This window comes from Labrus mixtus, chromosome 12 (assembly GCF_963584025.1).
Source record: "Labrus mixtus chromosome 12, fLabMix1.1, whole genome shotgun sequence".
In the NCBI taxonomy this organism is placed as follows: domain Eukaryota; kingdom Metazoa; phylum Chordata; class Actinopteri; order Labriformes; family Labridae; genus Labrus; species Labrus mixtus.
Window position 1 is genome coordinate 6,544,928 of NC_083623.1, and position 243,850 is coordinate 6,788,777.

General features: G+C 41.0%; 6 protein-coding genes and 1 long non-coding RNA gene across 10 annotated transcripts; 2 read left to right on the plus strand and 5 right to left on the minus strand.

The window, feature by feature from the left end:
* Nucleotides 1-29,509: 29,509 nt before the first annotated feature.
* On the minus strand, nt 29,510-38,807 carry hadhb (hydroxyacyl-CoA dehydrogenase trifunctional multienzyme complex subunit beta). Its single transcript, XM_061051688.1, has 16 exons — nt 38,689-38,807; nt 37,081-37,153; nt 36,687-36,728; nt 36,431-36,527; nt 36,184-36,228; nt 35,659-35,758; nt 35,308-35,395; nt 33,889-34,076; nt 33,585-33,765; nt 32,926-33,047; nt 32,370-32,449; nt 32,216-32,263; nt 32,041-32,128; nt 30,453-30,527; nt 30,056-30,220; nt 29,510-29,935 (listed from the first exon to the last, which is right to left on the minus strand). The coding sequence occupies exons 2-16, from the start codon at nt 37,145-37,147 to the stop codon at nt 29,900-29,902; spliced, it is 1,422 nt and encodes a 473-aa protein (XP_060907671.1). The 5' UTR covers nt 37,148-37,153; nt 38,689-38,807; the 3' UTR covers nt 29,510-29,899.
* A 220-nt stretch (nt 38,808-39,027) lies between these two features.
* hadhaa (hydroxyacyl-CoA dehydrogenase trifunctional multienzyme complex subunit alpha a) lies at nt 39,028-53,389 on the plus strand. The gene is made up of 21 exons (XM_061051694.1): nt 39,028-39,134; nt 39,705-39,746; nt 42,651-42,721; nt 42,985-43,118; nt 43,355-43,493; nt 43,588-43,707; nt 43,903-44,005; nt 44,144-44,266; nt 45,158-45,276; nt 46,101-46,157; nt 46,278-46,387; nt 46,477-46,611; nt 47,177-47,348; nt 48,519-48,605; nt 48,848-48,988; nt 49,110-49,178; nt 50,851-50,964; nt 51,147-51,228; nt 51,525-51,639; nt 51,736-51,881; nt 53,000-53,389. Exons 1-21 carry the CDS (start codon nt 39,068-39,070, stop codon nt 53,143-53,145), a joined length of 2,292 nt encoding a protein of 763 aa, XP_060907677.1. The 5' UTR covers nt 39,028-39,067; the 3' UTR covers nt 53,146-53,389.
* Nucleotides 53,390-54,684: 1,295 nt separating this feature from the next.
* gareml (GRB2 associated, regulator of MAPK1-like) lies at nt 54,685-72,011 on the minus strand. Its single transcript, XM_061051695.1, has 7 exons — nt 71,752-72,011; nt 67,193-67,333; nt 60,486-60,616; nt 60,178-60,343; nt 58,839-59,689; nt 56,698-56,867; nt 54,685-55,742 (listed from the first exon to the last, which is right to left on the minus strand). The coding sequence occupies exons 1-7, from the start codon at nt 71,861-71,863 to the stop codon at nt 55,145-55,147; spliced, it is 2,169 nt and encodes a 722-aa protein (XP_060907678.1). The 5' UTR covers nt 71,864-72,011; the 3' UTR covers nt 54,685-55,144.
* Nucleotides 72,012-77,030: 5,019 nt separating this feature from the next.
* atp5mj (ATP synthase membrane subunit j) lies at nt 77,031-79,680 on the minus strand. Its single transcript, XM_061051696.1, has 5 exons — nt 79,521-79,680; nt 78,773-78,896; nt 77,969-77,989; nt 77,132-77,171; nt 77,031-77,097 (listed from the first exon to the last, which is right to left on the minus strand). The coding sequence occupies exons 2-4, from the start codon at nt 78,894-78,896 to the stop codon at nt 77,158-77,160; spliced, it is 159 nt and encodes a 52-aa protein (XP_060907679.1). The 5' UTR covers nt 79,521-79,680; the 3' UTR covers nt 77,031-77,097; nt 77,132-77,157.
* A 1,371-nt stretch (nt 79,681-81,051) lies between these two features.
* LOC132984759 (nesprin-2-like) lies at nt 81,052-179,494 on the plus strand. Of its 4 annotated transcripts, none has more exons than XM_061051697.1 (111): nt 81,052-81,152; nt 81,443-81,547; nt 88,055-88,116; nt 89,921-90,016; nt 90,214-90,291; nt 90,378-90,470; nt 90,572-90,768; nt 90,843-91,042; nt 91,723-91,823; nt 92,272-92,385; nt 92,495-92,632; nt 92,814-92,978; nt 93,133-93,245; nt 93,366-93,534; nt 93,747-93,843; nt 93,969-94,156; nt 94,312-94,464; nt 94,649-94,786; nt 94,884-94,955; nt 95,112-95,279; nt 96,063-96,221; nt 96,324-97,010; nt 97,458-97,592; nt 98,587-98,745; nt 98,877-99,040; nt 100,189-100,525; nt 102,320-102,435; nt 103,455-103,605; nt 103,696-104,582; nt 105,677-105,835; nt 105,937-106,087; nt 106,199-106,357; nt 107,263-107,430; nt 107,551-107,652; nt 108,051-108,254; nt 108,870-109,075; nt 110,121-110,228; nt 111,461-111,758; nt 112,052-112,096; nt 112,647-112,814; nt 112,976-113,317; nt 113,438-113,574; nt 113,931-114,054; nt 115,505-115,675; nt 115,783-117,315; nt 121,127-121,297; nt 122,924-123,079; nt 123,229-123,470; nt 123,563-125,588; nt 125,696-126,030; nt 126,154-126,298; nt 127,370-127,570; nt 127,718-127,977; nt 128,056-128,206; nt 128,599-128,742; nt 128,835-128,966; nt 129,457-129,639; nt 129,759-129,896; nt 130,120-130,305; nt 130,391-130,513; nt 131,105-131,287; nt 131,541-131,627; nt 132,099-132,191; nt 132,658-132,735; nt 132,960-133,352; nt 133,913-134,016; nt 134,103-134,250; nt 134,953-135,039; nt 135,220-135,375; nt 135,566-135,766; nt 136,454-136,546; nt 136,864-137,049; nt 137,340-137,510; nt 137,665-137,796; nt 139,581-139,780; nt 139,952-140,084; nt 141,168-141,350; nt 142,161-142,310; nt 143,541-143,717; nt 144,184-144,339; nt 144,428-144,583; nt 145,257-145,427; nt 145,811-145,944; nt 146,376-146,565; nt 148,205-148,387; nt 148,587-148,700; nt 149,239-149,393; nt 149,658-149,805; nt 150,776-150,870; nt 153,337-153,568; nt 153,673-153,870; nt 156,653-156,769; nt 158,172-158,327; nt 161,604-161,762; nt 162,664-162,830; nt 168,804-168,966; nt 169,317-169,513; nt 170,538-170,688; nt 171,036-171,218; nt 171,786-171,923; nt 172,208-172,399; nt 172,552-172,852; nt 173,257-173,325; nt 175,294-175,418; nt 175,519-175,645; nt 176,297-176,499; nt 176,582-176,758; nt 176,947-177,075; nt 177,174-177,365; nt 178,117-178,211; nt 178,387-179,494. In XM_061051697.1, the coding sequence occupies exons 2-111, from the start codon at nt 81,472-81,474 to the stop codon at nt 178,592-178,594; spliced, it is 22,017 nt and encodes a 7,338-aa protein (XP_060907680.1). In that variant the 5' UTR covers nt 81,052-81,152; nt 81,443-81,471; the 3' UTR covers nt 178,595-179,494. The 4 variants fall into 4 exon arrangements, with proteins under 4 accessions (XP_060907680.1, XP_060907681.1, XP_060907682.1 ...); XM_061051698.1 differs by having other exon boundaries at nt 149,242-149,393; XM_061051699.1 differs by lacking the exon at nt 173,257-173,325.
* LOC132984760 (uncharacterized) lies at nt 129,342-130,169 on the minus strand. Its single transcript, XR_009675007.1, has 2 exons — nt 130,061-130,169; nt 129,342-129,890 (listed from the first exon to the last, which is right to left on the minus strand). It is a non-coding gene; the product is annotated as an uncharacterized LOC132984760 (long non-coding RNA).
* Nucleotides 179,495-182,109: 2,615 nt separating the features above from the next.
* Nucleotides 182,110-205,095, minus strand: esr2a (estrogen receptor 2a). Its single transcript, XM_061051704.1, has 9 exons — nt 204,899-205,095; nt 196,016-196,887; nt 195,683-195,849; nt 194,035-194,151; nt 192,460-192,768; nt 190,033-190,171; nt 188,002-188,135; nt 185,369-185,552; nt 182,110-182,963 (listed from the first exon to the last, which is right to left on the minus strand). The coding sequence occupies exons 2-9, from the start codon at nt 196,414-196,416 to the stop codon at nt 182,720-182,722; spliced, it is 1,695 nt and encodes a 564-aa protein (XP_060907687.1). The 5' UTR covers nt 196,417-196,887; nt 204,899-205,095; the 3' UTR covers nt 182,110-182,719.
* Between the last annotated feature and the right edge of the window lie 38,755 nt (nt 205,096-243,850).

The window sequence follows — 243,850 nt, forward strand, 5'->3', positions numbered from 1 at the left end:
ACACTGCATGTTGTACTGAAGAGACCCCTGGTTGAACATGAAGCATGCATACATCAAAATGAGGAGAAACAGTTCCCCAACTTCATACTTATGTCATATCCTGTCTGAAAAACTTAACGTATCTTTTGAGCTTTAACTGAGTTTTGCAGGTTATTTTTAGTCTCAAATTAGATCCTTACTTTACTATATGTATCATTTTAATCCAGTTTCAGTGAGAGACTATAACTTGTATCTCAAAAAGGGAAATCTACTCTATTTTCCGTCAGGCCAAACTTTCCAAAATAAAACTCCTAGCTCCTTTTTTCCCCCCTCTTTTCCTCCAGCAGTAAGTTGCAGCGTCATAAGTCGTGCTGAATAACTTTGCTGAACTCCAGTAATCAAATCAACGAGAGTGAACAACGGGTGTGCATCGCTTCTTGTTCACAGCATGAGAGTGTTTTCTGAAGCCGACATATAAAACATACTGTCGTTATAAAGCCACGGGCTCAGCTTGACTTCGTTTTCTTTGCGAGGTGAGCTCCCGTCTGCTCGTGGTACCACAGACACGGGCTCACGTAAAAAAAAATAACGCTCTGAGCAGCATGTGGCTGCAGAAACAAATGCAAATTCATATTTACAACATGCAATAAATAAACTCAGAGGGGGGGGTTGTTTATCTCTACTGTAACTCAGTTTATTGAGTGAATACTGAAACTGATTCTTAGAGCGCATGCTGATCAGGTTTCACACTGAAATATCCTCCTTACATGATGATGTCATAATCATTACTCATTTGATTCATTTGATATTTTGTGTAGAAGGAAGAGAGTTGTAGTCATACTACCAGTTAATTACTATACAGAGTGATGATGATGAAAGGTGTCATTTTTAAATGGTGTTAAAGTAGCATAGGTCATAGGTCATCATTTCAGATTTTAAATATTTGATGTGTCGCTGATATGTTCAGGTTATGAATCTTTGTCAGGCTTAATTTGAACTAAGACTTCTATACTACTCTGATACTGACACTAAGCACAACAAATATGACATAAATTAATCATAGCTGTCCACAGCAAACACCAGATTCAACTCAGAACTTGCAGGACCCCCGCTCACCTGATGTCTCTTAAAAAAAAAACATTTTTGACTGATTGTTAATAAATGTATCTACTTATTCATTTTCTGTGAATATGTGAAGTATGTTTGATTATTTTAATGATTTAGAGAGATGATAAAAACCTTTAAGGAGCCGTTTTGTTCTTGATTCTTTTAACATTTTTGACTGGACTTTATTTTGGATCTTCAGGTTTGATGGGAAAGTTTTCAGTCTTTCAAACTCATTCAGACATGTTGCATGTACGATTGTCTTATCTGGAAATACTGGTGTCAATCAACACAAGCTGCTTTATATATCTGCACTTGATGGGAAAATTGTTGGAGTTAAGAAGTCCACATGTAAACTTCAGCCCCCCCCCCCCCCCCCCCTGTATGATCATCGGGGGCAGACATGTAAACAAACCTCAGATCAACCCAAATCACCGCCGCCGCACAACCGAACAGAACAAGATAATCGGTCGAAGCGGCGGTAACCGTGATACGCTGCAGATGTGGTATTAGGAGCCCGGGCGAGCGCGCTGTTATTGATGCAGCAGCCAATGAGGTCTGACACATGGCTGCAGGACAGGAAATGCCAGGGGTTATGGGTAAAATGGGTGTTAGCGAGAGTGTGCAGAGAAAACCAGAAACGCACCCACACCTATGCACGCAAAGACACACACACACACACACACACACTTTCCATATATTCTGCGGGCACCTCGGCCTCATTAAGGGGAAGTGAAGGGCTCCCTGCTCATCTTTAAAAGATAAAACAAAGTGCTGTGATGTCATCCCTCATCAGCGCTCGCCAAGGAGACGAGGAGCACTTTAGCAGAAAGAGCCGAGTGTGTGATCGCCTGAACGCACAGACCTCCCTCTGACACTCTCTACTGCTTTCATTCTCTCACACACACACACACACACACACACAATCACTCACTCACTCACAGTCGTGGCAGCAGAGGATGGTGGATGAGGGATGCATGTTGGTTTGGGGCTAAACATGATATCTGCTCTCCCCAGGGCCGGCCAATCAGAACAAGCTGCCAGGAAAAAACAGCAAAAGCACTCAAGACAGGGCAGAAGAAAACACACTTAAACACACACATAAGCACACGTACACACCCAAACAGGCGCTTAAACTCGTACTTCAAAAATTCCCTCCAAGCAAATGTCCGTACAGACAAAGAAATGCTCGGGCGAACACACGCCCCAAAGTGCCGTTTGAGTGTTTTATAAGTTTCTGAATCAACCAAAGCGTCCTCACCGTTAGCCAAAATATCAGAAGCTACATGCTAACAGCGCTTACAAGCGACTACAAAGCCGAAGCCGAGCCTCGTCGTCGATGTTCTTAGAGTTGCACCAGCGCCTGCGGGGGGTGGGACCTTAGGGTGGGAGCTGGGGGGGTATCGGGGGGCACAGGAAGTGAGTACCTGCGAGGCAGCAGCGAGGGGAAGCGCCTTAAGGTGCGGGGGCCGAGGGGAGGCAGAGTCACCGCTGTGGGCTCTGTCGAGGGGGGGGGGGGGGGGGATCGGGGCTAAGTGTTTCCTGGGGAAGTGTAAGAGAAGAGGAGATGTTGTGAGGAGGGTGAGAGCATGAAAGCCAATAAAGACAGTGGGGGGAAAAGGCACGAGGCATTTTTGTTTGATTGCTCTCATTTTTTTTTTTTTTTTTGCCTTTTTTTGATCCGTGAAATAATATAATTGTTCTGAATGTTGTAAAAGATGTTTTTTTTTTTTTAATTCAGTTTACAGGAACAATATGTATAAAAGGCCTATTTCAGTCCTGATAAAAAAAATGACTGATCCAATACTTCAAAGAATCACTCCCATGTACGGTGGCCTGTGAGGGACAGTTGTCACATTTTACTTTAAATGCAGTCTCAAGCCTGGTTCAATAGTAAGTTTAAAATTTATATATATATATATTTACAAATTCCGCTAAAAAATTCCAGTTTTTCTACACATTTTCCTTTTTACTTTACTGTGTGCTCCTTGCAGGATCATAAAATACTAAATAATATAAAAATACTGAGAATTTTCATCCTGCTATTATCCTAAAAGCTGCTCATTTCTCCACGTTGGTTAATAACACTAATGATTATTTTTTAAATAAACACATTCGATACATTTTCAGTTGATCAAATAAAATCACGTTTTCCGAGTGAACACTTTTTAAACACCATGCACAAACCCTGCCATTAACTAATTTACAGTAAAAACACATTTCCCTTTCATTTCATCCTCTGACATGTTGGAAAGAATAATTACCTCAGTCTCATAATAAGACTACTAACCTTTAATTTTCTCTTAATTAGATTCTCATCAAACAATAATATTATGCACTACGGGTTAATGTAATGCAGTCGCATAAATAAATGTTCAACATGAATAAATACATACACCTGAAGCATTTAACATTTAGTAGAGACTTGAGGTCTTTATCCATCACTTGAATATTTCCTTTGTGTGCATCTTCATATTTTTCCTCCTCAACAATTCAGAGGAAGTTGTTGCATCTTCTACTTCACTGGATTTATCGAACGACTCTCAGCTCCTTTGCAGACTCAGATTCTAAACATTTGATCTGCTGTGAAATATGATGCATTGTAAAGATTAAAGTGATTCAATCATCTACTATGATGGACTTAACATTAAGGGAAGGTTAGCAATGTATGCATTAATCACCTATATTTTCTTTTCTAATACAACACTACAACACTAAAAGCTCTGTGCACGCTGATAACCCTCTTTTTCCTTTACTTCATTTGAATTCATTTCCTTCAGTGTAGAATTGCCATGCTTTGATATTTCAAGTTTTACTTAATTCAAAGTTGTGAATATATTTATATTTAGAGTCAGTTTCCTCAGCTTCTATTTTCATGCGTCTCTAAATTCTTACAGTTCACAACATCAACCTCAGGATGGCAGACTGTAGAACGAGAGCAAAAAGAACATAAAGACTTTATGTTAAAGACATAGAGATAAAGATAAGATAAAGACTCTCAGTTCAGTAACTTTTGATTGAACTGCTCGGCCTTTATTTTAACATCGACAGCCTCAAAACTGCCCTGTGATAAAACACCACCTGTCACACACACACACGACTAGTTACGCGATATCAAAGCTTAACTTCCTCCGATTTTCTTAAAACCTTTATTTACCCGGGGAAGAAACTCGTTGAGATTAAAAATCTCGTTTTCAGGAGTGTGTTTCCTTGCAAAGAGTTTTAAACAAACAATGAGCAGCCACACTTACAAATAAAAAAAATACATTACAAGACATCGAAAGACAAAGATATCAAATTTAAACCGCAGATGTTTTTCGAGATCATCCACAAACGCATCAGGGAGAACATCTCCGGTCAGTTGTGTCTGCCTCCAAGTTATTTAACATCCTCTTAAAGTAAAATGAGTTGTAAATGCACAAGTCTGAGAAAATGCAGAATCGGGAGTAAAACCTTAAAAAGAACTGCTGACGAAAAAACAAGAGAGAAGAAACTGCTGGTTTTGTTAAAGAGAGCACTCTTTGGTCTCACTTTGTTTTTGACCTCGTATAGAAGTTGACAAGAGTGTCGTCTCACTTCCTGCTGCATCATGTCCTCGTGCAAAGACGACATTTAGTAAAAGAATAAATAAAAGTGCAGAGCGGTGGCAGAGAAAAGCTTGGATATTTTTGTCTTTTTATCTCGGCCTTTCTCTGACTTTTTAGCCAAATGAGTTGCCAATTTAAAAAAAAAAAAAAAAAAACAGCGAGATGAATCAAAAGGCAGAGAGGACAGAGGTGAGGAAGGGGGTCGTGGGGGTGAGTCACGGTATTTGGCAGTGGCAGGGTCATTAGAGGGTGCAGAACAGTGAGGAAGAGGGGGCACCGGGGCGAGGACGAAGGAGGAGGGACGACGGGGGTGACAGTTGAGGGGATTTGTGGTGGGGTGTGATGGAGGGGGGGGCCGGGTCTGGTGGGGTGCAGCTTGGAGGCTGGTGTGCGGCGGGGGTGAGGGTTGGCAGGGTGGAGGGGGGGGGGGGTATCAGTGGGGAATGGTGTCAGCTGCAGAGGCAGCAGGGAAAGCCGACATCTTAATAAAACAGCCTCAGGCTAAATCCCATTAAAGGCCTCAGAGCCTGTTACCACTGCTGGCCAGGTAGCGCACACACACACGTAACACACACACACACACACACACACACACACACACACACACACAGATTGTATATTTGTGCCTACACACACACACTCACAGGAATATATAATATATGGATCCATGTGTCCGTCTCTCTGTCTGCTCCTGTCTGTCCATGTGTGGGGGTCTTTCTTTCTTTTCTTTCTTTGTGTTGTTTTTTTTTTTTTTTTTTTTTGTGCGGTTTCACCATCTGACCATCGCACAATTAAACCCTCCACATCACACAAACCACTACACACACACCTTCTCCTCGTGCACTGTTGTTGTCGTACAGGGGCAATGGTTAATTCACAATCGTCCGATCCAATTTTCAAGCGTTAATCTGCGACCGTCTTTGAGCGGTTCGATTCCAATCCTTCAGTATATTTCGAGGAAAAGAAGTCGCCCGTGTAGACCCTGAACGCACCGCTGAAAACAGATTAGTTCTTCTTGTGGCTTCACACCTGCTTTTCTTGGCCTTACCACTGTATTTATGAAACTACTGATATGATATCTAAAGACTGCCGTAACGATCCAGTGGTTCACAAGTTTATTTTTCCATCATGTGTCCTTAACCTTAGAGTACAGATCTGATCTGTAACACGTATTTTCTGCGTATGATCTCTCAAAGTTATCTCTTACAATAACAGAGATGTGTTTCAGAGATCCTGCACGTCTGACAAATGGCATCACCCTATTTCCAGGAACATTTTTAGGGTCTGACTGTGAAGGTCCTCATCTACGGAAGCCCTAAGCGGACATGCACTCAAACATTTTCCCACACTCAAGAGTGATGTCGTTGATTTCTCAAGTTATTCTTCTTGTTACCTCGACATAACAAAAGCTTGTTAACTTTTCCCATAATCTGAGGATATCAGTACTTGCTTTGTCGTTATAAAGGGGTCATTTTATGGAGATCAAGACATCAAAACAAAGGTTGTGGTTAGTGCGCGCGCCCCATGTACGGAGGCGCGCGCCCCACGGGTTCAGATCCTTCCATGTTTTGCTGCACTCTCTTCCTTGAGTTCCACTTCTATTCACTGTCCTATCTCGACAATAACGGCATAACGAAGCCCAGAAAGAAATCCTGAAAAAAAAAAGAAACAAAATCAAAACAACAGGCTTTACTCGCTGTGACATGCGATCAGATATGTTCAGCTCATTTCCATGTTTGTTTTGTGCCCTAACATCTCCGGGGATACGAGATAAATAAGATGAGATCTGGAGAAAACAAACCGCATATCACTTTTTCTGGGACTTTTTGCCTTTTTTTGTAAAGAGAGGAAAGCTGAAGAGAGACAGGACACGTTGAGGAGAGAGTGAGGGATGACATGCAGCAAAGGGCAGAGGTCAAATACGAACCAACGGCCGCTAACTAATATAACAGGTTTATTTGAATGCTGGGTATCCATAGTTGTAAGTACAGTAAGTAAGATACCTCTAAAGTAAGCTGGCTGATATTTTCTGTCTCTTTGACAAATACAAACACATCAAGCTTTGCAAAAAAAAGTGCATTTATTCCAGTGTGTCCATAAAGGCTAAAAAAATACAAAAAATCTGTATTTCTATGTCTGTGTTTGCCATCATTTAAAAATCCCTACAGCTCGTCAGTCTTTACCTCTTAGCTGTAGATCATTTTAAAGATTCAGCTGGTCAATAAATGTGTCTTTATTGTCCTTGATCTGCTGACTGTTGGTTCATTAAAAACAGCTCAGAGTCAATGAAATGACAGGAAGATAGTAGAGATGAAGAGATGAGACAGGCAGGTTCAAGCCTGGCTGAATTAGACTGTTGTTGTTGTTTTTTTTTAAGACCTCGTTCAATCAAAGAAGTATAAAAGGACAATTCTGTTATTTATTTCAACATCACATCAAATCTGTTAATGTTGCCTCCTCAACACCCACAGGTCATCTTTCAGGTCTTTCTAAGGCGGGGAGGTGTATACAGCACCCGTTGTACAGCGCCCCTTTGTGGCAGTAGATCAGACCTGTCTGCTTTAACGGGACACTGAGGTGACCTAAGGAGAGGTTTCCAAACAAAAACCATGGAGTTAGGGATATCTTTAAGAGATATTATTTTCCCCCCATAGTATCCAAAATGTGTAAAAAGACCTCTCTATCATGAGGGGAGATGAAATATATATATCTATGATGTTTCACTAATGAATCCCCTTCACTCTCCGTACTCTGATTTAAATGAAACGGCATTAAACCACATTGCTACAAATAGTACAATATTTTGTATTGTGCAGTTTTGTGTTACTCTAGTGCTTCTCAAACTGGGGGTCCTGGCCTCAGAGAGGTCACAACATAAATCTAAAGGTCCACCTGGTGGTTAACATCATGAGGAGGGGAAAATGTACCAACATTTGTAATGAGTGTGTTGTGTTTTTAGACTTTTCTCTCACTCTTTATGTTTTTTTATTCTTGTGAAATTCTGCTTTCTTGCCCCTTAACAAAATCTTTTTTTCTTACTTGTAACCAAACAAAAAGCCTTTCGTTGAAGCACTCGCACCTCGCAGACGTGTTTAACATGTGACAAACGGTCACCTTCAGCTGTTACAGCATTTAGAAAACAAAAAGGCTGTGAATCACAGCTGTACTCCACACAGCTGCACACCGGTTCCTTCAGCTGCACTTCAGGGTACGACGCAGAGACGGGAAGTCGGATTTGTAGTTTATTTTTCTGAAAAGAGAGAAAAGACACAGCAGAGAAATGTTCAGCGCCGCGGATGAGCTCTGGAGGAGTTTTGTCAACGATGGCAATCCCTCCCCGGAGCTCCACACACGCCTTGTATGATGAACACAATCTAAACTGTCCTCTGAGTTTTCTCCACACACACACACGTTGTGATATTAGGCTGCATGGGATTCAAGCACACTGGCCCAAATGATACACACTCACACACAGAAAGAGGGAGGGGGGGGGGGGGGGATCAATATGAAAGAGGAATCTATATGTCCCAAAGTTGAAGTTCAGCCTCTGTCTGACAGAACACACAAGTTCCTGTTGTAGTAAACTATTGTTTTGACAGGATGTCACTTCAGTTCTGCCGAGTGTGTGTGAGAGCGCCGAGCGCCGCGCGCCTCCTCTTTATCTCAGGCCTAAGGCTACTGTCACTGAGCCGGGGGGAGAGTGGGAGACCGAGGCAGACAGACAGAGAGAGAGAGAGAGAGAGAGAGAGGGAAATAGGGAGGAAAAAGGGCGAGATAATTCACTTGTCAGCTGCCTGATGAAATGCCATTTTAACTGAAGCTGCTAATAGGAGCATTACGGGGGTTCAGCAAGCCGCAGACAACTTGCTGATAGTGAAGGCTGCCGTGTGTGTGCGTGTGTGTGTGTGCATGTGCGTGTGTGTGTGTGTGCGTGTGTGTGTGTGTGTGTGTGTGTGTTTGATACCAATATACCAGCATACTTTTCCCTCTTCTCTTCACACTAAAATCTCTTGCTTGCCAACAGCAACATCTCATCTCTCTGACTCCACGCCGTCTGGGTCAATGTAGATTTTTTCTTCTTCCTCTTCTCCACCCTGACAACTAAACCTGCTCCATCCATCAGACACGCTCACTGCTTCAGCAGACGTTCACCTGTCAGCGCTCGTGTAAATTAAAAGTGTTTCAAAAAAAAAAACACTTCTATCTTCATCCCAGTGATGTTTGAAGCAGTCAGTGAGTGGTGATATAACTTTTTTTTGTTTTTTAAGTTTTAGATGATAATTAAACACGGAGTAAGAATTAGTGAACTTTATGAAATTATATGAGATTAACTACGACTTGATTAAAGCGCTTAATTCTTTCTTTGAGTAGACTGAACACACACACACACACACATAAAACTACAGTTTAACATATAATCATCTAATGAACAGTGGTACGGGGCACACATGAAAAGCAGGGCCAGATATGACCTACATGCCATCATTACCAAACGTTTAAACCACTAATTGAACACAACTTTGGTACTTATCTATCTATTTTATTATCTCTTTTCTATTTCATTTTTTCTATTCTTAAATGTGTTTCCATATTTCCTACTGCTACATTATGTCTAAGAGCAACTTTAACAACCAAAGTTCCCCCTGGAATTAAAAAACTATTTCTGATTCTGATTCTGACTTTTCAAAAATAACTTTTTTTTTTTTTTTTTTTTAAATCACAGCTTTAATGTTTATTTTTTTTTTTATATTTAGAGTCTTTATCTCATTAAAAGTGAAACACATGTTGTGTTTAATGGCTGTCCTGACATCATGTTCAGATATAAGGGTATAAGAAGCAGAAAAAACAGAACCCCTCTTTGGCCTTAAATTATCTTTTCATCCAGAATATTTCGCCAGAATTTGCCCGAATAAGACAAATTCTTTACATATATCTACACGTGCAACTTGTTAAAAAGTTGTTCCTAAAGTCTGCCTAAAGATATTTAATGTATGATTGAGTCCTGGTTGAAAACATGCTGATGAATGAACCGATCAGCAGTACTAAACTGAAGGTGTGTACAAACAAAACAATAAAACAAAAACCATATAAAATGAAGCATACACATAAACACAGCTCTGATGTCTCTGTATTGTTAACTCCAACATGTATAGAGTTATTTAAAAGAAACACATTCACACGTCTGGTCTGTTATATTTATAAATAACAACAATGTGTGTAAATGTACTGACACAATGTGAATAAGAAATGTGAGACAGACAGATACAATCCAAGCTGTCACACTTTTCCCTTTTTAACATGAAGGGGTTCATTTGAAAAATAAATGTTCACAGCTTTTGTAACTTTTAGGGTTTTTTTTTTGTACCTTTATTGGAGAGACAGGACAGTGGATAAAGTCTGAATTGATGACTGATTTGTGAATAACATGCAGGAGAGCCAGAGGTCAGATTCCAACCCTGGACGTCCGCTTTTAGGAATAGCCTCCAAACATGAGGCGTGCGCAGTAACCACTTCACCCCCTTGCATTTAAGATTTAAAGTTGATTTTTAATCAATTTCGTCTATAGTGTGTTTGATGAATTAGGCCTCGTGAAGCTGAACTTCAGAAGAATCATAGAAACTTTAAGAAATCATTAAAACAGTATAACACTTTTTACTCTTCTATTATCATGATTTATTGTTTAAAAAAGCCGATACTGATGTTTGTAAAGCAGGTTTTAAAGAATAGAAACATCTGCGTTATAGTTAATGATATAAAAATATTATTCCAATCATGATGTGAACACAACAAATCAAGAAAAGAGAAAACATCTGTTCATCTGTTCTGGATTTCTGTGTTAACTCTTCACGCTTCACCATCTTTAATTCAGTGTAAAACGTTTATTTTGTACCAGATAGAAGACGTGCACTCTGTGAGCTAAACATTGAAAGGACTAATTCAGCTCGTTTAAACTTCTGCAGAATTCAGGGAAGAATTTAAAAGAATGGTTTTGATACGTAAATAAAGGTTTAAATCATGCTGTAAGATAAAAGATAAAGATCGTGTTAACATTTCAACTTGACTTTGTCTTCTCATAAAATGAAGCAGCATCCTTACATCACACAAATACAGACACATAATAACATTTCAGACCACAGAATCTTTACATGGACACATTCACATACTCTACATTCACCTTTATCCTTTAAAAAAAAGTTGTAAATAGTTTTCAAAACACAAATTTAGATTTTATTTCAAGATTTCTTTTGGGGCTTTTTTTTGTGCCTTTATTGTAGAGATAGGACGGTGCAGAGAGTCGGAAATTAGGGAGAGAGAGAGCGAGTGGGGCATGAGGGGCAGCAAAAGGAACCACAGGTCAGATTTGAACCCGGGCCGCCCACCTGGAGGACGACAGCCGCTGTACATGGGGCTCGCGCTCTAACCACTTCTACACGTTACCGGCGTCTGTCCACTTTGACTTTTATTTGTAAGATGCTTTATATGAAATCTTCTTCAAAATAAATGATGTGTAATAATATTTAAATTATTATCTTACACAACAAAACATAGTGAGTGGATTTAATTTATTTCAAGGTTTAATCATTAAAATTAGCTATAAAATAACTCCTTAATAAGTTGACTTTATGGTATCAAAAATACTTATTTCTACATTTCAGACTCATTAAAACTGTCTGGACTCATTTATTATTAAAATAAAACGTGGATCTTCAGTGTTAAATGGTTTTGTCTGTCCGGACTGTAAACTGAATTCCTCTCCGATGGTCGTTTGTGTGTTTTGGATCTTTGCCCCGAACGTTTTGATGCTGCATTAGATTCATACAGAAACACCGTGAGCTTATTCAGCGTCATCACAGCATCCACTTATATACTGTCCACCAGCATTATGTGTTTTCAAAGGGACGTCTCACACACACACACACACACACACACACACACAGAATAACACAACCACACACTCTCTCTCACACACACACAGAGAGAAAGGGTTAAGAGAGCCCTGAGGCCAAGTGATTTACGCAAGAATGGACTGAATAGTGACTGTCTCTTTCTGCATGTGCGTGTGCAAATGTGTGCGTGTGCAAATGTGTGCGTGTGCGTGTGTGTGTGTGTGTGTGTGTTTGTCTGAATGTGTGGGCACTCAAGTAGGCTACTGTATTTGAATATAATACTCCGATACAAAGCTGCAGTACTGCTTTGTAGCGTTGAGTTTAAGAGACACTTTTGATGTCTTTCTTCTATCTTTACTCATAGTGGACTGAACACACACACACACACACACACACACACACACACACACAGCTCATCTATTGCACAGACATATGGTAAACACATCAAAAGCAGAGCCAAATATGACCTTCAAGCTGTTGTTGTGAGTATTTTTAAAGCAGAATTTGAGCAAATTTTTGCCAAAATATATCTTTCTTTTTTAGAAGAACTACACTTCTGATGCTTCTTTTTTAATATCTAGCATGATTTTTGTGTCTCTGACCCTGGTGAAAACAAAAAAAATCTGCTTTTGTCGTCTCTTCCAGGATGATATTTATATTCGTTGACGTCACAAGCACAACAACACACTACGATCAAACATTTTCTCCTAAAAATATAAATTCTTCTTTTGTATTTTTTGCCCTTATATGACATTCAATTACACTGCGTATATACCTTCAGGTGTTTACTTTAAGGCAGGACTCAATTATATGAGTTCGATGATGTCAGGACTTTCAGCAGCGTGAAATCAGAGTCCTTGCTTTTTGTCTCAAAATCTGTCGGAGCCTTGTTAGACAGTATTCATAGTTTTTATATAACGGTTTCTGCCGATCTATAGAAGAAAATCCCTGTTATTCATTTTTAAAGTGTTGGCCTAATTTTACCCTAAGAAGAACCAATAATTTATTTAAACCTTCATATGTTTCTATTTACAAGGACTCAAGATCGAGTAGACATCTGAAATATGTGAAGGCAGGACATAGTGGGTCTTCTGGGGAATTAAATGAGATAGCACTCATCAAGACACAGACAACAACACAACATCCAGATGAGACGGATCAACAGAGGAACAGTCAGATAATGAAAGGCCCCCTCTCTCTGTGGTTGCAGCCTGTGAAGAGCCTGAACGCCATCTAGTGGCTGCAGCGGGAAAGTCCAGCTGAGACTGCAAACAGCGGCAGGATCAAAGGTCACCGACGGAGCAACTTTAATGTCAACAGCGCCCCCTGCAGGGTGAGTTCAGACACAAGAGCGGGTTTAATGGCTTGACTTGGACGTGGATGGAAAGGTTGATTTATTCGACAATGATTGATGAAATATCTGCCACTTTTTTATTTCTTAAAGTGGTATATAAATAACATGTGGAAGGTTTGATAAGTGCAGAAAAAACATCAGGTCTTCTTTTTTTTGGAGTCAATGTTTGTGCTTTAAAGGCAACAACGACTGACTCTGCACACGTTGAGCTGCATTAAAATACTCTTTTACTTCTGTTGTTACCGTATAATGTTTAAAAGAGCGACTGATAGAAGTGATAGAGAGGAGCTTAGAGAGGGAATACTGACACTAACTTACTTACATTTACTTGAATTAGAAAAGCAGCTGCGCTCGTCTGAACACTTGTTCATTACAAGAGAATGGAATAGAAAGTTTACAGCATATTACAGGTGAGTTTTACAGCTTTACTTTGACGGTGAAAACACAGGAATACAAGAAGTGACAGTTATTTCAACAATCATGAATAGTGTAGTGACAGTAGATGTAGGATTTGAATTTAGCTTTATAAGAAGGGACAGTTGTGTTGGACCTCAGGTCAGCAGGTAGCTTGTTCCTGAGATCCCCCCTGGGTATGACTAAAAGATCAGGTCAGGGTCAGGTTGTAGTTTGAGTCAACTATTTGTCTTCCACGAGCAGGTATGTATTTAAAGAAGAGCAAACAGGATCGTATCCTCAACCATTCAAACAACTTCAGGACGACCAAAAAAAAAAAAACATCAAATGTAAACAAGTTACAAAATGACCAAAGTGACTTTATAACCTCTCTAAAAGTGTATTGCAATTTAATTGTTTATTTATTGAATGTTATTTCTCTGTCGTTGCACGTACAGATAATCATTTAGTTTTGTTTAGAGGTGATGAAGGCGAGGAAACTGGACGCTCTCTTTTGTTTGAGTCTCATTTTCTTTCCTGAGCTTTTGTGAGTTTTCACGTTTCATCCATTTTCCCTTTTTTGTTTGTTTGTTTGTTTGTTTGTTTGTTTGTTTGTTTGTTTGTTTGTTAAGCCTCTGAGGCTATACTAAGGTCACAGTAAATAACCAAAGGCTTACTTGACTTAAACAAACGTGAAAACTGTGAGAAACATCTCACATGTCCGATTGTTTTCATTCTTTGCAAAAAGAGAATCTTGAAGAGATTCCTGTTTTGGTGCCTTTACTGCAGTAACCAGAGTTTTCACGGCCGGCTCAAAGCCGGTGACAAAGAAGTGGAGGAGACGAGGAGTTACTCACATTATTCACACGTAAGAAAATAAGTCAATTTCAGCAAAGGAACGAGGAGCATTGTGGAGCAGCCTCTCTCTCTCCCTGTCTCCTCCAATGAGGAAGTGTGGCCTGATCATGGACGGCGCCAGAATCTTTTTTTCTCTCCCGGTGCTGAGGGGAGGTTTGACTAATATGTTGGGGTGCAACTTTTACAGTTTATTTCAAAACAAAACAAAACTACCAAAACACGTGAGGGGTCTTAACTTGGTCTAGACGGATTTGTGATGGGGCTATCGCGCCCCCCTTGCCCCGGTGGTAGCGCCGTGCTTGGACCTGACAGGCCAAGGTGTTCTTCAATCCACGATGACCCCTAGCCACACCCAGTAACCCCTGAAACACACAAAACATCCAACCAGGAACAAGAAACCAGCAGGCTCGTCACACAGTCAATCAAATATGTCATTTCCCACCAGATGAAGACGATATTATACGCTTTTTTGGAAGTGGATTTATAGTACGCTATAGGTTGGAAGTTAATTAAATAGAACCTCAGAGGAATTTATTGATAAAAAAATGTTAAAACAAATATACAAATTTCATTCTGCTTAGGTGGCATGTCCAAATAGTAGCGTTCTGTTAAATTAAATGAGCTAATATAAAAAACTGTTGAGTTTGTTACTGAGTGTAATCTGCAGGATCTGCGTTCACATTAATGCCACGGTGTCCATCAACGTTCAACACAGTGACGGCTAACAGGGACACTGGATCGGCCTTCAGTGTGTCTGTGAGGAGCGAGGGACTCTGACTGACACCACACACACACACTCACTCACACACCTGCATGTGTGTGTGTGTGTGTGTCTGTGCACCTTAGGAAACTGTGTGAGCCTCTTAAGGTGTCTGTCAGTGTGTGTGTGTGTGTGTGTGTGTGTGTGTGTTACAAGTTGGTGTGTGTGCAGCATGTGTGTGAGGAGCTGTGGATCTCCTAATTTAGCCTCTAGAGAGCTGAGACGTCGGGGTGTCAATCTCCCTGCGCCGCTTTTTTCCCCACTTAACTTTTTAACCGAGTTTCCTCCTCTTTGCAATCCTCTGTATTTATAGCTGCCAAGCCTCGAGCAGCCACGTACATCTCTCTCTCTCTCGTGCTCTCTTTCTCTCTCTCTCTCTCTCTCTCTGTGTGTGTGATTGCGGTATTTACCAACATTAAACTCTTTGTGCCATGTGTGTGTTTACGTGTGTGTGTGTGTGTGTGTGTGTTTGCTGCACAGCTGTTGATATTGTGGGGTTAGGGGTTTGGTATTTCAGTCAATTTCCACTGAGACGGAAGATGAAGTGCCGAGCGAGGGAGACAGAGGAAGTGTGGAAAAATCGCTGGAGGAAAAAGAGGGAGCAGAGGAAGAAAGAGAAGGAGGTGAAGGGGATGAGGAGGGAGAGGTGGAGGAGGTGGTGGAGGGGTTTGAAGGGGTACAGAGGGACGGATGGAGGGATGAGGCAGACTTCTGGCCGGGCGAAGCTGCTCTGAGACTAATTAAGGTGAGGGCAGTGGCAGAGACGAGGTAATGATGAAGAAAAGGATTTACTCCCTCCATCCCTCCGTCTAAGACACACACCACCTCCTCGACGCCCGTCACTCACACACACACACCCCCCCCCCCCCCCCCCCCCCCACCTCTTCTTCTATCTCTCCCCTGTCCATCTAACCCCATGTCTTCCTGAGATACACTTCTCTTCCCTGTCCTTGTTTCTGAAACCAATCTTAATCAAGAACACAAAAATTAGATTGCAACAAAAATTAGTACGGCAACTGAAACCCAAGCCTGATTTTACATTATAGAAAGTTACTAATGCATTGGCCTTCCATTTAGGCTGTGTGGCACTCATCATGAATCAGGCCTTTGTGAGACAGTGCACTGCTTGGCTGTCACTTCACAAACGTTTGACCTCAAGTGCATGAACATCTCTGCAGGAGCATGCAGGCTGATGGTCTGCACACCTTTAGAGATGCATTTAAAGTTTGACCTCCAATGGACGGACACCTTCTATATCGGAACAAAAATGTGTTAAATATAAGCGTGCAAAATCATTTTTATGAAGGATGCATGAAGTCCAATTCTTGAAGAGGTCAAAATGCTCCAGCAACAGTTTAAGTATGAGCGATCAACTATATTAACAAGTTAGACCGACGCGTTTCAGCTTGTGGCCTTCATCGGGGTCATCAAGGAACAGATTGCAAACATCATTTAAATAGGGTAGGTACAAAGTTGAGAAAAAGGCAAAAAAAAATCCAAAAAGGTAAAGACAACCAATCAAACACATCCATATATATATTTAGAGTCCAATTCTTCCAACAATGGTAAAAAAAAAGTTAATTATTTGAAAACCTCCTGTCCCCCCCCCCCCCCCCCCGCAGGACAAACTATCGGTCCTGGGCCTTCTCCATTGCTGCTCCCACCCTCTGGAACTCACTCCCAATAAACATTAGAGACTCCCCCACACTCACTCTTCAACACATCCTCCCCCCTTACATCACTTCTTCGTTGTACTGTCCTAGTCGTTTTTGTTTCATTTTTTTTTTGGGTTGTTTGTTAAATCTTCTTTGAGTATCTATAAAAGTGCTATATAAGACTAATTTATTATTATTATTATTATTATTATTTATTCAGTTACTTTATTTGTGAGGTAACAGCCAGATACTGTACCTGTTGAGCGGTAATCTAATGCACGGTCATTTCTGCAGTTTGCTTATACTCTCCTGCACACCAACTGATCTGATACGGCAGAGCTTTGAGGGGGAAAAACAACATTTACTGAAACACTGCATGTTAAAAAGCAGACCTGATTTAACCCATTACACCATCCCAAGAAGAGAAACTTGTTCGGCACTTAATGAAATGTGAAATACTGTGGCTGTAACTGTATGTATGATTCCAGAATACAGGAACTTAACAACTGTTTCACACTTTGCTCCGTTGCTCGGAGTCGCACGTCTGTGATCTGAATGCAAAACATCAAAAGAAGGACAGTTTTGGAGTCTTTATAAATCTTTATATCTCTCTTATTCTGCAGCTGTTTGTGTCTCTTCATAACATTTAGCAGTATCACTGCTGTCTGCTGAGAATCTGACATCTTCCAAATGACCACATTTAAACAAACTAAGATGAACGATGTGTTTCTGTGTCTGATATGGTAAGGGTTTTTCTTTTCTCAAACCATAAGAAAAATGTGAAAAGTAGCGACTGCCTGTGGTTTCATGTGATATATAAAATGATTCTTGTTGATCCGTGGTTATCACTGTGGTTTGGTTTGGATGGTTAACCACACCTCCAACCAAAGAGCTTGTTTGGCTATGTGTGTGTTTAAAGTATAAAACATGTGGTTTATGTTTGTGGTTCAGACGTGATCGACATCCAAATGGAAACATGATTGAAATGTGGATCTCAAACTGCTGTTGCAGGGATAAATGTGCAGGTAGTATTTTTCAGTTTAGGCAGAAATGTACAGGTTTTAAGAACGTGACACATCAGTTAATGTACACACTGTAAATATATCTCTTAAAGAAATAGACTTATCACTACTGTCCACTGTCACTCTTGTCAGACCTTCTTTCACCCTCCTCTCTCTCTCCCTCTCTCTCTCTCTCGCTCTCTCTCTCTTTCTCTCTCTCTCAGGCAGATGTGTGTCTGCTCTCTCACTCCAGCTGTGACTCTCTCTCTCTCTCTCTCTCTCTCTCTCTCTCTCCCTCCATCCTCTCCTCTCTCGATCCTCCTGCTTCTTCCTGTGGGCAAACAGGAAGCTGCAGCTGCTTGTCATGAGGCCTCCTGTTTTTTTTTCATCACCTCCTCTTCCAAACGTTCACTTCCACCCACACGTATTCTACATCTGCGTCTCGCCTCCTCTTGTTGATAATTTGCACGCACTATCTTGTCTTATCCTTGTGTACATCCTCTCCTGTTGTGTGTCACTCCTGGCTGGAAGCGAGACGAGGAGGTGAACTGTCACCTTGCGTTAGTCTGATGGTTTAAGTGGAAACAAATACTCTGGCGTACTGCAACTATAGAGTCAGGAAGTAAAGACAAATATATATTATAAGGACAACCATCTCAACCTGCTCTATTTGAAGAGCGCATTCATATTACGTATGGTGTGATTTGGTACAAAATAATTTAATCTACTTGACTTCATGTAGATGTAGGTACATTCAGGTAGAAATCATTGTTTGAAAATGAGTCTGTAAATGAAATACAGCATGTGTAATACACATCAAAACTTTATGGAATTTCAGAATTTTGGGGAAAAATTGGGGGGAATTTTTGGAAACATCCATCGAAGATTTCATGCATTTTTTGGTGGAATTCTTTGGGAATTTTTAAATTTCCGAAATTTTAGTGGACATTTAAAATTTGGTTGAAATGTTAAAAGATATTCATCGGATTTTTTGTAAAACTGTAAAATTCGGTGGAAATGTTTTGAAAATTTGACTTAAAAAAAAAAAATTCCTTTGAGTAAAAAACCTTTGGGGATTTTTTCTCAGGGAGGGAATTTTCAGGAAAATCTTTCTGACTTTCAGTTAAATAATTTGGGGGATTTTCTTAAACTTTCAGGTTTTAGGTTGAAAGTCATATAAATATTGATATTCTGACAAATTGTTTTAATTTCTCTGCTCCCCGATTAATAACCAACAACAAAGACAATAGAGAAACATCGGGCAAAATGTTTGTTTAAAAAACACATTTGATAACGTTAGCTACCGTCAAAGCAAAGCTAACGTTAGCATTCAACCACTTCCAAGCTAAGATAAACATTTAATAATTACAAATAAGATAGAACAGGCTTAAATCATATCTAAATATTAAAGCTCACCTTGAACAGTCGCGATTCCAGAGTCCAGAAAAATGCATTTGCTGTTTCGCAGGGCAATGGAGAGGGAGTGATGTGATGGGGCCCCCTTAGGGATGTTTCCTACAGTCATTGCAAAATGTCCACATTCTGAGCCACTGCTGTGGTTTAATGTTTGTCAGCCCTCTGAGTCCCCAACCCGTTTCCTGCACGCCTGTTGACATGTACCACCTCTGACCTTCATTTATAGTGTAAGCTTACTCCTTAAGTAGTGACATCATAGTTTTTTTTTGCCAAAGTTAATGTTGGGGTGCCAGTGGACTAGTGATAAGTTTGTGCTCCCCATGAACACAGGCTGTTGTACACGTAGCGGACGGCTACGGTTCAAATCCGACCTGGGGCACCTTTGCCGTATTTCATTTCTTCTCTCTCTCTCTCGTCCTGATTTCGACTTCATCCACCGTCCTGTCTTTGTAATAGAAGCATAAAAAGCCCAAAAATAAATCTAAAAACAAAAACATTCAGTTCTTAATCAGACAGAATTGAGGCTAACTTGCCAGATTTTTTTATATGGTGGAATTATTTATGGCGCAAACATTTAATACCAGGTTAGTAAACCAGAATGAGGTGTCAGAAAGTGAGATGTTCTGTGCTACAGGCTGAGCACACTGTGGAATATACCTGCCTCGCTAATAGGCGGCTTTTAATTCCTGGGGTTTCAATGAAAATCTGAATTCTTCACTGTGCTCACAGATTTTCCGAAGGAAGTCTGTAAAATAACTAAGCAAAAAGAGCGGCTTCTTAACAGTGCACCCTGTGTACTTTCACATATAATGATGGGAGCAGCATGAAGGTAGCATGTTTGATCACTGCGCACATCAGACGGAGAAGAGAAGCACCTCAGAGGAACTGTGGTGTCAGTTTTTCTCACAACTGCTACAGCACATCAACAAAGTCAGTGTAGAAATGTGTAAGACAGCAGAAAATAACAGAACTAAAAAGATACAGCGCACAGCCTTTTCTATACACCGTAACTTAACGGTATGCACAATAAAAAAAAAGAAGGACAAGTAAAACACAAAGACTCTTTTGAATTGGATCAAATACGGACAAAAGAACTGCAGCAAAACATTGATCACACCTACAGCACTTTTTAAATTTAAGTTCAGACACAGCTTTCAAACATATCAGCCAGGTGTTGGAGAAATGTTTTAAATCAGAGGATCTCAACTGGTGGGTCGGGACTCAAAAGTGGGTCTTGGAGTTGTTTTCAGTGGGTCGCGAAAGTGTGCCTGAAAAAAAAAAAACGTGTCAAAAGTGTCTAAAAAACACTTTTAAAAGATGTTTGTTTTGTATCATCTATTTGTTCTGTCATGTGTTTTGTACCGTCTGAGGTCCAAACTGAACTATTTTTCATAAAACAATTGTCATTGGTTGAAAAATATCCACAATTTGGGTCTTGATTTCTTATTAAGGAGTTGGTGGTGGGTCCTGAGGCTAGTCCAGTTGAGACCCCTGTTTTATATGATTGTGATTAGAATGTTTTCTGGATGGATGAAACTATCAGACAACAATGTGGAATAACGTCCGTTCTCCCTCCCCCCCATGCTTTTTTAGGCATCTGGCGACATGGACAAAATACAAACATAGTCGTGGCCATGCGGTGACAACGGGTTAAAGAAGCCAACTTGTTTATTTGATCAGTGTGTCAGTCGAGGGTCTCAATAGAAATCTGAATCTGAGTCAAACATTGTCTTCAACTCTTTGAAAACAGGAGATACTATATTATTTTATACAGAAGATGACACGATTAGATAAGATCAGATCAACTTTGTTTTGGACTTTGTTTTCTTGATTTTTTTAATTTCTTGATTATTAAAATAGTTTCTTATTAGAAGGCACTTTAACCGCTGGAAACTAAACTTCACTTTTCAAAGACTCGTTTTGTTCTGAAGGGAATCAAACTGTTCAAAATTGAAAAATACTTTTTAAAGAATTGAATACTGCTTTAATATCACACTGACTAATTCATTATCTTAAAACCTAAATGTAGACATAAAAGATATTTCAAAAAGTCTAGATCTGACTACTTTGAATTAGAAAAGTGATTTTTAGGTTCTACTTCTTGCACATTTTTTTAACGCTGCATCCTAAACTTCATGGTGATAATTTACGTTGTCAAACTCGACCCTGAAGCCCCTCTATATGACTGCTCAACTTCACTTTCGATTGAAGGTATTATGTGTATGATTACGAGTACTGCTGCAGTCGTTTCTGAGTCGTATTATGTGTGCACATTTAAATGAGTATAGCAAACTTAAAAACTGCCAAAAAACTCCAGAAAACTTTCTGGATTCCTGCAGGACCTTGATGATTCATGCATGGTCAGCAATCTGTCACGTCAGCTCCCACATGCTGTCCGTCCCTATATACCTGCAGTGCTGTCTGTTACTGTGTTGATGGCCATTTTAAGCAACAGCACGACTTTGTCAGAATTTGTTCAGTTTGTATAAACTGATCATGATATGAAACTTTTCTCTTTTTGCACAGATGAAGCACAATACGATCTAAACCCCTGGACATCATGCAACAAACACCCTTTAACATGACTTTAATTAAAGCTATTTCTATTATTGATGCTTGAAAACCCTTTTCAAGGTCTGCCAACCTTAGGACATGACAATAATAGCTCACTTCCAAAAATGGGAAAACTAGAGACAATAAAAGCAAAAAGACACAAAAAAAGAGATGTGACACCCAGCCCCTTGACAAATGGAGTTTTTGTCTGCAAAATGGCAGTACGACCACCTTTGACCCCTTTTGGATCCAAGTACCCAGGAGGCGGGGCTCACAACGCAGCAGGCGCTCTCATTGGACAAGGGCGATGGACATTTGAGCTCTGTGGGGGACGTGATTGGAGCGCGAGCCCTGTGCAGAGCGCCGGGTGCAGGCGAGAAGGAGAGACAGCCACACAGCATGAGTACAGAGAGAGAAGGAGGCTGAGAGGAGAGAGAGAGAGAGGATGGATGGATGGATGGGAAGGAGAGATGGGGAGGAAGGTGTGTGTGTGTGTGTGTGTGTGTGTGTGTGTGTGTGTGTGTATGCAGCAGAAAAGCCCGGATAGCAGTGTGTCAAGAGTGCTGTCACTCACTCATCCATCCATCTGGCTAATTGGCTCCTTACCCTCTCTCTCTCTCTCTCTCTCTATCTATCTCTCTCTCTCTCTCTCTCTTTTTCTTCCTCTCTTTCCCCTTGCTCACTCTCTCTGCCTCCCTCCCTCCCTTCCTTCCTTCCTCTCTTCCTCCCCTCCCCTCCCCTCCCCTCCCTCGCTTGCCCTCTCTCTCTCCCTCCATCAGGCGTTGCTCCTAACTGCGCGCCGGAGGCCAAAATGCAGATGAGCTCTGCCTCGCGTCAGGGGGAGCTTCTGCTCTGCTTAATTATCTGAGCGTGTGTGTGTGTGTGTAAGAGTGTGTGTGTGTGTGTGTGAGAGACAGAGAGAGAGAGAGAGAGAGAGAGAGAGAGAGTTAGCTTATCAGCTTACCGGCCCACACACACACACACACACAGAGAAACACACATGTATACTGTTCAAGCTGCTGCTGCTGCTGTTGCTGCTATGCTAAACAGCAAGGCATCCTGGGAATTGCAGTGACAGCTCATTTTGGCTTTTTCGCAGTCTATGTATGAAAGCTGCTGAGAGACAACCCTTCTCTCCCCCCTATCCCCCCCCCCCCCCCCCCCCCCCCCCCCCCCTATCCCCCCCCCCCCCCTTTTAAACACACACAAACACACACACACACAAACACAAAACCCTCCATCTTTTCCCCGGTGCTCATGGGAACAGGTCCGGGGCCTGTCACTAACCCCCCCCCACACACACACACACCCCCCACACCCCCCCTAGCCTCCCTCCCCTCATCGCCGCGGTGACAGGGCTTGTTGACAAACGCCAGCAGTCATCAGGGCACCATGGGAAATCTTCTGCCACCATTTTGTCAGCAGAATGACAGAAGTTGTTAATGTCTCGCCTCTCGCCCTGACACGAGACGCTGGGGCTGACAGACTCTGACACACACCACACACACACACACACACACACACACACCTTGAGATACACACTACTGTGCGCACTGTGACACAAATGTCACGCTCCATACTGACACAAACACACACGTCCACACACACACACACACACAATTCATGTCCACATTTCGTGCCCCCCATCCTTCATTCTTCACCCATCTCGCTCAAATAAATCAGTCAGTGTGTGTGTGTGTGTGTGTGTGTGTGTGTGTGTGTGTGTTTGTGTGCGTTATGTCTGACAACTAGATGTGTATGGATGTTTAGTGTGTATGACTCCAGAGTGTTAATGAGGATACGTCTATGAGTGTGTACGGCTCCTAATGAGTTGTACTCTTGTGTGTGTCTGTGTTTGCGTGTTTGTGTGTTTGTGTGTGTGTGTGTGTGTGTGTGTGTGTGTGTATGTGTGTGTGTGCATGTGTGTATCAGAAAACAGTGTCTCAGCTCTCGTTATGGATGCAGCGTATGCGTCTGATCAATAACATTTACAATCCCGACAGGAGATCGAGCCTGGCGGACAACCCTAACTGACCGTTATGAGAACATGATGAACTCCGGACAGGGCACACACACACACACACACACACACACACACACACACACACACACAAACACATATGGGGAGCTTCTCTGGACAGCCAATTACCGTTCCCTATAATCCACTTGCTCCACACACACTCCTCTGCCATCCACCTGTGTACAGTCAATCGCTGCACAACCGACACACGTCTAGTTGTATTTATATGTGTGTGTGTGTGTTTGTGTGTGTTTGTGATGCTGAAGATGCCAAAGTTTGCCCCCCCCCCCCCCCCAGAAGCCACAAAGAAACCCCCCGATCACATCAACACAGTTAGTTTAGCACATTTCGCTGCACTGGATGCCCCTGATCGGAGCTGCACTTTCTATCGATGTGTCAGGGTTTTATGGAGTCGCGCCTGCGGGACGAACACGGCAGAATCTGTCCAGAGATGTGTTCATGTTGTGTGAATTAGAAGTAGCTTGGGTGTTTCCTTAAGGCATGAAGGAAGTCCAGCAAGTAAGATAACAAACCCTGACCTTGTAGTTTGGGAATAAAATCATATTACAGCAGGATTGGATGTTATTTGTTGACATCATAGAAATAAAGTTAAGAGCACAGTTGGTGAAGCAGGCTACCCCGTGTTTAGAGGCTATAGTCCTTTAAGCACTGGTCGCAGGTTTGACTCCCAGTCCTGGTGCTATTTGGCCCATGTCGTTCCCAAATCTCCCCAAATTGTGTGTCTCTCTCAAGCTGTCTGCAAAAAGGCAAAAAGCCCCCCAAAATAAAATAAAATATATGGTAGAAGTGATTGACGTCAATGATGATTTACCACCATCACACAATACAACCATGTAGACACACAAACGTAGACACAGATATAAACACAGTTGACATTTCAAAATCAAGAGACGTACATTTTAGAACTATGTGAGATTAAATACCTAAAAATACACGTAAAATATGTAGCCTATATCAGGAGGTATCAAGCATTTTTGTATCAGGCATATACCTGTATAAAAGGAGCGTTATCGTAAGAAAGGGCAAGGAGAAACACAACTGATGATCTGAAGCAGAGTGAAGCATAACACTGACTAAACAGTTATGTTGTTAGACAGCAGTCAGATCTTCATTAAGTTAACATGAACAGACCAGTCCCTACTGTTGAGACTGGCAGAGTTAAAACACAAAAACATGAAAGAAAGAGTTTGAAATATGTTCTGTATTTATGACTTACTTTCTGTTACATTTAATGCCGGGGACACATTTGGATGTTTAAGTGTTTATGACAATGTATCTGGTAGTTGTTCACTGAGGAAACAAAATGCCCAAGAAGTATTTGAAAACCAGCTGAAAACAGATTATCAAAAAAAAAAATGTGTACAACAAATGTACTGTGTTAACAGGAACACAGAAGCAAACTGTTCTCCTAAAATGTTCACTGTGCAGGTACACTATTCCTCTCTGAAGATCTCCAGTCTACAGATCAAACTGAACTGTCATCAATCATGAACTGTCCATTTTAGTCCCTTCAGGCTGGACTCTCTATAGCACTGGTTCCCAAAGCCAGGGTCGCGAGACACTGGGAGGGGAGTCGCGAGTTGCCTTCCATAAACAAATGCAAACTGGAAATAACTTGAAATTACATATTTGACCTATTACTGTGAAATTACATACAAAAATGTTGTTCAATTAGTTTAAGGCTGCTGTGTTTATTGTTGTTCTAATGTCAGTGTTTGGATAGGCCCATTAGTGCGTGCTGGACAGAAGGGGTCCCCGGTCTATCGCATCGTTATTTTGGGGGTTGCGGGATGAAAAGTTTGGGAACCCCTGCTCTATAGGATGCAGTTTTAACATAGGCCTATAGATAACACATCATTATATTTTACATATCCATATGAGCATATCTCCTTATCAAAACTCTATTTTTACTAGTAAGATTTGAAATTAAAGACAGTCTATACAAAACGTCATTCTTCCTATATCCAGTGTTATCATTCTGGATATTTACAATAACATTATTCTTATTGAAAAAACTTTGGAATCAGATATCTTCCATCCAGTTTTTACAAGTCATTAATTTAGTTTTGTGTATCCAAAATTAAAATAGCAATGTCGTGCATATCCTGTACAGAGGACATTGGAAACCTCCAACACACATATAGACAAAGATATCAGGGATAGAGAAGGATACCGTCCTGAACGCTGTGTCACAAACAGAGTTCTGTCGTTCATCATGTCAGATGTAAAACTGACCTCCAGTTACATACTGGTCGGACTGACGTCCCTCTGGAAAGTCACACCTGTCAAACATTACATAAGTTTGTCACTGAGAGTTGCTATCACTCATTGAAAATAACTTGGTCTGAATTTGTGTCCCTGTCTGAGATTTCCTCAATGAAGTCTGCAGTGGGAAATTACCCTATAACACCAATAAGAGGGAGGAGAAAATTAACACATCATACATATCAGACATGAGGCCAATTTGTGAATTATAGAAAGGCATGACCCAAAAGAAACACACAGTTCTGAACAAGGCATCCATCTAAATGTATTTCATGCAGCTTTACATTTTTAGGGTTTTGATTTTCACATCTGCAATCTCCAAAGGAAATCTGATTTTAGAGTCATACATTTTCTTTAATGCTTTTAAATTGTCTCATTTCACTGTTAACTCTTCTTTCCAGTAAAAGTCATTGTAGTTTCTTCTAAACTGGTTTCAACTTATTGTACTTAACCCTTTAAAGCCCTACTATTGACTTTGTTAGTGTAACGCCCAGGACATATTGTAGGCCTATACACTTAAATGTGTTAACTATTTATTTATTGTATTGCTTATTGTTTTACACCGGCAGCCCACAGTTAATTGGAATTGCACCAGAGTTGGATAATAACTAAATTGCATCTGTAGTCCACAGGCAGGTGAACGGAGAAAACACAACAGCAACTACTAAGTCTAAAACAGAAGAACATGTAAAAAGTCAATTTGTGTGAACATTAGGCTACTCTTCATAAGTCATAAAAAACATAAATATAGGCCTACATAAAACAGCACCATAAAACTATCTATAGGCCTAACTAATAATATAGAACTAGGCTAACTAGGCCTTAAGGATGTCACAAATTGTGGAGTAGGCAGCTATTAGGCCTCAGCTTCTTTTAGCGTACTTAAATATGATCATTGTTTGTTTTTTTTTAAACATTGTATAAAGCTATCCCTGACCCCGAAATCACCTGCAAGCATATTCATAACGGGTTTCTGGATACGCATTTGCCTACAGTGAACAGAAACTTGTAAAACATCACACAAACACAGAGACACGCGCACGTACAGCACAACTGAGAGCGCGCGGAGCAGGTGGAAGAAGCGCGAGTCAAGTGCAGCTTTTCAGCAGGTGCGCCCCGCGTGAGCCCGGCTAGGACGAGATGAAAGAAACACCGCTGCACACCGACTCTCTCTCTCTCTCTCTCTCTCTCTCTCTCTCTCTCTCTCTCCCAACCCAAACCCCAACCCCACACCCCCCTTTTCCTCCCCTCCCCACGCCGCTCCCCCGCGCGCTCGGTGAGGTAGATTTGTAGTGACAGCAGCGGGTGCATTCGCCAGTCATTCCCCATAAAAGGTTCCGTGTGATCAAAGCCCCGCAGAGGCAGCGAGAGGCGGCGGGGAGGCGGCCCCGCTATGTCGGCGTGTGTCGGTGTGTGTCTGCGTGTCTCCGGTGTCTCGCAGGGTTGAGGCGGTTTTTTGAAGCTTTAAAAACACAAAAAAAAAAAAAACTCTCTCTGTCTCTCTCCCTGCTATTTACATTCGAGCTCCGTTTTGCCTCGGCAGTAAAACATTGGTTTTATTCCCTCCGCCTGTAGCCTGTGTGTGTGTGTGTGTGTGTGTGTGTGTGTGTGTGTGTGTGTGTGTGTGTGTGTGTCTGTGACAGGCTCGGCTCGGCATTAATCAACTCCTCCCGCTCCTTAAACTGGAAGAATTAAATCTTTAAATACATTTTAAACGGAAGTGTCTGACTGAAGTTGTGTTAACAAGCCCCCCCCCCCCCCCCCCCCCACCCCCCAAAACCTGAGGTGCGCGCCAGTGATGAGCAGACTCCCCGGTGAGCGCTGAGGGGATCGCACACACCAAAAGAAGAAGAGAGGCAATGTGTTGATATAAATTTACCCATCCGCTGTCAATTACACAAACACTTTGGCGGGTGTAAAAGTTCGTTTCCCTCCACAATAAGAACACTTAATATCAGGAGCGCGCAGCCTGAACTTTTTAAGTACAGCAACCATATCCCACATTCTACATATTCATGTTGTTTTTAAATCACCAGCAAGCAGCGTGCAGCATCCCTCTTTACACCTCCTCATTAACATCAGTCGTCCCGTCAGAAGCAGACAGCATTATTCACCATCAATTAAGCAAGCCATCTACTGCTGACACATCCTGGTGCACACAGAGGCCGGGATGCAAATGCACAAATATTTTGGCAATGCAAATTTTGGAAAATCAGTTAAAGACTAGACTACACAGCTACCCCCTTTACCCCCCCCCCCCCCCCCCCCCCCCCCAAAAAAAAAAAAAATCACTTTTATTGTTGTTCTTATCTGCAACACAAAGCTGTCTATACATTGATCTTTTTTTCTCTTGCAATAGTTCCGGTCCCTGCTGAATTAAACATAACCCATCAAAAGTGCTTGAAGTTTTTGTCCGTGCATCAAGGGCCTTCAATCAGTCCAGTGTAATAAAGAAAGAAGAGGAAATGCAAAAAGCTGCTCCCATATGTTTTGTGCAGTTTTAATTCTATTAAAGCCTGATAACTGGAAACATAACTCTTTGCAATTCTGTGTTCTATATAGGTTTACCATAAAACCTTATTATATCAGCTATTTATGCAAAATATTTTAATCTATGAGATGTATAAAGTCAGTGTTTTTAAGTTAGTTTCATGCTATAAACATTAGTGTTTTACACACATAAAAACTGTTTTCTTCACATTAGAAAAACTCAAAGCTCTAATAGTGACAAGCAACATCTGTAAGTTTGTAATAAAATGAAAGTTGTGGGATTGTTTGCTCCTGCATGTCATTCCCCTCTCTCTCTCTGCCCAGTTCATGCAGGACCAAAATACGGAAGTTGTTCTAGTAGCTGGAGAGGTGCCAGGGCACTTCCCAAGTACTGCCGAGGTGCCCCTGAGCAAGGCACTGAACCCCCAACCGCTCTGGTGCGCTCCCTGTGTAGCAGCCCGACTCTGACAGCTCTCCACCAATGCATGTCCACAGCTCCTGTTAGTGTGTGTGTGTGTGAGAAGCATGTCTCTAAAATAACGGGAGGGTAAACCAGGATTAGTATTTCAAATGTCCTACACTGCCCACTGTCCTGCACAAATAAAGGAAAAAGCCCTCAAATAAAATCAAGGAAAATAAATTAACATTTATCAAAGGTACATTTTAATATTTTAATAATAATTTATATTTAGAACACTCAAACACTCGATGGTATCAAGCTTATTTTCATATAACACCAGAAGAAAACTTTCAGATATCCCCTTCAAAAATATTTTTAATAAACAATTTGTTAATGGCAGACATCCAGCGTCCAAACTTTCATACTGTTGTAAGATCCAAAAATCTTCCAAAGATGTCCCGCCACAATTTGCGTTATGAAACCAGCTATTTTTCTTTTTCACACTGCTGCCTGAAAATAAATTTTAAGACATCTTTTATTTCATATTAACCCAACTTAGCTCTTTGACAGATGACTGGGCCAGAGTCTCAAACCCAAAGATGTGATGTTGTGGAGAATAAGTATTCTGCTCTGATGTTTGAACTCTGTAGTAACGATACAGTGAAGACAAAACTAAAAAAAATACAAATTCTGCTAACTAGAAAAAATGGAGTGTTATGAAATGTCCGGATGAATGCCTCTACAAATAAGAGCAAACTGAAAAAAATGTGTTCTAATGTGATTATCGTCACACCATTTAATTCCAACAGTGGGTTAGAAAAAACATTTTACAGCAAATATAAACATGATGATCACTCCTGCTCTTCTGAGTGCTTCCATTCGACTATGTTACATTCGACTTAGTGACGACATCGACTCAGTTGCACCACAAAGTCTGCGAAATCAAAGGCAAACATTCCTCGACGACATTCTCTATGTTATAATTTAAAAAGCTCAATTTACACAGGATCCCTCAAACACCCTCCGTACTGCATGCGACTCTTCTCCGATCAAGGCAAAGTGGTGCTAGTATGTACACTCTGTTGTCTGGATGTAAGCGAGCGTGTAGTCGTCATGGTGAATCTGAAGATTTTAGGTTGCAGATGATGATTTCTGTTTATTGGGGATAGGCCTCGATGACCATGGCGTGACCCTGGAGGAAATAAGAATACAAGCTTGTGAGGAAAACGAACAAATAGAATAAGAAGTTTTTAAATAAAAATAAAAAACACAAGATAAAAACTGAAAGCAAGCCCGAGCCTTCATTAATCACCTGTCCTCCTGCGGCACAAGCAGCCACCAGCCCGTACTGTCCTCCCTCCTTCTTCAGCCGGTGTGCCACTGTGGTCACCAGCCTGCAGCCTGTGGCACCGAACGGGTGACCCAGAGAGAGGGAGCCCCCCCACAGGTTGAACTTCTCCATGGGAGGAGCCCCCACCTGCATGAACAACACACATTTCAGAATGTCTGTGTGTTAACCAAAAATTCAGATTCCTACAAAAAAGAAAGCTATTTCTGTTTTACATAAAAATGCTGATTTAACAACTCCCAAATGATGACAGAACATTTTTTATCCTATGAACTATATTTGCTAAAATTGACTTTCTACACAAATACTTCAAAATCATCCAAATCCATTCTGAGAAATACAGATCAGTATCCTTCTGTACCTTCGACTTTCTGCCCAAGTACGTCTGGCCGAACCAATCAGAGTCCATCGCCTTCAGATTTGCCATGATCTGCCCCTGGAAACACAAAACACAAATATGGTTACCATAGATACCAGACATTTGCATAGATGTCTTCTGATATAAATGAGCAGGATTTGAGGTAGAACAGTTGAAGCTTACTTTAACAGAAACTTCTGGCATTAAATCTTAATTTACATATTCTGGGATGTAGATGACTTAAGTTAACAAACTTTAAGAAATACTCCAGTAAAAAGTCCTCTGCAAAGGCTCAACCTGATTTCATGATGTCCAATAAAAGTGCTTCTTTTTGCCACTGAGAGGCTCAGATTAGTGCTCCAAAGCCCTATTCACACATGCACGCAGTTCCCCTAAAACTTCCAGAAATGTTAAGGTTGAGCTGCATGTGTGAACACAAACAACCAGATTTTTCCACCTGACCTTATCTGGAAATTTCCTGCCAGCCCCCTAGTTAAATTTCCCAAAAAATCAGAATGCAGCTGATGGGTGAACGCGGCAGGAAATATTCAGGAAATTCACCACATGTGGGGGGTGGGATGACATTTTTATCATGTGACTGACATGTGACCCGTGTGATCTTTGTGCATGTATTGAAGCTGCTTCATTATGTTTTCTGTTCACCTGTGTGTTCTTCTCTGCTCCTGCGTTTTGAATAGTGAATACATCAGTACACACATAATTTATACTGAGTAAAAATAAAAGTCATCATAGCGGACTCTGAAGCTTGTCCACTGTGCATCCCTTTTCACCTCACGTCTTGCCTCCTTAAAATAGAAACCTTTCCACAAAAAAGGAAAACTTTCCACTATGAGGAAAATGTGTGAACAAGCATCTCAGGACGATTTAAGCGGCGCAGGTTGTCTGACTTTTACTAGGAGAGAGCCCCTCACGTGAAAGAGTATCATCGTTTTTGTTTAACCAGGAGTTCTGCTTAAGGAGAATTCTAACGCTGAATTGCTGCAGTGAGAAGTAAAAGTTGCAGGAAGACATCTGTATATAGTATGTAAGTCTGAGTGAGGAGTGAGGAGTGGAGATAACACACAAGCATTCACAATTTTTTCCTCTTAAATGACATTATTGTTTGACCCGTCTCCCATCCTCCACTCAACTGTGATTGTCTGAATGCTGCTGTGACTGTGTCTGTTTCCTTTATATGCTCTTGGTCTCTTTTTTACTCTGAATCTTAACCATGTGGCAGACCGCACAGAGTCCCCCAAAGCAAACTGAACTGTTTTTAAAAACTGGTCTGTGCCCACTTTAATCATATAGAGTAATTTAAACAATGATACCTGAGGCTGTAGGGATTGGTTAATCTGAGTAATGTGCTCTATGTTGTCTGTTGTTTTTAAAGGTGCTGTATGTGCTTCTCTGTTAACATGTGGATTGTTTTTAGCTTCTATTGTGATTTATTAATTACTGCTGTTGAGGCGATGCTTACAGTCTAACACACATTTGCCCTTGGTGATAATAATAAAGTGTGGTATGGTATCATAATGAGTGTATATATAGTAATGAGCGTATCTTATTGAAATATTTAGAGAAAACTTACTGCAAACGCCTCGTGAAATTCAAAGACGTCGATGTCATTCATTGTCAAGCCAGCGCGCTCCAGGACTTTGGGTGTACCGTACGTTGGCCTGAAGATGTCAAAAAGGGCGGAGTGAGAAACAGACGACAGAGAAACTGTTTCTACAAAGGCGCTGAAATGATGTAGAGGGACTCACCCCAAAAGCAGCTGATCTTTGGGGTCCTGGGATACGTAGACAAAGTCTCTGCCGAGATAAAGAAATGTAAAATGTATAAGCACTTAAACTAACATCTCATTGTGAGGGGGGGGGGGGCTTAGTGTGCTCTGACAAACAGAGAGGGTGCAGATACCTGAGGTAGGCTTTAGGCTTGTAACCCATAGCCAAGGCTTTCTCTTCAGACATGATGAGCACGGCAGAGGCACCGTCAGTCTGAGAACAAACAAACAAACAAACACTTTACTTACAGTCAGAGCAGTTTATACGCGGCGACGGTGTTTCAACTAGAGAGTGAAATCAGCTCAAAGACATTCAGGGGAAGATATTTTGAGCAGGGCAACACAATTTGTTTGATAAGAGGTTTGGAAAAGTTACCCGAGAAGTTCATTATAAAGTGCAAAGACGATGACTTCCACAAAAAAATGAATCCTAAGTTGCTGTCTGAACAGAAAAAAGACACCCTCAATCAAATTCTAACAGTGTTTAGCTCCGGGTAAATTGCAGGTTTTATTTTTGTAGCTTGAAGTGTGTGGAGCTTTGTGTGTTTATTTCACTCTCAGAGACAAGAGCTTGTGTCAATGCTGAAAGTGTTTTTGAACCAGAGACGAGGAATTAAGAACACGGAGAGTGCTGCAGGGCCTGTGTGTGTGTGTGTGTGTGTGTGTGTGTGTGTGTGTGTGTGTGTTTACCAGGAAGGAAGAGTTGGCGGCGGTGACAGTGCCGTGAGGTTTTACGAAGGCGGCCTTCAGTTTGCTCATTTGCTCCATGGAGGAGGGACGGATGCCGTTGTCCTTGGAAACAATGTCACGACCTGAAAAAAAAAAAAAAACACAATCAGTGTACAAATTTTATTTTTATTTTTTTCAATACAGTTTTAATTTACAGAGGAGCATATTGCTTATTCTATTTGTTTAAAATCATATTATTAAAACAAGCCCTTTACATTCCTCTTATTATAAAATACTGATGATTTCCATTTAGCAGTTTTAGACACAAGAACACACTTGATCATTTTAGAATTTATTTTTTATTTCTAAATACACAATTATATTTTTTATTCATTTTAAATGATTTTATAGTATTTAAAAATACATATTTTTTCTGTTTAGTTATTATTTTACTGCTTGGTCTTTCATATCTTTTTTTTTATATATATATATATTTTTTTTAAGATGTTTTTTTTTAGTCTTTTGTGCCTTTATTGGATAGGACAGCTAAAGAGAGACAGGAAGTGAAACTAGGACGGACGGCCGATGGTCTCCTTGGTGTGTCAGAGCCTTCACACATCATAACCCTTCACTGCGTGATGTGTGGTGTGTTTGAGACTGAAGAGTGGAGCTGAGTTTACCCGGCACTTTGAAGGAGATGACGTCCTCCAACAGGCCGTCGTCCTGCGCCTTTTTGGCCAGAGTGTGTGACCTCAGAGCAAACTCGTCCTGCTCCAGTCTGGAGACCCCGAATGCAGCGGCCAGACGATCGGCGCTGTGACCCATGGTTTCAGCTGTGGAGAACTCAGCCACAGCGGGAAGCTACGCACAAATGATACACAGTTACAGGAGGAAACAGTGCACAGTATACAAAGAGCGATCTGATTTCTGGAGCTCTGGAGGATCAGTGAGACAGTCTCTGGGAGGTTTTGGGTGAATCTGTACCTCTGGGGCGAGGTGAGCCATGCGGATGCTGCCGATCAGACCGAGCCTCTGTCCGACGGTTTTGGCCTTGTTGAGGGCCAGCATGGTCTTCCTCATCTTACGGCTGTGACGGATGGGAACGTCAGACATGAACTCGACGCCTCCTGCAACAATGGAGTCACACTGGCCTGCTGCGATCAGACCGGCACCTGGAGAGAAGGAGGGAGGAAGGAAGAGACAAACAAAAAAAAAAGGTCAAACAGAGTGGGGACGGGGATCACTAAATGAAACATTTCAGAACATTTCTAGAAACTTTTAGACAAACTGCCCCTGAGTTCTTCCTGACTTGCTTGTTCACACATGAACCTCATAGCGGGGGAGACTCCATGTCGGACTCAAAGCCACAGAGTCTGACACTATGACGAGAACTTTGCATTCATATCCAACCAAGTACATCAGCGCTACGAGTAGTTTAAAATATTCAGAATATCAACAAAAGGAGCAGAAAGAACAAACTGGCAAACTGTAAACATTATGAAGTACTTTCAGTTTGTGCACAGAGATTGCATCGTCTGCCTGCGTACAGTCCAAGGTCATGACACGTATCTGGTTAGAAACGTCAACCCCCCCCCCCCCCCCCCATCCCGCTAGCTTGCACTAAATTTTACTGAATACTCCACGATTTGTCCACATATGCAGCTCAGCCCACAAATTTCAGGAAGTTTTCAGACATGAAAGCACCATCAGTGACTTTTTAGGACAATAAAATATGTAAATTAATTATTTTCTTTAGTGTTCACAATATATGTTGCTTAGGTTACACATCAGACCTGGTCTTCTTTTTATGCCTTTATTGTAGAGGCAGGACAGGGGGCGGTGTCAAAAATCGAGGAGGGATAGAGAGAGTGGAATGACTTGTGAGAAAGGAGCCGCAGGTCAGATTTGAACCCAGGCCGCCCGCTTTCCAGTACTTTGGCCTCTGCACATGAGGTGCACATACTAACCGTTAGTCTACCAGCGCCCCCACAACTTTTTTTTTCCTGACTTCATCTTCAACCTGCCATGATGTGACAATGTATTTTTATACCAAAGTCTTAAAGCCGTCATGATATAAATATAGATGTTTCAAGTTTTTTGTGCCAATATCAAAGCGTCTGAGCCAACAATTAAAACATAAATAAACAATGTAGTAGGTATTCTTCATGATATTTTACCAGTTTTTCATTACCTGGACAACATTTTTTTAAAAGAACGCGTCATGCTGAACTTGTGATACTGCTCAACAGTGCTATTGACTTCTTTAACTCCTCCTGGGTGTTTTGTTTAGATGAAAATCAAAAAGGCATTCTGCATTCATTGGAACTTTGCTTTTCTTTATTTCTTTTCTTTCGCAAAGTCAAGTTGTGAGTGTAGAGCAGATATTTGGTACAGAGCTCCTACCTGAGGTCATTGCCTGGTTGGAGGAGATGCAGGCCATAGTGACGGTGTGAGCTGGGATCTTGTCGGAGAAGCCAGCACCCAAAGCTGCCTGCAGGTCACAATGAAAAAAAATGAGTGAGGTGCACATCAGAAATAAGCAGCTCAAAGTACGCTCACGTGTTTCAAAAGGATTCTGTAATGCTAAAGCTTAAAGAGAGTGAATGTAACATATGAGAGGCCACGAGACCATTAGGTGTCTCATATGTGTGTGTGTGTGTGTGTGTGTGTGTGTGTGTGTGTGTGTGTGTGTGTGTGTGTGTGTGTGTGTGTGTGTGTGTGTGTGTGTGTGTGTGTGTGTGTGTGTGATGATACCTCTCGTGCTACATTGCTGGTTTTGACCTCCTGGATGACTGTCCCATATATGATGTAGTCCACAGCATCTCTGGGTACACCCGTCCTGTTGAGCAGACCCCTGTGGAAACCCAAATGGGAACATTTCAGTCACACCAAAACGCATAAAGACTCTGAGAAAATGAGAAACAGGCTTTTGATAATACGACAGAACGGAGACAGAAAAAAGGCACCCCGAGTGAAGCGCTCACACATAACTCAGAGAACTTTTGACACGAGTTCAGCCAATGTTCAACTTTCATTTAGGAGGGTTTCATTCTGAATTCAATTCAGTTTATTTAGGAAGTGGACAGTGCAAATTAATAAAACACATGATTATACATCTACTTTTCATCTGCAGTCCCCTGGCCTTGATGTTAAAGAGGCTTTTTAAAATACAAATAAACAAGGAGATAAAAGGAAAAAGAACGACAACACAAGCCGAAGAGAAGTCTTCTGGTGTCACTTAAACTAAACCAAAAAAGAAAAGAAAGAAAGAAGACTTACTGCAGAGCTGCTCTGGCCAAGTCATGCGGCATGAGATCAGCATATCTGTAAACATAAAGCATTTCTTTTTACCTCCAAGCACAGATTAAGTCTTTGTTTCAAACATTTGACAATTCAATATTTGAAGCAAACAGTGTTCTTGTCTTCATCTCCATGTCTAACAGCGTGTTCTGAGTAACTTTCTTATCGATACAACATACTCCACATCCTCAGTGAATTAACCAATGAGAGAAGAGCACAGACGTACGTGGTTCCAGACAACAGGAAAGGGGTTCGGACTCCTTCCACCAGAACTATGTTCTTCACACCAGGCCGGGCCAGTGTCTTTTTGCTTTTTGTCTGAACTGAAACATGAAAAAGAGAGCAGCTTAACGGACCTAAGCAGTTTTCACATATGCACTACTGAAACTACCCAGGAGTGTTGCTACGGATATCCTCCTGAACCGGCTGCTTACACATGCACCTCACTGCCGGACACTAAGATGACCAAAATGTAGACTTACCCTGAGCCTGGAGCTGAGCTGTCGTACTGAGAGAGCGCGCCCCTGGGACACACAGACAAATGTTCCTTATCATCTACTTTTATATTATTTAAATGATTTCAGCATCATATGATGAAACATCAGGAGTAATTATCAGTATATAAGAAAAAACAACAACATTAGAAAACAACAACGTTGTAAGAATAGATGTGTTTATCTGAGAATGGATTCACCAATCAGAGTCAAATGAAAAACAGAAAGTGGCCAAAGATGATATTTTTATTACTGCTGATACATTTTAAGTTTTCATAAACACATGTCACAACATACGCCAGCTGATGTATCTGATGAAGATCTTTGTCTACAATCATTTTAGTTAAAATGCAAAACAAATTGGGAGAATTAAAAACCTTACCAAACCGCATCGCCAAGGAAGGGCTGACGTGGCAGCTCCGCATCGTCGTCAGCAACATGGAAGCCATTTTGTTCTTGAGAGAAAAAACGTGAAATATTAGAGGAGTTATAACCCGGGCACTGACGGAAACGTAAATGCACCTAGTAAGATCCCTATAGTTCAAGAAAGATACTGCTTTCTTAAAATAAATGATAATGATTGCAGTTAAACAGGTCTGCACACAACACATGCAGTATGTGACTGTAGAGGTCAAGAGCACTTAAAAATAGAATCTTTTAAGTGGCCAGAACGATGAATGAACAACTATAATGAACATTTAAATTAAAACGTTTCAGTATAACCTCTCTGAAGTTGTAGGAGTGTTGTTTTAGGCTGATTTTCTTTTAGTTTGTTAAACTTATGAATGAGCAAATGATGACACACGTGCTCCTTTTCACAAACCTGTCAATACTTTTTCTTTTTTATTTAATGTATATATTCGGATCCTCTTAAGCCACTAGCAACTAGAAACTACTCTTCTTGGAGTCGGTACATACAAACCAGAAATGTAAAATCCCTGCAGGTTACATTATTTAAAAGTCCAAGGCAAAACGGAAAAAGACAATCAAAGAAATAATAATTACAACAGCAGTAACAGGCAAAATATAAACCAAGAACAGCAAGATGAAACTGATCTAAATCATACAAGTAAAAACAAGTTAAATCCTGGTTGTATATATTCACATTCTTAGTTTTGATATTTTTAGTACTTATTTATTATTTATTTATTTACTTATTATTATTTATTTTTAGTACTTATTTATTATTTATTTATTTATTATTATTAATTTTTAGTACTTGCACATTTACAATTAATCTTCCATATTTAATCTTCCTATTTAAGACTAGTAATGCTTAGTTAATTCACATTCTTAGTTTTTATATTTTTAGTACTTATTTATTATTTATTTATTTATTTATTATTATTTATTTTTAGTACTTATTTATTATTTATTTATTTATTTATTATTATTTATTTTTAGTACTTATTTATTATTTATTTATTTATTTATTTATTATTATTTATTTTTAGTACTTGCACATTTACATTTAATCTTCCATATTTAATCTTCCATTACACACCAATGGGGGTTTTAATTGAGTAAAACTGTCAAATTCATAAAATATCACACGGCTTCTGTGTAAAATGTAAATACATGAAGTTTCATTACGTTGTTTGATATGACTTTTCATTGACCGTCACCCACACCCCCCCTCCTCCCCCCTCCTCCTCTGACTCTGACTGTGACCCTTCACCTAGATTCCTCTCCTGGAGAATGACACAGACATAATTACAGAAGAATAAGGGTCATAACTGTTTACATAACATCTAGAAACTTAGTTACTCGAGGTAACTTCACGACATTCATTCGCACAAACGACCTAAAAACGATTAATCGAGACGCCAGGTGGAGGCAAGCTAGTGATGCTAGTGATGCTAAAGTTCACACTCGTGTAAGGACGATTCTTGTGTTTATAAAAGAACGCACGTAACGCTCACAATTCAAACCATATCTTCTGTCTTAATAATGTTTTATCCCAGATAGTGACAGGCCCACCGAAGCTTACCTGTGCGCGTTATGTCTGACACTCCGCTTCCCTGTCAAACGATCCGACACTCAGCTCCCGAACTACGCTTTGAAGGACCCAAGACTGTGTCAGCTGACCAGAAAGTTGCCTGAGCAAAACTCATCGCACCTGATTGCGAACCAATTAAGAGTTTAATACCATGACCAAGTGATCAAAATAATATCATTTAGATTTATCTTTTTTTTAGTCAAGATAGTTTACACACATTTTATTTCTTTAACATTTTACAATACGGCAGTGTTTCAGCCACCTGTCAGACCTACAGGTTACTCTAGCGCCTCCAACCGTGCGAGTGTTTTGTGTGAATGGTTTCATTAACAGTTTTCTTCTTTGGTAATAGGTAGATTTTCAGGTGGATATGGCGGTTGTTCGTGCTGTCGGTGTTTTTTCCAAGTTTGCAACCGGGAAATATCACCTATTATCAGGTACGTAGCAAATCAACTATTTATTAGTTACATTTTTAATTGCGTTTCTTTAAAAAAAAAAAAAAAAAGAAGAAAATGACTTGTTATCAGAGACTGGCCTCCATCTGTCAGTGAATTTTCTATTTCAACCGAGATAGTTTTTAATGTATGCATACATTATCTACTTTTCTTCTTTTTTATACTTTTTAAAGTAAGTTTATTCATAGCGCACCATTCATATATAGAGATTAAAAGTGCCTTACTTTACAGAGTTAAAAACAAAAACAAGTTTAACATTAACAGGCATGATATTAAGCAAAAATAAAACATTAAAATATGAAACATATTAAAGTATAAGGTAGTTAATTACTAAAGAGATTATAGGCTTGTTTTCTTTTACAAAATCTAGGCTATGTTTCAATTAAATATGGGTGGTTAGTTTAGACTTTGTATGCTGGTTTACATTATTGTAAATATGGGGTTTGTTGTTAATTGGGAACATGTAGGCCTAGTGGTCATTTTCCACATCTCTATTGGCCCGAATTATTAATTGGTTAATTCAATTATTTGCTTTCTCTGTCTGTTTCCCAGGTCACGCCAGTCGCAGCTTCTCAATGTCGTCAACATTAGCAGGTAAATAAGAGCTTCATTCTTATTGGCTCATTAATTATAAATGATACATTCAAGATAGTTTCAAGACCAGAGCAGAGGTGAATTAAAGAGTCCTGTCCAGACTCTACATTCTCCTGTTCTCTGTCACATCTTTACTCAAATGTCAGCTCAAACATACAGTTACTTGCTTCGTAAATAATCTTAAACAAATGTCTTTAAGTTGCCCCGAGGAGTTTTTCCTCCTTACAAACAAGAGTTATGTTTTTTACATGCTGTGTTGACTCGTAAACACATACTATGTCTATCCTTGAGCTGTAACAGAAGTTTAAAAAGGGTGTTCTTCCTTATTTGATGTTTGCAGAGCCTTATTTATCTTGCACCGGTATTGTTTACATCTGTGTTTAGCAGCTTCTTCTCCACAGCCTTTGTTTGTACATTGCTACACCTTATTATACTGTATTTCAATGACATTTTGAAAAAGAAAAGAAAAAGAAAACAGCTCTATGGAGGTTAAAAAAGACAAACAAACACAAAATAAAGTTCCTCAGAAATGTTTGATTTGTCACTCAAACTTCTGCTCTGAGACGAGATGAGTTAGTTTCTCCAAACACTAAATATAAATGTGAACATCATCTTAAACACAACCTGTCAGAGAGGGAGTCACCAGACGTTGATGACCAATCCATAAATAGTTACAGTAAACAGTTCATTATCTACTTATTTTTATATATGTTACGGTTACATTTTATATAAGAGTCCTTGTTATGATCACAAGGTAGCAGTAGTTTGTCTTTTATAAGTTTAAATTTAAGTTAAATATTGAAAGATTTGATCACTTTAAATTAGGTCCAGACTGATATTGAGATTTTTGATACTGATATCGATTTTAGGAAGAGAAAAAATCTGATACCGATAAATCGGCCGATATCTTTCTTAGATCTATGTCCCATCTGTAGATATATATAGATATAGATATACACATTTATTGTGTTGAGCTCTCAAATGCAGTTATCAAACACTTCTAAGAAAGATATAAAGTATAAGGAAGAGAAGAAGGTCACTCAACTGGAAAGTAACCGCGCATGTAAAGCCCAATTCACACATACTCCGTGCGCGCCGCGGCCCGTCAGCGTCGTGCACTACGTTGTACTTAGCTGCCACTCTAGTCAGTCATTGTGTTCACACAGGGCGCGCTGCGGTCCGTCTCTGGAGCGTGCCACCGGCGGCACTACGCTCTGCTCCGTTTCAAATACGCAGCGGGTCTATTTTCGCCGGAGTACGCTGCAGGCACGCGTCAAGCTGGACAGAATATGACAGCCCGGACAGGAAGTGAGACAAGGAAAGGCACGGAGCATCCGGTCAATTTCAAAATAAAACACAATATACGGACTCGCGATCGTATTTTTCGTCACTTTATCAACATTACTTCAAAACAGGAACCGAATTAACAACAATGCATCCTCAGAAAGACAAAGCAACATGTTGTTTGCATGTTTTTCTCTTTATTCCCGCGGGATCTTGTAGTTCTCCCATGATGTGTCATGGGTGCGCTGACGTCCCAGAAACGGATCCAGTGTGAATGGGCGCGAGCCGTCCGATGGAGCAAAACCATAGCGCTGACGGACCGCGGCGCGCACGGAGTATGTGTGAATTGCGTGTCAGTGCCTCACCACTTGACACTCTGGCTGTGAATATTGTTTGTGATAATCCATACAGCGCCCTCTGGTGGTTACAGCCAGAGAGAGAACTGTTAGTGTCGTACAACAATACTCAAATTAAATGCTATTTGACCGCTGAATAAATCAAGTAATATCGGTGCCTATCTGCCATAAAATTACCCGATACCGATAGTCACGGGATAAGCTAATATCGTCTGATATTATCGGCCGGCCGATTAATCGGTCTACTTTTAATTATATTTTCATAAACATGTTTATGCGGACACATTATGAGAATGACCCACTTTAGACAAACTGGTGAACCCTTTAAGGACTTTTTTTTTAAAATGATAAATAAAACATGTGAGCTTCTTAGAATTGTTAAGAATAGCGTAACAAAGATATATTATAACTTAGTCACCTTTTAGGTCATTCATTAAAATGATTCACAAATGTACAAGCAGTTTAGTTTGCACCATTTTAACTTAACAATGTTTTCAGCAGCTGTCATTTCTAATGCAGATATTTTGTGTTAAGAATAGAATAGAATAGATGTTTATTGCCATTTGCACAGGTACAGGACAGTACAGGTACACTGGAATTTTTGTGCGTTTCTCCCTGAGTCAGCTTCTACGAAAAAAGTTAAAATTATATATAAAATAGAATAGCATTATAAGAAAAGTACAAATAATTTTTTTTTTAAAAAGTTGTGGTAACAGCTAAGTAAATTAAAATAAACTGTACAGAAGCTATACACTGTATTAAAACAGAGATATAATACAAAAAAATAACAAAGGGGAACACTGTACAATGAAATGAAAATATAAATATGTTTTCTTGTCTCATATTAATATAGTCTTATTAACTTATTAAAGTTGAATTAGCATCAAATTAGTCCTTATCTGATTCCTATCAGGTCGTTCTTTAACCCATACTTAGATTCATTTGTTGCTGTTTAAAACTAATGAATGCCTGGTAATGCAATTTAAGCACTTTGTCAATATTTACAACTAACTAGCTTTTGGTCGCTACTACGTCTAAAGCAATTTCTACATGTTTCCAATAATGTGTTATGCAGATTCCTGGTCATACACAGATCTCATGTTGTTGTTAAGTAACTCTGAAAAAGATTCAGTTGCCTTCAGGCTTGTTTTGTGCGACCCTCTTCTAATATTATAATATTAGGATAATGTGAAAAGAGCAGAAATTCAAATGATACAATAGTGTTGGCCCTCTCTTTTGATTATAATTGTTTCTCTCCATCAAGCTCGAACACACGTCAGCTACGAGCTCAAGGATGATGTGGCAGTTGTACGACTTCATGATCCAACAGCCAAGGTGTGTGTGTGTGTGTGTGTGTGTGTGTGTGTGTGTGTGTGTGTGTGTGTCTACCTGTTTTTTTTATGGGGGGGGGGGGGGGGGGGGGGGGGGGGGGGCGTAAACAAGTATATGCATACCAGAAAAAGGGAGATTATGTTTGTGACAGTCCTGACTCCCTGTCTTAGTCTCTCACTGACACATGTGACATGATTAATCAGAGTATGTGTGTGGCTCCGTGTGTATTAATGTGTGTGTGTGTGTGTGTGCGTGTGACCATACAGGTGAACACACTATCGGCGCAGATGCAGTCTGATCTGAAAGAGGTGATGGGGGAGATCTGGTCGAACAAATCTGTGAAAAGCGCTGTCTTCATCTCCAGCAAGCCTGGCTGCTTCATCGCCGGAGCAGATATCAAGTAAACCTCCTTTAAAGATGTAGTAAACTGAAGTTCAACACTTGCATTTTCACCACAGACTGCATACAGGAAGTGGCATCTGGGTTGTAAAAGTGCAAACAATGTGGAAGCACTTTTTTTACCAGCATTCTTTCTAATGTCCACCAGGGGGCCAGCGGTTGTTCCTGATGAAATATGTCTCTTCTTCTAACTGCTACAAGTGCAACTCTTCTGAAGTCCTTTTCCTTCTTTTCTAGTATGATCCAGTCCTGTCAGAGCAGCGAGGAGGCCGCACGCCTCTCTCAAGAAGGTCAGAAGATGTTTGAGCAGATTGAGAAGTCACCCATTCCTATCGTTGCTGCCATCCACGGCTCCTGCCTCGGCGGAGGCCTGGAGGTAAAGCTCTTTTTGTGTGTGTTTGTGGCAAAATGCTGGTTATGAAAACTAAGATTCGACCAATGGGCTTCGTGATCACATGTCATCTCTGTAGTTCGCGATAGCCTGCCAGTACAGAATCGCCACAAGATCCAAAAAGACGGTCCTAGGGACGCCAGAGGTCATGCTGGGACTTTTACCTGGAGCGGGTGGCACTCAGAGACTTCCTAAAATGGTATAAGAAACAAACACACACAAACACACTCATATTATCAGTTGTTGTCTTGTAAGAACTGCCACATGTTTGTGCTACTGACTATTGACTTACTCTGGAGTACACTAAGGTCAAGATGCTTGCTGTGGGGAGATTTCAGATAAATATCAATCTGCTTGTTGCTCGCATGTGTGTGTGTGTGTGACTTGTATGTAGGTGGGTCTCCCTGATGCGTTTGACATGATGCTGACAGGCAGGAGAATCAGGGCTGATAAAGCCAAGAAGATGGGCTTAGTGAACCAGCTTGTGGACCCTCTGGGTATGTTCTAACTGCAGGATTTTGTCTTCGCTGTGCTTTGTGGAAAGGATAATCCTGTCCTCATGCGGGAAACTTCCACAGTTTGTAGCTCTAGGCAGGCTTAGGAGAAGTTTAAAACCTAGTGTTTGTTCGCTCCAGGTCCTGGATTAAAGCCTGCGGAGGAGAGGACCATTGAGTACCTGGAGGAGATTGCAGTGGGCGTGGCAAAGGGTATCAGCAACAAGAAGGTTCCCCTCACAAAAGAGAAGAGCCTCAAGGAGAGTGAGTGAAGCCCGGTTTACACCAGAAGCCCTTCTCACTCCAGTCATCATTGAAGGATTGATGTGACATATTTGCCGTTTACACGTTCACTGCACTCATGAACATTTCCCCAATTTTTTCGGGGCGGGGCTGCATGTGTGAACACAAACAGCCCCGCTTTATCCAGACTTTTTCCTGCCAGCCTTGAAGTTACATTTCTGCACAAAGTCAGAATGAGCTGATGTGAAGCTGCAGGGAAAAGTCCCTGCACGCAATCAGTTCAAAATCTGTGGGATCTTCATGCACGTAATGAAGCTGCTTCATACTCTTTTAAAGCTTACCAGTGTGTTCTTTTTCACTTAATCATTAATGCTCTGAATACATATTAATAAGTCCCTGTCAGAAAAAAAGAAGCCTCATGCTGTGAGGGACATGTGTGAAATGGCAACTCTTGAAAATGTCAGGGGCAGACTGTTCTGACATTTTCCAGGAAGTTGCAGGAATGCATTGGTGAAAGGGGCTGAATAGTAAGGCAAGTTTATGTGTATTTTTATGGTAATGTGGTTCCAATCAGAAAATCCTTTGATTTGAGGTGTTTTCTTATAAAAAGAAGAGCAGAAAACATGGAATCAAGACAGAATACTGGAGAGAGTGTGGATAAAAAGGCAGAACATAAGAACTTAGTCAGCCATCTGAAAACTGGAAACTAGGAATGACAATTCAGCTATAGAAAATATAAGTCCTATATCCAAGACGTTACTTCATTTTGTATGCAGATTTCAATAAGTCTGTGATGAGCTCTGATATGCAGTTGATATCGACCATGCAGATATACCAGTCGGGCTCTAGATGCATCTTAAATATGGAAAGGGAGAACATGTGTTAAATGTTATCATGTATCTGTGTGCACAGAGCTGCAGGACAAACTGATGGACCTGGCTCCAGTAAGGAAGAAGATCTTCAAGACGGTCAGTGAGAAGGCCCAAAATCAGAGCAGAGGCTTCTACCCGGCTCCGGCCAAAATCATTGAGGTAAGAAGTTACAAACAGGAAACAAAGAAATCAGACTCAGACTCAGACTCAGAATCAGAATCAGAATCTGGTTTTATTGCCAAGTACAACATACAAGGAATGTGACTTGGTGTATTGGTGAAATGACTTCAATAAGAATAATAGTCAAACATTAGACTTTTATAGCGCTTTTCCGAGTACTCAAAGACGTTTCACAACAAATAACAGCAAAACAACACCGTGAAAACAATACACCGCAGAAATAATCCAAGAGGAGGAGGATGAGAACAGAGTTTGTTGGTGGTTGTAGGCGATGTTGAAGAGGGTGTATAGAAAGTTTTTGACGCGGAAAAAATAAACAAATTACTCTCTGATGTTCCAGATGTTATTGTCACATATGAAGTAGAGACAAACCCTGATGATGATGAGTTCTTATTGTCGAGATTGTACTGCTTGTTGTCGTTCTTTTGTTATGTTCAATACGTTGTGTTACGGCAAGAACTGTATGTTCACCTATGCCCCCGTTTCCTGTTCACCTGTGCCATATAAACACTCAACCATACCACCTTACCAATTAACCCAAATGATCAATTATCACCACCTAGTGTCTAAATTAAGTAAATAAATAAACATATAAACCAAACCCATTGAAATACAATACATAAATACACACACACACACACACACACACACACACACTAAATTGGCACCTACAGTGAGTTTTAAGGGATTTCTTGAAGGTAGAGAGTATAGGAGGAGTCTCCGATGTTTTTTTTTTTTTTTTTTTCGCATTTCAATTTCCACATGATGTTGATTTTGCGCATGTCTTGTGTTTGGCTGTGCAGTGTGTCCAGACTGGGCTTGAGCAGGGCCGAGAAGCAGGTTACCTAGCTGAATCAGAGGTGAGACCGTTAAATAAGTAGACCATCGTAAAAGTACTTTTACATTTATGTCTTCATTCTCTCACATCGTACACATAGTTGAATACGCTGAATTCTAGTCTGTCTTTATGTCTTCCCCAGAACTTCGGGAAGCTGGCAATGTCACCAGAGTCCAAGTCTCTGATTGGGGTTTATCATGGCCAGATGGCTTGTAGGAAGAACCACTTTGGGGTCCCAGAGAAGGAAGTAAAGTAAGAACTCTGATGAGTGTTAAACTGGTTCACGTCACCTAAACCATTTGTTACATTTCCTCAACATGTCAGTATGTTTTGTGTTTCAGGAAGCTTGGGATCTTGGGTGCAGGGCTGATGGGAACGGGTGTAGCCCAGGTATCAATAGATAAAGGCCTGACCACCATCCTGAAGGACACCAATGTGGAGAGCATCAGCAGGGGGCAGGAACATATATACACAAGGTTAGATAATGAAAAAGACACAGACTACAATAACCAAGAAGGGTTTTTGACCATATACACATGGCGGCCATTTTCCAATGACATCCACCTCAGGAAGCTTGTTGGTCTGCTGTGTTCTTGGTTGTAAACTGTACAAATGTTTTAAATCAGAAGATGCTGAGCAGTGTAATGGAAGATTATTTTAGGTCCAAACAATATATTTGATAACCCACTAGCCTCGACCAGACTAGAGCTAATGTTAGCATTCACTTACTGCCTAGCTAAAACTGCTGCTAGCTAGGAAAGGGCGAAGTGCTAACTTCACTGTTTGATGGCATAACACTATACAGTAGATACAATGATTTCTAGTTAACTATAATGTAAGAATGGGAGTGGTTGGATGCTTAGGTTTTTTTCTTGTGGTAGCTAATATGTTATCAAATATGATATGACTGTACAACACAGCAGAATGAAATCCTAGCACTAGCATGACATATATAAGGAAAATGGCTGCCCTTTAGACATTTGATGAATCAGAACCTTGTTAAAGTGTGCGTGTTTTTTTGTTTGTTGTCTTTGTCTTTAGTCTGGACAAAAAGGTAAAGAGGAAATTCATGACCTCTTTCGAGCGGGATGTCATAATGTCCAATCTCTCCGTCCAACTTGACTACTCTGGCTTCGAGTCTGCTGACATGGTGATAGAGGCCGTCGTTGAGGACATGGACATTAAACATCAAGTTCTCAAGGAAGTGGAGGCAGTGAGTACAATCTCCTTCTCTGGGATTTCCCTTTAGCGTCACCTTGAGAAAAACAACAACAAACGCTTGCATTGTTTCCAGTTTTTTTTTTCAAACAAGAAGGAATGGGCTCTAGGAAAAAAAAAGAGCTACACCAAATATCAACAGCTCCTGTCCAGGCCAATGGACTGTTAAAAGAACAGTTTACAGTTTATTGATTGGCCCATTGGTCACAAGCGGTAACCATGACTCCCTAATTTGCAGAGAAAAAGTAGATGTGCACGTTCGTATACCCTTTTTTACCAAATGCATTTTTTAAGAACCACTTCCTACTGATTGGCTTTAATTAAGGTTGTCAGCACTAACTAGTTAACCGCGATTAATTAATGTCTGAAATGAATGCTTTCATGTTTTTTAATTTTGATTAATCCCATATTATTTAGTCATTTTGATGCACCGTGGATAAGCCTCTGCAGCTTCTCCCTCTTTGAATGTCTCATTTCACAGCCCAGCTGACGAGTCCAGTAAAAGTAATATCCAGCTCATGACATCAAACGTTTCATTTTCATACCTTTCCTTTTAGCTTTTTTCACTTTTTTCAGTTTTAACCATAACGAGTTCCTTTTTCTGTGGTTAACTTAATGCCGTAACCATCTATCTACCAAAAGGTCCGCACTTTATTTCAGAATAAATTCAGGGTTGACTTCAAGCAGCAAGTAAAGTACTATCAGCTTAATACAGTTCAACATTTCAAAATAAAAGCCTAACAATTTTTATTTTTAAATGCGAAATAATTGAATTTCAAACATGCGATTCAAAATGTGATTAATTGCAATTTAAAAAATTGAATTTTTTGACAGCCCTAGTTTTAAGTTGAGGACATGGGCCATTTGGATTGCACTTGCGGGCTTCACAGTAAGACTCTTTCAAAGCAAACGCTGAACTTGTCTTGAATGCCACTGGTTCTTAATATAACAAAATTTGGGAGTCCCCTGCTTTATAGCGAGATCACATTTTGACTGCAAAACTAACCTTTTTTCACTCTTTGAAAGCCTTTATCTCAACTTGATGAGTTCTCAACAGGACCAAATCATGGTTGTACTTTTTTCAACGTTTTAAGAAGTTACTACCATCATTTCTAAGGATTACATTTAAGTTATATGGTATTTGTGTTTTTCTTTCTTTCTGCAGGTAATCCCCCCTCACTGCATTTTTGCCACCAACACCTCAGCTCTGCCCGTCACAGAAATCGCAGCTGCCAGCAAACGCCCTGAGAAGGTCCGTCATACTGACCCCATTTACTATGATCACACAATCTTTTGCGCGAGCAACCATGGGTATTATTGCACTTCCACCGTTGAGCGTAGTGTCATGAAAGCTTTCCTGCAAGCTTTTTGTGGTGGGAGTACATTGTGGCCATCAACATGGATTTAGGTAGCAAGATGCAAAGAGTTAAAAAAAAAAAAAAACATGGGACACAAACATTTTACCTTCAAATTGTTTCCTTTTTGCATGTGTAGGTGATTGGCATGCACTACTTTTCCCCGGTGGATAAGATGCAGTTGCTGGAGCTTGTCACCACTGATAAGACATCTCAAGACACCATAGCCTCTGCTTTCAGTCTTGGAGTGAAACAGGGCAAGACTGTCATTGTGGTCAAGGTCAGTGTGACTCTGAAATGTTACTTTGGCCACTATCTCGGTTATCATGTAGCTTACTATTGTATAAATCTTTTGTGTGTTTTTATCTCCTTTCTCTGCCTGCTGAATCCCTGAACTTCAGGATTGTCCAGGGTTTTACACCACTCGCGTGTGTTTTCATCTGACCTTTGAGACTCTAAGACTATTACAGGTAAGCTTGAATAATGACTTGCCTCTGACACTTCTTTCCTTTATGGACACTGCATAAGGTCCCATTGCAAATATCCTAACTTGTTGATTTGAACCTCCAAATTACATTTCTGAATACTTCAAAGTTTGAAGGATTACTCATTCATGAATAATCATCTTCAACACAAGATACACAGAGTAGCCCCAGAAAAGTTGTAAGGCCAGATGTTGTCTGGGGCTGGTAGCCAGGTTTGCCGCCCGGGAAGGGCTAGGGTTATTCAATACCAGTTTTTCCTTCACATCTACTGATGAAAATACCTTGACCTGACTAGTGACCAGGACAGGGTCTTGTCTCACTCTGGATGGAGGAGCTCCTCTGCTATAACAACCCACTTGTTGTACAAAATCCTGCTTACTTAAATAAATGTAGGCTATACCTGACAGATTTGAAAATTATGTAATTGATTTAAAATGAAATTTGTATTTAGCTGAACAAAAAGTCCATTGGAATCTGCAATTAGAGGTTCAAAGCAACTGGTAACTCTTAAAATGAGCTAACCTAGCTATAATTACTCGCATTTGACAAAACACATCTTAAAACAAGCTAAGCTAGCTGATGTAACATTTAACTGGACAGTTACCTGGTGGTAAGGTAAGACCAGGTGAACAGGACCACAGCACTTGAGTTGGTCAGCATATCTTTTCAGTCACTAGTTGTTTAAACACAGCCATATACCATACCACAGTCCATAACATGTTTACTTCATGTGCCATCTTCATTTCTGTACACTTGTCATGGTGTCATTGTGTAAACTTTTCACATCTTTTTAACCTTTTTTCAGGCCTTTTCCTCGAATGTAAGCTAAAAACTATTCCTATCCTCCAGTTTTATGTTGACATTATAAATTGTTGAATGGGAATACAAGTTGGCAAAGTAAACCTGAAGTAGCTAATGCTAATGTTAGCTAAGAATTAACACTTCAAGGCAAAGTTATTTAGGTATAAAGCAATTGTTTTTTTGTTTTTTTTTTAAGCAAAAAGGCAATTCAAAGTTCATAACTCAAGACATCAGGTATCATGTTTCACCATCAAATGCTTGGACTTTACACTTTAACTTTTCTATCATGTTTTGCTGTCAAACGCTAATGTTAACTAGGAAGGGGGGAAAATGCTAATATTTGCTGTTGTCTAACAGTAGCGGCTTCGAAATATTGCCTAATAAATATCCTGATTTTTGCTCTATTGTCTTATCAGTTGCTGATTAATTGAGAAGCTGACAAAATGTTAATGTTATTTGTCAGATACCGTAATTTGAGTATGCAACTTGCAACCTAAAAAGTCCACAGCAGTGTTTCCTCTAACATTATATTGGGGGGGGGCGGCCCGCCCCAATTTTTTTTTTTTTTTAAAGATTTTTTTTGGCTCTTTTTGTGCCTTTATTGTAGGGATATGATAGTGGATAGAGTCGGAAATCAGGGAAAGAAGTAATTTAAGGATACCTTTCCGATAGAAAAGGACAGCTGTCATTAAAAGTAACACATGAACACCAAGATTCCTTGAAGTGTTTGTGTCGTCGTGTCGCCGTGTCGGCATGTCGGCTCCTCCCGAATACACTGGTGGTGTAACCCTGAAGATAGTTTCTGCACACATGTACAAATGACGGATAATAGCCTGACCTTTGTTTTGTTTAACAGGAAGGTGTCTCATTAGAGGAACATACAGCCATAGGACACAGTGTTGGTTTATCCCTGAGCATCCCAACGATTTGTGATGAAGTTGGTTTGGACGTGATACTACACATATCAGAGGTAATCTTTTCCGGCTAGCTAGTGGATACTTCAAGTCGGCATTCAGGTTGTTGTCTATGTAGTTGAATTCACATTAACTATTTAAACGTTATTAAAGAGTTGATTTGCATGTATCTTAGGTGTGAAATTGTTTTGAGTGAATAACCCATCGCATGTCTCCTGGTGTGTGTGCTTGCATGTAGTTCTTGTTTAACGCCTATGGTTCTCGTTATGGAGAATCAGACACGCGCCTCTTAGAGACACTTCTGGAGAGAGGATTCAAAGGTAAAACTTTAATTCGATATAACTCATAAACTAGTCATTTCTGATAAATCATGCCACTAGAATGTCATATAAAGTGAAATGTAGGAAAATGCTGTGATTATTGACTGGATATTCAGTTCTATCATAAAACAAACCTGTGTTTTATCTATGCTTATCCATACAAAGATATTTACTGTATACAGTAATAAAAACAATATTTAGGCACAAAGAAAGACTTTAAGCTTAAATGTGTGTTCTTTATGACCTACTGTATGTAGCGCTTCATATGTCTGACACGTGTTCATTATATCTTGTAGGTCGTAAATCTGGAAAAGGCTTCTTTCTCTATGAAAAAGGAAAGAACTACAAAAGTGTGAACACCGAAGCTGTAGAAATCATCAAGAAATGTCCCCTGACATATCATCCTTCAATGTAAGACGACATCTTCTGGTTTGTCAGCTCTCCACTTCACCCTGCCTGGCCGTTGTCGAAATAAATAAAAGCTTCTGTTTTTTGTTGTTGTTGCAGTTCTTCAGCTTGGGACATAGAGCACCGGTTGATAAGCCGCATAGTGAATGAGGCCTTTGTGTGTCTCCAGGAGGGAGTCCTGAGAAACCCAGTAGAGGGAGACATTGGAGCTATATTTGGATTTGGATACCCCCCAAGCATTGGCGGTAGGTCTCATTTTAAAGGAACACACACACACATCCTGAACCCGAGCTACATGTTTGACTTAGAGTTTGTCCACTGTTGGCAAAAGTTTGAACAGGCTTGGAATTATGGCAACAAAGAAACATGAACACTTTTTTGTATCTTAAACAATCATAATCATTTGAGTGATATATAACTTGTTAATGCTTCCTAGACTAGAAGTGTAGTTTTTTTTTGTTTGTTTGTTTTTTACAACAGCTCAACCTTCTGCAGTTATGAAAGGTAATTGATAAAGAAAACACCTTAAGCTTCGAAAAGCTATTTCAAAGTTAAATTCAGGGTTTTTCTGACCTCTTTCTGCAGACTGCATTTTTAGTAAGGGGGAGCTGAGCTGCCACTATTTCCAACATAAATGAAAATTTGTTTGCATTTTTTTCTCAAATTTTTCCTCATGCTTGGAGGATGATGGTTCAAGTTCCCCTTCACTCACTTGGCCCTGGGCTTCACCCGTTTTCTCACTTTACCCACCGACTGCTAACACGTTTTTCAATTGGAAGTGTGCGTACAGACCAAACGGCAAACTCCGGTTCTTGTAAAATGAAGCCAGTGCGGAAGTTCAAAATCCTGCAGTTCCTCGAGTGTCCGCTTGAGGAACACCAGAAGTCACAAACACACCACAGCCAAAAAAGCCGTTTTTACAGCATAAATAAACATGTTAACAGCCTGGTACAAAAAAAAAACGAAATAGGTCTGATATCACTGGCAATATTGGGGCATTTTTGCCTTTATTATCTGGGACAGCTGAAGAGACACAGGAAATGTTGGGAGGAGAGAGTGGAGGCTGAAATGCAGCAAAGGGCCGAGGACGGAATCGAACCCGAGGTCGCTGAGACGAGGACTAGTCTCCTTACATGATGCACACAGCATAACCGCTAGGCTATCCAGTGCTCCTAAGCCAGTTTTTTTCAAGATCTCCTATCAAGGATGTTTTTTTGTTTTTTTTAATGGTTATATCACAGTTTAGAACTGAATCTCTAAATGAGCAGCCCTGAAGTAAAAGCTTTCTCTGTAGTGTCACTGCTGATCTGTTTTTTTTTTTTTTTTTTTTTTTTAAGTACTTATAATTCCCATGTCCATGCAGGTCCGTTCAGGTTTGTGGACACGTTTGGCGCAGAGCGTCTCGTGAGCATCATGAGACGATACGAGGAGGTTTATGGAGCTCCCTTCACACCCTGCCAGCTTTTACTGGACCACGCCAAAGACCCCAGCAAGAAGTTTTACAAATGATCCAGTTATGGGGACTATGTAACTTGTACAACAGAGAGAGGCAAAGCCCCTCCCCCCTCCCTTGGGACACTGTGGGGTGGTGGAACACAACAAAAAGTGACTTCATCTTTTGTCTCACAATTTAGCTCAACACATGTCGGAAAGTTTCACTTTGGAAAGCAGATGTTCCTCTTGAATAATTCCTGTTTATCCTTTTGTAACCGGACAATTCCAACATTTGTTTTATCATGTTTAAAAAGAAAAATGTGTCTTGTTGGAGCTATTTAATTGTGGTTAGAATTAGTTTTGGTATTTAGTTTACTAATATTTGGGTAGTGTTGTTTATTTAATTAATCTACACGTTTTCTTTATTTAGAAAATATTTTTGCTAGTTATTTGTTTAGTAAATTTAGTTTTGTATTAGTATTTTTGTTAGGTATTTGGGTAATACTGTGGGCACCGGAGATTATTATTAAGAGGCAGGTAGAGGACCAGCATGCACCTGGGTGGGCCTATTGTTTTTTACCAGAGCAACCAACCACCAAAATACCGCAGCTCTTGCATGGACATTGGATTTCTTTTGCCTGCGTACATCACATCCCCATGGTGCATCAGTGGTCATTTGATTATTTTTGATATTAGTTTATTTAGATTTTTCATTTGTTTTTGGACAAATAGCCACTACATGTCTTATATTTCTGGATTTTTTTTTTACTTTGAAGCAGTCATCACAACAGCAATCAGCTTTACATACACATGACTTGTAATTTCATTTATTATAATAATGCATGGCTAAATCAGGCAAACATCAACATGTGATCTGAGGTACACTTTAAAAAAAATCTATTTCTGAGGCAGTGGAAAAGTTCTATTATAGTACGGCAACACCTCAGGAGGACGTGTTGTGTTTCCATTTGAGGGAATGTTAATGACAATTAAACCATCTCAAAAGCACAAACTTGATACAGTAGAACGTTTTTTATCCAGCGAGGGTTTAGTTAGTGATCAGTACCAGGTCTCACTCAATTCTTGACTGGTTGCTTCTTACTTTCTGTGTTTTTTGTTCTTTTTTTTCAGATAAAAACAACTATCGTTTCATTATCTTTAAAAAAAAAACAAAAAAAAAAACGCTCTTTTATTTTGCTTTCATACTTGCACAAAACTCTCGAACACTTCTTGAAATTTCCAGGTTGAGCTGCATGTACGAACACAAACAGCCAGACTTTTTTTCACTTCAAATTGAGGTGGTGGGATGAGGTGGGATGAGGTGAGGACGTATCCTGCAACAGGTGCAAGACCATAAACCGGTATGTTCTTCTCTGCTCTTTGTTGATACTGTAAATGAACTACACATAGCATTGATATAAAGGTTTTTATCCCGAGATAAAGAAAAAACAAGTTGAGATTTGTAAAAACAACTGAAATGAATGAATGAGCGGGAAAACCAGCATTGAAACCTCATCATGACAAATGAATTAAATGAAGATCTCGAGAAAACAACCAGGATTAAACATTATCACGGGTAAATTGAGTAAATATATTGTATGGCCGCATGTCCACTACAGCTTCAGAAATTCTTTATTAAAACTGAAGGCATGTTTTCCCTCGTATCAGATTTCATGTGCTGAAGGCCGCACTAATCCATGTGGAGCTTAAACTTCCAGCTGAAGCGTGAGGATGAACTAATTCTTGACTTCCTGCCCCGAAAAACAAATTTAAATAGAAAACTTTCAACATATAACATTCTGTTTTAGCCATTTGTTAGTAAACCTAGTAGTCCCAGTGTGTGATTCAAACAGTCTTTTTTATAAACTTGTGGTGTGAAGCCAATATTCAAGGTTTTTTGACCACAGGGTGGCGTTGTTTCCTTCAGCAAAGTGTCAGCTTGAGTCACAGGGGCTCAGCAGTCGCTTGGTCACAGTGGAAGGCACATTCAGGACGGCTCAGCAGCCAACAGGCACATTTTCAGGACAGTGTGTGTGTGTGTGTGTGTGTGTGTGTGTGTGTGTGTGTGTGTGTTTTAAATCTTCGGCCTCCAGCCCTGTATGAACTGTGAGATCTTAGTGACATGGAGTCGGCTCAGGTGGAAGTCCTGTGACAGGATGTCCTCGGTTAGCTGCACCAGGAGGCTGCCATCGATCCGCTCCCTCTGGAACACGCCCACTGCTGCCTCTGAAAGGCCGATGAAGCGAAGGCAGGCGGACACTTCCTCCAGTGACAGCACAGAGAGGTCAGAAGGAGGACGCCAGGTGGGATCAGGGGGCGCGGACAGGCCCTCAGTTATTCCTGTGGATGTCCCACCCCCTTCTGCGCCTCTGGAAGAATCTGTTGTTGGGTTGGCGGTGGGCTCAGGTGAGGGGCAGGGGGACTGGCGGTTGAAGGGGTTTAACGCCCCGAAGGGAGCGAACCGGCTCTGCGGAGGCGGCCTCAGTCGAGGTCCAGAGGAGGTAAAAGAGTCCACCCACGGCTCCGCCCAGGCCGCCTGTGCCGGCTGTGGGTTGGCTGTGCTGTCTGCAGGGAGAGCAGAGATGGGCTCGGGACTGGCGGGGTTTGGGGCGGGGCAGTCGGCCCAGGAGCACGGGTAACAGTAGAGGGACGCATCCGGAGAGGGCGAGCAGCTGGGACGGAGCAGATCGAAGGGTATCAATCAACATGATTTAAAAAAGTGAAAACACGGATATGGTTTACAGTCATTTTCTTACAGCAGCAAGTCAGCTTTTCCAACATGATCATGGTTAGGTTTCATAACACTTCTTAAGAAATCAATGAGTGACATCACTGAGACTACGTCCATTTTTATAGAGATACAAAGATGACAACAGGTGGCATCCTTTTAGTGGGAAACAGCCGACACTTGGGGTGGGACAAAATATTGATACAGTAATATATCATCGCTCTGACTCGTGTGACACATTTTTTTAAATCGCTGGTGCCAAATATTTTACGTTTTTTTTTTGTTTTTTTAAAGTATGGCACTAATTAGTTTTCCCTGCCACTTTGACTCACTGTGTCACTGCCTCATAACGCCTCACGGTGGTGCTTTATGACATGAATGAGGGTAACGTGAACAGAGGTTCATTTGCCAAAGAAGAAGACATCGGGATAAAAGAAGCAGAAGAAGAAGACAGCGGGATATTGTCGGACATCGGCGTAAAGAAGTTAAAGGAGGAAGTGTGATAAGGGGTGGAATGGACACCAAATGGAAATTAAAATCCTGCATTTTTTATCTGCAGTTAATCAAATGTTGTAATGTAATATTATATGATTGTCTTGTGGGCCACGTATTGTACGCTTGCCGTATCCTATTGTACCCTATTTTATCCTATCATACCTTCTGGTACCCTATCGTATCTCATGGTATTGCATCTTACCCTACGGTATCCTATCATATCATGAGTTACCCTATCATCCCAAGCGAACATATTGGTTCAATTTGACCTCGAAGAATTCTTCCTGTTTGTGAAGGAAAACCCATCCAAGGAAAAAAAAGTGTCACTGCTGATAGAGGATGTCTATTCTCTCAGTTTACTGTTGAAAAAAAAAAAACAAAAAAAAAAAACATTGCCACTGTACCTGTCCTGAAGTCCCGAGGAGTAGAAGGAGAGGTTGGGTCTTGGGGAGGTGGAGGCTTTGGGGAAGCGAGGTGGGACAGGAGGGCTGGGGGCTGGGCTGGAGATGGAGCCTCCTTTAGAGCAGCGAGGGGGAACAGGAGGGGCGATCAAGTAGCGACACTCCTCTCTCACCTACACATAAACACACACACACACACACACACACACACACACACACACACACACACACACACACACACACACACACACAAACACACACACACACTCAGCAAATGAGACTTACAACATCAAAAAGTAAACTCCTAAAACTCGACTTCTCCGGGGGATTTGTGGAGAATTTATTTGTGTGTGTGAGAGAATGTGTGTATTTGCTTGTCTCAATGTTCTGCTTGGTAAATGTCAAACTTTGTGACCTTTACACCTCAAACAGACTGCCTCACACACACACTAGCAAGCTCTTTGCACACACGAACACAGAGTGCTTTGGCAAGCTAAATATCAGGGAACGAGGAACACGGTGTGCGACAGGGTATAATCCAGCTGCAATGCAGGCGTCGACACCCACGCGCCCTCGTAGTACCGCTGCCACGCTGCCATCGCTCTCTGACAGAAAAAATAATAATTAAGGCAAACAAGCGTGATCTTTTTCTCTTTACAAACGCAGACACACGAATACCAAAGTAGGGAAGCAACCTCGGAAACAGCTCGTCCATGAAAACAAAGTTCGCAACTGGAAACGCCGTTTGGTGGTGAAATAAAACAAGTCTTTTTGAGATACTGTTCACCACTAATAATAACAGCCTTCAATTAAACATGAGAAGCATGAAACAATATGTGGACTCATCATTATCAGTGCACATACAACCATGAATCTATCAAACTGTTTGTTTTTTTAAATAGCTGTAATAGAGTTACTCAGGATTTGATCTAAAGGTTTGGGAAGGCTTCTTCTTTTCTAACTTCAGCTCGACTTTTACGGAAGTGATTTGTATTTAATCTGCTCTGTTTTTCTGAAATAACGAGACACGTCCAGCAGATCAGAACGGGCTGTATGTCTGAACAGCTGCAAAGTGCAAAGGTGACTGTGTGACGTAAAAAAGAATTAAAAAAATACCCGACCAATGTGGGATTTTTGGGTCCGATACCGATGCCGATATTAGGGACAGAAAAAAATCAGATACCAATATCGGCTGTTATTTTTTTTAGATCTATCTGTGATGTTTAGAGATAAATATAGATATAGAAATGTACATTTAAATTATTCATATTACAGAAGGCTATGAAGACCACAGTTTCTACCAAGTACCATTAAGGAGCTGAACTCTGTAAAGGACTACAACTGTGAATGAATCATTAGTAAAAAACAGAATTTCCCCTTGCGGGATCCATAAAAGTAAATCTTATCTTATCCTATGAATCTTATGGAGCAAGACCAAATAACATGACCAAGTGCAATTGAACTGTCACTTTTATTACTGTGTGTTTATTACTGGTTCTGTGTAAATGTTTGTCCTTTTAACCTGTTGTTCTCTGTTCTTTGTTTAATGTAATCTCCTACCACTGAGATATGATGCACTGACATTTAGTTGCAGGGGACAAAAAACAGATACAGTATTATGAAAGTACTAATTAAAGGTTATAAAGAAACTTCAGCTTCCTTAAATCAAACTGTAAGATAAAATGGAGGTTATTTTGGTCAAGTGAAAACCTCAGTGTTAGTCCTTTGTCAACAAGCATCAAACTACAACGTTAGCTTTTTGTTTTTCTGTTCTTATCATCAAAGATGGTGTCACTCTCATAATCAAAAATAATTTGTTTTTTTGTGTGTTGTACTTCAGTGTTGCACTTCTTATTGGGTTGTTGCATCCCTCTGACACAGCACACATGTTCCTGCTAACTGGTGATCACATATGTATTCATGGGCTGTAAGTGTAAAGCGGGCCTTTCCAGGAAGTCAGAGTGTGTGTCTATGCGTGTGTGTGTCTGTGTGTGTAAATGTGGTCAGTGAGGTTTAAAAGCCAAAATGTATGAATAATTCAAAGCAGGCATCCTGACTTTTAACAGCCGGATGCTGCTGCAGACAGATAAGAAGCATGACAGACAGACTGAGAGACGGACAGAGAGGTGAAGATAGAGACTCACAGCATCAGATTTTGGAGGTACGGGTGGCGGCGTGGACACTCTTGTTAGCACGGTACCAAGTGTGCCATCTAAAGAAGAAGACGAGTGGAAGGAGATGAGGTTCGGCTCCTTCCCCAAGCTCTCTGGGTTCTGATTGGTCCAAAGTTCCTCATAAGGGATTTCCTCACTGGTCCTCATTTCTGCATCAGTCCACTCGGGAGTCATATACTCCCGCTCCTCACCTGGCCCCTCCCCCAACCGCTCCCCGAGAGAGTCCCTGCAGCGCTGCGATAGGCTGTCTGAAACCCCGCCCCCGTACCCGCACATGGAGAGGCGCTGCAGTGCTGGCGCTAACGAGTCCTGACCCGACACACACATGCGCGACCGCCGCGGGCTCACGCACTCCTCCGTCATACACTCCAGCTCTGGTCTGGTTTCCCTCACGGCGCGAGAGTAAGCATCCGGGTCGAAGGAGTGCCGCAAGAGAAGGCTCTCCAGCGCCGCCGCGTGGAGAGAGGCCTCGGCCACGTTGAAGCGGGGCATGCAGCGCAGCAGCAGGAAGTGCGAGGGGGAGACTTCCTGGTGGCGCAGCACCATGCAGAGCACCACCGTCTTGCTGACGATGTTGAGCAGCTTGTAGCGGTGGCCCTCTCGGACGGCGTGGCGGTCGTAGGTGTTGCGCGGGGGTCGCGAAGGCACCGAGACGTTGACGGGGAGGCGGACCCTCTCGATTATGCTGCGTACCGTGTGCTCTCCTCCCAGCATGCCTTGTTCAAGAGGGGAGCGTGTGCAAAAGCGTCCACGACAGCCAAAGGGCAGGCTGACGCTCTGATTGGTGCGGTGGTTCATGCAGACCAGGCAGGGAGTTTTACCTGGGAGGGGAGGGGGGGGGGGGACAGAAAGAGTAAAGGTACAATCCTTAGACTGTATAAAAGATGGACGACATGATAGATCCCCCAAAGTGTAGCCAAAACATTTGGAGCGCCGCCTACTGACTGACTGCAGTAGGTGCTTCAGTTTGTTCCAGCAGCTTGTTATTGATCACTACATATGACGCGTAACCCATGGCAACAGTATAAGGTATTTATAACAACTACATAGCGATGGTAAATCTTTATACCCAAAAAGAGAAAACACACATTTCTTACTCTGTTGAAACTCCTCACATGAGATGAAACCTGCATTTCACATTTTCTCAATTTTTTTTCTTTTCACAAATATAGCAATTTCCAGGGAGAATAAACTTTTCTTCCCATAGATTTTTGACAAAGATACACCTGGTTGTTTTTTCCTCCTGTCTCACACATCTCCCCTGATTGACCCCTGAAGACGGACTACATAGAAGTTTGACCTGACTTACTTCGAGGGGTCTTCCCCAGGCGTCTCAGCAGCGCGCTCAGTCCCGTCTTTTCCTTGGAGGGCGTGGCACAGAGAAGCTCTGCCTTCCCCATGAGTGACAGCTCATCTCCTGCCTGCAGAGTGAAGCTGTAGGGCTCGCTGTCCTCGCTGAACTCGCCTGAGACCACCTGCAGAATATACATGTGCGGATGTGTGGATATGATGTTGCACGACAGATAGTCTGTGAAGTAACCTGAAGGAGGGCAGACTATCTAGTTTAGAAAAATAAGATATAGCCTCTCTGGTAAAGAGTGTGTCAGGAAAACAAACCTTGACGCTGAAAGTGATCGTCTCCATGACAAAGACCCTGTCAGGGAAGACTCCAGCAACTTCCTCCACACTGGCAAAATACTGGACCGGATCCCTGACGTCTCGGTCCTCATCCAACAACTTGAACTTCCCTGCAGAGAGGCAAAAAGAAATGGAAAAGGAGGGCAAAGAAGGATTATGAATGGAGGTAAAAAAAATAAAAAAAAAAGATGGCAGGAGGAGGGAAGTATGTTTGTCAAAGAAGAGAAGGAAGGAATGAAGGAGAAGGAGGATACAAAGGGAAGAGTGGAGGAAACTGGAGCCCCGTTTGACCAATGCACAACACTCCTCAAAGTTACAAACATTTTAAGGGGAAAACAGATTCTTCACTCAGACTTTTTCCTGAATTTTTCCTGCCAATCCTCAAAAGCCAAAGTGAGCCAAATGTGTGAATGCAGCAGGTAATACTCAGGAAAATGTACCGTGCAAATGTGGGAAAGAATGATAATTGTATCCTGCAACCGACTTTTGTGGATATACTAGGGCTGGGAATCTTTTGGTGTCTCACGATTCGATTCGATTATGATTTTGATTTTCGATTCAGAATCTATTTTCGATTCCAAACTATTCATTGATCCATGAATTCAAAGTCGTTTTTTTTTTATGAGTACATACTTCAGGATCTACTCCAGTCATCTATGAGACTGGCTGAATTTCTTGCTGAGTTAAAGAGCTAGCCTTAGCACTTAGCAGGGAGTGACTGACAGCGTTTTTATGTCCCTACACTCACAGACCAATCAGAATCAAGACGGGCTGTCTTTTTTTATTACTTAAATCTGACTCTTTACATTCTTACAAGCAAACACACACACACACACACACACACACACACACACACACACACACACACACATATCCAAAGTACTCCCAGTTTGTAGGAGAAGCACACAAAGACACCTCCGTGACCTGTATGACCTGGCACCAGCTCTCGGCCAATCAACAGCCGAAGGGGTTGGCATGGCAACACAATAAAGGACCCCCATTCTCACGCGGAGCAGAGACACATCACCATGGAGACACTCACACACACACACACACACACACACACACACACACACACACACACACACACACACACACACACACACACAACTCTCTCTCTCTCTCTCACCCTTTCTTCCCTCGTCTATCTGTAAATCTTTCACACTCTCCGGTGTCGCGCTCCACTGACTCTGTTTGTGTTCTTGAAACTGTAAATGTTTGAGGCTTGCACCACTTCTTGATGTTGTAAAAACCCTCCTGAGAATGCACACTGAGCTTCAAATCAGATCGTTTATTCCTATTTACGGGTTTATGGGATTACAGTTAACTACTCTAAACCTCTGAAGACCCTCTCGTTTCTCTCTTTTAGAGTCAGAGTGTTTGTGTGTGTGTGTGTGTGAGGGAGAGAAAGAGAAATGAGAAAGTTTCTTTTGTCTGTGAGGCCGAGCAGAATACCAAACTCCGCCGTCCTCCTCGCCAACACCTCCCTTCCTTTTTCTCCCCCCCCCCCCCCCACCTCCCACCTCCCACCTCCCGATTCAGACATGCAGGGCCCCAGGGATAAGGAGCTTCCACCCCGTCGAACAACACCAGCAAGTGCTACTTCTCAACACAACCCATCGACCCCCCCTTTAAGAACCTTTAAGTGACAGACTCAGGAGAAGTAAACAGAGCCACCGCTGAACCTAAACAGTAAACCAGTTCTCTCCTAAAACTCTTGCCAGAAAGAGGATTATTTAGAGGGGGGGGGGGGGGGGGGGGAACAACAGAATTAAGATGCATTAACATTTGTAAAATCTATAATTACTATGCAGAAAATGTTCCCAGAAATAAAACTGAATCACTTTGAGGCTTTTAAATCCTCGCGCATAAAGCTTTGGCAGCTAGTTCAGCATTACAAGGATCTCTGTGGCGCCAACTTGCTTCCAAGAAACCCATTCATTCATCTTTTCTGCCCTCTATCTTTCAGTCATCCTCCCTCTCATTGACCGAGGAGGAGACAGACAGCGAGAGAGAGAGAGAAAGAGAGAGAGAGAGGATAAGCAGGAGGGAGCATCCTGTTGTCCGTCCCCCAGGGGGAAACCTATATTGCTCTCCTGCAAGGCTTATTTAGACTTCCTGTATGAAGTCATCACACAGACATTAGCTCATCACCGGTGATGCCTTCTGATTCAACAACAACTCACCTGTCATGTGGTGCTAAAAGTGTCCATGCATTTAACTGGGACTTGCTGGCTGGCGTTTTTTACCGTGTCTACCGGAATGCATCGTTAAAATGGATCACAGCTCAGAAGGTCATCGGGTTGATGTAATGCTGCAGCTAATACGACGCTGTGTCTAACTTTAAACTGGAAGCGAAAAAAACTATTTGAAGCAGCCCCCCCTGGCATGACTAAAGTCCAAGGCGTGACATAAGCCCCTGGTGTGACGGGGGTGACTTATTGATAAGAAACTACAAAGATAATGGAGATTGAAAAGGGAGATTTCAAGTATTTGAAAACCCATTAGCTACATGCAGAACACAGCTAACGTTAGCATTGAGCCACTTCTTGTGCTAAATGGACTTGAGCTTCTTTAGCTTTAGCTTCTTTTCTAGTCTTCTGACTCCTCAAAGCTCTTTTACACTGCAGGTCACACCTTCTCATTCACTCACTGAAGGCAGCGGTTGCTATTCAAAGTGACCATCAGAAGTAACTAATACCCTTCTGTTTCTCATACTCCACCAATGAAGCAGCAGTTAAGTGTCTTGCCCAAGGGCACATCGGACATGTGGCTGCAGGAGCTGGGGATCGAGCCCCCAACCTTCCGGCTGAGATACGACCGACTCTACCAACTGAGCCACAGCCGCCCCTAACCTGATGTTCACGTTTGAGAATCACAGATACAACATGAAAGGGGATTTAAACTCTGGATACTAATACATCATGAGTCAGGGGCTTCTGCTCCGGGGCTGCAGCCGGACGCTACTCACTGAAAGACATTTACAGTACCATCATGTTGCCCAGTCTTGCACAACTGTACAACACGTTACCTACTTTTTACTTTAAAAATCTTATTCTGTTTAAGTTCATTGACAGTAAGAATATGGCTGTTCCAAACTTTCTATTTTTTATATTCCACTCCTGTTTTCATTTCTATTAAGCCAAAAACACCGAGACATGATTCTTTTGTGTTTAAATCTACGTGGCAATAAACCTGATTCTGATAAACACTTCCCGACGAGCCAGAAAATCCTTTTTGTCCAATTAAAGACCGAAAAAATACCAATCTGAAGAAAAGAAGAATTTGTTATGACTGACCTTTGTTTAGTTTCTTTGTTTCCTTTTGTTGTTGCTTAGTTGTGATTTCCTGTTTTATTTTGTAATTTCTTGTCCTTGTGTTTCTGTTTCCTGTGCATTTTTCTGTTGATAATCCTGAGTTTAGTTTTCAGTGTTTCCTGTTTTATTTTGTAGTTCTTACCCCTGTGTATCATGTCTAGTCTTACTTCCTCCCTGTTCCCTCTGTTCATACGTCGTCGTACTAGTTCTGTGTTCCCAGTGATTCATCGTGGCTCTACATGTTTCTGACCTTTAATGGATTTTTTTCAGTTTGGACATTTTTTTGACTTTAAAGAGGTAAAGCTTTCTTTTCCCTTGGATGTTTTGAATCATGAAACCTTTTTTGAGTTCTACAATTGGGTCCTTTTCCTTTCTTTAAATATTCAGTACTGTGACAAATTTGGCCAAATAAGAAAAGAAGTTGGGAACTAAACTATTTAGGTTTGAGCACTACAGCGTATGTCTGCTTTTTTTTTTTTTAAAGATTTATTTTTGGGCTTTTTGGGCCTTTAATGGAGAGATAGGACAGTGGATAGAGTCGGAAATCAGGGAGAGAGAGAGTGGGGAATGACATGCGGGAAAGAAGCCACAGGTGGGATGCGAATACGGGCCGCCCGCTTGAGACGACAGCCTCCATACACTACCGCGCAACCAGCGCCCCATGTCTGGTTTTAAGATGAAGTGATAAGAGATTTAAAAATAAAAAAATACTTCATGTTGAAGTTAGTTTGTAACAGAACTCTTCTTATGCTCATTCTAGGATGTTCTCGTGTGGTGGAAAGGCAGAAACATCCTGAAGGAAGGTTTGTCGTTGAGTCCTTTATATTGTATTTAGCTTAAAAGGGTCTAAAGGGGGAACTTCTTCATTTTCACCGTCATGGTGTTAACACTCAGTATGTTTACATGCAATGTAAAGTCGAGCTCTGGTCCTGTCCAGAGAATAGATCTATAACCAAAGTATGTCCCAGTTCGCTATGGTAGGTGGCGCTATGCCGCCTTTTCAGCTAGTAATTATTGGACCTTCTCCTGGTCGATCATGCTAACAAGTTAGCAAGTGGCAAACTGGTTGTATGTTGAACTGTGAAAACACAGACAACTTTACATTTCTTCCATTCCTATGATTTACTTTTGGTACAAATGTGATGCATGCTATCCCTCTAGCTTATGCTAATATCCGAATACAGTCGTCAATGAGACTTCCGCTATATGCTACATATTTATGCTATTCGACTTCATGACCAAAGCCCGGCGTGGGAACTGTGGAGCATGAACAGAATGTTTGGTCCAGTGTGTGTTAGTCCACCTTTGAGAAATTCGACTTCAGACGATTTCAGTCTGACTAACATGTTAACACGTATTTGTAAAGTGCACTTTTAGTTGGACTAACACAATAAATCGACTTTTTTCAAACTGCATGCTAACGTACTCTCTGTTAGGTTGCCTTAATAGCCGAGTACTTGACTTGAAGTTGTTTACTTCATGCTGCTCATGTTGCTCATATTAATTGTCTCCTGTTTCCGCTGTGAAATGCTTAGACAAAAACGACAATGAGCTCACCAACCTGCCCCCCCCCCTCAGCCCCCCCAACCCATTCAAATATTCCTTCATTCTTCCGAAAAAGCAGCCTGAGAGGCATCAGTTGTGTGAGGTGACATCAGCGCTCCATCAGAGGAGGAAACAATGAAGAGGAGGCATTAGGATCCAGTTACACAGCCGATGATGTGACTGGTCGGAGCGTCTGAACGATGAGACGGTGTGGTGATGGAGCGCCGGTGAGGTCATAGTGATCAGACTCATTCAGCAGGAAGACGGCAGGTCAGTGGTACAGGAGGAGTCAGGGAAGGTCATGTGTATATAAATACATCTGGTTTGTGTGTTAATGTGGCCTGGGTTGTATCAAAGCCCCCGTGAGAGTCAAAAAACACTACCTGCTCATGTACCGGGTAGGACCAGCAAAGAAATAAAACCTAACATTTGATCACAAATGAAAAGTTTCTCACAGGAGTATTAAAGAGAAAAGTTAAGGTCTGTTGTATGTACATAAATATTTATCCCTCCAGGTTTTTGTGGGATGATCCTTTGATATTCGCAGCCTGACATGATAGATTTAAAAATGTTACAATGAAAGTTGTAATGTTCTGAGTTTTTGTGTTTACCTCACATTACCTGTGAGTGACTGGGATCACCTCGGGCCAAATAAAATGCGTAGAAACTTGAGTGAACCAAAGTAAATCCCATGAAATAATCATGTTTGAAGTGAGCATGTGCACTAGGCGGCAAGGAAGTGTGGACAACAGGAACGTGAGAAATCCTTCCTGCATGTTATCCCATATTCTCTTTTGTAAAGCGTCTCGAGACAACGCTTGTTATGAACTGGCGCCGTACAAATGAGGGCTTGGTTGACTGGGGTGGTAGCTATAAGCGCAGAGTTTAATGTACAAAGTCTTTATTGGATTTAGACTGATCCACTGAACCGGCCATTACCAGGAACAGTAGAGGTTAACTCTCGCAACCTAGCAACAATAAGCGTCAGTGAGTAAAGCTGCCGGCCACCTCTGCAGGTGTAATCACTGCAGCTCTTTGTTACAGCGCTGTGGTGGGATTGTAAAAAGGGCTGAGGTTAATATCATCTCTCTTAAAATCTGCGTCCTTTAAACACTCTTAACATGCTGCCATGTCGATATAATGTTGTTCCATTGGTTTTATTCATGTCTGTCTTCAACAATTTGGTCGATATCTCAAAAGGCGTCACTGTTTTACTCTTCTTTTAAGAAACAGGCTGAAATTCACTGTGACTGTTTTAATAATGTGAGACTGTTCATTTAAAAACTCCTTCTTGATTCTGGCTGTTTATACCTTGGGGTTTTGTCTTCTGTCAAACTTTAAAGGCGTGAGCTTTTGATTGATACCTGCTAAGAAAGTTAATAACCAAACACCAGGAAATAGGAGCCTGTTCCACTTTTACTGTAAATACGGGATCCTGCTCCATCGGGGACAAATCTTATCAACTTTGTTCACAACAGAACGAAATGTCGAGTTTGACCTTGTCATATTTTTGTTCATCTTTGGATCGTGGGGAACAACCGGCGGACATTACTTGCCACTATCAGTTTATCATCTTAATCCCTTAAGTCACTTTAATATGCTTGTTTGCCTTAAAGAGACATTTCCCCCAAACAAGAATAGAGCGAGTGGAAAATTATGACCTCTGGGAAACAAACATTTAAGTGACAAATTGCCTTTTAGAGAAAGGTTGAACTTTTGACTGACTGTTAAGACACTTTTATGTAAGACTGTGTCGAAATGTGTGTGTGTGTGTGTGTGTGTGTGTGTGTGTGTGTGTGTGTGTGTGTGTGTGTGTGCGCTCACCCTGGTACTGCAGAGGGATGTCAATCTTGGGTCCGATGACGTAATGTCCCTCCTCTAAGCTGTGGGCGGTCACTGTGGTCCACTGACGACAGGAGTGTAAAAGCACCACATCCTCCTCGGACAGACCCTCCACACATTCACCTGTAGCGCACACACACACACACACATACGCACACACACACACACACACACACACACACAGAATGGGATTAGGATTGAAGAAATAGCCCATTAAAAAAAACACATTTAGCATTTTTAAAGTCACACTAAAATGCACGGCAACGGGAAACAAACTTCCCTACACACAAGCAAGCAAGCACACACACACACACACACACACACACACACACACACACACACACACACACAAACATTCAGGATTCTGTGTGCATAATTACCACTCTCCTTGACTGTTCATCAGCCCCAACATACTCATCAGGGCCCACGATGCAACTGACAACCAACTATTACACTGCCCCCGTGAACCCACACACACACACACACACACACACACACACACACACACACACACACACACACACACACACACAGAGTTCCAGCTTAAACCGGGGCCATCATGTCGCACAACAGCATTGATTTCTGCTGAAAGCACAGCGGTACAACTCAATCACAACACAAACACACACACACACACACACACACACACACACACACACACACACACACACACACACACACACACACACACATACAGCTCGGTCTCCCTGTCTCACTCACACACACACACACACACACACACAGATCACAGGGATGCTTTATGTTCCAGCTGCTGATGAACTGCTGCTACTAAAAAAATCCTTTTAAAGTGTTAGTCGCCTGAGGCTCGACACCAATGCTCCAATACTCCAATATTTAGCTGCAGGTCAGTTGACATAATTGTGGCTAATAGAAACATGTTTTTGTTGGTACTCGAAGCGAAATCTGTACATAACGGCAATGCCGTTTTGCAAATATAACATTGCTACACTGGATGAGTCAAAGTCTTTGCTGTCAACAGATTTCCACGGTAACTACTTAATAAGAGTTACTGAATAGTACCACCAGTCAAAAAGTCTTCAGAGCCAATAACTGGAGGTGGAAACACAGTTTTTAAAGCTCTGACACATGTTTTGTTTGATTGGAGAGGAGTGTCTTCAAGATTTGGTTTCTTAACACTGAATCTCATTCATACAAAAGGTACCAGTCGAAGGTACAACAGCTCAAAGTGAGGTGCAATTCGGGTTGTCAAGAGACCAACATTGTAAACTTTGATACCTTTTTAGTAATTTTAAAGAATTTTAATAACTGTTTGGACACGACAGCGACAAAATGGAACTCCTAGACACACAATATCGGGTCATTTCTTGTTTTTGATGACCTAAATGTGCAAGATAACTCCTGCACACATGTCTACATTACAAAAATATGTTAGCAATGTTTCAGTACCAAACACAATTATGAAGTTTTCAATACTATCAGTCATCACAATTCTAGAAATTGAATGGGTTTAGAAATAAAAAGTGTTGAATTTTATCAAAATCATCGGACTATCTTGAAAAATGACATCAAGAAGCCAACAAAGAAATATATAAGAAGAATATAAAAGAAGTCCTGGCTACTATCAGCAACATAGGCGTGAGTGAAAGTAGCTACTCCTACTCATGCAAACTTGCTATGAACATGGACACCCTTTACATTTTTTGTGAAGAAACGTCAGTATATCTTTTAAAAATATTCACGTTTTCAATGTGACACCATGATCCACATAAAATAGCGACTTTAGCTGGCAAATAAATGACGAAAAAGTACCAAATTACTGTTTAAAATATGCATTTTAAGAATACTAAAGTAAGGTATAGGTAGCCTACCTCCAAATTCAACTAAAAACTACGGTGAGGAACTTTAGTTTTGTGTCGACTTTGGATCCCCCTGTGGACAAAGTGGTACCTTTTATGTCTTTGCTGATTTGGTCTTTTACATCCGCACTTTACACAATTGTTCAATCTCATCCCGGATGTTCTCGATTAATTTTACAGCTCATAAAGAAGCTTCAGTACTGTTAGTAATTTATTTCATAACCAGCTTAAAAACTCCTCACAGGAGCTTCAAGAAATATGTTCTTCCAACAAATGTTACTGTTTCCACTGCTCATAACCACAGCTCATTTCCCTTTGGTTGGCATGATTAAATTGTTACAATCCATGTGATTTTGGTTAACTGCACGTAATATATTGAAGACTAATTGCTTGCGACACTTTATCTGTAACTTAAGCCAAGTATTTAATTTGATAGTGTGCAGTCAGGAACATATTCATGTTGCCGGCCACCAGGAAAACCCCCATCACAGTGAATTACACCCCCGCACTTACATACCACTGACACACAAGCTCTCCATGAATAAAACACAGCTTTTGTTTGTTTGTTGTTGATGGGGGGAAAATATGATGGAAATTTTTTTTGCACAAAATGCTGACATCATGGCGTGTTGTAGATAACTAACCACCCTCTCTGTGTGTTGGCTGGTTAAGCAAACAAACAGGGTTCCGTAAAGCTCGGTTAATAAACACCTGCGTGCTCAACTAATCCCTCCATAATGTGCGCACGCAGAAGTTCAGGTGCGTCATTTTTTTTTTTGGGTACAGTTGCGTACTCGGCATGGCTGCACGCTTGCATTTGTCTGCAGAGGAAAGTTGAAGGTTTTTTCCTCCCAGTCGCTGCTCGTTAGTATTCACAACATTCACCGACAGATTACAGCATTTACATATGAAAAGAATTGAGCAGCACTTGAGCAGCACAACAGACACTTTGTGGCTTTCCGGGCCTCGCTGGACTGGAACAATTTTGGCCATGACACCCATCGACGCTTCCCAAAAAGTAAAGACACCAAATCTGGTGAAGCAGGGGAATCGTGTTGGCGGTGAAACATGAAACACAAATAAATAGAAAAAACTGGGCCCGTTTCTTTCAGAATGACTACCCTACGCAAGTCAGTGGGGTTGGAGTGAACTGGGAAAGTCTTGAGTCCGAGTTTTAGTGCCGCAGCGACATCAAGCCAGCAGGAATGCAACAAAGGAACACCGGAATTTAGACCGTGATGGTTTACAAAATAAGAGCACCAACGTAACCCTGTGATTAAAACTTATAAATATAGCAGGTTGTCATTTTCCATCAATAATATTACTTACACAAAATTCAGTATTTAAAAAAAAAAACTTTGGTTTGACCATTGGTTATCAATCAAGATATTTTAATCAACACATGGTCAAGCTATTTATGTTGTATATGTCAGCCAGAGTTTAAATAGTGGTGCTACATTAGCAGCTGAGGTTGAGACACCATGTCTTTGATTCCCATGCCATCTTAAAGTTTTGTGAAGTGTCGCACAGGAAACAGGAACTAGTCTCTCAATGATACAGGCTCATATAAAGTAGTGAGAGAGTCTCTACTCTCCAAGATATTTGCAGGTGAGGAAATCAAGAGGCTCACATTTTGGTAGACATGATACTGTGCTGCTGACTGATGTCAACTTTCAGAAATTATGGATGGTGTCAATCCAGTGTATTATCTCTAACATGGAAACAATTTCTCTTAAATACATCACTTGTACAAGATTTGATGGGGCCCCCTCACTATAATGGCCATGTTTTCACACCATATTGATGCAGTCAGGTGAAGTTAAAGCTAGATATCAGCTACCCTCTGATTAAAAAAAATGCCTGTTTAGTAAATAAAAATCATGCATTTTGGGTTTATTTTGGATTCAGCGTGTCACAAATGGTGTAAATCATGAAGAACAGCAGCTAGACAAAAAGTAAGTTAAAGTTAAATTGCACTTTTTTTTGTTTACTTTTTGCACTTCATATTGTTATTGACATTGCACAAGTTTCTCTAAAGGTGTAGTAGGTGTGGTGTAATGATTCAAAGTTGGGCTACACTCTTGTTTTTGGGACAGCACCAGCAACTAAATTGCATGAGCACTGAGTGACATTTAAGCAATTTTCTTGATGTCAGCATGTTGTGCAATACTATGTAAATATTATGGTTGAGCTTTTTGGTTTAAACTATTAAATTATCCACTTTAAAAGCTGTCTGCCCAAATCATAGGGTAGAATTATTCACATTTCCCTAATAGGGCATGGTTTTCTTCATTTAGCTTATCCAAGTTGTTGTTATTTTACTTTACAAAGTTTAACAATGTTTTATTTTGAAGGGTTTGACCGGAAGCAACACTTTCCTCGTTACTCTTGACCCTTAAAAATCCTCCACAAGATTCTTCGAAAATTGCTGCACTTGTTCTCACACGCAAGCGTAATTAAACTCACAAAAACCCCCCTCGAAACAAATATTCCTCTAAAAAAAAAAAAAAAAAATGTTGAAGTTTTAAACTCGTTTCCTGTTTGAAAACACAAATTAAATTGAACATGTCAGCACACTGTCACGGTTATCTCAGAGGAGTGTTAAGTACTGTCATTTGACATTTGACAGAGAAATTAAGAAGTTTTTAAAGGGTCTCGCTGGAGCTCAAGGCACCTGCTGGAGGGGGGTCTCCAGTCTCTTACCGTGGGCGAGGCGCACCAGAGTGGGCAGACGGAACTTGCTGACCACCGCATCCAGCGGCAGCGCCAACGGGCTCCAAGTGATCTCCGACAGGCTCGCCGACAACTTCTCCATCCTCCCGGGTCATCACGGTACCGGAGATAATGGTGTTGATAGCAGTGAAGATAATGACGGTGGCGTAAAAGACGGTGATAGCGATGAAGCGGATGATGGTGAGGGTGAGGGTGGCGGTATGATGGCAAAGAGTTTCGCCATGTTTGACTGTGTGGGGGGAGAAAAAAAACAAAAAAGGGAGCGCAGTCACAGTCGGTGGGAGGGAGCGCGAGCCCTCTCTCTTTCCCACCCCACCACCTACACACAGAATTAACTAGTGGAGTCAATCAAACTTATTTTGTAGTTTACATCATTTTTAAATAAACATACACGTCAGAAAGCCCTTTATACATCTTTCTATTTTTTTTATTGTTTTATAAAAAATTCCATCAATTATTCTACTGTGCGCTCTCAGGTTAAAGGTAGAGTTCGTGAAATATAAACTTATACAAAAGTAGGATAATGCTGCTCAATCAACACTTTTTAAGTTATATGTAGCATGTGGGCTAATTGTGCATTTAAGTCAAATTTATATTAGGAAGAAATAAGGTAGGTCTCTAGGAGCTCAAATGTGAATACCAACAAAATCCAAACACAAATAAATTTAATTATTATTATTATTGGATTTCACATAAATAATATTTTTTATGTGAAATACAATAATAATTGTATTTCACATAAAAAAAATACTTCCAATATAACAAAACAATAAGTTCAAACAACCAGCATAAATATCCTCTTAATCAGAAAACGCTTCTTGGGTCCATCAAAAAATTAAAAAAAATAAAGTCAATGTCTTTCGATCCGTGTTCGAATGTCTTTTTTAGATCCTACCAACTTGTAGGCGGGGTAGATCTCGAAGGTTTTAGCTCGCCATCTCCACGGTGTAAGGTTCATACACAAAAAACAAACCTCTTACTTTTTTTTTTAATATAATTTATATTTTATTGATTTTTATAGACAGACAGATTAAAAGGGAACAACAAAACAGGCAGGAAACATAATAGACAATAAATGGATGACAGAAATGAGATACAACGATGCAGAAAGTATCAACAGTGCATCACCAGAAGGAGGACGTATGACATGCGCTTGTAAACAAACAAAAGTCAATCAACACCCTGGCAGTGATGTGTTGCGTTCTCCTGATATAAACTGACTAAAATTGTCCCGTTGCTCCTTAGAAATGTCATTTTTCCAGTTCAGCTTTCCAAGCATATTTTCACAAGCAGCTATTGTCATCATTTCTTCTTTCCACATTTCCAGCGTCGGAGTTCTTCATTCTTTCCAAAATCTAAGAATTAGCCGAGCACATGTTGTTAAGCCAGTTGTTAATACTTTAAATGAATATGTGCTTAAATAGGGTACTACACTTTTATCCCCCAGGAGACAGAGTGGAGGTGATCTGGGAAGTTGGCATCCCAACCAGTCCTCCATAAGTGCTAAAACATTGTTCCATAATGGGAAAACCATTCGGCACTCCCATAAAGCGTGAATGTATGTACCGCATTCTGATTTACATTTACAGCATGAACTACTTTGGATTAAACCCATACTATTAAGTCTTGCAGGGGTGTAATAATATCTATTCAATGTTTTATATTGAATAAAATTGCCTCTGATATACTTCCCATTCTGTAAAAGAACTCTCCCACATCTCCTCATCCAGTGTGTATCCCAAATCTTTCTCCCAAATCCTCTGAAGAGTTTTACCTTTATTATTGTTTAACCAGGGACACATTTCGTACCACTTTGAGGCTTTAAGGAACATTACCGGTAGTTGAAAGTATTGCTCGATTGTGTTTTTTTCCTTAGGAAAGTGAAAATGTTTTTCCATACAGTGTCTAATTTGCGGATACTTCCAGAGATGACCATGACCCTCTAAGTTCAATTTATCATTAATATAACATCCTGTTATAAGAAAGAAACTGGTCATCCTCAAATAGTTCCCCAATCAGTCTAATACCTCGTCTTAGCCATTGTGCCCAGTAAATTGTTTGTTTACCTATTTTTATTTTAGGATCATACCATAGGGATGCATATTTTTGGTGAGTTTCAGAGCGTTTACATGTTTTATGAACCCTTTGCCACACCGTCTTGGAATAAGCCGAGATGGGGTTTACCCTGTGTGCTGGTGACTGTGTCTGCAGAGACCCCGTCCTCTGCCTGTATTTTGATGTTTTGGTTGACTCAGGAAGTTTCAGGGTTGGGAGTGTGTTTCCATAAGTCAGTGACAGAGCTCAGGTTTGTTAGGGAGTGACTAAAACTCAACGTCTGGAGTGGGCACCATTCAAATCGATGGATAAGTCAGACACGGACATAGTGGCAGTGAAAATATTAGGCTGTTCCAAAACGATGGTGAAACTTAATTGGGTTGGCTTTCACCCTCTTTCGGGCACTGGGCTTCGGCTTGGGATTCATGGGCGGTTCAAGGCAGGGGCCAACAGGGGCCAGTGCCCCTGTAACACTGAGCTTGGTCCCCCCCTGTGGCCACCCCCCCCCAAAAGTAAGAGCCCCCCTAATAACACATACACACTCAACAACCTGACTCACAATCTATCATTAAATACTGTCACTAAAACAAATATAAATCATGGTATTTCATGATGTGCGCTATTATTTGGCATAACATATATATCTTTGAAAGCGATCGTCTTTGTCTATTTTTCCTGGGCTTAATGTTCCCCTCTGACAAAACAACTGGCCCCAGTTTGGCCCCCTCACTGCCACTGTCTTGGGATGAAGAGTGAGGAAGAGTTGGTCTGCTCTCTGTTGGACAGGCAGGTGCTAAACAGCTTAGCTCGTGCTCTCTAAATTATCCAAGAGCCTTTCCACTGCAACAATAATGTTTGCAGCTAGCTTGCAGTATAGGTACAAGCATTAATGGTAGACGCTACCTCCTGCAGTGGTATCTTTCAACCCAATTCATTTTACAGAGATTGAGCTAATTAAATGTTCTAAGCTGTGATAGCGCCCCAATCTTCATCGGACCTCCTCTCCTTCTTAATGAAGTTTAATTAAGGGAGTCTCTCTCTGATTCACAGGAGAGGAAAGAAACAAGGACATTAATGACATATTGTACGTGTTTTCAACAACATGCAACATGTAATAGGTCGTAGTTTCAGGGGTCAAAAGGGTTAAAATTATCGTTTTGCTGGTGCCAAAAGTTTTGATTTTTTTTTTTTTTTTAAATGACTGAGCTCTAAAAAAGAATTTCCTGTCAATTTGACTCAGTCACTGCGTCACCAGTTTATGACCCATCAGCTGATTTAATGATTGAGACTAAAGTGAATTAAGTAATCCAGAGGAGATGTTACGAACAACAATGAGATAAAAGACGATGACAGACGGGTTAAAGGATGAAGCATGGGAACAAGTCAAAAACCGGCACCAAATTGAAGTGAATGAAAACATCCATCCTGCTCGTAATCACATATCCTGATGCATCACCCGATTATCTTGCAATATGTCAACGATAACAGAATCACTGTATCATGATTTTATTATTGTGGGAGAAGAATCAGGACCAAGTGAGTAACCCTGTGTTTTTCCTCCCATAGTTTAAATCAAGATTCTTAAAAAAATGAGTTCTAGTTCATTTAAAGGGAAATGTATCAGCAAATATATACTCGCTTATAGTATATACTTCTGAGACAAAATAATGACCATCATGCACATGTAGCTTGTGCTAAGACTTAAAGCGGATTGAACAAACTTTTTCTATTCAGTCGTCCACGCTGTAAAGATGTTGGCAGCATAACAGCAGGAAGCAGCCATGTCAGCTCCCACACTCAGACCACAAGTTCATTTGAATCACAGAAGAACAAACTAATGAACACCTACACACCAGACCAGTATCTCAAAGCGCCTGCGAAAGAAATCAGTTGTTCACAATCCCAAGAGAGCAATTTGACACATTTTAACATCTGTTTAAGGAATCTTTTCCTCGTAATCAAGATTTCACAGAGATGTAGTTTTCAAACTGTAGATGGTGGTGTCGATCTAAAGGACATCTTTTTCTATTGAGTTCAAGTATTGACACTGTTCATATCAGTCCAATCACTACAGTACATACACAGTATTGACGTTGGGGAAGTGAAATCAGTTTATTCTACTCTTCACCCAGTATTAAACCTCAGGCCCCCCCCCCCCCCGGGCAGGACTCTGGTCAGCTCACTCCCAGTTCAATGAACCAAACTCCCAGCGGAACTGATTCATTTGCAATTGATTGATGCCAACATAACAGTTTTCATGCTACCGTCATAAGTGAGCAGGTCACAAGTTCACAGAGATGGTTTGAATGTAGTTTTAAATTTAAGCATGATTCAAAACAACTGGTTGATTAAATTCTGGTTATCATGATCATGACGTAGTCTCCCCCAATCACAGATATTTAAATATTTCTAATGACAAACTCGAGACCAAACGCACAACAACAAATAAAGCAGTGCTGTGGTTTGTCTACTCAGTTAGTTAAAGTGTACACTCAAACTGTGACTCATTGGACATGTTAATACCTTACCAATACTATATGGAGCCAGACTGGACTAAATCAAAGATCCTTCACAAATAACAAAATGGATTTATCAAGTACCTATTTTGTTTAACAGCATTGAGCAAAGAATAAAAACAAGGATTTTGTTTTTTCCTTTTTTTTAAAAATAGTCTTACTTGATATTCCACATTTTTAACTTGTATCTGTTAATTACATTTCCAGAAGTTTAAGTCCTATTCATGTCTACCTTCTTTTTACTTACCATGTTTTACTGATTGGTGGTATATTCTTACTGATGGATTATTCTCTTAAGTATTGATCACTGTTGTAACTTTATGTTTTGTTCTGTAATTTGTGTGTCAGGCCAACTCACTCACTGTAAACCAAATCTAGCTACAGGTTAAAATAAAGTTCACTTACTATCTCTATGAATAAACATCCCTGCAGTAGCAAAGGATGTACTGACTGAAGATAGGCAAAGTATTCTAACTCCTTTTAAAATGTGGGGAGACAGACACCATAATCTGCTCTCTCACACACACATTGAGAGATGGTCACAGGTTAATTCTCACACCTTGTTTTTATCTAATTTCTTAATTTTTTGCTCGGCCCTATATGGAGGTTCAATAGACACGGGTATTTCTTTACAGCCACAACAATACAAAGCAAAAAGACAAAACATGTAATGAAAAGAAATGTTTGGATATTAACTTTATTTGTTCCATATTAACAAAAGATTCAAAGATGAAGCTGGGTTTCTCGACTACATCTGGGGCCTTATTACACAGCAGGTGGAGGGTTGGTCAGCACGGTGGGAAACTTAATGGGCGGGCTCTGCAAAAAAGAAGAAGTTTTGAATAACCCAGATGCATAAAACACAGACTGGGCCATGTTCTTGATTTATTTAACCGCTGAAGAGCCCTAAAATATCAGCCAGTATTAGCTGGATTAGCCATTTGTCAGCGACATCTTGAGGAAATCACATGTAATTGCACCACATCCAACTCTTGATTTTTCTTGGTCACCTTTTTAAAATTGACATTTCTTGATTTTCAATTTAAAGAGAAAATAGAGACAAATCTTAAAATCTACACAAAGTTGTTAATAATGTAAGTGATTATTATGCTCCCTAAAAACAGATAAAAGGACAATCCTGATATATAACTTCACTCTTTATACAATAACCAACAATTTAGATCATATAGCAAATTACATAACATATAAAGTGATACAAGGTCAAAACAAAATAGCCATACATCTGAACTGTTACTATTTACACCATTACCCCATATTCATAAAGCTCTGTAAGTATAGCCACTAATGGTCAGTGAAATGTTGATACACTCAGTATGGCAGGATGTTTTGGGCCATTGAACAAAATTATAAAAAATACATAAAACACTTAGTTTAAAAGTGAAGACAAGTATGTGTATTTCCTGTAGCTATTGAAGAAAATGTATGTTGTACAATACATGAAGTGGAATTTATAAACATACAGAGCCAACTATTTTACGATGAGAAAATGAATATACAGTGTGTATATATTGAACCTTAACCCCAAAGTTGTGACAAGTATTGTACGTTAATTTCCAGCTGAATAGTGTCAGTTTAGAAGATGTTAGAGAACTTACTGTCCTTCACGGCCTTCTTGCCTGGAGTAGAAAGAAGCACAGTTTATATTAGTCACATTCAGCACAAGCTAATATGAAATACCTCTAAAGAGTTTTATGACAACTGCTTCAATTCATGTTTCAGTATTTGGGAAAGTACATTTTATGACAACAATGTGTTTCAATGCAAGTTATAGGGTACAACAATGTGCAATAGTTACGTAACTGCTGCTAACTGTTCAATATTACTTGTAACTCACTGCTTTATAATTGTCTATTTATTTACTCAGTCACTGCACAAATACTCTGTCACTGCACTATAACTTCACTTATTTGCACTATATCTCTATATTTGTTTAATGAATCAGTCACTGCAAAATAATAACTGTATATATTCTTCCAATCAACACATCTGTCTATTTATTTATTTATTATTATTATTATCATTCATTCACTTAACAGCCACTTTTTGCACACTTCTCTCTCACATCACCACAAATATATTTTTGTTGTTTTTGTAAACGCTGCTGTTTAAGATTTGCTGCTAACGAAGTTTCGTTGTGTCCTTGTACACAATGATAATAAAGATTCTATGTAAGCAATTCTACTGAGACTTGACCTGTGAACTCTCAGGCCTTCTTGCCTGGAATAGAAATAAGCACGGCTTATATTAGTCACATTCAGCACAAACTAGTTTTATGACAACTGCTTCAATTCACGTTTCAGTAAATTTGACAACAGTTTCTGACAGTGTGTTTCAATGCAAGTCACAGGGTACAATAAGCTCTAATGTAAAGCATGTTATTATTCCAATTGTGAACTCACCCCCGTAGGACACTTTGTAGTACAGGTATGTCATGATGCCCATGCCCACCCACATCTCCTGGTAGGCCTTTGTGTAGTATGGGCTCATCAAGGACCACCAGTTTGTAAAAGCCTTTCCAGCCATCTGTAAGACAAAGAAACGTGGGGGAAAAAAGCTCTCAGTGTGACGTCACAACTTCAAATGACAGTTTAACGATTAATGCACAAGTGAAGGACAGACAGTCATTTTACAAAGTAAGACCACTAACGTCCTTCAATACTTGAAGATTTCACTAATAACTTGAATACCCTAGGCTCCAATGCTGACTTTAGATGTGTTTTTAACCTGGTTTTCCCCTCCTGCAGATAGTGTAGTCACTGGATTTAAAGCTGATGAAGTTGAGGACCCAAAATACAACCGTGACCCTCAGATGTGTCAGGCCTAGAAGTGACTTTGGACACCGGCGAAACTGAGCTCAAAACAAACAGGTAAAGTGGCACCATTTGGTTTTTATTTACTTTGACCCTGCCATTCAAACGCTTGAATCTATGAAGGGCCCCCCTGCAGAGCACATTCACCGTATAACCAGGAAAGGACGCTAACTGGAGCTAGCCACTGAGCTAGCTGTGCACACCTGCAAAAGTAGCACGACCAGCCTCAGTAAGAAACGACGTTTGCTTCATTTTAATTCAAAGTTGTTAAGTTAATCATTTGCATTTTAAAATTGAGGTGAATGCAACTAAAAAAAAGTGTGAATTCTTCTCTTACCTTTCAGTTTGTCACGCTGCTGTAGGAAGGTCAGGAAAGACGCTGCTGCTAAACACCAAAGTCGTGGGGGAAGTCTTCTTCTACGCTCCTCTGTGTAGTATTTACTTCCTGTTTTTGGACTACAGCGCCACCCAATGGAGGTACACGACACACGATTTTACAACTATAGCTATCTGTTGGCTCCACCTTGAGGACTTAACTGTGAACACTAAACACAAATCGTTCCTCTCTTTAACTGATTAAAATTTTTATATGAATTTGGAAATATTCTCATTTTAACAAATCAATAATTATATACAGTATATTATATATTACAGTCTGAGGCACTCAGAGGGTTATGCATACAAAGCCTTTAATACATCAGGGCTACAGATTCATAAACACCATGCAGGCCTTCATCAGGGCAGGTTACCATGTCGACGTTGTGGTTTTTATCTCAGAGGTCAAAGGCCAACAGCTGGCCACAACTTGTTTCATGGTTACCCATTCAATAAATCACCACTGAAAAGTATAAATACAGCCTTTTAAATCAAAAATAGCAACACATCACATAGTTTAAACCTGCTATCATTTTCCTTTAATTCATGCATTTATAACCTGCCTTCTTAAATGACCTTCACCATAATAACCATTTAAACTGTACCCTCTTGTTTCACTTTCCGTCGCAATTCACCCACCGTATATCTTGTTCTACTTCATGACACCCGTGCTCTGCCGTAATAGAAGTGGGAATTTGAGGTGAGGGTGCAGCTGCTGTGTGGGACACAGACTTTCCACCAGCTTTGTCCGCTCACCATAGTGAAGCAACAAATAAATAAAACACTGGCACTACTCTCAAGGGTAAAGGTGGCATAGTGTGACATGCTCTACTGTTGTTCCCCCCTCCCCCCTCTCTCTCTTCAGGTACAGATAATTATAACAACAACGGGAGGTTTTTTTTGTCCCTGATTTACTGAGAATCCAAGTATTGAATTTTATTTCCAGGTCAAGTATTACAAAACATGTATCATTTACTTTTATCTGTTTTCCACTTTAAACTAAAAAGCCTTAGTAGACAGCTGTAGTCCAAGTGAAACTCAGTACGAGAGTGAAAGCTTGATAACATTGTAAAATACTCTTTATTGCAAAGTCATGCATTGATATGAAACATCAAGGGAACCTGAAACAGTTAAACATTAATGAAACAAACCAAAGGTCTTCTTGTTGCTTAACTGTTACATTATTGCACTTCTGTAGCTTAAGAAGAAGAGGACAAAAAAAAAAAAGGTCAACCTAAACTTCTGTAGACAAACCTTGCAAACAAACCCGGGGTCACCAAACAAATCAAATCTAGGACTTGTCAGGATATGACTTGAGAGAAGATTATGTGCGTATTTTAGCCTGCGGGAGTGATCTTGGCCCTGGAGTGAATGTGGGCGGGACGTCCAGCCTTTTTTGTCCTGCACGCTCCAATAGGAAAAGGCACCTTGTTTCATTTATGAGCACCTAAAGGCCACGTCCTATTTGAAGGGACTCAACATGGTGAAACCAAACAGAGTTGTGCCAATATGAAAGGACACAGCTGAGGACATTTCCTGTGCAGTTCTTTATTGTTGTGCACCATAGCTGTGTTCAGTGACTACAGCGCTACAGGTATGTTGAGGATTTGTGACCAGGCTGTCTATTTTAGTATATCTGCATTAGCTCTGTCCATACAGCAGAGTATTGAATCCTCTTTGAGCTCTGTGTTTGAGCATGTGCATGTGTCTACTTGTATGTGTGTGTGTGTTTCTGTGGTAACGTCAGGGTGTGGATGGGTGCGTTCTTTCTCTTACATGACTAATGAGGCAGCAGAGATTAGATCCAATGTTTTGGAAAAAAAGAAAGTTTGCTCAGCAGTATTTACCCCGAGCTTTCTCCACGTCTCCTGTTCCCTCTCTGAGGTTGATCTTTCGCTGTGGTTGGAGGCTGCATGGCTTCGGGTGGAGCAGAGGAAGACGATGGAGGCATTCCATTGGACATCGACAACATGCACATGCTCCTCCAAGGTCAGTCTATTCCTGTACTTTTATATGTGCTGTGACATGTGATTTGTTGTCATGGGAATTACAGTGCTGACCAAACTCTCTCTGATTTGACAGAACTCTAATACTCACTATGAATGCATGTGCTTACAATGTGCATTACATGGCAGGTTGACCCTCAGGTCAAGGCAGCGCCACGCTAAAAAGTGAGAGTGTTACATGCAGTGTGGGCTCGTACATTTTGAGGGAAAGTGGAGGTGGCGGCCCGTCTCAACAGCTTTTTGTAAACTCAACGACGACGCATTTTATGTCTCTGTTTCAGGACGTCACATCCAAAACATTTAAAGACTTTTCTGACAATCAAAAAACAATAAGTAAACAGAAAGGCTGTGAACGGGGCGCTGCTGGGGAAGTGATTAGTGTGCACGCTCCATGTACGGAGGCTATAGTCCTCTTATGTGGGTGGCACAGGTTCAAATCCAACCTGTGGCTGCTTTCCCACATAATTTCCCACTCTCTGGTTTTTGACTCTATCCACTGTCCTATCTCTAAATAAAGACAGAAAAATCCCCAAAATAAACCTTAAAAAAAACTCCAGAAAGTCTGTGAACTGAAACCACTGAGACAATGTAACATGCATCATAATGAAGGGGTTAAGATTCAGTATATTACAATGATTTAGAGAATCTGCTGCTTTGTTTTCGTCTTGACTCATTTAAGAAAAACTGTCGTAATTTAAAAAACAACATTTGTACAAAGACTAAGTTATAAAAAGTCAACTTTGAATGTGATCTATATTTGTAATACAATCTCTTTAACATCCATTATCACCCAACTTTTTGCTAAGTCTTGCACAAAGGGACTGATATTTGCCCACGTTTGTAGAAAAAAAAATGAATGATGTAATTTATGGATGAATTCAAAACGGTTGTTTACCTATTGACATAGTATCAATAATATTTTAATATTAACCTGAACACACTAGATGACAGCTGCTGCTTCAGGCACACACAAAAGGACAGTTGTAAGGTCAAGTTTACACAATGTTCTGTTGTTACAGAGTGTATGCAGCCTCTATCTTTATTTTTACTGTTGAATTTAAAGAATAAATAACAGCTTGATTCACTCTAGTTCAAAAAAATAAAACATGTCACCTGTTGTCTCAACAACTGCAGACATACAGTAAAGTCTGTCTTTCTATGCTGCACCGTATTATATCTTCAGCTTTCATCACTGAAAAACCTGTAGAGTTTGTTTTCTCTACACCAGTAAGATTGCATGTGAGGAAACATCGAGTTTCCTGGTCTTCAATCATCAGTGCATCATTTTGAGCGGGATTATTCGTTTTACTTTATGCAGTAAAAACTACCGCGCAGGAAAGATGTTCCTTTGGTTAAAACCTCTAAAAACGTCCAGTACAGTCACCAAACATACACACACGACAGAACTAAACAGGTCAAGTCTTTCTAGCATTGTATAAATAAGTGAATGAATCTTCATTTTATATATTTGTTTTATATTTACGAGACATTTCGATGCAGAAATGTGCAGAACTTAGTAATGATGTCTCATCAGTGTCCAGTATTTTACATTTTCTTTCACAATTTTTTTAGAATAAGATTTTATTAACCATCAGGCTCCAAAATAACTGCACGACTATAATTACAAGTTATTAATATGGCCTTTATTGTAGAGACAGGACAGTGGATAGAGTCTGAAATCAGGGACAGAGAGAGAGAGTGGGGAATGATATGCGTGAAGAGATTTGAACCCAGGCTGTCCACTCAGAGGACCACACCCGTTGTACATGGGGCACGTGCTCTAACCACTATACGCTATCAACGCCTCCGTTACTATGGTATCCTAACTGAAAATAATATCACAATGTCCTTATTGAGATCTCCACACACACAGACTCTCATGACATTAAATCACTTTCTGTTTGTTGATCTTTAATTGGTCCATGAGAAAACACGTTTGACTGATGCTTCTGAAAAAGGCCTGAAGCTAAAAGTTATTATACATGCGACCAAGCCGCTTTCTTCTTTTGTACTGGGCATGCCAGTGAACTGGGTGGAGGCCAGCGATTAACATTCTGAGGTGTTCCCCTCCTTGGCAAGCGCTTAAACAAACAGCCGACTCTCACGGAGGACAAGTGTGAGTGCAGAAAACTGAAAGTGATTTTCTCTGATTTCCACAAACATCTCTTTATTGATAAGAGGATGAACTCATGATTTAGTCTCATGGGACCACACACTGCTACTGTGTGTCATTATGAAGGTTGTATTTAAAGTCAACACTAACACTGATCATCTGAACCTCTTGGGTAACATCATCATCTTTTAAAAACTTAAAGTACAGGACCAGGTGCCCTTCTGTGTGGAGCTTGCATGTTCCCCCCCCCCCCTGCATGTGTGGGTTCTCTCTGGGTACTCCAGGTACTCTGGCCTCCTCCCACAGTCCACAGACCTGCTCGTTAGGTTCATTTGTGACTCTCGATTGGCTCCATTTTCGCTGTCAATTTACTATTCAAGCTATATATAAGATAAATTCCTATGCTATACCGCCCTCCACATTCCTATGAGATTTCCATCACTCCTATGACACCGTAACAAGGACATCCTTTAACACATTATAAATAGTATAAGTTTAATATTTTGGCAACAGAAGCTTTCAGGTTCTGGTCTAGTACCCTTTGAAGAACCATGTATGATCAAATCCGCTCACTGTGTGTGTGCATACGTCTGTCTGAGAGTTCATTATCGCTGTGAGAGTGTCTCTGTGTATCAGTGTGTGAGAGTGTCTCTGTGTATCAGTGTGTGAGAGTGTCTCTGTATTAACAGTGTGTGAGAGTGTCTCTGTGTATCAGTGTGTGAGAGTGTCTCTGTATTAACAGTGTGTGAGAGTGTCTCTGTATTAACAGTGTGTGAGAGTGTCTCTGTATTAACAGTGTGTGAGAGTGTCTCTGTGTATCAGTGTGTGAGAGTGTCTCTGTGTATCAGTGTGTGAGAGTGTCTCTGTGTATCAGTGTGTGAGAGTGTCTCTGTGTGTATTATCAGTGTGTGAGAGTGTCTCTGTATTAACAGTGTGTGAGAGTGTCTCTGTGTATCAGTGTGTGAGAGTGTCTCTGTGTATCAGTGTGTGAGAGTGTCTCTGTATTAACAGTGTGTGAGAGTGTCTCTGTATTAACAGTGTGTGAGAGTGTCTCTGTGTATCAGTGTGTGAGAGTGTCTCTGTATTAACAGTGTGTGAGAGTGTCTCTGTGTATCAGTGTGTGAGAGTGTCTCTGTATTAACAGTGTGTGAGAGTGTCTCTGTATTAACAGTGTGTGAGAGTGTCTCTGTGTATCAGTGTGTGAGAGTGTCTCTGTGTATCAGTGTGTGAGAGTGTCTCTGTGTATCAGTGTGTGAGAGTGTCTCTGTGTATCAGTGTGTGAGAGTGTCTCTGTATTAACAGTGTGTGAGAGTGTCTCTGTATATCAGTGTGTGAGAGTGTCTCTGTGTATCAGTGTGTGAGAGTGTCTCTGTATTAACAGTGTGTGAGAGTGTCTCTGTGTATCAGTGTGTGAGAGTGTCTCTGTGTATCAGTGTGTGAGAGTGTCTCTGTATTAACAGTGTGTGAGAGTGTCTCTGTATATCAGTGTGTGAGAGTGTCTCTGTGTATCAGTGTGTGAGAGTGTCTCTGTGTATCAGTGTGTGAGAGTGTCTCTGTATTAACAGTGTGTGAGAGTGTCTCTGTGTGTATTAACAGTGTGTGAGAGTGTCTCTGTATTAACAGTGTGTGAGAGTGTCTCTTTATTAACAGTGTGTGAGAGTGTCTCTGTATTAACAGTGTGTGAGAGTGTCTCTTTATTAACAGTGTGTGAGAGTGTCTCTGTATTAACAGTGTGTGAGAGTGTCTCTTTATTATCAGTGTGTGAGAGTGTCTCTGTGTATCAGTGTGTGAGAGTGTCTCTGTGTATCAGTGTGTGAGAGTGTCTCTGTGTGTATTAACAGTGTGTGAGAGTGTCTCTGTGTGTATTAGCAGTGTGTGAGAGTGTCTCTGTGTATCAGTGTGTGAGAGTGTCTCTGTGTATCAGTGTGTGAGAGTGTCTCTGTGTATCAGTGTGTGAGAGTGTCTCTGTATTAGCAGTGTGTGAGAGTGTCTCTGTGTATCTGTGTGTGAGAGTGTCTCTTTATTAACAGTGTGTGAGAGTGTCTCTTTATTAACAGTGTGTGAGAGTGTCTCTGTGTATCAGTGTGTGAGAGTGTCTCTGTGTGTATTAACAGTGTGTGAGAGTGTCTCTGTGTATCAGTGTGTGAGAGTGTCTCTGTGTGTATTAACAGTGTGTGAGAGTGTCTCTGTGTGTATTAACAGTGTGTGAGAGTGTCTCTGTGTATCAGTGTGTGAGAGTGTCTCTGTGTATCAGTGTGTGAGAGTGTCTCTGTGTGTATTAACAGTGTGTGAGAGTGTCTCTGTGTGTATTAACAGTGTGTGAGAGTGTCTCTGTGTGTATTAACAGTGTGTGAGAGTGTCTCTGTATTAACAGTGTGTGAGAGTGTCTCTGTATTAACAGTGTGTGAGAGTGTCTCTGTGTATCAGTGTGTGAGAGTGTCTCTGTGTGTATTAACAGTGTGTGAGAGTGTCTCTGTGTATCAGTGTGTGAGAGTGTCTCTGTGTATCAGTGTGTGAGAGTGTCTCTGTGTGTATTAACAGTGTGTGAGAGTGTCTCTGTGTATCAGTGTGTGAGAGTGTCTCTGTGTATCAGTGTGTGAGAGTGTCTCTGTGTGTATTAACAGTGTGTGAGAGTGTCTCTGTGTGTATTAACAGTGTGTGAGAGTGTCTCTGTGTGTATTAACAGTGTGTGAGAGTGTCTCTGTGTGTATTAACAGTGTGTGAGAGTGTCTCTGTATTAACAGTGTGTGAGAGTGTCTCTTTATTAACAGTGTGTGAGAGTGTCTCTTTATTAACAGTGTGTGAGAGTGTCTCTTTATTATCAGTGTGTGAGAGTGTCTCTGTGTATCAGTGTGTGAGAGTGTCTCTGTGTATCAGTGTGTGAGAGTGTCTCTGTGTGTATTAACAGTGTGTGAGAGTGTCTCTGTGTGTATTAACAGTGTGTGAGAGTGTCTCTGTGTGTATTAGCAGTGTGTGAGAGTGTCTCTGTGTATCAGTGTGTGAGAGTGTCTCTGTGTATCAGTGTGTGAGAGTGTCTCTGTGTATCAGTGTGTGAGAGTGTCTCTGTGTATCAGTGTGTGAGAGTGTCTCTGTGTATCAGTGTGTGAGAGTGTCTCTGTGTATCAGTGTGTGAGAGTGTCTCTGTATTAGCAGTGTGTGAGAGTGTCTCTGTGTATCAGTGTGTGAGAGTGTCTCTGTGTGTATTATCTGTGTGTGAGAGTGTCTATGTGTATCTGTGTGTGAGAGTGTCTCTGTGTATCAGTGTGTGAGAGTGTCTCTGTGTGTATTAGCAGTGTGTGAGAGTGTCTCTGTATTAACAGTGTGTGAGAGTGTCTCTGTGTGTATTAGCAGTGTGTGAGAGTGTCTCTGTATTATCAGTGTGTGAGAGTGTCTCTGTGTATCAGTGTGTGAGAGTGTCTCTGTGTGTATTAGCAGTGTGTGAGAGTGTCTCTGTATATATTATCTGTGTGTGACAGTGTCAGTGTCTATGTCTGTCACCGTCTTGGAAGCCATCCCGGCTTGTATCCAGATCTTAGCTGGCAGCCGGGTATACTTCAGCGTTAAGAGGAACTCCGGGTCACCGTGTGTTAGACAGGGCCGTGTTATGTTGTTTAAACTTCACTCATTATACATGGATTTACTGACTATCGCTAATAAGCATGGAGGGTGGAGGAGAGTGTCACTCGGCTGCTGCTGGTGAGTATCTGATTACCTGCCTACAGCTCAAAGGAGAGCTGCACTGTTGTTATGAAGTTTCAGGATTATGATTGAATCAGCTGCAGCGTGTTTCAGACAGCTCTGAACATTTATATTTCATTGTTTTTTCAGTCCAACTGGAGTCGGTACTAGCCTACCAATGACGAAAAAACAAAAACGACAATTTCACACCATTGCTGCTCTGCCTATTTTAAAGCATAGTGAGACATAAAGGAAACAATGTAATAACAATGAAACACTGCGCGCATTTTTTATTTTGTTACGGCCGACAAACTCAAGTTTGAGTTTAGCAGAGGCGCTGCTTGTCAACAGGCAAGGCAGGCAACTGCTTAGGGCCCCAGACCAGTAGGGGGCCCCAGAGGGCTGACAAAATTGAGACTAAAGCAGCGACCCATAATGTGCAAATCTTGCAATGACACTAGGAAACCTCCCTAAGAGGGCCCCATCTGGCTGCATTCCCTCTTATTGCCCTGCTGAACGCTGGTTCGAGGGCCCCCCCCCCCTAACTGATTTTTGCCTTGGGGCCCCAACAGACTCGCCACTGGAGTTTAAATAATATCGCAGCTCTTCATGTCATCCAACAAAGAGAGTTCTAGCGTTCTCACATTCTTCACTTTCGATTGTGAAACGATTCAAATCTTTTGTCTGTTTCCTCGACAGTGGAGCACGATCAGATTCAGAAAAGGACGTTCACCAACTGGATCAACGCTCAACTCTCTAAGGTATGTCGAGCATCACGGGTGCACATATCACTCATCTGTGATGCTTGTTAGATAAATGAACGGAACATGTTTGCTGCATTTGTTGAAGAGCGCTCGAGAGCTGTATGCATGTTATACTTAAAACACAAGATTGATCTTTTTTTATACTTGTCAAGTCAGAACCTTGTACTTAAGATAAGATAAGATAAGATAAGATAATCCTTTATTGATCCCCAGAGAGGAAACTCTCTGTGTTGCAGCAGTAAAAGACGAGAAGAAGAGTACAAAATAAAATGAGAATATATAGGAATAAAATAAAAGATAGAGGTATGTATTTACAACTATTACAAGCAAGTAATTCAAAGTAATAGTAAATAATGTTTTTTTGTTTTTAAAATGAAACTTTATTAAAGTAGATAACAGCACACAAATGTTTGTTATCAGCTATCAAATGAGAAAGATCTTTATGTGTTGTAAGTGTTTTATAGTGAGTGTGTGATAGAAAGGATGATGTAATGGTGCAGGGCAGGTTTTTTTTTTTTTACTGCAGACTGTTTCATACTGTATTTGTTCACATGTAAGAGGAAAACTGTTTTGTATTGCATGCCTTCACTTTTTGCACAAGCTTTAGAAATGTCTTCGATTTTTTGTCTTAGATGGAAAGTGCTGACTCATGTTTTTGCACAAAGTTAAGCTGCTTTTTCCGTGTGCTATACTTAGACAAGATTGAGCATTAAACCTGTTTTCTTAAACTCTACCAAGGGACTGTTGTGTGACATGATGTCATGCTGTGGTGAAGCTGTAAGTGATATTAAGCAAACTTTAGACATGCTGACTCATTGCTGAGGTTCAGTGAAGCAGCTCATCACAGATCCGAGACACTGAGACGTCTGTGACTCTCGCCCGGAGTATAAATAGTTCCCCGGTGAAGCGGAACAGAACGTAACCTGAATCCTGCCACCTCGTCATAAAGAACACTCATGCCCATCTGACTGCACTCTGAAACCACTGGTTCATAACCTGCCATCTGTTACAGCAGTCTCCTGACCAACCCCCAACAAGAGATTCTTCCTGTAGGTCTCGAGGACAGCAGTCACCGCTCGGCGTGAAGCTTCGACCCCTGAAACTGAAATATGAAGCCATTACAGATTCATAACAGACCGTTTTAAATGAAGGACTTTTGGAGTTATCACATTTATTTATTAAGGAGCTACAGTATATGTAGTATTCAAAGAAACATGATATGACCAAATAAATACTGATATACTTGGCTTTTTTTTTTGTTTCTTTTTTTTTGTTTTTTGTTTTATTTGCTAAAAGTTTCATTTTCTCAATCCTCTTATTTATTTTTTACTGAATGACAAGAGAATACTCTGAATTTATTATCAGCAGATTGATATTCTGTCAAACAGTGACCCTCTGCTATACTTGAAACGTCCAACGTCCATCTACCATTGACACCAGAAGCCCCTAAATGTACTCTAGACGCCCCCTTCAGAGGCTTTATCATTGTCGGGCAATAACAGATCGGTTCTGAGATTACTGGGTCCCCAATGATTTTAGTGTTATGATCAATTGCTCTTGATGCTGCTGTTGATAACGTATACTTTAAACTGTTTATGGTGTAAATGCAAATTAAAAAGGCATTGATATTCTTTGCCAAAGATTGACAAGTGAAGAGTCGTCATAGTTGCACTGGATGGATCAGTGCAGTTTAAGATGGGTGATGTTTTTCACCTGATCTCAAACATGTATCCATGTATCCTGCAGCTGGATTGACAAATAATCAAAACTTAACTTTGTTTGTTTCTTTGTATTGTTACAGAGATGCCCTCCCTCACACGTGTCAGACCTCTTCTCTGACCTTAAGAGTGGGTCACAGCTGCTCGACCTGCTGGAGGTGATGACTGGTCAACCTATGGTGAGTCAATCAGATGTTTTTTTTCTGATTCCTCCTAAAAAAAAAAAAAAATAATCCCTCCAAGAAGTCTATGATTGATCTGTATCGCAGTATTCCAGTGTGAGTTTTGGTGCTAGTAGAAATCCAAACAAACACAGAGACAGATAAAGTGGATATTATTCTCACAATAAAGCTGATGTTGTGATTTGTCTTCCCAGAAAAGACAGAGGGGCCGAGGGGTTTTCCAGCAGAGGGCCAACATCGAGACAGCACTAAACTTTCTCAAGAAAAAATCAGTAAGCTTCCACAACAAAAAAACATGAATAATGGCAGAGGAAAAACTACAATTAGGTGTATTAATGAATCTGTTTTGTTTGATCAGATCAAAATGGTGAACATTAACATCCCAGATATCATAGATGGACGGCCCTCCATCATCCTCGGCCTCATCTGGACCATCATCCTCCACTGTCACGTGAGTACAGATCATAACTAACGCAGCCGGTTCTGAACACCACTACTGCTTTCAAAGGCACGGATCATGTTATATCCAGTGTATTGTTCTCTCTGTTTTAGATAGAGGAGCTGGCCAGCACTCTCTGCTACAGCTCTTGTCATTCCTCCCTCGACTCTCTGACCAGCCTGGACTCCTTTTCTGGCAGCCCGGTCCCAGCTAGTCCAGTCCATGCAGGCCGGACTTCACCTCTGCATAAACACTTCCGAATATCCGCCAAGAAGGCCCTGCTCATGTGGGTCAAGGACCAGTGCCAACGGTTGGTTATCCACCTACATCTACTTCTAGTCCTATACTGCTTTTAGGGTAATTAATTTGTGGTTCTCTCTCCAGGGCTGGTTGCTCTCTAAGTGTGAAGGACTTTAAGAAGAGCTGGAGAAGCGGAGAGGCCTTCCTGGCCATCCTGTGCTCTCTCAGGCCACAGCTGGTTGATCTCTCTCTTGTGCGGTTCAGAAGCAACCAGGAGAACCTGGAAGAGGCGTTTCACCTGGCTGAGAGGGAGCTCCACATCCCCCGTCTGCTGGAGCCCCAGGGTGAGGCTGACTTTTTCAGATTGTCAACAAAGTGTTGCCAGGTATCTTTAAATAACAAGGAGCATTAAAAATCACTAAATTTGTGCGACCATAGACTGGACGTAGTTTCAGTTACATCGCCCATTGGTTTCTAAAGAAGGGCTTTGAAGCTTAATGATGACAGTTCCCATATTGGAAATGTTGACTCAACGTATAATCAATTTAGAAACAGATAAAGAAGTGGAGCTGGCTTTAGCCTCCTGGCAAATAGCTACAGTATGACCACCTGTCAGTCAAATCAGCCACGCTCATAATTATGCAAATATATGCATTACTTTAAGTCTAGTTATCATCACAACGTATATGTGATAACAAAAATTCACCAATGTTGTTAGCTATATGAAAATGAGATAAGGAGACCAAAACCTTTTTTTGTACCAAGCTGTAAACATCTTTGTTTCTGCTGTAAAAATTAGTATTTCTAAATGGGCTCTAATGAGGATTCCCTGGCTTTTTGAGCCTACCTCAAGTGGACACTCTCGGAACTGCACGTTTTTAAGCACTTTCACATTAGCCTTCATTTTCATCCCTGGTTGCTGCTCGCAGGGTGCTACCTATTTATTCAGTGCAAAAGTAAGACAGATCACTACAGGAGCTTCTTATCCGTACTAAACCTTTCTTTGTATTTACATGCACGTCAGATGTGGATGTTAAAGACCCTGATGAGAAGTCCATTATGACTTATGTGGCCCAGTTTCTCCAGTACTCCAATGACATGCCTTCACCTGATGACCACCTGCAGGTAGGCAACCAAAAGCAGTACTTCACTCTCAGTGTCACAACTTCTGAAAACTTCACTGCAGGAATCACAACATAGCTGAAGTCAAATCTGAATCTGTCCTCTTAAAAACAAACTACTGTTTCGCCCTGCTGCTTTCTTTACCTTCAACCCAGCATTTCCTGTTTATTCAACATTTCCTGTTTATTCTTTCCATCCTGTTTATGATCTGTTGTGGTGTTGGTGGGGTAGCTGTTTCCTCTGGTTGAGCCCTCTTCTCTCCCATCTGTCAACTTGCCTGCTCACTTTACTCCTGCATTCGCTGTCTCACCGTTACGCCAGGTAGTTGTACACCGAGTCAACAACTCCCCTTTTTTCTTTAAATCTTTTATTTCCTACCTTTTCTAAATGAAATTTTCGTGAGGTCAAAAGTTATGACTCCCTTAAATACACCTTGATATCGAACATTTAGGTCCCCCAGAGTGAGCGAGCACTAGAGGTGACCGCCTGGCTGCAGCAAGCCTACCAGGACCTGTCAGAGGCACGCACAGCTACAGAACATTCAAGCTTTGCAGAAAAATATCAGGTGAGGCAAAGAGCAAGCTCTCAAAGAATAGAAAAAAAACAACAACTGTGAATCATTTGGACAGTGTTAAGAAGATATTAAGAAGATATGTCTGTATGTGGATCATCAGGTATTTCAGAAACTGTCAGACTCGTTCACTGAGCAGAGGAAACCAGTGATGACTCTCCTCGCTGCAGTAAAGCGCTGCCCTGAGCTGAGCCAGGAGCAGCGAGCTCTCAGGACGGCGTGGGATCGCCTGGAGGAGGAGGTGAGGACGTGCAAAGATGGAGAGTTGTAGTCACTTATTTTTTGTCTGGAGAATAGCTCCGTCCAATTCACTTCCTTTGTCCCTCTTCAGCAGACTAATAAACACTTCATTAGACTACATTGCCAGAAGAGACCAGAATCTGTACTCATACCAGGTTTCTGTATGTGTGTGTCTTGTCCAGCTGCAGAGATGTAAAGCAGACCTGGACTCAAGTCTTCCTCCTCCTCTGGACTCAGTTGTGGTGTGGCTGCAGCGTGCAGAGGCAGCGCTAACAGAAGACGGAGGAAAACAGAGAGAGCATGCAGATGCTGCAAAAGATGCAAGAACTCAACAAGACAAGTTAAAGGTCAAAAACAACAGAGACATTATGCATTGGCTTCGACAAGCTGTACACTGGGGTCGATTTAGGCCATAGATATGAACTGGAAATGTGTGTTATCTGTCTACTTGAGATGAAACTAGTTGTCACAATGTCAATTTTTATAATGTTGTTTTTTCAGACTTTAATCAAAGAGATGAGCCATCATGTCAATATCCTTGATACCTTCAAAAACATGGATGTCTCGGGGAACTTAGTCGTGCCCCTTGAAAAGTTTGACGAGGTAAAAAGACGGTAAGTGATTTGATAGTCAGTTTTGATTATTATCGACGTCTTATATTAAAAGTACAAACATTTTGTTTCCAATAAAACATTCACATGATGCATAAAAAACTTCTTTTTTTTTTTTTACAGTTTAACAAATATCAGAGTGACAGCCAAGTATCAAGGGATCAAGTTGGAATACAAGGAATCTCGTCACACTGTGCTTGATCTCCTGGGCCGCGTTGATGCCGAGGTTCAGACATGGAAAGCCCCCTACAGGTCCCAGGAGACAGTGACCCAGCTTCTGCAGGACTGGCATGTGAGTATCTGAGAGCAGGACATCAAATACAAAAAAAAATACTCATTCTGGCAGTATTATTGTGGTGGAAATGGATTTTAACAAACTATCTTGCAAAGGATTTCGGACGGCAAATTGATGATATTGGCTTTAGTTAAAAATAAAAGAGTAGTGTGATAATTGATGCTTTTTTAGAAATTTGCATAATTGACTTTGGTTGATTTGTTTTCTAGGAAACTATGGAACGCCAAGGCCAGCTTTTGATTCTGATGGACGCTCTCCAAAAGCTGCAGAAAAAGGCGAATGCTTACACAAGCAAGGCAGCACTAAGTACGAGCTGAATATGTGTCTGTGATTATTTGCTATAAAGTACCGAATGCTACCATGATATTTTATGTGAGGAAATCTTCGTATTTCCAAAAGACTTGACCTCTGCACACTCTCTCCCGTTCCAGGCGAAGATTCCCAGATTGTCACTCGGCAGGTGAAGGAGGCAGAGAGGGAAGCTGAGTTGATACAACAGGCTGTGACGGCTGTGAGGGGCACGATGGAGAGAGTGGCGTCTGAGTGGGAGACTTACAACGACTGCATGACTTCTCTGCAGACATGGCTGACACAGCAGAGAGACATGATGCATGATCAGGTACCTCAGTCTGTTTGTCCAGAAAAAAAGAATCCTTTCTGACTCTCAGTGTTGATTCATGTGTTTAAAGGCTGAAGAAGACAATGCTGATATGTGAACTAATGAAGAACTTTGAAGTGGAGATCCATTATCATTTCTTGTTTTGATTGCTGCAGGATATGAGTAAGTGGACATCGTGTCAGGCCAGGTTAAACGAGGCGGGGAACTTTCTCATCGAAGTGACAGATTCTTCAGCCAGCCTCGCTCTGACAGAGCAACTCCGCAAGATCAACATGCAGTGGGCTGAACGCGTGAAGAGGACGAAGTTTGTGAGTATCACTGATCCGTCCACTGTCACTTCAGACTTAACCTGTCGTTAAAGTTCAGATAAAGTTAATGTAGACTTCATTTCAAACTGATGTGGACTTTTCTTTTTTATCCGTTAAGGCTTTTTTTCTTTGACTTTTTTATGGAGCAAAACGAAATGTGATTTTCACATGATGTCTCTTTCAGGGCGTATCCTCAGAGTCCAGTGTAGGCCCTCTGTGTCTTCAAACGGTGCCTTCACTGACCCAGGAGGCCAGCTTTCTACTAAATCAGCCACTGGAGGTGTCCTCAGTCCCCCTGAAGGCTAAACGACAGAAGCTACAGGTTAGTAAAGATACATGAAGGGAAAGATGGAAACAGTCATCTAACTCTTCCATGTATAAAAGTTCTTATTTTATTTCTTTTGTTTTCTCTTGACCAGCTGATGAGCAAAAAGATGACTGAGGTGGACCTCTCCTCTCTCAGTCCGTCCACAGACTTCACACCCCCACAGGTGATCCAAAAATCCCCAACCTATCTGTGATACAGTTCAACAGGTTTCATTTCTTCTAGCAGTTAAAACTAAACCAGTTCTGTTCATAATGCTGTGACGAACTAAGGGGCAGGTTTGACTTCTGATGACGTCTGATGACTTGTATGTGTACGCCAGGTGCTTGCTGAAGCAGAGAGGACCTGTGGAGAGCTGCAGAGGGCTGCATCCAGGCTGGAGGGCCGTCTGGCAGAACTGAACCACTGGAGCACCGAGACCCTGGACTGCTACCAACAACTAAAGGAGAAAAAGCGCAAAGGACGTCCTGCACTGAAATCTACAGCCAAAGTCAGCGAGCTAAAACTTTGCGAACACTCTAATTATCTAATTACCATAGTCATCGATGTTTTGTTAAAACCATCACAAATAATCCCAGAACTCTTTTTTTGGAAAGCAGTTTGATAGAATTGTTTCCAAGGGGGAAATTTGTCATCACAGCCTATCACACATGTATAACACGTAACACAGGAAGAAACACAAAAACAGTATAACAGTAATCAAAGCAGCAAACGCAGCAAGCTTGTTAAGAGCTTCAATAGCCGAGGGGACAAAGCTCTTCATTGCAACTTTGGTGAAGTAGTACCGAGAATGTTTATAATAACAGTTATGATTCTCATGTTTTTTTTTTCTCTAAATGTGTCCCTGATTTCGATCCTTTGAGCTCATTGTTGTTGTAACAATGTTTTCCCCCATGATCAATTGTAAATGGTGCGAGCACTGAAACACAGTTTTCAACAGTTTATCAGATAACTAAATAGCCAGATTTACAAAATTGGGGGTGTGCATAGACTCTAAGATGGGTAAATAATGAAAAAGGAAACATCTCTTCCATTTATCTGCAGCATGGGACCCCCCCTTTTCATTGCCAGTTACATGCATACAAACTGATATACTACAAGAAAAAGGATAAGGGGCTATTGGGTAAATCAAGCATGCTTTTGATGTAACTCCAGCAAAAAAAAAAGTTTGTCCTTTAATGCTGTTAAACTATTCTAATGTTTTTGGATTAGCTCCTTATGATTAAATAATATAATAGACATAACACACTGCCTGTTATATAATCCTTTCTAGGCTCTGATCTCTCGAGGCCTGCAGCTGGAAAACCAGGTTGTAACTGAGGGGCAGGATCTGCAGGACCTTGTGGCTCAGGTACAGAAAACCTCTCCTCTGCAGCACCTCAGCACCTCTGACATGCAGGACAGGATCTCAGAGGCGGTTAACCACTGCCAGGTGAGTTCAAGCTACGTTTGGTTTCTTTCCTCAGGTTCTTCAGTTGTTGCATATTTAATGTTGAATAATGTCATCTGTATTTGTTTTATGTTTTTTTCTCAGGAGATTCTTGGCATGTTTAGCTCGCTTGGATTCCAGCGACCTGTTGGAGCAGCCAATCAGACACAGAAGCAGCCAGAGCCAGGGGCCATTGTTGTGGCCAGAACCAAACATGTGGACAAGATTGGGAATGTTTCCGTTCAAACCCACATCCCAAATCAGTTTCTAGCAGAGTTTCCATCTCAGTTGCCTCAACAGAGAGCGAAAGATGTCCAGCAGATTGTTACGCAGGATGAACCGACCATTGTCATACCCCGAGTCCAAATACTGCCTCAGCCTTTAAGAGAACCAGTACCACAAATTCACTCTCCTCTCACTCCAACTAGAAAAGATACTGAATCACATCCCACGATCCAGCCTCAGTCATTTCCCCAAACCTTCAATCAGGCTCCAAGTCCAAGTTTTTCTGAACTTGTAACAAGTACAGTCTCTAAGGAAAAAGAAAGCTCACACACTTTACAAACCAACAAATCAAAATCCAGATCTGTAAGCAAACCAAAGACTCCACAGACAGAGAAAAAACCTCCTCTTCCACCAGCCATGGATCGCAGTGAGGTTCATTCAAAAGCCCAGTCAATGGCAAAGAGCCGACTGCTGAAGGCCAGGTTTCATCTGCAAGGACGCATCCAGCAAGCCATCAACTTATTTGGAGGCAGAGACATTTCAGACGCACAAGCCAAGAGGAAACAGGTATGCTTTAAAAATACAAATTAAATACAATACAAATTAAAAGGACAACATTACTTCCTAAGATTTTTCTTAGTGACAAAAAAGGACATCACATATTTTATCCAGTCTTTCAACAAAGAGCAATGTATGTGGATTTGCAGCCATGGTATTTTCATTGTTTGAATTTAAAACCAGATAAAAAAAAAAGTACTAAAGCAGATTTTGTTTTCTACATTTACCCACCAAAATATCAACTCTGCTTTAGCTAATAAGTACGAGTTATATCAGAATGTATGTGAAGCCAGCTTGTTGGCACCATGTTGCTTAAAAAGCGTAAATCCGAGCTGCTTTTCATGTTCCAACATCCAGACCTTAAGAAGTCCTTTAAAGGTCTGTGGGGTTTTGCTTTGCACAGCTGCCGGTCTTGTTTGTCCGTCTTTGTCCAGCTTTGTGTCTTTTTTTGTTCAGAAAGCTTTAAAAGTTCTTCAGCCTGCCGTCCTCGAGGAGTTCCTGGGTGCAGTGGAGGGTTTTGGGGCCTTTTGCACGGGGTCCCAACTCCAGGAAGTGACCCGCCTTTCAGACTCGGTCAGGAAACAGTGGGAGGTATGACAGGGGCTCCATTTAGAAAACATATACTGTTTTTAGAAAATTCTGTCAGAAAGAAAGGTCCGGTTGAGATTTTAAAGCAGTATTAAGGTTTTAAACATACATTTTTTTAAAAGTAACACCTCTGAATGTTTCTGTTTTTTTCCTATTTGTAATAAATTAAATGTCTTAAAGATTAAATAGATGGAGTTGGTTAAATGTTGGAGACCAGTGGTAGACTGTAACTGGCTGTGGCATCAAATACATTTATTAATATTTGAGCAGGTTGCTTGACAAGATGACAATTCTTGGGGCAGCGGAGAGCCTAGCGGTTATGTCGTGCGTCCCATGTACAGAGGATTGAATCCAACCTCGGCCCTTTGCAGCAAGTCATCCCCCATTATCTCCTCCCAACTCTCTCTTCAGCTGTCCTTTCATATCAAGGAAAATGTCCCTAACCCTAACCCCTCCAAAGAAAATGGTCCCTTCTAGAAGTAAACTTACTCTTAGCTTAGCCTAGCTTAGCTTAGCTTAACACACAGACTGGAAACGGTGGTGGAAACATTAGCCTAGCTCTGTCTAGTGTTAAAATAAAAAGCCTAGCAGCTCCTCTAAAGCTCATCTAAAAAACAATATAACTTGATTGTTTAGTCAGTAAAAAAGTTGAAAAATGTTTTTTTTCCCAGACTTTATGCTAAGCTAGGCTAACTGTCTCTTGGCTTTAGCATCATATCAAATGGACAAATGTGAGAGTGTTTATCATCTGACACTCTCTCAAAATGGTACTATTTCTGATAAAATACAGTTTGAATTCATGTCCATCTCGGCTTAATTCAACTCTTTTACTCACAAACTGTCTGAATTTTTGGTTTAACTCTTAAACTGTGGCGCGCTTCCACAACTAGATGAGATCCCGATTATTTCATGGTTCCGTTATGATACATGATGAATACTGCATGATTACCTGGCACCACTTAAATATAAGTGTCTGCTTGTTTGTGTTCGCTCTCAGGATGTACGCAGAGAAATTGCTGCTTTTGTTCCCGTCTTGCGGTCTCAGATCAGAGCGGGAGAGCAGTCATTTTCTGTTGTGCAATGTGAAACGCAAACTAACAATCTGCATGAAGCGACTGACCAGACTGACCATGGCTCTGTGCTGCAGCAGCGACAGGTATTTGCCCTAACTCTGTGTGATTCACATTAACATTTGAAAGTGTTGTGTGACTCTGTTATTATAGTAGCAAGATAAAAAAAATAATAAAGTTTGATTTCAGTGACTCAGGAGTTCATGTTTCCTCTCAGGCCGTCACAGATGAAGATGCGTCTGTGGAGGAACGAGCTGAATCCCTGCAGGAGCTGTGTGACACGCTGACACCAGGAGAATCGTCCCTAGCAACAGACCCAGTGAGGGAGTCAGAGGAAGTGCAGGAGACACAACCCAGTGACACAATGCTCACATCTGACAAGTAAGATCCTGCTACAGACAAGCACTATGAGATGTTGCATACAATTCTTTCATATACAACTTTATGATTTTGATTTGTATGCATTGAAAGTCTGCAGCTTTCAGAAAAAAAACATTTTCTGCACTGCAAGTGATTCTTTGGACCAACAAGTCAAAACATGTCCTTTACCCAACCAGAATAAAACTGTTTAATGTTTTTTTTAAAGGGATTATTTTACAACCTGTCTTAGCAAGAGAGGATCATAAATACAGTGTAAAAAGGAGTTAGTGTAACATTTTTAGTTGACTGAAGTTTACACTGTAAAAAAAAGCCTTTTTTTAATGTTTTTCAAGATGTAATATGTGACATGAAGTTTCAGTGCTGTGGATTTCACCGTTAGGGCCTTGTAGTCGTTGAAAAGGCTTTAAGTGTTCACATTTGTTTTGATACATTCTGGGGCGTGTCTAGAGCGGTGACATGGACCCCCCTTGAAATCTTATTGGCCACCCAAAAATCCTCGACTATTATTGTGTTTTTGCATTGCCAGAGGTGGGACTTATGTTGAAATCCACTATTCAGGAACGCGTAGACACATCCCTGTTTAATAATAGATTTTTATATGACATCTTTCACTTTAGACTGCCTCTCCACACCTCAAACTTTTTTTGTTATCAGGACAGTCAAACTTTTTTATTAGCTACTTTAAATTGTGACTTTGGACTTAAGTATTGTTTTGAGTCCTTGTGGAAATAAGTTTATTAAGCTACTTCATTAAGATACATGTAAACATGCATTTCACCTCTTATTTGTAAGATCAATTGAAGTTGAATTTCAAATTGTGATTAAAATGCTTCAGGTTTTTTATATTTGGACTCTTAGAGTTAGGCTGCACACAACAAAGAAGATCAGATTTTCGTTTGAGAAAGCTAATTTCAAATTGGAATAAAACAGAACAGAATTAACCCTGAAATAAAAGAACGATCGATAGCTACTCTAAATGTTGAGTCATCGTACTGCACGGTCTTATAGAAGCAGACAGCCTCTCTATAAACGTTTGTCACTCTGTAATCCTTCAAGTCTATTATTCTTAATGAGGTTCCTCTTGTACTGAGTGGTTCTAACTGACCGGCCCCGACTTCCCCCCCCCCGATGAACATTTCTTAACTCAGCAGGGGACGGCAGCTCTGGGGCAACACCCCGCTGAGAGCGACTGGCACGTCGGCCGACACACAGCGGAGCAGCAATCCCCCGCAGGAACAACACGCTGACAGCCCACAACAAGACCTCTCACCCATGGGCGTCGCTGTGTCGGTGCAACCCTGTAGGGATGTGTTCCAGGTCCGAGCTCAGGACGTCCCAGCTGAGAACAAAGATGACCTGAGGCAAAGTAAAAGCTCTGCGTCTGGGAAGAATCTGAAACCTGCACTTAAAGCCAAAGAGGAGCAGCTGACAGCTCATCTCCTGCACATCACAGGAAGACATCAGCCGACACAGGCTCATATACAGGTATGAGCAGAACGCACGCTTTATGCACTGAATTTATTTCTTTGTCTTGGTTTATCAACTATTTCTAGTAGCACAATTTAAGCTTGATCTTGCATTTAAAAGTAACTTTTTGTGTTTTGAAAGTTATGTTAGTTATTTAGTTAATTAGATAAAGGACTCACTATGATTTAAAAACAGTTTTAACTCCATGCATCTTTTGTAATGAGTCTTTAATTCTCTTTATTCTTTAGTTAACATTGCATTATAAGTTTTTGTATTGAACATTTTTTGTGGTTTTCTGTGCACGTGATCCTCCACAGGCGGCCTTATTTAACAGTAGGTTATGATTTGGGCCTGTTAGGCAGTCTTTGATCGTTTCTGTTTTAGTTTTTTATGACATGATTCAGTTTGCTTCTTGACCTTTCAGTCCAAACTTCCGACCCATCTATTAATATAGGACTATCCTGTTGTTTGATCGCTATGCATGCACCCTCATCTTTTTTGAAAAACATGAGTGTAATCTGTCTTGCTGCCTTTGGATGTGTAACTAGTTAGATTAGACATTATTTTGACCTTTACTGAGAGGTCGGTGGACTTCACGGAGTTAAAGGACAAATCTCCCATATATCTTTAAATCATGGCAAAAACAAGAGAACATTTCTTCTTCTGTAGATATCTGAAATATATTGACATCTCTGGTAGCTGTAATGCTGGATTGTTAGAGATAATATCCCACGTGGTCTCAAAAGTTTTTCCTTTTGGGGCACCGGTACCCTAGTTGTTAGAGCTTGTGCCCCATGAACGGAGGCTAGAGTCCTCAAAGCGGGCACCCCTGGTTCAAATCCGATTTCCCACAAGGCATTCTCTTTCTCCCAATTTCTGTCTTGTCTCTGTATTTAAGGCAAAAAAAGCCCCCCAAAAAACTTTTTTTTTTAAAAAATAAGTAATGTGTACAGTTTTTGACGGGTTAAAAATGACAGTTAAAAATGTAAAGGACTCAAGGAGGTTTTAAGGTTTTAAGGTTTTTTAGTTTCATTCCAGAACATTTTAATTCATGAATGGAAACAAAATGAGATACTGAGGTCCTAGTTAGAAAAGAGGGCATGGATATAACATACATCAACACAGAAATAAAATAATAAAAAAGTAGAAAACTAAAGGTTGTGAGTAGAAAAATACTTACCAATATATAAAAATGTAACGTCAACAAAAATGTTTAAATGTGGAGCAAGAATATTAGAGTAGTCAAGTGAAATGATACAGACAGAGGTACAGACTCATGGTACAAAACACAAGAACGCTGAATTATGTTATCAAATAATGAGGGAGTGGGAGGAAGAAACTAAGCCACCTCAATCACACATTCCTGATATTGAACTTTAGCAGCAGAGACACAGATGGCAGAACTGAAACATCTGGGTTTTTTTTTAAAGGGTTTGCAACGTTGATTTGAAAAGACAATCTGCAGATCTTTGTGGATTTTTTTTAATTTTTTTATTACATCTACCTGCAAACCAGAACAAGTGCATTTTCATTCAGTTCTTCATGTTTTCTTTACATTATACTTGTTGCATATGCAGCTTTGAATTGTGTTCCTTTTAAGAGACATGTTAACAAAGTGTACAATGCATTTCCTGAAGTGTTGTGTGGGTCAGATAAAAGCTCAGCAGTCTCTGTGGCTGGGAGTGACCTGTAGAAGACACAGCAGCAGCTGCAGGGTGCTAATCCTCAGTAATTGGATAGGCTCACCTCCCGCTCCATCTTTCCCTCCCTCTCTTCACCGCACAGTTACGATGTGACTCTCCCATCTCCCAGGCTGTTGTCAGGGGCAACACCGTGGAGACCAAACAGGAGCCAGAGTGGACCGTCATCCCAGAGACAGCCGCCCCACATCAGGAAGAGCTCTCCCCTGAACAGGAAGTACTGGAGAGGTAAATTCTGTGTGTTTGAAGGCAATAGAGCATGAGAAGTAAAGTTACTACTTTGACCTGAGAGGTTAGCAGAGTATTCAAACTGGAGAGTATTCTTTCTTCTGCTTCAGCTGGATCACAGACTCCTCTTTTTTAAACACTGACATTATAAACTTAATGTGCTGTAAGGATGATAAAGTTTGTGATACTTTGATTCCACAGGTTTTAAAATGATTCAATTTATTTTATTTTAATGATCGACAGTTAAAGTACCAAACTTCAGATCTTCAGGCCTGTTTTTAACCAAAAGCTGCCGCGAGCTTAAAAAAAGAAGACTTTCTACACTGCACAAAATAACGTTTCCAATGTATTTATGCATCGTAGACTGTGTTCAGGAGTTTGCCTTGTACTTGTGTTTTTGTTGCCATGGTATTGGTATCAATATTGATACTTTTTTTAATGTTTAATTTTGGGCTTTTCATGCCTTTATACGTTTAGAGATAGGTCAGTGAATAGAGTCAGAAATCAGGGAGGGAGAGAGAGAGAGTGGGGAGTGACATGACATGGGGGAGAAAGGAGCCTCAGGTCGGATTCTAACCCAGGCCGTGCAAGACTAGAGCCTCCGTACATGGGCCGTACGCACTAACCACTAGGGTACTGATGTGGAATATTGTTACATTTTTCACTAGAATTGTATTGAAGTTTAAAATTCAGATCTCGTTAAAAACAGAAAAATCCAAAACTCACAACAATCTGTCTTTCATCAACCTCATTATTATTATTATTATTGTTGTTCGAAATGAAAAGGAGACAATTTAGTAATGAATTTGATGTTAATGTTGATGCAGGTTTGAAATTAAAGATAAAGCCACCCAGTTTTGGGGGACAAGAAATTCATTTTTGTTGCCGTGGTTTCGAAACAGCCATTGATATTGTTGAATTTTTACGAGTTTCTTATCAACATTTCAAACTCTGACTTCCCCACAATAGATAACCCACCTATCCTGATATTAAAGTTGCTTTGTCCTTGACTTATGCAGGTTGACCTCTGTGGAGAAAGCTGCTGACCTGATGGATTCTGCAGACCTTCAGGTGACACTGACGACAGAAACACTTGACTGGATCATCAGAAAACCAATAGACATCTCCTCCTTAACACTGCCTTATCCGGATTTGGTTTCTGACTTACAGGTACATCTATGCCTAGTTTAGACTATTAAAACATTAAGTTTATAAGATAATTATGCAAACATTATGATGAATCCCTCTTGTGTTACACAGGAGATGGATGTCAGGCTGCAGTCTGAACTGAAAAAGCTAACTGAGGAGGAAAGACGAGGGCAAAAAGTCAAAATCTCGTCATCCCTCAGTCCGGCTCTGCACAGCAGCGTCCATCATCTGGAGCAGCTCAGACAGCGGCTGGAGAAGGTTCAGTCAGCCGCCCTGGCCCTGGATCACTTCCTAGTCACAGTCAGGGAAGCGAAAGCTGAAATCCCAACCCCGTCGACACACCAGGACTCCAGCAGGCAGCAGAATGAGGCAGACTGGAAGCAGGACAGACAGTCTTGGCAGCAGAAGTTGCAGAGGGCTGCGGAACAAGCTGACAGCCTTTTAAAGACAGCGGGGATGACTCTGAGCAGGGACGGTTCGGCCGTGACGTGCCGGGATGTGGTGACGTTTTCGTCCCAGCAAGCTGAGGAGAAAGAGTCGATGAGCACCAAGAAGAGCGAGAGAAACGATGAGATATTCCTGATGGGACAAAAACACAAAGAGGGGATTAAAGAGTTGAATCCTTTGGAGGTTTGTCGTACAAAGTCGTGGGATGATTCATCACGAAAGGAGGGAGCACAGGAGCAGAAGTGTATGTCTCCAAGTGCATTAGAAGAGGAGTCAGAGTTGGAGGCCAAAAGACGAAGACTGGAGGGAGATAATGAAACGAATGCACAAAGGGCGAATGTGCAAAAGGATCAGACGTGCAGATCTGAAGAGACTGTCCACAAAGCAAAGGATGAGAGGAGAAGAAGAAGCAGCCAGGTTAAGAGAGAAGAAGAGAGGAGGGAGCGTTTGGTTCAGAGGAGAGCTGCCTTGATAGGAGCGCTGAAGGAGATGGAGGCAGCAGCTGAACAGCTGGGGTTAAAGGAGCCCACCCTGCCTGCTCTGCAGCAGAGGTAAGACACTGATAGAAGACGTGCAGAGAGAGAATCAGAGAATCTCTGGTGTTGAAAAATGAAGCCAATGCAGAAGTGCAGAGGACTGCAGTTCCTTTAGTGTCCACTTGAGGCTGGCTGCGAAAGCCTGGATATCCTCATTAGAGTCCTTTATAAAATGCCCAATGTTACAGAAGAAATAAACATGGCTCCACCCTGATACAGGAGAACGGTTTTGGTATGAGTAGCTTGTTGTTTAATTAGTTAAAACTGTATTTTCTTAATAACTGATCAGTTTTGATTATGTATTGAAGGCAGACAGATATTCATACATTCGCATGTTGAAGATTGTGGCTGAAGGTGTTCATCTTGTCGCTATTAACTCCAACCTAACGCCATCTGTTTGCCTGTTTCTAGAATAAGCAAGTTAGGTAGAGATAACATTTCCAATATGGCGGCAGGCGACAGCCATTGTTGGGCTTCAAAACTCTGCTTCAACAGAGAGGATAAAATGAGAAAACTTATATTTTAGAACGTCATAAAAGCCTTTTCACATATACAGGTATAACGTAAAAAAAATACTTTTTATAATTCATGTTATACATAAAAAAAATAAACAAGGACAGGTTTGTTTCAGCACTTCATTGCAGATATATATTAAGCTCAAGTTAGGGTAAAAAGTATCATTACTCTGCATACTTTGGATGAAGCAGTACTCTTTATCTCTATGCTAATCTTGTCTTCTACATGTGTAGGTAGTGTATTAAAAAGAAATCTCTTAACAGTCAAAAGTATCACTACTTACTATGTAATTTAAAAAACCTGTTCCCCATTTTGCTGTTTACCTACCTACCTTGGGGCAGCGGTTTGGGGAACTAAAAAAAACTATGTAGAAACAATCTTGTTGCTGATGGTCTTGTTTGAATTTGTAGGTCATAAAGAGGCATTACTTTTTACTTCATCCTGTTTTATAACTACTGAAAAACTCCTCACAGTAGTTCCTGAATTACAACTGTGCATATGAATTGATTTTATTATTTATTTTGTTATCTGAATATTTCAGTCACATCACTTTGGCTCTCTCAGCATGCTTACAGTCATTTCTTCTGCTGCAGGACACGCGCCCTAAAAGATCTGGAAAGTCGTCTCGCCGGCCTCCATGCTGAGCTTCAGCACCTTGAAGAAGAAGCATCAGAAGCAGGGTTCTCTGACGGGAGTCAAACCGGAGAGGTGGAGGAGGTCTGGGAAGCAACGACTAAAGCTGTGACTGAACGGTAAAGACAGAAGTTTCTCTTCCGCTCTCCTCCTGAATGAAAACTATCTCACGGTGTTGTGGTTGAGTTTGTGTGTTTTTTTTTGGATGAATCACATCCAGACTGGAGCGGTGTCGAGTCCTAACAGAGCTGCTGAAGAGGTTCCAGAGCCTCCGTGGTGAGCTGAGTGGGACTCTGCAGAGGGCAGAGAGCGCCATAAATGAACAAGCCTCCTACATGGGGAAAGAAAACTTGCAGAGACTGCACACTAAGGTACACCACACTTCTAATTCCACTGGTGAAGGAGTACACCGCTGTTGTTGAATTATAGCTCGAGTGTGTTCAATGCGCATGGTGCGTGCTTTTTGTTTTGTGGCTCCTCAGGTCCGGGAAACAAAAACCGAGCTGAGCGGCCTCGGGGACAGGATAGAGGAGGTGCGCAGTGTTTGCAGGCAGCTTCACACTCATCTACGTCAGATCCCAGAATGCACCACCATCCCTTTTGAGGAAGAAGCACATGCTCTCATGGACCGCTGGCTGGATGTACGTTCAAGTTTCAACAGGCTGTTCTGTTTTATTTATCAAAGCATGTGGTGGTCAGGGTTTCTTTTTTTATTTTAGTTTCTCCACAAGGAAACATTTTTTTGTAGTTTACACACTACAATCCTTGGTGTGCTACTTTACAATCAAGAAAACTCCTTAAATGATCAAAAATGTTGACTGTATGGGTTTTGAAAAAAATCGGTGACAAGGAAGAATAACTTTGGCAAACGGTGTATGTGTGTCCTTCTTCTGAGTTTAGATCCTGTCCTGGAATGGTCTGTATTTGTTTTGACCAGGTAGGCTGTTTTAAGACACCCCCACACGGCTGTTTTAAGGCACCCCTCAGTTTGTCAGATATGAGACTAGTGATCACGGCAAGCCAACAGGTGGTGCAGCGATGGAAGCTTGCAAGCGAACTGATTCAGATAGAACCCGATCAAACAAGCCTTGGCATTTTTCTAATAAGCTCCAAGAGTAGAAACGTGCTCAAACTAGGACAAGTATTGGAAAATGGAGAGAGGTTAGAACACTAAAAGGTTTACAGACCGATGCAGAGCTGGCTAAACACTGAAGCTTCTTTGTCTGCTACATGGCGCCTCGCGTGCACATCTACTCTGTGGAGGCGGTGTGGAGAGACGGCTCCCTCCAATGTTTTGAATTTTTGGACTGAAGTACCCATTTTGAACACTACATGTCAGAGTTACATACTGCTCCTTTAAGAATGTTTTTCTTAGCGTTTCACTTATTAAAGGAGACTTTACGTCTTTGTTTTATCGAGTTGTTGATCCTAAAGGTAAACACATGCATTGTTTTGTTCATGATTAGAATTAAAACAGGCAGTTTCTTGGATCTTGATGTTTACTTTGGTTGAGTGCTGGCTTTCAATACAACTCAAATTCTCACAGATTTCAGAAAGAACCGATTCTCACCTTGAAAACCTTCACCTTGGCCTGACTCGGTGGGAGGGCGTCCTCCAGCTGGGCGCAGAGGTGGAGAACTGGACTACCAATAAACTGGCAGTCTTCGCTGAGTCTCCATCCTTTCAGACTGAGGAAGATATTACAGCCTTACAGGTAAAACTGACACCACCAAACCTCTAGATTTGGACCTGTTTTGGAATGAAACATGCCTTCCAGTTTTCTGCGGTTTCTTTAACAATAATCATCTCCTTCTTGTTTTTTTGTTTTTTTAAGAACGAGATTTTAGCCCAAGAGGAGAATACTGAGCGTTTCCAAAGGAGAGCCAGTGAGGTTCAGATGCTGCTTCAGAGCGCAGAGCCTCCTCTGGAGCTGCAGGTACAGCGTGCAGCTTTTGATTTAGTTTTCTGTTTGACATGAAGATGATTCAGCTTCATATAAAGCTACTGGGATGGACGAGTCAGCATATACAAAGGAGGTTTCATTTTCAACTCCAGCCTACTTTTCTGATGTATTATTGATAAAAAAAAACACATTTCTGTTTGTGGCTATTTCATTTTGACATATTTGAGGGCCTTGTCACTGTACATTATAGCTGAAGGATACTTTTGGGACTCTAATCTAGCACTTCTGTAGCTATGATGGCACCATCTTACACTGAATCTTTCATTTAATGATGAAATCTTGACCCAGTCGACCCTCAGTATCCTGTCAGCAGTTGACCAGACAGAGTCAGGACAGGTCTACTTGATTTAGTTTGTCTTGTTTTGTCACAGGTTGTGGAGACCCAGATGAGGAAGAAGATAAAGGAGCTGAAGGAGCTTGCCTCTGAGGCCGAGGACGTTCACAGGCAGATGGTGGCTGCTAAGGAACAAGTCACGGCGAGGATGGCTGAATGTGCTAACTCCCTGCAGAAGATCCAGGACTCCCTCCTCACTCTCAGGGGTTCAGATGTTCCAACAGTCCTCGCAAAACTTAAGGTGAGTCCAAACCTGTTTGAACAATTAATTACATTTAGAAGTTTTTTACTTTCACTGAATTAAGTGCTGAAAGAACCACATTTTAAAAATCTTGCAATGAGTTTTGTGAACATTGCATTCTTTTAGCTGGATTTTAGGTTTAGGAGATTAAACGCACTTTTGAGGTGAAGACCAGCCAAGTGTTATAAATCATGATGTCAACATTTTTTAGTGATTTTTGTCAATGCAGCTCACTTTCTGCCGAGTCATAAATCTCACTTAATCATATTTTTTTTATCATATTTGTTTGTTGAAGAATATGATCATGATGCTCCCACAAAAGTAGTTTAAAAAAATCTGCTAGACTCAGAAACATAGAAACTAAAAAGGATGGGAAACAAGATAAGCATTGACACCAAAATGTTTTCATATTGTTACAAGAATTTGGTGTTTATTTTCTGTGATTGATTTAGTTTTTGTGTCTTTCAAGTCTGTAATCACATAAAAAACTGTACACATAGAAGCTATTTAATTGTGACAACATAGTACGTGTTGATTCAAACTTCTGAGGCTGTGCTTGTAATAAACAGAATCAGCTGTTAACCACTAAATACACTTTTTTTCCCCCCTGTACAGGATCTACTGTTGGAGCTCCAGACTCAGGATGAGCAGGCAGAGAGTGTCCTCGGGGACCTTAGTGTCATCTCCTCCATAGCCAAACCGCTCAGCCTCCAGAGTCTGTCTGTGGACGGGATGCAGCTGCAGGACAAAGTCCGAAACACTCATCAGCTCTTCTCTGAGGTGGAGGAACAGACTCAGAGGAACATCCAGGATCTCGACAGGTGACCGTGCAGCGTGCTTAGATTCATGTTTCAGCTGTCATTTAATGCACAGATTTCTACATCTGCAAAGTAATGCTGATTGACGTCTCTTCTCAACCATGTGGCGTAATTACACACATCAGTCAACATTACAAACTTTTATTGCAACGTTTACACATTCCAATAAGGCCATACGAGAGCTGCTGGGCGGGGTTTCACACGTTGTCAAGGAGATCTAAACTAAGAAGCCGAGCAGGAAAAACTGGACTGATAATGAAGCGAGGAGTTCAAGGAGCGTGTGAACATTTGAATTCATTAAGAATGGAGGATGCTTTTTATTACACATCTGACCTGTATGAATTCCAATCATATACCAGAATATATTTTTCGCTTTATTATCTGACTTCAGCCACAAATAAAACACACATCTGTAGTTCACACAGATAAAAGGTTCTGCTTATTAAAGGGTTGGGTTCATGGCATTTGTTGGTGATTAGGAGATATATTTAAAAAAAACACCAGACTTATCCTTTAAGCTCTATATGTGACAGATTCCAGCTCTCAGTACATCAGACGTATCCTTTAAGCCAGTGGTTCTCAACTGGTCTAACCTCAGGACCCACCACCAACAAATCGTGAACCGAATTGTGCAGTTTTGACCTCAGACAGTACAAAAGGTGACATAACAAAACAAAACAAACAAAGCGCTTCATAGACTTTTAAATAATAAATTTTTTTTCCAGGCACACTTTAGCAACCCATGAAAATGGCTCCGCGACCCACTTTTGGGTCCCGACCCACCAGTTGGGAAACACTGCTCTAAGCTCTACATGTGACAGATACCAGCTCTGTGTGCAAACAGTCTTAGAGATTCATACAGCTCTAACTCTGAAGATTAAAAAGAAGACGGCAGGACACATTTAACTTGTTCTCTCAAGTCTTCTCTGTAAGCTGATATCCTGCAGCAGAACTAAGATTTCACTTTTACACACAGTGTATTGTTCATGCTGTAAGTGTGTGTCTGTGTCATGTGCATGCCTCCAATCATGCTCCATGTGTGTCGCAGGCTGCAGAGGGAGGGTGAACATTTAGCACGATGGTTGCAGGCAGCTGAGGAGAGAGCGGGGAATGAGGAAGGACGTAGTGTCTTACAAGAGGAAAGACTTCAACAAAGGTAAACCGTTTATTATGCAAGATGTAGAAATAAATAATAATAATAACTAGGATTTATATAGCCCCTTTCAAGGAACCCAAGGACCATTACAATGGTAAAAAGTGGGGCGGTAGTGAAATAAAATGAGATTATGACTAAGCCTGCAGGGCAGTTAACTGCTTCATTTGTTTATCGGGAAATAAGGAAAAAAGCACATCTTGGACCCAAAAGTGAAAGAATCTCCAGCTGTCTGCCGTTCTAAATCCCTATTTCAATCTTTAAATATTTTCTTTGGGACTTTGTACAATCCTGAAAAAGGAGGTAGTTATACGCACATCACGTAGGTGCAGGGCCGTGCAAAAGCAGCAGAGTGAGGAAGGGGATAGGCCGGCACCCTTTCTCAAATGCCACAAAAAGTTTTCAACCAGAGGTCTTCTTCATTTTATTCATGAAATTAAAAAAAAGGATTTATTTTCCATATTTAAAATACATTTAAAATCATTGTTGTTAGACTAGCAGTTCAACGTTGCTCCCATATATAAAGATTTCAACTTGACCATGACCATGCACAATCCACCCATCCCTCCGTTATCTATGACTTGCTTGTCCCGTTCAGGGTCACGGGGGTCTGGACCCAGCTGTCATTTTTTGGATTTAGCTTAAAGCTGGCAGAGACTGTAAAGTGAAATCAAAGTTCTGTGAAGTGAGTTTGATTAATGAGTCAGCAAATAGAAAGTTGTTTAGTCTGTTACACTGTTCGAGATGACTGACACGTGTATTATTACATGACCTGGTATTTCTCCGCCTTCTGAGTGACAGCAATCAGGCCGAGGCGTCATAAAAGACCAGAATAATCATTACCTACCTGTTGTTTTCATTACTGGTGTGCGAGGTAGCAATTTTAAATGGGCATGAAGTATTTTCATATCAAACACAGTCTTATAACCCTGAAAAAGCACAATGCTGCTGCTGCTGCATCATTTCACACTTAGCACATCAGTTATAAGCTTCATGCTGTCTCCCTCACCGTTAAATCATCTCCTTTTAAGACAAGACTTTCTTCAATTCTTGTTCAAATGTCCTTTTTGTTTTCTTCTCATGCCCCCATAAGACATGTCACTTTCTTCCTTTCTTCTTTTCAACAAGAAAACCCCAAAACCTCCATTTATTTTGTCCCATCATTAACATTTCAAAGTGTGAATAGCAGGTGATTGAGCATCATCATTGCCCATATATTTTTTTTCCCCCTGCAGGGAGAGGACAAAGGATATACACGAGCTTGTGTCATCTTTACAAAACAGCAACCTCCAGGAGTCTCCTCTGGTGGAAGAGGGAAGCAAGCTGCTGGAGAAATACAACAACGTTCAAACCAATCTTCTGGGTGGCTCCTCCGAGAAGCAGAGCTCTCTGAGCAGGAACGTCGAAGCATCTCGGACTCTTTCAAAGTCTACTCAGCCCTCAGTCGCAGATCTGAGACCAACTGTTGCCTCTGTGCTTGGAGAAAGTGTTGATACTCAGAATCCTGAAGATGGGAGACTTCAACGTGATCGAGTAAGAAAGCAGTGATTCATGTAACAGAGCAGTGTTGAAGTCACATGAGGGTGTGGTCACACTGATCTGTTGTTTCTTCTCTTCTGCATTTGTTTCTACTTGTCCTGCAGTAAGGAGTGTCCAATTGTTGCTGAAAAGGCAGAATAGTTTGCACAGATAGTAAAGGAAGAACACTCTTCTGTCTGTCTGTCTGTCTGTCTGTCTGTCTGTCTGTCTGTCTGTCTGTGCAGGGACAAGTTTCTGTGATTACAGATTAAAATGTGTAATTAATACTTCCTGTGAATGTTTTTCAGGCTGTGAAAAGTGCCATGGCAGAAGAGGAGGCTCGCCTTGAGGAGGTCAGTGTAAATTTATGTAAAGAGAAATAGTTAAATATGGTAAAGAATCCTCTGCCATCAGTGTGTGAATGTGTAGGTGTGGCACGTGCTGTAAAAGCACTTTGAGTAGTCAGAAGACGAGAAAAGCACTTCACAAGCTCAAGTCCGTTTACATTAACAAATACAAATGTGAAAGCATTTTTTAATGTTGTATTAACATCCTACAAGTCCCATAAAGTGACTTTATTATCCTGTGTGCACACAATACTCTGTGAATATAGCTGTTCATGATTGCCCTTCAACTACGTGCTTTTTCTAATGATTCCACTTGCCATTTATTTCCATCATTAGTCATTATTTGTCATTATTTGGCACTATTTGGAAGTGCTTTGCTTTTTCAATTTAGTGAACATTGTTAATGGTGGAATCTTTGTAGCTCGACATCTGAATTGATATTTTGCGTGTAACATGATCAAATAAGTTCATTTTTCTTGTTAAATCTGATATTTATCACGTGGCACGTGTGAGACAACCTCCCAAGAAATGATGAATCATGAAATGTCATGCACAGGGTAAATGTTCCCGCCTCAAGAAAAGTGTGCGTAAAGAGCATCAAATCGGTGAGTTGATGCAGGACTGCCAGCGGAAATTGGCGTCCCTGCAGGAGAAGCTCTCAGCCTTTCAGCCGGAGCAGAAAGAAAGCTCAGCCGCGCTGATCACTGATGCACCGGCTCTGGAGGTAAGATCCATTAAGGGAACTCGCCAACATAAATTAACATGTCAGACATTCTTTTATTTCAAAGTCCTTCTGCTTTTCCTTCTCCATGAAAGACGTTTTTGGTTTAACCACCTGTTGATCTGTTCCTGAAAACGTTCATCTGTTGCTCTCTCACGGTTCAGGCTTTGCTACAAGAAGTGGCAGACGTGGAAAAAGACCTTTTACAAATTGTAACACTCAAGGACTCCATCTCTGGCAGCGCCACAGCCGAGGCTCGGGCCAGCCTCTCCCAGCAGGTCGGCAGCCTCCAGAGCCACAAGAGGGCGCTAGACGACAGCGTCAGAGAAAGTCTTGCGCGGCTCACTGAGAACAGAAAGCAGAGAGTTAAACAAGTAGAGGAAGAAATCTGTTGTGTGCAGACAGCAATGAAGGAGCTGATGGAAAGTTTAGATGGGAATCTGTGTGGGAGCGGAGAAGTGTTACCTGATATCAGGCTGCTCAAACAGCAGTGGCACATACTACAGGTATTGTTTACTTAATCCCTGAATAAAAGCAGAGAACAAGCCAATTTTTACTTTTCCACACACCAACTTTAAACTCACCTACATGGGAGACACTCAAATAAACATTTCTGTCTCTCTCAGGGTTGTGAAACCAGGCTGGAAGATTTGGCTGCAAAAGTTTCTGATCTGCAGAAGACTGGAGAGACAAACATCACACATGAAACACATCGTCCAGATGTTATGTTGTCTGTGGAAACAGCTGCTAAAGACCTCGACAGGTACTCCAGTCATCGTTCGAAAACAGAGAAGACGCATTTTTAGAATGATTGATCATCCAGTTGTTATTGATAAATGCTAAGATGATGGTTTTATTACAGCTAAGAAATTATTAGAGGATAAGGAGTGTTCACACTAAATTCTTAACTTTTAGAATTCGACATGTAGGCTTGTCTTTATTCCATAATGACCCTTCAGTGGTTTTTAAAGTCAGAGGTCAGGGTTGATGAAAAGTCATTTCCACAGTAATAGTTCAAACTCGTTCAGTAAAAAAGAGGATTTGTATTCTCTCTATTTTTGACTGTGTTTAAGTTTCCTGACATCGCTGTTGACCCTCTCTCTTGTTCTCACTTCACAGCCTCAGGTCTGTTGTTCTTCAAAGTAAGCAGGAGTGTGTAGAAAACACAGCTGACAGGGTGAGACAGGACATCAGCCGGCTGCAGGAGTGGAGCCAAACTGCTGAACCTTCATCGCCCAGCCAGGTAAGACTCAGACAGTTTCATGTTCATCCATTTATTCCAACTCAGTACATAAACAGGTAGGCACATTATACAACACACTTCATGTCAGACAACAAACTTTAACAAAGAAAAACTTTTTATGTCATTTATGCAACACAGAATGATTAACCATCATTTTTCTTATCTGAGGAAAGATTCACTGAAAATTAAAAATCATTCACCCGTCAAGTGTTGGCTTGGCACCTTCCCGTCTTTTGTATTTTTTGGACGGGGTCTCCAGTTTCTTATTTCTCTTTGATTACTTTGGGATCTGGATATTTACACTGAATAAAGCTCAGGGTTAAATTTTCAACCTGTGTGGGCTCCTGTATGATTAACAGGTTCAGATAAATTATTAATAGAAGTTTTGTTTTTCAGAAGTTTCATTGGTTTCTTTAAACAGTCGGGCACTGCAGCTGTTTGCAGATGTTGCTCTCTGTCGGGGACTTCCTTGTCTTTTCTCAGTGAAACTAATCTACTTGATGACTTTATACTAGTGTTGTAGTTCTCAAAATCGGTCTTGGTCTTTATCCCCCGGTTACGGATGTAACCTTCGCGGTGTTGCGGTCTAAATGAGTGACATGCCCACTGAACACCAGATGAGGATTTTCATAAATATTTATGGGTCTTGGTCTTGACTCGGTCTCAATCCCTAAATGTCTTGGTCTTTTCTTGGTCTCGGAGCCCTCTGGTCTCGGTTACTGTGGTCTTAACTACAACACCACTTTAAACCTGTGAATCATTTACACAAGCACAAGCTTCAGGTTTATGTTTACTTTGTGTTTTATGCCAGTTAAAAAAGACATCAACGCACTTAAACAATAAATGAACATGACAATAGCTGTTTACACCATTGTTGTTTAAGCAGGCGGTTAATGTTGATGTTTTGAGCATGTTGAGATTTTTACTTTAGCACTTAGCCTAAAGTCAGATTGTGGAAGTCCAGCCTCAAAGAGCAGCTGGCATGGCAGGAAATGTTTAAGTCCCCATGAAATGACAAACACATTTTAATCCAGCGTTCCTGTTTAAATGTTCTTTTATCTGACTAATATTTTTCAGTAAAGCATTATCTGAGTATTTTCATTTTTCACATCAAAACAAAAGTATTTTCTTTTCCTGTAAAACGTTTAAAATGTCTGATGACTCATCCTGCACTCAGGGGCGTTTACTCATTTTTAAAAGTTTTGTCAAAGCTGACGATGCAATCAAATTCATCCCAACATTATGTCCCGCCTGCTCGCTTGTGATTGGTTCTATCTGGTTTCAGTAGGGAATATGTCACGACACAGCAGTTTGATACTCTTTTAAGTTTTGTTTCATTGGGACTTTAAAATCTGCTTTTTGCATCCCCATTGATTTAAAAAAAATCTGAATTTAAATCCTTATATCTGGTTTTAACTTGAAAAGTCGTTTTCATATGTGTCTGTCACAGGCCGCGCTGGATGAAGGCTTTTTGCTTCAACACTCTCTACGTGAAGTGCTCTCTGATAAAGATTCTCTTCTGAACTGTTTGGGATCACAAGTGTCAGAGGAGCTGCAGAAAAGTGCTTCAGAGGCTCTTAGTCAGAGTGCACGGACACTTCAAGAATTCACAAAAAGCCCGGTCAGTCTTTTGCTCACTCACAGAAAATGTTAAAAGTAGACAATGTATTCTGTTTAATAGTTGGGATTCCTTGTTCATTTTTTGGTTTTTCATTCAATGGTTTTCAGTTTGGAACGGAATTGAACCGAGACTTGTCCATCGACGTGGCTGAAGAAATACCAAAAAGTGAAAGCAAAACAACTTTAACATCGCCTGAAGAAACTCCAGCCATGCATCCTCCTGCTTCTCCTTCACATTCTGCAACAGACCACAAAGAAAACAGTGCCAGTAATCAGTATGACAACAGAATCCAAACCAAAGATATTTTGGGAAAAGCCAAAGAAGATACTAATCAATACCCAAACGTGGATGTCTCCAAGTCAAAAACCAAACAAGAATCCCAACTGTTGACATCAAGTCCACCCAGAACAAAAAGGGAGGCATGTGTCGAGCATCGAGATGAAACGGACACGTTAAGCTCTGGTATCCATCCTTTAAGCAGCGAGCACAGGACAGCTAAGCCAGATAACTCTCCCCCTTTTACCCCTGAAAATGTGTCTGAACATCTAACAGCGCAGACAGTTACAGACGCCCGAACACAACAGAAACACGATGAGGACAGCGCTGTAATCCCAAAGAAAGTGTTCACTATAATGTTAGAGATGGATCCCAGGGACATGCAGGTTAATGAAAACGCAGGTCCAGATGTATTTGGACGTTCCCAGGGAGTGTTTGATTCAAAGCCTGTTTCTAGTGTGGGATTTCTTGAGAAGAATTCTGGAAAAATCAGCCCTGAATCAGAGAAATCAGAAGCACAATCAGACACTTTTAAGGCAGTTTCTGATGCTCAAGAGAAGGAGAAATTCAGTGTGGACATCAGTGAAACCCAAAAGAAAGTGTTGGACACAGAAGCCCCTGAGTTCCAGTCAGTGGACATGCCGCAAAGGGAAAATGTTGGAGCGTGTAGTCCAGATATATTCTCATATTCAACAGCAGCAGAGATAAATGATGCTAAGCTAACACAAGACACCATGGTAGGAGTACCTGAGGAGAAATCTAGACCCGTTAAAACTATAACCAGTCCTGAATCAGACGATAAAAATGTGAAACTAAAAAAGAGTCTCACATTAAACGAGTCTCAGGCTGCACATTCACAGTCAGAGAACTCCATGCGGGTAGTTTCTGCAGGACTTGATGATGTAAGTAGTTCTGCAAGTGCAAATTCATCATTCCAGGAAACCCGTCAGGTAAAGCAGGATGAGGTCTTGAATCCCTCCAACCCATGCGGCAGTGTTGCTGATCGTCAGCTCGGTGTAGCGCGTGCAGCTGAAACGTCTTTTCCGAGTGTCAGAAGAGAGGAGATGACAGATTTCTGTCCGGCTGAAGGGCAAACAATGAGCTCATTCTTGTGCTGCGTGGAGGGAGAGAACGTAACAGAGACACAAATACCTGTCAGTGAAAACACACAGCAGGCTGCTGCACAGAGCACAAGTCCAGGAGTTTTGGAAATGACCGAGAGAGAAACCAAGGAGGACCTTAAACTCCAGGAGGCCGAACTTTTAAAAGCTCCAGAACGTCAAGATGAGGAGACACTGCCAACGGAAGAGAGGGAACCCATGGTCCCTGCTTCACCAGAGGACAGGGAGGTGGCACAGACACAGGTAGGTGTTGAATTAGAAATATACTCAGACTTTATTTCCTGTCAATGTTTTTATTCCCTGGTTAAATTGAACACAAGTCCTGCCTCTGACATGTCAAAAAGCCAATCACAGCTTAGGAATTTGGGAGGGGGGGCGCAATCAGATTTCAAGGGGGTCTTCCCCTAGAAAGCCCCTGGATCCAGCCCTGGGCCTGAAGGTATAAAATCAAAGGAAATAACAAAATAACAAACATTAGATGAAAATGTATCAATACAGTTAAGTTGGGTTAATGTTTGCAGTATGACTACATATCTCATCTCACTCAACTTTACAAAAAACAAATAATTAACATGAATCAATGCAAATTTAAAAGAAAACAAATGACAAGTTTGACAGCAATCAATGAAAATAAAGTAAAAAACATCTGAACATTTCTTCAGGGAATCAAATCTATGATCCCTCCTATTTCTCTGGACCTCCTCTTCTAAGGAACCAATGTTTCATTGTAATTTGAAAGTTTATCCCTAGAAGTATATTTATTGATTTATGCTGCAGCTCCTCAGAAGACACTGGATAGTGGCCCTCCCATGCTTGTTTTTTTTTTATTTTTTATATTCAATATAAGCCTTGATTATTTTTATTTTTTTGGGTGGGGGGGCGTGTGCCTTTATTGAAGAGATAGGACATTGGATAGGGTCAGAAATCAGGGAGATAGAGAGTGGGGAATGATGGGGGGGGGGGGGGGGGGAGGAGCCACAGGTTGGACTCGAACCAGGGTCGTCCACCCAGAGGACTTCAGCCTCATCCTCATGTGGCGTGCGCGCTAACCACTTTGCTACCAGCGCCCGAGCCTTGATTACATTTTGTAGATTACGTTAAATGCTATTCAAATTGAAAACAGTCAATGAGTGTCATCAGCCTTCGATATGCTGCATGTTGAGACAATATTCTAAACTGCTATGCAGAAATGTTACAGTCATTTTTGAGATTCTGACTATGAAGGCCTTTTGATATGTGCACTGTTCTGGATCAGTATTATCATTATTATTTTAAACTCCTGATACAAGTGTCAACATGTTTAGGACATTGCAGCCTACAGTAGTGATGGCAAGTAAAGGTTATAGGAAAGGTGTTGGCAGAGAGAAAGTTAAAGGACATGAAAATAAAAAACACTGAGACGGCTGAACTATATGAAACTATAACATACAACATGTCATACATTTACATATCTATTTAACGTATGAGGAGATCAAACATGGGAAATCCAGTTCAACGTTATGTTTTGCTACTTTGGAGCTTTTAGAATCATTAAAGCCAAAAAAAACTTTCAAAAGAGTGACAAAAAAAAGCTCTGCTAAATTACACTAATCCAGCACCCAGTCTTCTTTGACATTTCCAAACCATTGGCCTTTCCTTCTCTTTGAGTCATGTTAGGGCTGAATATTTAATAGAAAGTAAGTATTTGTGACATTTGGAGAGTGGAATTGTCTCTCATATTCAACACAAGAGTTAGCTGGAACTTATTTCCTTGAAGTGTATTTATTCCTCCCACCGTTTGGCATTTGAATGTCGTAACATTTGCCAGAGGCCGTCTTTGATCATCCTCTTTTAACCTGGACGCTGTTCATGCAGTGAGAAGGAAAAAAAAACACATTCCCTGCGACAAAAGGAGGAAATCTGTGCCACATATTGGTTTATTTGTTGCAAGGAATACATGTAAAAATGAAGAAACATTAATTTAAACTTCACATATTATGAAAAATATACTAAACCGTGTTTCTCTAACACTAATTTGAGTCCCTAGCTTGTCTACAAACCCCCCCCACCAGTTATGAGAAAAGTCCATCCTCTCCATCTTTTGCCCGCTCCACTTTTCAGAAAATGTGTGCTCAAACAGGCCGTTTGGAGATTTTCCCTTCATGACATCACAAAGGGCAGTAGCCCCTCCCCCAGCTGGGTGACACTCCCACAGCTAGGTGTTTGTTCTGCCCTCTGAGTCTGCCTTCTCACCGTAAACAATAGGACACGGAGCGAGAAAGCCCGAGCCACCCGAGCCCTTCCAGAGAGGGGGCGTGGTCAGACACAGCTCATTTACATATTTAAAAGTACAGACACAGAAACAGCCTGTTCTGAGCAGGGCTGAAATAGAGGGTTTATAGACATGATCAAATACCGGATCAGAGTGGATTTAGAACAAGAATCTTCACAGACATGTTTCTGGGAGCTCTGAGACTTGTTTAAACTTGTTGAAAAGGAGAATAAAGTGTGACCTGTAATACAAACAAGAACATAAAACACAGCTACAAATGCACCAGCTGCACCAGCTCAGCCTGCAGTAGCAACAAAGATAAGAGGGCTCTACTGAGATCAATAGCACACTTGATGACTGTCATTATCTTAAGAAAAAGTACAGAAGCCTTACCACACTTGAGTCCTCTTCTCTGGAATTTACGTCACCCACTGAAAACGAGACGTAACACTGGTGATGCTTAGCAAAAAAGCTCTCCATGTGTCTCTGCACAACAAGCTAAAATGCTCAAAGGACATGAGGAATGTCTCACAAACAACCTGTCATTATCAAGAGTAATGACAGCACGCCTCTCTCTCTCTCTCTCTCTGTAAACAACCGACAACATGTTCCTTCAAATACCACATATTTCTATTCAACAAAAATCATTCACCGGCTTTCTTTGACACTTTAATAAGATTACTTAAGAATGTCAAACATTTTAAACACCCTGGATATTGACCTGTTAAGCACCCTGAAATATTTTTGTTAGTTTTTGATTTTGAATGATTCAAATGATTCTACATTAAATTGCTTGAGAGTTAGAAATTTTAAATATTGATGTGTACATAACAACGCTTGACTGACGTACAAAATATTACAGGAGCCCTAAGAGGACATGCATCTACACATTTTACTGAATCTGTTTCCTCCGAGAGATGACAAGTCATTTATGGTTGATTTCTCCAGATCTTGACTTATTTATCGCGTTTCCCCAGAGAACAAACATAGAATTAGATTCAGCTAACCTCATTAGTGTTGGCTATGGCAGCGTGGCATGTTGAGGTCCGGCCTATCACAGAGATCAGCCTATGGTTTTGTTTTCTACATTGCCAGAAATTAGCTTTCTGTCAATCTAGGAAGCTAAGTTAAGCTTTTTTATCTCGAAAATGACGAGACAAATCGATCAGTTGTGATCAGAAAACCAGCTTTGTTTTGCTTTTTTGAGACTCTAGCTCAATTTACTTTAAGCTCCTTGAAAGGAATAAGTCATCTTTACCTCAACCACTGACTTAAAGTTGGTATAATGAGCATATTGTTGCATTAAAGCTTGCACCACTATAACAGAAAGTATTTAAAGTCAAATGTGTCTTGCTCAGTGTGAAATGACAATCTCTCTGTCAACCAGAAACCTGCGGTTTTCAAACCGTCTTCCCGCGCTACCTGCACTCTCCTCTAAGACACGCCCTGCTCTTACAAAAAAATATTTCAAGAGGCACCTTCCCTGTTTGTATCAAGTCAACCAAACAGTTTGAGTCATGTTTTGGTACTCGCCCTGTTTTACCAAGTTATAACAGATCACTTATTTCTTTATAGAAGAAAGGGAGGCAACTCTTTGTAGCTGAGCAGACTTTCCCCTTGGGGCAGACTGCTCCCTACTCAGGCACATTCTTGTGCTAACTGTGCTGACTCGCCAGGCCACCGTCAACACAGTAATATTTACTACAGCAGGGAAAGAACAGGAAGTTATGTTATTATGTGTGGACAAACACAAGAGAGCAGGAGGCTTATATGGGGCACCACACTTGTCCTCTGTGCATGTAGCCTCTGATCACAGAAAGCATGGAGCCTGAGAGGACAGCGCCTGGTTTGAAAGCTGATCCACCAGCCGGGGAGACGTCAGGTGGATCACAAGACTCCCGCAAACACAAGTCCACCATGCAGGATATTTTGACTGACATCCAGAGCTTGGTGGAAAGGAGTAACATAATAAATGTGAGTATCAGCTAGCTTTAGTTTAACACACAGCTTCCCTGCACATAATTAGTTAAATCTACTTTAGACGGAGCATGCTGCAATGGGTGAATAAACTATTTAGTTAAAATCTAAACTTACAGTTTTTTGAAAAAAAAGAAGCAAATTCTGACATTTTTGAATTCACAAGTTCAGCTCAATGTTTATTTTTAAAACACACGTTCATACGAGACTAAACTCCAAGGAAACTCTCGCACATGCAAAAATAAATTTATTAGCTGCAATAAAATTAAATTAAATAAAACAGGTTGCCTGATTAAACTTTGTAGCCAATTAATGTTTTTTTTCAAGTTAGACAGTGTGCCTGGGTTCGCTTGCAGCTTTTATAATTTAATATTTAATAATATAATAATTTTGATAAAAATTCAGATTACAATCACCTTCATACATTTGAATTGTCATGGTTTTTAGTGTGACTGCACAGCTTCTAGTGTCCAAAAAAAAGGCACAAGATGTAATTAACAGTTACATTAAACAAGAGAAGAGATAAGAAAAGCAAAGTTTAGACTGATGTCTGTGTGTTCCCATGATGCCTCAGTCAGGACGGTTCACAGGAAGGACATCTGAGATACAATGATTTCCTGCAGGGTCATTAGTGTCTCTAATTACTCAGAGTCAAGTTTTTGACTTCTTCTGCTTCAGTGTCAGTCATGTCCGATGTGATTTTTACAAGTGGGACATGTATAATCTTGATAAAGAGGACACAAAGCAAACCAGCAACTCTGCTCCTTTACTGACTCATTTTTGAGCAAGTCATTCTATGTTTGCATTTGATAAAGATATTTTAGTTTGCAAACTTTTTAAACATATATCACCCTGTTGACTTTTGGTTTTCAGACACATTATTTAGCTTCCTTTTTTTTCTTGTTTTACATTATTATTGCTATATAATTTAAACAGATCAATTCTTCCATCCATTTGACAGATAATTAATCTCCCTTTATTTTGATTGTAAAATAATTATCAAAGTCTTTTTCTAAGAAATAAAACCAACTATTATCTAGATCCAGCTTCCTAAATGTAGATATTCTACTGATTGACTTTGTCCATGTTACAGTAAATACAGTGAGTTGATCATTTTTGGGTGTTGGGATTGTCGGAGAGAATAAGTCATGTGACAAAAAGAGCCTAAGAATGTTCTCATTTTAACATACAGCATCTTCTTGAGGGAAATTAACTTTGACCTTTTGGGCATTTTAGAAACCTGATTTTAAGCCTCCCAACCTCTGTTTGTAACTGTTTTACATAAGTGTGTTTATTTATTGCAGTTTTGTACTCGCTTAAATATCTTAGTACATTTTAGACTTTTGTAGACTGATTTTAACAGTCTTATATTTATCTGTCCCCTGTTTTTCTTTTTGATTTAATGTCTGTTTTCTAATTATTTCTGTAATGACTCGATGTCATTGTAAATGAGGGTTTCCCCTCAATGATCTTTCGAGTATAAAAAAAGGTTGAATTGAATTGAATTGAATTTTACAAACCAGACAAAGATTATAACATAACTGTGCAGATCAAATGACATCCAGTGCTTTTACTAGCTTTTCTTTTCAGGAGAAGTTTTATGTCTTTGTTGTTTTGTCGTAGCGAACTCCTCACATCGATTTGAATTGGTACCTGAAGTCCTCTCCTGGGGAACCAGAGATTCGATTGGTACGGACTGTCCAAAAAGTTCTGGCATGTCGTTATCAACCAGCACAGCTCGACATAAAGGAGATGGCCAAACAACTGCAGGATGCGGAGGTACTGCTTCTCTTTCTTCTTAGTCGTGAAAACTGTTTGCACTTTCTGACCTTTTATCTAAATGAGCACAATAACCTCTTGTGTCTTAACATGTGATCCATCATCAGAAGAAAAAATACTTTTTCTGATGACTGTTGTGTCTACTGCAGGACTACAGGCGCTGTGTGCAGGATCAAGTGGCTGCCATGAAGAGTAAGAGTGGTGCCAGGGTTTGTGCCCCAGATGCCTTGAAAAGTGTTGAAGCGCAGTGTAGTGCGGCACTGCTGGACGCCTCCGCCACTGTGCAGGTCAAAGCAGCACAGCTGGATCAGGTCAAACGGTATCAGAGAGAGATGAAGATCATTAGAGCTTTCTTGGCCGTTGTAGCCGTCGAGAAGGAAAAAATGAGCTTGTGAGTACTTCTTTGAGCTAATTACCTTAATTATAAGTATTTAGAATTTGTCACCGGATTCACTCGCATTTTATTGCTGTTTTTTTTCACAGAGATATTTCGGGAAGCAGTGCCCTTCAAGCTAGCAAACTCAATGGCCTGCTGCAAACAATGGTACTGAAAAAAGGCATGATGGAAGAGCTCCTCCGGATAAGTAGCCAATTATCAGTCCACCTGAGTGACGCTGAGAGCTCAGGCGCTCTTCTCGCCCAGCTTGGAGATGTCCAAGAGGAATGGAGGCTATTAGAAGGAAGTGTGAAAAGAGCTCTGCAGCACACTTCAAGCTCGACCTCTCAATTCTCTCTTCTGATAAAAGACACCAAACAGCTTAAAGCCAAGCTTGAAGCCCTTCAGACGTCCAGCTTTGAAAGCAATGACAGCAAAAGCGCTTTAGAATCTGTTTGTCTCATCACGGACCTCAAACTGTTCAGCCAGCTATATCTGCACCTGCAGTCCGAGTCTGAAGCTCTCGTCCAGTTCTCTCTGGGTCAGAAAGAGAAAGACGAGATCAAACGTGAACTCCAGGAAGTGGGCTCTCTGATAAATGTCACCAAGAGCAAACTTGACATTTCAACATACAGCTCTTCAGCTAAGATAAACAGGCAATTACAAGACTTGATCACATGGGCCAAGCAGGCGGAAAACCATATCTCGATTGGGAAAAAGTTAGCTCTTTTCCCAGAGGAGGCCCGGATTCAGATAGTTGAGATGAAGAAATTTCAAACGGATATTTTGTCTCGAAGGTCCAAGATGCAAGCGGAAGTGGAGCAGATGAAAGACATCGCCTCTGGCATGGAAACGGAGGAAAGCGACCAAGTTTTCAAGACCGTAGAGGACCTTTATGTGGCCATCACTGACAGCTTGGGTCATGTTCTTGACACCATGAAGAAAGATCTGAAAGAAAGGGAGACAATGTTATGCCAGCTTGCTAGCATGGATGCCTGGCTTGCAGAGATGCATGCCAAAAGAGACCCCTGCACGCGTGTCGACAATGTTTCAAAAGCCAACATCAGAGAGCTGGAGATCGAGCTGAAAAGTCACAAATTTGCCACAGTGAAGATTGAGAGCACAATAAAGCTGGTGGAAGGAATGGCAGAAAGTTGCAAAGAAATAGCTGCAGGGTTGGGTCCAGGGGAGAGTCGCTACCTTGTCAACAGACTGTCAGGACTTTGGACAGAATTAGATGGATTGCTAGCTTTAGAGAAGGCAACCAGCTGGGAATTAGAGGAGCTGATTCATGAGAGAACTTCGTCAGACGAGGAATTGTCGACCATTCAGGCTTGTTTAGAGAACATCTCCACTGATCTGAAGCAACAAATGTTCCCTTTAACACATGAAACCATTTCAAAAACAGCCCAATGGAAACACATGTTGATGGAGCATCAGTGTCAAGTACAAGAGATCCAGCACTGCCAGGAGGCCCAGCGAAGCTCCCTGTTGTGCACCATTGGGGAGCTGCAAGACCAGTGCAAAGCTCTCAGTAGTAATGCCTTTGAACAAGAGAAATATCTGCACATGAGGAGCCAGATGGAGGCATCTAGGGACATCACCGAAGAGCAAATCCAGCGTGCCAAAGATAAAGATATAAATTTGGGTCAGAGGTTCAGACAGTGCCAAACGCTCTTGGTTGAACTTCCCTTGGTCAAGACACAGTGTCAAGAAGCAGCTGACCAGTTGGAGGCCATAGCTCAGGAATTGAACCCGACTGAGCTCAATTCAGAGAGGCAGAGAATTCGCCAAACTGTGGAAACTTTAGTCTCCTGGGAGAATTCTGTCACAGACGATGTCAAGAACCTAGAAGCCAAGCTTCTGCTCGGCCTGCGATTTTCCTCCGAGCTTCCTGCCTTAATACAGTTTTTCCAGAGTACGAGAGCGGAGCTGGAGGGAGCCAAACCTGTAGACCCAGAAGAGAAAGCCATAGATATTGCACTACGAAGGTGTTGGGTTATTTGGAGAAATATGGAGTCTGGGATGAGGGTCTTGGAAGGCCTGGGGCGAAAAGACAAGACTAACCTGAAGCACAACAAGGAGCTGTACTCACTTAGAGATGCCACCATGCATGAGTGTCATGTTAGAATGGTAAGCGTAAATTATTTTATTCATTCAACAGACTTTTGAGAGTTTAAAACCTAACAACTTAAACTTATGTGTATGATATTTTACAACTATCGACATGTTACCAACAGGAGAGTTTGTCCCAAGCTCGAGAGTCCCTGAAAGATTACCAATGGGCTGCTCAGGGAGCAATCAGTTTCCTCCATAATGCCGAAGCCACCTTCCTCTCTGCTCCTGGAGGCTTTTTGGATTGTACCGAGGAACAACGACAGACGCAGCAGGCTCTAGAAACTCTTGAGGATGGATTTCAGGCTCATATTCGCCACCTTTTCGAGCTGGTGCCCAAACAACCCTGCCTATCTCTCCAAAAGACTGAGCAACTCCACATCAACATCTTCAGTCAGCTGTTGGTTGGACGAGCCTTACTGGAAGCCCACGCCCAGCTTAGACTGGAGTCCTTGGAGAGGTACTGGGTATACAGTCTATATCAAGTGGTTGTGTTCATCTTTTTTTTTTTCCTGCATTGTCGTTATTATTTCTCTATACTCTTAACTATCAAAATCATCTAAAGACGAATGTGTCACTTCAGGTGTGAAGTAAGACAGCAAAGCCACAGGAGGTGTCATGAAGACATACGTCAGCATCTTTCCGGGCTCGAGGCTCAGCTCTCAGAATGTGCTGGAGAACAAGTGACATCATATGATAGATGTGTTGCCCAACAGAAAAGAGCTACGGTAGGTTTCATGAAGCGTGTGTTTTGAAAATATATAAATATGCATTGTTCTATATTCACAGAGTCTTATTGGCCATTAAAATGTCATAATTTGTAAGTTGTAAGTTCCATAGGTTTGGTAACAGCACACCTCCATGGTTGGTCCTTTACTTGGAACACCATTTTATAATAATGTTCAAGATGTTTAAGTTTTTTTTTTCTTCAGTTTTTATTTGCAACAGAGGTTCAATTCCTTCTGACTCTGAATATTTGATCATCTTATTTAAAGAACTACTGCGACATTTGGGACAGATATTCAAAGTGCCCAGGATTTTGATGATCTCCTGTATTTTCCAGAAGTATCAAAATTGGCCCTGATACAGAAAAACAAATCATGTCTCCATAAAGAGAAGGGGGTAGAATGAATTGTTGTATGTATATAATTTGAGGATTGAATTAAACTTGCACTGGTATTGCTGTAAACTCTTATATATATTATATCTTATACCAATCTACAACCTTTTGGTGTTGAAAAATGAAGCTATTGCAGAAGAACAAAAAGTTCCTTGAGTGTCCACTGTAAATGCAAAGGAGTCCCGATAAGGTCCCAGATAAAAATGCCATTTTTTCATGAATCAGAAATAAACAGCCTTTTACAAAAAAAACAGTTTCATAAAAACGGATGACTTTAATATCGCATATATTTAGATTTCACAAGGCTATGACTTATGCAAACGTGCAAAAAAAGGATGTGGATGATTTGACTGACAGGTTGGCTCGTTGTAACTGTTTGATAGAAGGCTTAAGGCCGGCCTTAGCTTCACCTCTTTAGCCGTTTCTTGATTGAAAGTGAGTTTCATATGGCATTTCTGAAATGGTGACCGCTGTCATTTGGCTTCAAAATGCCTCTTTAGAAGCCAATCTATGACACCACTGAGACGATGTCCTTGTGTTGTACAGTCTATGGTTTATGCCCGTTTCAAGTAACATTGTTAAAGGACTGCGCTTTGCATGTCCATAGCTCATCTTGGGGAAAATCTGCCTAATTCAAATTTAAATTTAACCTTTTTTTTTTTTCCATCACTTTATCAAGCTTTTGATGGAAGATCTCTGCTGCCTCGCTGGTAAAACAGAAGAACTGAGAGCAGGGTGTCCGATGCAGGGCTGTGTTGTTGGAAAGGACGGCGAGCTGGGCGCCCTCTGGAGGCGCTGGGTGTCGCTACGACGTGGTATCGGCTTTCTAATGGCACACACAGAACAGAGAGGGGAGGAATGGAAGGACATCACAACAAGTGTGAGTTTTACCAACAAAAAAAAAGAGTTTGAAAGGTTTGCCCAAATGTGAAGTACCATGTGGAATTCAAAGGGGAATGCAAAATAAATATATTGGAAGTAAAAATAACATAAAGGTTTATTGAGGATTGAATTTCTTCCTCTGTAGATGGAGCAGTGTTGCAGCTTTTTGGCCAGTCTTCAGGCTGAAGTTCCCGACTCCTCCACTGTGAGCTTCATTAAGGAGGAACCCCAGGAGCTTCTGGCTCAGGCTGAGATGCACCAGGCCGGGCTGGAGCAGGAGCAGCAGGCCCTGGCCTCGCTGGAGCACCGACTGGAGCATGCCTTGAGCTTATCTAGTTGCCATGATCCCGTCAGCCCCGGACCTGTTGGAAAAACCCTTGTGAAGATCCAAGACAATGTCAGGAGGTGGGATTTGTTTGATGTTCAAAATGATTACTCATTAATGTCAGAGATGCTAAAAAAAAATCCTTTTTCCTTCCACAGCTTGAAGGAGAGAAATCTGCAGGTGGTAGCAGCAGCCCAGGCGGAGGAGAAAGAGAGACAACAAGTCCAAGAGGAGATAGAAGAGGTGGAGCAACACGTGTTAGCTGTTCTTACTTCACTGGAGGCCAGTTCGAATCCAAGCAAACAGCAGGTACAGCTCCTTTTTAATGCTTTATAGTCCAAGCTTTCAAATTTGAGCTTGAATAGAAGCCAATCACAGCAGCAGAGAGAGAGAGGCCTGTTTTTCTCAGATGCGGCTACAGAGCACATATGGCTTCAATAATGAGACATTAATGGTCTTTTTAAGTATGAACCATCAGCAATAAGATGTTTTACTGCCTTATATTTTAAAGACAGAGATAACCGAGACTGTGAGGAGCTGCAGTGAGCTTACCTACATCTTTTTTTTTTTTTTTTAATAATTTGGAAAAAAAAGGACCTTAGAGCTAAACTTTTGATCTCATCACTCATGCGGACTCTCTGTGGTTTTTATATCCCATCTTCTGATTTTTTTTTTCTCCCCGTTCATTTTCACACTGACAGGAGCTCAGAAAGGATTTGTCCTCCCAGAAGACCAAACTACAGAGCATCATGGCCGGTGTGCAGAGCCGGTATGCTGAGATACCACCTGACATCAACAGGAGGCTACAAGAGGTTCAGCTGTCTTTAAGAAGAGAGGAGGAGAAGGTAAAAGGGAGCAGAAAATCAACGTGTCCTCGATGCCACAAATTTCCAAACAAATATCATAAACGTGTTTTTTTTGACTGGTCACTCTGCAGCTCGTGGAGAAGAGCATCTCAATCCGAAAGCTCAACAGCCAGGTGGCAGAGTTGGGCTCCGGCCTGGAGAAAGTCAAAATGTTACTGGAGCAACAGTCACCGACGGTCCCCGAAGCTCAAAAATTACTCAAGGTGTGTGTATTTAAGGATTTGTGTGTGTGCATGTAATTCAACCCTGGTGTTACAATACACACAGGTTTAAAAGCATGAACATATTTGTTTGTTTGTTTTGAAATATTTGAGTAATTTATCTTCCAAATCTGTCATATTTACCACTTTTTTATTTCACATTTAATTGGAGCAGTTGACATCACTGACTTTGGGGTAAAATCAGTTTATTACACAGAAAGTTTTCACTTCTCACTGCAGAGTCTTTGACAACTGAACAATGTCTGTCCATATTTCGAGTGGGCCAAATAAACTTTAACTGCGAGCATTGCTTACATTGTCACCTCAAAGCTCCACATACAGTATGAATACAAATACAAATGTTATTACAAATATGAATACATGTAAGAAGCTTTAATGTCATTATACTGAGACCACAATACTACAAAACTGCAGATCAGTCCCTGAGTTAAACCCTGAAATATGTCCACTCTGGACTCTGTTTGTTCTCCAGCGTGTGTGGGATGAGTTGGATCGGTGGCACAGCCGCCTGATGCTCCTGGAATGTGAGGTTCAGGATCTTGCGGAGGAGCATCCAGATCAAGCCCACCTGCTCATAGACCAGCTCACCCAGCCGCTGCAGTTCTACCAAAATACAGCGCAGCTGGCCGAGCAGCGCACAGCCTTCCTCAGCAAGGTGGGGAACACTTGGTTTATATATTCGTCGCATGTTCTGTACTGTGTCATCAATGAGGAGAGGGGCTTTTTTTTTTTTTTTTTTTTTTTAAAGTAGTTGATGAAACTCTGCTTCCTCAGATCCCCTGCTGTCTTCAGGAGTTTGAGGACATTGTGAACAGCGCCACCTGCTGGTTGGGCGAGGCCCAGTCGTGGCTCAGTGCTCCCTCCTCCTTCACAACAGCCAGAAGTATCCAGAATCATGCAAACTCCCTGCAGGTCAGTGACAGCAAACACAACAACATTTAAAGCTTTGAAGACGCACAATAACTCATTACATTGAATATTTCTATCCTCTATTTAAGCCTGTTTGATTTTCATTCATTTTCAATAATTAATGTTGACACTAATAGACATGATGCATTATATATAATTGTATTCACCAGTATGTTCATATATTTTATACCCATTATAAATGTGATTTTTAAACTCTGGACTGCAGCTGGTTCTTGATGACTCTGAGAGGATCAGAAGCGCCCTGCAGGACTTCAGACCAGTCCTGGACGAGGTCTCTGCTGTGTGTGACATGAGCACCCAGAAGGAGAAGTTGGACCAGAATGACCAGCAGGTCAAACAAATGCAAAGCAAGATCCTCGAGCCGCTGGAGCAGCTTCTGCAGGCTGTTGAGGTAAGAAACTAGATTGTGTCGTTAGTTTCCCTCCCGATCGAAAAGTAAAGAAGCTGATCAGGTCTTCGATGATCTTCGTTTGAAGGTGGTGGAAGAAACCGAAACGGAGCTGAAGACGATGGAGAAGAATGTCCAGAAGATCCGAGCCATTTTATCCTCAATGGACAACTCCAACATAACTCTGACGGAGCATCTGCAAAACAGACAGGTGATACTGTGCAGTTATTTAGTCTTATTAAACGTTTCATCATCATGCAAATCCTTTACAGAAGCAAGGCCCAACTATAGCATGAGAACAGAAGCAAATACTAAACGACAAGTATGAAACACAAACACTTGGAATCAGGGATTTTTCTAACTCGAAGGAAGCATCGACAGAATATGATTTGTGGGTCATTCCCCTATTATACTGCTCATACGGATATGGATACAAATATGCAGCTTCATTGTGTTGGCATTCTTATGTGTATGATTAGGACTCTATACGTTTTAAGGGTAAATAAACACTTTAAAGCACCATCTAAGATATGTAACAGAATCATTGGTTATATTTTTTATGCTTCCACATTAAAATCTTAAAAGGATCAAACTTTTATTATTATTTATTCCTATTGTCACAGCTGTGAATGTTAGAGCACTAGGGTGTTAAATGATCTTTGTAATGGTGAAAAGATCAATAAAAATATATGTAAAAAAAACAAAAACACATGACTCTCTTACCACGTTAAATGTTTTATATCACAGTCGACTCGTAATGTTCTGAACACACTTTAAACATTTTTTTTTGTTCAACCTGAAGGTGATCCTGGCCAACGTGCAGTCGATGCAGAGGACGCTGGAGGAGATGGAGAGATGCAAAGGAGATCTTCAGCTCCCACAGGGAGCAGAGGAGAGCCTGCTGGTCTTCTCCAGAGCCAAACTGCTGCTGCAGCAGCTGAAGGAGCTGGAGCAGCTCACCCAGCAGCAAGCCACAGTGCTGGAGGTAACGCATGACATGACTTTTCAAAGTTTGTTTCTTTATGTTACATTTCTGTACAGAACACAACACAAGGTTCGATCTGTGTCTGCGTCACTGGAACCTTTGTGTCTTTTCTTTTCTCATCCTGAAACAGAGGCACAAAGAGAAACGATGTTCTGCAGTACAACCTTGAATGTGCTTTTTGTATCAACTCGTTTTTCCACATTGTCCGGCTCTCAGTTCTTCTCTGTTTGTTCCGTCCTTTCGTCAAACATAGGAAAACATCCGAGAGGAGGACGTCAGCATCACCAAAGTCTTTGACTCGTCTGAAGGAACAAGATCCAGACAAATAGGCTCGGTCCAGGTAGTATTCATCTCAATCATAACATAAAGCATTCAGCGCAAACAAAAACACACAAGTCATGTTTGAATTAAACAACACTTCCTATCGAATCATTTCATAATCTATAGCAGTCCACCACTTTTAATTAAGCTATTTCAGGGGAAAAGGGCAGCAATTAAGTTTAGGACTTCATCTGTTTTCTGAACTCTGAAAGCTGTATTTGAATAAGGAACATCAATCAAATCCTTGAATTCTTCAAGGAAGTCGACTGGGTGACTGTAAGCTATCAGGTCGGATTTGAACCCGGGCCACTTGCTTGGAGGACGTTAACCTCTGCACATAGGGCACGTGCACTAACCACCAGGCCACAGGCACCCATAGAAAAGTTACTTTTAAAATAATCAAGAAGCTAGTGAGACAACTTTAACGTCAGTTTTCCGTGAACTCTCACTTTTAATCACCCTTTTAATTCACCCTCATCACTGAAAGCAGGAGGCTGCTGAGGTGTCAGAGGAAGAGGAGGATGAGGAGAACAGGAGTTGTCACTCGTCGTCCTCTGATACACTAACATGCAGTATACCAGAGGTAAATCTGAAACCCAATCACAGCTCAGGAGAGCACGTTTCTGGGCACCTCTTTGGTTTGGGTTTCATTACAAAATGTCAAACCTGACAGTGTAATAACTCGTCCCAACGAAACTGTATTTTGGAGTGAAACTCAACATTTTCCGGGGCTTCTTCTTCTCCTCTTTCCCTCCTTTCTTCATATTTTAATTTGCTTAATGATTTTTTTTTTCTGGTGTTTTGAGGATTTCAGCAACATCTTTGCATGTTTTCAAACTGAGCCGTGTCGCACAGGCTGTCTTATTTCCTCATGAATCCACTCTGACACTGTCAGAGGCAGCTGCTAGAAACATGTTGCTCCTTAGAAACCTGCAGTCTGACGCACGTACACAACGAGAAACACACACACATGAGAATGGCATGTACGCATGTGTGTTTGTGCATGGGATTTCATTTATATTCGTGTCTAAATATCATTCATGTGTTAGGACCCAGAGGACACGCTCGACGCTTTAGATGTGCAAAGTCAGGATATCGATGAAATGGAGCCACTATCAGAAGCTAAGGTAAAATTATATATTTGATTTCAGAGATTAAATATAGTTAGAGAAGAATTTATGATGTTTTTCACATTTGTTTTTTGTTTGTTTAGAAGAACTTCTTTAATTCCAAATGTAAACAAACCTGTTCTGATAAATGATATGGAAGTTTTCACTGTCTCTTCCATAACCTGATTATCTCAAGTTAAATGTCATCTAATCGGTTCTTTCGGTTTTTTATCATCTTTCAGAAACTGGAGAGTTTGCCTGGTGACATTTCTACTGATGTAAAGATGAGTTCAGAAGACACGGAGACATCATCTGTGAAGCCTGAGCTGGATTCAAAAGACTCTCTCTCAGGACGGATAGACGCTACATTGATGACGATGGAGTACAAAGCCGATGTTGGGGAGGCATTTGGTCCTGACACTGCGGCGGCTGAAGATGAGGTGACTGCTGCGACTACCCTGGACCGACAAGGATCACCACAACATGAAACCCTCAGCACAGACCCTCAAACAGAACCCCGTCAGGCAGCGGCTGCAGTGGAAGACAGAGGACTGATTCCTGTAACTCCATCCGCTGACGCAAGAGCATCAGAGAGATCTACAGCAGAGGAAGACAAAGATCAGTCTTTAGACCTGGTACGTATCTGAGAACGAAAACTGACCGTACTTTTCTCATTTATTTTTTAATTCTTTAATCAGAGGATAGTTGAGAACAGAGAAAAGTCTGTGCAGGTACAGGGAGCATAAATAGTCTGCAGTGTCTCATGTTTCCAGTAAATTGAACATTTCTCAAAGTCTTTTTTCTACTCAATATCACCATTTTCTTTCTTTTTTTTTTAGGCAAAATGTATCATATTAAATCCTCAGTATTTATATGCATGCTACAAAAGGGGGTTGTGCAGTTACAATTACTTACATTAGCCTGTTGGGAGGCAGTCTAATGAGTTTTCAGAAGTCTTTCCCAACATTTATTAGACATATTAACCTGTCAGTGATGTCCAGCTTTGAAGCCAAGATTGATTTAGTTACAGTACCTGTGTGGTGATAAATGCACATTAATAAAAAACCCTGAGAATGAATGCAATCTATGCATTGATAGTCATATGCAACATTTAATTCATAAATATAAGAAAACTACACACTACACTACAAAAAAAAAATACATTTGTTTTCAGCATTTCCTCTTCAATTTTCAGGTTTCTCTGAATGTGTTGAAGAAGCAACAGAAAGATGGCATCAGTCAGAGTGGGTTTGTGGAGGAATCCGTGCAAGCCGAGAAGTCCCCTGAGCTGCAGATCAGGTACAAAAAAAAAGAGAAAGGTGCCATAGGAGTTGAGAATTAACCGACATGTGTTTTAATGTGCATGTGTGTCTTTCGGTCCATAGCTCGGCTGGACGGGAAGAAAAGGACACGGAGCAGCGGAGGTGGAGTCAACTCTACACCCAGATCTCTCAAAAAGTGACCACTCTGAAAAAAGTGAAGGAGGAGCCTCAGGAGCTCCTCAGCTCAAAGGCCGGAGCGACCCGTGAAAAGGTAGGAGGAAAATACAGACACGTGATCAGATCGAGGGAGCGATGAATCAGATCTTCTCAAGCTGAGCACGACGGGTCACGAGGCTCAGGAGGGACCTGATAGACTGACGCAAAATGATTTTTTAAGAAGTAGATACAGGGAAACCAACACCATCATTACATCTGTTTCCATGGCAACAGTCAGGCTTAACATTCAACAATCACTTAGTTTGGCAAAGACATGATTCGGTCCTTTGTGTTCCTCCCACTTTGAGAGTTAGAAAGTCCTTTTTTTTTTTTAACAAAACAATAAACAAAAAGAATAAAATAGAGTAAAAAAAAAAGAAGAGAGTTTACTTCAAGTGTCCAACTCGCTATCAGCTCTCAAGTAGAAGCAAGACTGTTGCAAACTTTTCAGTTTCTTTGACTGCAGTAGTCATTAAATCTTTGACAACAATAAGACTGATTATTGTCCTCCTTTCAATGAAACTACAAGTGAACATGTATTTATCCTGAAAAGAGAAAAAGGGAATGCAGAAGTTCTTTTAACAAGGGCCACGACCGATTAGAAATTTTGGGACCGATAGTCACTAGATACGATAATATCGGCCGACATATCGGCTGGCTGATTAATCGGTCGGGCTCTACTTTGAACTCCTTGCATGTTTTCCTCACTGTGAATTCAAACTACCACTGAGAACTATTTTTTATTTTTTAAATTCAGGATCCAGAAAAAGAAATGTTGTCATCCGGATCTGCTTTTTCTGTTCTCCATGGGATTAATGAGTCCTCCTCCGTGCTGAGACAAATAGTAAGTAGAATTGTACCAGAGGTTAAATCTGCCTTGTTAGAATCTCTTCTGTTTAGGAGCAGTGATTGGTGACCCGTCTTAAATACAGTTTCTTGTGTGGACGCATTTAAGCAGATATTTGGTTGTATGGGTTTAGTAATGGGTAGTACGGTCTGGAATTGTAAATCTTTCATTTCCCAGGTGAGCTCTGCAGACGGCTCACATCCAGGTGTAAGTGAGGAGTTGTACGATGCCGTGCGGAAGGTCCTCCTCAGTCTGAGCGCTTTGACCGACTTCCTGTTGACTCCTCGTGGCTCTGAGGAAGATGACGACCAGCTGAGGCTGATACAGCAGGAGGTGACTGACCATGATGCTACTCAGGCACACACACATCATATCCAACTGTACTGTACTATTGTGTAAAATCTACTTTAGTAAAGATTATAGAAAAACATGGTAGATTTGACTTTTCAAACTTTTATTCATTTACACTTTTGATTACTCTTCATCGTTCTTGTTTATGTTTCTGTCCTTTTTCCCCTCATAGTGTGTTTCAGCTGAGATGGTGACTGTGTCTGAACTGTTGAGTAAAGTGGAGTCAGACACCAAACCGATGCTTTCCAGTGAAGAACCAGAAGCTCTCCAGTGTTTGACCTCCCTTCAGGATGGTCTGCAGACAGTCCAGCTGATCTCCACCTCATCCCGCAATCAGCTCCTTCAACATTTGGGCATGGCACACCAACATCAGGTTTGGGATACAGATCAGTCACACAGTTTGGTATTTTCTAGGATCAAGGATTCATTTCTTACAGTATCTAATTGTATTGTGAAAATCAGGGCTGAGGGCAGAGTTTGAGGGACCCATTAAACTCTTATTGATCTCTCCGAAGAGCCACCCCACAGTTCTGAACTATGATTGGCTATTTACCTTTTCAGAGGCGGGACTAATGTTCCAATCAGCTCGTTGTGCTCTAGAGTCGAGCTCTGCTATAACTTTCTTTGCATTTCAAAGTAGCACATTTTCCTTTGTTGGTTCCTTAAATTGTGACGTTGGGTATTTCTTTGTTTTTATTTAGATGTACATCTCCTTTTTCAGTCTTAAAGACGTAAGCTGTGAATATTTAGTTACCACTGCATTGGGTTACTTTTTAAAGTCACGAGATATACACAGGAATGTAAAAATCTTTTAGTTTTTTCAATGTTAGGAGTTGAAGTCATGCGACTCCTGCAGAGGTCGGTGCCCCAGTTTAGCCACTCAGTTTGGCTCCGCCCCTTATGAAATGTGCGACTTAATTGCTTAACTTTTACACAAACATTTGATTTTCAGTCTTTGACTTGAAATAGATCTTTTTTTTTTACTTTTGGTACTTTAACTTTTAGTCTGAATACTTCTTCTCCCCCCACTCTGAGAAAACCCATACTTTTTGTCTCTTAGGAGCTCCCGTCCAACAGGCCGTGTCTTCTGGACGAGTTTGAACAGGGAAAAAGTGAGATTTTCCCCGGCATAAAGGAAGCTCCCAGTTTGGAGGTAACGAGTGCTCGGCGGCTTTTTGTTTGCTTATGTTCACTGATGTAAAAGTCCAAGAAGAAATGTGTTAATGATGATTAAGATGGGATGATTAAGTAAAGGCTTAATTGGGCCAAAGAGCAATGAGTATAAGTGCTTCATTGTTATTTTTCTGATTATGATGATATAATGAACATTTCAGAGATCATTTAGAAAACTGAAAGACAATACAAAGCCTTCCTCTTTAGCAGAAAAACACTTCATGAGGTTTAAATGATAAAGTTAGGTATAAATATCTGCATTTCAAAAGTTTAAACACACGTCCTTTAAACTTTCAGCTGTGTGTGCTGGGCAGACATCTGAGGGAGGGTCCAGGGGAAAAAGTCAAGCTACAGCAGGCTTCCCGGTCCTTGCTTCAGGGGACGACTCGCCTCCTGGAGCTGGGTGAAGAATGCTTCACAGAGAGGCAGATGAACCAGGTCCAGAACCGCTGCCAACTTCAAGCCGTTCTCTGCAGACACAAGGTCTCACTGTGCTTTCAACAAGTTGTTCAGCAGGCAGGGGGAGACCAGATTTATGCTTAGGCACTATCCCAAAGGTGTAGAGGAAGCCTCATGATAGATATCAAAGAGATGTGCAGTGCTAAAACAACCTCAAACGACAGCTTGTGCTTGATTTTTGTGTTTCTTTTTTTGTTAAAACAGAGATGTTTTGGCCTCGGTTTACATTCAGAGTCTCTGGCTTCATTTCTCAGGCTTACTTTGCAATAATTTCCCTTCCCTCCTGTCATGAATCTTGTCTCTCGTCGATCCAGAAGCTCCTGCAGGTCCTCAGATCTCAGCTGGCTTTTGTTCAGCATCTGTTCCAGCGTGAGCCAGAAGCGCTCGAATGTCAGGAGGATGAGCGGGTCCAGCTGGAGGTCCGAGCCAAAGCTTTGCAGCAACAGGCTCTGGGACTGGAAGCGGCTTCTCAAAGGGGACTCCAGGTTTGTAGTGCACTTTTGCTGAGGGCCATAAAAAGTTCATACATAAACAAGAAGTGGGGTCTCTGCTGGAATAATTCCTTGTGTTCTGTGTTTGCGCTCACAAATCAAATGTTATTTACTCAAATGTGTGTTTGTGGATGTGTGCACGCTGCAGGAGTGGAACCGCTGGGAGGATAATTGCGGTCGGCTTGGAAGGCTGCTGGACGATGTCGAAGCCTTCATCAGCAGCGAGGAACCGGAGGGAGACGATGAGGAGTTAGTGAAGGATCGTTCACATCTCTGCCAGGTGAAACCTCCAACACTACACACACACACATCATTCAGTGTTTGCTGCCTCATCAGACTTTGTTCCCCTCATCTCACTCTGTGTGAGTTTCTGTTGATTTTATCCAGATCTCCATAAATCACTCTGACACTCCACTTCATGTTTGAAGCTACCAATAAACAAGATTTTCTTTTTGTATCATAATATTTACTATTTCCAGTCAACTTAGTTTACATGTTTAAATGGTGCTACTGAGAATGTGGAGGAATCTGTTATGAGCTTCTTCTGATCCTCATGTGCAATGAAGGAAAACCTCCATGTCTTTTCAAAAATAAAAAAAAGGTTTGAATTGAATGTGTCATGATAGATGATGATGTCTCATAGCTTAATAAAGTCTGATAAACACATTATAATATCTTGAGAATGTGATTATAATGCATCTTAGACATTAACTTTATAGATATTGTCATTCAAACATGTGTTCAGGGCGATTTCTGCACTCACTAAGGAGATTGATTTAAAGTACGAGTGGTTTTCAGAACTGCATTTAAAGTATCAATAAGGTGATATTCATACCGAGATACGCTATGAGCCATGAATTATTTGGCAAGTCTATGTCAATCAATCAATCAAACTTTATTTATAAAGCACCTTTTAAGACAAATTAAATTGCAGTTCAAAGTGCTTTACAAGAGTGCACAAAAGTTATTGACGAAAAGTAGTTTATTAAATCATTGAGAGACCAATGCACACCAATAAGAATTAAGAAATATGTATAAAAATTAAAAAATTAAATGCGACACATAAAAGCAAAAAGATATTAAAATGAATACATAGGAGAAGAATATTTAAAATTGTAGTAGGATAAAAAAAGACAATACAATAATGTTAAGATTTGAATTGATATAAAGCACTATATAAAAGCCAGACTGAATGAATTTCCACAGTCTCGGAGCGGAACAGCTGAAAGCAGCATCGCCAAAGGTTTTCTGTCCTGCTCTGTGGAACAACTAAGAGAGAGGAACTGGAGGATCTGAGGGGGCCGTACTGGTTCATAAACTAAAATCATATCTAATAGGTAGTCTGGTGCAAGGCCATGTAATGCTTTATAAACTAATAAAAGAATTTTAAAATCAACACGAAAACTAACAGGCAGGCAGTGTAAAGATTTTAAACCAGGTGTGATGTGTGCTCTCCTTCTGGTCTTTGTCAGTACTCGTGCGGCAGAGTTTTGTAGTAGCTGAAGCCGGTTGGTTGTGTTTTTGGGAAGACCAGAAAGGAGAGCGTTACAATAGTCCAGCCTGCCAGTGATAAAAGCGTGCATCAGTCCCTCTGTTTGGCTCAGAGAGAGAAAAAGTCAACTTAGACATTAAAAAACCCAATCCAGCTGGAATGCAGTGATCCTTGTGCTCGACGATGAGATTGACAGTCGACTCTGACGAATGAATCGTCGAGTACTCGACTATATGACTATGACTATTTATTTCTGACAGACTCCACTCTTTTCCTTTGGTTGTTTTTATATTTTCAGGGCAGGGTTCAGATATGGTGTGTTTGTCCAGAGAAAAAAAAAGACCCGTTACCATAGCAGTGGGGTTATTCAAAGAGCATGAATCAGTGGTATCTAACTCTCTACCTGATTTGTTCTCTCTGTAATTTAACCCTTTTTACATTTCACAGACGCAATTTTGCCACAATTTTCTTTCCCTTATGTCAGATTGTCTTTTAGTTTTAATAGAATTTCTAATTAAAACTTTATGAAAGCCAGAAAAAAGCACCGTCTCTTCTCCAACCATTCCTCTCAGCAAACACTGGTCCAGCTGGATGAGAGCAGAGCGGCTCTAGGACTGCTCCTGGATCAGAGGAAGCTGCTGCAGACCGAGCCAACGCTCGCCGCCGCGGTCAGTCACGCGGGCAGCGCCCTTGAGCAGCGATGGCAGAGCGCCTACAGGTGGACAGAGCAGGAGATTCAACGCTGCAGGGACATCCAGGACAGCCGGACCAGGTAAGACTGACTGCAATAAACAAACAAAAAGGAGGCGGATAATGAAACCTTCCTGAGAATTTGACCCATCCCTTAAGCGAGGAACACTGCAAAAACTCATACCCTACTTAGTATATTTTTCTTATTATATTTGTCTAATTTCTATTGTTTCTTTCCTCCTCCTCCTCACAGATTCCACACAGACTTTACTTCGGTCAGCGATTGGCTGGTCGGTGCCAACAAACGCCTGAAGAATTGGTCAAACCTGGCCGACACCTCTGAGCTGAGCGCCGAGTGTGTTCACAGCAATCTGATCGAGCTGCTGGTAACGCTTCAAGTCTTCTTATTGCATTTACAAATCATATTGTGAGGGCGGCTCCTGTTTTCATTTGTGTGGTATTAACACAAGAACGTGGTCTTTGTTCTCCTCAGCAGACACATGACAACCGTGCACACATGTTTTTTTTCTCTTTTCAAAGTTGAATTAGCTCCAACTTGTGCCTCTGGTTTGTACAGTCACCTAGAGTTGGAAATGTAAGAAGCACAAGGATAGGTTACTTTAAAAATCACACATTTGGTTTACCTTTCACTTCCATGAAATAAAAGAAAAAACGCTGGATTAAATTATCTGATCACATTGAATCAAATGGGGTCAGTGGCTCGGTCTGTAGGGACTTTGGTTGGGAATCGGAGGGTTGCTGGTTCAAGTCCCAATGTGGACCACAGTATGGAAGTTGGTCTGGTTGCTGGAGAGTTTCCAAGTCAACCTCCAAGCCACTGTTTCACGTGCAGACCCCTCACTCTGACATCTCTCCATTAATGCAGGTCCACAGGTCCTGTTTGAGCATGTGTGTGAGAAGCATGTCTCTCAGAGTGTAAACCACAATGTCCCCGTCTGGATTAATTAAGTATGTCAAATGAAACAAAAAAATGTGTTCGCTTGAATGGGTCAATATTTTCAGAAAAAGTCTCTGAATCAGATTTTAGTTTTTGGATTCAGATCAAGTCAAATGTTGGTACGTAGGCTCGATCTACATCTCCACTCTCCATGAAGGACTTTTCGCTCTGAAAAAAAAAGACCTGCTTTATTTATTTATTTATTAGTATTTATTTGAATCTCATAACACAGCATGAATATTCAGAAAAGACCGGCACAACCAGAATAAAATCAAATAACATTAGATCTTTCATTTTAGCCGAGTAAATAAGATCTGTCTGCTTCGGAACAACAACACACTCCTGTTGCTCATAATTAAAATCGAAATGTTTTTAAACAGAAGATATTCAGTTTAATTTGTTATTGACACAGGTCGTCGTGTGACATAAATCTCAATCACCTCTTTAAAGTGTTAATCACACATAACTGATTCATTTTCTGACACTGCTCCTCCTCACAAACCCCCCTCAGGACTTCTCCATGGAGGTCGAGTCCCAGTCAGTGCAGAGGGCGTCTGTATCCCGGGACGCCTCTCAGCTGCTCCACCTGAGAGAAGCCGACTGTCCCGGGCTGAGAGCTCAGCTCAGCCAGCTGGATTCAAGCTGGAGCCAGCTGACCTCTGACCTGTCGAAGATCCAAGAGCGCCTGCAGCAGGTACAGTACTCACAGAGAGATTTCACAGGGCATCAGTATTATAATTACAGATGCACTGATGCATACCACGTCATGATGATCCAAACTTTCTAGATCTGGGTGCAGACCTAGTTGAGTTGCGTTTTCTGGTCAGTGACGGCGATGCCCTGAACAGTCAATGCAATCATTTTATCAGCAATATTCATGAGATTGGACTTGAGTTCACATGTGTAGGAATGTGTGACCAATCTTGACACAAGAGCAGATTTCCCGGTTAATTCTGGTCTGAACTGAACATAATTTCAACGGCTGCCCGAGACATCTTTTTAAACGTCTTTTCAACAGAGAAGAAATGCCAACTGGACATGTTTGAAGTAAAGATATCACTCAATCCAAATCCATTGAAAAGCCTTTTTCTATTTTCAAAAAAAAATACTCAGCCTTGGAGAAATCCCCTCCCACTCGTCCTAAAGGGGGAGTCTTTGTGCTGTATCAGCTTTGGGGTGATTAAAGACTTCAGGAATTCAGGAGTTGAAGGTCATTTTTTTATTTCATCACCAGTGAATGAAACCACAGATCCTAAATTATTTTAATTAAAACTTTCCTGCCAGGTCTCTCTTGCAGAAAGTTAATTTCTATATCTAAGACTTTGTCAATCACCAGAGGAGGTGATGTCACGATGTTATCAACCAAAGAAAGATTAATTTAGACAGGACCAGATGTCTGTAATCCAACTGAGAGTTAGCAGATGGCTAACTCACAGAATTAGTTAAACTATTAAAAAGAGCAAGGATAGAATTTGAATTTTAAAACCTCCTTCCCGTCCGTTAGCGCCTGCTGACAGTTTGGCCGCCTCTGAGGCTGCTGTGTGACCTGGAGGACTGGCTGAGGAAGCAGGAGGCTCGACTGAACCGGGAGACAGACGCTGTCCTCAAGGCCGAAGACGCTGCTCACATCACTGAACACCTGCAGCACTACCAGGTTACTCAAACCTCCGCTGTCCCACATGCACTGTTTCTCTACGTTTCTGTACAGAACTGTTTCATTTGAGTGTTTATTCCAATGGTAATGATTTTAATTCAACTTTTTACGCACTGTACTAACTTTAAAGACATTTAGTGAATTAGCATAAGTCTGTAACATCAATCTTTATTTGTATACAGCCGGCTCAAAGCCAGTGACAAATGGCGGAAGGAGACAAGGAGTTACTCCAATATGTTACATTTATTTAAGTTAATTAGTGAGTTTAACAAACATGAGATGTGGAAGTCATTCAATCAGTTGTGTTAGTGCGTATGCATGAGCGAAAGGTATGATGAGTGTGGAAAATCAGACAAAAGGAAAGAGGAGCATGGCTAAATGGGGAGCAGCCTCTGTCTCTGTGTCTTTCTTCCCAACAATGAGGAAGTGGGGCCTGCTCTTATGGATTAGGAACACTTGGCCCAGGTGTTCTCAACACCTGCTGAGCATCTGAAACACACAGACAGCACCAACCAGCAGGGTCGTCACAATAGCGCCAATTCACACTAAGAGATCCTACTGGCTTTAGTGTTTCTCTCGTGTGTCTGACCTTTTTCACTCAGAAAAGAAAAAAAAACTCAACCATACTCTGCTTTAGAAAGTATGTTTTTCCCCATATTCTCACTTTCAACTGGTACAACTTAAAGCTCCTTTAAGGAACTTTTTGGTTTGTGGTGATTTTGGCGCCCCCTGTGGACAAAGCCATACCTCTTATCTCTTTGCTGATCTTGTCCTGTACATGTAGGTAGAGCTGTCTGACAAAATATCTCATCCTGCTGTCTTGTTACAGACTCACATATAACTCATTGTATATATCTTTACCATTGAGAATCTAAATAAAGGCTGTTTCGTCAATATTCCCGTCTGATAGTGACCCTGTGGCAGCGGTTAAAGACATTATTAAGGCATCGGTGGTAATTAAAGTCAGTTTCACTTCCAGCTAAAAACTCCTCAAACGCGCTGTAAGCAGAAAAAGTAATATAAAAAGTAAAAGCTTATAGCTGTATGAATGATTTTCAGACTTCAAGAACAGTGAGGAATAAATAAAGTATGTGTTCAACACTGTGTACATTCAGCAGCACAGCAGAGGTACCTGTATAATATCAGAGATGGATGATGTGCGCTTGTTTTTCATATGTAACTCTCTGTATAACTTTCTGTATTCTCTGAATATGAACGTTTCCTTCTCAGGAGTTAAAGGTAGGCGTGGTCAACGGGCAGCTCCTCCTTGATTTCCTGTGCCAGTCTGGGCCTCGGGTGGTTGGACGGGACGTCCATGCTCTCCGCTTTGAGCGTACAAAGTTTGCAGAGGACCTCGGCGCCCTCAGACTGAAGTGGCTTCACGTTCAGAGAGAGCTGCAGAGCCAGGTGTGTTTACTATGTAGTTAAGAGTTCATGAGCTGCAGAATCAACAGTGAAGTGATCCAAATGCATCCTTCTCCTGAGGTCTAAAATATGTCTCAAAACAAGGTAGCCAGAGCATTTGTGTACAGTTGTAGCAAAGTTTGCAACAAGCAAATATGATGTTAGTTGGACTTGTTGTGAAAGAGAGCTGATGTAACAAAAAACAAAGTTCTCCTGGGTGGCTTAGATCTTGAGGCAAACAACTTTTCAAATTCCAACTCAAAGAATTGAAGGGAAATCAAATTTTGTATGTAAATGAGTAGACATATCGGTTAAAAGTTTATGAACATTTGAACCAGCCTGTGAGTTCAGTTTATGACAACAACAGTGGAAAAAGCTGCAGGACTCTTCAAAATAACTAAAAAGATGAAGATTGCATTTCTGCTTTGACTCAACGACTGTTTGTCTCCGTCCCCCCCCCCCCCCTCAGATTCGAGAAGCTGAACAGATACACCACACGTGTGCGGACCGAGAAAGGCGTTTACAGCATCTTAAGAACTGGACAAGACGGCAGAAAAAGCAGCTAGATCACTGGAAACAGCCGAGTGGTCAAAGTGTGGCGCGTAAGGCTCTGCAGGCGTCTGAGGTACAGTGACAGGATGAAAGACTGGTGTCTTTGTCTGAATCATCTCGCTTGCTCATTCTGCCTAATCTGAGACTACTTTGTCTCCCAGGATGTTAAGGGCCGAGTGAAGAAAGTGACCGCAGCTCTGCAGAAGTTGAAACTGACACGAGTGTGTGATGGAAAGGATGAGGAACACACCTGTGATGTAATCTTCTCTGGCCAGACGGAGAGAGTTTGCGAGGATTGTGGTGATCTGGGTAAACAGGTACAACAAAAAAGCAGTAGTATTTTGTAAAATATCTGAGTAAAAGTCACTGCTATATATTTTCAAAAAAGGCAACCTGATACTCTCAAACGAATGAGTGAGTCCTCCAAACTATACTGGAGGAAACACTATTACTTAACAAGGTTGTCAAAAAGTTCAATACTGTGATACTCTTCAATACCGCCATAAAATCTCTATAATTATTAAGATCAATGGTATCAAAAGGTACCAAAACATTACAGCTCTTCAGTCATATTTTTCCCCCAAAACTGCCATGAGTGAAAGAGAGAGAGAGCAGCTAGTGGTTCATTAAAATTCACAGGTCAATTTAGACGACATTATACTGTAAGTGATAATTGAGATGGCATGTTTGAAGTGGGTCATTCCCCTATTATGTGGACAACTGAGGTCACTGTCTACATTGCACAAATACATTCCATAAATATGCTGATTCATTTGTGCTATTTAGACAGTGTGTTGAAGTATTCTTACAATTTTGGGTCATTAAAAACACAAGGTGAATGCCCAGGACTTACATTTTTGTTGCCATGGTTTAAAATGAGTTATCATTATCGTTTGATTTAGGAAGTGCTGCATCAAAGTTTAAAATTCTGGTGTCCTGACATCCCTTTTACCGAATAACGTCCCGTCTGTCTTTGTGCTCATTTTGCAGATTGAAGCTCTGACACCAGCTCTGCGACAGACTGCGGAGGAGTGGGGACGCTTCGAGAGCGATCTGAGGGAGGCGTCTCTGCACACCACTAGGGCGCGCTGTTTTCTGCAGCATCAGCGAGCTCCTCTGTTCTCACTCAAGCAGGCAGAAGGAGACAGGGACGTCCTCCAGGTGAGAGATAAAAAAAAAAAAAAAAAAAGCTCTGACTTGTCATGTCACATAAAGGCCACATTCTATCATAATAATCTGCACAATCACTCGGGTGCTTTTTCACCACTTCAAGCCTCCGGCATGTTAAGAAAAGGCTTGACAGATTTAAGCTGCAGTTTAGAAACGCCAAAATGTTTTTTGTTTTTTTTTCCCTCTGAAATAGCCAGTTGTAATTGTATGAAGTTGAAAGCCTGTCCATCTAGTTTTGACAGATTCATTGAGGTACCAGCCTTCATGGACTTTAAGTATTTGACAGTCACTGTACTTACAGTGAAGGAAAGTATGTGCACCTCTCTGAAGAAAACCAAGAAAAGGTTGTTGGTTTCTTTTTTTTTCCCCCACAGCAACTTCAAGAAAAGGCCGAAAGAGAGGGAGAGATTTGGGCGTCCCTGGACAAATCCTGCCGGGGCCTGGTGAAGAATCTACATCATGTAGCAGCTCAGGGTCTGAGTGATCAGATGGAAAGAGAGAGAAAAAGGTCAGTGGCACGAAGATAAAGTATTCTGCACAGTGGAAACTCTTTGAAAGTGCTCTGCAGAAATAAAAACAGAACAACTGGAACACTCAGAGCATTCAAAGAAATAAGTCATTGAGCAAAGAAAGGCCTTAAAATACAAAAAATATTGTGATAAAAAGGTTTAAAAAAGACAGAAATAACCTCCATCCTGTGATATCCCTCCATTAGTGCATGTCCAAAGGATCCTGTTTGTGCATGTGTGTGTGTGTGTGTGTGTGTGTCTGTAGCATGTCTTAATAACAGTGTACAATTGAATTTCCCTTTGCTGGATTAAAAAATTACATCTTCTTATTCTTCTAATGTACTCCAGTTTACCACACAGTTTTAGCCTAACTGTCTGAATACACACATGACAAGAGTTTTCCAGTACTGCTGTGTTCTGTTTGCATCAGGTGGAAGGACGTGTTGCAGGATCTAAAGGACGAGCACGTGAAGGCTGCAGAGACACTCTCCCTCTGGCAGGAGTACACTCAGCTCTCTGACCAGAGCGTCCTGAGCCTGCAGAGAGTGAAGACTCAGTGTGAGGAGCTTCTGTCGTCGTCCCCTCAACAGGACACTCAGGATGTGGTTCAGTCAGTGGAGGTGAGTTCAGGGTGTTAAAGGAGGATTGGTTCAGCAGTCAGGAGTGTGTAAACCAAAATCATGAGGGTTATGACTTGAATTTTCTATCAGCTGTTTTCTAGCTGGAATGTCAAGCTATGGTCCATCCTTACATCCTTACGATGGAAAAAAAATCAAACACTAACAATTAACAATTTAAATAATTAAGTGTTTAGATTAGACTGCATGTATACAATTTTACATAAACAAATTCAGACCATAAACAGTGTATACATATGGACAGCATCTCCATCTCCTGTCATTATACAAGTGAAGCCAAAACACCCTCGTGACAGCCAATGATCGTCCAGGTCAGTACAGTCTACAGATCAGATTCTTGTGTTGGTGTGAAGCAGAAACTGATGGTTATGGAAATCTCAACCATGTGATTTGATTGACTGTTAAAAGAAAGCGACATCAGGCTTTTTGATTTTAAAGAAACGCTACTTTAACATGTGCAGGACTAGATTAGCGAAGAAAAAAAGACGTGCAGATTTTTCCACAGGGGGCGCCAGAATCCACAAATACCAAAAGTTCCTCACAGGAGCTTTTAGAACGCAGAAGGATTTTTTAAGTTGGTGGTTTGTTTCTATGTGGTTAAAAAGTGTCATTACTGTTGAGGACGTTTGTAAGAACTTGACTTCACACAAGAAAGGATTCAGTGAGACTCGTACGGCTTAAGTTGAAGAAAGTCGTTGCTCGTGTAGTCACAGCTCACTCTATCAGCTCAGTGGATAAACTATGTGGTGAATCTGGCACAATGTGTTGAGATTGTAAGAATTTGATCCACTGGTGATTTGAACAGGCTCGACAATATCTGATTTTAATGAACTCCCAGCTGAGTACATACAAACAGAACCAGTTTGAAAACATGATTACTTTTTAATGCAGCTTCCATCGTTCCCAGCTTGTCTCATCTCAGCTCATTCAGAGACTCATCTCAGCTCATTCAGAGACTCAGCTCAGCTCATTCAGAGACTCTTTGCCTTACTATTTAATTTTCAAAGAGCCTCGTCTCTTATTCTTGGAAAAGAACAGACTGCATGCTCTCATGAGCAGAAATATCAGATATGCTCTTCTTAGTGGATGGAATCTCATTTCTTGTGTACTACTTGTACCTGGAGTGACTACATGCGACATCACGTGTTGTTTTGCACATTTGTTCCGGAAAAACACATTTTTTTGGGACTCCATTCACGTCATTTTATTTTCCATTTCCATTCCAAAGTGCATTTTTGGAACATCTGAGTCCAAACAAACCAGGAACCGCATGAAAATCTAGCTCGTCGTATCATGATAATTACTTAGTGCAAAGATAAAAACAGTTTGGAAAAACTTTATTTCATGGTTAAACAGGAAATGGACTTATTGAAAATGGTAAGAACTGTAAATGGACTTGATCTTGTGAAGCACTCTTCTTGTCTTTGAACTACTCAAAGTGCTTCACACCACATCATATGCATTCTTAATAGCAACTTGGGGTTAAGTGTCTTGCCCAAGGATACATCTTCATGACGCTGATCCACAGCCACCCCAATGAATCTATTTAAAAAAATGTATTGATTGCAATCTTTCATCACTTCGTCCAACTGGCTGTTTATTGTCTGTTCATTGACACCAGAAGTTGCAGGAGGCTGCAGAAGATTTGCAAAGAGGCATGGGAGATGTTCTTTCGGCTTCCAAGCCTGTAATTGGACGGCTACAACCCCTGGCTGGGAATTTTATCCAATCGGAGACCAGACTGCTGTCGCGTGACATCCTGCTGCTGAGCCAGGCAATTTCAGGAAGAAAGAAACATCTTCAGGTGAGAACAAATGTTGAAAGCAGGAACGTTGCTTCACTTGAACTCATCGCTAAGGTGACTATCAGTCATCTTCATATTCAATTAGTGACATTTTTGATGATGCAAATTCCATTGAAGTTAAATGTGAAACTGTTTCTTCGCGTTCAAACCAAACAAATCAAGGTTAAAATAATCATGACATCTCTCTGTGTCTGTGCAGGAGGATTTGGAGCAGCAGGAACTACTTCATGCTCGTCTGGAGGCCTTCGAAAAGCAGACGCAGGAAATTCAAGATAAAATTAACAAAAGCCCCAATAGCACAGATTCAGTGAAGGTTGGTGCAGAATCCTTCTGAATTCCACTTAATTTACCTTTAATTCATGACACTAACTGTTGTATAAAAGTGAGGCATGAGCTGTTCTATGTGTCATAACTCAACAAAACTTTAACACATAGATCTGATACATTTTTTTCTTTTTAGGTTAAGCATGAGTTACACTTTATCTGCCCTTGTCAATAAGTCCATTCACAGCTAGATATCAGAAGAAACCCTTCTTTAAACTCCAGAACTTTCCTTAATATCGTCACATTTCTATGCTTTCCTTAGAATTTGATTACTGGTAGTATAGTTGGTAGTATAGATGGCATCAATTTTCCAAAATGAAGAGAAATATGCAAATATTTGGGGGTTAGGTATCTAAGTCCAAGGTAATGTTATATACTATATTCATATCCACTGAACCCAAACATAGAGGGAGCAGTAGGTCACAAATGTAGAGCCCGACTATGTCCCTGAAGCTGAAGTGTTAAAGCCAAAAAAAAGCCAAATTGGTCCCAAATTGAATTTTTTTTTTTTCTTTCTCAATGTGTAGCAGGTTCTCTTTGAGCTCAGTGACCTGTTTGCACCGCTGATTGACGTCAAAGAGATGAGTGTCTACGGGAGCCTTAACAACAAGGAGACGGACAGACTGCACACACTCAGCAGGCAATGGGTTGAAAGCCTGACTCACATGTCTGACATGAACAGGTGAGAAAGTTCAGACACACAGAGAAAGGGTGTCATCATGGTGTTTTACGTTGTTTTAATATGCTCAATATGATCAATCTTTTTTTATTTTGGTGTGTTCAAAATCATCTAGTGTTCTTGTGTAATGATGTAATAACTTATTGCATTAACTACCCCTTAATGCTAACTTGTTAAAGGTACAAGCTGCGGCTTTTTAAAGCATGAATGTTGTGTTTTTTCCAGTTTATACAGTAATAATGAGAGATTGTATATTTTCTTTCCCAGAGAGCTGCAGGCTGAGCATCAGCGCTCTTTGAGTTTTCAGGAGAAGTGTGAGAACCTGACGTCCGTCCAAAAGAAGCTTGAAGACGAATTGATGTCTAAAACACCTCAGAGTTACTCCAGTCTCCAGGAGATGCTCTCTGATCATCAGGTACAAAATCACCATTTAAGATTCTCTTCATTTCTTTCATTTTAACACATCGTTTAGATTTAATCAGCTCACAGGTGCCACATTTCTTTATGGCTTTTTGGTTTGCATTGCTGCAATACTCTGGGGATTCAAGGGGCTTTTTGTTTGTTGCTTCAGAGCAAACAGAAAAAAGCATAAAACTCAAATGACTTAAACCTAAATTACACTTTATCTCATTGCTCTGTTGGGTTGAAGCAGAGTAAACTTAGCAGCTATTCTCACTTGTTTTGAGGAAACCCAGAGTTCATTCTTCTGCTAAAGGCTTTCCCTCCAATAGGTTACTACATACTGTACATAATAAACATTATATTTGATAATATTATATACAAAATATTTTGTAATCAGGGCATCAGGAGGCTGAATGAATGACCTCATCAGCACAAGCACATGACTCGTGGCTTTTTGTCAAAAAACAAATGCCACTGATGACCCGCTCCATTTGGTCCGTACGCAGGGGAATAAGGACGTTTAATGTCTGGTCACTAATCACGTTTCTTCATTTTAATTGAAGATCGCGCTAAACGAACAAACATTTTTGTGCCGCATTTCATTCTCCTGTTAGAAAACCTGCGTCCCTTCCTGATGCGTGACCTCACAGTGACGCACCTGACACGGTGACCACTGCCCCCTGGTGTTCACATCAAGGACAGCCAAAAACAAAAGCAAAAAAAAACAATTAACAAAATAGCTCCTACAAAATATCATCATGATCATGGCAGCAGAATTAGGAAGTACGAGTGCCATCTGTTCTAAATAGTGCATGCTACTTAGTTTACAAAAGTTTGTCGTGAAAATCAGTATCACTCTACAATTAGTGTGATATAGAATATATGACTATTTTGTCTCATGTGCGGCAGTGATGTAAGTTTAGATATGGTTTTTAAATCTCGTCTTGTTCTCTCTCCTCCTGTTGTTTTTGTCTCTCCTGCAGAAGCTTGAGCTTGAGATGATTAATGGACACCAGCTCCTGCACAGTCTTCTCTGTCAGGCACTCGAGTCCATGGAAACAGAAGCGGAAGAGAAAAGGTGAGTAATGGAAACATCTACGAGGATGACGTTAAATACTTCAAATCCAACACTCGTATGAATGAGCTTTCACTTTGAGAGTCTAAAACACTCCATCCAGCTTTTGGGGGCCGCTTCCTGCTTCAAGCCCTCGTTTCTCCGGTTCTGTCATCCATCTTTGTTTCTTTTCAAGACGAGAATTCAGAGATGATCGGAGCTTTCTTCAGTTTCAGGGGTTAGCTTAGTCCACAGTAGTGATTCTTTCCAAATAGGCACTAAAACGTCAAACATAAATCTACAGTGAGTCTAGGTCTCCTTCATTTTCTGTATTTATTTTCATCACATTTTAAAAGCAGTTTTTCCTCCTCCTCTTTTCTTCTTCTTTTTTTTATCAAGGTTCAAGTTCTGTCTGCTTCTCAAAGGTGCGTCATTAGAGAAAAACAAAACTTTAGATGTTCAAAAAACAAAAGAATAGATGAAACAAAGATTTAAAAAAAATGTGGCAATGAAAGCTGACTGAGAGGACACAATCAGAAGAAGAAGACGGGGAGTTTAAACTTAAATCTGTGTGTTTAATCATTCGAGAAGTGATCAAATCTTCTGGTGGATGTGGATCAGTGGTAGAGTCAGTCATCTCTCAACTGGAAGGTCAGGGGTTCAATCCCCAGATCCTGCAGCCACGTGTCCGATGTGTCCTTGGGCAAGACACCCCGAATTGCTCCAGCTGCTTCGTCAGCGCCGTAATAATGTGTATGTATGAATGGGATTAATTCATACTGATGGTCACTTTACATAGCAACCTCCACCATCAGTGTGTGAATGTGTAGGTGTGACATGTGTTGTAAAAGCACTTTCAGTAGTCAGAAGATTAGAAAAAGCGCTATACAAGCTCAAGTCCATTTACCATTAAGTAATTATTTTTATCCCCGGGAATCATATCAGCTCTGTCTGGTTGTCATGCTGCGGAGAATCTGTTTAAACACTCACAGCCCACAGTTATCTGATCTTGTTGATTGTTAATCTTGCATTAGATTCGAGGTTTGCCCATCATCACTCTCCTTTCTTCTCCTGTGAGAACCACACACTTACTGACGGTTAAACACTGACGCACAATAGAAGGCATTGTGTGCAGGTGTTTCCTGCCCTGGAACAGTTGGATGTCTCTATCCCTAATAGTTCTTTAAATCTCTTCTTCTTCTTTTTTTTTTTTGCATTCTTTGGAAAGCTTGAAAAGCTCTTGAAGAATCTGAAGGAAATATTATTTTCTAACCCCTGCTGGAACCGGTGCTCCAGGCTTTACGAGAGTCTTAAAATCTTGCTGTGTCCACGTAGCAATTAGAAAGATAGATAGACTCTGAACAAACTATGACACATTTTTTTTTACTGTTTAAGTGTTTATACCCATGGAGTCTTTTATTAACTGGAGAGCTTTCAATCTTTCCACTCGTACCACAGTTCGTGTTCCCAGGCATCGATTACAATATTTACCCTTAGTAAGTGACTCAATAATGTGGATTTGCTGCCTCTAATAAATTACTTAATAAATCAGTCAGTCTTGGCTCTGGTCTCGGGTATTTCTTGGTCTCGGTTAGTGTGGTCTTGACTACAACACTAGGAGCAGGGTGTACTTTTTATTAGAACTTTCTAAAAATTAACACATATGCATGTACATAAAAATCCCATATCTTAAGAATCTAAAGCAGTGATACTCAACCCGAGACTCTCGAGCCACATGTGGCTCATTTGGGACTAGTTGTGGCTCTTTTAGTTGGCGAAGTAGTTTACTTGGAGAAAAAGTAATTCATTAAAAAAAGGGAAACATTGTGAGCAGAAATCATTCTTTGCAAGTCATGTCACTGTGTTTCCCACACATATTTTAGGAAAGTAAGAGATTTTTTGATTGTGGCTCTTGCAGAATTTTTCTTTTGGGTCAATGTGGCTCTTAAGTGTAACAAGGCTGAGTACCACTGATCTAAAGTCTCTTATGAAGGCGTTTTTGACTTATTTGTTATGACTTGGGGGGGGGAAATGAATAAGAAACAGAATTGTAAAAAGTATCCTCTCCAGCTAAATAATAAACTAAAAGTTAATAGAAATGAATAAGGCGGCACAAAAAACTGCAGTTCCTCAAGTGTCCTCTTGAGGCTGGCTCCAAAATAAAAGGAATCCCCATTAACTCCCATGTTAAAGAGCCCATCTTGACAGCAGAATTAAACATGTTTACAGCCTGGTACATAAACAGTGTTTGTCTCTTAAGCTCAATTTTACATTGGTTAAAAACTGTACTGTAAAAGCTGTACTACCAAAAGTTAGGAAGAGTCAGCATTTCCAATATGGCCACCACCATTGTTGGGCCTCAAAACACCTCGTCAGAATCCACTGGGGGATGTCACTGAGACTACGTCCATGTTTTATACAGTCTGTGGTTTATAGCCAACACACTTTCCAAGAGTTGTCATTTGTCTTCCGTTTTTCTCTTCTGATCAGATCTGAACTCATCGCACGAGTGACTCGTACTAGGAAGAGCTGGTTCAACACTGTGGCCCTGGCAGGCGAGCGCAAGTCATCCATAAAAGAACAAGTGGGCAGATGGAGACTCTTCAATCGTGGCTCGAAAATTGTCTGGAAACTGTTGAGGGACGTTGACCCCTTGCTGCCCCCTGCTGGACCAACTCTGTCTACTCTGCATCAGCTACAGAGCTGTACAGAAGATTACCAGGTCAGTGTATAGGTTCAGGGTTGTGTTCTGTCGGGGAGGAGTGGTCAAATGAAATTCAAGAAAAGTTAACCAACAAGCCCTGTGTCATCCTTCGTCCTTTAAAGTGTGTCGAGGAGGCTCTGCGTCTGCACTCCTCCGTGTACACCCAGACGATGGAGGCTGGCAGACAGCTATGTGACGCCATGGCAGACTCAGAGTGTCAGAGCAGACTGCTGTCAGAGCTGCAGGCCACACAGGAGGCCTGGGAAAGAACCAGTTCACTGCTGGAGAGGAGAAGAGACCTGGTCAACACAAATCATCAGGTTAGGTCCAAGACGAGCACATTTTCATTTTGTCATATTAAATCTTACCACATTTTATTTACAACTAGTTAAATCTAACATGACACTCACTTCCATCCAGCTCCATAGTCACTTAACAGTACACTGATGTTAAGATCTTAATCAGACTTTATACGTTACATCAACGCACACTGAAGTCGAGTATTATCTGTTTACATGGCACATGTTTTAAACTGTAAGATATTTACACTCACCATCATCTGTCACATTCCTGCAAAACTCTGCAGCTCATCCATTGCACTATTTTTACATATTTAGTTTTTATATATTTTGGATCTTACTCTGTTTTAGTTCCTGCACAGTAAGAGTTTTACTTTTTTTATAGCTTTTTAAATTTTTTAATCTTCTTCTGTGGTCAATGATTTTCCTGCAAAAAAAAACACCAAGACAGATTCCTTGTATGTTTAAACCTACCTGATTCTGATATCACATGTTGTACCATGTAATAAGAGAGTTAAAGGAACCCTAATTACATAAGAGTGTTGGAGTATTTTTCAAATGGAATGAAATGATAAAAAAAAATGATTGTAGTCCCAGAGATATACCTTTCTGAGTTCAACCGTTTTCAGCCAGCTGTTCAGACTGAACTTTAAACTGTAGCAAAGACGTCTTACATATCTTATTACAAAATATCGTAAATCATTCTCGAGTCAACGTCTGTTTGATACTGTCTAGAAATATCAACACACTTCCTCTGCAGATATGGCAGGTTGTAGAATCTTGTGGAAATTGCAGATTTTTTCTGACAAGTTTAGTGTTTGAAAAGCTTTGGACTGACCGAAATGACGGCATGTTTAACAGTATTAACAAAAAGAGCAGGAGGTGTCAGCTTTGCATGACCCATATCCAGGACACACACACACACACACACACACACAGGATCTGGTGTGTTGCCGTGGCAAAGGCCTCCAGCCAAGAGGGATCAAAGAGAAGCTTAAATCTAACCATGATCCACATGTAGAGAGGGCTGTTTACCAGCGTCTGTTCTTTTCATTCTTTCACTATATCGTTTATGTATCGTACAATAAAGCCTTTAAAAACATGTTATCGTGTTGAAGGGGTAAAAGATACCACTGTTGTCCCGAGTGTTTCTTGGCTGTTGTAGGACATAAATTATGTTGTAAATACTGAATGGTTAAAGGTCACATAGTTATGCAAAATACATTTTACCATGTTTTCTTACAATAATATATGGCCCTATAGTCTGTCTACAAACCCCCAATTATGAGAAAAGTCCATCCTCTTTGTCTTTTGCCTGCTCCACTTTTTAGAAAATGTGTGCTCAAACAGGCCGTTTGAAGATTTTCCCTTCATGACATCACAAAGGGCAGTAGCCCCTCCCCCAGGTGGGTGACACTCCCACAGCTAGGTGTTTGTTCTGCCCTCTTGAGTCCGCCTCCTCACTGTAACCAATAGGGCATGGTGCAGGAAAGCAAAAGTCCTTCCAGAGAGGGGCCGTGGTCAGACACAGCTCATTTGCATTTAAAGGTACAGACACAGAAACAGCCTGTTCTGAGCAAGGCTGAAATAGAGGGGTTTGTAGGCATGATCAAATACAGGATCAGAGTGGATTTAGAACAGGCAACTTCACAGACATGTTTCTGGGAGCTCTGCGAGTTATTTAAACTTGTTGAAAAATGATTATAATATGTGACCTTTTAATACTTTAAATGACTTTACTTTGGCTAGGGTAGCTGTGTGTTGGTGCCCAGGCGCAGAGAGGTCAGGGAAAGTTGTGTTGACCCCTGTAAGCTGAACAGGATCCACCCCAGAGAAGGGAAATCCCTCTGAGCAACAGAGAGAAGATCACACAGAGAGAAGCATCACTGCGCAAAGTGGAACTGGCAGCATGAGACCAACCTGGTCATCAGATTACAGTTAACAAAATAAAGGATTATGTGAACACAAATGTGATCTGGCCGTGGTTATATTTCCACTTGAAGTTTGCTTTTTTAGCTTGATGCCAGACTCCAGTTACTAAATCATTAAAGCAGATATCCTGTGTCCTTTTTCCAAGAATGATTTAGTTGTTCACGAAACATTCCTTTCAGCTTAACAAAGACTGACGTTTCTGGGACTATTTAATACAGACGACCAGAGATTGTATTGCACAATCCTGCCTTTCACATGGTTTTACAAACTCTATTAGGAAACACACTGCATTGTTTTTTATCCTTTCACTGCAAAGGTAACAAAACCAAAACCACTTCTTTCTTTTCTTGTAATGCAAAATACCACAGTCAACATATTCATATTGTCATATCTCACCCCAGACAATTTGTGATTTACGTGGGCGTATCCAGATGGGAGGCCAGGGGTGGCAATGCCCCCCACCCTTAGAAATGTGATTGGCCACCCCAGACCACCCCAAAAATCCTAAACTGTGATTGGCTTAACTCTTTAAGTTCTGACTTTAACATACATTTATCTTTGTGTCATTAGAAGATTAAGCTAATGTATCCATTAGCTTGTGTTATAAAGTAGAAATTATTTGTAAATCATTTTGATTTATTTGTGTGTGTTCGTGCGCACGTCACACTTCAGGCCACCCCTGCATAGGTCATTGCCCGGGTTGGGCCACCCCAGTCAAAAAAAGTCTGGACACGCCCCTGGATTTACTTTATACAAATAGCAATATAAAGCAACCCGGATCTCTGTGGTTACTGATTGTAGATCATTTTAGATGTTTAAAACTGACTCCTGTAAAAAAAACTCTTCCCTCTGTCTTCTGCCTTTCATTTAGAAGTGGTCTCAGTGTCAGGAGGGGATAAGCGGCGTCATGTCTGACCTGGATGAGATGAAAAACAGGCTAACACGACCAGAGAGACCACAGGACTCAGAGGAGGAGAAACACATTCAGGTAATTACTCTACCATGACTCTACACTCTTCCTGTTCCCAAACACTGGAAAAGAAAGAAAACAACACTTGAATGTTCTACTTTGTCTTAAAAACACTGACTGATGGAACAGATTTTATACTGCAGCTCTTAAAGATGACGTCTGAGAGACCTTTATCAACAACACCCTTAATTAGTGAACAGAAATGACTTGTTTTTTCCTTTTGTAAGGCTCGATGGTTGTAGTCATGAGTGCCTACCTACGGGACGACATGGAGAGTTTGTTTTATAAAGATCATTTCACACACACACACACACACACTGATTCAGAGATGTTTAAAGAGGAATCCCAAACGGAACAAACTAAACTAAAACAACTTAATCAAAAGATAAATGGACATGACACATATAAGACAAACTCATAAGATTCAAGTTTTATACAACTTCCCAACCGCCCATCACGGGGCGTAGTGGTTAGTGAGCGAGCCCCACGTACTGAGGCTGTAGTCCTCCAAGCAGGCGGCCCGGGTTTGAACCTGACCTGTGGCTCCTCTCCCGCATGTCATTCCTCTCTCCTCTCTCTCTCTCTCTCTCTCCCTCTCTTTCACTCTCTCGCCATGATTTCTGACTCTATCCACTGTTCCAAGACTCTATCTTTTTGAACACCTGGACTCACAAAGCCGTCATTATTTATTATTTGTTATTGATTTGTTGAATATTTGTCTAGTCCCGGTAGATAAAAGTGTCCGGTCTTCTGTCAGAAAACCAAAGAGACAAAACGTTTAGTACTAACAGCTCACCAGGATACATTTTCTACTAAAGCCCCCCAAAAAATGGTTTAATACTGTAAATGACTGAAACTCAAATGACTTCTACATTTCTGTGCTTTTATTTGCATGGAAAATAGTCACAGAGGAAAACTTCCTAGCGTTCTGGTTTTGGATGGAAATTAGAAAGCAAAATGAGAAATTCTGACTTTTGTCAAAGTAATCACGCTGAAGAATAGTTTTCATTTCACACTGTTTATGATATTAAGGTGTTAAGTTGCTGTTTGAGCTCCGACAGATCAGCAACATGAATCTGCTGGATGGAAACCAAACATGTCAGCTGGTCCCTACACTGACCATAGTTCCCCCCCAACCCTCCACTTCATCAGGGTCCGACCCCCATCCTCTACCGCCAGAGCCCCTCTGAGTTTACCCCCCTTTCCCTTATTTAATAATACCCCATGCTTTCACTCCCCTCCCCCTTTCTACCCCCTCTCCCCTCCCCCTGTCCTGTCCACAGCTCTTTAATCTGGACGGTCAGAGCGAGAAAGAGTTAGAGAAGCGTGTTCATGCAGCTCGTTCATGGCTATCTGACTCAGTGTTCAAGTGTCTGTGTATATGTGCGTGTGTGTGTGTGTGTGTGTGTGTGTTATGCAGGAGACAGAGCTCTCTCTGCAGCGTTTGAACAGTGGATTGAGGGATTTGACCACCATGAAGACGGACCTGTCGCAGTACGTTGCAGCCGCTGACTCGGCTCTGCTGGAGCAGCAGCTGGAACAGCTCCACGGTCAATGGGAAGAGCTGTGTACCAAGGTGAGAACTCAAGAAACACACACACACACAGAAAGAGAGAGAGAGAGAGAGAGAGAGAGAGAGAGAGTTTGTTAAACTTTGTGTGAAGCAGAGAAAGTGAGGTTGTAGAGGCTGCAGGTGGAGAGGAAGGGAGGGAGGGGGAGAGAAGGAGGGAAAAGTTGCTACCAGCGGTGTCTTGGTGGTGACCAGCAGCACAAAGCCTCTGCACCACTGGGGCTAAACACACACACACACACACACACACACACACACACACTCAGGCACATACACACACTCATTTGTTTGAGAAAAGAGCCACCATGTGCAGCTTCATGGAGGGAAAACTACAACATTCAAATTCAAATTGCTTCCTATCAGGGCAGTTTAACATGTTTTCTTAATGTTTGGTGCAGAACAGAAGTGTTTTGTTTGCATGCTGTTTTTGCTTCCTAATCCTTTTATTAAATTTGAGTTTTTTTCTGCTTATGAGCCTTTTGAAGTTGGCTCAAATCTTTTAAAAATCCCTCGACAGCTTCTCACTTTGAAACTCTCCTGACTCAGCCTGTTGAACTGCAGCAGCCTGTTAATTCTGTTACTTAATTATCGCTGGGGGAAAAAAAAGCTCGACTGAACATAGACAGGCTCAAATTCCTACAGTTAAGTCTTTTTGGCTTAAACACAAATGCACTTTTGTTCTGGAGTAACCAACAGTTATGCCATGCTTCTGACATTTGCGTCAGCTATTCAGGGTTGAGGGATCATTTTCAGAAATGCTGATTGAATCCCAAAGTAACGGTGTCTGCCTCCACCTGCTCCTGTGCTGGCAGGAGAGACTGGGCTTCACAGATGCAGCAGCAGCAGCCACTGTGTCCCATCATCAGGTTTTCTATTGATGCATGGAGTCAATAGAAAGTGTGAAATGCACGCTTCTGCATGAAGTTGTCTCTGTTATTGTGCAATCAAGGTTTTTCTCACCCTGACTACTTCATTTGACCTGTGTTAATGTGAAAACTATGGAAGCCCTGAGCAGACCTGCATCCATTTAATCAATTGTCCTGTCATAATGAGTTCATGTCAGCTATTTTCTGGAGATCTGGACTTATTGGTAACTCTCAGAAAACCATGTAACTAACAGAACGGATGCATGTCCCCTTAGGGCTTCCTTAGAAAAAGAAAAACTTAAACATGCAACATATAATATTAAGGATTACTGGATATTGTGAAGAAAAGAAAGGTGTGTGAGTGTAGAGAAAACAATATCCATAAAAGCCTCCGTGAATCATCTGTGTTGTTTTCCACTTTATTATCGTAAAGCAAATCATGAGACAACACAAAATCGAGTTTCCAGCTGAACACTGAGCTGCTCAGAGAAAAGTCGTATTTAATGTAATATGAGAAAGCACCGACTTATATCAGCTGCAGCATCACACGAGACTCTTCATCCCTGTTATTAATTCCTGACATGGCCGGAGGGCAGCTCGCTCCGCGGAGCTAACAGGTTGTAGGTGGGGGGGGGGGGGGGGGGGGGAGCCGCTGGAATGGGTCCGATGAGCAGATGGCCTGGCTGGGCTAAAAGGGGGTTCAGGGGACAGGCTCTATTGTTCCAGGAGAAGCACAAAGTCCTCACAGGGTGGCAGCAGCTCACAATGCACCCCTAAATTCTCCAGAGTTAACAAAGCTCCTGCAGTGTGAGTACATTAAAACCAAAAGCGGGGCTCATTTAAATCAAATAAATGCCAGTGAACAGTAAAATATAGCTGGTTGGAACATGCCCCAGGGGCTGGCTAAGCCCTCTAACCTCAAAAAGATCATCAGCCCCCCTCCCCCTCGACCCCCTTGTCAACCATGTAATGGGGTGTTTTCATGGCGGTAAGCTGTCATTAGGAAAATGGACCTTGTTAATTTTATCAAACTGCCTCTGGGTATCCCCTCAGGGATTTATCTCATGTTCAGTCTAATGCTGAGTATGCTGGAGGTTTAATGGTGCTGTTGCATCGATGTAATAAAGACTTCATATTCAGGTCGTTTCTATACGTCTTTTATCCACGTCTGTTCTGTCTCATCCGTCGTATCAAAAGATACTTCTTTGAATTACAGTATTTTTAAAGCTTTTAAAAACTGTGTTGTTACAGGCTGCTTGCTCCTAACTCACATCGACTAAATGTACGTTCATGCAGTAGAATTAGGTCACAGTTGCTTGGATACATACCAGGACGTATTATAATAAAGGACCCTGTGTCAGTGTGGACGGGCTTTTTGGCAGCACATGTTGAACAGACCTTTACGTCTACAGTACCATGGACTCAGTAAAGAAAGTAACGTCGTATTGAAGACTTAAATACTTCTGTCTTACTTTGGCAATGTGATGTCACTTTCATGGACTTTGGACTGTAGTTTTATTTTATGTAGAAACAATCCAGTACAGACAACAATACAATTTATCAGGGCGCCGGTGGCCTGGTGGTTTGTTTGCGCGGCCCATGAGCCGAGGCTGTAGTCCTCGAGTCGGGCTGCCTGGGTTTGAATCCGGCCTGTGACTCCTTTCCTGTATGTCATTCCCCACTCTCTCTCTCTCTCTCTCCCAGATTTCCGACTCTATCCTCTGTCCTGTCTCTCATTCGAATGCACAAAAAGCCCAAAAATCAATGTTAAGAAAAAAAAACTATACAATTGATTCCCTCTAAAAAAGAAACGTATATAAAACTAAAATAATAAAAACATGAAGGTAGAAAGAAGAAATAAAGGAGAAGAGAAACTAAAAAATGTATTTAATGTAAACAAACATACTTATACCCACATATGTGCGTGTGTTTATGCAAAGATAAACAAATAGAAAAACTATGAACCCTCCTCCTTCCGCTGTCATGAAAGTGGCGTTCAAAGTTGTTAGTGCAAATGTTAAATCAATCTTAAACCTGTAAACTGTCTGTAAAAATGCAAAACTTAAGCTTTTGTCCAATGATGGTGAGATGTAGATAAAGATCTCAAAGTGGTCTAGTTGTTCTGCAGCGCCGCACAAAAGCTCCTGTGACGAGTTTTGAACCTGCAAAGAAACACAAATCAACAAGACCATCAGCGAACAGATTGATTATGTCTGTATAGTTGTTGTATTTGCCTGTCATCACTGCCACAGGGAAGGCGTCAGAAGAGGTGATAAACAGCATGTCGAAGCAAAGAATCATTTTGATATCATGTTAGACATTTAAAATAAAGAAGGGGGAAATGTTTTGTCGTTTCTCTGACTGCTGTAAAATGTACAAAAATAAACACTCGTGCTGTTTTTCTGATTCTTCCCAGGTGTCGTTGCGCCGGCAGGAAATTGCAGACCGCCTCAACGCCTGGACCATCTTCAACGACAAGAACAAAGAGTTCTGCGATTGGCTGACTCAGATGGAGAACAAAGTGTGTCACAGCGGAGACCTGAGCATCGAGGAGATGGTGGAGAAACTGAAGAAGGTTAGAAAATCCAAAGAATATGTTTGACTTGATACACACACACAGGTGAAACGTGTTTGAGGGTTAACATGACTTCAAATATGACAGCTGGATTAAAGCACATATTGCAAATGTGAATTACGTTATGCACTTTAATACGGGACATATCATTCACACACTTCCTTCAGAAGTTATTTTCTGTAACCCCCACCATCAAACCCCCTTGATTCCTGGATTGAACGTCACTTGTGTAGGTTTTCCTCCATACATGAGCAACATGGATTATGTCATTTATAACAGATGGTGGCCTGGAAAGAAATGGCTCCACGTCCTTTGTTCTTACACAACAGTTGTCCTTTCAGTGTATGAAAGCCTTTTGTACCTTCATGTGTCAGCATGAGAAAATACTGGATTTGAGAGTTGCAGATTCTTAGTTTTGGACTGTTAGTCCTTGATAGTCTGTTTTCAATTACGGTACTTGGATTGCGTAAAATGTCATTTTTTTCCTGGTGATGACGAGTGCTCTGGAAACAGGTGTTCGTCAAGTTGAATGAAAGGGACATTGAAAGAGGGAGTTTTGTTCATGGCACTTTGACATTTCAAACTGTATTGAAATCCCTACCTGTAAATGTGTTTCTGATTTAAAGCTGTAGAAGATTAATCAGAACTAAGGCTCTTGTACTCATCCATGTGATGCCTTTTGCTCTAAAGGGAACATACATGGCTGTACCCGAGCATGAAACACGCAAGCTACCAATGTGAGAATGAAATGATGACAACTGGGCATCTATATTATAGGGGGCTCTATTGAACATCTGATTAAAAGCGTCTGCGTATTTGAATACAGAGCGGTATAATAGAATCCCTAGAGTCGTATTTTAAACCAGATCTTATCTAACGTTGTAATGTCTCGTCTCCACAGGACTGCATGGAAGAAATCAACCTGTTCAGTGAGAACAAAAGCCACCTGAAGCAGCTCGGTGAGCAGCTGCTGTTGGCCAGCGACGAGGCCAAGCAGTCGCAGGTCCACAGTTCTCTGCAGGAGGTCAACCAGCGCTGGCACCACCTCTTTCATCACATCGAAGCCAGGTGAGAGCAGCCACAGCTGGCACAGAGGCCGGAAGCTCTTAGTAAATGACGGGAACCGCTTAACAGCTCACTCATCTGTGGGTGTTTATATCGATTAAGCTTTTGAAGGTGACACAACAAGGAAGCAAACAGATTAAATCAGGATGGATTGAATAATGTGTGGATATCATGGAGCAGAGGTAAAAAGGGAAAGGTTTTTTCTGTTGGTTTAGAAGGTTCAGCTGTCATCTACACACTTAATTGCCCCATAATTAGCCTTCTGCACGAGCACCTTTCATACGACGCCACTCTGCATTAACAAGCGTTGTTATGAACTCAAAGGCTTTAACAAGGAGCCTCTAATTAAACAATAGCTCTGATGTGAATCCATCCACCTGCTGTTGAGATGAGTCTTGCTCTGCAGCTGTCAGGAGTACATGCCTTCTAATGTACAGACTGTAGGTTAAGCCCCCGTGATGATGAACCCCCCCCCCCCCCCCCCCCCCCCCCCCCCCCCCTGCCCTCAGACAGATGGACAGTCCTGTGGAAGAGCAGGAGATGCAGACTTCCCTCCTAAACCACCGACAACAAAAAAAAAAGATATGCTTAAGTCTCAGACAGCGCCATATGTCCTCATGTGGACAATGACTCCACCCCTCCCTTTTTTTCTACCCTGTCAGATTGTGGGATGACGTGACAGAAAAGGGGGGGTTTGGTGTGGGAGGGGCCGGGGTCTGTCGGCATGCATTAATCGCTGGTTCTCAAAGCGGGGGCCCTCTTAAATAAAGAATGAACAGGTTTCAGAGGGGATGATCCCAAAACAAGCTAGGGTGGCCCGACCAGGGCGCTGACTGAGGAAGAGGTGGCATGAAGCATATGTGCATACATGAAGGAAGAGCAGCTAATCAAATCTACTACAACTACCCAAATGAAAAGATCTTATAATAGGATGCATGTTTAGCTCAGTCCATAGAGCGGGCTCCTCGTGAGCAGAGGCTACTGTCCTCTTCACACTGCTCACCAGTTCAACTCTGAATCCTCAACACTCTGGTTCATGTCATCACCCACTCTCTCTTCAACTGTCCTTAAAGGATCATTTTTAAAATGGTATAATAAAAACATGTTGTGTCCTCTGTATTTTATACTTAAAAATAACCCAACAGAGTGACAACATTTTTATCTTCCAAACTTTTTTTTCTTTAAGGAGTAAAAAGAAGCTCAAAGTCAAAACTTTGGGTTCCTCACTCAAGAGAGTGTGATATTTTAAAATGCTGAGAAAGCTACCAGCAGCTTTTTGCAACACAGCCTAGAAGTTGTTTTTAACTCGATTCTCTGGCAAGGTAAATCAGATTGCCATGCCACCCCATGCCACATCTGGACATTTTCCTGGATGTGAGCCTTTTATTTTTAAATTTTTTTTTACAGAGTTTAACTCATCTTTATTATTGGAAACAGCCTTCTGCTGATGCTTGAAAAAGTTGTGGTCAATAGTAAAACAGTCAGCTCTAACAACATAACATACATATACGGGGACTTTTTGGTCTTTGAATTCAAAACCAATGATCTGAAGCTCCTCCTCAAGTGACAGCTCGAGTGATACTTTTTACATTAAGCTTATTTTTGATTGGAAGTTCATTTAAAACCAGTGATCAGTAAAGCCCTTTATTTCCCTTTTCTCTGTAAAGAGGTTCTGAACACCTGAAAACATGGTACCTCTGTTTTATGTAGATTTTTACCACACAAGAAATGGCAGCTTCTACTAGTACTACCAAACATCTTGGAGGAACTCTCTGTGTCTTTAGTTTACAGCAACAACACGTTTAATGTGATGCAATAATCAAGTAGGTTAATGTAAAATGTGCACTGTATAATTCATGTCGTACGCCCTGAGAGTCAAAGCCTGATGATTTATGTAAAAGTAAAAAGCACATGTACAGTAAAGAGCTGCAGGATCACAGTGACTACAGAAGGAAATGTCAGTTGGAGTTAAGGCGTGTGAGTAACTTGGAGCCCTCCTGCGGTCTGCTGTACGTCGTTAACTCGACCCTTCAACCATTTATCTGAACTTATCCTACAGCTCCTTTCTGCTCGGTGTTTTTTCTCTCCGTCCGTTCTGCTCCTGCTCTGTCCCTCATCGAGGACCCCTGACCGTGTTTTGTGTCTTTGTCGGGCCTCCACACGAAGCTGCTGGTCTTTGTTAGGCTGTCAGAGGTGGAGCGCGAGTGAAAGAGAGGGAGAGACAATTTAGTGGACGAGGATGGTCGTATCAGCGGAGGGGACGAGTGTTTTCTGGACAGTATGATACACTGACTCGCCTGTGTTTTCATTACACGGCCGTAAACATGAAGACACATTAATGACACACAAAACCTCCCCTGACTACACACTGTACATTATCCCTGATCTCTATAGGGTTTGGAATCAATGAGTCCTTTTAACGTTCATCTGACACCTGCGCCTTTGTACAAACTCCAACAATGTACAGCTTTAAGTGCACTTCTTACTGTATAGCTCGCTTGATTAATGTAGAGCTCTGACATTTTCAGAAGAATAACCTGAGGTAATACTTATCTTCAGAACGTGACATTTTTAATATTCTGTTTTCTTCATATTTTGGTCAAAACTTTGAACTCATAATAATCTTTTTGATTTTATTTGAAGTCTTATTTAATTTGTAAAACGAATTTCTTTACCAAAACCAACTCATTAGCATTTTTATATTTTAAACTTTACTCTCAGAAATTAATATTTATATCTAAAAAGAAACATTGTAGTCATGCATTATTTGCATAAACTTCAGTTATAATTACAAATTAGCAAATGTAAGCATGCTGAGGCGCTAAAAGTCAGATTGAGGCTTTTTGTAGTGTTTTATCTGCTATGCTAAACGTGAACATGTAGATAGCCGTCGCTTACATGACGCTAAACTGATGCTAAATGCTGAATGGACTTGGACTGTAAAGGGATTCTTCTAGTCTTCTGTACGCTGGCCGACAAAGGCAAACAACCTGCACCGGCCCAACGACTTCTATTAGGATAATACAGTTAATACAGAAATATTGATAACTCACAAGGAAATTCTAAAACAAATAGAATGACTGAAACACGATGTGGATGAAAGGAAGCCATGCTGCAAATACATGACCAGCACAAAGTGAAAAAGACCACGCTGCAAACCCAGCCTCCAATGGAAGTGGTCCCGGGCCGTAGAGGCATTAGGATAACTTTTTCCAACACTGTACATGAGCTCATGAAAGCTAAAGTAACTCTTTAAAGGAGTTAGCATCATCCAAAAAGACAAATATTCAACACTCTGAATGGATTCAACACACTAACTAGATCTCGTAATAAAAGCTTGAAAAGGACACACTCAACTTCTCTATAGTCGGCCCAGCATCCGGCATCTGTTGGGACCCTTTCATGCTTTCTTTTAGCCTGCCGCTAACACTCCCAGCTGTTTGTAGTGCTTATTATTTCGGTGGAGAGCTTCCCCCTCTCAGTCCCGACAAGGCCCCGCCGGACCCCGACAGGAGAGGAAGGATCAAATGTGGAAATTAACTCAAACTCCCTCTGATGGGGCACACTTCAGGCTTTTAAGCCTCCAAAGAGAGCTTTTATTGTCCCAAGCGTTGCTATGACACCCGTCAGTGTGGTGCAGTGTGTGTGTGTGTGTGTGTGTGTGTGTGTGTGTGTGTGTGTGTGTGTGTGTGTGTGTGTGTGTGTGTGTGTGTGTGTGGGCCTCCACAAAGGGGTCAGTTGCCATGGTGAAGTTGAAAGTTGTCGTGTAAGATACTTAAGAACATTGTAGATTAGTGAATTTTTGCTGCTTTGCTAAAGTGCTCATGATGGATAGGCTGGATCTTTGTAACATAACAATGAGTAAGGTCTTTTACCTGCTTCTTGTAAAGTGTCTCGAGATAACACTTGTTATGAGTTGACGCTATACAAATAAAAGTTGATTGATTGATTGATTGAATAGTTTGACTTTCTTTCCTCTTTCACCACTTCGCTTCTGAAATATTTTTCGGGGGTCTCTTTCTCTCCATCTTTCTTTCTTCTCCATGTTTTTCTCTCTTTCTTTCTCTGCATCTCTTTGTTTTTCTTCTCTTTCTCTGCATCTTTTGTTTTTCTTCTCTTTCTTTCTCTGCATCTCTTTGTTTTTCTTCTTTCTTTCTCTGCATCTTTTGTTTTTCTTCTCTTTCTTTCTCTACATCTCTTTGTTTTTCTTCTTTCTTTCTCTGCATCTCTTTGTTTTTCTTCTTTCTTTCTCTGCATCTTTTGTTTTTCTTCTCTTTCTTTCTCTACATCTCTGTTTTTCTCTCGTTCTTTCTCTGCATCTCTTTGTTTTTCTTCTTTCTTTCTCTGCATCTTTTGTTTTTCTTCTCTTTCTTTCTCTACATCTCTTTGTTTTTCTTCTCTTTCTTTCTCTACATCTCTTTGTTTTTCTTCTCTTTCTTTCTTTGCATCTCTGTGTTTTTCTTCTCTTTCTTTCTCTGCATCTCTGTGTTTTTCTCTCGTTCTTTCTCTGCATCTCTTTGTTTTTCTTCTCTTTCTTTCTCTGCATCTCTTTGTTTTTCTTCTTTCTTTCTCTGCATCTTTTGTTTTTCTTCTCTTTCTTTCTCTACATCTCTTTGTTTTTCTTCTCTTTCTTTCTCTGCATCTCTGTGTTTTTCTCTCGTTCTTTCTCTGCATCTCTTTGTTTTTCTTCTCTTTCTTTCTCTGCATCTCTTTGTTTTTCTTCTTTCTTTCTCTGCATCTCTTTGTTTTTCTTCTTTCTTTCTCTGCATCTTTTGTTTTTCTTCTCTTTCTTTCTCTACATCTCTTTGTTTTTCTTCTTTCTTTCTCTGCATCTCTGTGTTTTTCTCTCGTTCTTTCTCTGCATCTCTTTGTTTTTCTTCTCTTTCTTTCTCTGCATCTCTTTGTTTTTCTTCTTTCTTTCTCTGCATCTTTTGTTTTTCTTCTCTTTCTTTCTCTACATCTCTTTGTTTTTCTTCTCTTTCTTTCTCTGCATCTCTGTGTTTTTCTCTCGTTCTTTCTCTGCATCTCTTTGTTTTTCTTCTCTTTCTTTCTCTGCATCTCTTTGTTTTTCTTCTCTTTCTTTCTCTGCATCTCTTTGTTTTTCTTCTCTTTCTTTCTCTGCATCTCTTTGTTTTTCTTCTGTTTCTTTCTCTGCATCTCTTTGTTTTTCTTCTTTCTTTCTCTGCATCTCTTTGTTTTTCTTCTGTTTCTTTCTCTGCATCTCTTTGTTTTTCTTCTTTCTTTCTCTGCATCTCTGTGTTTTTCTCTCGTTCTTTCTCTGCATCTCTTTGTTTTTCTTCTCTTTCTTTCTCTGCATCTCTTTGTTTTTCTTCTCTTTCTTTCTCTGCATCTCTTTGTTTTTCTTCTGTTTCTTTCTCTGCATCTCTTTGTTTTTCTTCTGTTTCTTTCTCTGCATCTCTTTGTTTTTCTTCTCTTTCTTTCTCTGCATCTCTGTGTTTTTCTTCTGTTTCTTTCTGAATGCTCAGCTATCTGTCTCTCTTTTATTTCTGCCTGTGTTTTCCTTGTGTTCCTTATGTTGTCCTTCCCTTTAGTTTTTCTCTTCATCTTTCTACTTTTGTGTTTTCACTTCGTCTTTTTTTTCTCCTGCTTTGTTTTTTTTTTTTCAGATGACCTCGTTTTGTTTTTCTTGTTTTTCTATCATTATCATATTTCATGGAACAGAAACCAAAAGAAACATCAACCTTGTACAAAGAAAAACGTCTTTGTGTTTAGTTAAACCACTGGCTTTTTCTGATACACCATATTCTTTGTGCTGGAAATAAATATTTATTTTTGTTCACACATGCAGCTGCAGAGAATGGGTCTCAAACCAGAAGAGTTTAGATGTTGTTCAAACGTGCAACTTATTGAAGGAGTTTAAAGCAGACTTTTATATACTGATTATAGACGTTAGGTCACACAGTGTTTAAAACAGTGTGTGTGTGTGTGTGTGTGTGTGTGTGTGTGTGTGTTCAGGGTGAAGAAGCTGAAGGAGACTCTGGTGACCATGCAGCAACTGGATAAGAACATGAGCAACCTCCGCTCTTGGCTTTCACGCATCGAGTCCGAGCTGTCCCGACCAATCACCTACAGCGTGTGCCACCACCAGGAGATCCAGAAGAGGCTGGCCGAGCAGCAGGTACACAAAACACACACCCCAAAACACAGAAACACACAAGAATTTAACACGACTCCATTTATACTGACGAGGTTCCTTCTCCCGTCTCGTCTTTCATGTCTTTCTGTTCGACTCCTCTTTCTGGTTTGTGATATTTTCCTTGTTGCTTTCTTTTCTCTCTCCTCACTCTTTTGTTGTTCCAGCTCACTGTCACTCCCTTTCACTCGTTGTCTCTCTCTGCGATTAATAATTCATATCTGTCCTTTGTTTAATTTGGGGAGAGGCAGTCCTCCTGATGTTTAACACATGGCTTCACTGCTATGAGCCTGCGTGCCATGTCCGTCCTCACGTCTGTCCGTGTGTCCGTCCAGGAGCTGCAGAGGGACATCGAGCAGCACACGGCGGGCGTAGCGTCCGTGCTCAGCCTGTGCGACGTCCTGCTGCGGGATGAAGACGCTGCTGGTGGCGGCGGCACCGAGGCGGAGAGCGACTCCCTGCAGGAGACCAGCCGCAGCCTGGACCAGCGCTGGAGGACCATCTGTGCCCTGGCTCAGGAGAGGAGGCTCAGGTAGGAACACAAAGACACTCAAACATGTCCTGTGTTTATCCTTCACATACTTGAAGCAGTGCAGACTCTAATCTATACATGCTGTTCTGTAAGAACTTAGTTGTGTTCTTTATCCACGACTTTTAAACTGATATTTCTACTGTGGGATGAAGCTAAAGCTAGTTATCAGATACCTTTCAGATTTAAAGGTGCCAATTTAGCAGTGATAAAAATGTTTAGGATTTATGTTGGATGACATGTTGCTAATGAACCCAGCGTCTCCCTGTAGTCACAGTAGTGGAAAAGAACGACACTGCTGCATCTTTAAATGTCTCATTTCACTTTAAAACTTCTACACAGCCCAGCTGACGAGTCAAAAATAACATCCAGCTCATGACTTTAAACATTTCACTTTACTCTTCATTTGAGCTGTTTATATTTCTTTTCTGATCCATAACGAGTTTCTTTTTCTGTGGTTAAGTTAATATCATAACCTTTTGATCTACCGGAAGGTCCTTACTTTATTTCAAAATAAAAGCAGGGTTAAAATTCAAACTGCAAGTAAAGTACTCTCAGCTTAAACAGCACAAACTTTCAAAATAAAAACTCAAAAAACAATTTTTATTTTTAATCTGAACTAATGGAATTTTAAACATGTGATTTAAAATGCAAGTCAAAATTGTGATCGTTTGACAGACCTTATATTTATTTATACAGAAAGAAAGAAGTCAACACAATGCTATGAATACATTTTGTATGAACAAATTCTCCTGCGGTACTTTGACCCTGACTTATTGATATCCAATTTACTTAATTCTAAATGCTGCTTTTTGTCATATTTATACTTTTTTATAATACTGATCTCATTTTATTTTGTACTACTCTGCTTCCTGTTTAGTTGTTTTGCACAATGATAATAAAGACATGAATCGTATGTTCCCTGCTCTGGGTGGCTGTAGTTCATCTAACCTGATAAGACTATTTACATAGTGCCATAGAAAAACCTCCAGCAGACAGTAAGTCTATGTGTGATGCTTCTTTGTAGGATTGGGGAGACGTGGGGCCTCTGGTGCAAATTCCTCGATGACTATTCCCGCTTTGAGGATTGGCTCAAGATGGCCGAGCGTACCGCTGCCAGCCCCAACTCTGCAGACGTCCTTTATACTGTCGCCAAGGAGGAGCTCAAGAAGTTCGAGGTCAGATTGGAGGGCGAGAGGCGGCTTCAGACACAAGTGGCTGTGTTTTGTTTTGTTACATAGAGGGGGAACATTTTCTAATTCTTCAGCATTCAATTTAATGTTACTGAGTTTAGAGGGATTGTGAATTTAGCAGACACACAGAATGTTTTCTCTTTTTGCTTTTCCATAACACAAACAAAGGAAAAACCCTGCTCCAAGTGTTGTGATATTAGTTTCCACTGCCCCAAAAAAACAGTTTGGAGCTCATTTTAACTCCTTAACATAAAAATTCAAAAGTGATGCATTTGCCCTCGTTCTGTTATTGTAAATATAAAAGTCCTCTCTTTCCCTCTTCCTCTATTTAGGGTTTCCAAAGGCAGGTCCACGAGCGGCTGACCCAGCTAGAACTGGTGAATAACCAGTACCGCCGCCTGGCCAGAGAGAACCGCACCGACCGAGCCAGCCAGCTCAAAGCCATGGTCCACGAGGGCAACCGACGCTGGGACACGCTGCACCGCAGAGTGGCCTCCATCCTCCGCAGACTCAAGGTACCAAAACAGGACAGACAGAGAGCTTGTCTTTCTTCTTCTTCTTTTAAACATATCAGAGGACAAATGGGAGAGATTCATCATCACACCGTCTTGTTCAATACAAAGGGATTTATGTGTTAAAACCAAGAACTTTGGACTTTAGATGGAACATATATATATCATATATTTTGGTTTATACTTAAAATAAGATAACTACTGGGTAATTAATCATAATGTAGAGAGGCTAACTGGTGATGTTTAAATATGCAAATTAACAGAAAAAAAGCTGATTTATGTTGGAAAATGTCCAAATAACATTCACTAATATCAACTAGAGTATGATATCCTGGGCACATCCTGGGACTTAAAGTCTGATGTTATTATTCCAGTTTTACTTGATATAAATATGTTTATCTGATTGATAAAAAATCTGCAAAACCAAACATCTTACAAGCATTTAACACTTTTCTAAAATGATGCAAAATCTAAGAAACACATTCAAGTCACAAAACGTCCAAAGTGTAATTTAAAAAACGTCGTTCCTGTCTTTAACTCATGTCACTTTGTCCTCCCCTTGTCCGTCAGTATTTCACCAGCCAGAGGGAGGACTTTGAAGGCACCAGAGAGAGCATGTTGGTGTGGCTGACCGAGCTGGACCTTCAGCTCACAAACGTGGAACACTTTTCAGAGAGCGACGTTCATCAAAAGATCCAGCAGCTCAATGTGAGGACTCACTTCAACCAGGCAACAGAAGTCATGTTCGCTGTGTGGGGAAACATCGCTCCTCGTTTCCTTTCCATGAACACGTTTTTTAATAACCAATGAGGAGGAAATGTAAACTCCAAACCATGCACCAATGATGACTGACTTTTTAAAGCGGCTTCTGGTTGAGTCCTCTATCACAGACACATTTTGCTCACCATGTTTGGCTCAGTTTGCTTCGCTGTTACATTCTTCTCATCCGTCTCTGTTTCTGCTCATCCGTCCACGCCGCTGTCTCCCTGCAGAGTTTCCAGAAGGAGATCACTCTGAACACGGAGCGTATTGACGGACTGATCGTGTTCGGAGAGGGTCTGATCCAGAAGAGCTCGCCGCAGGATGCTGCGCTGATCGAGGACGAGCTGGAGGAGCTGCACTCGTACTGCCAGGAGGTTTTCAGCAGACTGGTCCGCTTCCACCAGCGCCTCAGCCAACCCCCGGTGAGCTGGAGCCGCACACACACACACACACACACACACTGCACCCATGTTTTTCTAGTCTAACCATAAGAAGTCAACATTTAAATCTATAATCTGCTGGAGTCTGTGCAAAGACTCAACAAAGGTTTCCATGCGGTCTCTCTTTGCACCAGGTAATCAACGAAGAACCCGAGCTCTCCAGCACCTCGTTCTCGTTGGAGTCCAGCTTGGAGCTGATTGGCCGGCCGTGGCTGGGGCGGAGTCTAGGAAGCTTCCCGGCCACTCCGACTCACCTGCTGGCCGGTGCACAAGAACGCTCAGGGCGGGAGACGCCGGTGAGCGTGGACTCCCTGCCGCTGGAGTGGGACCACACCGGAGACGTGGGCGGGTCATCGTCACACGAGGACGAGGAGGAGGAGGAGGAGGAGGCGGAAGACCAGGAGGACGGGAGAACTTACTTCAGCGCTCATTCAGGTAGATTTAGAGTACAGACACTTGGAGCTGAAAGCGTTTACGAGAGTTGTTGTTTTAACTTTTGTTTGTTTTTCATGTTAAGTCCATTAAATAGAGTGTTATCTGCTGAGTTATTGTGATGATTTAACAGATATGACAATCTAAATAAGGGAAAAAGAAAACCCTAAAGAGCACAACGTCTAGCCTCAGCATGAAATATAGAGCAGGGTTCCTCCAGCTGAAATACAAGCAGAGCTTTTGAGTCTCTAAAAAAGTTGCTGCGGTTGCGAATGATAACCGCAGAAAGAGATAAAAATCTATTTAATAGGATTTCCTTCATATTAGTATCCATTTTTAACACCAACAAGGACTCACTCAATCATTAACATCCAAACACCTCTGGCCTGAACCCCCTACCCCTCCAGAGGTGGAGTTGATGGAGAGCCTGGAGGAGTTTTTCGAGGCCCGGGAGGCCCTACGAGCCTCCTCACTGGGTAGGCAAAAAGAAAGCTCACCACTCCAATCTGCTCTTCACGGGAAAATGAATCTTTATGAAACACTTTCCAGCAGCTCGTGTTTCACTCGACACGATGCTGCCACTGCCGCTTTTCTGCCTCTGTGGTCTGCGGAATCCTTTAAATGCCAAAGCAAACTTTTTGCTTCTCTTCTCTTTCTTCAACACATTTCAGTTTAACAGGGTTTGAATTTGAAAAAACAAAAAAGAACTCTAATTGGCAAACGTGTTGGACAGAATTAAAGGTCAGAAATCTCTAAATGTCAAAGCCTCGTCTGACTTTCTATTGAATTTCATTAGTTTGTGGTTTCATCCTTTGAATTTAGCAGAATATTGTCATGCATATTTTTATTCTCTCTCTTATCAAACTTTCTGAGGATGTATTTCATTCATCAGAATTTGCATTCTTTCATATTGTTGTCTTTCCCTGACAAGCCTCCTTTCTTTTCACCTATTGAATTCGTCTCTGTTGTGTTCAAATCCTCCTCTTCCTATGTGACCTTCATTCTCCTCGGACATGCCGTCTTTTATCTTCCTCCCTTTTTTTTTATTCCACTCACTGATCTCCAATTTATTCTACCACATTTTGTTAAATTGGACGCCTTCCTAGTGACCTTCTGCTTTTTCTTTTCTTTCCCCCAAACACACCTCACTTCTCCCGACATGATCAGCCAGCTATACTCGATTCATCATCATTTCACCCTTTGTGTCACAAACTGCACAGAACAAAGAAAATGTAGCCTATGGCCTGCGACAAACTTCAGAATGAACTCTATTAAATATGATTTTCATTTAAACTGTGTAAGAATTGGTTTTGCAGTTTTGCTTTGGTATTGGCACCATGACCTCTCCCTCTTTCCTGTTGCTGAAGCATGAAATATGGCATTAAACTATCCCACAGATAAAAAGCTGCTCTGTTCTTGAGGTTGCTGATTTATGCTTTGGTGGGCTCTTTACTTGAGTTCATTTCTGCAGACTTTTGGCCTGAAATGTGTTAATGGATGTTTTTCATCACTGATCACCACTCAGCTTCTTCAAGCGACTGAGACATAATTGTGTTGACAATAATTTAAGTCCTGCAGCATGCGAGTTCCTGGAAAAAAAATTTAATGAGTCATATTTTAATCTTGAAGTTTATATCTTGCAAATACAGAGCTGAATATAAGCATAAATTGGAATATAAATGTAACTTTGGCCAACATGAGAATATTTACAACAAAAGTTTTTTTAAAGGTCACATATTCTCCTCCTTTTGAACAAGTTTTTAAAAAGTCTCAGAGTTCCCAAAAACATGTCTGTGAAGATTCTTGTTCTAAATCCACTCTGATCCTGTATTTGATCATGTCTATAAACCCCTCTATTTCAGCCCTGCTCAGAACAGGCTGTTTCTGTGTCTGTACCTTTAAATATGTAAATGAGCTGTGTCTGACCACGCCCCCTCTCTGGAAGGGGATGTGGCTCGGGCTCTCTCGATCCATGAACTATTGTTTACGGTGAGAAGGCAGACTCAGAGGGCAGAACAAACACCTAGCTGTGGGAGTGTCACCCAGCTGGGGGAGGGGCTACTGCCCTTTGTGATGTCATGAAGGGAAAATCTCCAAACGGCCTGTTTGAGCACACATTTTCTGAAAAGTGGAGCAGGGAAAAGACGGAGAGGATGGACTTTTCTCATAACTGGGGGGTTTGTTGACGGACTAGGGACACATATCAGTGTTAGAGAAACATGGTGAAGAGTATTTTGCATAATATGTGACCTTTAAGATTTTGATGACTTGTATATGAAAATTCCTCTTACAGACCTGTTTGGGGTTAATTATCAGTGATACAGTATTTTAAATCATAGTTTAGGAGATAAGTTTTATTTATTTATTCGACCTTGGAGAAGCTGAGGGTGTTTTGCTTTAACTCCTGTGGTTAAACTATTTATTTTTTTGCTCATTTGTCAAAGTTTGCAGCAGTTCCATGTCTGCACTAGAGTCTCCAAGATGGCGCTCACAGGGAGATGCCGAAACACAATCTCTCCACAGTGAGACTCCGCCCACCCTCACCAGCACGCCGCTGAAGCCGGCCTATGTAAGTTACAAAAAGTCAAACTAATACTCTTTGTGTGTACAGCCTGTCTGCAGTTTCAGCCGTCAGTACTAACCGTGTGTTGTGTGTGTTGTGTGTCCAGCTGCGTCTCATGTCTCAGTGCAGCGGCAGCATCGAGAACATTAAGCGAGTCTCACTGATCCTGGATGACGAGGAGCAGCCGGAGGAGCTCGGCCTGACGGGACTGACCTCCTCAGACAAACAGTCAGGTGAGAATCTTTGTGAAAGTAGACTTTATGTTACATATAATAACTAGATTCATGAAAGTGATTCCCATTCCTGTTTGTTAAGACAGAAAATATGGACGCTACTTGTTCTGTGGGTTAACAAAAAACACTACAGATGTGTTCTTTTAAAAAATCTTCTGTGATCTGACTTTATGTCCTGTATTTTTTTGAAAGCCATGATTGATGATTGAAAAAAAAGTTTGTTAAAAAGTTATTGTTGCCTTGGAGTCAAATGCCCTAGACTCTTTTATTTTCTGCCATTCTTATTTTTGAGCAGGTCCTTATATGGGCATACAAAGTCTGACAATACTGATCTTTAAGTTCATTGAGCCCGCCCATGACGTTAACGTCACAAACAAAAAGATTAACCATTTTAAGAAAGGGAAGGGAGGGGGGTTGCTACATTTTTCTGTCTTTTTTTGTGCATTTAGGTGTAAATCTAAATGCAAAATTAGGTGTTATCATTTCTTATATTCAGGATGGATTATGTTTTTACAAACCGTCATGGGCCCCTCATGCAGCTGGGCCTCAGAAAGCTTCCCCCCCCCCCCCCCCCTTATGGGCGGCTCTGGCATGTATCAAAATAAAACAAATCTTCAAGAATCATCAGCGAATGTTTTTGACCTCCCTCAGGTGTGATCGAACGCTGGGAGCTGCTAAAGGCTCAGTCCAGGAGCGACCTGCACGCTGACTCTCAGGAGTCCCCACAGTTCACATCTGACCTCGATGACATCACTTCCTGGTTAGAGAGCGTGATCCCACACCTGGAGCGCCTCCAGCAGTCTGAGCCAGCAGTCGGTATGGAGGAGATGGCAGCCAGAGCCAAAGAACTGAAGGTGCGATATGAGACTAAATGGAAAGATATGACTGTAAGTATTTTCTTTTTGGTGCTGATAGACATGGGTATGTTTCAAACAGGAGATGCAGAAGACGTTCACACACTACAAGTCCATCATGCTGTCTGTGAACCTGCAAGCTCAGGAAGCTCCAGAACTTCAGGAGAGACTGGCTGGTATGAACAGAGACTGGAGTCAAGCGTGTACGGGTCTGCAGCAGTGGGACACCGGTCTGAGGAAGACACTGATGCAATGCCAGGTGAGAAGATTATTAAAAACTGACTATTATAAAAGAGTTTTGAAGTAAGAATCACCAAGTGAGACCTCTTATCAGGTCATTACTGTTTTACTTTAGGTCCTCCTGCTATGACAGAATATGAAGTTAACTCTAAACGGAGCCACCACATACATGTTTATTGATTAGAATCAAACGTCTTCTTCATACAGGAGTTCCATGAAAGCCTCCACTCTCTGCTGCTGTGGCTGGCCCACGCAGAGAGCCAGCGCTACGCAGTGGACATCAGTCACCCAGACACGTCGGTCAGAGCCCTGCAGCAGCACCACAGCACGCTCACAGTGAGAGGAGAAACACGCCCAGTCATGGTTTACTGCGCTGCCGCGATGCGTCGTCTCTAATTTTATAACGCTTGTTTGTTTTTTGTTTTTTTTCTCAGGATCTGCAGACGGAGCTGCGGTGCAGACAGACTCAGCAGGCCTCCCTGCAGGCTCTGTGGTATCAGCTGCAGCCGGAGGACGACGCCGAGGAGAGCGACGAGGCTCAGGAGAAGCTTCATGTGACCAGGAGCAAACTGAAGCTGCTGCTGAGGCAGGTGGGCCAGGACCTCGGCTCCCTGCAGCAGCGTCTGGTAAGAGCCTGTTTGTGTTGGACTTAGTCCCGGATAAACATCCCATCGGACAAAAGCAATGAAAAGTTAGACAGTAGACATACCGCATACTTTTTAAGGAATACATCTTTTTTTTATGGGGAATGGTTTATTTTAGGCTCTTTCATTATGAAGTAACAAAACAATAGAGACAGTAATACAACTTCTGCAATATTCATAACTAACATGAAGTTTAGAAAACAAGAAAAAATGTATATTTACATCTCTACATACACACACATCTGCACATATATGCAAATACACACATCTGCACATGTACAGACAGGTGCACACATGCAAGGATTGAAACACAAATACATTAGATATGTACCAACAAGGAGTTCATAAAAGTTTTCACCAAGATATTCATTCAAGGACACCTGGAAATGAGTATTTTTCTATAACGGGAGAAAGTTTACGGGTTACAGACGGTCCCAAGTTGCTCGAGGTAACGTTTCCATGGAATCAATAAAAGGTTGCCCGATCTTTACAAATACATCGTGTTTGTTGTTCAGGTCATGTGGGACTTTTTTTTTTGCAGTGGCTTACAGTTTGCCATCTCTGCTACCCATTTTGAGAGAGAGTGTGGGGACTCTGACGTCCAGATCAGAGGAATATGTTTTTCTGAAAACAGCGAGCGCTTTATCCATAACTAAAATAAAATAAGAACTCGTGTTTCTGAACTTGTTTACGAGCTGTGAGACAGAATAACATCTCTTTGTCTTTAATTCAGGAATGTGTGTCTGCATCAGAGGTTCAGGGCCAAAGCGTCTCGGCAGAGCCTCCTCAAGAGGCTGCAAATTCAAAGAAAAGTTCCTCTGCTCAAAGGTAGGCAGTATTTTATGAATAAAGTCCTCTGAACATGGTTTTAAACTATGTTAAATAAATAAAAAAGTTCTGTTGACTTCTATAAATTAAGAGTGGTTCATGTAATGACTCTGCCGGCTCTTCACGTTTGAAGTCTTCACGCGATGATTTTTCTGCGTTCCTGTTTGTCGTGCAGAGAGAGGAGAGCCTCGTCCCCGCCTCGCTCCTTCTTCTACCGGGTCCTCCGCGCCGCCTTCCCGCTCCACCTCCTCCTGCTCTTCCTGCTTCTGCTCCCCTGTCTGATCCCGATGTCAGAGAGCGACCCCACCTGCACCACCACCAACAACTTCGCCCGCTCCTTCTACCCCATGTTACGCTACACCAACGGCCCCCCGCCCACATGATACCAACAAAGAAATATATGGAGTTCACTCTGAGAAACACAAGCCACCTTTTTGACACTAAACTTTCTAACATGAGATGTTATAAAATGATTCTTCTTTTAAAAAAAAGTCCAAAGTGCATAAATCGTATTTAAGTATCTATTTGAAAAGATTTGATATTTGACAGTATTTATTTATTAGAAATCAGGAAAGACGCCTTGTGAACACAAGAACAGATGTTTTAGTCGAATGATTCAAAGATCTTGATGCCGTCTGATCAATCAGTTTATTATTAAAGACAGCTTTAGTGGATTCATGCAGAAGATGACGACTTGAGGAGGGAAAGCAGCAAATATGTTTAAGCAACTTCACAAGAAAAACACTGATAGATAAGCCACCTTGATCTTTTGCTAAACTCGAAGCTGATCGTCCAAATGTCTCCATGTTTGTATTCAGAAACCTCCCCTGTCATGCTCGTCTAAGTTTGTTGTCGTAGTTTAACATTTCATCATGTTTATCTTGGCTCTGCAAAAAAAAAAAAAAACAGAGCACGCTTTATTTTTTTTGTTTTGGATTGTAATCGAAGAAGAAAATGTTTATTTTTTCAGCAGAAGACACTGGTTCAATTTGAATGTAATTTTTTTTATACAGCCAACAGTACAAAGGTTTAGGGTTATAACAAAGCTGTTTTTGTTTTGTTTTGCAGTTTTGTACACAAAATGGTATATTTTTTTAGACGCTATTTGTCTTGATTAGATTGTGAGCAGACATTTCCACGCCTCCACTGCACTGTTGAACACTGTCTGTAGATATAGAGGGATGATGTGTCTGTACAGATTGTAATAATATAATGTTTATTTATGACATCCAACGGTGGATTTATGCTCCTGATTGACTGGTAGTAAACACTGATTGTCTTAACTCTTTTTTACTCCGAGTGTTTTCTTCATGTCGACAAAACTGGTGATGAACTTATAAATACTCTGAGCTCGATTATAAAGCCTTCTAACCCAGAGAGACAGGAATCAGGGAGAGAGAGAGAGAGAGTGAGGAATGGCTTGCGGGAGAGGAGCCACAGGTCAGATTTGAACCCGGGCCTCTCGCTTCCAGAGCTACAGCCTCTGTACATGGGGCGCCCAAACTAACCACTGATCCACCAGCGCCCCACCAGCGCCCCAATGTTACAAGAAGGTCATCTGCTGTGTGTCGACAAGTTGAGAGGAGACATGATGAGAAGTAAAACTTTGCTGTTGTTCCAATTGTTTTTAAAGAGGGCCTGAAAGCATGCGTGCAACCAACAATATACCCTGAAGAATGGACTAACAGCTGTGCATCATCCCAATCAAGTTTCTCTTGTGCTTGAAGTAGGAGCAAACAAAGAATAGTATACCTGTTCCTAGTTCTTGCAGGCTTTGCACATAACACAGGGTAGTCCTTCAACATCTCTATGAACAATGAAAATGGATTAGTACAGTAGGTTCAGACAGTTAAGACTAAAAGCCTCCCTGAAACATGAAGGCGGAGCAAAACATTTCAATGCTAAAAATATGTCTATTTTATAACTTATAAATACTACATTTCTTATCATCTGATAATTATTTGGGCCAGACCGATAGGAGATTTTTTGGGGCCGATAATGATATCGATATTAGGGATGGGAAAAAATCTGATACTGATATGTTGGCCGAAATCTTTCTTGTATCTATCGTCGACCTGTAGATATAAATATAGATAAACACATTTATTGTGTTGATCCCTGAAATGCAGTTATCAAACACTTAAAGAAAAGATACATAACAAAGGTATGACGGTCACTCAATTTGAAAGTAATTGTTTGTCACTCTGGAAAGTGATAATGCTTGTTGTAATCTATACAGCGCCCTCTGCTGGTGAAAGAGAACTGCTAGTGTTATACAATGAAACTCAAATGAAATGCTATAACTGGTCAATAAATTTAGTAATATCTGCACATATCTGAGATAAAAGTATCCGATACTGATAGTCACTTGATATGCTGATATCAGTCGGGCTCTAATAATTATACTCCAAGAATTGCTGACTAAGCATTTTCAATAATTTCCCGTTTGTTCATAAGTTGATCATATTATCCTGCATGAACAATTTACGAACAAAACACATGAACTCAGAGAACATGATGCTGATTTTTCTTATCTTCGTACATGTGTAATTCAGTCCAAGTGAAGAAGGTCATCTGTATAACATGTTTGCTTTATTTTATGATATATGATATAACAAACAGAGCATGTGTAAATGTATGAAAATACAATGAGAACAAATGATCATCTTCATATAACATGAAAAACAGGGACCCAATGATCCAACACTCCCTGATGATATGTGAGGTGGATGAACAAAGAGGAGGTTGGGTTTGATAACTGGCTGAGAAAGCTGCAGATGAACCAATCGAACGTCTTCAGGATTGCACAAACTCGTCTTAACGAAAGCCTGTTCCTGTTCTCGTGCAAGGTGCTCGTATACTCTGACATCTGTGTTCTATGTTTTAGAAGCAGAAGTTTCACCAGATCCTGACTTGGGAGATTTTCTAGAACGATTGAGGCCCAGATTTAGAGACGCAACAAAAGCCTAGAACACCAACTTAAACCCAAGACCAGACATAATGTGCAAGTGTTTCAACATGTCCTCATAATGCACCGGATAATATAATGAAACTCTTCAGGCACACGGAGCACAAAGTAAGTACACAGTGATCGAACTGTTCTCCATGTCTGCTGATAAGAGCGTGAGCTAGAAGTGAAGCAAAAAAGCAGACGGGACTAAACCAGTGCAGGATTTCATGGGAGGGAAAGTTTTCACATAGTTCTTCCTGTGATCCTGATTGTCAGATCTGCACCACGACTGTGCACGCGAAAGCAGCGGTAGGTAGCAAGTTCTCAAATACAAAAATAGCTTCCTTTTTTTCTTTAAGCAACACTTAAATAGTGGTTATGATTCTTCACAGGTATGACAATAATGCCTGAACTGTACAGTACACAACAAAGCAATCAGGAGTGAGCCGTACAGCTCCCTCTAGTGGTCACCAGGAGGTCTGCTGTGTTGTATTCTTAATGAGCAGTGTCTTGATATCATGCTTATTACGCTGACTAGCTGCTAGCTGCTAGCTACTGTAGCTTTGAATTTAGAATAGAGATGTGAGAGAAGGGCATCTTTTATTAAACGCTTGGCATGGATGATTACTAAAATGTGGGACTATACCTTTCAGACATAATTATACCATATAACAATTTAGTATTGTGTAGTTATTAAACTAAGCAAACTATCAACTGGTTGTAGCTTAATGGCTAGTATGAAGATGTGTGTGGAGGAATTCACCTCAAGAAATTAATTTATAAGCTTGATAACATCGCTTTGGATAAAAGCGTCTGCTAAGTGAATTGTAGAATTGTAGAAAAACCAAAATGTAGGACTATACCTTTAAGACAAAATAATACCATATTTTTGTCTGCGATTTCAACCCTGGATCATTTCTACGGTGTTGGGAAAACATTTGTTTCCTCTTTTATTTAATCTTTTACCACATTAAGGTAATATGTCACGTAGTTATAAAATCCTGTGACTCCAGAAATAAAAAGGTAATGCACACAATGAACCAGTATAATAAAATCTCTCCGTATGCGTGTCATCATTTAGCTGAGGTTCATGGATATGCACGTTAAAACAAAGGGGTACCTATGTTTTTATAGCCAGATTATCTTCTCATAAGTCGCATTCTCAGTCAGACCTCCAGGTGAACACCAGGTATGTGTAATCAGAAAATTGTGACAGCAGTGAGTCTGGTTAGAAAAGATGTTACTGATGAAGTAATGATGCGAAATAAGCAGCTCGGCCCGAGACAATTAAGGCAGCAACATAGAACACAAACATTTGAGCAAGTGCTGGTGCTACTGGACAAATGAGGATGTTTATCGTCCTCTTTCCGTATGTTGTGGTAAGGCAATGGATATGGCAGGTTTGGTCAATCTGATTCAAAAAGTTCATCAGAGTTAGTGCACAAGAGTATCAAAGCTTTAAATTCACAGACGTGTGTGCTCTGCAGAATGTTCCAGTAAAAAAGTCTCATCAGTCTTGTGAAATGTGCAAAGCGTTTTAAGATTTCACTTCACTGGACTACTGCTGTTCGCCGTCTCCTGCGGCTGCCGTGCTGCTGGGGATCCAGGTGTTCGAGGGCCCGCGACCGGGGCTGTGTGGCCGAGCGGGAGCCTCGTTCGGGCCCCCGGAGTCCTGCTGGGGTGGGCGGGGAGGGAGACGGGAGCTGTGCATGATGTGAGCATCCAACATCTCCAGCAACAGGTCGTACAAAGGCACCATGTTCTTCATTTTCATGCAGTGGAGGTGGTCCATGCCTTTGTTGCTGCGTAAGAAAAAGAACAAAAGGATAAAAGAGTAATCACAACAGCTGGGTTCAGCACAGTAGTAAGCATGTATTTATTTTTGATAATAAAAATGTTTCACATTTAAAGATGATGAGCTGTAAATGTTTGATAATTCAACATTTCACACCGTGACCATTTTTCTTAAAAGTGAAGCTCATGGTCTGAAGCTCAAGTATCCATTTATTTTTTTATTTTAAATTTATATTGAGAAGCATATTCATTCATCTTTTCCTGATTGAATCACAACTGAAAAAAGTGACATTCAGAGTTCATTTGTGCCACTTTTAAAGAGCCCATATTCTGCCCTTTTTGGGGTTCGTATATTTAATCTATGTGCCTACTTTTGTACGTTCTGTTGAAAGATCAGAAAGAGTTATGCAATTGTTGAATTTGTTTTTTCCTTTTATTATCATTTAATACATAGGTCATAAAGTCATAACCTTTTTCTACTTTCAACATTTCCTGTTAAACTTCCACACACTCGTAGTGCCTACGCTCCTGTGAGGTCAGGATAAGTGTGCCATACATTGAAGCAAGGCCACATAGGAGCTCGTAGGCGTGTAGCGTTTCTGAGCATCAGCTCTTCTGTGTATCTGCTCGGTTCACGGTCTTCGAGCTGAAACCACATAATGAACTTGGTATTACCTATGTCATGAACTTGGCACGACCTGTGGATGCATCGCGTTTCTGCGAACGTGCATTGCTGAGGTGTTACAGGATCTTGAATAAAAGAGAGACTTTTTGGCGATAAAAACGCTGCAGAAAATCTGATGGAGGTTCCTTTTTGCTTCGCTAAACGAATCCACGTCACTCTGACTTTTGAAATCCCATTTTGGGACTTACTCTCTGAGCCAAGATCTTTTAAAACCTCAAGTGTCCACACTCACAGGTTTAGGCTTTGGCCTTTGAGTTTTCATTTTCTTTTCCATTTTTATATCTTTTACTGTTTTGTATTTGCATTTGGAATATCTTTTTAATAAATTTTTGGAAACTTTTTGAAATCATTTTCTGACTGAAATCATTTACACCACAAAGACCGGAAGTTCCCCTTAAGGACCCCGTGTACCTCGGAAGGTAAGCTTTGAGCAGTCACACCACGGCACACTTGTCTTACTGATTTATATTACACACTTCATACACACCTAACATCCTAGCGAGGGGAGTTCACAGTTATTCCCTCTCTGGGGGGGTAATCTAACCCTAACCCGTCCTATACCAGGGGTTATCCTTGAATCTAATTATTCTAGAAATGAATGTTAGGCAGATAATCCTGGGGCTGTGATTATAACTTGTTCATCTATCTGCTGAGCCCACACTGTTAGACCCCACGTGGGCCAAGTCTGCTCTGATTGGTCTGCCGATCCGCTCTGTCGTTATTGGTCAGTTGCTCAGAACGCTTCTCGGAAATTTGAGCTGCTGGGCTTGCCACAACGAGCCAATGGGCTTAGATCAGTGATCTCACACTGACAATGACGTCGGACTGACAAATTTTTATCGAGGGGGGCTAGAACCGAGCGTTACATGCAGCTAATGCTACAGCTAACAGGAGGACGTAGGAGAAGCCGCGTTTCCGCAGACTTTGAATTTTTGCACATAGATGTGCCTAAACATGCACAGGACACTTGGAAAACACACAAAACAGCATATAAAACCAGAAAAAGCATAATATGGGACCTTTAAGTTGAAGCACACATTTAATTACCCTTAAGCTAGTATCAGACGACAGCTAATGCTTCCAGCCTTTTTCCAGCTTATATCATGGTTAGCTTGAAAATGGCTGCATGCTAACATTATCTAGTAAAAGTGTTGGTTGAAGAGTGGTTGAAGTGTTGTTTGAGACATTGGAAAGGTGCTAAATTCAAGCTTACATCAATTTGAGAGAGTAAGCGGTTGAATTTCAACATTAGCTGTTTTCTGTTGGAGGCTAATGATCAAAAATATAACAATGTTTTAACTTGTAATACACACAGATTTCATGACCTGTTAGCTAACACAGCTAATATTAGCTTATAGCCGCTTCATAGCAACTATTACATTTAGCTAGAATGTGGCTGCTAGCTAAATATTACTATTAATAGTTTTGTATGATTCATTTGGAAAGGTGTAAACTTCAAGCTAACAGTAATGTTACAAAGGAAGCAGTTGAAGTTAACATGAGCTATGATCTATAATTATGTTTAAAATGTGTTTTTTGTTAACATATTTCAACCTCAAGATATTCATTAGCATATCAGTAGCAGCTCAATCTAACATGGGTGAAAATTAAAAAAACATTTTAATAAGTCGATGGTGAACAAAATCAGTGTATAAGCCAAGAAAGTCTAGGGGCCTAACACACAGTAATGTAACCTGGCAGTGTGTCGTCATGCGGTCTCTCTTTTACCTGACATGGCGGATGTGTGACAGCAGCATGAGCAGGTGGGCGAGGCGGGTGTACTGTTGGCGGAAAGTGAGGCCAGTTTTGGCGATGGCCCACACCAGAGCGTCCGTCACAGTGTCCAAAAGACGCATTAGCTTCGAGCGACTCTGCAGCTCCTCGCTGGTGTCTGAAGAGCCGAGGCACATGTCTGGTGACACACAGACACAGAGAGGAGTTAAAGAAGCCACACTGCAGAGCTCACGCTGGTTGACGGCAATCCACCTGTAAGTCTGGTCTGGCTCAAGGGTTCTGTCAAAAATACAGTTTTCCTTGCTCATTGGTCGATGTTGGGTTTCAATCAATCAATCTTTTTTGTGTAGCGCCAATTCATAGCAAATGTTATCACGAGATACTTTACTAAAAGCAGGTAAAAGACCTTACTCGTTGCTTTATTACAAAGACCCGGCGTTAATCCATCTGTTCCTGTAAGTAATGTCACAAAGACGGCGATATAGACCTGCTCTGTCTTGAGGAATAAGAGCTAGTTAAAGCAAGACTCAGTGTAGTGCTCATGTATGATCTTGTTTTTTCCCTGTTTGACTTTTTTATCATATCATATATTGTATCCTGTATTGTGTTTTGTTGTTCGGTAGCGTTCTTTGTGTATCTTTGTGTAGTTGAGTTTGATGTATTTTAAAGGCCTATCTTTTTTTTATTTAACCAGGAAAGAAACTCACTGAGATTAAAAATCTCTTTTTCAAGAGGCCAAGGCAGGCAGTAAAACATTAACAGAGTTTCACAACGGACGACGAGCAGCCAATCTTTCAAATACAAAATACATTAGACGTTAAAAAGACACAAATAACTAAATCAGAACAGCAAGTGTTTGTCAAAAATCCTCCACAAACACATCAGGAAGAACATCTACAGCCAGATGTGTCCGCCTCCAAGTCATTTAACTTCCTCTTAAAAGCATCCAACGAGAGAAGTTCATTAAGTTTCATCTCTTTTTGTAACTCGTTCCAAGTAAAGGGAGCAGCAAAATGAAAGACCTTTTTCTCCAGTTCAGTTCTGACTTTTGGAACAGACAGTAAAAAAAAAAAGTCCTGAGATCGAAGATTATAAGTCCCTGTATTCTGACTGATGAAGGACAGAAGGTACGAAGGAAGCAGACCTAAAAAAAGACTTGTAGATTAAAGTGTGATGAAACCGTGATGAGTGAGGGATTTCAAATGAGTGATGAACCTCAGAGCTCCGTGATACACAGTGTCCAGAGCATGTAAGCTTTGTGCATGTATAAAACATCACATATCTAGGGACGGGCATTGCAAATGAGCTTAAGCTATAAATGCTGTAGTGTGTGGCAACAGTTAACATACTAAACACATAAACATGAAATAAATAAAAGATTAGGTTTCTTTCACTTTGGCAGCCCCTTTGACCGTAATCCAACATTTGATGGTGTTTTTTTTTTTTTTTACTGTCTTCTTCTAGATGTGGAGTTTTGTCCTTTCTATGTCTTAATCGTGGCATTTTACAGTTTCCACTTCTGTTCTCACTGGTCTTAATGTCATGTTTAGCCAGAAGTAGTCGTGCTAACTTCCAACTTCACAAAAAGACCAGAGAAAACTTTCTGGCTTTGCCTTCCATCTCTGGCAAGCACAGTTTGCAGTGATTATTGTCCAGGAACACAACTTGATACACTGTCCCTAATACTAAAGGATAATGTAAACACAAAGGCTTGGGACATAAGCTCGTTCACAACCCCCGAAAGGGAAGCAGCTAAATGGAATCCAGCCATCATTACATTCGATCGTTCAGCCTGGAGCCAAAATGAGTCAGAGAAGTTAGAATGAGAGTAACCCGACAAACAGTCTGGTTTAGAACATTAATGATTGCATCGACATGATCCAGATTAAACACAAATCTGTCTCACATCTCAGATCAGCAGCTACTGTATGTCTCGTGTCACGTCATGCATTATAATGAGTAATTCAAGGAAAGTGTACTTGAATATGTTCATGTTTAACAACCTATGAGCTTATGAGTTTCTTTTAGAATGAAAATGAAAGCATTTTGTTCATTAGGATTTAGTTGAACTACATTTGAAGTGTCGCCCACTAATACTGCAGCCTCCTTCTAGTTTGCGCAGCAGGCAGAAAGCCAAAACAGATAAGTTGTTGTTGTTGTTGCCAGAGGAGACTGTGTGGGGGAGTCAGGAGCGTCATTTGTAGAAGGGGAAAGGTTAAACAGAGAGTAACTGAAGAGGATAAGCTGCCAGTGTGTTGCAGAGTTCATCCATCCTGCAGTCCTTTAAACGGGGGGGATCATTTATTCAAACTGAACTGGGACACATGTATAATTGCAGTAATTATTGTGCACAGATAAACAGTGTTAACATTTTATATAAAAAAAAAACTCTAAAGGGATCAAGAGTCAAGATCCAAAAGATCCAAAGGAAAGAACATTTTGGCAAACAGAAAGATTAGTCTGGCTCTGTCCGTCTTCACACAGGTACTGCCTGTGACTCACACCAAACACAACATGTTCCCATTAGGGTTTGCACTGCTAATACAGCTGCTTCACACTCTGCAGACCCACACACACACACACACACACACACACACACACACACACAGCAAAGCATGTAGACTCACTGGAGTTGAGGAGGATCATGGCCTTGAGGCAGACGTACTCCTCCCTCTGCAGCTTCAGCTCTCTCACTCTGGACGTGGCGGCGACCAGCATGTCAAAGATCTCAGAGAAGCCCTGCACGCAGCTCCCCTCCTCTCTGACACACAAACACAAAAACACAACGAGCAGTTTATCAAACAGCGGAAGATTCCTGTGAATTTAAGTACACAAATGTTGCATGTGTAAGTGCATCATAATCTATCTGCCACTATGGATATGATCTGTATAATGCAATAATAAACCAATAACATGATCTAACTCAGACAGAGGACGTCCTTTTATGTTTCATACAATTGGCTGATATTTCCGACTTCTACCTCGAGACAAACTGCGCACGATTCTCCTAAAAACGGTGCACAGAAAAAGAAACCCCGTCAATCATCACTCCATTAGCCGACACAAAGTGTGTGTTTCTTTGTACTGTGTACTGGATATTTGTGGGTGTTTGTGGGCAGGAGAACGGAAGTCCCAAGAAGAGGAGACATGAAATCAGAGCTGTTGGCAGAACGCCTCCAAGAGAGAGTTTTTAACGTCTTGGAGGTGAGAAGGAGGGTATATATTTACAAACCACTACTTACAAATCCAACTCATTCTGCCTTCAAGAATGTCAGAAATCCCCTTGAGAAGCAGTATGTGCACAGTGTGTCACCTTTGCTGTAGGAAAATGAAGTGAACACCTTCTCTGACAGTTTTTTTTTTTTGTCATCTTCCCACGACTCTGCAACACGCTGTGCAGCACGCTCTGCCCAGACCTCAACACCTGATAACATCATAAGGGACACCACAAAGGAAATGTTGAATTGCACAAAGCAGATGCACCTTCTTTGAGCTGGGAACACTTTGTTCCAGCTTCTGACGACTGCCAAATACCAGCAGATCTATCTTTGTAACCAAATGTGGACACATGGCGAGCTGCACAGCGGCCTCTTTTATTGTCCGGATCATGAGCTGACGGATGGAAGGAGCAGATACCATGAACCTGTCTGTCTCTGTTGATGAAAAAGGACTTTGTGCAGAGCTACAGCTACGTTTTTATCAACAAAAATGTAAAATATTTTTGGATATCATCCAACACTTCTTAAAGTGAGTTGGAGAAATACAAAATTCGGCCAGAGCAATTCATTTATAAGAAAAAAGATTGAAGGAAGATTGGTCAATTGTCCAAAGAAAAACCAAAATGAGATGTGATAGGAAATCCACTGAGTGTGGGAAGGATGACGGTTTATGATTCAAGTGTTCTCTCTTTATATCTCTAGGGGCCGGGACACACACCACTAATAATGATAATAATAATAATAATACTGGATTATTAGGGCTTATACTCATATTGGTAACTGTGACCATTAAATTATCGAGGGGGTCACTTAAACTTGTAACAATTGAGATTACTATCCTGGTTGATTTGATGCAACCTGTGGCTAAAACAGTCAAGAGAGGAGACGATTAAAACATCAGCAAAAAAAACAAAAAAACCTTAACAACTCATTTCAAAAGAATAGAAAGATCAAAGTCCAATGTGAAAGAAGATTTAAAAGTATATGTATTTTCCTAGGAGCTCTCGTCTCTCGTCTCGTAGGTTCTTCTGGATCGTTGGCGGGGACGGCCTGCTGCTATGGACCCCTCCCCAATCCTTCATCCTGCATCTCCCCCTCTCCCATTTCTCAAGCCCCGCGCAGTTTCGGCAAACGGCTGTTCATCATGAGTCGGGATGTGCCAAAGATTTCTGCCTGTTAAAAGGAAGTTTTTTGCTGCCACTGTAACTTTGATAAATGTTACTGAGTGCTCATGAAAGATTAATGTTAGGTCTTTGTAATATAGAAATGAGTAAGGTCTTTTAACTGGGTTAACCCTAATCGTAGGGTTACAGAATGTAAATACTCTTTAATACTTCTATAAAAGCAGGAACAGTTCATTCCTTTATTTGCACCTCCAGCGCCTGTCTCTTTTATGAGGTTTGTTGGATTGTTCCTGATGTGACATTTTGTCAGCAGTACCTGCTCAGGCTGAGGTCGGGGGAGAAGATAAGTTTCCCTGGGTGGTCCACGGACCTCCACATCAGTCCCACCATCAGCACCTCCAACCAGCAGCACTCCAACAGGTGCACCTGGTCCTGGAGACTGATTTCCACAAACCCTGAAGAAAAGAGAGGATCAAGTCAACGTGTGTATCTCTTGGGGGGTGTGGGGAAGGCTGGAGATTCATCTGTGATACGTTTGGTTCAGTATTTAATAACCCCCCCCCCCCCCCCCCCAAAAAAAAAAATGTCATTAGGCTGCAGAGCGAACACAGCACAAGCAGACCAACAGCTTAACAAAGGCAGAAATAATATGAAATCATTATCGGCTGACCCACACTGTGAGGATCAGTGTGCATTCAGTTATTTCACTAAAGTGGTGATTAAAAGCAGGAAGCTAAGAGAGGAAGGTTAATCAGAGCACAGAATGTGACAGAGTATACAAGTCGAAATGTCTAATTGTTCAAACTGGTGCTTAAATGAATAGTTGAATTATAAAAAGCTGATGATTTTGATTGAAATAATGATTTTCTAATTTTGTTTAGTATTTCGAGCAGTTGCAATCAAGAGTTCTTGTAAAAAACGTGTAGACTAAAACACCAATACCGATGTAATAAAAGAAAAAAAATCCTATGATAATTAGTATTCCAGTTTTAATTAGTTTTTTTTCGCCTCAATGTCTTTTATGAGGCTCCAGATGAGGTCAGAGAAGCGATTAGTTTGAAGGCGCACACTCTGTAACAGAGAGGTACACTCTGTGCTGTTATCTGATTGCAGCCGGGCTACGAGGGACTCCACCTGACCGAGGACACACAAACATGTCCCTTTAGGTTGAGGTAAAAGGTTTCTGTGTCACAAGGTCCAAAGCTTAGGGTCGTTTCAAAAACGTTGATTTTTTTTTTTTTTTTAAGCAAAGAAGTGGTGCATGTCTAATTAACAGAGACGAAGTGATAAAAAGTTTTGTCACAGCTCATTGTCCACTTCAGTTTCCAGACATTCTGACACTGAGTTTTGCAGGACTGCGCTCACATGCTAAATAAAGCACCGACAATCACTTTGTTTGGCCAGGATGAGTCATTAACTCTGTGCTTTTCTGCAAGGCTGTGCAAGAAGACAAAAGGTTTTAAAATAATCCAGATACTGACAGTATGTGCTGCAATGACATGACACACAGTACGATCACATTACAGCCATTGTGTCTTGATGCAGTTTTTATTATTTGATTAAAAAATGAAGAAATGTGTTATTTTAATAGCCAAAGATTTCTCTTTGTGTTTTCATTATCCTTCAAAAGATGTACCTTCAATTCTCCACTGAGTAAGCCACTTTCTCAATCAGCTGTTTTTTAAAGATCCTCTGTGTGTAACACTAAAACGAATGAGCAGTGGAAGAACAAGAGATACTCGAAAGATCGCTGTATTGTCTTCAAAAGCGAGCGGCTAAAATTGCAAATTGTCTAACTTACCTTTTAAAAATGACAAATCGTCACAGCCTGTGATATTTACACAGTTATCAGTCCTGAGGTTCTCAAGCACAAGTTTTAAGATGAAAAGTCGGTGCTGATTTTTTGCTAAGAGTTAAATTAAAACATTGGTTCCACTCTCATGTTTGTGTGTTAAGTATAGAAATAGAGCATACGCTGTGAGATTGTATACAGTCGTGGTCTCACACTGATCGAGTGAATCGTTAACAACTCATAACCTCATAAGCGTATCATTTATGAGCTCACACTGTATGTGTTATGCTGAATTTCCCACTGGGATTAATAAAGAATGTCTGATTCTGATTTAATTAGGACCGAGCGTTGACAATCGTTAATAAAGTTTCCTTTGAAGATTCCCACAGATGGCAGTCAAAGTCAGATCTAAGTGTAAGTTTGTCTACACCTCTAGAAAACTCTTTCTCTGTCTCACATGAACACACACTCAGCAACAATAACAAAGACAAGCTAGCTAGCACGCTAAATCACAACAACTGTTCCCTGCTAGCTAGCTAGCTAGCTGGAGGTCCTCAGCTAATTCCTGCTAACGTTTCTCTCGTTCATATATTTAGTGAAAGTAAAGGGTAGACGCGTCAAACATGTCTGCCTGCTGTTGCCATGGTGCTCTCAGACTAAGCTAACTCACCCTCAGCTCTTCCCCTCAAAACAAAACAAACTTTTTATTGATTCGGTTCAAGACTAAAAAGGTCGAGACGAGATCAAATGACTGGTTGAGTGTTAGAAGTTTGTGTTGTGAAAATGAACTAGTTATAGAGAGTTTAATGTAGAACAATAAAAGAGACAATTAGCACAAATAAAAAGGGCTAAACAACATTTCATTTGGTTTAAAGCACTTTATGTGAATGCTTTCAACTACAGCGACTTCCAAAAGACTGAAATAACTTTTTTTTTTTGTTCGACACACACCTGGAATTTTCTTGGCCCAGCTGATCATGTGAACCAGCTCTTTGTCAGCCAGGTTGGTGAGCGACATCATGATGTTTGCCTCGTTCAGCGGCCTCTTCACGTCCTTCATGAGGTAGATCTCCGGCGGCTCCGCCTCCATTATTCGCTCTATCAGCTGCTCTGGGGTCAGTGCAGAAGGGCTGGGCCCGCTCCACAAGGCCGCCGCTGATCCGGTCGACAGAGCGGGTCCATTGGCTCGGCTCTGTGGCGGTGGGCGGGTCACGCGCCTCGTCTGAGGGGTCCTGAAGTTCACACGCTCCTTACGAATACCTGTAATGGAAAATGAAGAATAAAGTAAGCTGCAGACTATTTCACTGGAGGTTTTTAATTCTACTTCTGATATTCTTCCGAGGACAACTTGTTATTTTTTTAAGATATTCTTTGGGCCATTTTGCCTTTATGAGATGGGACAGCTGAAGAGAGACACTAAATGTTGGGAGTAGAGAGCGGCGGGGGATGACATGCAGCAAAGGGCCGAGGCCAGATTCGAACCCACGGCCTCTGCGTTGAGGACTATAGCCTCTGTACATAGTGCACGCGTCATAATGGCTTAGGCTATTATCGCCCCCAACAACTTGTTTTTTTTATGTCCATGAATACACATCAATGACCCTGTGAAGTTGGAATAATCACAAATGAGATTACAATGAGGGATTGTTCCCGAGAACGCCCCCCCCTTTCAGTCAGAACAATAAAAATGATGGATGAAAGTAAATTGTTTAAGTTTCTGCGAGTATCCTATCCTGCTGTCTGCCTCTCTATCCGCTCTGAGTGCACGTCATCATGACAGAGTCTACTCCCCAAAGACATTGCATATTTATCTTTTCCTAAACTGCTGAATAAATAATAAATAGAATCTTTAATCTCCTTTTAAGTTCGGATTCAGTTCGGACCTTTAGGGAAAAATCGTTCTAAATTTGATTTGTAGAGAATATAGCTGCTAACTCTCTCCGGCGTTTTTTGGGGAGGGTGTTGGCAGTCAGTGTAAAGTTTGTTTTTTGACCTTTTTTCTCAAAAACAAAAAAAAATATTGGCTTTCAGAGGCTAAAACTGACACTGTGAATGAAACACAAGAGTCCTGCTGGCAGGACATCTACATTTAGTTATGACAACTAGAGTTCCTTTAGTTTCAATACTTTTAAGAAATGAATACAGAGGGGACACTAGAAATCTCAAACAGCTGAAAGACAAACTCCCCCTCTTTGAATCAGCTGCTGAACAGATTTACTTTACATGAACAAGAACAACAACCGATCCTGGCTGGATTCCCTCAGCAGGATCACACACTCTGGATGGGAACAGTTAGGGAAACATTGTTGAACAAACACATTCACAGATAACTTGTGATCTCTTTAAATTCAATATTACAGATGCAAAAGCAAAAATAATAAGAGCATGTTGGTTAGAAAGAGAAAAAGATTTGTCATCGTGTTACAGCTTCATGTTTGCTGAGAGATAAAAAAAACTAAAAAAAAAAAACTACCAGCTCTTAGGGAAACAAAACTAACACAAATGAGAGAATAGAAAGACACTAACCACACTTGGTCATGCCGACTTCATGACACTTGCGAAGGCGACACGCCTGGCAGCTCTTGCGGCGGTTTTTGTCTATAGTGCATTGATTGGTTGCGGGGCAGATGTAGTCGTTGTGTCCTGAAATGAAGAGAAGAAGAGGGAGAAGATTAAGTCACAATTACGGGGAAGGATAATCAGAAGTATTGAAATAAAGAAGAGGCTGAAGTGCCACGTTGAGAGCCTCATAAAACTGCTTCACTGCAAAATGAGCTCCAGCTTGTTTTTTTTGGGATAATTTCAAGCCCATCTATGAACCGTGGACACCGTCGTAAAACGGAAGGCTGAGTCAGCGAGTGTGGAAACCGCGGTTCAAACAAGTGAGATTCAGCTACAGTAACATGGCAGGCAAAACACCAAAGCTCGTAAATTTTGTTGTTGATTTGTGAGCTATTTACGAGCTCATAAATATAAATTACAAGTTGTGATATGGTGTGTTAAAAAGGGATCAACTCCCCACAGAGGTCTGATGAAACATCACAGTGATTAATTCACTGACATGCAGCAGGTTTAATGCCCGTCATGTTCACCATCCATCAGCTTAGCTCAGGCTGTTTTTTTTTTCTCCTTTAAGGGCGCACTCACACTAGGAAATCCGTACCATGCCTAAGCACGCTTCACCTCTAGAGTCCAGTTGACTAGTGAGTGCTCCGGTACGTGCTCAAGCACCGTACACTTCTTTGGCTCCTGGCACGCTTGGAGGAGGTGTGCAGGCACGAGCGCGGGTACACAACGTGGACAGAGTTCATTACAGAGAAAGTGTTCTGGCTGTATCTGATTCAATACACGTTCATACACATTCACACGCTGCCGACGAAGCAGCGGGAGCAATTTGCTGTTAAGTGTCAATCAATCAATTTTATTTGTAAAGCGTCAACTCATAACAAGTGTAATCTCAAGACACAAAAAGCAGGTGAAATACCTTACTCTTTGTCTTTTAACATTACAAAAGCGCAGGTAAAAAACCTTACTTATTGCTATGTTACAAAGATCCGGCCTATCCATCATGAGCACTTTAGCAAAGCAGCAAAAGTTACAGTGGTAAGAAAAAACTGTCTTATTAAAAGGCAGCAATCTTAGGCCTGATCCCCGGCTCATGACGAAACAGTCTTCACAGGTCTAGACTGCACCGGGCTTGGAAAGGGATAGGGGGAGAGATGGGATAAAATGCAGGAAGAGGGATAGGGAGCAAGGGGGTGGGGAGGGGGGGGGGTGTCTTGCCCAAGGACACATTGGACATTTGGCTGCAGGAGCTGGGGATCGAACCCCCGACCTTCCGATTGAGAGACGACCAACTTAACCCTAACCCTAAGCCAAAGCCACAGCCGCTCCTTATCAGCAGAACCAAAATGAAAGTTACAGACTAACAACGCTATGTTGAGACTCAAGGCTTCATCCTGGATTAAGGAGGCTATTTCTTGCATAAGGAAAAACTCTAAAACACTAAATGACTCATTGGGATAAAAAGCAACATTTCTCGAAGCTTCTGAAATGACCCTCACTGACATTTCCCCCCTCCAAAAACAAAGAACATTAAGAGCCACACCAAACTTAGAACTTTGTGATTGTGTTGGTCATACATGAAGGGACACAGTACGTTTTGGGGTCTCACTTTGGATGCTCCTCTTGAAGAAGGCCTTACACCCCTCACACGACCAGACGCCGTAGTGGTACCCTGAGGCGTAGTCGTGACACACGGCACAGTAGTGGAGGTCCCCCTTCCCACCGGACGACACCACCTCCTCCTCGCTCTCCTGAGAACGCCTCCTCACATTCTGACTAAGAGAAACACTACATTCGTCATTTCATCCAAAGAAAGGAACCAGAAATATTGTTTTAGCATACATATCAGGTTTGATTAAGCAGCTACAGGTTCCATTTGGACAAATCAAAAAAAGTGCAGCGACTCCAGGTTAGTAGATGTCAAAGTGATGCATCATCCTACCTGGTTGATAAGACGGCGTCCAGCTGCGACAGCTCCACCCATTTGGACGGAGACTGTATCGGCTGAACGGGCTGAGAACGTGCCTGGGAGTGGTGGAGAGGTACGTGGGGCCTGACATGGCCGTGGCTGGACCAGAATAATGACGGGCTCAGCGACTGCCGGACGGACGGACAGTCCGATATTCCCGGAGCGGCGTAGCTGAAGATGGTTGGACTGTAGAAGGGCATTGCGCCGAAGTCGTGGCTGAGGTCGTTGTACGGGGAGGGGATGCAGATGGGCTGGCTTTTTTCTGAGGGGGAGGTGAGGTGAGGAGAGAGGACACAACTCCCGAGTCGACTCGAGTCCACTTTCTGGAGCTGGAGGAGAGGTTGATCCATCTCTGGGGGGGTGGCGACAGCCATCGCTGCTACGCGATTACCACATCGTCGACAAAGACTATCACCTAGAATCGAGTCATTTTCCCTGGTGTCAACTTTACTGGGGGATTGTCATGATTTAGGAGTAAAGACTGTGAGATAGAAGTACAGACCAGCAGGCCTACCTACACACAGGCCAGCGGAGTTTAATGTTACTAATGAGCTCACATGGTCAATTCCCAGACAGCTGGATTATTCAGTCAAACCCCGAAGCTGGATTTAAAGTCTCTCAGCGGATCGTGAAATGCCAGTGTGGAGATGGATTACATTACCATCCCGTCAAGCAGAAAGAGTTTTGATAGAATCCAGAAGCGCCGTGAATGCACAGGTCTGCAGTCTGCAGTCCGTCCAGCGCGCAGCAGGGAAGAAGTTCAGTGCTGAGTATCGATACAGCCATGGGCGTCACATCATAAATGTGTAGCACATGGAGTCATACGTGTAGTAGAGCCTGTTCACCTGGAAAACAAATAGAAAAACATGTTTGATTTCAGACTCTTACTCTTCTTCTAAGATATAATTGTTTATCAACTTTATTGGACAGGTTTGAGGGGAAGACGTAGACAGAAAAGAGAAGAGAGAAAAAAAACAACATGCAACAAACGTCACCTACTCTATCGAACCGTAACCGTTGCAGGTCTATCACATGCTCCATGGCTACTCAACTATCAAGGTTCAAATCTGCGCAGTCTCATCTGAAGGTGATGGGGAGGACTGAAAACCTCTCCCTACAGTCAATATATGAGCAGTCTGTTCTCAGACTGGCACAGAGTGTTGACATATCTGAGTATGAGCCTTCACCTTCTGGCAGATGACACAGAGTCCCCTGATGTAAAATGAACCGCTTTAAAAAACGATTTTGTTCTCATGTCATTCACAATTCTGAATTATATTTCGTAAGGCTGTGTTGGTTTTGCAATAGCGTCATGGTGTTGCTATATGTTTTTAATTTTCTGAACTATCTGTTTGTTCAGATCTTGTGCCATCCGGGCAATGTGCAATAAACTGTACTGTATGTTGTGTTGTTTTGCATTGGTATTGGCCTTTCTGTTTACATGTGGGTGTGTTTTTTTTTTATTGTTTTTATTTATTGATTCTAGTGGAAGCAGCTGAATGTTTGGCAGCACTTTGAGTCCAAGACTATTCTCCCCAAGAGGACAATAAAGTATCGAGCTCAGACAATTCTTTGGTTAAAAAAGTGATTATTATAACCCCCACCCCGTCCGCAGTATACTCAAGTGTTTGTTGTTGCTTTCGCTTGTTTTAATGTGCTTGTAATCTTGACGGCATTGAAATTGCGTCGATGTCCTTTCCAGAAAACATAAAGATTTGAATTGAATTGGATGAAGAAGTCTTTGCAAAACAATCAAAACCTGTGGAATAAGTGAGTAAAAGAACGTTAGTTCAGCTGCTCTCAGTGGCGACACCTGTGGCGATAACTGGTACAGCAGAAACATTTCGGACTTCAATCAATAGTTACCTTACTCAAACATAGATCCAACCACGGTCAGACAGTTTGTCTTCATCTCAACTTTATTTTAGTTTCATGCTCGTTCTTGAAGTTTCATTACAATCAACATTCACTTTTACAAGACTAACAAAAAAATACTAAATGTAGAAACTTGCAAATGAATCTTTTTCTGGGACAGTATTTGTAGAATTGCTGAATCTTGCGTTGTAATATCACCGCTTTACAGGAGGATATCTTCCTTACATTTATTTATGAACTGGACTTACGATGATGATGGTCCTAATTCAGATACACAAGAGTCAAGCTGCTAAACGTGAAACAACAGGCTTCCAGTAGGATCAAATGTTATCACGTTGAAGTGGAATCTTTCTTCCTTTAGAGGAGGACAGTGTCTGAAAGTGGCAGGTAAATGGGAACACAGGATTTATCATTTCCTGTGGACAGAGACAGCTGCTGGATCAATAAACACAACACAGCGCTTTACACTCTGAGGACATGTGAGGTTATTCTTCAGACATCTGATACAGAGAAATCAGCAGAGATAATCATTCTCTGGGTGGTAGGAGTCTGTCTTCAGTCAGGGGGGTTGGTACATATCGTCTCCACCTTTCTGGCATAAAGCTCACTTATGGAAGTCATCATTTATCCTGAAAGTAAAAGGGGGCCATTAATCTTGCCGACTGGCTGACAGAAGCTCTGGGCCGGCTCGCCAACAAAACTCAATAAAGCGTGGGACTAGCTGGAGTCTCTAAAATGAAAAGTGATGAAAACTGTGGGTAATTAAACTCACAGAGCTGCAACAAGTAGCGGTGACCATTCATTCTTTAGGATACTGTGGAAAGTCTGTTTTTTTTATTATTTCAATTGAAGATGTTATTAAAGAAATCACCTTTACAGCTGTGGAAAAAAGGGTTATTCCAGCACATTTTCATTTCTGCTTACTCTTTATTTATTTAAAAGAGATTTATTAGCGGTGTGCGCCATTATACTCACCACTGTAGCCACTATAATAAGGTTGGTTAGCTTCCCTGATCGAGAGATGAAATCATAATTGGTGGCGATATATTCATGAAGCCCTGGTCGGAAAATGAAACACGATTCATCAAATCTCTGTCGCACTGGAATCCTGGTCCACTTTGAAGTCGCTCAAGCAACCGGCTGGTTCCTCGGGTGACGCAGGACAGACGCTCTTAGAAGACCTGCTTTACGCATTAATGTAGCAGACTCATGGAACGTCCTGCGATGTTAAATGATAACTCAATACTCGACACTGTGGGAATGTACGCAAATCATTTGGAAAGTTGGCTTGAAAAAGTGAAAATGCACTTTTGATATAAAGCGGAGAGTTTCAACCCCAGAGTATAAAAGAAACATCCATTATAACTTTCAGAAAAGCAGCTCATTCAACGTGTCAGGACCGTTTGTCAAGACGAGGCGTGCAGGCACGGCTGATCAGATCATGTTTGACATCTCCCTGATTTGGTACACATCAAGAGAGCTTGGCAGAGAGCGGGGCTGCTCCGGACAGTATGTATGAGTCCTCAGACTCAGAATCAGAAGAGGCGGACAGACCGACATCTGAAAATCATTGATTTCTATTTGTCATCCATACAATTTTGGTTCTCCATACAAGGGATTTTTTGTCTGCCTCTTTTCCTGAAAACTATGAATGAGAAGCTTTATATCGTCTCTGTAGAGCAGCTTTTTAAAAATGTTTTTGTAAATATCCTCTGGTATAGATCATCAATGGCCCGCTGGCAGCAAGACAACAACAACAACAACAGACACTCAACCTCTCCCGACTGTACAATCTCACTTAACTTCCACAGATGTGATGGGATTCTGCCGAACAACGAGTCCCAGTTATTAATGAAAAAAGGCTTCACAAACAGCTTTAACCTCTGCCTAATCATTTAGTTTGACAGATGATTCATTTCTGGCTGATTACACCGAGTGTGTCCTGGCAGTGGGAGGACGGCTCAGCCTCGTGTCTTTTTTAGCGGTTTATCAATTTGTACTCGACATCCGCACTCTGATGTCAGGAAATTAAAGAGGTTGAACTCATGTCTGTTTGAAGTTTAATTGAAGGGCTTGCCAGCTCATCTGTTTCTGTTTGAGTCATGGAGGATTATTAATGATAGAAAGTATTACATCGGGTCACGGAGGCTTTAGCCCAATCAGTAACACCATGTTGCTATGACTCCTATGTGATGATATGTCATTCAATCTGCAGGTTATGTTTTACTGAAAGCATAGAACGCCTGCTGCGAAGGGTGCTGCGAGGTTTGGTTAAGTTTCCAATGACCTTGTGTCTGTACCCAATGAGCTGACTCCTTAAACAAATGAGTCATTTGAAATAGACATGAAAAAGGTTGTTGTAGTAAAATCGTTCTACTCCAGTGACCATAAGGGGGTAAAAGCAGACGTGGAAGAGATTTGATTAATTTTGAGACCTTGACCTTGTATCAAACCTCCTCACTGTCACACGATCCAGCAGCCGGCAGTTCATTGGGAGAGAAATCCTCCCAGCTCCTCCTCAACGCTGCTCATCCTTGCCGCCACGACCACCAGCTCAAACTGACAAAAAAACTTTAAAAACAATACAGAAAGGCGTACTGTAGATCCTCTAAAATGGGGGTTTCAAGGCAAAGCTGTGGGTGGTTGGGCTGTGGGTTAAACGCCTTGCGGAAAAGCACCACAACAACTCGTAGCTGTTATTCAACGACCTGGATGAGCAGCTCTTTGGTCCGTGCGGTCTGTGACTATTACAGGGCTGTCAAAACAAACGGCCAAGTTCCACACTGAACAGAGCAAGGCCACTGTATCCACGGCACTACATGACTGTGCTCTTCCAAACAGTTGTGCAAGACTCTGGATTGAGCCCCAACCTGTGTGCCAAAAATATAAACTTACTTGACCCCAACTACTCCACCCCTCCCCCCAAACAACACACACACACACCACCAACAGAACCACCGTGATTCAGGGATAGATAGATCTGATATCACGGATATCACACTTGCTTTGGGTAAAACAGTATTCTATTCACGTCCACTACGTCCCTGTTTGCTTCTCATTCTTCTATGATATCTTTATTTTTCACAGAGATATTTGGCTCCTCTTTATCACAGGGGGAAAGCACAAACTTCAAAGGGGAGCAAAAGGATTTGTTTTTTTTGAGAAATAGATTTGCAAGTTGAACACTTTCATTTTTTAAGCTCTTTTAGCCTTCCTTAAAAACATTAAGATCCTGCACGCCGGGTTTGGATCATCTTAACACATCTACAAATCAAACATGTCCTTGTATCTTTAAGTTTCTGGGTCTTCATGTGTATATATATATAATCAAAAAACAATTACAATGTGTAATTTAAGACAATCTTGACCACATCAAAGCATCTCAATTCAACACGCATCGACATGCTAAAGTAGCAGTGCGGGCTACTTCACTAAGCTAGGCTTGTTAGCTAGCACTAACAGCAGTTAATCAGGTGTTTTATTCCTAATTTTAATGACACTTGATAATGATTTTGTTTAACAAACTCAGATCAAGAATTGAGCGTCAAAATGTGTGTTTTTAAACTTTAGTAAACGGGAGTTAGCTTTAGCTTATCCAACCAGCTACTAGCTAAGTTTACAAGTGGCTCTTACAGAAATTGGATAATGAGTAGGATTTTGCACTTCCTCACTGGCTTCATTTTTAAACACAGAGGTTGAGGCTTGATACAACAATGAATCAAACCTAAAATTCACAGAAAAATAGTGTGCACAAAGCATGTACCAGTATTTCCCCCCAATAAAAATCATACACAAAAGGTCAAAGCCAAAAAAAAAAAAAAAAAAAAAAGCCAACCGTGACATGAAGAAGTCTTCCTGCAGTGCATGCCTTCAACACAAAAAGCAAGCTCAAGGCCATGCTGTTTTTCCCATCCAAAAAAATCTCACCGCCTCCCTAAAACCAACGGAAACGGATGTGAAACAGATCTGCAGACAAGACGCAGTACCTTACTTTCTACAGAACGGGAGTATGAGGAGGGATGTGAGCGGTGGGGGTCGGTGCCAGAAAATGCCAAAAATCTAAGCAAACTCTTTGACCCAGGGAAACTGATGTGAGCTATATCTGTGCTTGACATTCACTGCAACTACTTTTTAAAAGACAAATGTAACTTGATCACGTCCGTAGTTCATTCACCTGTAGTATGTTACCCATTTAAATCAGAGGTTTAAAAGGATTTCATATCAGGGGCTGTAGTTGTACTTTAACAAACAGGAGGGCATTTGAGGACACGACACAGCGTGAGAGCTATTGAACTTTTTTTTTTTTTCTTTTTTTTTTTTCCGATGTTGCACGTTTCAGATGTTCCCCGCTCACTTTGTCAAACGGCCGCCAGCACATGTGTATCAGCAGTTTAATGTGTCCAGCTCGGAGTAGGACTTGTTGTGATGGAAAATAAGGTTTATGCCTGTTGTCTACCTTAACGGAAAGAAAAGTGTTCAACCGTCCTCGACTCAGAGGTTGTGATTTGTGACTGATTCTGAATGACAAGTGACCTTAAAGACATGCAATGACAGTTATCTTAAAAATGTCAGACTGGTAAGGTATGTGTTTTTCTTACTCTGCCTCAGGTTTAAGTTTTTAATTGCCTGCAACAAAAGCTTGGATCGCTACAGATATTTCTGAATAGTCTTTCATGCTCTTATGCGGAGAATGTTTTTCACAAATTTATGTTTTAATTAAAGATTTTCTAAAGAAGTAAAGATATGTACATATAGGACAAAACCTGGTACGAGAGTGTTGATTACAGAAAAGATACAGAGACAAGGACAGCTCAGGGTGACTTTTATATAAGACCGGAAGCCATGGGGAAAAGAAACGGCGGTCCAAATTCAAAACTTGGAGGAAAGCTGTGGACACTGAAGCTTCAGTGTTTAGCCAGCCCAGCATCGGTCTAGAAGCATTTCTGCGCTCTGAGCTCTCTCTCTGTTTTTCAAAAGCATCTCCAACATCTTGACCTCGTTTCTCGTGGCGGAGCTTATTAGAAACATGCCGAGGCTTTTTTGTTTTAGGTCGGGTAGGATCAGTTAAATCTGAATCAGTTCGCTTGCCCGCTTCCATCGCTGCACCACCTGTTGGTTCACCGTGATCACTGTTGTCATATCGAGGGGGAACAGAGGGGGGGGGGGGGGTCCAAAACTGCCGTGTGGTGTGGGGCTGCTTTATAACCGCCTCCCTTCTCTGGTCAAAACAAAGACAGACTATTCAGGACCAGAATCAAAACGGATGAGGATTACTGGCTGCTGTGTTGTTGTCAGAGAAGCCAGTATTTCCACAAAGCATTTCATTAATGTCTGATGATGTAGTAATATGGTCATGTTATGATTTAATTCATGTCGCTCCTTTAAAGGATGTCACACCCCTTTGTCACAGTCTTAAATCCCTAACACAGAAAGAGACGGTAAATCCAGGGTTAGACCCAAAGTAAAACAGCTTCCCAGAATATTGACAGCCTGGATTCTGGTAATTATAGCCGTGGTCAAAGACGCTTTAAAAGAGCTTCTGCCGTTGTTATGGTTGCTGAAGTGTTCCTCTCCTGTTATGAAGCGTTGTGAGGAGTGGAAGCAATAATTCAGTTACTGTCTCTGTCTGAATTTAAGTAGCTGATTTTTAAAACTTTCAAATGAAAAGGAAAGACATTTTCATAGAACGTGTGATCCAAAAACTTTTTAACTAACTTGTGCCTTTGTAAAATCTCATCTCGACGAGCGCGTATCATAAAAGAAAGAAAATGAGACGCAGTCCATTCGTAGCAAACTTTTTCTCTGATTGTTGAGTTTTTGTTTCCTCCCTGAGGGGTCTGTATGAAGCACTCAGAAACTTCAATCTTCTTCAAGATTTTAAATTAAAGGAAAGTATTTCACTTCTAAAAAAAATATTCTGCTCAGACGCTCCATCATTAACCGAGTGAAAATGTTCGAGTTTCTGCCTTTTTTTGGGACATTAAGTTGCGACACGGCTCAACAAGGACACAAGTTTGAATATCCTCACAACAATCAGAGAGGTAAATATTTTTTACACCCAAAAACACATTCAAAAGACCATTAAAGCGTCATATATCTTTCAGAATAATTACAATAAAAACAGTTTTTATTTGTATACACATACTGTAAAATGTCTGAACTGAAAAAAAAAAGTCCATTATTACACAAACACTCATCTGTGTTCTGTTTTGTGATGCAGATGTGATTAATATTAATCACTAATCATCACTTGTTTGACTGGAGTCATTTTGCAAATGAAACATGTTTGTGCTCCAACATAAGATACACAGGGGAGGAAAAAGAAAAGATGTATTTTCTCCTCTGAGCACCCCTGCATCAGAGCAGCTGGTAGATAGCAGCTGCTTGTTTACACAGTGATAAGTGTCTTTTGAAGTGGCTGGTGCTCACATTAGGCTTGTTTGAATTGCAACAGCAGATTTTTTTTTTTTTTTTTTTTAAACCACATTAAGGTCAAAGAAATAGACACAGATCCGGGGTTACACTGATTCACGTGTGCATCTTCTTTTTTTTTTTTAAAGATGTAGCCTATGACCAGATTGCTTTAATGAATGTGTTGATTGATGAATTATTCTTTCTAATTGTCGGTGCAGTTTAAAATGTAAAGAAACGTCAAAGTCTGCAAGCAACTTAAAGAACATGTTCAAATCCAGTGAACATCTGGAAGTGATTGAATGGCCCACAGCTTGCTATAAAACCACGATTAAAAGTCCCACATTGTTATTCTGTCACCTGTCAAGAAATCGAAGTAAAATGCGCAGCTGAAGTGAGACGCGCAGTTTAAGGGTCTGCTTACTTGTTGCTTTTGGCCTCATTCATTTCATCATAAATCATTTCAGTTTAATGTCCCGCCTGCAGAGTTGCACGTCAGCAAACACAAATACGAAGTGCTCACACACAAAAAAAAACAAAAAAAAAAAAACAACATGACAATATTCTTACCGCTTACAGAGTTGCAGGAAAAAGTTGTGAGTATGACAGCGTGTGGTCCCGTCGAGGTGTCGTGAGTTTGGAGAAGTGAGAGGAGAAAGAGTTTGGAGAGATGTTACGAGCAGCAGAAAGGCCGAGCGCGGAGTAAACTTCACCCTCTGTCAGATAGCCTTCATATGAGACACGGCTGTCGCTTTCTGCCAGAGACGAACGACCAGCTGCGTTCAGGGAAACGGAATCAAGGCAGAAGAATGAGACGCGCAACATCCGCTCGGGACCTTCAAAATTAAAGTCCTCTATTCCGTTTTTGTTTTTTTTTTGCTCTAGGACAGGGGTGGGCAACTGGCGGCCCCCCATCAACCTTAAACGTGGCCCTCAGGTTAATTTTTTACACATCAATTAATTGGAAACATGAAGAAAACATGATGAAATCTGCCATGAAATCATGAAAACCAGAAATATGTCCATAATAATATTTGATCACTGGTATATCATATAGAATTAAATGAATGTGACCCTTGCTGTTACCAAAGTTGCCCATCCCTGCTCTAGGCTTCAGCTAGGTTTTGCCAATTTATAATTTAGCCTTCGTCATAGTTGCAACGATAAATGACACCTTATCTGCTTGGCTATCTGCTCCCATAGTATTTGCCAAACTTTTAACAACTGCTAAATTTGAAATTTGAGTATCCTGCCTTTTTGGAAAATCAATGAGTTGAGATTTGATGCTTCTTAGGTTTTTCTGGATTTTTATTTTTTTTTATTTTTATCGCTTATTTGAATCAGGGACAGTGTACAAAAAAACCATTAGTCTCAGAAGATAGCTAATTTCCATCTGTTTTCCCTGGGCAGATGATGGCAACAGCAAAAGACAAATCAACCAGTCACACACACGCACGCGCGCCCAACACACACACACATTTCATAAAAGGGAAGAAAGACCAAGAACAATTTACAGATATTAAAACATAATGTACACGTTTCCCTGAGAGATCTAAAAGGTTGTCGAGATGGCACATTAATGCTGACGAGACTGGTTACTTAAAATCCATTTTTTGACTTCGCGGGTGAAGGTGCAGAAGTTTAAGACAAGTTGGAAGACTATTCCATTCTTTAATGGCTTTAAAAGAAAAAAAAACAGATTGTGCTAAAGCGGAGCCACGTTTAGGAATACTGCAATCTCCGTTAGAGGCAGACCTACCCTCTCCAACTTTAATTAAATAAAAATAAGTAAATTAAAATAAATCTTGTTCTTTGGAGAAAATAAACATTCAGGACGGCATATTGGTGCTTTGCAAAAAACAAATCGACGTTTTTTTTTACCATCTTCTGCAATTATATAGACTTAACAACCCATTGATTATCCTAATCAAATAAGCATCAACACATTAATGAACAATAATAAAAAGAGTAGGGCTAAGTCACAGCCTTAGAAATAACCATAGTAAGAAGAAGCATTTGGATGTAGCAGCTTTCACACAATAAAGTAAGTGTCCTACATTCAAAATCTAAATGAGATCATAGAGAAAATTAGCATTCAAATATACTTATAATAACAAAAGTGAACTCATAATGAGGATGACCTATTTCTGAATCAGATATGTTGCTGTATTTAAAAAAAAGAAAAGAAAAGTAGATTACAATATTCATCACTGAAGTAAAATTGGTTCTACTCTTAATGACTCGGCTATTTATCAAATGAAAGTAGTTTGTGAATGTAATGGAGTAAATTGGACTTTCTTCAGCTCAAAAATATTGGGGATTGGAACGACAAACACACACTCAAACGTTCAAATAAAGCTCCTTAAAATTGGAAAAGTATTTGTGTATGGCGCAGTATCCAGCACTTGAGCTCAATTAGCATCTACGACGGGCCGGGGAACTATTTCTCCTAAAGTATCCTGGCCTGTCAACATGTTTATCCTATAAATGAGTACAGGTGATGATAACCCATTACAGACAGAGCCAGTTAAGTCTTAAACCTCTGTTTGAGATCTGTATTCATCTATTTGAAATGTTATGTGGTTACTTTTACTTTGAAGTACATCTCCTGTGTTGTCTTCTTGTATGTAGCCTCTTTTTGTGAACTTGACGCTCCTCTTGGAAAGTCGTCCAAAGACGTCAGAATAAACCACACCTTCCTGCTGAGTGTATTCCCACCACCCAGTCCATGTCAATCTAACACTAATTGGGGCTATTAGTCCGTTTCAGTGTTAGACGTCGACTAGTGTGTCGATTAAAATTAAAGTAAGAGACAGGCCGCTAATTCACTAAATATTACACAGTTTCTTTTTTTCTTCTTGAATCCTCAGAGGGACATTTTTGGGCTTTAATATAATCGCTGCAGATTAACTTTGACGCTTACATATCTGGAAAATAACTATTTTGATGTTTTCTAATTGAGCACTTCAAACTATGTTTAATAATTAAAGAATCACTGGACCAAAGAGATGTTATGTTTTACTCCAAGAAACACAACAAGTGAAATTCGACTAGGATGTGAGTTTCTGCAGTGTGTGTGTCAAAAGTTCCCCCATCATCTTGACACGTCTCATCTACAAAAGAGACATGGAACTACAACCTCAGGTCCAGTCTTGGTCTTCTCTTTTGTAGTAAAAATAATAAAGTTTTAAGGTGAAATGTTGGCTGAAATCAAACTTTTAAATATGATCTTAAATCTGTCATTTCCATTGGTTCATAGGATTTTGAATTGTCATATTGATATGTATTGTAAGATATCCTCATATAGTGTTATGTGGTTTTATTTGATCTAATGCTGTACATTTTTACTCTGTTTGTTTACCCAAAGGCCCGACGAGGGACAAGAGATGGACATTAGGAATAGCTGTAAACTCTCTGTGCAGCGCATTCCCTGTTAAAGAAATACATCCAAAACAACAACAAGAAAAACAGCACTGTATTTTATTTTTCATGAGTCTGCTGCTGCTTGATGATTGTGCCTCTTGAAGGACGTTTTTCCTTGTCACTGTTACTTTGCCCGTGTTGCTGAGTGCTGAGCTCATGGTGGATTCATGTTGGGTGTCTGTAAGTAATATAACAAACAGTACAGCCGAGACTTAGTGGGCAGTAGTCGTGTCCTAAAAATACGAAGGAGCGTACTTTATTCAAAGCACATCAGGTGAGCTCAATCGTTTTTCCGGCCCGAGGTGTGTCTTGAAGCTGATCTGCATTCTGATTACGTGAGGCTATTGTTGTTGTAAACTTGTTTTTTTTGGGGGGGGGGGGTCGTTAAGAACATAAATTAGGGAATCATATTAAAAACTGCCACAGCGACTCAGCTTGAATCTGAATCTCATGTGCAGCCATGCTTTGTTCTGTAGAGACAGTCTTATTGCATCAATGATCCTGCCTCCATGTTACGGCTGTGCAGAGGTCTCGACCTGCGTGATGAGCGTTGAAAGCCTTCACACACACGGAGCAGCAGAGGCCCCCGAGTCTGACCTCTGCTTTCCTCCGAGCTCGTTAGCAAAGATTCCAGAGAGGAAATGCTTCACGATTCTGCAGCCAGAGAAGCAAACAAGGCCACAAAGAGGCCAGGAAAACAAACAAGGCCATTTCAGGAGGGATGATGCAAATTAACGCTGTTGCATAATCTGGGGTCTACTAGAGACTATAAATACAGCCTTTGCAGGAAATGACATCGTCACAGCAGCTGCAATCACACTCAAAGTTATCCAGTATGTATAAAAGTGTATTTATAAATAATACACACGAGTGCATATAGATGTCCTGCATACAGGTGGTGCATATCAAAAAGTCTGATGGCAGTTAAGAGAAAGGACTTCCTGTATCGTTCAGCTCTGATCATCAGCCTGTGACTGAACGTGACCTGTTGAATCACGTCCAGGATGTGTGGTGTGTGTGTGTGTGTGTGTGTGCAGGATTTCTCAGAATGGACTTCAGTTTTGAAAGCATTCTTGCCCCTGTGACCTGCTGAAGGGTTTCCTTTTCTGTCTCATTGGACACCATTATAGGTGAGACTGCATTAAACGGCCTTTATTTTGCTAATTCAGAGGATATGTAACCAGGGGCCAATGTGGAAACTATTAAATAGTAAGTAATATAATTTTTTCTGGCCAACAGTCCAAAACTAGAAGATGTTTTCATGACAATGTAAGCCAATAAAAGAGAGAGGAACACCACGTCCTGAAAGGCCCTGACGCACCAAGCAGACGGCAAAGAACTAGTGTCGCCTAAGGCCGCCTCACATCGCCTCACATCGCCTCTCGTCTCGGCCAAAAAAGTTGCGCGAGAACACACCGAAAAGACTACAGCCGACGGCTATTTCTCAAGAGTGTCCTGGCCAAGACAGCGTCTCACACAAACAACGAGCAGCCACACACACACACACACACACACATGCAAATAAAGTACATGATCAGACGTTAAAAGACACAAATAGGGAATGTAAAAAAAAACATTGTTTGTCAAGATCATCCACAAACACATCAGGGAGAACATCTGCAGCCGGATGTGTCCGTCTCATTTAACATCCTCTTCTCTTAAAGGCGTCCAATGAGAGCAGGCTGGATGCTTTTGTTCTGTAGGTGTTCTATTATGAACACCTTTTAAAGGGCTTAGGGGTTATGAAATCAAGGCCCAAGGATGTCTCATTTAAGTGCTTATTAGCAAATTATTTGTAGGTCCAAACACAAAAAAAAAAAACTAGCATACCTGTCAAGCACCTTGTTTGTCACCTCGGCTCACAAAGAGGCGTGCATATTAATTCCAGTCCGTTTCATAAGCAGATAAAAACTCCTCAGAAAGAGCTTTAATGAAGGACAAACATTCATTAGAGAGAAACATCTATTGTCACTCCGGGCTTGTTAATTTGTCTCTCAATCAAACAGCGATAAACATTTTGTTCCACACAGTCGCCCCTGCATCAACACTCTCGTAAATCATCATGTCGTGGAGGTTTGGCTGATTACCCACTCTGCTAAATGTAGGTCTTCAACTGCTCATGTGCTCAGTCCCAACAAGCTGCTGTTCACGGGGACGCACGTCACAAGACATCATCAGTGCTGCAGCTCCGATGATGCAAAATCATTAGAGAAAGAAATGTCCGGGAAAAGGCAGATAGGCTCCCTGTTGAAATTAGAGAAGTACCGCGGGACATAATGTACCATTCATGATCTATTGTACTTAGAATCCATCATCTGGATTCAATTCCCCCTCCACACCTGCTCTCCCAGGAGGCGGAGGGGCTGAGTATGTCTGTCTGAAAGAGAGCATTTTCACCCTTACAATTTTCTTTCAAGAAAAAAAAAGCTTTCCCCCCCAGTCCTGGACAACCACCTCACCTGTCGAGATAATCATTCCGAATTACGAGGTGCTCATTTCTCACCTCTTAAAATCCAATTTCAGTGATTACATCTGGAGGCTGCTTCAGAGGCTCATTTAACTTTGGCAGGTAATGGACTTCAGTCTTTACATTCTGACCAAACCGACGTGAGTGCTCCGCAGGTTGCAGAGGTGCAAACTGTGCCAGGAGATGTGACTACGGCTCCTCCTGTGTTGCAGTCATTTAGTTGACAGGGGACCCTAGGGAGCAATTTGCCCCTTCAAATGGAGCTTTTAACCCGCGGTTGTAATGATGGAACATAACGAAACGAATATTACAGGGACCCGGGTGGTTTCATATCCTCGTCCTTCACTCCTCTAGCACAAAGGTAAAAGCCCACACGTTTTCTACATTTATAACCAAGGGCTTTTTAAAAATGTAGTTATTACTTACTAACCTTTGACCACAGTGATGCTAGTTCAGTGTATCTCAAGCTATCCGCTCCTTTTGTTGTTGGTGTCAGTCACTCTAAGTTTTCTTGTTTTCTTCATTAGTGTGCAGATTGGGATGAACGGAAACAGAACATCAAAATGACAGCTGAGCTGAAATTCACATTAATGTGAACTACTTTGTGCAATATCTCGCTGTTAGTTCAACTATTATCAGATTTGCATAATGGGTCACATTACTTTTTCGCGCCATTTCTGTGAAGTTCATTACTGACAATACCAAAACTACAATCACTTTTTGGACTTTAAGGGAAGAATGAAATGAAATATCAGGGTTTGTGTTCGAATAATAAAAACATTGAGGTTTAAGAAATGGCCGTAATCCTGGTTAAACGGAAAATACTGAGTATAACCAGATCAGATGTGGCCATAGAGACTCATCAGTCATGATAGCGTTGAACTCAGCAGCTCTGCTACAGAGATCAGGATCAAGGAATTTGTATTCGCTGTTGGAGCCTTCCTTCTTGTAGTCTTCAGGGATCCACCCGGACCCATGGACATGTGATCGAACTCAAGCCCCGTATGGTTTCATTTCCATGTTTGATGATGGTCAAATAGGTCTTTGTTGGGTCCAGGGTGTGTTTACCATGTGTCCAAGTGGATCTGAGAAGACCCCTGTATTGGTGCTGATCACACAGCGTAAGTGATGTGAGTAAGAATTGCAATATTAGCATCAATTCTCATAAGACTACTAAGTTAGTCAGTTCCTTATCAGAGGTCAATGACCTGTGTGTTTGCACTCAGACGTACACCTGGTCAGCTCTGTAATATCTCTGTAAACAGCTCAGGTATTACTTCTGTTTTTTTTTTTTTTTTTTAAATCTGAGGTTCAATCAGGTCTCATAATGAATCTCCAGGGTACATGAGGGTTTTGGTCTTTAATTTAGGACCCACCTCCTTCATCTTAGAATAGAATAGAATAGACTTCATTGTCACTGCACAAGAGAGAGTACAACACATTTTTCTGTGCCACGGCTGCCTCCAAGCTTTCTGTTTAAATAACACTCTTTCATGAAGCACTCCAAACTCCCATCTCAGAGTCGAATCCAAAGTAACTCCAGGAAATAGAAGCGGGTAAAGTCATCTTGTCTTCAGGTTCAGTATAGACCTGGAGTCCAGCTCTATCAGTGTCAGTGTTATTATGTATGAGGAGTTGTATATCTACTGTGGAGGCAATTTGACATTGTCAACTTAGTAAAACAAAAACTCAAAATCAAACTGGCCATGTGGCATTGGAAGAATCCAATCAGATTGGGAATTTCCAAACAAACACACAAATAGTTTGTGGTTATGAAATATTCTTTGCTTGTTTTTTTTTTGCAAGATCACTGGAGTCCATGTGTTCTCATGGTGGGTCCTGAGGTCCTGACTTTGTATGTCTTTTTTATTTAGATAGGTTGTTGTAAAGAGACAGAGGGAGAGAGAGAGAGAGTGAGAGAGAGTGAGAGAGAGAGAGAGAGCGAGAGAGAGTGAGAGAGAGAGAGAGAGCGAGAGAGAGTGAGAGTGCAGAATGACATGCAGGGAAGGAGCCACAGGTCAGACTCGAACCCAGGCCGCCCGCTTGGAGGACCACAACCTCATACCGGTAGCCGAGAGGTCAGTTCAAATTCTATCAAAGTAAAAGCATCAATAAACACATACAAATAAATGACTTAATTTAAAATAATCATATTATAGAAAACAATAGAAATAGCTCAAACAGTATAATTCAATGTTTCTACTTAATTTATATAATAATATTATATGTGATAATAATCTGTCAGTTGCTTTAAACTTCAGCAGGTTCATGTGGGATTTTTAGTTATTGATTAAATGGAGGGATTTATTGCACATACAATCATATACATAATACATTTGCATGACTGCAGTAAATGAGAATTTAAACGTCTCGATTTTTACACAAAGGCGACGCCAAAGTCGGCCTTCGTCGCCGCTAGTTATTTGCCGTCTGCTTGGTGTGTCAGGGCCTATAAACCTTTTAACTTTCAGCCTTTATGCGTTCTCCTTTTTAACTTCAAGTATTACTACAGTAGGTGGATTTACTTTCCCTATTTATGCTTTCCATGCATTTCATTTTGATTTATATATGTATCCTATTTTCACCAAATGGATTTTCATTTTGCATCTTGTGTTGTGCAATCTATTTTCATTTTTATTTACAACATTATTTTTTTCTGTTATTACATTTTGTCTGTCTTAATCCTCAATTTGAGCTCCATGTCTTGAACGGAAGTTGTAATACAAATAAAGATAATTATAATAATTATAGAAAAAGTGCTGTAGTGCATGGCGATACATAACGGTCCGAGAATTATTATTTTTTTCTTGGTTTTTTTTTTATGACACTGATTTTAGTGCGGAAACAGCTGGCACAGAGAAAGGAGAAGTCCAGTGTGCCCAGGGAGAGATGGACCATCAAGAAGAGGAACACAAACCTTATGCCCCCTTCAAAACACATAACCCCAAACAGCTGACCTCTATTATTCCTCTATAGTTCAAATGTTACATAAACTACTTTATAGTTTCTATGACACCAAGGCTGGATTGATACATGCTTCAGGTTAAGATCCCCTCTAAAGCCTCTACAGTCCACTTTCTGCAAAATGAACTTTTAGGGCCTTCCAGCATGCAAACAAACAAACAAACAAACAAACAAACACTCTAACAGCTCCTAATCAAATGTGTCCGTCACTGCTTTCCAGCATCAAAACAAGGAATCAAAACTGCCCGACCTTCAGGCGGTTGCGGCGGGGGGTTGTGCCAAGGTCAGAGGTTCATGTTGACCTCTGCAGGCCTGGGACAGGGCAGCGGTCACATGCCGGCAGCTTTGTAGAAGTGAGAGTGGGAAGTTGTTGCTCTTACTGTGGCAACCTGGATGGCACACGAGGTGACACTGAGGGCACTGCTTCGCATTTGGGGCAGCTGTGTTCACACACTGACCCGCTGTGGGAACTGTTTTTCTGCTTTGATTTAATTGTGGCAGCGATGAGTCAGTGCATAAATTGATTCAGACGGCTGAGGGTTTAAAAAACAGGGATGTTTGTGTGGGCGGAGGGATTATGAATGCTTTTAGCTCATCTCACCTTTACTTCTATCTGCAGCAAGCTGTTAGCCTACTTGAACTTAAAAGCACTAAATCCGATCCGCTGATAATAAAAAACAAACTTCCTGCTAAAACTAAGAGTTATTGAGCCCTGCCCTTATTTAGTTTATAATGAAGAGTTTAGGCCATGTTATTGTGGGGGCAAAGTGAACTACATGTAATACAATTTTTTTGCATTAGATTGCATGAAAATAAACTTCAATCAAATACTATTTTTTATGTTTTTTTTTGTTTAATTTACAACTGAAATGATAAAAGTGAAATATGCATCTACTGTCATGATTTGGTTTCTTATTTTCAGAGTTTAGGTTTTCTTGTTGTTTTTAATTCTCATTCTTGTCTGATGGTGTTGTTTCCCTTGTGTGTTTTCTAGGTTAGTGTTTCATGTGTTATTTTTGTAACTTCATACCCTAGTGTTTCTTTATGTTCTAGTGTGTTTTGTTTCATTCTTGACTTCTGTGTGTCTTCAGTGTTTCATGTATTTTATTTTGTAGTTGTCCTCAGTGTTGTGTCCATTCCTTCCTCTGTGTGTTTCCCTCCAGTGTTGATTGCCCTCATTGTCTTCACCTGTGTCATTAGTCTCACCTGTATTTGATTACCCCTGTGTCTATTTAGTCTCTGTGTTTCTTCCCTTCTGTGTCAGTTTGTCGTATGTCGTATGATGTATGAATGTCAGTTTTGCTCGTGCTCCTCTGTGGCTCCCTGTTTATGATCCCTGTGTTTTTTTGTTGAACTTCTGGAATTGAGTTTTGTTGCCTTTGGCCTTTTTGTTTAATTAAATATTTTTGGTTTCTGCACTTGGGTCCACCTCCCTTGTTTTCCAACCGTCCGTAACGTCTACTGAATGAAATCATAACACGATCTTACTATATGATCAGATGTTAAGGAAACATGCTATGTAGAAGTGCTGGCTTCTCTGACAACAATGCAGCAGCCAGTATGTCCTCTTTCATTTTCGATTCCGGTGAGGAATAGTTTGTGTATATTTTCACCAGAGGCGGTTTTAAGGCACCCCCACGTGGCCGTTTTGGACACCCTTCAGTTTAACTCCACGAGCACAAACGTGATTAAAGCTATGAGAAATCTCGCCGATGTTTTTGATCAAATGGAGAGAGGTTAGAATGCAGGAAGGTTTGAAGACCGATGCAGAGTTGGATAAACACTGAAGCTTCAGTGTCCGCGATATGTAATTTCCTAAAGACAGAGAAGAAGAAGACTTATCGTGCTGACTTGGATGTCAAGTTCAAGATGCTTTAGAAAGCCAAATAATCAATACAATCAAAAATAATGTAACATAGGCAGTCATAGACCAGAGTAAGAATCAGTCATAGTGTTATTGGTCATCTGGTGTTTTAAGTAACCCTGCTTTAGTGCAATACTTCCACCTGAACACTTTCATCACAGTTTTCCATGAATAGTGTTTTGGCATGATACTAGCTTGCATGTGACATTTTTTTGTAGTATATACATCAATGTCATGTTTTTTTTAACCCTTCCAATTTGATCTCTTGTCCCTAAGTCCTTTAAGCTACACTCTCCCAGTGTGAAATTCCTGAACCTTCCTGAACACTGGTAACCTCTAAGTTCAGAAAATAGTTTAGTGCAGGTCTTGTTAGCTTGCAAGCAACCTTGATCTTCAGCCAGAGACTGACTGTTCTGACCAAACACTCTGTTTCTGAGTCAGCTCGTACATTTCATTATCTCTTAAACCACAGAGTTTTTATGTTGTTGTTTTTTTTATCCCAATAAATAGCTGATTTAAAACACTTTTTGTCTCCCTTCATTCTGATTTTATGTATCACAGTCATTAAAACAAGTGATCTTTGCTGCACAGAAAAGTAATTGTCAGACGGGAGAGTTGATTACAACAAGATGTGCACAGAGCAAAAGCTTCAAATGGGAATCAGGTGACAGTCGGGCGAATTAATTCAGGATGTTAAAGGACAGAGAGACTGTCTGCATGAGTCAGCATCGAAACCGATACTGCTGGAGACCTTGTCAAGTGGGACGAAAACAAGCAAACAGCTGTTGGCTTATTGTAGACACGGAACAGAAATAACAATGTGATGAATGTGGAGAGAGACAAAAAAAAGAGTAAGAAGAAGGGACAAGAAGAAGGAGTCTGATCAGAGGAGGGTGGGGTCAGACGCAGAGTGATGTCATCAGACTATCAGCTGCTTCATGGATGGATCGATGTTTGTGTTTTATTCTCCCACATAAGACGAAGAAACAACACACAACACAGGGACTTAAAAGGTGTCTCAAAGAGCTCCCCCTGCTGACTGGCTGCAGTAAAGCTCAGACACCCAGCACCCTTCAAGATAACAGAGGGGGACATTGGTCAAACTTTAAGTTAAAATACAAACCAAATAATGTTTCCGAAACCCAAATTAAAAGTTTGTATTCTGATCCAAGTCTAAATGCACATCTTTCTAGCTGCTAGCGCCAATATCGCACTTAGTGGACATAGGCCCCTTGAATACATGTTTTCTGTCATTATAGTTAGTTCTTATCATGTTAATGTTTTCATTTTTCAGAGAAGGTTACTTTCAATGAATTATTTGATGTTATTAAAAGAGGTTTAATGGCATGATTGACAGCTCAGTTGACAAAGCAGAGAAGGGGAGGGGCTAGAGGAAAGGTAACAAACATTAAAATAACAGTTATTGAACTTCCCATACCAGAAAGTGTCGGCTTTAAAACCAACACAAGGATCTGTCCTGCTGTGGACGGCACCGACCGACCAGAGGGATCTTTGCTGTTTTATCTGTAAGTTGAATCTGTGTTTTGGTTTGTGGACGGGGGGGGGGGGGGGGGCATAAATACTGCAGCTTCACCAGCCAATCACTACTGCACAGACTCTTGCTCCAAATGACGTCACCGACGAAAGACACCAGCGACACTTTGGCTTTACTTTTCTACAATGAGAGGTGGTGGAGACAGCTCGTCCATCGTCTGTATAGTTACACTATCTTTAGATGCAGGGGTAGACTTGATAATTCCCCGAGACGTAACCTTCCTGTGACAGGGGTGTCGAGCTGAGTGTGAGTGTGTACCTGTGTAATAATATTACAGAAGAGAATGGCAAAGAAAGTGATGATAGAGGAAGAGGGTGAGACTTGGCTGAAACTAAAAGGTTGATGAGTGTGTGTGAGTGTGTGTGTGTGTGTGTGTGTGTGTGTGTGTGTGTGTGTGTTTGTGTGTGTGTGTGTGTGTGTGTGTGTGTGTGTGTGTGTGTGTCAGACCTTTTTGCTGCTGGTTTCCTGTAACAGGCTGAAGAGGTTATTTATTGCTGGAGAGCGCCGTACCTGGCATTCTCCTTCAGTACATGTTGTGATGTGGGAGTAATGCTGCTCTTCTGAAAAGCAATTAAACCCATCTGGGATGGGAAAAAAATGAAGAAAAATAACAAGCGACCCCCGGAGCCCTCGCCATAATAAAGGGCCTTTTTATACTGTATGTAGTGTTTACAGCCTTTGGAGGCTTATAACTTTGATGCTAGTTTCACTCTCAATGTGTAGAAAATAAAACTGACGGTCCTTTTAAATATTTTCCCCAAACTGTTCATAATAAACCCCAATGAAATAACTAATACTGTTTCTTTACCCTGCAAAGATAAGTCCATTTTCAATCTGTTACAATGACAGACTTCCAATACAAACAGACAAAAAAATTAACCATGTCACATGACAGGAGCAGTGTGTAGGGTTTATAAGTATCTATAGATGAGATTGAATCCTACTACCAACTTATTAGGTCTTACCTCACCCTTCAAATGTGCTTTTTATGGGCTTTTGTCAAAATGTGGTGTTGCAGCATGGCACACTTCACCAGACACCACCTGCAGGCTCAGGAGTTTAGAAGTGCAATCAATGCAGAATGTGCCAAAAACTGCAGTTCCTCGAGAGGCCACTTGAGGCTTGGCTCCAAAAGCGAGTTGACTCCCATTTGGACCAATATTACAATGCCCAATTTGACAGCATCAACATATGTCAATAGCCTGGTACCCAAAAAATGATCCATAGCTGTTTAAATGCAGGGTTGGTCATTTTCTCCAGATCCACTTTTTATGTTTTTGGTTGAGATTGTCTTTAGGTCCTGACAGGAATTAATAACTCACGTGTTCTGAAATAGGAACAAAGAAAATCAGTCATCGACCAATGACTGCCACGAGGTACCAATCTGATGAACCAATCACAGCCTCCCTGTCTCCCTGCTCGTTCTCTACCTGTTGCGTGCACTAGCGAACACTCGAAGTGCTTCACCGGTGACGGAGTTTATACTGTGAGTTTACTTACTAGTCAATGAAACATGAGACGACGTAGTTTCTACACAATGCAAGCAATGAGCTGAGGTCCGCTTCTGGAGCAACGGCGCTCGTGCATGTAAGTGAGGGGGCGTGGCTTTTGAGGGAGAACAGAGTGGAGGGGGAGGGGTGTAGACGGAGCACTGAGGGAATGCTACTTTCAAAATCAAATTACCAACCAGCCTTTAAGGTTTATAATTGACGTTAGCCAACCCCCCTCACTCCCTCGTGCTAACCTCTTGTTCAAATACAGTGACCTAATTTCCTACAGAAAACAACATGGCAGCTGAAAGTCAAACAAAACAATGTCAAAAGTCTGTGGAAAGAAGACCCAGCCGTTATTTTACGCGCCCCATGTACAGATGCTGTTGTCCTCTAAGCGGGGATGTCATTCCCCACTCTCTCTCTCTCTCTCTCTCTCTCCAGTTCCTGACTCTATCCCCTGTCCTATCTGAATAAAGACATAGAATCAAACGCCAACAAATGGACTCTGACGCAACATTGTCTCCTTTGTTCAAATCAGATTCAGATGAATCAGAGATCATTTTTTATTACCTGGCCAAAGCCGTCTTGAAAATCCATAAAATCAAGTGATTGTGTTTCCTCTGAGCGAACTTGAAAGCCGTTTAATGGCTGTGTTGAGTTTCAGTCAACAAATCAATCACGAAATCCTGACTACTGAGTAGGCTTGGAACTCAAGACGAGTTTATGCAATTTTATTGAGTTTTGTGAGTTGTTGCTTCTCGACAGATTTACTGACCGCGGTTTCAGTTCACTCTGGGGTGAACACAAAAGAGATGAGTCAGCAACTTCAGACCCACACATTAAGTTAGATTTGATTCAATTATAAGCACATTCTATTCTGTCCGTGTATGGATGACATTAAGTGTAGTCACTGGTGAACTCTGTACTATGGATGACCTGAACATGAATCAATCTAGAAACTGACCTTGAATAGCATTTCACCAGACTGACTCTGGGGTCGCAAACTAATCTCAGATGAAAACCAGAAAAACGCCCACTGGCAACAGCATATCCCTCCAAAGTAGTTCAACAGATCAGGTGACTTTTAGTGCTAGGATCTCTTAAACGCAGCATTCAGACTGGCTTCTTTGAAACACGTAACTTTTCCAAATGAATCAAAACATATGAACAACTTTTGATTACATCCAATTACCAGCAGGGCCGCTTCAGACTCGCTCGTCTTTTAGTTTCAGGTAAACCATAGTCTCTCATGAGCTTATCCTGCAACAGATGCGTTTTTTGGCCACTTGGGGGCAGCAGAAACACTGTAAACAAAAGTCAGACTAATGAAACACATGGACATGTAGGTTAATAACAGAGAGGAATGGCCAGTATTCATTTCTGGGTTCAGCAGGTGTGGAGTTAACACCCACAGGTAATAACAAGTATAATAATAATATGTTCAATGTTACACTGTACAGCAGCTGGAGCCAGACACTCCGTGTGTGTGACTGTGTGTGTGACTGTGTGTGTGACTGTGTGTGTGACTGTGTGTGTGACTGTGTGTGTGACTGTGTGTGTGTGTGTGACTGTGTGTGTGACTGTGTGTGTGTGTGTGACTGTGTGTGTGACTGTGTGTGTGACTGTGTGTGTGTGTGACTGTGTGTGTGACTGTGTGTGTGTGTGACTGTGTGTGTGACTGTGTGTGTGTGTGTGTGACTGTGTGTGTGACTGTGTGTGTGACTGTGTGTGTGACTGTGTGTGTGTGACTGTGTGTGTGACTGTGTGTGTGACTGTGTGTGTGTGTGACTGTGTGTGTGACTGTGTGTGTGTGTGTGTGTGTGACTGTGTGTGTGACTGTGTGTGTGACTGTGTGTGTGTGACTGTGTGTGTGACTGTGTGTGTGACTGTGTGTGTGTGTGACTGTGTGTGTGACTGTGTGTGTGTGTGTGTGTGTGTGACTGTGTGTGTGACTGTGTGTGTGACTGTGTGTGTGTGACTGTGTGTGTGACTGTGTGTGTGTGTGTGTGACTGTGTGTGTGTGTGACTGTGTGTGTGTGTGACTGTGTGTGTGACTGTGTGTGTGACTGTGTGTGTGTGTGTGTGTGACTGTGTGTGTGTGTGACTGTGTGTGTGACTGTGTGTGTGACTGTGTGTGTGTGACTGTGTGTGTGACTGTGTGTGTGCCTGTGTGTGTGTGTGTGTGTGTGACTGTGTGTGTGACTGTGTGTGTGACTGTGTGTGTGACTGTGTGTGTGTGACTGTGTGTGTGTGTGTGTGACTGTGTGTGTGTGTGACTGTGTGTGTGTGACTGTGTGTGTGTGTGTGACTGTGTGTGTGACTGTGTGTGTGACTGTGTGTGTGTGACTGTGTGTGTGACTGTGTGTGTGACTGTGTGTGTGTGACTGTGTGTGACTGTGTGTGTGTGACTGTGTGTGTGTGTGTGACTGTGTGTGTGACTGTGTGTGTGTGTGACTGTGTGTGTGACTGTGTGTGTGTGTGTGACTGTGTGTGTGACTGTGTGTGTGTGTGTGTGTGTGTGTGTGAGACTGTGTGACTGTGTGTGTGACTGTGTGTGTGACTGTGTGTGTGTGTGTGTGTGTGTGACTGTGTGTGTGTGAGACTGTGTGTGTGACTGTGTGTGTGACTGTGTGTGTGTGTGTGTGACTGTGTGTGTGACTGTGTGACTGTGTGTGTGACTGTGTGTGTGTGTGTGTGTGTGTGTGACTGTGTGTGTGTGTGTGTGTGACTGTGTGTGTGTGTGTGTGTGACTGTGTGTGTGTGTGACTGTGTGTGTGTGTGTGAGACTGTGTGTGTGACTGTGTGTGACTGTGTGTGTGTGTGACTGTGTGTGTGTGTGTGTGTGACTGTGTGTGTGTGTGTGTGTGTGACTGTGTGTGTGTGTGACTGTGTGTGTGTGTGTGTGTGTGTGTGTGTGTGTGTGACTGTGTGTGTGTGTGACTGTGTGTGTGTGACTGTGTGTGTGTGTGTGTGTGTGTGTGTGTGACTGTGTGTGTGTGTGTGACTGTGTGTCTGTGTGACTGTGTGTGTGTGTAACTGTGTGTGTGACTGTGTGTGTGACTGTGTGTGTGTGTGTGACTGTGTGTGTGACTGTGTGTGTGTGACTGTGTGTGTGTGTGTGTGTGTGTGTGTGTGTGTGTGTGTGTGTGTGTGTGTGTGTGTGTGTGTGACTGTGTGTGTGTGTGACTGTGTGTGTGTGACTGTGTGTGTGACTGTGTGTGTGACTGTGTGTGTGACTGTGTGTGTGTGTGTGTGACTGTGTGTGTGACTGTGTGTGTGTGTGTTTGCAGAACATTTAGAGTTATGACACTGTCTCTAAAGAAAGGTAATATGGATGTTCAAATGTTCTATGTTCCACATTTGTTAGAGCCCAATCCAACAAACAGACCATCAATTCACAGCTTGTAAATTATTTGGATGTTTGCACTTGATGCCATTTATTTTCATATAGAATAACAGTGCCCCCTAGTGGTCAGATTGCGTACTAACACTCAGTTTAAAACAAAATTCACAAGGAGGTTTTTTCCTAAGAAATGCTCTAAATGTTTAATGTCCTGATTCAAATTAAAAGGTTTAATATTTGAACAAGATTCTAAGAAAAGCTTGAGTTTAGTTCTAGCTGCACAAATATTCAATTCATTAAATTGTTAAAAACAAGAACAAATATATAGCAAAGTGTTACCTAAATGTGACATATTTTAGTCAATCAGAGACTTGATTAAATTCTACAATATAATGATGCTTGATCTCCAGAACACCTCTACAGTGATCAACTTCATCTATATCATTTGTCTTCCTGATGTGTGATTTCTGCGAAACAACAGGCAACATTCATTTCACTGTATAAAGGAATAGAAATAGAATCATTTTTACACAAATGTTTAAAGAGCAAGAAATGCATCAGTCATTTGTTCTGTTTGCCCATGTGGTGAGGAGGTATCTATATTGTATTACAAGAGACACACACACACACACACACACACACACACACACACACACACACACACACACACACACACACACACACACACACACACACACACACACACACACGCACGCACAGCAGACATTGATACAGAGGGAGTAGTTCAGTGAAGTGTAAAAACGTTAATTGGATCTCTGACAATATAATTAACTAATGAGGCTGATGGAAGTGACCGCTCTCTGTCAGGAGAGACACACACTCCTCTCTCACTGATTATCCTCCTCCTCCTCCTCTCCTCCTCCTCTCCTCCTCCTCTCTTCCTCCTCTCTTCCCTCTTCATTTTTTTATGAACAATTTACAAACATCTGTTGCTGTGTGTATTGCTGTTTGTGTTCACTTGTCCTTTTTCTATTGTGTGTGTGTGTGTGTGTGTGTGTGTGTGTGTGTGTGTGTGTGTGTGTGTGTGTGTGTGTGTGTGTGTGTGTGTGTGTGTGTGTTATCTATCTGTTTTCTATTGTTTTTTTTACATTTGTTGTGTTTGTCAAATTGATTTATCAACTTATCTCACAATTATTTTCTTGGTTTTTGGACCAATCTTTTTTCCTGTTTCTGCTCTGATATGTTTGATTCACAGCTTTTATCACCACGTGCACTCATTTGGTACAAAGAGTGTGCTTTGGTACCTTCTGAGGCTCAAACAGCAGGTGTAAAGGATGAATCCTATGTTTGTGTCTTATGTAAACATTAAATAATAGTTAAAAATCTGTACAAATAGCTCCTGTGAAACCTTCCTAGTGAATGTGTTTTTTCCTCTAAATGCTCATGCTGTTTACTGATTCTCTAACGCTGCTGCTAGTTAACAGTTAACCTCCCTTTAACGCTTGATTTCACGGTTAAAGTAACAATACCTAAAAGCAGAAAACAGACGAGGTCAGAAACGTGTGATTGTTGCGTCGCCACCGAGGCTGTGAGCGCTGCAGAAACATGACTGTTACATTGTGCTGGAGTGTCACTGACTGACTGCAGCAGCTGATTTATTACACAGACACTAAAAGGCTTTCTTTGTGTGCCGCTATAAAAGCCAGGAATGTTGGACGCTCCATTAATTAGGCAGTTTGTTGTGCTTTTGTTCGGGGAACACGGGTAATCATTAAGCGACTGTGAGCGCACAGAAACACATGAAGGTGAAGGTGTAAACATGGAAGAAAATCTCTTCTTCTAATCTTTGAGGTTTTTTGGTTTAATTCTGTCTTCAGCATATGATTGAATAAAAAGTGATGCTAGAGACTGATGATTGAAGCTGAGGGAGAAGGTAGAGATAATATAAGTTTAAGTGCTGCATTCAGAAGCCTGTTAAATAAAGTTTTTTTTATCAGAACATGTTCTTAAAGTGTCAAAGTAAGAGTACTCAGATAAAAAAGTGATTTCATACATACACAAAACTCCTGAAGATTTCCTGACATTTTCGCAGTAAGCTGCATGTGTGAATGAAATCGGCCAAATATTTCACCCTGATTTTACCTGGAATATTTTTCTGCCAGCCCCAAAGTCAAATTTCTGCATGAGGTTGAACGGATGTGTGAACGCAGTAGATAATATTTGGGATAATTAGCTGTGAGTGAGAGGAAGGAGGTAGATGATATTTAAATCCTGTGACCTGCGCAGGACCGATACAGTCTCTGTGCACGTACAGAAACTGCTTTATGCCTGTCTTTGTTGGTTTTTTGAGCCCTTTTTGTTTTGTTTTGATTTGTATCTCCACATCACTGTAAATGAGGGAAACCTCAATGATTTCGACGCTTAAATAAAGGTTTGAAATGAAATGAAATATGAAGTATGTGAAACGCCAGGACCCAAACTATGAGGATTAATGTTGAATTGCATCGTTTAACAAATGTGCCTGTTTTGTGTCTGCTGAGCTGTTTTAGGTTGTTCTTTCTCTTTGTCTTATTTATTCATTATAAAACTTTTTTGAACACTTTTTTTTGAAGACATAGTTTTCCCTCCTTTTCAGTTTAGTCAGATGTTTCCTCATGAGCTGTTTATAAATGTCCCCTCTCAACTTATCTCTGGGATCCTCTTGCATTTTACTCTGTTTTACTTCAATAATGATTTTAAGGTCAGAGTTGTATTAGTTGAACTATTCCTTTCAATTAATTTATTCTGTAAAGATGAAAGTCTTTTACATCATCGTCATTGTAACTGTGGAACACTTTGTGCCAAATCCTGTCATTCTTAAATGTGTTGAATAAAAACAGATGCTTGACCAAGTCTAAGTTCTACATTTGTTAACTGAACAACATTTTCAGTGTAAAATCTGAAATCTGAAGAATGTAATTATTTCACATATTTCAAATTCAGCCAGCAGAAAAAATCCTAAAAAGTAACGTCCTGTCCATGCAAATCTAAAGGAAGCTCCAGAATACTTGCAGCTCCGCAGTGAAAAGCTGTGTGGACCATTTTCTACCAGTAGGGGGCAGTATTATCAAGTCTAAATGAAAACACAGCACAAGAGCAAATCAATCTAATGCCTCCCTCCTGACACACAAACAGTCTGTGTTACATGCGCACACACTCACACTTCCATCAGTACCATGGCTGTACGTTAACAGTGTGCACTCTTTAAATCTGTGCTCTGTCGACACAGCAGTCTCTTCCTCTGTGTGGTGAGAAGCAGGACTATTACAAAACCCTCATCTGCCTCACGCTGGACAACGAAGGCATGTGTGATAGTGAGCAGTAAATCAAAACAAGCTGAGTGAGACATTATGGTTTAAGAGGCTCTTTGCATGGCTTGTTAGCGACTAGAGAATCCCTGAGCGGGCATGCATCTAAACATTTTATTTACTCTGAGTACTCAGTGTGCAAGTCCGCTTTAGACAGATATACTGAAACCACCCACCCTTTGATCCTCTTCCCTCTCATGACCCATCATTTAAGCATGAAGAGAAACTATAATATCATTTTATTTGCCAAATCAGCCATTACTGTTGCTGTTGAACAAGCTGCGTGACCGTCATGTTGGCAGATGTCATCGCAGCGACTGAACAAAGACTGCCATACTGTCGTCCTCTCTCTCCATCTGCGATCTTACAGCTAATACAAACATCAAAACCTGTTACTTTATTGACAGACTTTTACAAACACTGCATTGAATGAAAAAGGCACATACTAATTCTCTCATGAAAACTAGAAACTATGATGCAAACTTTCATACCAAAGTGGCTGTACACGAGATGTCTCCTACTTCACTGCACAGTTGATGGACTGATTAACTGAGCTTTTGTGTTTCAGTCACACTTAAAAGTTTAAGTTGCATATTGAGCCATGTGTGGACTTCAAACTAGTTATGATGTCAAAACTGTGATTATCTGAAACTTTAATCCAATGTGTAATTTCTTTACGCTAAGCATGTACTGTAGCTGTCCTTGTAAAGTTTGTACATTGAATGCAATGAAGTTCACAAGAAATGCTTGTGTGAGTAAAGTTGACGTGGTGTATCTTCTGCTGCCAGAACCATAGACTGTATAAAACATGGACGTAGGCTCAGTGACATCAAGTGAAGCAGAGTTTTGAAGCGCAAGGATGGCGGTCGCCATATTGGAAATGCTGTCTCGTCCTGATTTCTGGTCAGTCAAGCGCCAGGCTAAGAGGTGGAGCCGAGGGTCCTGGCAAACAGCTTTAATGCAACTGCTTGTCAATCAGATCAGCCACGCCTCTAATGAATTTTAACTCTTAGCCTTAAAATAATCAAGACTTAATTAAACCCCCTAACAGTACGAAACCGTAAAGAAATAAGCTCTTTGGACCACTTTGTAAACCTGTTAATTTATGTTGTAAACATGGCTAAACTTGCCTTGTCGGTATTACAGTTATGGGAATTTGGGGGGTTTTGCAGACAGCCTCAAGTGGATACTTGAGGTACTGCAGTTTTGTTGCGACATAGGTTGCCACTTGTCTAAAACATGACTAACACAAGAAAACCTTATAACTCACGGCTGGGGTTGCTTGCCTTAAAAAAAGGTAACATCCTCTCTTTTTCTAAACATCTCAATATACAGGTCACATAAGCCAGAGTATAAGGGTTTCATTTTCTTCCCAACAAGATCTGTTGACTCTTAAGATAAACGTTTTTCCTTAGTGAAAACCTGCACACCTACTTCCTGATTATTTGTTCTGGTTTTATTCTAACTTTGGTATTTTTCATCCTCCACAGGTCTTTCCCTTGAAACTGTGATCTATCTTTATCTAGTCTTTCCTTTAGTCCTTTATGTGTGCCTGTTGTGTTTCATTGGCTTATTGTAGTGTTGCTTTAGCAGGCTTAAAATGCCAGAGGCTTTATTAAAGATGACTTATTCTCTTTGGCTTTGCATGGTTATTTTTCCTTTCAATAGAAGCAACCAGCCAATTATGGTTGTGCAATTTTACCACAATTACCAACATTCAAGAGTCAAGATAATAATGAAAGAAGGATATCAAAGGAAACTCCAAGCTCTCTAGATAAGATCTGATTATTCCTCTGTTGCATGTCCAAATCGTAGATATTATTATATTTTAAAATGTTATTCCAGGCCATTGTGTTTAAAAATAAACCAGCTCCCCCCCCCCCTGAGAGACAAACCTTGCTTCCTACCCTCCTCTTCTCTTCATTTTCTTCTCAGTGTGTGTGTAGTAGAAATCCTTCCCTCCCTCGTTTGGCTGTAAACTTCCTGACCCTCTTTGCTGCAGCGGCAGTGCTCATCTCTGCATTGACTCTTTCTGTTGAGAAAAATCAATAAGCAAGGGTCAAAACAGCCACTGAAGGAAGCAGCATTGGTAACACTATAAAACCATCAGCACTGGATTTATTGAGGATGCAACCATGGACAGAGTGGTGTGATTTTATAATTTTTTTCAGTTTGATGTATGGTGTAGCATTCCTTTTTATCAAGTTAGCGTGTTAGCTTTAATCTTTATATTTAAATTAGTAAAATGTTAAAATTTACTTTTTGTTGAAGTTAATTTGGACACACTCTCTTACAGATGCTTGACACACACAGGGAACCTCTGATAGGCCTAATGTGAAGACATCAGCCTCCCCCCCCCCACAGTCCCCGTCCACACATGCCTCTCACCTCTCAGCACTCTCAGCCCTCATCATGAATAGTATCTTTGGCTCTGAGCCTGCTGGTGTCCGTGCCACACTCAAGCTCTTTATCAGGTGTCAGACGTGGCTTTGGTGTCACTGAGGCCAAGTCCGTATCCCTCCACACCCAGTTCTTTGAGCTTTTATACATGGATGAAAAAATGCATAAATAACAACTGAGCCCAGAGTCAGTGCAAAATGTAGCTTGGTTTTTGTCGCCTGTTTATTTTTGTTTTTATCATAATTTAATCGTTGAGTATCATCTTTCATTGGTTCTTTTAACCTCTTCTTTTATGCTGTTGTTAATGCATGCTTATAAAAAGTATGAGGAGTAGGACTGGGAATCTTTGGTTGTCGCACGATTCGATTCTTGGGGTCACGATTCAATTCAGATTTTTTTTCGATTCAAAATGATTCTGGATTCAAGGATCTATGGATTCAAAGTCTATTTTTTAAATTAGTATACTTCAGGATCTACTCAAGTCATCTGTGAGACTGGCTGAATTTCTTGCTTCTCCTTTTTCATTCTACTGAGTTAAAGAGCTAGCCTTAGCAATTAACAGGAAGTGACTGATTAGCCAAAAAAAACAACGATTTTTGGTTATGAATCTATTTAAAATAGATAAAGAAATAAAGAAAATAAGAATCTAGATTTTAACCAAAATCTTCTTTTTTTCCACCCCTAATGAGGAGAAAAGCTAAGTTGATTGGTTGGTTGGGATTTTTCTCCTAAGATGATTTATGATGATGAACCATTGATTTGATAGAAGGGAAGGATTTTAATCTGTTGGGAAGAACAGTAAGTTTATAGTATAATCAGAAAGACTTCTGAGCAGAACGATTAAAAGTATTTCAGTTATCAGACAAGAGAAACAGAGTTGTCTCAGGTGACTGCGATACATCAGAGTTGTTCAGAAAAGTTTCCGTCGGGTATACAGACAGTTTAAGAGGAGGCTTAGCTGAACTGAACCAGATCTTTGTCACTGAACTTCAACAATGTGATTATTTTCAGGCTGTGCTCGTGAGAGCAATGCTAACGTGACTTTAGCTAAGAATGTCTCATTACAAACTGTCTGCACATTTTGGAAAGTCCCAAAGCAAGCCGTGGGAATTTGTAACATGAAAGCTTGTGTCTGAACACCAGGATAAGTGAATGAAGAGTTCCGATGATATGTTGTCTCCTCAAAGTTGTACTGGCAATTAGCTGCTGATAACTGGGCAGGAAAGACAGGGTGCGTGAATGTCATCAAAGAGCTTAGAGCTAATGTTGTGACACGCTAACAGCAGCAAATTCAAGAGGAACTTAAAGAGCAGGAGTCATGAAGGTGTAATGAAACGTGAAATGTTGAACTAAAAATCAACAATTTTACATAATCATACCCTACGTAATATAGCTAGGGATGAAAGAACACAAATACTTCCAAACTGAACCCAGTTTTTCTTTTCAATTTTTACGTTTTTCCAATCAAGTCTGTATCTTCAAGATTTGAAATGTGAGGTCAAATTAAAGACTATCCTGGCATCACCTCTTAATTTTATAGCAAGGGTTTGAAAGCAAAATGCCTCTGCTGATCATTACAACTACAACTTTTGACATATTAATAGATTGCTCGGCGAGGTACTAGCAAGTTAAAACATCCAATGAGCAGGCGTCTTTAGTTCAGTGTAAAACAAAGATATTTGATGAGACATGATTTACTGGCAGATATGACAGACTATTTCTATTTACATGACCTTCAGTCTAGTTAATTGAAGGCGGATTCAGAATGTTTCATCTCAGCAGCAGTAGCAATCTTGGTCGTTTACAAAAAAAGCCTCAATGGTGCTCCTCTGTGCTGCCAAATTATTAGATAAATGGTTATGATTGGCTCTGATAAGGCCTGGTTGGCTGGAAATATGTCTGAATAAGAGGGGGACCAGTTATCTAAGAAAATGGCATCACAGTAAAACAGAAACTCTCAGGTTTGACTTATCCCCAGGACTAAAATACATCAATTATTGCTGAAAACCACCAATGATATGGGACACCACGTTCTGTAATCATCAATGATATATGAAACATCAAATCAGAAGCAAAGATTAAAAAAAAGGTTACAGCCTTTAATAAGAGTTGACAATGGATTTGCAGATTATTGAAATTGAACAACTAGCTAAAACAGAAGAGTATCCAGAAGAGCATCTGTGATTAAACTGATAAATCTCAATGCATTAAACATATTTCAGACATATGTGGGTTTCCATAAACAGCCAGGAGTTTCCAAATGTCACCGTCAATCATCTCTGCTATCTACAACTTCAAAAGTGTCTCTGCATGGATTCATCATGGGATAGACAATCACATATGAAACATACAGTACAGTATGTAGTCACCTGCCTGTGGAGAATAAAGGAGTCCATATGGCCTCAGAGGCATCTTCTGACAAATGTATAAAAACACCAGACATGGTATGGTATGGTAGAGTAGAGTATGGTATGGTATGGTATTGCATTGCATTGCATTGCATTGCATTGCATTACATTGGTATGGTATGGTATGGTATATTACAGTATGGTATGGTATGGTATATTACAGTATGGTATGGTATGGTATGGCATGGCATGGTATGGTATGCCATGGTATGTATGGTATGGTATGGTATGGTATGGTATGGTATTGCATTGGTATGGTATATTACAGTATGGTATGGTATGGTATGGTATGGTATTGCATTGGTATGGTATGGTATGGTATGGTATGGTATTGCATTGGTATGGTATGGTATGGTATGGTATGGTATGGTATGGTGTGGTATGGCATTGGTATGGTATGGTATTGTATGGTATGGTATATTACAGTATGGTATGGAATGGTATGGTATGGTATGGTATGGTATATTACAGTATGGTATGGTATGGTATGGTTTGGTATGGTATGGTATGGTATATTACCGTATGGTATGGTATGGTATGGCATGGTATTGTATGGTATGGTATATTACAGTATGGTATGGAATGGTATGGTATGGTATGGTATTGCATTGGTATGGTATGGTATATTACAGTATGGTATGGTGTGGTATGGCATTGGTATGGTATGGTATTGTATGGTATGGTATATTACAGTATGGTATGGAATGGTATGGTATGGTATGGTATGGTATTGCATTGGTATGGTATGGTATATTACAGTATGGTATGGTATGGTATGGTTTGGTATGGTATGGTATGGTATATTACCGTATGGTATGGTATGGTATGGCATGGTATTGTATGGTATGGTATATTACCGTATGGTATGGTATGGTATGGCATGGTATGGTATGGCATGGTATTGTATGGTATGGTATATTACCGTATGGTATGGAATGGTATGGTATGGTATGGTATGGTCCGGTATCATATCCTATCTTATCCTAACAAGAAATAAAACAAGAAAGAAATAAAATAGAATTTCAGTAAAGCAAAATAATCTCAACTCTGTTCTTTAACACAGTACCCAAAGAAATGTACAAAGTAAAGTCCAACCACTGACAATAAGGAATAAGGATGTAAATTGGACCAGATTATTTAAAAAGAATATGAGACATTTCCAGGTATTGTCTGGATTAAAATGGTGTGAAGGTTGAGGTTTGAGATCAGGTTTGTTCCAAAACATTCCTAGATCAAAACCCTCAACCCCACATACACATTAACACATACACTTCAGTCAGGTTGGGAATCTTGATCATCCGTTGGAATTTTCTCCCTCTCTCTGATGTTTCTCCAAGCGGGACTATTTATACAGCCACCACTTGTTGTCTGGAAAGTTCGAGCCACTGCTGCTCCGTAGATCCCCTCTGTACACAAGCACATAAACATGGCCGGGCCTCACAACGCTGCCCTCCTTATCGACAGGAACCCAAAGTTCCTCCAGTGGAAATGTCTTTGTTCCCTCTTGGCCGCCACACAATGAGCGCGACTCTCTGGAGTCGGCTGAAGGCACTGCAAGCGAAGGCCTTCACTCATTCCACACATAGCACAGCGACGGCTCTGACCTTGGAAAGAAGCTATTAAAATTGTTCTCTACCAAACAAGCATTTGTACAGTCACCTTGGTACACAAAAACATGTTTGTACGCAACAAACATGTATCAGTGATAGATTCTGGTTTAAAAAAATAACAAAGGGATTTGGGTTGAAGGACAATTTTTCAAAAAGGACCAGAGGTGCAATTTTATTTTCCCGAAGCATGCATCTATATAGAGCCTGTATCTTTTTGTTGATAATATTGTATCTTAGCAACCATCGACCCTTAATGTTTGAATCACATCTATCAATCTAGCTTATTTAGTTACCTTACAAAAAATTGGACTTTCTTTAAATCATATAGCTGTAGACCCATCAGGAATTAGAAAGCCAATATCAGAATCATGCCAAAATATACAGATCCAATTTCTACAAGATATGAAGCCAAAAGGACACTTAACTGATACCTGTTTTTGTAGGCTGATATAGATGTTTCAAGAACAAGTTACTGCTTTGACATAATAGTTAGCTCCCTGCCGAACCATCAAATCACATTAATGCAAAATTTGTATCGACCGAGCATTTCGGTTCCTGTTTGATTTCTGAGTTGTATTGACCAATCGGATGTGACTGAGCATGGAAGGTATGACGGAAACAGAGGCTGTCTTGAAAGTACAAGAGGTGCCCAAATACAATCCAGGGACCAATCTGTCCAGACTTTTGGCAGACAACTTCTTTTGGCAATCTTTGTGATCAAATATCTGGATATGACTGCAGAAGACAATTAAGTCATTACTCAACTCCATCCTCCAACATCTCAAGTGGTCAGACTGACAAATAATAATCATTAGACAGAAGGAAGGCATGAGATAGAGATCCGTCGTCCACTTTCTTGATTTCGGCTGGCTAAACCAGGGGATCAGAAAAATTGGTTATTGCCAACAGGCGCTAAAATGTTGAGAGAATAGCTGACAACGTGTCTGTAAATGGCTCCAAACCTGCTTGGGCATTTCTTTACCACGATTTACGATACCAACATGACCACACTAAGCAAATTGTCTGAAGTATTTTGTACAGTGCAGGGTATTTTGAGAAAAATATTTAAAGAATGTCAACAACTCTATCCATTGACTATATAGTATCTGTGGATTAATTTGTCATTTATCAACTTTATTGTATCATAAATGTATGAAAATATAGTTAATGTCTTATATACCTATATTCCTATCTATAATCTTAACTCCCTCCAGCTTCCCCTGCAGCACAGCATTAATAAAACCTCACTACAGACTTTTATAACCCTCTGCCCGCTACACCATGGCTTTACTGCCCAACACACTCACCAATGTCCTGCATACAGTATCTTTAAGTAGACAGACAAACATACACACGACACCGCCCTGGATGTTCCCTAATGACTCGCCTCACGGCAGCAGTCGGCTGGAGCTCCACAGAGGACGAAATCCTGTTACCGCTGGCTTTTCATGATGCCTTTAACCACATTAAACTCCCCTCTCAAGTCAAGATCCAATTTCCTCATCAAAAAGGTAGCACACAGGAACACTGTGGCAAGGCTGCTTGCCTTTAATGTTGTAAAAACAAGTATGTTTTTCTTCTCTCAGCATCTCCAGTGGCTGATCTTTCTGTGTGGATGGGAACAGGAACTCAGTCAGACACTTGGGGGAGGAAAGGGGGGGGGGGGGGGGGAGCAGTGGATGAGGGGATAACTCACTTCACTCTGCTGGATGTTTGTGTAGTCATCACAATAATAAAAAGAGACAAACTGCTATTGAGTAAGAACATTTTGTCCTTGCCTGTCTAATTAACTTTAGGAGAAGCATTTGAGCTACGGTTAAAAAAACGGTGTTAAACTGCAGGGTCCTGTTGCTGTACTCAATAGGCACATTTAGCGCTACATAAAACACTTAACATGAGGGCCTGAAGACCTATCCCAGCAACAAAGTTATTTTCTGCAAAGAACTTAATCTTGTCCAAAAACCCTATTACTTGGGTCTGTTCCGTCCCTTAACTTGCAGATGTCCCAATATCATCCCTCTATTTGTCTTCCTCCTCATGCTTTCCATCTCAACCCGTCTCTTTGAGGCAGTCTGCTTTCCAGGCTGAAGACACACTAAGGCTAAGCTAAGCTAAAGTTGTACACTACTGTATATGATCTAAGGGAGCTCTAGAGAGGAAAGGCACTTGGCACATAAATGTCTCATCTGATGGATTTGTCCAACTGTCCTGCATACTTCAAGAAAGATGAGGGAATTTTTTTTTTTAAAGTTATACCATCCTTTAACACATTGGGAATACATTTAAGTGTATGGACACAGTACCTTTACCTACAGAGGTGCAAACTGTGAAGTTTATGAGTCACTTTAAGTAAGGGTGCAACATTTCCCCAAATGACTACATGATGACTCTTTATGCATTTGCACAGGTTTAGTGGGCGTAAAAGCTGCGCAATCCTCTTTTGAATCATCTCCTAAATGATTTAGCCTCCACATCGTCCATGTTTATAGTGTTCAAATTGTAAAGTTTCTGGATATAAGTTGTAGATTTTGGCCTGCAGAAAAGTGTGATTTAAATTAACAAAGCATACAGCATTGTTAAAAAAAAATGCATGCACGGTGTCAGCCCAGGTTTATTTATATTATTATTATTATAAGCATTATTACCTAAGCCTAAGTAAATCAATTCTACAAATAATGGTTAAATTTACTCCCACTCATAGATTGTTCATAGACGAAGCCTGAGTGACGTAACCCATATGTAACGGCAGGAAGCCCATCGATAGCCGTCGCCATGCTGATAATGCTGTCTCAACCTAAATTTCAACCTGGATTTGAGCTGGTTATAAGCCTCTTGACAAACGCACCCGCCCATTCAACCCCTGTACAGTTGGGGTCCAGTGAGCTAATCCAGACCCAATTGTTTTTTTTGTACCAGGCTGTAAATTCATTTCTGATGTAAAAACTTACTTTTTTTGGATGGGTGTGTATGTGGCTTCCGTTGCTTTTACATCCAGACTCAATCAAACACTTGACAATCTGCGGGATTTTGCACTTCCACATTGGCTTCATTTTTTCAGCATCAGAGGTTGCCGCTTGCTTCCACTACCTCTCCAAGCACGATATTCATTCAACTCTAATAATAAACCAATAAAGCAATAATTTTGTTGCAAAGTAAAGGTGGGTCCACACGAGGTAACATGCCCCCACAGTCCCTGCAGCAGTGAAAACCTTTCTGCCTGTTGGCCACATGTTCGTCTGCAGGATAAAAGGCCATCCTTATTAAGTCAGCTGTCACATCGGGCACCCTGCCAAGTGACACAACCATCCTCCCGCTATTCCCAGCTGTGCCTTAATCGCTAAATGCCAACGCCGAGTCCTAGCATGACCTCACACAACCTCGATTTACGGACTTTCTTTAGAATCATGATTCCTACTGACACGATTACTTCAAATCTAGACTTATCAGTTTGTAGAAAAGTCTTGTTATTGAGCATCCATGTTTGAATGGATGAAAGGGATCATTTGCCTTAAAAACTCTTTACTCGTTACTTTCAATAATCCATACATTTTGGACATTGTAATTGATTTGATTGAGTTCAGATGGAGTTGACCTCTGATCAGCTATCTAAGGTCAAGTCTGTCAAGTGTCAAATAGAGAGAATTGATTGTAGTATTGGATTGGTTTCTCATGCATTGATTTTTGTTGCACATTGGAGTGTCACGTTCACCACTTATCATCAACACAAAAAAGGAGTCACATTTTAGCATCAATTAGTCTTCCACAGCCGATAGCTTTGTTCTGGTTTGAGTTTATTTTCGTTTGTAAAATCTATCCCCAGATTTTTCTGTTTGATTGAATTTTGTCATTTCGTTTGAGCTGCTTTCATTCTATAGTTTACGGTTTGAAATGAAACAAAGTTTGTCTGCTTTTATGTAACATAAGTCTATTTTAACAATTATGATTTGACTTTTTCATATAATAAGTCACATGATGATCAAAACTCAACCGAACTGAGTCATGTACCTAGTTTATTGGATAACAATTAATTGTCAGTTTTTTTGATAACGCAAAATTGATTATATAAGGATAACATGCCGAACATTTCCTCATTTAATCTTCTCCAATGGTATGATTTATGGGCTTATTTCTATTTTTGATTCATCAACTGACTGTATTCTCAATTTATTGCTTCACTGTCAATAAGTTGTCTCAAATTTGGTGCTGTGTTCAAATGGCTTGTTTAGTCTGATCATCAGTCTCACAACATAGACTGTATAAAACATGGACGTAGTCTCACCTGTCAGTCACGCCCCTAAGTATGTACATTGATGCAAAACTCTGAATCAATTTAATTGAATCAAAAACTTGTTTCACGAATTTTATCCCCAATGCAGTTATGAAGAATAAAAAGTAAGTATATGGGATCGGATGGAGATTCCTTGGCTTCATGGCAAGCCTCAAGTGGACACTCAAGGAACTGCAGTGTTTTGAACTTCAGCATTGGCTTCATTTTCAACACCAGAGGTTGCCAGTTTTCTGACTTTACTATCAACTAGAACGCAGAAAAAGCTTCCATTCCCTTATGTCTAAGAAGCAGCCAATGTGTTGCTGTTAAAAATATATCAAAGCAATACAATGATTATAGCTACTGAGCTCTTGAAAGCTGAGGTAAGAAAAATAAAAAGCCATGTGGGAACAGATTTACAAACTTCTTTTCATTTTCTCTAACCTGATTCTTCCGGGGCTTAGTAATTATCAATATGAATTACTGTTTAAGCTCTAGACAGGGTCTCCCTAAATTGCAAAAACATGCTACCTAGCGACCTTAGCCATAAGGTATGCTGACACAGATACTTCCTTCATGACATTGAGGAAATGGGTCAAAAGCAAAGACCATCACACATTGGACAGATTTTTCAGAAAGGTTATGTTCAGAAAAAAAAACGCTAACATTCATAGCTTCACTGAATCATTTATTATCCAGTCAATCAGATCGAATGAATGATAATTAAAATAACCTTTTATGCTTAAGCTTTTTTACACAGTGATGCTGTGTAAAGGGAATGTGAGAAGTATTGCTTCGTCAGAGAAAAAGCCCTTGAGCAAGGCATCAAGCTCCTACATGCTGTAGCTGAGCTGCTTGTTAATAATACTGACTGTTTAAACATGAAGAAAAACCTTGCTTTTGATTCTCTTTAATTCTGTGTAATCAAAGTTCTGTGGCAGTAAATGTTTTAGACGTGAATCAGAGCAAAATGTAAGAGTTTCAAAACATTTAATTTGCTCAATCACTTTCACACCAGCAGTATTTCTCAAACACAATGACTCGCTCTTTACTTGACATGGCTCAAGGCTACATAGTTCTATGACAAGCCCAAACCAACCAAAGAATGTGTGACATTACAAAACCACTGGTTTATTATTTCCTTTCATATTACGGATCAAATGAGTCAAGGCTAAATGAGTCACGCAGCAAGGTGTGTCAATAAAAACATGAATGCTAAATGACTTCAACAAAATATTTGTGCTTTTACATAAGCACAACCTAATCCACACTTTTGGAAAATCATCTTTATGTAATTTTCTTATAGGCTACGTGTTCTTCCTCAGTAGAGGCAGTTTGCAATGTTATGTAGCCTGTTGGTTAAAAAGTTGAGGTTCAAAGACCTAGTTGAGAAAACAATCTCACCACAAGGTGTATTTATTTGGATTTTTCTGGAGCTCTTTATCACATCACATCAACTTGAGTTTCAACTCAATCTTTAAAACATGATTTAATTATTTTGATCCTCTTCAATTTTATGACCATTTAGGAGATTCCATCGGCTGATGACGACCATATGGCTAAAAGCTCACATAGGGCCTACAGCTTGTAAAAAATGAAAACTGAGTTTGCTCAAGTTTTCACAAGGTTGTTTTTCATACCATAATTTGTAGTTAAAGACAGAGTCCGTCGCTTTTTCCTAAAAAAATAAAATAAAGACAATTACAAAAGTTATGTCGAGCAGAGTTTTGAGACAAGTTACAGTAAACATTTCCAGATAGGCCTACATCAATTAGGAAGAATTCAAATCAAACCTACATGTAAATTTGATTTGCTCTAGCACTTTACATAGTCCTACACAGTCACAAGCACATCAATTCTCCAAAGCACTTTTACTGCTCAAAATGCTGCCCAGTAGCCTAAACATGTTTAAAACATTATGTGAATTTACAACATTAATGCTAAACAACTCACCTTTTAATCCAATGAATAAGTATATATTCAGCCCACAGAAGATGTGTTTTAATCAAGTTATGAAAATGCATTTTCTGTCCACAAACAACAAAAATAAAAAAGCACCCTGCTACAAAAACCAGCATGGACCAGCATGATTTCTATGCTGGTCCGTGCTGGTTTATGTAGCAGGGCAGCTGCATTGTTAGCTTACAGAAGTTCCCATGTTCATTAACCCATTAAAGACAACTAAAGAGAACAAAATGTTCATTTACAATATGAAAGTTGGTAGAAATAGCATGTACTTACCCTTGGATTGAAGCTGTGAAGCTGTTCTGCATCTCACCAGCAAGTAGGCCTGAAGACTTCACAGCAACATGAAACAGAAGGAGTAAATAGCTACTAGAAAACTTAGCTAGTAAAAAGTGTGGCATAAACACAAATTATTTTCTCAACACAGCTGCCATGGCGCAACATAATTAGACTGTTGCCTGGGTAACTTAACTTTAAACATTACATTTATACACCAGGTAGCAAAAGTTGTTTACAACAGCAGCTAGCTAGTAATTCTGTAGCATGATGAGTGGGCAGTGTTGTGTGGTTAAAGTTGACAGCTATATGAAGGTAGCCTATGCTTTCATTTTTCAATACTATCTACCTGTCCAGGGAGGTGGAAGACGAATATGTCTGTGACTGATGAATAATGTTGTGTTATTTGAGACATTGTTAAATTGTTTCTAAAATATCAACCACATATATTTTACTGTTATGATTTATCAAAATTGAGCTATTATTTAGAGTTAGCTTCTTCGCAGGGAAAGAGAATGAGGGGCCTTGAGATGATAAATCAATCCCCAGTCTCTAGCACACAGTATATAGCAGAGTGGTGAGCTGAACCCCTGTTCTATGGCTCTGCTATCTGTGCAAGGACACCTTGTTGTTTAGTCTGAAAGGCCTTTTACAAGTCACAGAAGTGAAATAAATGTGTAAAAAGATGGGGTGCTAATGGCCTAGTGGTAAGGTGCATGCAGAGGTTATAATCCTCCAAGCGGGCGGCTCTGGTGTGACTTGTGGCTTCTTTCCCACATGTTATGCCCCACTCTCTCTCTCCCTGATTTCCTACTTTATCCACTGTCCTATCTAAATAAAGGAACACAAAAAAAGGACAAAATTATGTGCTCAAGACATCACTTTTAGTCTTTACACAGAATCTTATTTGTACTTTGGATAATGCTCTATTTGGTCATGGACACTGTACACTTTTACCACAAACGCACAGGTTTACTTCCAGTAAGATATTTAATCAGAAACTTGCTGAAAACACGGAGAACATCAGCATACTTTTCCTCCATCTTCACATATTTGGTGGAACATCTTTATCTCCTTGTGACATGTACTCCGAGGCTTTTTTAAGAGCAGCTCCTGAGGTTATTTTACACTCCCTAATGTCACTCAGGTTGTGTGAGGTGCAAATTGACCTTGCATATCACTGTACATGGTGTTATGTTGCACTGCTGTCACTTTAGCGTGTACAAGCAGACATGCATGGATTATGTTGAGGCACACATAAGAAGGGAAGACTGCATGATGAAATCTTTTTTTTAAAAGCACACCACAGAGCACACTATCTTCCAATCTGTCTGTTCATGTTAACAAAGGCTATATGTGTGTGTGAGTTGCATATATTCAGGATTTATAAACCCTTTTTTTTTGGTTCATCCCACCAGCTGCTAAAGGCCAGATTCTCTCCAGAGATTTCCAAATGAGCAATAAGTACACAATCGCACACTTAGTGCTGCAGGAATATGTGTTATAAAATGGACGTATATGCTTGGACAAGAGCTCCCAGCTGAAAGGGAAGCCAATGCAAATTCACAGTTTGTTTAGCCTCCTCTGACCTTTGGCTTTTCTGCCCGGCAAAATCCAACATGTGTGTTTCGAGTGACTTCTATGGCTATGAAAAGCCTGAGGTATGTCATAAATTTGCATTTGTAGCATTTTCACAACATGTCAGATTGTTTGTGCTCTTTTAGGCATAAACCATAGCTGAAGAAATGCAGTCAACAGCAGTGGTTTTATGGGAATATATAATTTAACTTTAAAAAAAAAAAAAGAGTAGATTTTTATATGGGGCCCCACAGAGGTTGAATACAAGCAGGATAAACAGTACAATTAATCACAGATGTTATTTATGGATGCAAAATGTTCTAGTTGTAGCACCTTAACTGTAAATATTTTGTCTTTGATTTTTCTTTTCTTATGAGAGAAAAATTGAATAACTTGGTTCTCATTTCAAATTGTATTAATCATAATGGTTACTCATGATATAATCTAATTTTTTTACTTTATTTTCATTACAACTCCAATGTATTTACTGTATCCTTTTACCGTTTTTCATTTAACTTCAGATTTTACAATTCCACAATTAATTTAGCAGACGCTTTTATCCTTAGTGACGTACATCAGAGAGTAAGAACAACACAAGGAAGGATCTAAAAGAGAGGAAACAAGTGCAAAGAAACAGATTCAAGTCTGATCGGACACACAGGTGCTGACAGGCAGTGCGCAGAGGCAGAGCGCTTACTAAAGTTTACTCAAGTATCTTTTGAGCATTTGTTGAGAAATACACCATGCACACACACACACACACACACACACACACACACACACACACACACACACACACACACACACACACACACACACACACACACACACACACACTTGAGCCTTTATTGGGCCCCACCTCCTGGTGCAGAGCGTAACAGTGTGTGTTACTGCAGAGGCAAATCAGACCTGCAGTGCCCACCATTACACACAAACACACACACACACACACACACACACACACACACACACACACACACACACACACACACACACACACACACACACACACAGTCAGTTCACTGTGGTTTGTTTCCCTCAGTGCCAGCTGCAGCCCGCTGTCCACCAGCACGTGCCAGCTTGATGTCCCATAAGGAACATGTTTGGTTTGTGACAGTGTGTGCGTTTGTGCGTATGTGTGTGCGCGCCGGAGGGCTTAGCCTAAAATCCCGTCACCCAGCTGCCTCCACTGTCAGATGGTCCCAAAGACCCACATCAACAGATGTACAGAGCAGCGATGGAGCAGGAGCACAAAATACCATCTCACAGCCAGTCCGTCTCCTGCAGCCTGTCTCTCCGTCTGTACCAAAGAAACCTCAAACCGCTCTGCTTTAAGACAGAAATATTAAGCAGACATGTCCTCTTCATTCACTTTCATCCTCAGCTTGTGAATGCTTTCGGCCATTTTGCTCTCAGTGTAGTACTCTGTATTTACAAATGCAGCACCGCGAGTTGTCCTTGGCTGTTGTAAAGAGCCACTTTTGGAACCTGGTGTCGGTTTACTGATGCAGTCTGGGATCAGAGGAGGTGGAGCATTAATGGTGACAGACATAAAGGAAACTTGGCATCACATCACATATTTGCTTTGCTCTAAGCAATGGCAATAAATAACACGGTTTATGCTAAATGATTGGGCAATGAAACAAACATTTTTAGTTCACGTTGATTTATGAAATCAGTTAGTGTATTGCTTGCTGCACATGTTTTCAAAGCCCACTGATGCAATTTATAATATCAGCCAAAATAAATAAACTATTTTAACTCAACTACAAGACATTAAAATCCAAATTTACCCAATTGTATGTTTTTTTGATTGTGCTAGGTAACCAGAGCATCCACTGGAAGCCAGTGTTAATGCAAGGGGAATGTAAAGCTCCATATAGCTTTAATATTCACATAAAAATCAGGTTTTTTTTGTAGATTTAAAGACTTCTTAACACTCTGTGATCACTTCTGAAAGTGTCTTATTAGAAGGTCATGCATTACCTGAAGTCAACTACCTATACCAGTTATTGTTTTTGGCCTTGTATTGTACTGGTGTATCAGTACCATGCAGTCATATGTAATGATGTGAAATCTCATGTCATAACCATTGGCACATATTGCTGCTCTCTCAGCCTCCACCCCTCTGGTTCCAGGCTTTACACCAGATTTTGGAGCCTGGCTGCAGGGATTTGTTCCCATTCTGCTACAAGAGCATTAGTGAGGCTTGTCGCTAACATGGGCTGAGAAGAGCTGCATCACAGGTTGTGTGAAGTCATTCAGTACCTTTTAGGAGCTCAAAGAGTACGTGCATGAATCTGATACTGCCTCAAATGATGTCACCTAAGTCATTGTTGGTTTCGGCTGGAATTTTGGGGGGGGGGGTTACATAAAAAAAGTGATCTGATTGTATCTCCTTAACCATATTTCAGCTCAAGGCCATCTTGAGATGACGAGATGAATTAACCTGTTATGATTGGATAAGTAGCTTTGTTATGTCGAGATAAAAATAAAAATAAATAAAAGGAGTACCGTTAATAAAAAGTCAGGCCTTCCGTATTTTTCTACGACATGTCAAGCTAAACTTTTGCTGGGGTTGCATTGTGGGAAATGTTGGCAGCAGGTTTTGATAAGAGCAGGAGAATGTGTAGGTAACAAACAGATCCTCATCTCTCTCCATTACTGTCCAACTTGACTTGAAATGTCAAATCAGTGGATCAGGGACCAGCTTACATCATGACAGCTCCAGACAAAAGGTGTGAAAATGACCTACATTACAACGAAGCTAAAAGCTAAAAGTAAAGGAATAGTTCTCCATTCTATATAAGAGTTGCAACTTTTATGATTCGTAGGGGCAAGAAAAGAAACTGGTTTCATCCGGACATCAACAAATATAACTTCCACAATATATTCCCAAAGGACAAACTGATACTTGGAGTACAGGACCAAGCCCTACTTCTGATGAAATTAAAGACATCCATACTGTTTATAAAATATCTGTAATCACTATCAGCCGCACTCTCCTCTCCTGCCTGTGACTCCACTACTTCCACAAAGCTGTGTAAGTCGATCCGGCCTTTCCGACAAGGGAAGGTCCTATTAGCGCCAGCCGGAGGCACCCATGGGAGTGAGGAGGAGAAATGTCCCACCCCACCACCACCACTCCACCAGGCATCATAACATTACTCATGAAACATTCACATCCTTACGTGGCCAGGAGGATCACGCCAGCCTCCCATTGGCCGAGACTGGATCGGCCCAGAACAGGAGAGAAGGTTCTATTGGAGCGCTGGGGCCGATGTGTGATGGCAGGACGGAGGGGAGGCTGGTGAGGTTATTGGTCGGATCGATCCAGACCATCCTCAGCTCCACACAGACGAGGGCAAGGGCACGGACTGCAGAGTTTCAGAGTTGCTTTTCTTTGAAAAGCAACAGTGAAGAGGATGGAAGTTACATTCAGATTTCTCGGTGAGGTGTCCATGCATTTAAAGTAAGACAGATTTGGTCATATTTGAACATTGTTGAAATAACTGGAGAAATGTTCTTGTCAGTGTAATTGTAACAAACTACTTAAATTTGAAAAACTCAATGGTAGTATCCCAATTTCTTTGATTTTTCAAAAAAACACTGCAAACTTATTTCACTGGACCAACTGTGCTGAGAAATATTTGAATTAACTAAAAACCAATGCTTTTTGAGGATTAGCGTCAGGATCCCGAATCTTAATTATCATCTTCTTGTCAAAAATCTCTGTTAAATCAACATGACTGGAAATAATCAGCATGGTGGCCACTCAACATTTTTGGGGACCATGTACTCTAAATCAACTGCAGTAGGATGTGTGATCCAAACTAGGTGAAACAGTTTAATATGCATTCACTGTCAGTAAGTATTTGACTGTCCTTGTGTTAGCAAGTTGTTGCTAACGTTCACATCCGGCAGAAACAGGAACATAAGCAGGGGATGTTTTTCTGGCCCTCTGAAGAACGTCACTCCAATACTCACTCTTATTTGAGCTCTGTTTTTGGTCTCCACCAACAACTGCAGGATACTTATTTCGCTTTGGATGCTTAATGATGCTTATTTAGTTTTGTGTCTAAGTTGTCACACTACGACTAAAAGTAAGTTGAAAATACATTTAATCCAAAAAATGTGTTACCTTGTCAGCCGAATGAGGTAGTTTTTTTATTTATTTTTAAACAATTAGCTTTAAGATGCCAAAACGTTTTAAAACCCAAGTAGAGTTGCAGAATTAAGTAACGCTGCTGCGTGGAATCCCTTCAGCATTCATTTCTGATTTTTGCTGCATGATGACATAATATAATCGTATAATTCTTACCAGATAAGGAGGTTTTTCATGTTTCATTTCATTTGACTAAAATTGGATTTTCTTTACCTTATTGAAGATTTAAACATAAAATGAATGGACTTGCAAATGATTCCATTTGAGCCAGCAGTCCTTGAGGTTAGATCTGTTGTTAGCTGCTGTGTCAGAGGTCAAGCACGAACTGTCAAGCTTCAGTTCTTCAAACGAGGATGAATGATGGAAAGGTTTTAAGGTAATACGGTTTAAACCCCTACAGAACAATGTTAACCAGACAAACTTCTCCTTCTGATTG

Bases quoted from the DNA above. Each gene is read 5' to 3' on its own strand.
- hadhb (XM_061051688.1), bottom strand. From the start codon at position 37,147: ATGGCTTCCATGTTGCTGACGACGATGCGGAGCTGCCACGTCAGCCCT. The intron at 34,077-35,307 runs GTAGGAGCTCTG...CCTTCTCTCCAG, and splicing joins CAACCAGGCAATGACCTCAG to GTGCCGGTCTGATCGCAGCA. The intron at 29,936-30,055 runs GTGATTAATGAA...TATTTCCTCCAG, and splicing joins CTTGTGCCGCAGGAGGACAG to GGTCACGCCATGGTCATCGA.
- hadhaa (XM_061051694.1), top strand. From the start codon at position 39,068: ATGGCGGTTGTTCGTGCTGTCGGTGTTTTTTCCAAGTTTGCAACCGGG. The intron at 43,119-43,354 runs GTAAACCTCCTT...CTTCTTTTCTAG, and splicing joins ATCGCCGGAGCAGATATCAA to TATGATCCAGTCCTGTCAGA. The intron at 46,612-47,176 runs GTTAGATAATGA...CTTTGTCTTTAG, and splicing joins CAGGAACATATATACACAAG to TCTGGACAAAAAGGTAAAGA.
- gareml (XM_061051695.1), bottom strand. From the start codon at position 71,863: ATGGAGAAGTTGTCGGCGAGCCTGTCGGAGATCACTTGGAGCCCGTTG. The intron at 60,617-67,192 runs GTGAGCGCACAC...GCCTCTCTGCAG, and splicing joins CATCCCTCTGCAGTACCAGG to GGAAGTTCAAGTTGTTGGAT. The intron at 59,690-60,177 runs GTAAGTCAGGTC...CTCCCCTCCCAG, and splicing joins CCTGGGGAAGACCCCTCGAA to GTAAAACTCCCTGCCTGGTC.
- atp5mj (XM_061051696.1), bottom strand. From the start codon at position 78,896: ATGGCTGGAAAGGCTTTTACAAACTGGTGGTCCTTGATGAGCCCATAC. The intron at 77,990-78,772 runs GTGAGTTCACAA...TTTCTACTCCAG, and splicing joins CTACAAAGTGTCCTACGGGG to GCAAGAAGGCCGTGAAGGAC.
- LOC132984759 (XM_061051697.1), top strand. From the start codon at position 81,472: ATGGCTTCGGGTGGAGCAGAGGAAGACGATGGAGGCATTCCATTGGAC. The intron at 117,316-121,126 runs GTAGGTGTTGAA...CTGTGCATGTAG, and splicing joins GGGAGGTGGCACAGACACAG to CCTCTGATCACAGAAAGCAT. The intron at 131,628-132,098 runs GTAGTATTCATC...CACTGAAAGCAG, and splicing joins GACAAATAGGCTCGGTCCAG to GAGGCTGCTGAGGTGTCAGA.
- esr2a (XM_061051704.1), bottom strand. From the start codon at position 196,416: ATGGCTGTCGCCACCCCCCCAGAGATGGATCAACCTCTCCTCCAGCTC. The intron at 194,152-195,682 runs GTGAGACCCCAA...TCTTCATTTCAG, and splicing joins CTTCAAGAGGAGCATCCAAA to GACACAACGACTACATCTGC. The intron at 185,553-188,001 runs GTGAGTCTACAT...GTGTGTCACCAG, and splicing joins CATGATCCTCCTCAACTCCA to ACATGTGCCTCGGCTCTTCA.